This window comes from Anastrepha ludens, chromosome 5 (genome assembly GCF_028408465.1).
Source record: "Anastrepha ludens isolate Willacy chromosome 5, idAnaLude1.1, whole genome shotgun sequence".
Classification (NCBI taxonomy): Eukaryota; Metazoa; Arthropoda; class Insecta; order Diptera; family Tephritidae; genus Anastrepha; species Anastrepha ludens.
In genome coordinates, this window is record NC_071501.1 from 50930372 (window position 1) to 51218729 (window position 288358).

At 38.1% G+C, this 288358-nt stretch overlaps 3 protein-coding genes across 5 annotated transcripts; 2 read left to right on the plus strand and 1 right to left on the minus strand.

Annotated features, from left to right (window-relative positions):
- The first annotated feature begins 7176 nt into the window (after positions 1-7176).
- On the plus strand, positions 7177-42571 carry LOC128864359 (inhibin beta B chain). 2 transcript variants are annotated; one of them, XM_054103982.1, is made up of 5 exons: positions 7177-7724; positions 29994-31329; positions 31495-31752; positions 41347-41729; positions 41853-42571. In XM_054103982.1, exons 2-5 carry the CDS (start codon positions 30321-30323, stop codon positions 42018-42020), a joined length of 1818 nt encoding a protein of 605 aa, XP_053959957.1. In that variant the 5' UTR covers positions 7177-7724; positions 29994-30320; the 3' UTR covers positions 42021-42571. The 2 variants fall into 2 exon arrangements, with proteins under 2 accessions (XP_053959957.1, XP_053959956.1); XM_054103981.1 differs by lacking the exon at positions 7177-7724 and adding an exon at positions 26736-27067.
- LOC128864706 (tigger transposable element-derived protein 6-like) lies at positions 17450-20263 on the plus strand. Its single transcript, XM_054104457.1, has 3 exons — positions 17450-17665; positions 17772-18084; positions 20151-20263. Exons 1-3 carry the CDS (start codon positions 17450-17452, stop codon positions 20261-20263), a joined length of 642 nt encoding a protein of 213 aa, XP_053960432.1.
- Positions 42572-58257: 15686 nt separating the features above from the next.
- Positions 58258-234184, minus strand: LOC128865397 (voltage-dependent calcium channel subunit alpha-2/delta-4). 2 transcript variants are annotated; one of them, XM_054105732.1, is made up of 17 exons: positions 233562-234184; positions 209314-210706; positions 174661-174742; positions 118413-118523; positions 89515-89991; positions 89173-89454; positions 85565-86272; positions 85391-85488; positions 85145-85260; positions 84870-85081; positions 84503-84717; positions 77821-77925; positions 77445-77706; positions 76915-77382; positions 72201-72356; positions 71992-72139; positions 58258-71902 (listed from the first exon to the last, which is right to left on the minus strand). In XM_054105732.1, the coding sequence occupies exons 2-17, from the start codon at positions 209421-209423 to the stop codon at positions 71709-71711; spliced, it is 3744 nt and encodes a 1247-aa protein (XP_053961707.1). In that variant the 5' UTR covers positions 209424-210706; positions 233562-234184; the 3' UTR covers positions 58258-71708. The 2 variants fall into 2 exon arrangements, with proteins under 2 accessions (XP_053961707.1, XP_053961706.1); XM_054105731.1 differs by having other exon boundaries at positions 71983-72139.
- Between the last annotated feature and the right edge of the window lie 54174 nt (positions 234185-288358).

The window sequence follows — 288358 nt, forward strand, 5'->3', positions numbered from 1 at the left end:
GTTCGCTCTTACTTCAACTACTAATCACCTGTCTGGCAATTCACCCACGAAAGCCGGCCGGCAACAGTGTTTCTATTTATGTACACCCATACATATATGATATATGGCAGGGGAACTTCAAAGTCCATGAACCAATTAGACGATCCGAACGAAATCGTCGCCAGCTCACCCGATCATACTCCATAAAAATTCTTACATGTGTACATACGTGTACTTATAATAATCGAATTAATCTGCCTCCCCCACATTCACAAGCCAAAAACCCGTAGGAAAGCAAAGAATAGTATATGTACATATGTACATATATGGTATGTACAAAACGTTATGCGGTCGTCCTTGCAAGTGAGTGTTCACCTTGAATATAAAAAATCATGGGTTTATCACGTGGTCAGATAGGTAAATATTTGAAATTTTCCATCGAATAAAAATAATACTATGCGACAGTTTTAAAACGATGTGGAACTTATTGCATAAACCTTTTATTTTCGGACTCCCTAATCATGAATACGCGTTTAATGTTTATTTTCGGGTAAATTTGGTTATTCATACCTACATACTAGGTACACAATAAAACCGTTGTTAATTTTAAAATTTCGTTGGCAAACAAATAAAAAAATGTATATTACAATTAATTTTATGGGGCAGGTATTCATATAAGCGCATTATAAAGCTGAACGCTAAATTATCTGCCGTACAGAAGCGGCATAAACTATGTATATAGCGCTCGATTTGTAAGATAACGTCAAGATCCAGGTTTGCTGAAATTTCGGCCTTAACACTTGTATGTGTATACTATTATAAAGGGTGGTTAAGTTTCAAGGGCCGGTGTTGATTTTGAATAAAATACATTTTTTTTAGGAAATTATTAAAATTTCTCTTTATTATGATAATACTAGTATTATTACGTATTAAACAAAATATCGGCCAAATGGCCGCTGCGGCCTCGGCGGCAAACCTCCATCCGATAGTCCAAATTTTCGATGACGCTGAGTCATAATTGAGGTTCTATGCCATTAATGTGCCGAATTTATCTCATCCTTTAACTCTTGAATTGTTGCTGGCTTATCGACGTACACCTTTTATTTCAAATAACCTTAAAGAAAGAAGTCCAACGGTGTCGCTGACGTTTAGGTGTGGTTCACATTCAACATCAGTCTTTGAAATTTAACCCCCCTTTATAATATTAATTATTCAAATTATTGTTGATAAAGTCATTTAAACTTTCTTAAATGCACTCTGCAACACAGAATTCCTATCGGGTATATGCAAATGAGTATGACAAGTCTAATAGTAGTTTAGCTAATAACAACAAAATAAGCGAATAAAAGTCACTTTAAATCAAAAATTCATAAATAAATAACTGGCGCGTACACTTCTGTTAGGTGTTCGGCTGAGCTCCTTTTCCTTTTTGTGGTGTGCAGGTTGATGTTGCTCCCCAAATGGAGGGACCTACAGTTTTAAGCTCACTCCGAACCGAAAATGATTTTTATGAGGAGCTTTTTCATGGGAGAAATACACTCGGAGGTTTGCCATTGCCTGCCGTGGGGCGACCGCTATTATAAACCACTTTTTCTATTATTTGATGTTCATGCACGGAGATGCGAACCTATTGCCAATACCGAATGGTAGTCACGCACCAATCCATTCTGCTACGGCGGCCGCTTCAAGTATGCGTATGCAAATATAGAGATGTTATCTGAATTTGGCATTTTGTAAAGAATCTTTATGCAAAATCGGAATTAAAAAGGTGATTACTCACCAATTTAATAGATAGGACTCTTCTTCTTCTTAATTGGCGCGATAACCGCTTACGCGATTTTGGCCGAGTTTAACAAAGTGCGCGAGTCGTTTCTTTCTCGTGCTAACACCAAGTGACGTCAAGTCCTTCTCCACCTGATATTTCTAACGCAGAGGAGGCCTTCCCCTTCTTCTACTATCACCAGCTGGTACCGCATCGAATAGTTTCAGAGCCGGAGCATTTGTATCCATTCGGACGACATGACCCAGCTGCGATATTCGCCGTTGCCAACGTGCAAAAGTCCAAAAATCTTACGCAGAATTTTTCTCTCAAATACTCCAATCGTCGCTTCATCGAATGTTGTCATCGTCCACACTTCTGCGCCATACGTTAGGACGGGAATGATGAGAGTCTTGTAGAGTGTTAGTTTTGTTCGTAGAGAGAGGACTTTACTGCTCAGTTGCCTACTTAATCCAAAGTACTTGCACTTGTTGGCAAGAGAGATTCTACGTTGGATTTCAAGAATTTCAAGATTTTAAGAAGTCACACGACAGTGAGTCACCCTGTCTGAAACCTCGTTTGGTATCAAAGGCTCGGAGAGGTCCCTCCCAATTATGACGGCGCTGCTGGTGTTGAGCAACGTCATCTTGCATAGTCGTATTTGTTTTGCGGGGATACCAAATTCAGACATCGCGGCATACAGGTAACTCCTTTCCGTACTGTCGAATGCAGCTTTGAAGTCGACGAAAAGATGGTGTGTGTCGATTCTCCTTTCATGGGTCTTTTCCAAGATTTGGCGTATTGTGAATATTTGGTCGATGGTAGAATTTCCAGGTCTGAAGCCACACTGATAAGGTCCAATCAGTTGGTTGACGGTGGGCTTCACCCTTTCACGCAATACGCTCGCTAGAACCTTATAGGCGATATTTAGAAGACTAATCCTGCGGTAATTGGCACAGATTGCAGGATCGCCCTACTTATGGATTGGGTAGAGCACACTTATATTCCAATCGGCAGGTATGCTTTCATCTGACCATATTTTGCATAGAAGCTGATGCATGCACCTTACCAGCTCCTCGCTGCCATGTTTGAATAGCTCAGTCAGCAGTCCGTCGGCACCCGCGGCTTTGTTGTTCTTTAGCCGTGTTATCGATATTCTCACCTCGTCATGGTCGGGTAGCGGAACGACAATTCCGTCGTCAACGATTGGGGTATCGGAATCTTCACATTCTCTGTGACATACGCAGCTGTCACTATTTTATAGGTTCGAGAAAAGTTCGCTTCATAATTTAAGCTTTCTCTGTATGTCAGTCACCTGTAAGCCGCCGAACTTTCTGTTAGAATTTTCGGGCGTTGTTCCTATTGCCCAGCATCTCAAGCTCCTCGCACTCACGTATTTCGGCCTCTCATTTCTTCTGTCGAATAGTACGTCTCTCTTTCTTTCTTAGCTCTCTGTAGCATGGCTCGCGTTGCGGCATCATGACATTCCTCGTCGTACCTACTGTTTTGTTAGATAGGACTAACATATCACAAATAGTTGCTGTCGAAGATATGCATCTGTGTGAGTCTTGATGTTATTCTACAAACGAAGCGGCCCATGCCACCTCCGTAGATCAGATGGTTTCTATGAGAAGTTTTTTTATGGGACATTTTTTCATAGAAGCAAATCTGCAGTCTCATTGCATTACCCTGTATATTTGCAAAAAGAGATAAAATGTTGGCATATAATGAATCAGATCAATCCAATCCCGACAGACTTTTGATAAATTTAATGGATTAGAATATCCCTTTGGTTAGAAGCAAATGACGAAGAACGTAGAGATGGCTTAAGATTAATATAAGAGCGCGAAGTAACACTATATTATTAACATCAGTCAATTGGACGTCCAGGCACAGCTTTCTCTGCGTACATAAAAGTCGTAATTTGCGTGGTGTTGACTGATGCGACAGTTGCCAGGGCGAGAGATGTGCGTTGCCGCAATGAATGGGTGTCAATTTCGAGACGCTATTTTTAGTCGCAATATTTGGTCCTGGACTACTTGCGAAAAATTACGAAACTTAAACAAAGAAAAACTAACTACAGCTCTCCAGTGCTGTTGATATAGTGGAAGAGAGAAAAGGGATCTATGCTGGAGAACTGCCTCAGGTTATCCCCAAAAGGCACACTAAGAAACTTCAAGCACCTAACCGCCAAACCCGGACATTTGTAAAGAAACTGTTTAGCAATTTCTTTCTCTGCAGGATAGCTTCTGCAATGGTTCCGATCGCCCAGTGGCCGATGAGCACCACTATGAGTTTATAAATTGAATGGCGGAAGATCCCCAGCATTTTAAGCGTCCTGCTTCTATCGTACTGAGACCAAAGTGAATTTGAGATAACACACGATAGGTTAGAACTCCATTGTGTAGTTTCTCTGCAACAACGGTCAAGGGATGGTGGCAACTGAAACCGGTTCTGCCCGGCAAGCCCGTCGACTATTTCGTTTCCCTCTATGTTTTTATTCCATGGAGCCCAGATAAGAGAAATGTTTCCTGCACGTTCAAGACGTTTGATCCCCTGGCGACGATAAGGCCTTGCTCGCAGCATGACTATCGGCAAAGATAGTCCCCCAACAGCGATCCTTAAGCATTTTGCATACCTGCAGCATCACGAAGACCGCTGTTAAAAGTTTAAAGTAGACAGAAATATTGGCTGGTTTAGAGAAAACCCCCACTCCAACTCCAAACATCATCTTGGACATGTCAGTGGAAACAGGGGTACCTATGTTTGTGCAGACTCTCCCCTCCTTCCAATCCAGTCTGCTAGGAAGTACAGCATTAGCACAACCCTCAAAACCCAGTTTGCGGATGGAGAGATCTGTACGAAATACAGAAAAGGAAGAAAAAATCTGCTTCAAAATGCTACTATGTTCAACCTCTTTCGGCTTAATAGTGCTCTTAGCACCAATGGATTAAACTTGAAGATCAAAGGGAAGTAAGTGCAGAATGACGTTAAGGGCGGTAGTGGGACATGTTCTACACGCACTACCCACCAAAATAGGCAACCATATGTCAAAATTGGCAGAACCAATAAGTGGTACATGCAGAGGACTACACGTGTCTTGGGAACCTATTTTTGCCGTACTTAGGTTTCCAGGAGTAGAAAGCTATACCGGCCTTCTTAACTCGATTTTCGATTTGCTGCGTCCAATGGAGCTTATGGGGCTTGAGGTCAAGTATTACACCAAGTTACTTGATTTCCGACAAGAGCTTAAGAAACTGGTTGTATAATCTAAGAGGTCTAAAAGGTGGAGGTTTTTATTTTCTTGCGAATAGCAGCATCAACGCCGTGGTATCAGAATTGACCCTAAGACCGACTGAGAACAGCCAATGCTTCATCCAATATCGGCATATGCTACCAACTTTACTCCTGTGGGGTAAATACAATAACTACTAGCCACAAGAGAGGCGAGTACACCACCCTGCGGTGTACCCCTATGCACGAATCTAATGGTTTTGGCTATTCCAGCCTCTGGATTAATTCTTGTACATCCTAATAGGGACGAGATTCAGATACAGATACATAGGTCTACCTCTAACCTATGTAGCGCAGTGGCAATTGACTCAGCCCGAACATTATTGAAAGCGTCCTCTATGTCTATAACGCTCGCCAAAATGAAATGTTCCTTACCAGAGATTTCTCTACAGTCCCTTCTACTTCATGTAAGGCTGTTTCGGTAGATTTCCCGCTCAGATAAGTATGCCGAGATGGAGATAATTTTGCTTCAGAGTGCTCGCGAACGTGATAGTCGATCGCTCTCCAACACACTCAGAATAAAGCAGTGAAGACTTATAGGCCTGAAGTTCTTGGCCAACACGTGACCTCTCCTTCCTGCCGTAGGAAGGAAGACCGCCTTGGTTTTCTTCCAGCTAACAGGAACATAGTTTAACGTCAAAAAAAAAATATTGAAATAAAAGGAATAAAAGCAAATAGTCCAATGTAAATTAAAAAAAATTCTGAGGGCCAAATGACACTACGGTTGAACTATGGAATAAATATAATATATGCTTGCATATACATATATTATATTTTATTATTGTATGTTTTATGTCTAAATAAATTCAGTTGTTCATAAATCACAAATGCCATATTCCACAATCGATTGCCTCATTAAAACAAAAAAACAAAAAACAAAAACGATGTTTTATGACACTAATTTTACTGCGCTTTTAACGGCGCCCGTCGTCGCTGTTTATGATTAATGATAATGAAGTATTGAAGGTAATTAGTATGATCGCTGCTGAGTAATTGCTACTACTACGCCATAGCAATGGGTGCAAAGATCACTTCTGTGGCACACACTGGAAAGAGTTGACTGGTCGATTAACGCTCCCTAAATGCCGGCGTTGATTTGTATTGCAAGTAATTTGTGTCAACAGTTAGTGGGTGGATGTGTGTAGCGGAGAGTTATCGTTCAACTGGACGGGCGCTTGCCTTATCAGCTGATCGGTAAGCGAAGTTCTGTGCGAATTTTACGCACAACGGCACGAGCATGTGTCGAATATACTTCGCAAGATGTTTCTACATACATAAATATAATATTAGCCGAATATATGCGAGCGTATAGGCGAGTTTAGTTTCGCAAAGCGTGCAGCAAGCCATAAAAGAGTTCGTGTGTGGCAGGGTATCGTTGGAGCGAATTGAGCAATATTACTTATAGACATCAGTTGGCTGCTCCGAGTGATTGCCAACGTATCGTTGTTGTTTTTACTTCATTCATTCATGATTCTACACTTAATATCCACGAAATTGGTTATCTATTTTTGTAAATACATACTTACTCACCTAAACAGTCGCTTGGGGTGCTATCGGTAATTAATGAAACCAATGAGCTGATTAAAATATCAAACATATACGATTTGTGACGACAACGATCATAGTTCGTGTACGCTACCAATTAACTGTCAAATAAATTACTAAGACACATACCTATATGTACGTACAATCACTCATATAGTAAGTACTCGTAAATAAATACGTTTGAAGTTTTCTCTTATCACCCCAAACTTTTTTCGCTTTTCATGCCCGCAATGCGCCTAACCTACACGATGCCCCGCCAGCTTTTTTAATATAGCTTAATTTTTGTTATTGTTGCTGCTCACCAATCTCTCGCCTGCAGCGATGTTTGTGTTAGTGTTCGCTGTTCGTCGTGTTAAAGCAATGTTAGAAAGCCCCCGAATAGGCGTTCGAACACTTGCTGATTGATATGCACAAACGAGCACACACACGTACATACATATATGTATGTGAATATTCACATACAGATGCTTCATATATTTAGTAACGCTGCTGTGTTGCTGCTTTTGAGCCTACACACGCCCAACCCATACAGTCTGCTTGTGTCCAATGTGTGCCGGGGAAGTCATCTCGAAAATTATTCACTCACAGGAGATCCCAGCGTGTGGACGTGTTGTTAATCTTTCGGAAATTGAAAAACGAAATTCGGTTTTAAATAATTAATCGAAAGAAATTTCACAACAGCTCAGCTCCAATTATTTAACGTCGAAAGTGTGCCTTAAATATTGTGTGCCAATTAAATTATAACTTCAACAAATTAGACAATTATACTAAAAAAAAATAACAACAATCCAGTACAAGAAAAAAACAAACAGTAATTGTTCCACTAGAATTAAGCGATAAAAAAATCCAAAGGAAACATGTGTCAAAGCTTATGAAGCGTATAAGTGCAATGGCAAATATTTAAAAAATATCAGAATTTCAATTAACAACAAAAATCGGACAACAAATAAGAAATTAAAATCGTAATTTTATGATGAGAATGAAAACAAAATTTGTGAAATAAAATATAATTTAGATCATAAGGTGAAAATATTTAAATCTATGTACGTTGTGACTTAGATCCGCATATCGATTTTGTTTTAATCTTAACAAAGCAAAGATGACTTAGTGACACAAAACGATTTAAAATTATTTAAAAATTTAAAAGGTGAGTGAAAACAAATTGCTGGGTTGTTTGTTAATTATGGTACAATATAATATAGTAATTGCTAATAATTATGCAAAAATAATAATAGTGATTTATTTAGGCAACAAAATGCACGATTTCTGTATTGTTTCTCTTTACTATCGGTAATCATTGTGACCCTCTATTAAGTTGGGTAGAACATATAAGAGTTTTTAACAATTTTATATTTATATTTGAGTTTAAATGTAAATTTTTACTCTTATATTTACATACATTTAACACATATAAACAAAATTGTGTTTGTTATTAAAAAATATTTTTAGATAAAGCTGAAATAATTATAAAAAAAAAATAATAATAATAATAAAAAAAATTCTTTACGAAGTAAATCGCAATTGCAAATCCTTAAAGGATATATATAATATATATTTAATTATGTATATAAACAATTAAGCACGACGCTGTCTGCTGCCACATCAAAAGCTGAACAATCGATTTACGCCACTTTCACTTCCAAAATCTAAAACTTAATCACAAACTATATTTTTTACACAAGTAATTTTGTCATTAAAAAATATTAGACTTCACCCACTCATTTTCAATTATTATCATAATTGACATTTATTTCAAGACCATACAAATTCATAAAAAAAATCATATAAATTAATTCCATACCCGCTAATGTATAACACATTCAAACAAATACTTGCACACTATTTTTTTATTTATGTGTTCCTGATTAGAACGGAGGTTGCCAATTCGTTTTAACTTGTGCTCTCTTTACAGAGTTCCTTTTTTGGTGCCCTCTTCTATAACCTCAATTACTATTTAAACATAAAATACGGTGGCCGCCGTAGCCGAAAATTTATTAAATCGAGTTCTACGCTCGTTTGCTTTAGACGAGAACTGTATGCTCGGCTAGTTTCCAGTTCTGATTTCTCCTTTTCGGCTGTTTACAGTTCTCAATGTTTTTTTGTTTTTTTCTTTGAAATATCGACCTGCGACTTTTCGTTCAAGCGCAGCTGGTGCGGCCATTTTGTTTGCCGACGTACACCCCGAAAGGAGAACGATCTTCGTATGAGCTTTCGTTCTAAGTCGATTCCAATCTCGTGTGGCTTCAAACGTCAAACGAAGTACTTATGTATATGTAAGGGATTGCATATATGGTTGTATGTATGTATTTGTATTTGTAAATTCGATCTTGCAAGCGCATAAAGTGTGTTTTTAATGCGAATTTCTTAGCAAGTTTTTGGGGCTGCTGAATTGATATTCCTAGATTAAATTTGTGGGGGTTTGGACAAGTCCAATCCGAGATAGATTTCAGTGGAAATAATAGAGATAGGAAAGATAAAGATAAAATTATCATAAAAATATCTGCCGTTCGGAGTCGGCTTGAAACTGTAGGTTCCTCCGTTTGTGGAACAACATCAAGACGCAGACCACAAATAGGAGGAGGAGCTCGGCCAAACACCCAAAAAGGGTGTACGCGCCAATTATATATACAATTGGTCTTTATATCCTATGTTATAAGTTTTTTGTGATAAACCTTCTTATGACAGGAATACAGTAACTTTGTAACTTCAACAGTGAGCGTCGAAGCGACAACTAACTGAGTGATAGCCACGCGTAACATCATTGTCGCAGCGGCCGAGAGGATTTAGTTCTGCTAAGTGCATACTTAATTTTTATTGCTTTATAATGCTTATTTCATTAAATACAAGTATACACGATAAGCAAACGCAACGCCTTTTTGAAGTGAAATTTCTTAAGCGTCGATGGACGAGCGAGAATGGAAATGAGTAAAATTTCAAGGCCACGCAACTTTTTGGGCATTTTCGTTCCGCGAGAGAGAAAAAAGATATAATGTAGAGAAGAAAGAGAGAGAGAGAGTTATACCTTATATATAACAGGTGGCGCAAAATTAATCAATTATGGAAAGAGGTATAATATTTGCAAATATCGTCCTACGGCAATAATATTTGACACTTGTGAGCTAGACAGCTGCAGCATACAAACAGACAACCAATGGAGGACGTAAGGGTCAAAATAAAGATTTTCGTCATTCAAAATATTTTTTTTTTTAGTAAAACGTTGAATGGTTAATTTTGCGCCACCCGATTAATTTTGCGCCACCCTTTATCTTAGATACACTTTAGGCTATTTTTCCTGAGTTTTTCCTTGTGGTCGCTAATTCCTAGTGAGAAATAACACTGTCTACTTTTTGGCGCTTGTTTGTTGGTTCAAACTTGTAGGAAATATATTTTTGGTGGCTACCTTTTGGTGTTATATTTCCTTGCTGCCAACAGTTTGGGGCGTTTTTTGGTACCAATTTTTTTCGCATTTTTTTTTTGGTGCCTACTTTTGTCGCTTATTTCCGTTTCCTGGCTAGTGCTGGTGCATGCTATAAAGTGCTATCCATTACAGCGTCGGATTTATTGGTTTTGCCTTGCTGCGGTCCTGAAATCGCTGCGTTTGTGCGGGTGATAAACGCTCGGAGTAGTGCGCGTTGTTGCCATGGTTTGTGTACGGCGTTTACCTACACCGGTCGACCCTTCTCCGTTTTTTGTAAATTTTGTCTATTTGTATTCTCTGCAAATGTTGTGAATTTATTTAGATATATATTCTTTCTCTCTCTCTCTCTCTCTCTCTCATTCTCACTCGGGTCTCTCCCTCTTTCTTTGTCTGCCTTGAAAGGTTCACTCCTGTTATGTGTACTACGCTACACGCACTTTTTGTTTTGTTTTTTATGATTGACACGTTTTTTTCGAGCTAAATGGTGATTAGAAGCCTTGCTGCCAAATAAATCAGGGCAAACATGCTGCTATTATACACCTGTTGCATGCTGCACTACAATTCAGTGGTCGTATGGAAGAATATCTTAAGTTGAAAAAGATAGATTTCAGATATATTCAGATTTGCCTGGTTTTTATTATTACTTCTTGCCAGAAGAACTATTTTTTATCATAAAAAGGTTGAGATAAGATTTGCAATAATTTCTATTCATCTCTAATTATCATTTTCTTAATGTTCTCATTAAGTCACGTTTTGTTATATAAGTATTTCATTGTAGTAATACATATGTCTTTGTCTACAAATATGTCATCTTCACAGGCTCGCGTGTCCCCTTGTAGAAATTTAAGGGGAAATGTAAACACTTTCGAATTGAAATAAGTAGCAATTCATAATAGTAATAATAATAAAAAAAAAAGTAAAAATAATAATAAGAAAATAGTATGAGATATACAAGGCGAACCTATTAAAGGTGGTATCAGTAAATCAGGGGATTTATTTTTTTTTTTCGTCGTGTCCATTTGGCTGTCAGCCCAAAGTGAAATAAGGCGAATTCATTCTTTGTTTTTTACTTTGCCTATACTTTTCTTTCACAATCAAACGTACACCATATTGTTGTTGGCCTAGTGCCACCACCTTTAATGAATGTGCCTTGGAGATACAGCTAGATTACTTCAAACGAAAAAAAAATTATATTATGGGAATTTTTTCATCGGGATAATAACATAAATCGAAATTCTGGAATTGTTATGAATTGTATAAATAAATTTTTCCAAAACAATATAAGATAAAAAACTGTCGTTGAACAAAAATATTTTTTCAATTGCATATACAAGGTGGCTCAAAATTAATCATCAAATTTTGTTTTTGAATAACTTTTTTACTAAATAAGCAAAAAGATGAACAACTTTACTTTGACTTTTACGCTCCATTGCTTGTATGTTTTTATACTGCAGCTGCCTAGCTCGGAAGTGCCAAATTTGAGTGACGTATGGAGCTATTTGCAAAAATTATAACAACTGCCGATAGGGTGCTTAATTTCACGCCACTTTGCACATGTGAATAGCCAGAAGTATAGAATATTTTTTGCTAGATGTATCGATTTCTGTAATGACGCGTCAAAGAAAAAAGTTCTACTGTGCCTTAATCGTTAATCTCATTTCTACCTTAACTCAACTTAAGCTTTTTTTTTCGTCATACTACAGAATTAAAGAAACATAAAACCTCAAAAAGCAACACAATTTATGTTACTTACAAACTGTTTAGGCATGCTTAAGTCACGTGATGGACGTGTGCGCGCAACGCGGTGTCTGCGTGAATCCGCCGCCTATAAGCCGTTACCAAACAATATTTAAAATAAAAAATGTGTCATGTATTTATTTAGTATTTTAGGTGATTAAAATTGTGAAAAAGTTCAGAAGTTTGGAAAATGTATTTCTTCACATAAATTAGGTGCTAACTGATAAAGCTAAGTACATATTTTAGTACTAATAGTCACACACATACATACGAGTATATACTATAAAGATGTATGAGTAATTCTACGCAATAGGAAATATCTTTTCAATATTGATTAAAAAAAAAAAATATTAATATTGATTAAAATTTAATTATTATTTTTTAATTATAAGTATGCGTGATACCGGAAAGTTCTATTCTATGCTACAGCATTGCTTAGAATTGAGACGCACAAATATATACAAGCGAAGCCTTCGAACGGCGCATACTTTTTTAAGAGAAATTTTTACTTGGTAAAAACGCACTCTGAGCTTTCTCATTAAAGGCTGAGAGGCGACCGCTACTAGTGATCTCTTTTCTAGCATTAAATGTTATGAGCATAAGTTCCCCACGCGGCATCGCAATGGCCTATGAGTCCGTGTGTGCTGTTTCGACGGCACTAATGGATTGGTTTAGATGGAATATTTTTAGCTTGTGTGTTGTTAGTACATCCCCTTCTAATAATTTTCGGTTGAAGTGCGGCATCTAATGTGGGTAGAATTGATGCTTTCTCCAACGAAACGGAAGTCACACTTGCAGGCTATGTATGTCAGAAGGAGTATAGTGTTACTTCAATGTTAAGTCAAACAGCATTTTTGCTCGGTTTCTTCAATTATAATGCAATACTACATAGAACGAGAAAGAGAAGGTTATGTTCGTCAAATATATGCTTGGAATATCAGAAAGTATTTGGGCGTCCCAATTGTCTTTGTAAGGAAGCAAGATTTTTTCTATAGGTTTTGTGTGGAATATAGGACTTTGAACAAATTTGCAGAAAAATATGTATGAATAATGCGTTGACCACCTTGGTTGACCAAGCTTAGTACTGCCAAACAGGCTTTTAATAAATTTCGGTTGAGGGGCGGCTGCGTTCTTTCATAGGGTTCTTTGTGCCAGGTAGGGCGCGTCCTTTGGGTTGCATAACGCTTCATAAATTTAGTGGGTGGGTTCATTAGAATTTCATTGGTATCGCTTTAGAATTATATAAGATCTTATATGATTTTCAGTCAAGCGGCTATTATTGGTTTTCGTTGTTGTTGATGTAATAGCTTAAACAATCTCCATTCATGTAAGCGGAATGCTGTTGGAGTGACAGTCCTTGGCCGGATATAAGCCCGGGTCGTTCTGGTAACTTCGAACCGACTCTCGTGGGAACGTCCTTATCTTTAGTCGAGTCTTTTTATTGTTTTTAGTAGGCTTTAGCACCTATAATATATATTAGGGTGTCGCACCAAAAACAGGGTGCCGCGATTTTTACTAGGAATTATAAAATCTTTTATTTTTTAACACTTCTATCAAAATATTTCGCAAAATTTTTACGATTTATGTGAGACAGACCGATTTGAAAATACCGCCACATATCGAATTTTTTTATGAATAATACCAGTTTTTAAAATAATTTCATTTTTGAAAACTTTACCTACGTAATTATTATATGAGGTTTTTAGAGGTACTCTCCAATTGGTCCAGCTCACGTAAATCTTGGCGTAGGTCTTAAAGTAAAGGGTGGTTAAATTTCGAGGGCCGATGTTGAATGTGAACCACACCTAAACGTCAACGACACCGTTGGACTTCTTTCTTTGGGGTTATTTGAAAGAAAAAGTGTACGTCGATAAGCCTGCAACAATTCAAGAGCTAAAGGATGAGATAATTCGGCCCATTAACGGCATAGAACCTCAACTATGTCTCAGCGTCATCGAAAATTTGGTTCATCGGATGGAGGTGTGCCGCCGAAGCCGCGGCGGCTATTTGGGCAATATTTTGTTCCATACGTAATTGAGCTATACCAATATTATCATAATAAGGAGAAATGACAATAATTTCTTTAAAAAATTGTATTTTATTCAAATTCAATACCGGCCTTTGAAACTTAACCACCCTTTATAATGAATTTTACAGTTCCTATGGAAAGTTTACTTATGGTTGTGGAGCTTTTATGTGGTACGGGGTATTTCTACGCTAGTCATCAGCTCAGCGCTGCATGGAAGCTCGACTGCTAGTAGTTTCGGCTACTAAGTTTGACCGGAGACTTAAGTCTGCTGCCACGAGGAACAGCAGCCGTCAGAGTTTACTCCATTCTATTCGTGTGTACGGCACCTCGGGGATTATAGTGGTGGTTGCGGCTTCATACCCAAACGTGGAAATGTAGAATCCATTTGAATCGATTTTGAGTTGCATTGTAACCGGGTGCCGAACATAAAATACGGCACAAGTTTAGATAGGCCTCGAACAGCATCAAGGTGTCTGGTATGTCCATTCCACACTAAGAATGGGTACCGTAAATGATTTTAACATTTTGGGGCTCTGCCATATAAAAAATTAACGCCTTTTTATTTGCCATTTATCTATTCGCCCAACGAAGTAAAGCGAGCGAGAAGCGCTTTTGAGCGAGTTTGTTCACATTTTAGCTTGCCTAGACAAGCGCTTTCTAGAATATTTAAAAATTTGGAAATATTGCATGAATTTTTTCTTACTGTGACGTGCCGTGGCGTCCAATAGCAAATAGAAACATCATTACTTATAAACTTAATCATTCGCTGTACATTTTTATATTTTGTGCTTGTTTGGTTTTGTTACTTTATTAAGCTTTGCTTCGAGTTTCTTCCCTACTCTTTGACCCTTGTCTACTAAATATGTCCAATGAATATTTTTATTGCTTTATTCGCTAGCAGCTAAGTGGTTGGCAAATAGAAGCCAGTAATTATAACTATATGCATATATAAAGGGGTTTTCAATTGGCGCGAGTCGATTTTGGCGCCCTGTGGTAGCCATTTTGTTTTGGTGACATCTGTCAAATCTTTTGTTTATTCTTATATATATATATATATATATATATATGTATATAAATGTAATTACCGCTTACACTCCTTATTGGGTGTTTGGCCGAGCTCTTCCTCTTATTTGTGGTGTGCGTCTTGATGTTGGTTGTCAAATGAGGGACCTACAGTTTTAAGCCGACTCCGAATGGCAGATGGTTTCTTTTATAAGGAGATTTTTCATGGCAGAAATACATTAGGAGGTTTGCCATTGTTTGGCGAGGGGCAACCGCTATTGGAAAATACTTGAAATCATTTGTAGTAGTCACGCGGCAATACATTCGGCTATGGCAGCCGCGAAAAACTCTCACTTACGAAGCCCCTAAATAATGTAAAAATAAAAATGGTTTCTCCACCAATTTCTTTCACTACCTCTACGAGTAGCATTGAAAGGTTATAATTTTTTCAAAATTTGTTTTTGTCTCCAAATCGCAAACTTAGTAGCCCTCTCGCAATAATCTCAAGGATTTTTCCCAAATTCGTACAAAAATATCTCAGCTTTGACAAACTATGCTTTCCAGTTTTTTTAATTGCTTGCAAATAACTACATTTATACTTGCATATGTATATGTGTTGAAATACGTATACATATGGATGTGTGTACACAAGTATGTGGGTGCCTTTGCTTGACAATAAAATTTGTTTGTCTTAATCGGCAGCTGGCCTGGGCCATGCCTTATCGGGTCGCTTACTACATGCATATATACACACATACACTTGTATATATGCATGCATATGTAACGGTATACCGCCATTTTAATACATTCTTACATAAAAATAATTCAATGTAAAGAAGTACTCTAAAACAAAAATTTGTTAATGTATGTGTACAGACAATATTTGCTGACGATCCCTGATTGGTCCCAATGCGGGGTGATTACTTTGTGAGTAGGCGTAGCTTATTCTGGTCGGATTCCATTTTTTTTGGTTTTTTTTTTTTATTGATGATTGTCATAAGCATAATTGCCAGCGCCGCTTTGCGATTACAACACCACAGTAATCGGCAACAACAGTAGCAACATAAATTTCTTGAAGGTTATTTACCGCAACAAAGTGCAATTTTGTCATATTTGTGTTTTTGCTGCTCTGCGCAAATGTTCAATGCACTCGAAAATTTTAAAAATAAAAAGATGAAAAAAACTGTACTTTATTTCAATAAATATAATAAGGAATTTGTTGTATGGAATTTCTTTGTAATATTTTGCCAATTGTACAAAGAAATCTTGACGTCTGCAGCTTGAGAGATTAGAGAAGGTGATTGAATAGCACGCAAAGAATATGTGAATGATTTGTTTTGAATATATTTTTATGTTATTTAAAAATTTCACCATAAAAGTGAATAAACGCACCTACAACGGCATGAACTTTTAATTAGGCCATTCACGAATTCCGCAAATATGCTCTAAATAATCTTGGAATATTGTTTTTGAAACGCAAAACGACGCTGCGACTCTATTTTTACTAATAATATTCAACAGGCTACCCAAGTTGAAGGACTGGCTTTGAATAAAAAGCTTACCCCCATAAATACACCAAATATTGATAAGTTTGTTATTCACATTGAAAATCTGAAGACTCTATATAACAACCTAGAAATTTGAATTTAAGCGACCACATTGAATGGTACAAAAATTCATTTTAGATACATCCTTACAAGCATAGATGAACTCTCGAATTACAGCATGCATAATGACTATGTATGTAGATCAATAATTTCTTATTTAAGAAATCGAAATACAGTGAAACCTCGATATTACGAACTTCGTTATAACGAAAAACTCAACATAACGAATTTTTCTTTGAGTCCCTTGAAAAAACCTCGCTTTTACGAAGTTTTTCATATAAAAATGCTCTATAGTTATAACGAAGAATTTCTGAGTCTGATAGCCTCTATATAGCGAAGCAATTTCTCGAATACCTCTATACAACGAAAATAAAATAAGGCAAAATCAAATTTGTGGCGAGCCGTTAAAATTCCGTTATCCTAAACCTCAGCATAACAAAGTGAGAACAAAGCAAAATAAGTAGAAGCGAGAAAAAATTAATAATTGATGCCGTTGATCAAGCTGATAAATCGAAGCAAGAAATTGCTAAACAATTTAATATTTCCCCGAGTACTCTTTCAACAATTTAAAAAAATGTTTGTTTAAACGGTTTTCACAATGTCGGACTCAAAACATTTCTTTAGGAGGTTCGTTAATTAAAGCCAAAGCTGAACGCTGTACGTATGGGGCACAAGGAATTTAAAAATTTCGAAAAGTGAGTGGGGAAAGTGGCAGTGTAAGTGACCAAGTTTGTTCTGACTGGAAAACGTTTATACCATGTCTGTTGGCAGAATATCAGCCCCGCAATATTTTTAATGCAGACAAAACTGGGTTATTTTTTAAATGCGCACCAGATCGAACAATGGCACTTAAATTTGAGCAATGCCACGGCGGAAAACATAGCAAGGAAAGACTCTCAATTGTATTTACGGTAAATAGTTCTGGCACTGAGAAGAGAAAATTGCTCGTAATCGGAAAGTCGGTGAATCCAAGATGCTTTAAAAATATAAAAAGCTTACCAATGGACTATCTTGCGAGCAAAAAAGCTTGGATGACTACTGAAATGTGGTTGGATTACTTAGAAAAATTTTACAACGAAATGACTAAGGCTAATCGCAAAGTGTTGTTGCTCGTTGATAACTGCATGGCGCACAAATGCCCTACATCACTGAAATATATTAAATTACAATTTCTGCCGCCAAACGCAACATCGAAACCACAACCTCTAGATCCGGGAATAATTAAACATTTCAAGCAATTCTATCGCAAAGAGGTGGCCAAAATTTTAATGAATGATATGAAAGAGGGGGCAAGAGTAATATCAACGTTCTACAAGGCATCAAAATGGCCCATAAAGCATGGGAAAACGTAAAACAACCAACGATTGTCAAATGTTTTGCGACATGTGGCTTTGTCGACAGACCTCACAGGATTGTGTTCAAGACAGCGAAGAATGGCTTGTCGTTAAAAACCATTTCAATTTGGATGAACGATTTGATGATTTTGTTACTTTCGGTGATAACGTCAGTACTACGGGTCTTATTACTGATGATGACATTGTTGATAGTGTTTTGAACAGAAATACACTCGACATTGTTGAGGAGGATGAAGAGGTCGAGAACATTATCACTGCCAAAGAAGCTAAACAAATGGTTGAAAAGCTTCAAACTTTTCTTGAGGCACAGGAAGCTATACCAAAAAGTGCATTCGATAGCTTAGCATCTGTTGAGCGAAGTATTGATGGCTGCATTCGAAACTTGCGCAAACAAACAAAAATAACCAATGATTTTAATAAAATCTAATTGAAAAAATGTATAACTTTTTATTTTTTCTATCCACCCCACTTCAGTGCAGTTTTATCATTTTGATGTAAACAGGTAAAAACAGTATTTATAGCGAATTTTCTTTCAGATTTCTTTAAATTTCGTTTTACCAAGGTCTTACCAATAAGTACCCATAGCGAATAAATATAGTAGATATAACGAAAAATTTTCTGGTTCCCTTCAGATTCGTTATATCGAGGTTTCACTGTATTTTGTCTGCCTTAAATTGTGCAAAACAGCAGAACCTACGACTGTGACAGCTGCACCTAGGACAGTTCATGAATAACAATATTGGCGTGTGAGGGTAATCAGGACCTGAAACAACGTTAAGTGCTCAACCAGCTTGAAAACGCAGAGACAACTTAAAATGAAGCACCAAACATTTCTTTTAATAATTTCAAAGTTTCATTTCTTTTTCCAAGTTTTGTTTTAAAATTTAACAACATTTCGTTGCTCGAATGTTGCACTTTTTAATTTTCCAATGAGACAAGAAAAAACCACTCTAAAGCTGGATTCAAGGTTCGTCTTCGGACAGCTTTAGTTAGTAATTTTATAGGTATGTAATTTCTGTGCTCTCAGTTTTTCAGCGGGTAGCGAGAATGTGCTGCACATTATTTGTTCGGATTTCGATTTTCCGAATCGCACAACTTGATAATTAGTATTGCCGTTATCGCTTTTTCTATGTGTTTGTAGCAATTTAGATGTAACAAAATCAAAATTGCGTATTTTGGCAAAGATTTCAATGCTTCTTGAACTCAGAAGAATATCAAATGTGTTCAACTGAATGGTGAACTGCGACACCTCTGCGACAAAAAATGTATACGCAAAGTAAAGAAAATGCGATCGAACAAAAACGGTTAATCCATTCTTATGCAAACGAAAGCTATAGCTTTACTGAACCGAGTTTATGAGAAGCGAAATGCATTGTATTCGAAAGAGAAGGCTTAACGCCAAACTTGAGCACCGTTATTTTGGTTCTCTGCAGCAGACGCAATGCAAGAGATGATTGTGGCTTCTTTTGAGAAAAAGAAATACAATTTGGTGGGGAAATTTCTATGTACATTAATAAACAAACAAAAGGAAGGCGAATTACTTGTTTGTGAAGAAAAGGAGTAGGAAAAAGCAATAGAAACAACCAAACACAAGAAATTATACGCACACACACAAACTTTCTTGCCACCGCGACTTCTGCATAAAAAAGCAAAAAAACTGTTTACATATATTCAATTATGTTTTCACAATTTTACACGCGGCACTTCGTTTTCATTAGTTGGTTTAGTTTAAGTTTCATAAATATTACCAAGCCACCTGTTTTCAAGGACCTCATTTCAAAGAGAAACTCGTTAATGTTCATCCGCTAGGTGGCGCTTGCATCGAGATATTGGTGTTATGGTTTTTAAAAAATGGATTTTGCTCAGCTTCAGAATGTAGGGTAGCCCCGCACAAAATTTGAATGTCGGATGCCTAGAAGGGGGATGGTCAGGTTGGCGGAGAAATATTCTGCAAGTTCATCCTACTAGGCCAATGTACATGTGTCTACATGTGTTCCAAGTTCAGTAGCTGCTATCAAAGAAAGAGTCAAGCAAGTAAACATTTTGGTCGAGAATGCCTGCCTTCTATTTCGGTCGCATCCGAATACTTTGACGTAGTTCAAGTTCATATGAATACAGGAAAATTTCAGGAAACTGCTGGGTTCATGAGTTAGTTAAGCTGCGAAATCAAGCATTGCATTTTCTTAATTTCGGATTACCCATCTTGGATAGATGAGTATTGCGTCAACTGAACGAGCGCTCGGTACGTACACCAACTTGTAATGTCGTGAGATCTTTTTGATCAGTCATCAATCAAACTTCTTAGGCTATTAAAGCCTCAATTCCCGATTGTTGTGGGAGTCCTAAACGGCCTACAGCCAAAGTCGTCTTAACGAACTTACCCGAGAGTATTGGATTAACAAACGTTATCGTGACCATATTTTAGACATTTTCAAACTCATTAACGAAACGCTAAACTTGGGCATTAGCACAGATGACGATAGCAATAGATCGGCGAATAGTAGCAACAGTGGCTCTTCGACGGCAGCTGATTCATAAGTTTTCGAGAAACATGAAGCGAATGTCTACGCCGAACCACAAAAGGCGATAGTCGATGCGGCTGTCATATTCAAAGGCACATTTAAATCACGTCCAGAAAAATATGGTGTTACATAGAGAAGGCAAAGCAACTTTAATGAAGCTTGGATCCCTTCAACTGTCGATTGTTGTGTGTGTCCAAAATTTGTAATTTTTGTTAGAATCTCCTTTGTGATAGCTATGTGCAATATAAGTAGGAATCATATCAGCAGATTTTCGTCAGCTGCCCTGCTGCCGAGTGACTAAAATTTAGGCATTTTGGCTCGCACTGTTATAGGTACATATTACTTTCTCATCAAGGGACAAAGTTAATTTTCCGTTCCCTCTTATCCTTGGGGGCAATCTTATCATCTAACCTAATTTATTAAAGGCGAAATTTGTCGGTTATTTGTAATTCTCAAACACACCCGAAATAAAATTTTTTATTAATCTACATTTTTCTAGTTCATACAGAGAGAAAGACTTGTTATAACTGACAAATACTCGTTTTGAACAATACACAGATATGTGAATATGAGAATAGGCATAAAAATACAACAAAGCTCACCGGGTCAAAGGCATTAAACGATCATAATTTGTTTTCTTGCAATGCTTGATAATTCACTCAATACTCTGTAAAAGTGGTATATTTTAAAAATTCTTTTAAATTTAAGACGATTTAAATCTCGTCTTACACAAGGTGGCGCTAAATTAATCATTAATTTTGTTTTTGAATAATTTTTACTGAATAGAAAAAAAGCAATTATCTTGAGTGTTGGAAATCTTTGCTGTGTGATTGTATGCTGCAGCTGTCTAGTTCACAAGTATCAAAATTACAAATCTTCCGATTGGGTGATTAATTTTGCGCCACCTTGTGTAAGACTTAAATATTTTATTTTGCGTGTTCGTGCGTAACATCAGTTCAAACTTACAAAAAATAAAAAAAAAACAACAACTGGCCGTTTAAGTCGCATTATCAAATTCGTTTATCAAACAAAAGTGGCGAGGAAAAGGCGAGTGCGTAAAAAATATTCACATAAGTTGCTGAAAAAAGTTGTTGGGTATTAATAGCCTACAGGGGTACTCTTTAGAATTTATTATGAATAATGATTTGCACAAATATTCAACGGCGCCAGTGTTCACTTAAAACTATTTTTCAAACTAAATAATAGTTCATAATAATCAATCACTGCTGTCCGAATGTTCTAGTTGCTGTGCGCAAAAACAAAATGAAATAAATCGCTTCTTTCCTTTGAATGCGTGATTTTGACAATTGGAAACACCAAATGAACTAAAATTTTTCTCTACTTGAACTTTCCAATACCAGGAGGCTTCCTGCTCTGCTTCCTTCAGAATATACCAGATTGATTACTTTCAGGAGGGCTGAATTGCTTGTGTACATCCGCTTGATGGTATCCAAACTCTTATCACGAGCTTACGAGGGTTGCTTTTGGGTACTTTCAAAACGTGCTGTTTAAAAGCTTATACAGCTGTTTAAGTCGTTGAAATATGTTGAACTCGCATTTTACTTTTGATGTTGGGGAACAAAACGAACTTATTAGATGGTAAATCAGGACTGTTAGGCGGATGACCCATTAATTTGATCGTTGAGTGCTCAAAAATTCAAAATTATTTTGTGTGAGCCAATATCTGAGGACTCCCATTGTCTTGGTGAAGGATGATTCGCCTGCGGCGAAAACTTCTAGCAGAAAAATTGTTGTGCATCACTCAGAATTTCTTGTTTTAAGTTCCTCGAATGATACAGTTGCAACAAGGCCAGATTTTCTGTAGAAACAGGCGACCGTTCGACCATCTGCCTTGAGGTGCTTCTTCCGCAAACAGCTTTCGCTGGATTAAGCTAGTATTGGAACACCCATACTCTCGATTGCTGTTTTGTTCCCGACTCATATGCATGGATTCAAGATTCGTCGTCATGGACGATGTCATAGACGTACTTTGTACAACCGCGGCTGATTTTTTCAACATTCCTTTACTTTCTGAGAGAGAGATTACATATTTTTTTATTGCATCTTTCCTAATATCGTTGTAGCTGGTAATATTGCTGATTGTACTTAGATGTGCAAGTTTTGCGGTTAGCTACTATAAAATGTCAAAGGTCCTTACTGATTTGATTGGCTCAATTCATTTGATTGGCTCTATTCACGGTACTGATTTTCATTGATGTAATTATTGTATGTAGAAATACCAATAAAGCTTTATTGTCACAAGTCATTCACATCAATGTAATAAATTTTAGAAGAACCGATACCCCCAATGTGAAGGCCATTCATTCTCCCTTTAACGCTCCAGGCGCCTCATTCAGAAAATTATCAGATTAATACTTTTGTACGTACTTGTATGTGCATGTATGTATGTGTAGTTCCTACATAGATGTGTATATGCATAGTTTCTCTCTAATTGAATGTATGCATGCATAGGAACTATACATACATATATAAAGGGTGTTTCAAAAGTGACGCCTACATAAATGTCAGTAGTGAATAATTCCTAGACGGTACCTTTTTTTGTAATGCATCTTTGACAATTGTACATGTCTAGAATTTTAACCATGGATACTGAACCATGGATGATATAGCAAAGCGTTTTATTGAAACTTATTATGAAACCGGTCAATCTTTAAGAACAACATTCGCAAAGTTCGTGATTTTTTTGGTGCATTTTTTTTCGTTCGAATGAGTCGATAATTCAAAGGTTGGTGAAAAAATTTCAAGAAACTGGTTCTGTTGAGGATGGAAGCGTATAGGTAAAGGACTGGCAAACCAAAAACTGGAAAATTGTTGCTGCAACGCTAAGTGTTGCGGAATAGCCTTCAACATCGATATCTCGACGTTCTGAAGAATTATACATTCATGCATCGACTTTTTGGCGGATTTTACATAAGGATTTGCCACTTTACAAAAATTCAATTAACACAAGAATTGAAGCCAACTGGTCATTATCAGCGCAGCGATTTCGTGAATTTGTTCCTTAAACGTGATGTTGGTTTTTCACGCAAGATCATCTCTAGAGATGAAGCTCGCTTCACACTGGACGGATCTGTCAACGAATAAATTTGTCGCATTTGGGGAGAGGAAACCCTCGCGTAGTTGCAGAAAAATTACTACATCCACTAAAATGCATTGCTTTCGTGAAATAATTGGGGCGATCTTTAATTTCAAGAGGACGGAGCCCCAAGTCAAACTACACGGAAAAAAATTGCATTATTGCGATTTAACTTTCCCGGTCGATTAATTTTACGTAATGAGGACATAAACTGGGCGCCTAGATCATGGGAGCTCTAACTCCACTAGACTACATTTAGTGATCTAAGTAATCTAAGATGAAATGGTTTAGTGTTGCGTAGAGGTCTAGTAGGGGTATGAACGTGAATGCTCCGTAAGAGAGATTAACAATGAATTATCTCTTTTAATTACACTAAAAATAGAAGGTAGTAAGAGTATACACCTCCTGCTCTCTAGAAACTTTAAGTAAATTAAAATCAAACGGAAATTATAGGAGGGAAAAGAACTTGAGAACTTTAACGACCTTATAGCATATTTAAGAAACACCTTCCGGACAAAATCTATTCCCTCAATTGCAATTTGTTGGCGAACAAAGGAAGTAAAAAGCAATTTGAGAGTGTAAAGGTCCGAGAACTCCGAGCTATTACGCCGTATACAATCTAAGGTTAAGTAAGAGGTGGGTACAACAAAGTTAATGGGACTATTGAATGAAAAATGGGTAACAAAGTTTAAACCTCCATCTTTGAGTTCATGAACTGATTGAAGCAAAATATTATATTAGCAATGCTATAAAACATTTAGGGTTTTGATGAAGATAACATGAAAACATTTCTTGATACTTCGAGGGATGCCAGAGTTACTGCACCAGCAAATGAGCGCGTCAGTGTCCAATTCCATATAGAAGAAAATTGGCAAAAGAAAAACAGGTACTATGTAACATCATTAAGGGGGAACGCCACTGTGAAAATTAAAAAAAAAATCGATTTATTGTTTGCATAAATAAAAAACAAATCTTAAGCGATATTCGCTTTATTCCCGATTCTATGTGCTCTTAAGTGAGCGCCCGTCGGTTCGGCCCCGTAGCGCTTACGATACGATGCTTTATTTCAAACGCGTTTTTCTCGAAGAGCTTTTTTTTGATACGGTGGCAACGATTTCTCGAAGACTAATGAACCGATTTTAATTTTCTTTTTTCAAAATTTTTGTTATCGCATTGGCTATCGTTGTACGTAGCTGATTTTCAAAATTTTGAAAATAACTAATATATTTTTTTGGGCCTGTTGAAAATCAAACAAATTGTGGAAAACACACATCGAAATTCAAATCACCACCATTTTGACAAAAACACGAAAAAAAAACACGGCTGAGTACAACGATAGCCAGTATTGTGTAGATTAATAAAATTTTCGGTTTTTTGATTTCAGATGATTATTCATTGCTGTATCGCTGCCACCAGATGATGTCATTTTTTTAACTCGTTACGTTTATTTACATAAATTTGTCAATTTTCAATATTTTAAATAAAAATTTACATCAACATAGTTTAATACATACATAATAAATTGCTTTTTGTCCGATCCTCGAATAATCATTCCTACTTATATTACAAAAAAAATTCTCAAAAATCGACTTTTTTTGGCCCTCCACAGTGGCGTTCCCCCATAACAGTAACAGAACGAAGTGTAGGGGACCTCAAATACTGCCTTGTGGCACCCCTGAAGATGCAATGAAAGATTCCGCACATTCGCCCTAAATCATAACCATACATTCTTTGTCGGATAAATAAGATTTCAACCATTGAAAGAAAATAGAATGAAAACCAAGCGAGGCTAATTTGCAGGGTAGACACATAAATTATGCAATTTTTCAGTTATAATTGTTAAGAGCCGGGTTTTGAACAAAAATGGTAAAACCTGGAAGAATCTTAAATTTTTACATTTTTATTTTAAAACAACATCTTGGCGCGCCTTTCGGAAGACCCTTTATGTATACGTATATAATTGGCGCCTACATGTACATATAAATGAGTAAGAATTTGCGATTAAAATCTACTAATTAACTGGTTTCATATAGCTCAGCAAAGCATATCAATGTAAAAGTTCAAACTCAAACACATTACGAGTATTCCTACGAAAGCGAGATGCTTAAAAATTCCATTCCTAATCAAAGCCACACACGCAGTTGTAAGTGCAAAGTGAGCATTTTTTCCCAGCTGATGAAACTTCTATGTATTTTTCCAATGCCGATCTTTACAAGTTCATCACTCTAATCGGCTTGCCACTTGAAATCATTGATAATATTCACAGTTACATGCATACCTACTTACGTAGTAGCCGCGTGCCAGCTACACGGATTTGATACAAATGATAACAGTGTCAAGACGTGATCTACGTGAGTTCACTAATCTAAGTAATTGCTCAATTAGTAATCGTCATTGTTGTTGTCATTGTCTTTTAATATCTGAAAGGAAAACAAAAAAAAAAAATTCGTTTTCATTTTTGCGTGAGTTTATTTTATTGCCATACTGATCTTGAAAACGCTTGTTTGTAAATGAATTTGCGAAATTTCGGCGAAATTTTGGCAAAGTACGTGAGCGCAGTGGAAATTCTTGGGTGCAACAGCTGCATTGGGGCGGTAAAAATAACACAAAAACGTGAATGACAAAATTAGCGCCACGAATTGCAAATTCTTTCAGGCGATATAATTAAAGCGTTCACTTTCTTGTTTTTGTTTCTGTGGGGTATGTAATTTTGCCGACGTCTGCATAGATTTTGTTTTACATTGTATTCTTTTTTTGCTTTTTTTGCTACTGCAATGACGTGTGGAAATGTGATCCATTCAACGAGTTGGTTGGCTTGAGACTCAAACATTTCACGATCGTTTGGCTGACGATCGATATTCGATTTGTTACAATGTGCAGACATATTTTTACATACACTTAGCTATAGCAACTTATGTACGTACATACATACATACATACATACACACAAATATGTACTCATATGCATAAATGTGCATGAATGTTTGACTATCTCTTCTATATGCCTGCCCGATGGCTATGCAGTGCCTTCGAGTATGCCTCTAAATTACAATGCATTCTGTAGCTGTGATTGGTAACCAACCATACGAATGTTTGGGGCCAAGCCGCTCACGCTCAGCGCGCTTTTCAAGCTGATGCAATTTCATTAGTAATTTCATGACGAAAGGTAATCGCTCACGGCCTGCATAAAACAAGCTTCTATATACTACATAAGATGGTGTATGTATGTAAGTATAGTTGTAAATATATGTATGCATACGTATGTGTGCATGTATGTAAGTGTAATGTATATGAATACGATTTTTAGTTGAATTGCCATCACGGGTAGCGACGTTGAGTAGTTGTCGCTGCTGGGGTGATCGCAAAGGGCAGATGGGGGAGGGGAGGGGACGTCTGATTTTGTGATTGTAAGCATAGTAGTGGTCTGGTAATTTTAGTGACACCACTGCTGCTGCTACGAAAGCGTTCCGGAGTCTATTAATAAAATCTGTGCGTTCGGTAGTCTGTCACTTCATTCATCAAATGTGTCGCAAGTTGTCAAGACGCGTGTCGCGGTCTCTGTCGCAAAAGATATAAACTATGAATTCGATGTAATTTGAAGGGCTGCTAATCTCAAAGAAAAAATCAAAAATTTTTTAAGGGCGCCAAGATATTCTTGTAATAAATAAAAGAAGAATAAGAGAATTACTCTGTCTTGTAATAAGGAAATAAAAGTTGGCAAAGGTATTAAGAAAAAAAATAAAGAAATAAATAAAAAAAAAAAAATTCTATAAAACTGTGTGTTCTATAAATTTGTTAAAAAAATATAAACATTTGTAAATGCACACAAAATAAATATCAGGCGAAATAAAATATACGCAAATAAATTAAACAACATCAGGCAAAAACAAATGTTTTTTCTACCATACTTCCATTCCCATGCACACGTGTGCCTCTGAAGTAGTGCGAAAATTGTGCCCCGAGAATTTTTGATTGTGTTTTAATCGCGTGTTCGATCTACAATTAACCGAAAAAGTAATGCGCCTATGAAATGCGCATTAGTTGGTTTCGTGATAGCGCTTCCATACATTTCAATTAAACTATATTAAAATACCGCTATTTATACAAAATTGCAGATATGCTATAAAAGTAATAAAAAAAAAATTAAATGAAGTGATTAGAACTGTGGTAAAATTCCTGTGGAGGAAGAAAGCGACAGCTAGATACCTTATGACTGGAAAGACCCAAAAAATAGTTAAAATAATAAAAGTAGTGATTATGATAAAAGAGGAAAAACCCAAACGATACTGAATTGTTATCAACACCAGCCTTAACATAACTTTCGTATAAGTGTAAAACTTCCACTTGAAAAAAATGACATGAGACATTTCAAACGATAAAACAAGTTTTAAGTTAAAAATGTACTTTGACTAACTTTAAATGTGCCTGTGGCTGAATGTGAAGAGTTTCTTGCGAATTTAGGGTGAACAAAAAGTGTGCCAGAAAGTGCCATACATCCCATTTACGCTAATTGGAAACTAGTGCTTCTTTTCTACGTATTTTTAGTTGGTGTTCAATAACTTAGCATACCGGTGCAGTTCTTCTTCTACTTAGCATCACAGTACTTGCTCAGCCATTGCTTCGTTCACTACCACCTGCCAGCTCTCACTATTCAAAGCCATATTCATCATTCAGTTTCTTAAGGTCTGCTTCCTCATCTTTGAGCCATCTGTTTCTCGGGCACCTCTTCTTCGCTCTCCAACCGGGCATAATTCAAGCGCTCTTCGTCTTGCGCGCATTCTGAGCTTTCTCTTAACGTGCCCGAGCCATCTTATCCGCTGGGCTAGGAAGCGAGTGAACCGTATCACGGTTTCGTTTTTGTTTGCCAGTCCTATTATTAGGTCCAAACTCAATCTTATAAAAGTGGACATCATTCATAAATTATGTTCTTTAATGAAATCTAATTTTGGTCTGTTATAACTGGTGATAATTTAGTGCCGTCCAAATTAGTTGTGAACTCTTAAGTTTAATGGTTTAGGTTTGATGGTCGACAAGGTTATATGACTGTATTGACTATTAGATATGGCATACGGTGACCGAAGTCGAGAACATACCGGGTTCCGTTTCGTGACTAATAGCGAAAGGTTTAAGCCAATATATTTCGTGCGCTACTCAGCGTTTCTACAGCTCGAATTAAACACCTTACTGGTCACATATTTCAATTGGACTCCTCTCGAGTAGACTGGAGGTGCCCAGTGGAAAAAACTTGCAATTAAAGAGCTGTTGAGTAGGTAATGAATAATTTTCCTGATATTATATGGAGAGAGCAGATGAGTTTTTAAAATCTTATTCTTTCTGATTGTCGCTATAACCGCTTAAGCCATTTTGGCCGAGTTTAACAAAGCCTGCCAGTTGTTTCTTCCACGTGCTAACCGACAACAGTTGGGCACACCAAGTGAAGCCAAGTCCTTTCCACCTCATCTTTCCAACGTAGTAGAGGTCTTCCTCTTTCTGTGCTACTATCTGCTGGTACCGTATCCGAATAAATTCAGAGCCGGAGCGATTGTATCCTTTCAGACGACATGACGCAGTAACGGAGCCGCTAGAAATTTATTCGCTGTTTATAGACATATCACCGTATCCTACGATACTCGCCGTTGCCAACGTGCAAAGATCCAAAAATATTTCTTTTATATTTATTTACAAGGTGGTGCAAAAAACATTCATAAAATCTGGTTTTTCAATAACTATTTTACTTAATAAAGAAAGGTTTTGAGTGGGGGAAATCCTTATTTTGATTATTATTTTTGTATACTGTAGTTTACAAGTGCCAAATAAGATTGATTTGCGACGCTATTTACAGAAATTATAAATCTTAGGCAGGGTGATTATTTTGCGCCACCTTGAGGATTTATTTTTGGCATCTACATCCATTACTGGGTGTTTGGCTGAGCTCCCCTTACAATTTGTGGTGTGCCTGTTGATTTTGTTCCGCAAATGACGGGACCGACAGTTTTATACCGCCTCCAAACAGCAAATGGTTTTTTTTTTGTGCAGCTTTTTTCATGGCAAGAATAGACTGGGAGGTTTGCCATTGTCTGCATAGTAGCGCCGATTTTATAAAACACAAACACATTTTCTGCTAATTGGTTTTTCATGCCCGGAGCTTCGAACCCTGCCAATATTGAATGGTAGTCACGAACCAATCCACTTCGCTACGGTGGCTGTGTAAATTCTTCAAAAATGTAATGACATTTGTAAAGATGCTTCTGTAAAATTTAAAAACACTTATGGTTTTTTAAAATTTTCATACATTTTACATAAATGAAGCGCATGGCTCTGGATAGAAGAACGTTTAATATTTTAGGAAAAGACTTCCTGAATAACACGGCAGAAGTAGCCAATATAAAAATAACAAGTCTTGTTAGATATATCAAAGCCACAGGTTGGTTCAATGATGTCAATGTAGAGTGAGGAGAGGGGATAGCCGCATTGTTATCCCTACCTACCTACCTACATAAATGAATGCTTAGTTGTAAATTTTTATTTCATTTATAATTTTTAATTAATTTCTATAAGAAAAATGGTATTTAATTATTTAAATAATACGTACTTAATTTGTTCTTTACTGAAAATTAAAATTTTTGTTTAACTTTTCTTTTCTTTTTAGTTGGAATCAATAAGATTTTGTCTACACGAAAGCAAAAATCGTTTAGTGCGTTTACAAATCTAAAAAATTCAAATGAATATAAACTGAAAGGAAAAATAAATTCAAAAAGCCGTTGAATAAGAAGTGAAGTTAAAATTTGTTCTATGTTTTTCAAACAAAAACGGACTAAATTGGGATTTTTAATGTTACCGAAGAGATAGTAAATGTGTGAAAATCTTAAAACAATTCAGTTAGAAAAGTTTCCTGTATAAAAAAACAAATTATAAAAATAAATTATTTGTTCTCCAAATAATACTCAAAGCAAGCAGTAAGTACAACCCAGCAACAATGAGCAAATACTTACTCTCCTTCATATTGATCGCATTCGTTGCGCTCGATCACAGCTTCATCTACGGCCGCCATCACAGTGACATGCAAACACCAAGCCGCACTGACAGCCTGCAACCTGTTGCACATTATGTGCCTCCACTTTATAAACAAAATCGTCACCTATTCCATATACAATCACCTCAACAGTTCCACAAACGCTCAAATAGCGTAAAAAATAATCGACCGCGAAACGCCAAAGTGCGTCGAATACGACAATCATCCTGGCATAATAGAAATAGAGATGAAGCGCGCGAGGAACAAGAGGAGGCCGCAGCGGCCCTACGTCGCTACATACACATACAACGCCATATGGCTCACCAGCAGGAGCATCTGCGGCACCACCAAGAGGAATACCATCGCATAGCAGAAAGTATAGAGGGTGAAGATGAGGCGTCGGCTGAGTTACAATCCGTGGAGCAAGTGGAGCAGGAGTCCACGACATCGTTAAACATGCGTCTGCCACGTATATGGCAACATTTGGGCGGCACCGAAGACATTATGTTCAGTGATGCGCCGCGTGATTACAGCGATGAGGTGCAGCATATCGCCGATGTGAAGCTACCACTCACACAAGCACTTGCTGAATCGGATGAAATTGACGGCTTTGTGCCGCCTGCGCCAGAGGCTCACAGCAATTCGCTCGAAACGGCAGATAGTGAGCAAAACTTAGCAACAGCACACGATGAACACCGCACAGCGAAGTCTGGTTGTCCGAAATGCGAAAGCAGTCGGCGGGTAGAACATATTAGTGAAGAAGAGCTGACACAGCTACGTATAGAGTATGTGAAACAGCAGATTTTGGAGAAATTGCGTCTGAAAGAGCGACCCAATGTTTCTGCGGTGGGCTTGCCCAAACCCATCTATGAGGGTACAACTATCGACGAAGAGGAAGATGATGGTGCAAAAAACAAAGATCTCGATGACTACTATGCGCGAACGAAAAAAAAATTCATTTTTCTTCAAAGAGGTAGGTGTTTCTAGTAATTTTTATTCACATAGAGATTTTCTGAAAAAAGTATGCTTAACAAATTTCAACTTTAATATACCTACATACTCTCATAAATATAAATTTTGCATTCACAAGTAAATATAAAACAAATATTCATATAATGAATGACCTCTTTGCTTTCAGAAAAACGGGAATGCCAACGCTTGGGCACTAATTCGTCCATGTGTTTCTCCTTCAAAATTGACGATGCTGATGCCGATGGTTTTGATGTCAACACCGCTGTACTTTGGCTCTTCAAAAGCAGAACTAAACGTTCACACAGAACTAACAGTACAAGAATAGGTCCACAGACTATTGTCGTATCAGAGGTGCAGCAGAATACAGATCCAAAATATTTACCCATCGTGAAAACGATCGCTATACAGTCCATCGATGTACAAGGTAAGCCGAATATAATTAAATACATAGAAAGGTATTAAATGCCTAAAATATGTAGAATATATATTCACATGTATAAAATCAATATTTCTGAATACAATTGAATGAATTCCCATTTATTTAATTGGCGTTTGAACTTTTTATTGGGTATTTGGCCGAGCTCTTTCTTCAATTTTTGGCGTATGTTTTGATGTTTTTCCACAAAGTGAGGGCCGCCTCCGAATGGTAGACGGTTTTTCATGAGGATTTTTTTTTCATGGCAGACTCTCGAAGGGTGACCGCTATTAGAATAACTTTTTTCTATCATTTGGTGTTCTAAGCCGAGTACCCTTGAATTGACTTTATTTTCCGGATCCTAAGAACACTGGAAAAGACTTTGATCACGCTCGTTTTAGTGTAAGTGTTTTGACTCAAAAACCGTGTGCCGCTTAAAAAGTATTCTCTGTTCATTGTTTACCGCTGAGGAAGAAATTACGCACCACAGAAATTGAAGAAACGTAATAATAATTTTTATCAGAATTAGTGGTGGATCGGATTTCGGCTGAGCAATCATTGTAGAAAAATAGTATAGGTACATTTATCAATTGTTTAGATATTTTTTTCTCAGTGTGAAAGGGGAAGAAAAAAATTTGTTTTCTAGTTTAGAGGATCTACAAAGTACACTTTTAAAAGCAACCCAGCACCCCGATCGGATAAAACTGTTATGCAGCGTTTGAAGCTGCTTTGAACCTACACTGGAAAAACTTATAATTTGGGTTCAGGAAACAGAAGCCGGTAGTTAATTTTCTATAAAATTGTATGCTTTTCTTTACGCCATAGACAAAGTTGACCAGCTTGATTGCAACAATGCATTAGCGGTCTCCAATTGAAATTTTATTAGAGGCTTCTGCTTCTCTTTTGACTGCGACAGTGTGTGATGCTTCATTTTACCACAGATGCATCAAGGCATTAATAAAAAATTATATAGGTATGTGTCATTTCTTTCCAAGTGACTCCAAAAGGTCCAAAGAGCACACGTCCCACGTTCTTGATAATCCACATGCACTGAGATTAGTTGAACAGATTTATTGTCACGCGTTGTCAAACGCCTCGAAAGGTCTTAATCTTTATTTATGTGACAAAGTAATTTTTTTTTTTTAAATTCTCACGAATCGCTTTCCAAACAAAAACAAAAAATATTGTTGAAAATACATCTAACACAAACTTATTTCAAGCTCTTTTCTATATTACTTTCACTTGAAAATGCAGCATTGAAGAATTATTTAATAAATAAATGCTTGGCAGTAAAAAACTTAATTTTCTCTACTAGCACTGAATCCGAATGACAAATACTTTTTACAGTTAAACACATTTCGTCTTTTTGCATTTCATTGTTAGTTTTTAAATATTAATTATTAGGCTGAGCTGTTTTTATAATATACATAAATACAACTCTAAATAAGTGGAATTGTCCGCGAGGTACGTCGGTTCTGAAAGGGTTGATCTAAATTCGCTGTTTTTTTTGCAACGAAATTAATAAGAATTGGCAGAGCACTTAGAAGTATAATTAGGAAAAGAAATAGAAATTATTTATTAATTTTTGGCATTTTTCAATGGGTTGCATACTAGCATGGAGCAATAAATTATCTGTGTCACTTTGCAGCAGCGGATTTCGCGATCGGGCCAGATAGGAAGAGGGCGAAGTTGTCTACTGATGCTCATCCTTTAGTTGACGCAACTATGCAAGCAGAGCAAATCGTATTCGTTTTTTAGTCTGTAGTTTTAAATTTAGATCACTTTGATTGTCATGTATTTTATCTGGAAAAAGAATTGGTTTTTTTATATTGAATATTAAAAGCGCCACTCTGTTTTTGAAATCAGTTGAGAGAATGGTGATCAGTTTAGGGGTATTGGATATTTATTGTGCAATCTTTATTATTTTTGTATAAAACCATGCATGACATTTTTTTTTTAAATAATCCCTTTCAAATGTTGGTCACAACTGCGCCGTAATTCGGCCATACGTAAACACCTCTTTTGCATGATTGGCTGGAGGACTTTGGTCGGTATATCGTGAACAACTTCAGTAATGTTTGCTTTCATAGCCTGAAGAAAGGCATTTGCAGTGGCGCGATAGCGTTCGCTATTCCCTGTTACATTGGCACCAGCCTATAGGCCGCAGAGCTTCGACTTTCGTAATATTGTACGATTTATAAACGCTGTTAAGGCGTAAGTCTTTCCATGATGAAATGCCAATGAATGCTGAAAAGAAAATGTATTTATTTTGACAGTAGTCATGCGTGGCCCTATTGGAAACAGTACCTCCAATCTGATCACCCGTTATAAGGCTGACAGACCGCACCCGATTTAGACATCATAACTCAGTAGGGGTGGGATTATTTTCGAATAATATTCGAATAAACATTATTCGAATAAAACGAATAATACTATTCGTTTCAAATAATTCGAATAGTTCATTATTCGAATAGTTTACTATTCGAATACCTCACTATTCGAATAGTTTACTATTCGAATACCTCACTATTCGAATACCTTACTATTCGAATACCTCACTATATATTCATTTACATCAGGGAGAAAATGCTTTTAAAAATATAAAAATTACATTGGCCCTTCTCATGGTGCATGCACTTGTACATAAACCGATTAGTAATCCGCTAATCTAAATAAATATTTACCAAAAATATTCGAATAGTGAAGTATTCGAATAGTGATGTATTCGAATAGTAAGGTATTCGAATAGTAAGGTATTCGAATAGTGAGGTATTCGAATAGTGAGGTATTCGAATAGCATTATTCGAATAAACGAATAAAAAATTCGAATAAATATTATTCGAATTACGAATACCTCTCGAATAAAAGATTTTATTATTCGAATAATTTTTATTCGAATAGTCCCACCCCTATAACTCAGTGAATGGGCAGTGTTTTTTCTTATTATTTGTACTTGACATTGCTAAAGCATGCATAATTCACAATGTATATAATAAAAAAATAAATTTAGAAAATCGTTATTTGTTATTTGTTATTTTAACCGAAAATCCACTACTCACTAAATTACCAGGGCATTTGTTTTGAAAAATTAAATCTGATGAGCTTGAATTTCACTTATTGTTACTTCCTTTTAATAAAAAGTGATATTTTCTTGAAATAGTATTATTAATATGACAAAAGAAATGAGAAAAAAATACGAAGCAATAACAAATTGCATTTTTATATGTGTACTTATATATTCATATGTATGTAAGTATTTTCTTAAGAAAGCAAGTAAATTAAAAAGATGACAGCACATAGTAATTCATGATTACCAAAAATACTCCGAACTTTTGTAAAGGGTATTTCCAAAGATGCACCTACATATTGTTTTAAAATAAAACATGTGAACATTTAGATTCTTTCAGGTTTCACTACACAGTACGTTCAATAAATAACATAACTTTTCAGATGTAGAGTAAAGCACGTATCGTACTGTGTTTGAAAGTTATATTTTATTCAAAATAGTCTCCATTTAACTCGATACAACGTTCAGAACGATCAACCAGTTTCTGCATGGACTTTTTATGTCATCTAAGGGAATGTTCTTTAACACCTGTGTCACGCCTGCTTGAATGGCTGGAATATCATCATAAAACGCACCTTTCATGGCAGTTTTCAATTTAGGGAACAGAAAATAGTCGCATGGTGATAGATCAGGAGAATACGGAGGGTGGTCGATGACACAAATATGTTTTTGCATCAAAAATTCACGAACATTTTTGGTTTTGTGAGGTGTTGCATTATCATGCAATAAAACAGTTGTTTCCCCTCTGGATATTCAGGTCTTACACGAACAATTCTTGACCACAAACGATGTAAAACTTGTAAATAGTATTCTCCATTAATAGTTTGACGTTCGGCAACAAATTCCTTGTGTACAATACCCTTGGAATCGTAGAACGTGATCAACATTGTTTTGATTCTTGACTTCTGAAAACGCAATTTCTTTGCTTTTGGCTCCCCTTTCGTCTTCCATTCTGCAGATTGACGCTTAGTTTCAGGGTCATATTTGAAGCACCATGTTTCGTCACCAGTTATGATTGAATCAAGAAAATCTGGATCGTTTTCAGCTGTTGAAATGATGTCTTTACAATGCTCTACACGAGCGATTTTTTGATCTTCATTTAATTGGTGTGGAACAAAGCGTGCACAAACCTTTCTTTTACCCAAATTGTCAGTTAAAATTTTCCAAATAGTACCAGTAGATGAATTTAATTCTTCAGCCAACATTCTTACAGTGAAATTTCCGTCAATAGCAATGATTTCGCGGACTTTTTCCACCAATTCAGCACGATTACTTGCTTCTGGACGACCAGGTCTTTCATCATCATTCAAATCTTCACGACCATTTTTAAATCGTTTAAACCAATTATATATAATACATTTGAACGAGGTAAACAATCATCACCATAAACTTTTTGCATCAATTCGTACGTCTCACTAAATGTTTTTCCAAGTTTAACACAGAATTTAATATTTGCTCTTTGCTGCATTGTATTTTTACGACACAAGCACGAAACATAGTGTCAATGAAAGGCGCGTAACTTTTTAACCTGTCAAACGATTTACATGAAGTTGGCCGCGGTTGAAAGCTGACGCTTGTACCTTTTCAATATGATCAAAGTTTAATAGATAGCTCTACGTGTTCCATGATTTAAATAAAAAGTTCTGTTATTTATTGATCATACTGTGTATGTTTGTTCAAAATACGGTTCTTAACAGTTACATGTGAAAAATATCAAATGACTTTTAAATATACACCTCTACAGGTAAAATTTACAATACAGTCGATTCACGAATGCCTAATTGTTGAGAATGTCGAGACACAGCAACACTTCGCGCTACAGCAACAATGTCTTCAATAAAACGTGCACTTTTTGGTCTGGCAGCCCTTTTTCAATTCTCGGCAGAAACAGTTTCTTAAAATTTTTTCACCAGTCGAGCCATTTGGACGATAGTTTTCACTAAAAAACTCCCGAACTTTCCGCTATGTTGTTCTTAAAGACCAAACATTTTTTATAATAAACGCGGTGTTCTGTCAGATAAAATTGTACAGCTGGCTACTTGAGAAATGTCAAAGGTGACATAAAAAAATGGACCGCCTAGGCTCTACTGACATCTAGATGTCACTTTTGAAAGACCCTTTATCAAAAATAAAATATATAAAAATATGTGTCCACATACTCGTGCTTAGTAAGTACGCAAGTTCATATGTATAGGAGATACCCTTTTATATATTTCATTTAACAGGTTAAACAAAGTGGGACTTAAGTGGTCCTCGTTAAAGATTCCCATAATTTTAAAATTAAGCTCATAAAACTTACTTAGTTCTAAACTAATTGAAATACACAATCACTCATTTCAACGAAAACTGATTAATATTATGTGATATTGTTTGAACAAGTGCAAGGTGGCGCAAAATTAAAAACTTAAACAATTTTTTTGCTATTTAAAAAATAATAATTTTGAGTTATGTAAATCTTTATTTTGACTTTTAGGTGCTCCATTGCTTGTCTGCTTATATACCAGACTGCAGCTGTCAGTGTCCTTAGATAAGGATAAATTCCCCACGCGGCATCACAATTGGCTATGAGCCTGAGGCATCTCATAGGACAACCGCTTCAACCTAACTTAACCTAACGATACCATTTGCAAAAATTTATAAATCTTCCGATAGGGTGTTTAATTTTCATCACCTTGTACATACATATGTTAATTTATTTATATGTTGGACTTTAACCGATTAAGGGAATTAAATACTACATACATACATACATTTGTGCAAAAATTGAATAAGATTAAGTGAAATATGAAGAAATTGTTTTCAACTGTTCTGAGGATGGGCAGCGCTGTTGTTGAGCTTTTATTGGCTTGTCTTTTTTTTAACACACTAATCCTGTATTCAAAAAAAGTAACGCACGTGACATAAGTGGGTCAATTTTGCCCAATGGACGAATGAATAGATTTTGATTTTATTTCAAGGTTTAAAGTAGTTTTTTATTTAATAAATTATAGAACTCAACATTTTTTATTTAAAAAATTAAAAAATTGAGTTAAGTAAGTACAAAAAGGTGTTGTTATGGCGATTTTAAGCAACTAGTACATAAGATAGATGTTTCAGAATGAGTCCCACAAACAAAGTTTTCGCATTTACTGCTATATTTCGTACTATTTGATCGACTTGGACAAATAAAGCAACGACCACGTTTTAGATTTGTAGGTTTTGGAGTCTTTTCAGTAGTTTCTGCTGTTTTTTGAGTGTTTATTGTATTACTATCATTTTTGCTGCACTGCTTCGAGGGAGTACAGATCTGCGCGAAATTTCCTGTAAAATAAGTTCATTTCCGAGCTCTTCTAGGAACAAACGACGCTTAATTTTTTTATTCTTGTTCCATTCAGTGTTTATTTCTCTAAAAATTACAAAGCATTTTATGCACTTATATCCAACATATTGTAAAACAAGGACTGTGGCCATCGATTTGTCCTTCGCTTGCAGGTGTATGTCCTAATAACTTGGTCTAGTATATCGACCCCGGATTTAGTTTTGTTGTAAAAATCTATGATTTCTGGCTTTTCAGTGTTGGGATTGATTTCAACATTATTGTGGAGAGTACTGAGTAGATATACAGCTCGATTCCTTTTAGGCACATATCCTACTATTGTGGTTTTGGCTTCCAAACTAGTACTATCTATTTCGACCCAATTATTTTCAAACACTGATTGACCTGAAACAAATCCCCAGGTATTACTTTACATGCAGGTACATACTTCTACTTATATAATTATGTCTTTCAATTGCAAGCGACTACCTTCTATATTAGTCATCTCAATGATTATTTTCACCACATCGGGCGGCATCGGTCCGAGCAATGGCATACCGTGTAGTACCGGGTGCGGTGGTAATAACATTTTCTGCAGCCCGCCTGCCAGCTTCGCTTGCAACCACATATATTTTCCATCCTTAGACGGAAAAGCTCCTGAAACATTATGCTGAAGGACAGAATTGTCCTCTTCGTCTGTTTCATCTGATAAATTGGGGTCGTAAAGGGATTCCACTTCTGATATCTGGTCTTCTTCATCATCACTTTCGGTATCGTTTGGTGCTTCATCATCCAAATCGGAGTTCTCTAGAAGGGCTTCAATTTCTTCTCTATTCATACTGAAACATAAATAAAACACAACCGCACTAAAAACACTTCTTACTAATTCACAAAATAATATTGATTTCACTTTTTTACACTTACTTTATTCCTTGAGAAAAAAACATATGAGTACACATACTGCTTTTACTATTGGGCAATTTCGACCCACTTATATTGTACAATATATGTAACTATTTCTGCCCAGCCTATCCTATAGATGACACATTTAATCGAAAACTTTTTTCAAGTTTAATTTTATTAAATAATAAAAGTCGAGAAGTTTCACCAGATTATATGAAGCATAAAAAAAGATATGCAACTTTTAAAGTCGTTTGGGCAATTTTGACCCACTTATACAGGATAAGTGTTAAAGGAATAGAATGAACCATAAATAAGTAAACAAACAGCTAATGGAAACATAAATAGAAAAGAGTGCGAGTGTATAAAAAATGAAAGTAATACTAAATTTTATTTGTCATTACTACAAATTTTTAAAAATTATGCATAGAAAGTTGAAGATTTGGAGGTTTTTACAATGCTTTATAAAGGGTGGTTAAGTTTCAAGGGCCGGTATTGATTTTGAATAAAATACATTTTTTTTAGGAAATTATTGCCATTTCTCTTTACTATGATAATATTGGTATGCTTCAATTATGTTTAGAACAAAATATCGGCCAAATGGCCGACGTGGCGTTGGCGGCACTCCTCCATCCGATGGTCCAAATTTTCGCTGACGCTGAAGCATAATTGAGGTTCTATGCCGTTAATGTGCCGAGTTATCTCATCCTTTAGCTCTTGAATTATTGCTGGCTTATACAATACCCTTTTTCTTTCAAATAACTCCAAAGAAAGAAGTCCAGCGGCGTCAAATCACATGATCTTGGCGCCCAATTGACATTGCCGCGACATGAGAATATTCGGCAATTAAATTTTTCGCGCAAAAGAGCCATTATTTCGTTAGCTGTGTGACAAGTGGCACCATCCTGTTGAAACCACATATCGTCCACATCTATATCTTCTAATTCGGGTCATAAAAAGTTCGTTATCATCTCACGATAGCGAATACTATTCACAGTAACTGCCTGACCGGCCTCATTTTGGACAAAATACGGCCCAATGATGCCGCAGACCCATAAACCGCACCAAACAGTCACTCTTTGAAGGTGCATTGTTTTTTCGGCAATCACTCTTGGATTATCATTCGCGGCAAATGCGACAATTCTACTTATTGACGAATCCACTGAGGTGAAAATATGCCTCATCACTGAAGATGGTTTTCTTAGAAAATTGGTCATTCACTGTTGCCCGTTTTCATAATAAGCCTGAATAACTTTAACGCGGTGCTCGATTGTGTACCTTTCCATGTTTCAAATTGAATTAGTCTGAAATTGAAAAGTGTCAAATGAAATGCAGAAAAAAACTTGAAGTTTAAGTGTGGTTCACATTCAGCATCGGTCCTTAAAATTTAACCCCCCTTTATAATAATTTATGCATTGGTGGCAAGTTTCAGTTCCCTAGCTTATTTATTTACCAAACTGGAGCCAATTTGATAAAACAGTGGGCGCCATTGAATTTAGAAAGCCCCAGTTAAGCGAGAATCAACTATAAAATTGTTTGACCAAGGTTTTGAACTTGCAAATTTACTGATTATTTGAATGATAGAAAAAGTTTTTGCCGGTCACGCTCGCTCCCTGATAGTCAAGCGCAAGCCCCTAGCACGTCTGTGCCCACCAAAAGGAAACGTTTCGAAAGAAACCCATTTTGCGACTGCATAACACAATTTAAGCTCTTCTATTTCACAAGCGCTTTCATTAGCAACTTGTGAGCTTCTATTCGTGCGATGTTCATAGAAAATTTCTCCTATTTTATATTACTCATAAGTGTTCGCCAAATTATACAATCTAAGGCAGGCTTAGAAACGCTTCCTGATTACCGTAAAGTGAACATACAATTTTAAGCAAAGTAATTGGAATTGGGAGAGCTTTGAGCCTTTACTAAGTGTATATATTTACAACACATAGATTTTTCATAAAGACTATGCTATTAAACATTGTGTGGATACTTGTACATATATACATAGGTCAAAGCATGATTAAAAGTGGCCGCTCGAACCCATTATCAATTCGTAAAAATGTTAGAAAATTATTTCATCGTTATTAATAGATTTTTTTAATCAGTTGCGTGGCTCGTGAGTTTGCATAGAAGAGGCTTCTTAGGCTAAATTTTTTGTAAAATTTTCCCAATTTTATTAAAGCATTTTATGATATTAGATTACGTTGAACTTTTACATATGTATGTGCTATGTTATGTATAGCAATATGTAATATTAAATAATCTGAGAATTTTATTCGCTATTAAAATTTGTTATACACATTCTCGTCAAATTCTGAAAAACATTTGTTCTCTATTTTTATTGCAGACGAATGGATGAAGATCGATATCGAATGGCCGATAAAACGTTGGTTTGGCAATCACGATCTCAGCCATCTTATACACATATCGTGTCGCACTTGCGATATGGCTACAATGGAGAAAATGATTTCCATGAATAAGGATTATCGTCCATTCATTATGGTCGACACTCAGAATCGTCGTCGCGCATCGCGGCAGAAGCGCGGCATCAATTGTACCGACGGTGTGACGGAATGTTGCCGCGAGAAGCTATACATCTCATTCGATGAAATCGGTTGGGGTGATTGGATCATACAACCGCGCGGCTATGATGCCTACTTCTGTCGTGGCTCGTGCGGTAGTGTAGCCAGTGTTACACAATCGGCGACGCATCATAGCGCTTTCTTGCAGGTATGGTATTACATACATATAACATATTTTCACTGTTCTGAATACTTTTTCACAAATTGTATTTACCAATAAGTACATATTTAAATGACATGAGCTCATGCCCAACGTTGTTCTTTCTTGCAGAAAGTTGCCTTGTCGCGTCGTAACCGTGGCAGCAAGCCGCTCGAACTGATACCTTGCTGCACCGCCAAACAGTATTCTTCGCTGCAGCTCGTCTTTATGGATAGTAATAATACAGCGACGCAGAAAACCTTTCCGAATATGGTTGTCGAGTCGTGTGGCTGTCGGTAGTTCCACATCACTCGAAATTTAGTCGCTCGCACCACTAGTAGAGTGCATCACTGTATTATCGCACTAGTTAATTAGCCTGTATGTCTCACTTATCTCGCATTAATCGAAAACCCATTCAAAATGCATGCCAGTATATGTAGAATTTTAAGGTCCATTAATGCAGCTGCAATAACTTTCTCGCTTTTCATAAAATCGCAAACATTATCTGTTGTTAAATAAATTAGCTTTTTTCAAATGCCACCTAACCCAAATCTCTGCCATCAAATATTTTATTTATATTTATGTATATTAAGTAATTATTTTGCTGTTTTTTATAAGAACTATACTCAGTACTTAAGCTCTCGAAGAGAAGTTAGTTACTATTAGTCATGTAAGGCTTGCTTTAGTTTAGTCTTTTGCCAAAAATAATATAAGTAGTCACTTTTGGAATTGTAAAAATTTAGTCCAATTTATAGCTGATTATTTATTTATAAGTTTTATTATAAGTGCTCGAGCACAGTTAGAATACTTAACAAAAACAAAACCAATATTAAACCATAGGTTTGGTAAGAATAAAAGAAAAAATAAAAGAAATCTTAATAAAATTATGATAAATAATTTTAATTAAAATAACAAAATCGTTTATTTATTTTTAAAACGTTAATAAGAAAATACTATTAGTTCCGCAACTAAGTTCTCGCTGTTTTTTTGATGAAAATACAATTTTATTCTGAAAAAGTGGTTACAAGTGAATCATTGAAAGTATTGCCCATCGCTGGCTGCTACTTTCTTCCATCTTTCTGGTAGATCTCGTATACCCTTCGCGGTAAAACTGTTTGAGGCTATCCACGGGTCAAGCCATTTTTTATGTCTTCATATAAATGGAACTGCTGGTCAGCTAGACCATGTGCCATCGATCGGAACTGGTGATAATCGGACGGCGCAATATCTGGAGAATATGGCGGGTGGGGTAGGACTTCCCATTTCAGTGTTTCCAGGTAGGTTTTAACGGGTTTTGCAACGTGAGGCTGAGCGTTGTCATGCTGTAGAATCACTTTTTCATGCCTCTCCGCGTATTGTGGCCGCTTCTCGCGCAGTGCTCAGCTCAATCGCATCAATTGAAGTCGATACCGATCCCCAGTGATGATTTCACTTGGTTTTAACAGTTCATAATAAATAACACCAACTTGGTCCCACCAAATACAGATCATAACCTTCGCAGCGTGAATATTCGGTCGAGGCGACGACGTAGAAGCATAACCGGGCATTCCTCATGACTTTCTTTTCTTTGGATTACTGTAATGAATTCATTTTTCATCACCCGTCACGATGCGATGAAGAAAATCCTTCCTTTTTTGCCGCTGGAGCAGTTGTTCCCAGGCGAAAAAACGACGTTCAACATCCCTTGGTTTTAACTCATAAGGAACCCAAATCCTCTGTTTCTGAATCATTCCCAAAGCATGAAATCGCTTGGAAATGGATTGGCGGATAACTCATAATACTGAAGCAAGGTCTTCTTGCGTTTGACACGGATCCTCATTGAGCAATACCTCCAATTCAGCAATTCAGCGTCTTTGAAGGTTTTTGGTCTTCCTTTACACGTCAACATTAAAATCACCGTCTTTGTAGCGACGGAACCAATCTCGGCACGTTGTTTCAATTAAAGCAGCATCTCCGTAAACTTTTTGTATCCCAGCCGCTGTTTTTTTTCGAATGAAAGAGGAAAATCACTACTTCCCACAAATGACGATTATTCGGCACAAAATCAGACATTTTCACAAAACCAAAAGTATATGATGCCAAAACAAAATCACTAATGTGTCGAAGCAGTGTGTTTGCCATATGTCTAAGTTTGGTTTATGTTGTTTAGGTTATGTTAGAATCGCCTAGTACACACTGCTGGCGACATCTATTGAAAAACAGCGGATACTTAGCTGCGCTCCTATTATAATACATGTCCATATAACCTTGAACTCTCTCTTAAGCGGACACCTAAAGGACTGAAAAAATTGTCCGCTTATGGTAAGTGGACACTTTATTAGAAAAGTGTAAAAAATGGGCTGGGAGGGCTTACGAGCGCAAAGGGAGGCAAACATCGCATACAAGGTTCTAGTCGAGTGTATTGTGTGAGGGAATGAAGTCCATCGTCAACAAACCGATTGAACCTGAACAGTGCGGTTTCAAACCTCGAAAGTCAACCAGATCTTTCACAATACGCCAATTCCTGGAGAAAACACACGAAAAACCACTCGAAACACACCATCTCTTCGTTGATTTCACAGACGCCTGTGATAGCACGGAAGAAATCACTTCTATGGAACCATGTCTGAGTTTGGTGTATCCGAACTAATACGGCTGCGTGAGATGAGGTTGCGGGCTACCACAAGCGCCGTCAGAATTGGAAGTAACCTCTCCGAACCATTCGATACCAAGTGAGGTAATTCTCTATCTTGTGACTTTTTCAACGTTTGGCCGAAAAAAATCTTTCGCGCGGCCAAGCTAAACCGCATTGGTACTATCTTTCATAAGAGTACTACGTATTAGTATATGCCGATGGCATCGATATTATCGGCGAAACCAACTGCGCTATATCTCGGTATACTCCAGTTTAAATAGAGAGACGAGCAATGTGGGTCTTGCGGATAATAAGTCCTGCTGTCAACACACAAGGAGTCTTCGTGTCTTGGACAATATGTCAGTGTTGACAACCAACAATTCGCAGTTGTGAAGGACTTGGTTTATCTTGGGACCAGCATTAACAACTGAAATGATGTCAGGTTGAAGATCAAACGAAGAATAATTATTACCAATAGGTATAACTTTGGCCTCAGTAGGCAATTGAGAAGTAGGACTCTATTTTGAAGGATCAGACTTCCACTCTACAAAACGCTCATCATTCCTGTACTGCTACATGGCGCAGAAGTATGGAAGTTAGTTTTGCAAACCTTCAAGAGAAAATTTCTCCGTAAGATCTTTGGCTCCCTCCGCGTTAGTGAGGAGTACCACGTAGGGTGGAACAGTGAGCGGTACGAGCTGCATAGGGACATGTACATAGTTAAGATTGTAAAAATACAGTTGCTACGCAGGTTTGGCTGTGTCACCCTTATGAAAGAAGACGTTCCAGCAAAGCGAATTTACGATTCACGGTACACAAAGAGGAAGAGGTGGTAGCCCCACATACAAAAAACAAGAGTTAACGTATTATGGGAGGGTTGTCCGTTCAAGACAAACTTTTTTTAAGGATGTGAGGTATGTACTGAAAAAAGTGTCCGCTTATGGAAGATGTCTGCTTATGGGATGTGTCCACTAAAAACAGGTGTCCGGCAGGACACACTTTTCACACTTTAAAAGATTCTTCAAAGGAACTTTCGTAGTTTCCATTAACGAAGAAACAATTTTAATGCGTAAAGCGCGGAAAACTCTCATGGATACGGAAAAATTAAAAGAACTGGTTCAAAGCCTCAGATTGACGACAGGTGTAACAGAGAGATAAGACAGTAGGCTGTCAATAAATTCAACGGCCCAACCGAATTATTTTTGAATTTTCTCTCAATGTCACGAAGAGAAGAATACTGCAAATTTTGAGTAAAGATTCGAATTTAAAATATTAAAAGACGTTCGACGCCGTTGCCTTGTTGGTATTAAAATATATCCGGAAGATCAAATTGTTCAGCACATTGAAATTAAAATATTTTTTCAACAAATTTAAATAAGTAGTTTTATTCATAGTTTCCTCTATGAAAGCTAAGTTTACGATCCCTGCTGATGATATACAACCCCAAACTATGATTTGATATTCACCGTGGGTTGTAATGCTTCGTTGGATTTTTGCTGCAGCTCTGATTTCGGCCAGATAAACGCCATCCTCTTGGTATGATTCATTCGTTCTTAACATGAGTTTTAGCAAACTGCACTCTGGACTTAATTTTTCGCTTACTAACAAATGGTGTGTTTCGAGGCGTTCTTCCATGAAAATCGGCAATACCGAAAATTCCTTTTATAGTTTACGGATTACAAGACTTTGTGGGTATGAGCTGAACTGATTCTGTCAACGCTGGAGTACATATGGAGTGCTGATCTTTCGTGGGTCTCTGCAAAAAACTGAATCACTAACTCTAAGGTGAATGGCAGCCAATAACTTAGCTCCTTTAGGGGACGTTTGCATGTGGAATAATCTTCAAAAAAATAAGGTCTGAATTAGAATGACTGATAGTTTTATTTTTTTGAGGAATCTTTTTATGGTATAAATTCATTTGAGGGTTGGCCATTGCCCGCTGAGGGTCGATTGTTATTATAAAGGGTTTTCCAATAAGAGGTGTTATTTTGATATTCAAAGAAAAATGCTATTTTTTAATATAAGTGATCGGATGTTTATTTTATTATAAAGAGGAAGTTATGCCGTTAATAGTGGAAATAACATCAGGCAAATGACCACCACGTCCACGCTTACAGGACAATATCCTTTTCACAAAATTTTCCATAACCGAATTGCAAAGTGGCTGCTCTATGTCCTCGATAGACTCACGAATTCCATCTTTGAGGTCTTGAATCGACCCTGGGCTGTTGGCCTAGACCTTCTCTTTTACGTGCCCCAAAGAAAAATGTCACAAGATGTTAAATCACAAGATTTTGGTGGCCAATTGTGATCACGTCTTCGAGAGATGGACTGTGTGAAAGACCAATGGTTTCGTTACTTGTGTGGCACGTAGCGCTGTCTTGTTGAAAATAAACGTTGTTCAGATCAATACCATCCAATTCCGGCCATAAAAAATCGTTAATCATCTCTCTATAGCGCAATCACATTCACCTGTAACACCTGTTATTGGAAAACCCTTTATTAGAAGATTCATAGCTTATGAGTTTCGATCTGACTTTTGCACGGCACGATTTTAAGGGGTCCTCGTAACTGCGTGAAGAAAAAAAGAGTGCATGAAATTGCGAATAGGTGGCCATGAAATACTGTCGCAAGAGGCAATAAAGTATTTAGGCGTAATGATTGATGCACGGCTCTGCTTTCAGCAACATTTAGCAACTGTGGGTTCCAAAGCAGCGGCAGTCAACGGTGCTCTTACAAGAATTCTTCCAAACATAGGCGGACCGCAAGACGCCAGAAGGCACCTCCTGGCAAGTGTGGTGGATTCAGGCATGTTATATACTGCTCCTATATGGGCAGGAGCTAAGCCATCGAATGTTAGACCAGTAGCTTAAGTGCATCGGCGAAATGCACTAAGAGTTGCGTGCGCATACAGAACCGCATCAGACGACGCGGTTTGCGTCATCGCTAGAAAGCTCCCAACAGGTATACTTGTGCGGGAAATGGGACAACTTTATGACAGACAAGGAGTAAAGCCGACAACTGAAGTGAAAGCTGCAGAACGTCTGCATGCGTTAGAAAAATGACACTTCGTTCTGTCCAAGCTGCAACAATGCAATAGAAAGCGCCGAGCACGTGTTCTTCTACTGCGATCGTTTCAACGAAGAACGCCGAACGTTTGAGTTAGTCTTGGACGAACAGCTGAGCCCAGACAGCTTAATCTATAACATGTGTGCATCACATGACTGTTGGAACGCAGTTAAAAGTTTTGCAAAGAGGATAGTGCTGCACCTGCAACGCGCGGAGTGGCAACGCAAAACGCAGGGAAAAACAAATCAGCCCTCGATAGGAGGTGGACTGTCTACGAACTGACGGCAAATAATAGACGGTCGAGTCATGTGCTCACGACGGCATAAGACGGTATAATATTACCGCAACATCTTCTTTGCTGCAGATGCAAAAGAAACCTCGGTAGCGTATTACATACATACGCCCATGTGAGAGGAACCTGAGAGCATGCCACACATACCACTGGTATGACGCCAGTGAGACATTAGAAGATGAGTCTATAGCGTGAAGCTGGCTACAAATATGGTTGACCCAGACGTGGGTGAATAGTATTGGTCCATTTAATGGACACCGTTCTGGGCCTTCCCGAAATAATGCAAGGTAGTTCCGGTAGGTAGGGAGAAGGGAGAAGAGGAGGAGGGATTGTTTTAGTGGCTACAACATTCGACGCAGTTGACGACAGTCGCCTTCTCACCCACCGCAAGAAAAAAAAAGGTTTTAACCCTTTCGGTACGGCTGGTACCTATCTGTACCACCAAAGTTAAAACGTCCCTAAAATGTTTACATTCCCGTTACGCTCAGATTCGAGTTTTTTCTATTGAGAGTAGTTGAAAAGTGCAGCGCGTGGACGTTTTGTGAAAGATATCTGTGCACTCATAGAGATTTGTTGGCAGATAACATCATATTTTAGGGAACTAAGGTTTATATCACATATTTGAAGTAAATCCGATAAGAAAATGTAGATAAAAGTATATTTTTAGTGCTAATTCTACAGGTGGTACGTATGTGTAGTCCGGTGAATACAACTTATTTTTCAATAGATTCCACACAGGATTTAGTCAGTAATATGAACCAGGATGATATACGTAAGTTGTTGGAGGAGGAAGATGAAAGTTGCAGCGATTTGGAAGACTTTTCATCCGGAAGCTCTGATAACTTTGTTCCAAGCGAAAACTATAAGTCAAGCTCTTCCGGTGTAGAAAGACTTAGATAATGACAACATAGACGAGGATATCGGGGATATAAAAGAATTCGATACAAACACATTAGACTGCGACCAGCCACGATGCAAATTTTGACTGGAAGTCTCCGGAAGATTTTGTTCCTAAGCGAACTGCAAGCACTTCCCGTAATTGCAAAATTTCATCAGATATACCTCGCACAGCAAGTATTGGTGACATTTTTCAAAAACTTATACCTAAATCCGTTTATATGTACATAGCTCAGTGCACGAATCAGCGTGTACAGATACTAAAAGTGAGCAATCAGCAAGAAAAAAACTAAAAATGACTAGAACTAATGCTGGCGAAATAAAAGTAATTGTTGGATGCATGTTCATTATGTGCTATAATCGACTTCCTTGCGTGAAAGATTATTGGTCCCTTCACAAATTTTTGGGTAATAAATCTATTCAAGAAGCAATTGCTAGGGATCGATACCTATTTTTCACATCTAAGATGTATTTCGCATGCCCGGAAAAACCATTAGACTGCAGTAAGACTTATTAGCTAGACGATTTGGTAGAATGTCTAAAAAAAACAAGACAGCAGCTTCCAAAGCATAGATGAGTCGATGACAAAATTCAAGGGCCGCAGCTCACTGAAGCAATATATGCCCCTAAAACCGGTGAAAGGAGGTATAAAAATGTAGTTTAGGTGTGACGCTGTAACAAGTTACACATACGATTTCAATATTTATTGTGGAAAATACCTTGACGTAAGTTGTTGGAGGAGGAAGATGAAAGAGAACCCTTGGAGAAAGAGTAGTAACTAAACTCATCAGCTCAGTCGCGGAAAATGATGTTGCTATGTGTTTCGATCGCTTTTTCACATCAGTTAATCTGTTAAATACTTTACCTTATCCAGCCGTTGGTACTACAATGCGTAACAGAAAAAACGTTCCCGAGTTTACAAGTAAGAAACTTGAGCGAGGAGAAGCAGAATTCAAAAGTACATCATCTGGTCTTTTATGCGTAAAATGGCAGGACACGAAGGAGGTTTTGGTAATAAGTAATTGCCACGAACCAGGCATGACGTTTGTTACAAAAACTTAAAAAACAAGAAAAAAACATCCAAGTGCCATGTCCAAACGCAATTCAATTTTATCGTCAAATAATGGGAGGTGTCGATTTAGCCGATCAAATGAGTGGACTTTACGAATATGATCGGAAGTCGGATAAATGGTGGAAGAAGGTTTTTTACCGCCTTCTTATGATGGCAGCCGTAAACGCTTGGATTATTTACAATGAACTTAGAAGGGCATTTTCCCCTTCAAATCGTTTTTGGTGACCTTTGCCAGAGATACTCATAGATGAAGGCTCCAAAGTCACAGCTGTTCCTAGGCCGGTAGGGCCAGGACTAGTACGTCGGGTTACAGGACAGAAACATCTACCTATTTAAGGCGATACACGACGGCATTGTACTAGTTGTAGCAAACAAAAAAAACAGACACGTACAAAAACAATATGTTCTATAAGGAGTGCCAAGTTCCCTTGTGCAAGTTTTGCTTTGCATCATTTCATACATAATTTTATTTAAAATTATTACATTCCTTTGAATTACCATCTATGTATTTGATTACTAATTGTTTGATTCTTTATAAAATGACTAATTTTGTGTATTATTTACATGGAAAAAAATGAATTATTTCGTTTTATTATTGTAAGAAAAAATATGGTCTAGTATGTTTTGTAGGACGGTTGGTACACATATGTGGCACATAACATTCCGGATGGTACAATGGTTTACCACCACCCCCAGTCAGCCTCTTATTCCACGTCCCTTTCGACACCAAAGAAATTTTATTTGGTGCCTTTTTTTGCATTAAGCGAAATCTACTACTGCGCATAGACTTCCGTACCGAAAGGGTTAATACTCACCATATCCCTCCGTTTTTTGTTTTTGGTTTTGAAATAATGCAACTCGTAAACTTTTTTTTTTATTTTTTCAAATATTTTGTAATATTTGGTTTCGTCCATTTTATTTAATTCACCTTCATCGCCCTTATCATTCAACGTCACCTTTTTCACCTGTTTGTTTATTCATTGTTTATGGTTTTATAATGTCTTTTTCACCCTCACCTCCTTGCTATTGACTTAATTGTATATATTTTTATCAATATACGTTAAGTATCAATCTGTTTTTTTTATTTAATTTTTTTATTTCATTTTGTGTTTTCACTTTTTATTAATACTTTAAATTAGCTTTTATTATTACTGTTTTGTTGTTTATGTTATCTTTTCTTAGTTTTCTACAGTTTCTATTTTAATTTTTATGGTTTGTTTCGTTTTGGTAATTGTATTTAGGTGTAATTAGCAATGTAATAAACTTTCATATTATGATAAGTATGTATAAATAATTATTTGGTTTAATGCTTAGTAGTTTAATTTGAATGAACTTTTTTATATCAGTTTTGAATGAATTTCGTATAGATAAATCGATTTTTATTTTGCATTTTTTTTTATAGATTTATTAGATAATTTGAAATTCCTGCAATTTTATCGTTTTGCATTAACATTTTTTTTTGGTTTGGTTTTCAGTTTATAATTTGTTTTTTTTTTGTTTTTTTGTTAGAAAGTGTGTGTTTCCTATAATTTTCGATTTTGTATATAAAGTTCGGTTAATGCATTTGTGTGTAAATGTGTGAATGTGGGAACTTCCTCGTAAATGTTTTAGAATAGTGGGATTGTTGTGTTTGTATTGTGGGCTAGTGTGAGTAATTGTAGTGGTGTATGGTGATGGCCCACATACCAGTACATACCAACTGTCTGTAAGTGGGGCTTTTGGGTGGTGTTATTTTATTCGATTTTTTATCTCTTTCATTTTGATCTATAAGTATTACAATAAATAGGTAGGAGTTTTTGTTTTTTTATTTTCATACATAAATGTTGCTATGTGTGTTATTTTTTATTTGCTAGCTTTAATTTGCGGTAGCAAACCGTCAATTTGTGTGCGACAGAAAGTTTTATTTCGAATTTAAGTTAGTTTTTGGTTTTTGGATTTAATTTTGGGTGAAAATTTTAGTTCAAGTAAAATAATGAAAATTTGCCATATTGTTCCGTTATTTTGGTTTTATCAATGATGAATTTTTAAACATCAATAAAATATTTCATATCTCATATCTGCATATGTATATATTTTTTAGTTAAGCGATTTTTCTAAATGCTGAGTTTAGTCAGTGTTTTTTTTTTGTATTTTAATTTTTGAAAATTTCGAATTTTAAAAATTCAGTTTCGTTTAAGTTTTTTGGCTAGAAAGAAATAAACTAAATTAGGTCACAAAATTTATGAAGCACGAATTGAGAAAATAAATTTCTAAGCTGCTTACTGGCTTATTTAAAAAAAAAGAGAAATATGTGGCCGAAAATATTTTTTATTACCATTTTTTTCTTTTTAATACTACATAACTTATGTTTCCAACTTGATCCCAGACGATCACAGGGGACCTCTACCGAGCACAATTGATTCGTTTGAAGAGAGCAATCGCCGAAAAACGGCCAGAATATGCGACCAGGCACGAGGCCACAATTTTACAACATGGTAACGCTCGGCCGCATGTTGCTCAACCGGCCAAAACATATTTGGAAAACAGTGGATGGGAAATTTTACCTCACCCGCCTTATAGCCCAGACATTGCCCCGTCCGACTACCATTTGTTCCGGTCGATGCAGAATGCACTCACTGGAATACGATTCACTTCAGTTGAGGGTATCAAAAATTGGCTCGATTCCTTCTTGGCAGCCAAGCCGGCGCAATTCTTTTGGGACGGTATCCACAAATTACCAAAAAGATGGGAATAAGTAGTGGCTAACGATGGACAATACTTTGAATAAAATATATTGTACTAAATTTTTATAATAAAGCTTCAAATTCACTCAGAAAATCCTTAAAATTAAGTTATAGAACCAATATTTACTTCCATTTTGAACTAAAATTATTAAGTTTTGATGAAAAATTTTAGAAAATTTTCAATAATAAGAAATGTCAGAAAGCGCACTAAAATGTATTTAGGCATTGAGTTAGATACTTATTAATATTAAAATGGAGAGCAAAAGCAACTTATTCTTGCATGTGGGGCCAATTAAGCCTCTTTAATAGAAATTATATTCCAATCTGCGTTAAAATGTGGCATACCCATAACTAAATTTCCTCAAAAAATTGACTTTATTTATTAGACACGGTACTTTCGTCGAGTGTGAAAAAAGAGGATATGACGTTTGCTTTTATAGCTTCCATAAATGTGAATGGGAACAATTTTTCAATTTGTGATAATTTATGTAGTTTGAATATTGAAAATTTATTTAGGTCATGGTGCTTTATAGGGTCACGAGCTGCATTCCTTGTTAGCAATCTTTGCTTATTTTTTTTTCTGCTTCATTTTAGTTATTTCCTTTGAAAGTTAATTCCTTCAAAAAGTCACAATTTCGCGGGTTTTTCAAAGCTAACCCACATTAAACAAGCTTCGAAAATAGGTTGAAAGGCTTTGGGTAATTAATGCAGTAAACTTAGCGGGTTGAGCATCGAGAGCCCGGCAAGCCGTTGGGGTGAAGCTAATATTATATCAACGTAAGCTCCCATGCACTTGATATATCTACCGTGGAAATACCAGGAGAAGCTGGCTCGAACATTTTCGAATTCGGAACATCGGTATCTAAGATTATTTATTCATTCATTCATTCATCAATTAAAGCACAACTTAGTAATACTAGAGATTAAATGGTAAACAATACGGTGCCATACATTAGTCGCAATTCAAAAAGTGTATCTCTAGATTAAGTTTTGACTTAAAATGTCTCGTTAATTAGAGAGAATGTTTAAATTTTTACAAAATTGGTTAGACTGCCTTATACAACGTGTAAGCGGTTCATTGTGACTAAAATTGGTCTTGTAATAGAGTGAATGAAACATATTGCTGAGTTTAAGGTCACGAGTGGGACAATTAAAAAGTATTAGTTCCAGTAAGAAGTGGCATTTGATATAATTCGTCGCTTTTAAACATTAGCGATGAAAATTTTCTCCGCATTTTTAGTGTTGGCAAAATGCCTTGAACGATGTACGCCGGTGGGCTGCATCGAGTGGTCTTTGGATAAATCCCAACAAAACTGAACTAATCATGTTCACCAGAAAATACAGGATACCTCTTCTAAACCCCCTTAGCCTTGAGGGAATCACACTGTCAATTCGGGAAGAGGCGAGCTACCTAGTATTGGATGGGAAGCTCTCGTGGAAACATACGATTAATGATAGAGTAAAAACACAGCCACAGCACTCTATATATCCAAAAGAATTGTGGGGGCAAAATGGGGCCTAACCCCAAAAATAGTACACTGGCTATATACAGCAGTGGTACGGCCTTTCGTGACATACGGTGTCTTAGTCTGGTGGCCAACACTCGAGAAAAGCACAACAGTAAAATGCCTAGAAAGTATTCAAAGGGGTGCTAGTCTCTGGATAAGCGTGGCACTAAAGACTACGCAAAGGCAGGACACTCACAGAGAAAATGCTCAGTGCTATCCGCCTCCTCCAAGCACGACAGGCACATTGGGTCCTCAATGATTCCAGTGGTGGTCATATGCTGACCCCATGGGTTGTGTCCTGTAATGATACCGATCATCAACAGAACGTCTTTCCTTCCAAGTTTCAGTAGAAAGTTTAACAGTTTTCTGTACCAGAAGAGTTTCGAGAGTCGGATGCAACGCTAGCATAAGTGCGTTGCTGTTGATGGGTAGTACTTTGAAGGCGAAAATATTACTTTTTTTTGAATATATTCCAGGAACTGTTTGATCAAGGTAGTATTCTGATTTTTTACCTAATTAGTTCTCTAAGGCAAAGTTGAAATGATTGTCGGGTTATTTTAGTAGCTTTTCGGGCGATTAAATTCAAAGCAAATAACATTTACTTCTTTTTTTGCTAAATGCTCACTTTCCCTTCCTTCCTCAAACACGGAAACCCATATTGATGTTAAAAATTTAAACTTTGCTACTCTTCAGATAGATATACAGATGATTAATGAACCCATTTTTTTGCGGGCATTAAATGCAACATTGCCAATCAGCTGTCAAGTCTGTTTCTTTCTTTGATATGTAAAAGTAAATAATGAAATATTATTGGAAATGTATTTGCATTGTTTGGTGTTTACGTTTCACCTTTTCCCTACGCATACGAGTATGTATGTAGAGAATGTTCGGTAAAAAATGGGGTATCCAGCCAAAACTATCCAACTGGTCCCATACAGCCGTTGTAAGGCCAATACTAACATATGCGGCACTAATTTGGTGGCCTGCAACAGAAAAGAAATATAACAAAACTAAGCTGAACAAGATACAAACAACAGCGTGTATCTTAACTACAGGAGCGCTTAGCACCAGTCCTACTGAAGCGCTCAATGTACTAGCTCATCTGCTACCATTAGATTTACACATTAAAACAATAGCCACTTGCAGCGCGGTGAGACTCAGAGACATAGGAAGCGGGACAACAAGGACGTACGGTCACAGTAAGATCCTGCTACAGGGACCCTCGCTGCTCAGAAACAGATCGGGCTACACAGTCCCCGACGTTAACTTCAAGAAAGGCTTTACGGTACGTTTTCCACCGAGAGCCGAATGGAGCAAAGGGAAGGTGAATGGAAGATACGATATCGAAATCTTTACCGATGGTTCTAAGTTGAACTGTGGCGCTGGAGCTCGCTTCCATTCGGAGCCGCTCAACCTATCCCAGTCAATTCGTCTTTCTGACTATGCCAGCGTGTTCCAGGCAGAACTGTTAGCGATCAGAGAACCATGCAAATCACTAAAACTCTACAAGGAAGTTGGTGCAAGAGTAGCTATCTTTTCAGACACTCAGGCAGCTATAAAGGCCTTAGACTCCAACTCCATTTCATCCAAACTAGTCTTACAGTGTAGAGAGGAGCTGGAAATGCTTAGTCATCGGCTTGAAATCACTCTGATATGGGTTCCCGATCACAGGAACATACGGGGTAATGAGATAGCGGATGAGCAAGCAAGAAAAGGCTCGACACTAGAAATAGCAGAGGCGGTAGCAGTCTTTACCTCCCTCAACACAATAAAAGCATCCATTGCCTCACACTATCATGCTTTAGCCGAAAGAATATGGAAGCAAATAACTACATGTATTACAACAAAAAACACATGACCGTCATACAAAATCCAAAGGACGAATGATCTGTTAGGATGCTCTCGGCCAAACATCTCACGCATCACTGCAACCCTTACAAGCCATTGAAATGTAGGGGATCATGCAGCTAGACTCAATCTACCCTCCAATCCTATCTGCAAGAGCTGTCAAAGGGAAGGAGCGAAGGAAAGTCTTTTCCACTACTTATGTGAATGTCCAGGGCTAGCTAGGGCACGACTCCGCTCCTTTGGTTTGCAGCAAAGTAATGAGATCTCATGCAGCGAGATAAAGAATTTGGACCTCACTAAATGGATTTGACTTAGAACAACAAAACAAAAAAAAAAAACAGAAAACTTTATACGAGGACGGTGGTAATAAAACGGTGCTGGTCACTAATTAGGATTATTTCAGTGGAAATACTCAACCACTTCAACAACAACAACAACATTATTCAATCCCAGGTTTCTGAAGGAGCCACTTTGTACGGGTAATTTCGTTTTTTAAAAGCGCATTAACGCGAAAACCTTGAAAATTTCGATAATTTGGTATGTGTAAACATGTTATTAGGCAGGAGCGACTAGGATTAAAGCCAAGTAAAATATATTGTGCAGTTAATTAAATCGAACTACTTTTATGAACCATTCAAATACTAAATGAAATCAATTGTAAATAATTTTTAAGGCCTCGAGCTGCTAGTGCTAGAAACTAAAATTTTAAATTTGTGAATTATTTACTTTTTTATATGAATAATAATAATAATAAGAATAATAATAATAATAAGAATAATAATAATAATAATAATATTTATTTATAATTTTTAAATTTTAATTCGGTATTTTGGTGTTTTTGTTTTGTTTTTGTGGCCATATAGGGTCTGGGCGTTTATTTTTATGGATGAAAATCGATTATTGGAAAACTCATTTTTATTTACTCTTTCCGTTATGTCTGAGCGGTTTTTCCTTTTGATAAATTTACTACACGCAGATAAGCAAATGCGAGTTTGATTATGAATTTTTGGAATTTTATATTTTTTAGCTTTATTATATCATATCTTTAGCCGCAAAATATACGAATAATAGTGGAAAGACTTTATATATTATATGATGTATACTTTTTCTTTTTTGTTAATTTAGTTGTTGAGTAGATGAAGCTTAAAACTTTCTTTTAGTTGAGAGCGGAGAGTGTTCTGTTGTTTTATTTTTGTTTTTTTTTTTTCGTTTGTTTTCGTATTTTAATCTAAGAGTATGTAAGCGCATGCCATAGAGTTCTATGTATGTCTGTACTATGTAGTTTTGTATGAAACGCGTGGAAAGTGTGTCACTGGTATATACGTTAGTTTGGAGTATGTTTTCTTTAATAGTTTCAAAAAGTTGCCTTTTATTTCAGATATTTTGTATTTTTTTTGTTTTTTGTTTTTTGTTTTTTATAGTTCGTTTCAATAAAAACAACTATCAAACAATTGCGCAAAATGTTTCAAAAACAGTTTTACATACAACTTTGCAAAATTTTATCGCACATATTTCTCTGTTTCTTATCTTTCTTGGTACCAGTAATCAATAACTGCTTTTCGATATACTCACCTACATTTTTGTCATGCACTTCACAATCTTCTATATTTCAATAGATATATGTATGAATGTATGAATTTCGTTATTTATATTTTCATTTTTTGATTTATTTTGACTATATGTTAATGTACTTGTAAGTACATAAGTGTGCAACTATGTCTAGTATTTACCAGGTAAATATTTTTAAACGAAAGTTACAAATTTCTTATCTAAACGTTCATCCCGTTTTCACAATATTCACGTTGATACAATATTCGTTAATATTTCTTCTAAATTCATACATTGCCTTAAGGTCATTCAAACAACTTGCACTTTACACAATTTGCAATTTTCATTAACTTATAGCATTTAGTTATTACACAATTCGGACTCATTCACTTACACTTACAGGTATTTATGCTACGTACTCGTACTTAAGTTCAAATTTTACTTTTCCCATGCGATTGGCTGAAGCATCGTAAAATCCTGTAACAAATATCATTCTAACATTTTAGTCGTAACTATTGGCATTTATCTCTGTATTTTATGTCTATGTATGTAAGTGTATATGTACGTGTGTGAGTTTGTCAGCATTTGCAACATTTGTGTAACTTAATCACACCCATTCATTGACACCCAGACGGTCGTTCAGTCGTTCAATAAAAATTTCATTTCAATTGGTGAACATCAAAATCCAACCCGTTTTCAATTGTCAAAGATACGTTTGCAAAAAAGTTAAAAAGGACAGATATAGTACAGGGTGGCGCAAAATTAAACACCCTATCGGCAGCTATAATTTGTGCAAATGGCGGCGTACGTCAATCATAGTTGACATTTGTGAACTAGGCAGCTACCAAGGAACGTTAAGGGGGTCTCTTATCAGTCGGCTTTAAAAAATCGATTTTTTTTTACTGCAATTATAGGAAAACTAACTTTAACCCGCGGCCCCGCTCGCGTAGGAGTAGTTCTGAGCGATTTAAGATATGTATATAAAAGAATTACAAACAATAATTTCATAGAAAATAATTTTTTATTAATAACCATAATATTACAATACCCGGCATCCGTTGCTATGCCTCGTTGAATAAAATCAAAACAACCAATCAGAAAAATATGAACAAAATTATTTTTATTAATTTTCTATCTCAAACCGTTTTTGAACTTTGCATTTGGATCATAGTTGAACAGCTTATGTGAATTATGAAGTCTAGAGTGTGCTATAAATGGTGGGAAATAGGAAAAACTAAGATTTTTTAGATTAAATTTAAGCAAATATTCGATTATTAGTGACGAATGAGAGTGGTGGCGCAGCCTGGGGGCTGTGGGAAGGGAGTTCCATCATAAAAACATGCCTACAACCTTCATTGGGTGAAAATATGATTATATAAAAATTTTTACGTCATTTGGTGTTCTCGTTTTGCAGTGATGCGCGGACAACGTACAGACCTTTATAGTATAGATATGCCCTCAAAATTTTATAGCGGAATTCATAGTGATTTCGGAGTTACAGGCCTGTGTACCGTCCCTCGTGTGAGTATACTGTTTACCTTTTGAAAACTTTGAAACACGTTTTCTCAAAACCATGTTTTTCAAAATGGCGTGTAAGATTTTAAAAAGCGACGAAAGTTATCGTTTCAAACCGATAATCAATATAAAGATAATTAAAATGCGGTACTAATTAACTAACAAAATACAAAAAAAAAAATCATTTTTTAATGTTATTTAACACCTTTTTTGAAAAAAATAGCGAAAAAAGCACTTTTTTCAATAAATAATTGTGTGCTCATTTTTTCATATTTTTATACAAGTGTAGTCTATTATATGCGGGAAAGCCTTCTGCATAAGACAATATTTTTCTTTTGTGTTTTGAAGAAGTCCTCGAGAACTACCCGTAAGTAAGGCTAGTAACAGTAACAAATATTTAATAATGGCAGAACGTGAAGATTCTGATTTTGATATTCTAAGTGGTTTTTTGGCAGAAGTGAAAAAATTATCCAAGTCTTGTAAATGATAAAGCGAATTTTGTACAAGACAATAAGACTCAATTTTATTCTACATAATTTCAAAAAACCCATTAAATTTGCATTCGCTGGAAACATGTTTGGTCGTTGTGTAAGTGAGTCTGAAGACTTTGCCCCAAAAACAAGTCTGCATAATATCAACGCTTCAAATGGCAAATATGGGGTATCCATTTTGTTGTCAACTGTTCAATATAATTAGCAAGCATTAACACCGATGAAAATCCCAGCCTTGAAATGTAACGAAGATTTTCTCTTGGCAACAAATGCTACTTTGGACTAAGTAGGCAATTGAGTAGTAAAGCCCTCTCTCGACGAACAAAACAAATACTCTACAAGGCTCTTATCTTGCACGTCCTAATGTATGGCGCAGAAGCTTGGACGATGACAACATCCGATGAAGCGGCGCTTGGAGTGTTTGAGAGAAAAATTCTGCGTAAGATTTTTGGACCTTGGCAAGCGATGGAACGCTGTATGATATTTACGTCAAAATAGTCATAGCATAGCGAATGTATCCGAATGGATACAAACGGACGGTGGTAGCAAAGGAAGATCAAGACCTCCTCTGCGTTGGTAAGATCAGATGGAGAAGGACTTGGCTCCACTTAGTGTGTCCAACTGGCGTCGGTTAGCAGGAGAAAGAAATGACTGGCGCGCTTTGTTAAACTCGGCCAAAATCGCGTAAGCGGTAATCGCGTCAATTAAGAAGAAGTTATGGAGCTGCAAAGAAAAAATAGGTTGAAAGTAAATGTAAAAAACTTGCACAACCATCTCAAGATCACGCGTTGGGAGTTATAAAGTTTACTAATTTCAAATAACACAAAATGGCATTTATTTCAAATTATCTCTTGATTTCTTGATATTAACGATATTACAAATGCACTGAAAAATAAAAAATATTGCACAGCGGTTTTTCTTGATGTACAACAAGTATTCGGTCAAGTCTGTCATTCGGGAATTTTATATAAAATTTAAAAATAAATCTTGCAGCTCCATACTTTTAATTGCTAAGATCATATCTAACATATGCTCTATCTAACATAATACTCCATAAATATCGGCGTTACGTAAGACAGCGTTTTGAGCCCGGTTCTGTACACAATTTTCACTACTGATTTACCTGACTTGGCAGATGTAAACATAGCCACGTATGCTAACGATGCGGCCATAATTATACTCGTAACACGTGAAGCGCCAGAAGAAACCTTTCACTGTGTGCAGAAAGAGCTATGTGAAGTAGAGAAATGGTTAAATAAATGGAAAATTATAGTTAATCCCCAAAAATCAACTCATATATACAACCCTCAATCTTAGAAGAAGATAGTGGCTGTGCTATACTCAAATTCCCCAAACTACGACAGTTAAATATCTTGGTTGTTCTTCTTGATAGAAGGCTGACATGATAAGCAGTGTACTGTCTTTTTAGAAAGAACTCCCAATTCAGCCGATTTTGACTTATGCTGTACAACTCTGTAGAATAGCCAGTCACTCAAATGTTGAAGTGTTCCAATGTTATTAATCGAAAACTCAAAGGTTCTTAGTACAGGGCCCGCCATATATCGTTACGGATTTGAACTAGGTATTATTTGAAGAATGGTAACACTTAGCTGTCATCTGATTTGACAGAAAATTAGTTTTATTTTCCGCTGAACGAAAATGGTTGTGTATGCGCTTAAAGAACGCTGGGAAATATTGCGACATTACTTTGAAAAGATGGCGCTACTTGCCACACAGCGAATGCTACGATCAATCTTTTGCGCACTGCCTTCGAAGATCGCATTATCGATTTGACGCCGTTGGATTATTATCTTTGGGGTGCCGTCAAAGACCAGTGTTATGCCAACAAACCAGCAACAATTGATGCACTGAAGACCAACATACGCGATGTCAAAGCTGAAATACAATCGAAAATGTGTTGAAAAATTGGACCGATCGTATGGGATGGTGATGGCTAGCCGAGGAAGCCATATGCATGAAGTTGTATTCCATCATTAACCGGAAGGATTGTACTTCACAATGAAAAAACCGTTTGGAAAAATATTGAGTAGTTTCTTTTTTATAATATAGCATTTTTAATTCCGTAAAGTTATATGGTGGACCCTGTATATATACATACACACACACAATATATGTAGTATATTCCACATACTCGACATGTCTCGTGAGTAATAATGCCTTATTTACACTTTCGTACAAATGCATTTGTTGGCTTCTCATACTTACATTTCCAGCTTAAATACAAGTTTAAGTATATACTCGTACATATGTACAATACATTCACAAATTTTACAAATTCCTTGCATACGATCCATAATTTTGCATATCATTACAATTTTTTCAATTTAATTTTTTTCAAATTTTTTTTTTTAATTTTATTTTATTATTAAATAGTAGTATTCGCGTGTTAAATGCAAGTGTGTGTAAAAATGAGTGTTGCGTATATGTGTGTGAGTTCACTTAATGAGTTTGAATGCGTATGTATTTATTTAATATTTAATAGTTAATTAATAAGTTGCATTTTTGTTTTTTTAGTATTTAATTTACATTTTTTGTTTAGTATTAATTAATGGAAGACATTTTTTTATACAAGTTTAAGACACAGAAAATGTTTTTGTGTGTGAATTTTTGTTTTTATTTTTTTTACGCCTCAACCCTTCATTGCATTATTTTCATAGTTATCGATATATTTTGTTTCCCCAAACATTTCTTCGTACTTTTTTCCTTTACTTATATCTTTGCTCTTTGCATAATTTTCCTTTTCTTCTTATGTTAGTGTTAATTTTAGTAATAAAAAAAGGAATTACATCAATGAAAGTTGAAAGTAAAAAAACAACGCTTTGTTGCAAAAAACGCGCAAAAACACAATTTGATTATGAAATAGACGATATGTTTAATTTTTATTAATTTTATTTTCAATTTGTTTTAGTTGTTTTATTGATTTAGCGAAAATCCGCGAACACTGCAAATTTTGAATACTTGAATTTTTAATTTAACTTATTTTTTGATATTTTTGCCAATTGCAATTGCAGTGAGAAATGCGAAAATTTTCACGAAAATTTAAGCATTTTTTTTGTTTTTTGACATTTATCAATTTTTTGCTTATTTAAGTTTTCTTTTTCGTTTAAATTTATTCTTATTTATGACTAATTGTTTTAAATATTTTTTTTTTTTGCATTTTTCAAATTGTTGTTTTTTTACTGCACTTATTTTTTACTTTGTCAGTTTCATTTGTATAAAGTTTTTATATAAAATAAATCGCTTGAGTAAAAATACCAACAAAAGTGTTTCTTCCTTTTCCTTCATTCCTTTTTGAATATTTTTAGTATAATTCGTTTGTTATTGCTATGCCGTTTGGTTGTTTGTTTGCCTCTCGTTTTGACCTTACGGCCGCTCACTACATTGCGTACAGGGTATATGTATGAAAACTTCTTAGTTGCATTTATTTTTTATCTATTTGGTTTTGTTGTGGAAAAAATCGTCAATATTGTATAAGTACAATCAATATTTGCATACATACATACATACATATTTTTTTGTTTAAACTGATATGACTTTCAGTAATTGCATTAAGTCTTTTCATTTAACTTCGCTTGAATTTTTTCATATGTAATTTTGTTCTTTGTTGTTGTGACGCTGTGTATACTTAAAATTTATAGTTATATGGCATCATTTATGCATTTGCAAAACGAAATATACAAAAGTAAAAATGAAAATAAAAAATATTTACGCAAAAAATTTAAAGGTGCAGTGCATATTTGTGCGCTTCTGTAGATGGTGCAAGGAAAATAATTTTTTAAAAGTCAATCTATTTACCAATATTCTCAAAGGTTTTTGATGCCAAAAAATGTTTGTGCTTAAACTGTGTTTTTATTAATTTTTTTTTTTCATTGTTTTTATCATTTTTTTTTTTCTGCACTGACTTGCAAAGTGAAAACTAAAACATTATTTTTATTACACTGTATAGCACTCAGATAGGCTTTTGAGCAAACCAGTTTTGAGCAAACATGGTTTGAGAGATTTAGTCATAAGTAAAGAAGTGCTTTCTCCGATTTTCGAAGTTAACCGAGAATCCAAAATCAAGATATGAGCCTTCGAAGTTCGAAATGGGAGCTTCAGCAAAAAATCGTTTTAAATTAATGCGTGTGAATAACAAAAACAAATATATGATCATGCACCGCTTGCTTCATGCGCTTAAATAGCATATCATATTTCTAGCACAAAATTTTATTACAAATGCTATTAGGGGTCAAAGAGCAGATCTTCGAAAAATTAAACACCTTATAAAGGGTGGCTACATTTCAAGGGCTGATGTTGAATGGGAACCACACCTAAACGTCAAGCTTTTTTCTGCATTTCATTCGACATTTTTCAATTTAAGATACACACAATCGAGCAATGCGTTAAAGTTATTCAGGCTTATTATGAAAACGGGCGTTCAAATCAAAATACATATCGCGCACTTCGTGATTTTTTCGGTCAATTTAATCGTCAAAATGTGCGTACAATCGGAAAAATTGTGCAAAAGTTTGAGCAAACCAGGTCTGTAGGAGATGTGAAAACACCAGTGCATGCTCGTATAGCTCGTGCTGCAGAAAATATTGCTGCTGTTCGCGATAGTGTGATTGAAGTACCGTCCACCTCAACTCGTCGTCGTGCCCAACAATTGCACCTCTCACGCCCGTCGTTGGTGAACATTATGCATAAAGACTTGCATTCACACGCTTACAAAGTACAACTGACTCAAGAACTAAAGCCTCTTGACCATTTCAACCCCCTTGTTAATGGTGAGAATGGTGGCAGGAAATGGCAACAGTGAATGACCAATTTTCGAAGAAAATCATTTTCAGTGATGAGGCACATTTTCACCTCAGTGGATTCGTCAATAAGCAGAATTGCCGCATTTGGGCGAATGATAATCCAAGAGTGATTGCCGAAAGAGTGACAGTTTGGTGCGGTTTATGGGCAGGCGGCATCATTGGGCCGTATTTTTTCCAAAATGAGGCCGGTCAGACAGTTACTGTGAATAATGTTCGCTATCGTGAGATGATAACGAACTTTTTATGCCCTGAATTGGAAGATATGGATGTGGACGATATGTGGTTTCAACAGGACGGTGCCACTTGTCACACAGCTAACGAAACAATGGCTCGTTTGCGCGAAAAATTTTATGACCGGATAATCTCATGTCGCGGCAATGTCAATTGACCGCCAAGATCATGTGATTTGGCACCGTTGGACTTCTTTCTTTGAAGTTATTTGAAAGAAAAGGTATACGTCGATAAGCCAGCAACAATTCAAGAGCTAAAGGATGAGATAATTCGGCACATTAACGGCATAGAACCTCAATTATGCCTCAGCGTCATCGAAAATTTGGACCATCGGATGGAGGTGTGCCGCCGAGGTCGCGGTGGTCATTTGGCCGATATTTTGTTCCATACGTAATTGAATCATACCAATATTATCGTAGTAAGGAGAAATGACAATAATTTTTTAAAAGAATTGTATTTTATTCAAAATCAGCACCGGCCCGTAAAACTTAACCCCCCTTTATTTTAAATATTATTTGACCGATTTTTTAAAAATTGGTGTTGCTGTAAAAATGCTTAAACTCTATTGCCATGAATATGCAATACTATATACTTTGTATGTAAAAATGAAAAAAGGCCTTTTACAATGAAAAGAACCTATTTTTTGTAAAACAAAAAATTAATAAATAAATAAATAGTTGGCGCGTACACTTCTGTGTAGGTGTTTAGTCGAATTTCTCCGTCTGTGTATGGTATGTGTCTACAAGTGGAGTGACCTACAGTTTCAAGCCGACTCCGATAGGCAGATATTTTTATGAGTAGCTTTTTCATGGCAGAAACACACTCGGCGGCTTGCCATTGCCTACCGAGCGGCGACTGCTATTAGAAAAAAACTTTTTCTTCATTTTGGTGTTTCACCGAGATTTGAAGCTAAGTTCTCTCTGAATTCCAAATGGTACTCACGCACCGAAGAGCAATTGCTATTAGAAAAAACTGTCATTTTGCTGCTTCATGCGCGGAGACTCGAACCTACACTTTCCCGAATGTTAATTACGCACCAACTCATTCGTCTACGGCGCTCGGAATGAAAAATAAAAAATAAATTTAACAAAAAAGTAATCACTAATTAGTAATACTATTGATTGCTTTTTTACTTATGCCTAAATCTCCCAAAAAATTGAAAAATGCCTTAATCTCCTAAAAACCCAGAAAAAAAGTCAATTCGGCCATACAGTGTTTTAATTGAAAATAAAACCTCTCCTAAAATCAATCTTTTATAGAACAATTGGTGTTTTTAAAATGTATTCTGTTTTTTTGTTGTTTTTTTTTGTAATTTTTACCTAGCTTCGAAATACTTGTCATGGCATGTGGAGTTATTGAAAATTAACAACAAAATTTTGAGTATCACTATGTCTATACTTTAAAAACGGATCGGTAGGAATTTTTGTTACTTTTCTTTACATCAAAACTGTTCAACTGTATTTTTCCATTAATTTTTTGCTGTCAACAGTATTTACACAAAACATGTTTTTTTTTTCAATGCGAATATACACTAATCATCTTAGTCCTTATAGTTTTAGTTTTTTTTTTTAATCATAAATTTTGATTTTAAATTTTTTATAACGTCAATAATTTAACTACATTTATATTGAATGTATTACACTGTACTAAGTGTGCATCAAATATGGATTTATTTCATCCGCGCACTTATATTTGAATTTATAAAAAAAATTCTCAAATAATCAAACAATTTTTCTAAACTTCTTCAACACACTCACTTTGTTTGTCTACGCTCCACTTAACGCTTTCCATACCTGATACCCTTCTCACATGGCTTAGCATGCTTTCAATAAATAGTATGTGTATTTAAATGCTACTTTTATCCCTCCAATAAATTTCAACAAAAAATTTAAGCCTATAAAAATTGCTATATTCATTTACTAAAGTCTATTCAAACAATTTGGTATTTTTTATGCATACGAGTACTTCGTTAATTACCAATAATTAGCCCATTACTACTCGTACATTCAGATGTATGCAAGCTGTCAGCCAATAGGTAATCGCTTGAATTTTGTAGTTTAAATTTATGTCCGTAACTACTTTGTTAGTATCACTGTACTAATACACTTATTTTTTCGCTATTTAGTACTAATCAATATTAACATAGTCGTCGCTACTAAATGATTTTTTTTTATCAATATACATGAACTACAAATACTAAAGTTGCTTAATTCTTCCTACCTTTTTCTTAATGAGTTTCAATACAACTAATTGGAATTAATTTTGCTTATTAATTATAAGTTAGTTAAATTAAATATTTATTGTCTACCAACTTGCACAAAATCATCCATTTCGTTTTTTTGCAATTTAACTACATCTTATCTTTATAGGAGGCATTCAATAAACTTATTCCACTTCTATTTGAAAAACGAAAATTCGCCTTTGGAAAAAATCTGTCGGTTAAAAGATTTAGTGAAAGGCGGAAGTACTTTTGGGAAGCATGGCGGGGCTGTTATGAGTGCCTAAATATCCCAGAGTCACCAAATTTTGTGTAAATTTCTAGTCTGAAAGTTCTACAGAGAGTCCATACTGCCTTACAGCCTTTAAACTATAAATTTCTAGGGTAAATTTCTAGGTTACATACAAAGAAGTTCTACAAAGAGTCAGTACTGCTGAAAAATGCCCATTTGTCTCAACTGTCTATTTTCTTCTCTTTTTTCAATTAGTAAAATATTCCGGATCCGATGGAACAGCGAGCTGTATGAGCTATACCGAGACATGGACAAGTGAAGCGTAATAAAATACAGCGAATGCGTTGGCTTTGTCATGTCTAGAGGATGAAAGGAAGTGTTCCGGCACGGCAACCCGTCGAGAGGGAACCGACTGGCGTACGAAGGATCTACGTTGAAGAGATCAAGTGAGGGTGTCACTAACTGGCTCTAGCAAGCAGCGAATCGCGCTAGATGGCGCAATGTTTTAGATTCGACCAAAATCCGCATACGGTTGTACATAGAGCCGTCTAAGTAAGTAAGTAGTAAAATATTACTTCTGCATCATATGACATAATTTCCAAGGCTCTGAATCCGATCTAACATTCATCAAATGCTTCATTACTGCAGACAAGTCGTGGGTTTATGAGTATGAGACGCAATTCAGACATCAGGCGAGTGAGCGGAGAGCTCTGAATGAACCAAGTCTAAAAAAAGAAATCGATGCTCATGGTTTTTATAGATTACAAGGAAATAATACGCCACGAATTTTCACCAGAAGATCAGACAGTTAATAAAAACTATTATTTTAGCACTACGAGATGTTGGCGTGAAGCAATTCGTCAAAAAAGGAAGGATTTGTGGGAAAACAACTCGAGGATTTTGCACCAAAATAACGCATCGTCGCACAGTGCCATTTTTATCTGTGAATTTTTACCAAGAACAAAATTAATACCTTCCAAAATCCATCGAATTCAGCTAATATGGCTCCTTGCGCTTTTTTTCGTTTGACCGAGTCAAAAAATACATTTTAACAGCAGAAAGGAGGTAATGAAACAATCGAAGAGCCATGACTATACTGCAAATAGAGTTCCCGAAATATTTCGAGAGCTGGATCAAACGCTGGCGTAAGTACGTTGCAATTGATGGCAAGTACTTTGAAGGCGATAATATCACTTTTTAGGAATAATCTTTTATATTTTCTGAATATATTCCGTGAACTTTTTGAACAAGATCGTATTCTGATACCGAACGATTGGCTATACCATCGTTTTGTTTCGTGTAGAGCTGCAGCTTGCCCATATCTTATTTTATATTCTGACGCACTTCTAAATCTTCTGTTGAAATCGAAATTAATGAATCGATCTGCTGTGCATGCATTTGCGAAAAATATTCGTGAGTCTGGCTTGCTAGTGCACATCAGTCAATTTCGATTATAAGTTACATGAGTGTAGCTGTGATATCCGAGAAGAATGTGGCTTCTGTCGCTAGGAGTACGCAACAGTATATCCAAGAAAATCTACTCGCATCTGATATCAAAAATGTAGCACTTCTTGAACCAGCCTAAACAGAATTTTTCACAAAGATTTCAGGTAGTGATGGGCAAGTCCGAGTTGCTTTAGTCGATTGTCAACATTGCGTAAACATATTGATGCTTTCTGTCGTAGATGAATTGCTGATCGCGAATAGCCGTGCTTGAGTTAAAGTAACATTAGCTAACAATCGAATCATGGACCAAAACATACGGGCTAGTCAAGATCGTTTGGTTCTCTCTCGCAGTCTCTGGAAATTAATTGCTAGTCGCTTATAGCATACGATAATAATCGTTCAAAATACCTCGGACTAGCTTATGACTCATGCCAATTTATTTATGCATCCAATCAATATTTGTGGAGGAAAAACGGAGTCACTGGAATTTCATTGATATATTAATTGAGGTGAAACAAAAATGCTTATAATTATTGTTTGGTAAAAATGAGATGAATTATAGTAATAATTGGAATTTTTCCTTTTAAAGGAACATGAAATAGGACATGAAAAAATTGAAAAATATTTCAATTGCACAGTCGGACACCGAGTCGATGATTCACTCGATTATATCCGGAGTTTTTTAGCTGCATACACCGATAACTATGATTTGATAGCTGAGAATGACAAACTGTGTTGACATTTCCCTTCAGTAAAGTTTGGCAAGTCATGATGAATCGTTTAACACCAGAACAACGCTTCCAAATTGTGGAAATTTACTTAAAAAAAATAAAAACCCTACTTGTGAAGTTCTTAGAGCGAAGTGTTGAAGAAGACGCCGAAATGTCGATCCGCCGTCATTCTTAACTGGTTGGTCTTTGTCCCTCGACTACATGAAAAATTTTACGTAAGCAAAGAACTTGCAGCTCGTGCAAGAATTGAATCCAAATGACCATCGTTTGCATCGCATTTTGCAGATTGAGCTCATTAAGGTTTATTATTCAGATTTGTAGGAAAAACCAGTCAAAAATTTAACTGATCGAATGGATTATGTAACTCGCAGCCGCGGTGGCCACATGCCGTCTATTAAAAGAAAAACATGAAATTATTTACCAGATTATAATGAAAAAATAAAGCATTCTAACAATATTTCTTTTTTGTATTATCATTTCAACTTCTCAAGCTCTTAAGAAACAGTCGAAAGCAACGATGGCGATTCTCTCGATTGTTTAAACATCTCTAACTCGTCCATCACTAATCTCAGGTTTTTTTACTTACAGGGTCTAGAGCAATCAGCATTTAAAGATAAATAGTCAACTACTCCGTTACCGATTCTGAGGTTGGGCCTAAAAACGCTCCAATTGAACGCCGAAGCTGTTAGGAAAATCGGCTTTTTCACGCATTATATTTTGGTTATTTTAGCAAACAAAATTAGCGCATTTGTAGACCGTAAATCCCTCACTTCATATTAAAGAAGCCACTGCATCTCTAGAGAGCAAAGGTTGGTTGCAGGCTGATTGTTGTTTCGATAAATGGAAATGCTTGAAATGCTATTTGGATCGATATTTGAAGAGAAAGATTCTGGCGATCTTTGAGATCTCAGACGTTTGGTCTGTCATGCCATGGAACTCATTATGAATCGGTATTTTATTTGCTAAGTTCGTCAATACCATTATCAGCATCCTTGGCCAGTTCGAAACAAGAAGGTTCTGCGGTGAGCACACCAACAAGGTAGCAGCTGTAGAGCAAAAACAAAATGGCGTGCTTTTTTTATGGCCTAAATTCTTTATACAACAACAAAGTGAAAGTTAAACAAAGTTTGACAATTAGAGAACCAATAAAATTGGAATCATAGTTGTTATCGTTGTTGTTGTAGCAGTAACTGTGCCTTGTCAGTGTAGTGTAATCACCGGTCGTCTTCGTCTAGCTTATCTGACGGTAGGCCCAGGAAACTAGCTGTTTCAACGGGTTGGGTCCAGACGGAGAAGGGTGTTAGATGAGTGGGCTTGATGGGGCATGTGAAAAGGTAGCTAGTGTCGTGCGGGGTGCCTTCACATGCCGTACATATGTTTAGTATGTCGGGGTCAATTCTGGATAAGTAGGAGTTTAACCTGTTACAGTATCCAGAACGTAATTGTGCCAAGGTTACACGGGGCTCTCGGGGAAGTTGGAGCTCTTCGTTTGCGATTGGTGGACTTCGATAACGGCATTCGGGGAATCATAGTCGCATCAGCAGCTGTTATTACCTCGTCGATATGCCTCGGTCTGTATAACCTTTTAATAATAAGAAGTAAAGTTTAAAATTTTTAATTCAAAAATACGGTAGCTATTTGGAATTCTTTTACGCCTCCTAGCATGCTTGCTGATTTGGTATTTCTTATATAGTTTTTAAACGCGACCCTGCGCGAAAGCTGAATAATTAAAATCAGGTGATCTCAGCGTGGCCAAATTTGATTGTTTTCCCGCCTTTAGAACTCTACAGTCGGTTATTTCCCCAGATAGAGTTAGCAGCAGTTTACTTTTCAGATAAAAAAAGTTCTCAATAACTTTCGATTATTGACTTTGATACGCAAAATTTAATTTTCTGTGAAAACAGGTTTAAATGCCCTTTGATTGGAGAGATTTTACGCAACAATTTTTGGATTCCTAAAGTTTGAAGTTTACAGAAACTCATACAGTATGCACTGTGGAATTTTCGATGAAGACCTGAAATTCAAATTTCACTCTAATTCTCGCTTCTTTTAATTCGCTTTTAGAATGGAAACAACATAGAATATTTCCTTACTCGTGATTATTCCTATACCGAAATTACTTATACTATCTCTTGGAAGTATTTTCTTTTATAAATGCAATGCTTAGCGTTGTGTGACAGAGGAAGCTCCGCATTTTTGGTCACGACAAGGAGACATTTTTTTCGGCTGTACAGAAGAGTACAAAGATTGCATACCCATTTAGTTTGTAAGAACACGAATGCGTTTAACACTTTTATAGTTATTGACTTGAGCACCCTTAATCTTTTAAAAATGCGCCCCAACCAAAATATACTTCCTAAAAATATACAATTCGTACAAAAGTTATCCAAGTACACCATTAACCTTTGGCGCGCCTAACTTCAGATTTTTCCTTCCGCATTACTAAAAACAAAACTATGTAGATTCAGAAGTTTCGCCTAATCAATATCAATTCTGAACTTAATTCCACTAAGTTACATGCACATATTTATATGTATATTTAACAAAGAATTGTATACTCAGTAAATATTATTGGTTGTTTATCTTTAGTGGCTTTGTTGGTATGGAATTACTTGCTGGCATTACTATTGTTTGTTGTTTGCTGCGTTGTTTCATTCTATGTTGTTTACTTAGTTCACTCTCCACTGCTGCACAATTTTCACCTGTGTGTTGTAGTTCTTACTGCACTTAGTATCACGCAGTTGTGACCGTAAATGTCACCACCAACATGAGCAGATGCGCTATGACGAGCGAAATGGGCGTTTGCAGGAGTGACGTGGCACGCCCACATTGCTGTATTTCAATTTCTTCTGGATGATAGTTGATACATTTTTTGGGTCGGCGACGCTTTGAACTCTCCTGCGACTGGCGACGCGCGCTGCAAGCACCTATAAATTGAGCGAGAAAATTGTTAAGTTGTTAAAAAAATTGTTTGCTCAAAACTTGATTTTCGAAAATCCATTTATACCAATAGTACCCGACTCCTCTAGTGGTTCTATATCGAGCTGTTTGGAGCCGCAAGGACACAATGTGTCCACTACAAGCAATATCAGGTTGCTGTGTGGTATTTTTTGTACGCTGAAGGGACGTTCACATCCTGACACATGACAATTTGTCAATTTGCCCTAAAAGGTAGAAATTGCTTAGCTTGTTTTTTATGGAACTCATAAATGATAAGAAGCTCACCTTAAGTGGGTTATTTTGGCCGCCTTGATTGAGACGCTCTGGCTGCAGCATATAGAGATCTGTACGGAGATCACAACGACGTGCGTGTTGGGGGTCTGGCGATATGCGTGGCCCGGTGTGCGGTTTATGTTGCTTAGGAGCTGGTGTTGTGTATTCCTTGCAATGAAAAAAAAGCGATAAATTAAGAATAATTAGAGGTACATATTTATGTGTGAATTGAAACGACAGTAGAAACTCGATTCTTCTACACACGATACGATATATTTTTTTTTTCATTCCGTACTTAGTATTTGTGACATTAGAAAAATTTTACCTCGATACTTCCAAAATATTTTGTTTTGTCATTGTCTTTTGCTCTTTTTACGTTATATTTTTTAGAATAAATCTCAAAGAAGTGCCGCCGATGTCATTACTGTAATGACATTTTTTGAATTGAATTAGTTGAATGAATTTAGGGGAAGTACCGTCTAATTCATTTGCTTTCGAAATGCCCGTTTTGCGTTAAGTTTTGCTTGGTGTGGTCTCATAGGGCAAAAAGAAAATTTACGTTGCTTAAAATAAAAGAAAAAGCTGACATTCTGAACAAATCAAATGAGGGAATTTCCAGCAATGCACTAGCTAAAATTTTCACGTGCATGGAGCAACCACAACTCCTATTAAAAAAATGAACCATCCATAGAAAAGTTTGTTACGCGATCTGAATCCAGTCTAGGTAAAAGGAAAATTCATATGATTTCTGAGTTTCTAAAAATGGAAAAGGCGTTGTTCAATTGGATTGCGGATCAAAGGGCGAAAAACTTACGAATTAGTAACCAACCCACTAGAAATCTGAATCGTGCTTTATTGACCTCCAATGATGACCAGATCTGTAGTTGGAAAGAACACTTTGAAGTAATTAGCAACATCGCTCTTAGCAGTCAATCTAGCTTCGAAGTGGGCAGCACACCAACCACCAGCAAAATAACAACATCTTGCCCTAGTCTAGTGGATATCAAGAATGCAATCAAAAAGCTGAAGCTCCACAAAGCCACGTGCGAAGATGGCACTGACACTTCACTGACATGAAGGCACACAGACTAGTCACGCTGGCACGCACTGTCGGACTGGAGGTCAACAGAGCCTAGGCCAAGGCTATAAGAGTCAACCACATCAAAGCAATACCTATAAAGATTAACGGGTGTCCGGTGGAATTTTTGAAAGCTTCTGATACCTCGGCTGCACTAACACGACAGACGGTGGAGCAGATGAAGATGTCAACTGCGGCTAAACAAAGTAAAGGCGGCGCTCGTGCGAATGAATACAGTATGGGCGAATTCGAAAATCTCCAGACGCACTAGCCCGCGAATATTCAGCAAATGTGTGAAGTTTATATTGTTGTACTTAAAAAACCCCTAGAAAGCATCACGAGAATGGTACTGGACAGGAATCTACCAAGAAGCAGAGGTCACGGTCGGCCAAATACAATATCACTTGGTCGATGTTGCGCGATGCCCACTTCGCATGGGGCGGCATAACGATGAGCTACCAAAGCAGCAAAGGTCATGGGTATGCTAAGTAGATTAATGGCAAACATCGGTGGGCCAACACAGAGCAAACGAAAGCTAATTATGGCGCCCACAAGTTCAATTCTCCTGTACGGCAGCAAAACCAAGCGCAAAGCACTGGAGGTTGTGCAACGAACAGAGTTTCCTCAGCCTACCGCACTGTCTCAGGCGCTGCAATTTTCGTGATCAGCGGCCAGATACCCATCGACCTCATGGTCCGGGAACGAATGGATGCGTGGGACTCCAAGAAGAAACACGCCATCACTAGCTTCTCAGAACGAAGATGCCAAACCAAGCTGCGGTGGCAAAGCCGAAGGGACGCTGAACCGAGTGGCAGATGGAGGGCGAAACTTATTCCATCAATTGACAAAAGAGTCCAAAGGAACTTCGGAGAAGTGAACTACTTCTTAACTCAGTTCCTCTCGGGCCACGGATACTTCCGGAGTTACCTATACCGTACAGGTAAGGTAATCGATTCCAAGTGCATATACTGCGAAGCACCGAGCGATGACGCTGAACACAAGTTTTTTAGTTGTGACAGATGGCTCGCGGAAAGAAATGCTCTGAGGGAGCAGATTGGCGACATCGCTCCGAGCAACATAATCAGCAAAATGCTCGAACGTGTTGACAGCTGGAACGCGGTAAAGAAATACATCGAGAACGTACTACGAAAAAAAAAAGATTGACCTCGACACAATGCAACAAAGTGAAGCCGCACAGATCGAGATTCTTGTGACGAGTCTATAGTATGAAAGCTAGCTACAAATATGGTGGACCCAGACGTGGGTGAATAAAATTGGTCCTTTATGGATGCCGATCTGGGCCCTCCCGAAGTAATATAGAAAGCAGGGAAGGGTGTCTCCCTAGAAGGAAAGGAGGGATCGTTTTAGTGGTCACACCTCACGACGCAGTAGACGACGGTCGCTGTAAGTGCGAAGGCATTTTGAACCCTACCTCACCCACAAAAAAAAAAAAAAAACAAAATGACGATGGAAGAGTCTTGTCGAGGCCTTATGCTACAGAGCGGAGGGAACAAGGATATAAAAAAAAGGTTTAACTCAATCAATTAATTTTTGGACAAATTTAACAAAATAATTATGGATTCAAGTTTGACAAAAGGGGCAGATATACAATGCCGATGAGTCTGACCTATTTTAGAAGGTCTTAGCTCAAAGAAACCTCGGCTCGGATGGATAAGTTCAGTAAGAACAGAATAACGTTTTTTGCTTGTACAAATGCTGGTAAAAATAATGTTTATTGGTAAATCGGTGAATCCACGTTCATTGAAAAAATTTACTGATATACTTGTTCTCTACAAAGGAAATACAAGTGCTTGGATGAACCTAGCGTTATTTGAAGAATGGTTTCACACAACATTTGTGCCAGAGGTATGTTCATTTTTTGTCAAAATAAAAAATTCTGTTTTAATCAAAAATTGCTTAAATAAACAGGTAAGGAACTCTTTTAACGCGCACACATTTTTCTGGAAAAAACATTTCTTATTGATAATTTTCCCTGCCATTGCAAAGAAAGCGATTGAAAGAGCTATTATGACCAAATATCGGTAATGTAATATACTTTCCTCCAAACTGTACGGCTCTAATGAAGCCCATAAACAAAACGTTATAAGGTTTACTAAATTGAATTACAAAATATTCCTCTTAAGTCACATTGTTTATCGTGGAGGAGCTATCGATTAGTCACTGTTAAATATCGAACTAAAAAATGCAATATGCTTTTTACGTAGTGCATGGAACGCTCTTACGGCAACTTCAATTCAGTCATCCTTTCAAAGAAGAAGAAGCGTGTGACTGGGATTGTGACGATATCATTCCTCTTTTTGAGTTACAATTACAGATATCTGATGATGCATTCAATATTCAATTCATTGCAACATTGCTTCGGGAAGTAGAACCATTGCAGCAGTCTACCAATCTTAAATCGAGCAATGGATTGCTGCACCTCATTTGAAACCCACAACTTTAAATGAAGAGCACTGTGATGAAGACGACCAAACAGTAGGTGAAGGAACTAACGACGTGATACTAGAAACGAATAAAATTACAACGGAGGAGGCAATAACAGCATTCAATGTATGCTTGGATTGGGCAGAGCGAAACCATGCTTACTTAAGGGAGGAGCCTGCTTTTGGGGCTTCAAAAAATCGTTTTTTTTGCAAATGTCTTCCCAAACTATCCAATGTGTCCTCAAAATTTCAAAAGCAAAATAAAAATTTTTTCGGAGTTACAGAAGAAATTGTGAGCAAGTCCAGCAGGTATACGAGCGGATTTTCTATATACAAAAACTTTGTCGCGCGATTTCTCGGTTTTTTATTTTTACGATTGGCGGGAAAGGTAGGGAGAAAGTTAAACGTCCCATCGAAACGAGATAATATTGATTGTATTCGGAATTAAATTCTCTTCTAGTTGAACCTAAAAAACCTGAAGAAAGTTATGATTAACCCACGTTTTAATCAATCTAAAGTGAATTTGTTTTTCCAAAAAAATTATTTTTTTTTTAATTAGCGAAAAATTGTTGAATTTCCCACTTTTTGTTTAATTTTCTTGGTTTAACTAGAAGCTATACTATACTAAAATAAAAATATTTTTGGGGTTTTGGTTTCAGGTGAAAATTGCGTCCTGCATCTTTCCCGCCGCACGACACATGCACACTCGAAGCGCCTCGGCAAAATGCTTGTACTAGGCACAATATGATATATATTTTAATGAAAAAATTTGAGAAGACTTTTGAAATATATAACAATAATAACTGAAAGTTTCAATCGAAAATTTCTTTCCTTCCCAAAAAAATCCACGATTTTTTGAAGCCTCTAAAACAGGCTCCCCCCTTAAACAATGTTATGATGCTGCAGAGGTTCATAAACAGTGCAAAACAAACCAAAATTCAAAATTTCTTTAATTTCAAATGAAACGTATTACTTTAATATATTAAAAACAAGTAAACTTGGATTGCTATTAGTAAAAAAACTGTTTTAATTTGTGTGAAAAAAAACCTCAGCACTTGTGACAACCTCGAAAATTGCAAGAATCGAATTTCTACTGCATTTTATTATGTGACACATCAAACAACTCCTAATAATATTTTTCAGAGATTTTTTCGGAATTTTCATATCATTAGAGGTCAAACCTTTTCAAGTTCTCTTAACTTACCACATCAGCGGTAGTGAAAAATTCATCCATTTCCTCATCGATGGGTGAGTTGTAATCCTCGAAAGGTTCATAATCATATGAGGGCTCTTCAAAGACATCTTCATTGTAGGTGTAATCGTCCTGTGGCCAAGCATGCAACGGTGCTGGTAATATTGACAACCAAGTGGCGCTCAACGATATCAAATATTTCATTAGCCAAGTGGAAGCGCGGTGTGGCTGCAGTGAAGCGCTTGCAGCCGTATAAGGATTGTCAGCATCCGAGCAAACACCTTGATAATCATTGATAGTGACGCGCTTATAAATACGATCTTGCACTAACGAGTCCATTATAGTGCCATCAATTTGACCAAAAAATTTGCCTGAATGATCACCCTGCTCGGAGATAATAACAAAGCCATTATTGTCCAACACATAGCAGTCGAGATCATCTGAGGCACATGTGCGGCGACAGCCTGTCATACCGGTACACTGAAAGACATTTTTATTGTTTATTAGTATGTCTGCTTTAATTGGCTGCATTATATACTAACGGTTGAGGTTATGTTTATGAAATGTTTCGCCAATGAGTCCAACTGAAATTGCAATCCGACGACAGCGGCAATAGCCTTGTGACCACGATGTTCGACAAATATTGCATGCGAAGCAGTCACAAGCGTGGTATTCAATTTGGGTGCATATCCAGTGGCAAAGGGCACGCTATAGACAAAGCTGTCCTGTTCGACGGTGTGTTGATCCACGGCTCGTTTATACCAGGTCATGTCCATCGCGCGAGCGTTGTCCTCACTAAAATGACTGTTAAGAAAAAAATATGGGTTTGCTTAGAAAAAAAATCGTGCTTAAAATATTATATTATTATTTTATATTAGTTGGAAAATATGTCAAGTGGCTGGAAGTTTAAGAACTTACGGCTCAGGTGAGTCTTCTGGTCTTTTGATGTGATCAATCCAACGTAGCAGACCCGAACGTGTGGCAACAAAAGAAGTGGCAACCAGAAACTTTTGATAACCTTGCCTGTAAATATTGTAATAAAAGCTATTGTAATGAACAGAAATACATATTAAATCGTTCATTTTTGTTTTAAGCTGGACCAACAACAAGGGGATGTGCTAATGGGACATTCTTTTTTAACTCTGCTTGAATTAGAGCAGAAATAATTTGTTAGTTCCAAATCGGATATTTATTTTTAACCAACTGCTGACAGATTAGCTTGCATAACGGGCTTTTAAAATGTAGGAGTTTTGCTTTATCTCTATCTCTCTCTCTTATGGGTAACCCACTTCGCTTTCAACTTTTCTCTCTGCGAAATGGCGCCCTAAAATACGAATGCGCATTCGATAAAAAATAGAGTATTATTTTCGAAAAGTCTTTGAATAAACATAATAAATAGCTATCTAAAAGAGGGAATTCCTGAAAAGCAGAAGTTTTGCGCTTATCTTAGGTTCGAAAATATGAATGAGTACTGCTGATGCAGAAATGAACTCCGCCTTTTCTCTTTCCTTCTTTCATTAAGATCACACACCTAGTAAAACACGAAAGAAAAAAGGTAGCTATATGCTCAGACCCACTCTACGCCCTTAATTTCCTAGCCGATATAACAGCAGCTATTACACAAATAACATCAGAAATATTATCACACAAAACTGCCCAAAAAATTATTTTAATATAGGTGCCTGGGCACCAAAATATATTTAGGAGCAATTTCGTTGCCAAATCGGCCAAATAAACTCATCAAAGTCCAGTAACTACCACAGAAACTTACTCGATATTTATATTAAAAATCATATTAACCAACACTTCGACAACAAACAACACCTCGAATGGAATCTTGTTAATAACTGGTACAACTACACTGGTACTACTACACTTTAACAGACTTCCTACAAAAAACAAAAAATAAAAAAAAAACACCTACACGACTTGATGATACTTTAAAATTTGAACGCCTTCGGTTAGTCATCATCATCATCAGGTAGCGATTACAGCTCAGGGTAAGCTTTAGCTTCATCCACAATCCTCTTCCAATCTGCACGGTTTATAGCAACAGATCTCCACCTCCTAACTCGTAGCTTTTTCAGGTCGGCTATGGCTTGGTCAAGCCAGGTTAACCTTGGACGTCCTCGGGCTCGGGTCATTAGACAATTCGTTGATTAAAAACATTTTTGGGGGCGGCTGTCTTCCATGCGCACAGTGTGTCCTAACCAACGAAGCCTTTGGGATTTAATGTATTTCACGACGTCTTCTCCCTGGCATAAGTTTAGCAACTCATCGTTGTAGTGGGGCCAAACACCCTTCGGGGTACTTTTCGTTCGAAAACTTTTAAGCTACTTTCGTCTTTGCTTGTCAATGTCCAGCACTCGCAGCCGTAGGACAGCACCGATAGTAGAGGCGGAGTTTACATTCACGTGTGAGCAATTTGGACTTCAGCAATTTTGTGAGGGCGTAATATGCTTTGTTTGCTGCCATTATTCTGTCTTGTATTGTGTCGTAACTACTGTTATCATTTTTATTAACACTCCCAAATATTTGAAGTGTTGAACATCTTCAAAAGTTAATGCCCCGATTTGGATGTTTTCAGGACTTCGTCTTTCCTCGCTGCGGGAGACCTTCAGATATTTAGTTTTGCCTTCATTTATTCAAAGGCCTACTGATTTTGCCTTCGGTTAGTACACTCGAAAATAACACGGTGGACATTCAACTGTAGAGAACATACATCATTGGTTATCATTATTTTCCTGATTAGTGCTTCACGGATTTTACATTTTTTGAAGATTGTTGGCATGGTCATTCGGTTGATGGTGTCAAATGCTTGTTTGAAGTCAATGAAAAGCATTTGCTTTTAATTTAAAAGTGTGCGATGTAAGTTATTACATTAAAATTACTATATAAAAGTGCTTTCGGTCGCTTTATCTTGTTCTCATATTTTTGTGGTTGTTTTGGTTTAGAAACAAGAAAAATACAGCGCGGGAAATTTTTGCCTGAATTTGAGCAGGGACACATTTTAATATGGAGAGAGAGGCTTTACAATGCGAGAGATAGCTTCATAATTAAAATGCAGCAAAACTGTAATTTTACATAAATAAATAAACTAAATAACCTTGCTGAAATTAAACACAGTCTTAATTTGGAAGTTACTACCCGCCGTCTTCAACAAATTCTGCAAGCGGATTCTAGTCTAGAATAAGTAAAACAAGTATCTAAACCACACAACACAAACGGACCAGACTGCCATTTGCAGAGAGGTACTAGTTTTGGGACGATAAATTGGAAGGAGTATGTTTTTCCGATTAAAAAAAATTCAATCCAGGTGGCTTCCAAATATATTGGTATGAGAAGCGTAAGAAAAAGGAGAAGAGAAAAGTTCATAATTTCGGAGAGGGTTCTGTCAAGTATTGGGCAGCCATTACTATCAAAGGCAAAACGCTTATATGTATGTGTCATGTCTACACAAGTTAATAGTGTCTGTTACATAAGAGCGTGGTCACTGTTACACGTAGATAAAAAATCAGAGCGTCCTGTTTCTTTTTCTATGACATAGAGGGCGCTTCAGTCCTTCATGCTTTTTGTAAAAAGTCAGCAGTCTTCAATTGAGTGATTTTTCGAAATTAGTGCTGCTTACGCCCCTCGCTTTAAGGCAATTTTCCCATGTTTGCATGAAAAGGGACCCAAATTAACGCAAACTGCTGCTGCGAAATATATGGGAAAGTCGAAGCAGTTCGTTAGCAAGTGGATAAATCGCTATAAAAAGGTCGGTAGCGTTGATGATTTTCCTGATCGCGGAAGTCTCAAAAAAAGACGAAAAAAATATTCTCGCATTGTTCTCGAAAGATTCAACTTTGATTTTACGTGGAGCTGCTGTGAAATTGAAAGCAAAAGGTGTTGACATATCTTACGGAACGATTCGATACAGTCAAATGCGTTACCTGGAAATGATGAGTGCATATACAATGATATAGGCATACCCTTGCAAACATTTAAGCAGCTTATCTTTGAGGGAATTATAAGGGCAGCGAATGAAATATGGCGTAATGAAATCACATGCAGAATCGCCCGACAATTGTGGCCGACTATCAATGCTAAACGCATAGAATCTCTGCTAAAACGCGATAAGCACAGTCTTAGCACACTGACTTCAGCTATAACAGGGCAAACACATGACTAGATGAGGGAGAGGAAGAGACAATCCCGCACCGTTTGTGCCATTGTCCTGCTCTATCCATACGTAGATTTAGCATTTTAGATCTACAATTTTTTAATGTATTGGTAGATCTCTGCTCCGAAATCAGGGATCTTCTAAATTTTTTAAAAAGTGTACAATGGTTTTAGGAGAGATAAGCATAAATTCCCCACTCGGCATCACCCTGGGCTATGAGCCTGAGTGTGCACCACAGTGGACAACCGCTTCAACCTAGCCTAACCCAACATTGGTCTTATGCTTTTTCGTCCTATAGGTTTTATTTTTCTTAACAATTTATTTAAGTTTCCGTGAATTGTGTGCTTATTTCAGGATATTTTTAAAACATTTATCATTAAAAGTTTAAATATTAAAAACATAAATTGTTAGCACTAAACTGATAATTTAAATATAATAAATTTATTTAGTCTTTCAATTTTTTTCGTGTGTTGTAGCTTATAATATTTATGTTGTAAACTAAATAAAATAGCTAGAAAAAACGTGCGATGTAAAAAAAATTAAGAAAAACCTCGTTATACAAGCTGAGTAGTTAACAGCTATCAAAAAGCGAATCCAAATTGTTAATGCAAAGACTTTTACGAGTTAAAAAAGATTGACTCTTGTGTGGGTATATAAAAATGTATGCCTATATTGATTATACACGTCTGTAAGTATGATACATTCGTGAATAGCAGTAGAAAGTCATTAATCGAAGTAGCTTTGATAATACTTTCATTTTCATGAAAGCTTTTACAGTAAGACCTTAAATCGAGCTTTCACTATTTTTTAACTTTGAAGCTTCAGAAGCTTTGGGTTAATGAAAGCTCCAAAAAGCTTTTTGAATATATGCCAACAATAGTTCCTAGAAAAATAGCTTACAATGGCCAATGCGGTTTAAAACAGCATTAGCATTACGTCTTATGGGTTACCAATAGCAGCGTAGCAATAAAATATGCATTTTGAGTATATTGTGTAATTTACCTCTTTAAAATTGCCATTAATGTGGCGATTGGACTACGGTTTTTTATAAATATTTATATTGCATAAATTAGGTGAAAGTTTTGTAGGCGCGTTAAAATTTTCGTCATAACATATATGTAAATATATACAATATAAATTTTCCACAAAATAAGTTATTTGCATATGAAATGTTTATCATCGAGAAAATAACCAAAACATATTTATCGGAAAGAAAAAAGAGTAGGAATACAAAAAACAAAAGAAATTGGTGCTTTAGTGCGTAGAAGTTTTTTTTTTTCAATTCAAAAATATTTGATTAAGCAAACGCCAGTTATGATTTAAGATATTGAATTACAGGAAAAACATAAAAAATATCGGTGCTGGAAAAGGTGCGTTAAATAAAAAATAAAATAAATTAATGTTCGGTTTGGACCGAATTATAAGTAGGTACTCTGCACAAATGTCTTAATCTATAAGCCAAACGTAGGCTACTAACTAGCGTCATCACATCCACTGTGTTATATGCAGCTCTAGTATGGGCGAAATGGAAGTAAACTGGGCGAATTGGAGATAAAGGCGTACGTACCTTACGAGGCCTTGTACAGACTTTGCGTAGTGTGCGTGAAAAGCGCACACAAAACTGCCTCAGAGGAAGCAGCAATGGTAATCGCAGGCATGACGCCCCTTTTTTATATTGAAGTAAAAGGAGCAATGTCATACTAGCGTAGAAAAGGAGAAGACTATATCCTTAGTAAAATGACAGGAGTGTTGTGAGAACTCGACAAAAGGAAAGTTGACCTATATGTAATCCCAAACATTGAAAGGTAGCTGAGCTTAACTTCCAGCTAACATAATTCCTGACAGGGCATGCTTGCTACCTCGCTTTAGAGTCCGTGAACAAGACATGTCTTTTTTGTATGCCCACAATTTGCAACTAGCCGACGTGATTTAGCTGCACTAGCAAAAGATCCGATAGTTCCAGATAGTTAATGACATCAAAGTATGCGTGGGCAACGGATTCTTAAGTCGATTTTTTTTTTGTGGTGGGTGAGGTAGGGTTCAAAATGTCTTCGCACTTACAACGACCGTCGTCAACTGTGTCGACATGACTCAAGTTTGGTGGGAGGGGGTGCAAACGCTCAACTGGGGTCGTTTCCTTCGGAAATAAACAAAACTGCGGGAATGTTAAAGTACATGCTGTTTTTGATGGACCGCATGTGACAACTAGTTGACCTAGAGCTTAGTGCTCAACCGCCTCCCGATGATTTACTAAACGGTAGTATCGGGAGGGGATCGCTACGTTGACGGTTGAAGGTTTAGGTCGAGCTAAAGTCCAACACTGACAGCCAAGGGATACAATACTTCGATCGGTTCCTCAACCATTCAATAGGTCTTTTGGGGCCATAAAAATCGTATTAATTTCCGTGGCTTTAACCCAGATTTACACTTCCCGTCACTCACGACTTAACAACTTTTATTTTTGTACTTCAATTTCGTTCCCCTTTGTTTCTTCATGTAATGACTAGAAATGAAAATGGTTATGTCCCAATACTATAGAGTTTCCTTTTGCGAAGCAAACGAAGTTTCCAGCCACTGTTATGGCTTTACGTGTTGTGTACAACCAAGGAAATGCCATATCAACAGACTTCTTTGCTCAAGAATTTCGAGTGAATTCTGCGGCATATATCGAGATACTAGAGACAGTAAAGGAATCCTGGGTTGATAGTGTACGTGGATACAGTCCATACATTTTTTAGCAAGGCTTTGCTCCTTCCCACAAAGCGATGGCGACACAAGATTAAATGGGTGAAAGTTCCCATGACCACATAACGCCGAACTTGAGGCTGTCTAACTCCCCAGAACTTAATCCACTGAATTACAACGTGTGAGACGTAGTTGGGCGTGAAACCAATACAAATAATTGTCGAGCAACTGTAATACCAACTTGCATTCACATTACAGGATAACTCCAATATGCGGAACATCTCCAATATGATTGCTCCAGACAAACAAAGTGGTAGTCAATCCAGCTCAGCGTGAATTTGAAACATTCTAAAACCCTTCTGGCCTGGTGTGAATCGAATACAATTAAAAGAGCTTCTGTTCCATCTGATAGGAACCCATGCAGTGGAGGCTCAGCATCATTTACTATTGTGGTTGATGTATGGAAGAAAATGTAGTGAAATCGTAACATCTTTTTCTCCTTAGCAGAGTTATTAACGAGAGACTAAAATTTAAACGTAGAGCACCTAGAGCATTTTTTCAGAAATAAGCGCTTTCAATCCCTTTTGGGCGATCATTATCATTATCATTTGATAAAATGTGACGGCTCGCATTCGATTAAATTATATTTTAGCGCATTTGTATTGTGCAGAGTAAGAGAAAATAAAAATGAAAATAGTAATGTAAAAGCGCGATATTTCATGCTTCCACACAGCGTGCCCCCCGGACACATACTGTTTATCCTCTTTGCCATTTGAAGTTGCAGTGGAATTTCGATCCAGCCCATCTGTTACCATAGCGTCACGCACCAAACTCTGTACCAAGGTTCGATCGCAAAAGTATGGTTCAGCTTTGCGAGATCCTTGTACGTTATTCAGATGTTGGGCAAAATGGCCGACAGGTGTCGCACCATGCATGGCGTGGTGTGGTTGCGGTGGTTTCGGGCGCACCTGTTAAAAATAAAAAGGCAGAAGTTATAGAAAAGTTATTCCAAATCAAAGAGCAACATGTTGAATGATTGGAGTAAAATAAAAAAATCAACATGAACTGAAATGCTCTTTGGATGTGTACACAATCAAGTGTCTTTTTCCAATTTGCTTACCGACATCCACTTCCAGCCGGGTCGACCTGCACGCCCCAAGAAATGTAACACCTGCTCTTCGGGTGAGCCAAAACTCAATTCTTGTTCACGTGAGGCTGAGAGAGATTCGCCCGAGCTTTCACGCTCTTTCTCTAGATCACTAACACTGTTGTACTCACAATACACCCAATCGGGATGTACGCGCCAATTTTCTCCCTTGAAGTACTCAGTCACTATGAGGAAAGATGAAGTTTAAGTGTAAATAACAAAAGCTGGACTATTTATGTGTCTCTTACCATTTCTGCGCGAGTGCCGTATTTCCTGTTGGGAGACCAACTCATGGCTGCCATATTTTTCGGGGAGTACAACAGCTAAGGTGAAGGGCGTATCGTCAATAGGTCCATAAAAATACCTGAAAGGGATAAGATACAAAAATTAATTAGCCCTCTGATATAAATGGTGGAATAACAGAAATTTTACGACTACTGTCAAATTGTACCCTTAGTTCTACAAGTACATATTCAGTTGATTCCGTTATTTACCTTTGCGTACGCGCCGCTACACGTTTCATGCCATCAAAGTGATTGAATATGGTGAATTCGGTTTCACCTTCCTTGGGCAAGAGCATATCGCTGCGCATCTGTGAATTAAATATTTTCATTACATAATTCTCATTATTTAAAAATTGCATCTGATCTTCTCTTGCTTTTACTCACATCATACAACAGATTCTTATTCATTTCGACAATTTCATGCTCATTGCCCACCTCGGTTTCCGGCAGTTCCAACTCCGTTATGTCGACCGACGTGTACCGCGGCCGCAACTGATCTATATATTGATTACCATCACTCAATGGACGCAAGTCTGGATGATACAGTACACGCCCATTATTATCAACGATAAACGAATATCCATTCGGTCCCAGTTTATGTTGCGGTATCATTTTACGTATCTCCTCGATGGGCACATCGGTGCCTACAACACCGAGTAAATTAGCCACACGCACCGAATGGTTTCGTCTATCGAAGACCGGAGTTGAAACTGTCGTCACCAGCCGACGCTGGTAGTCGGAGTCGCGAGCCAAACCACCTGTCTTGCCGGCGACAAAGACGGGACTCCAGTGTACAGGATGATCGGCCTGATACATTATCATCGGACGTGCCATTACCAGAGCATAGTCGATAACCTTCTTGCGTGCATCATCCATATCATTGATTTGCACAAAGAATCCCTTGTTAGAGCAAGCCATTTCATGCAGATTGCTGCGACTGCTCGAATCTGAACCGATTAAATACGTAAAAATTCGTACGGGCATATGTGGCCAATTATATTGTTTGATTATGTCGCTGTGGGTCTCAGATGTGCTTTCGGTGATGAGCATAATAGCCTGATTACATTGGCTGCCTTCACCAGATTGGTTGTACTGAAGATAAGAAAAAATATTAAATTCATTCAGAAGTGGAATATAGGGAAGAACTGTGAAAGATGAGAAATATTCTAATGTTGCTAGTCCAGTTGAAATAAATAATAAAGCGCAAGCAAGTGAGCGGGTAAACAAACTGATGCAATATAAATGATGGAATGTTAGTAGGATTTAAAACTAGTTGTCTAAGTTTTAAAATAACACAAATTGATGTTTAAAAACAATAAAAAAATTGGTTAGTGTATTACAGCAGCTATATTTATGTAGTTCTCTTGCCTAATCAATTCACAAGGCAAAAGGATAGGTCGTAAGCTCCACTGGCAATAGTGCGAACAAATGTTATTCGTCTAAAGAAGCAGAAGAGTGATTTCCTGGCGATATTTTTATGGTACTATAAAAAGTTTAAGATTTATTCTCCCCAGGATAGGCTTCGCACACAGGCAAGATGAGTCCTGGACCACCAAGAAAAGGGAAACCCTTGATTTTTTTCTGATTAAACACTTTCCAGAGTGTTCAGATACCACTTCGGGCGAAAATAATGATTTATTTAATCAAAGTAAATGGACTGAGGCTACATGACACAAGACAAAACGCACAAAAGTAAGGATTTTTAATTCGAATATAAAGTCTGTTCTGCTTTACGGTTGTGAAACTTGGCTTATAGCAGCATGTACCACACAAAGCTCACAATCATTTGTCAGGCCTGACAACTAAATTTCGGATGAAAAAATCCATCATGTAAATGGAGACGGATTGGGCACACCATCCTCAAAATAGCTAATGAAATAAGCAGAACGGCGTTAGATTGGAACCCTCAAAGACATCAGCGCAGATGACGTTTTAAAGAATCATGGCAACGCAACCTTTTCGACGAGCTTTTAGGTGTCGAGGAAAACCTAAGATGGTCCCAGATAAAGGCAAAAGCGAATAATCGAAAACATTGGCAATCTTTTGTTTTAACACCATGCGCCTGTAAACGCGCGACAACAACAAATAATAATAATAATTGTACTGAGCCGCAGGGTTAGTACACTAAAAGTGTATGAAAAATTCAATATGCATAAGTTCCAATTTCATCTATCCACAAATAAATTTATCAGCCATCGAAATCAATTACTAAACTATGGGATAGTAAAGACATTGAAATGTGTAAAAGTGACACATTGGGGTATGAAACTACGGGTACTAGTCAGGAGGAGTTCTTTCTCCACTACTGTGCAACTCGCTTAATGCCAACGCGCTTCATGTTTGTGCTAATATTAAATGCTTCCAGCTCTGGGATACCATAAGACTTGTATGGGTGATGGATTGAAGTGCGATTTTTCCTTGAATCCAATTAGCGCTTCCACAATTTTGTTGCCACATCCTTGCTACCAACAAGGTAAAATGGTTTATTCCTTCACCACTATATCTCCTCTGTGAGAGTGACACTCTTTATATGGTTATTTAAGTCTATCTCAGCCAGCTCAGCGAGGTTTTCAAAAGGCGGCTTGCCAAGGGTTAACATACGAGGGCATACAAGGGCATTCACAGAAGAAGTGGGAGGTAGTTTCTTCTTTCTACGGTTGTTTACAGCTGCGACAGTGAGTGGTGTAAGAAAAACCCGTTTTGGCTGCGTGCTCTCCTATGAACCAGACCCAGTTAGCACTGTCGTGAGTTTGCAGGCATCCCTTCGCTTGATATTTATCAATGTTGACAATTATTTATGGTCGTAGGTGGGCCATAACGTTTTGCTAACTTTGCATATCGTCTGACCTTTCCATCTACATACCATACGCGATTGGAAGGTATTTTGAGTAGATTGAATTCTTGATTGCATTCAGTAGTGTGAATACCGATGCTGCAAGAATGTTATTCATGGCAGATCCCGCTGTGGCCAGTTCATCTGTTTTCTCATTTTCTTGTTTTTTTCTACCAGTTTAGAAATTGTTATGGCAAAATCCAGTACCTGGATTGCAGCTTGGCTATCTGAAAGAATAGCGATGTTGTTCTTAAAAGAGGAGTTTGCGATTAGTAGCGCACAAGCCTCCCCTATTGCCAATATTTCTAACTGGAAGACACTGTAAATATTAGGAAGAGGCACATATTTTTCAATTCTAAGTCTAGGAGATTAAATTCCTGCTCCAACCCCACAATCTATTTTCAAACCATCTATATAAACTGTACTGTCGAGGTTGCTTGAAAGTGTGTGAAAGTCCCTTCTCAATTCCTCCAGTGGTGGAAAGAGAGTGGCAAAAATCCTATTGAATGCCACCGATGGGATGATGTAATCAGTCCTCCCCGAGGTGTACTGAATTTTTCACTATAATAGACTGGAATGACACATACATTTGTTCCTTCTAGCTTAATTTAACCTAAATGCTAGGTTTCTATAGTCTTCCACAAAAAAGTTTTTTCACCTATTATCTATTATAGAGTTATTGTACGAAGGCTCGCTTTGGATCAGTGAAACTGAGTAAGCGGCTCCACATATGTATCTGTGCGAGTAAAATTTTGCTGACAGGATAGAAGGTGGCATACTTTCAGCAGTTTTCGAGACTGTAAAGCTATTAGGAACCTTACTTCTAGTAGGAGATCTATACGTGAACGGTAATATAGTCAGGCTACAGTCAGAGCTCTACCGTTTGCATACTGCTGTAAGAAATTGTTTATTGCGGTTTGTTTGATTTCACGGCGCACTTAATGGGACCGGAAGTGAATACGAATTATGAACTTTCAGAAAAGGCGTAAAGTATGAAGAAAGATGGACAAATAAGCGCCGGATGAAAATCATAAGAGAAACTGGAAGTATTGGGATTTATTTTAAAATTTCTACAAAAGAAAATTTCTTAGTAAATAAAGCATCGCATACAGTGCAATGAAAACGCTAAAGTAAACAAAATAAAGTGGATGTATCTTACTTTGTGAAGCAGACTAAAGGCATACTCTAGGCCAGCTGTGAAATTAGCTGTGTCTTCAAGTTTGATGGCCTTCACTGCGGACTTTATCTCCTGTACATTGTCCGGGGTAGCGCGAACCATACGATCCTTAAAGCACGGCACTGGCGTTTTGACATCCTCCGAAAAGGTGATTAAATTAACGAAATCATCCTCGCCTAGCGTATCAAGTATATTAAAAGCCGTAGCTGTGGCAAGTTCGAAAGACTTCTCCGACATACTGGACGAGGAGTCTAGTAAGATCATCTGAAAGAGTAAATTATAAATTTAGAAATTATGGATTTTAAAATAGGGTTATAAACTTACAATATCTTTTGGTGACGATGCAGCCTGCACAAACCAATTTTGCGCACGAAAATCATGTATCTGTTTGCTACCTTTCGAACCCTCAGGTGGCCAAGCGGTGCCGGGAAAACGGCGTAGGAAGCCGGTTGATGAGCCAAAGTATTGCCAAGACAGCGCTGGGTCACGTTCGAGATTATTTTGAAACAGTGGATCCAGATGCGCACTCCACTGCAGTGCAGCCTTTACATCGCCATCGTCCATTGAAACCCCATTCGGTACTAAAATCGAACTAAGGCTGAGATTGACTGGTAAACGCTCAAATCGGCGCATAAAGCGTATATCCATGTGACGTGCGCCATCGGCCAATTTGCCATCCGAGTTGTATTCGTTAATGCGACGTGCGTCGTAGTGTTGATTATTTGCCGTCGCTGAAGTGCTGTGGGAATTCTGTGAGTCCAATTCGGAAAGAGCGGCCTGTTCGGCGGAGTCCATGATGCGCTGAATAAAAAGAGCAAAACCAAAAATTCAGTAAAGTGAAATTGTGTAAAGATAAGTGTGAAAACTTAAAAATAACTGAGTATATAGTTTACATCCTTAATATTTGGGCTGCTTAGGTAGATAAAGAAACGAAACACTTATACAAAGTCATATTAGCTAAGACATGGTTGCATAAACAAATTTGCAACAATAAATTGGCATCACCGCTACCAAACAGCAGCTGCAGCCAATGTTACGTTACACTCCGTTGGAGTTTTTAGTTGCTTTTTTATAAACAAACCAGCTAAGGATGTTCGCACGAATGCTGTACATCACTACAAATATATGCCAACGCCTTGAGTCCAACAACAAGAATGCTCTTGTTCGGAATTACATACAGAAGGGCTGAAATTTTGCAATTTGTCTTTAAGTTTTAATATCAAAAAAATATACTTGAAGTGCAGTCTATGTAGTCAATAGATTATGGCCAGTCCAAATTCGGCTATAAATAAAAGATGCATGAATGTTTTTCACTGAATGGATTGGTGCGTGAATACCATTCGGAAGTGCACAGGCGCAAATTTGCAGGCCTGAAATATCAAATGATAGAAACATTTTATCTGACAGTGGTCAACCCTCGGCATGCAATGGCAGACCACCGAATATTTTTCTGCCATAAAAAAAGCGTTTCATAAAAAATCATATGCCGTTCGGAGCTGTTTGTAGAAAAACATCAAAACGCACACCACAAATAAGATTAGGCGTGTAAGCGCTATATATAACTGTATACGTAAAAACATGGCTGGCTTTACAATCTATCAACCCAATTTCTTGGTACATTTTAAGGAATTTCGATATTTATCTTATCAATGGAATCTGTGATTTCATGATTCAACTCCTGGATCGTCTTTGGGTAATTGCCGTAATATTTGTTTGTAATGGTGCTCCATAATAAATATTCTAAGGGACACGAACCGCGTCTTCTAGGTGGTCAAATGGCACTCCTGTTTCGGCTGATTGTTCGATTCTTGAGTGTTTTTAATATTTTTTAACTTTGCTCAACTAAAAAGCGATTTCTTTTGGAAATGTCTAACCATAAAATAAATATCTTGATACTTCGCGGATGTTATTTTAACTGTCCAAGTCCAACAAATAAATAGATTAAAATCCAAACGCTAGATTAGGTTGCGAGTATGAAATATGTATTACCGAATTCAACCCTCGAAATTTACGCAACGATTTGTGCTATTATTTGACATTGGTTTATAATTTATGGTTCTGTTTATTTGTTAGTTGGAAGGTAGTGAAATGTTTTTCATGGCGCCATCTTTTTAATGAGTTAGTCCGTTGGAAGTTATATCCCTAGCTGACTTCAAGTGAAAGTTTGGTGACATTCGGTTCAGTGGGAGCGAAGTTATTGCGTCTAAAGTGTCAGTATGTTTGTGTCATCGGTACAAAAATTAGTTTCAAACAAAGAACTAATACCAAATTTTCTTTTAAAGTCAGTAACACCTTCACCAAAACATATGAATTGATGAAAAATGTTTATGGCGATAATTGTTTATCTCGTGCCAGAGTTCATGACTGGTTTACACGTTTCAGAGATGGTTGTGAGGACATAAATGGCAATGAACATACGGGCCGCCCAAAATCAGTAATCACCGAAAACTCCATCGAAATTGTTTGTAAATTTATCGGAAGTGAACCAAAATCATCGTTGATATACGTGGAATCGGAGTTGAATATCTCCAAAACATCGACTTATCGCATTTTAACTGATCATTGGGCCTTACGAAAGGTCTGTGCAAGTTTCATTCCGCACAAGTTAACTGAAAGGAAAAAAGTGCTCAGAATTCAACGTTCGAAAGACTTCATTAAAGAGGCGATAAAAGGCGAGAACTTCCTTTACAACATTGTAACTGGTGACGAAACGTAGTTTTTCCAACTAAACTGAAACTAAGCATCAAAGTGCCGAATGGAAGCTCTCTGACGAGCCACCACCCCAAAAAATCGCGTTTGGGGAAGTCAAAATACAAATCGATGCTCATTTGTTTTTACGATTCCAAGGGAATTGTCCACAAGGAGTTCGTGCCAACAGGCCAAACCGTCAATACAATTTTCTATCTTGGCGTTTTGAAGCGTTTGTTTTATCGCATTCGACGAATTCGCCTTGAATACCGCGAAGGAGGAAGCTGCATGATAATGCACCATCTCATCGATTCACTCTTGTGACTGATTTTTGACTAGAAATCACTTTTGAACTATCAATCACTCACCGTATTCGCCTGATATGGCTTCCTGTAACTTTTACCTATTCGGAAAATCTCATTTGGCCATGAAAAGAAAACGGGTTGCGTCCGCAGAGGCCATCCAAAAGGCTTACACCGACATCTTGAAGGACATTCTGGTCAATAACCTGAAACACTCTTTTGAAAAGTTTTTAGATCGCGCAATACAGTGTATTGAGGCCAGAGGGAGCTATTTTGAATAAATAAACTCGAAGTTATCAGAACAAAGCTCCTGTCGTTTCCATTTTAGTTCAGACTTGTTTATTTTGGACTACACATTGTATAAGTCAGTGTTGACAACCAGCAGTTCGAAGTTGTGAAGGACTTAGTCTACCTTGAGACCAGCATCAACAACAAGAACTATGTCAGTCTGGAGATCAAACGCAGAATAACTCTTTCGCATAGGGGTTACTTTGGGCTCATTAGGTAATTGAGAAGTAGAACTCTCTCTGGAAAGACCAAACAGACATTATATAAAATGCTCATCATTCTCGTCCTCCTATATGGCTCAGAATCATGGACGATGTTAATAGCAGATGAGAAAGTTTTGGGGGCCTTCAGGAGAAAAATTCTCCATATTAGCTTTGGTCTCCTGCACGTTGGTGAGGAGTATCTCGCATGGTGGAACATTGAGTTGTGTGAGCTATTTAGAAACATGGAGTTTAAAAATATTGCGTCAACGCTGGCTCGCCATGCCACCCATTTTAAACGAAGACGCTACAGCAAGGCACGGTACCCCACAAATTAATGCGAGAAAGGGAAAGACCGCACCATCGTTGGAAGGGCTAAGTGCTGCAGGACCAGCTCTCGAAATTTCAAACTGACACTAGCGAGCTCTGGACGGAAACAGTTAGCGCGCTATTGTGGACTCGGCCAAAACCAGCACACGGTTATAATCAATATACTTAGAAGTAAGTAAGTACAATAAGTAAGTAAGTAATTGTAAACTCATAATATTTATATTAAGAACTTTCTTAAATTCGTTTGTTCGAAAGTGTAATAATCGGGAATATTTAACAGGGATTTTACCGTAGTAGAGCGATATCGAGAATCATTAGAAACATTTATGAACGTATCGGGCTCTAGTGTTACTGCTCAACATATATCCTCGAATTGGTCCGCCAAATATAATTAATGAACTCTGACCTCTACCAAATGTACTACAGAGTTTTATAAAATTTCCTGAGTCTGGCCTACATCAAGGCAGCTTTAAGCTCAACACGTTTTTTAATGCCCCCCTTTCCACAAATTTCATTCTTCACGGCCTGCTAATAGTAATAGGTATGTAGATTGAACGAGTGAACTTCACTTCGTATGCCCAAATGGCGCCGGTTAGCACGAGAAAGAAACGACTGGAGCGCTTTATTAAACTCTATCGAAATCGCTTAAGTGGACAAACTTCTCGTAAAATTTTATTTAAGAAATTATAAGGTGGAATGTCTACTCTGAACAGAAGTGGTTCGCCAATAGCAGTTGAGGGGTAACCGTTACTATAAAACCCAGAATCTACTGTCGGCATGCCATGTAACTGGCATGGTCTCGTAATTGATTCAAATACACTTAAGCAGGACGTCTGTGGTTAAATATGACTAAGTACTCTGTAGCAAAAGCTAACTCGCCTAAATAACCAAATTTAATGTTTTAAAATAAACAATAAAAATTAACGAAAAGAAGAAAAAATGTTGCCCCTATTAACGGAATAGTATTTAATTTATGTGCCCTTCTCGACTCGCTCCGCAATACCAATTTTCCTTTTTGAATACAAAGCTTACTGACGGCTTCTGACTCTATCTTTCGGATGGGTAGGTGATTTTCGCTTTAGCAGCTTAAATTTTAACTGGGTTTGAGTAGTGGTCCCCGTAGTCGAATGGGTTGGTGCGTGACTACCATTTGAGATTGCTTAGGTTTGAATCTCTGTGCAAAATTATAGAAAAAGTTTTTCTCATAGCGGTCACCTCTCGACAGGCAATGACAAGTTTCCGAGTATATTTCTGCCATGAAAAAGCCCCTCATAAAAAACTGTCTGCCATTCGGAGGTGACATAAGATTAGGTATCCTTCCATTTATGGAGAAAAAGCAAGACGCACGCCACAAATAGGAGGAAGAACTCAGCCAAACATCTTAAAGTATTGTAATGTACGCGCCAATTACTAATAGATTTAATTTTTTTTTTTGCGTGTAATAATGTTTTTTCCAGATATCCTACAATAATAATATCAAATTACAGCCGTAATTTTCGGGTTTTGAAAAATGTTGACCTCGCATCTTATATTTGATTTTTGGAAACAAAAAGAAATCAGAAATCATTATGTGCAAAATCAGGGTTGTAAAGTGAATTAATTCGTAGTACTTGTTGAAGTACTTAAAAACTCTCTTGTGTGAGTCGACACGCGAGAGCTCGCATTGTCTTGATTAGTAAATGATTCGTCATCGGCGGCAAACCAATGGTTATGTACCAATCCAGACCGAACTAACTGTTTTTAGATTCTTGCTAACTCACGCTGCTCTTCGAAATTAGTCGGTGAATGTAAGACAAAACTGAACAGTATAGCAAAACTCAACAAAGAGTACTCGGTATTGTAGGGAACCAGTTTGCTGATAAACTGGCTAATGAAGGCTCTGTAAGCATACCACCTGGCCCTAAACCCCTTTTAAGTGTCAATTCTGCATCGATCCAGCTATGAGTTGATGACTTCATGAGGTCTACTTATACAAATCGTTGTTCTAGGTTGGGCTCCGGCAGAGTAGACAAGTGCTTTGTGAAAGAATCAAATAGAAAATGAGCGACCTTTCTCCCAAAACTTAGTAGGAAGCACCTGAGACTACAAGTGGGTGTAATCCCAGGGCACAACGCATGTGGTCAGCATATGGCTACCATGGGAATCATTGACGACCCAATATGCCTATCCTACCGTAAAAATGAGGACACTACAGAGCATTTTCCCTGGAGCTGTCCGGCGTTTTCTAGAATCAGACTTGGGCTGTTGGGGTGGGAGGTACTGATTATATATAAAGTTCATGCTCTTCCTTTTTCGGAATTTTTTAGATTCATCAATGAAACTAAAAGATTCGCGGAAGAGCGACCTGAAAGAAAATTTTCAGTCTTACCATACACATTAGATCTATCCTGCCTCTCTATTCCTTTCACTGTAAACTATCCGGGTGTAGTACTGTACAATTGTTTTCCTCACTGAGTGCTTGGACTTGTCCAACTCACCACAAATCTAATCCACACAACAACTGCTTTTAGATGGCCTTCACGAAATTCATCCTGAAAAGATCGAAGTTTACCAGAAGTGTACCAGCGATTCATAGTGGTGAAATGTGTTGCTTTAACACCAAAAGTCGAAATAAATCGGTCAATGCATTTCTGTATCGATAATATACGCCGAATCTCTTGATAAATCATCGCAAGAAAATTGTTACGAATTAATTGCATTCTTTGAGATAAGATTTTGAAATACAGGGAAAGAGATTTTGGATGTATGCAGATATGATTTTAGTCATAATTTCTAAGAATTTCATAAAAAATTAGTATTGTGAGCGTTGAGTAGGCATAAAATGAAAAAAAAATTATTCATACTACAATACAATTTGGGACCCTATGTGCCTCCTTATTATAGAAAATATGAAAAAATACTAGTTTCACTACATGGAAAGCAACCGCGGCAATCACGCTTACCAACTACTGCCTGTGGCGTATTTTGCGAATTTTTAGCCCCTTATAGTATGCAACTAGGACCTGTTTGGACAGCTCGGCCAGCTAATCAGCTCGACTTAGATTTGAAAAGGAAATCGCAAAGAATAGGACATACGCTTAGAAAAAGTGATACCAACATTGCTAAGCAAGTCATGCGTTGGAACCCTTCCCAGCAAGCTGTCCGGATAGTGGGTAGGCCATGAACCACCTGGAGATGCTCAACAGAAGCTGAATTGAAATCATTTGGCTTTACGTGGAACGAACTGTGATATATGGTTCAAAACCGTGTGTGTTGGCGAAGAGGAGTAGTAGATGCCCTATGCTCCGATATTAGAAAAATATCTAGTATGAAATATCTGCTATTAAAAATGTTTCAGACCTCAACTAAAATTAAAAGTTGGAGATTTGTAGTAGTCTTTTGCTGTTTTAACTAGCAATATTTTCCACTAGAAAGTAAAAGCTTTATTATATATTGTATATATATAATTGGCCCGTACATCCTTTTTGGGTGTTTGGCCGAGCTTCTTCTCCTATTTGTGGTGTCCGTCTTGATTTTGTTCCAAAAAATGGAGGGACCTACAATTCCAAGCCGACTCCGAACGGTAGATATTTAATGAGGAGCTTTTTCATGGCAGAAATACACTCGGAGGTTTGCCATTGCCTCCCGAGGGGCGACCGCTATTAGAAAAATGTGTTTCTTAATTTTGGTGTTTCACCGAGATTCGAACCAATGTTCCCTATGTGAATTCCGAATGGTAATCACGCACCAACCCATTCGGCTACGGTGGCCGAGCTTTATTAGACTAGTGTAAAAATCGTTCCTCATTTGGTCCACAGTGGGCATTGCACCCGGAACCAGTCGAATGGCAGCTTTAAAAAGTCTAAAAGGATTGCTAGCAATTTCTAAAATGTTGGCATTTAGTATCAATATTCTAGCATCAAGTGCTTGCAACTTCTAATGTGTGTGCGAATGCGTATTGCTAATGCGTGATGTTGCTGAAGCTGAAGCATCTCGTTGCAAATCCGTTGGCAAACAACACTTACGAATAAAGTTCTGTTCGCTAACACTACACAAACTGCAATAGTTTTATTCTTTTCCCTCTTTTTTTCCAATAATAACTGACAATTGTGTATTTGTAAGGCTGACACCGGCGCCAACACGTTGCTTTGCTCTTTACTCCGCACTCCTTATATGCCAACCAAATGCGATGCGACTGAGTGAGTGCATTTTAATGTAGACAACATGCGTTGCCCAGCTGTCGACATGTCGTGTGTTGACAGATGTTGCAGCAGTAGCAGCAGCAGAACTAAAAGCACAAAATGGCGAAAAGAAGTAAAGTAAAAGAGTAGAAGCAGCAGATGTGGCCAAACTATGTATGTTTGTAGGTCCGAAGGCAAGTCAACGCTGCGTGTTCTTTATGCAATCGTCTTGCGTTTACTATTGATGTTGTTGTTGCTGCCATACACAAATAGTCAAAGTGCGCAGACTTTACAACGAAAAAAGCTCATGTAAGACAAACAAGCGGAGCAGTGAAGTAACAAACGACAATAACATCAACAACAACCGCCGTTGGGTCGACGCCTTCATAATTCAAAAAGTACACCTAGGCATATGATAAGTGTGAACGAATGCAAGTTTTTACTTACTGACTAACACATTTAGTTGGCTGTTGCTTTTACGAACGCATACATACATACATGCATGTATGTATGTGAGTGTGCGTCCACTTCCTTTAACGCCACCATTGTTGTTTATGGCATGGCACGTAATGCCACAGGCAGCTGCGTCTGCGGTGTCGGATAGTGTGAACTCAGACTGCGAAGGTCTGGCTAACTGTTTGTTAGTTTATTTGTATTCGTTTTTTTTTATTTTTCTATATATACTTGGTAGTTCATTGGTGCTACTGGACTCGCATAACTTCGCTTGTAACAGGAAGCACTAACGACCATCAACTGCTTAGCTATTTCGAATTCGTGGCATCCCTCCTTTGGCTGCTGTGAATCCCTTGAGATCTGTTTTTTTTTTTTCACCGTTGTCTGTTTGTTCATTTGGCTGGCTTTTACAGTCTGTTTCTTTATTTGTTTGTCTGCCAGCTCCAGCATGTCTTTTAAACTTGCGTTTCTATCCTCTTTAAGCAATATTCGGGCAGCATTCAATTTTAGCAGCTTAGCTGACCGTTTTTTAGTTTGCCTCCGAACTTTTTTCCATCCGCTACTTCTTGCTCTTCGATTTCGGTGACTCATACTTTCAAGGTTTTCAATTCCGTCTTTGATTTGTTGAAGCGACTTTTCCAATTTCCCCCTCGCGCTGCCCTAAGCATATTCTTTGTTATTGCGTATTTCTTAACAACAAATAAAAAACAAGTGAATTACATAGAAACTGCAAATACACCAGTACAAAGCGCTTGCTTGCATTTTAGCTCAACTGAAAAAGTAAGAACATAGCATTTTGAAGTCGTTGGAAAAGTGCATGTAAACAAGTCAGTTAAGACATAATTCTCACATTTTTGCACATCGCACTTGGGAATCAATGCGTTCATTTTTTGTACTCTGGGCATACACACACTCGACTGTGAAGATGTAGGAAATAATTTTCTTGTTGATAATTACGGCACCTCTGAGGACCCAGCATCTCCACTTCATCTTCTAGTGGAGGATTTGCACATTGTGAGTTGTGTAGTACATGCGAGTATGTAAGAGTACTATTGTTCGTATTTGTTCTTTGTAATCAAATGTCTGCATAGTTCTTGAACTGACTATTATATTGCCTTGCCGTTTGTAACGGATGTTAATTGTTTTTGCAAATAAAACATGCAACAATTTATGAAGTGCGATTTCTGTTTGAGCTCCACTGCAAACCTTATGCCGTTTAGTGTTTATGAATAATTTCAAGCATACCAACTACACCAAATGTCTCCTATAAAGGCCAACCGGCCAATATAACTTGGTATCAATTTATGGAACCTAACCGACTTTACCTCGCTAATAGAAGTTGTCTACCAAGTACTCAATTGTAGTTGGTATTTCTGTGTAGACTAAAAACTGCGTGGCTTTGTTGTTCATCAGTTGTGTAGTTCATGACCTGTGGCAAGTATAGCTTCAAAGTGGAAAATTCGCTAATACACACACCCAATGACCTAAAACTAAGTATACCGTTTATATAAATATTGGATAGGAAGCTAAATTGGGGGCACACAGTCGCAGATAGAGTACGCAAATCTATGATGGCGTTGTACTCCTGCGGAAGGCTAATTGGAAAGAGATGGGGATTGGAACCCAGAATGATACACTGGCTGTACACAGCAGTGGTTAGGCCTATTCTCTACTATGGTATTGTAATATGGTGGAATGCCCTTGAGAATGGGGTGAACATCAAAAAACTTGACATGGTTCAGAGATTAGTATCTGTTCTCATAACTGGCGCGATGTCAACCACACCATCAAAAGCATTATATGCGACATTAAACTTCCTGCCGGTAGATCTGCTGGCAAAATATATCGCGTGTAGCACGATAATAAGGCTGGATACTCTAAGTAAGTGGTCAAATAAGAGCTACGGTCACGGCAAAAACCTGGCTGGCACTTCGGAGATTCCCGGATTGGTGGACTATGCACTCTCGCCCACACTTGCCATTACAACGTTCACGACCCTCCTACCCTCAAGGGAAGAGTGGGAACGGGACGATGTAAGACAGGGCGAGTCTATCCATGTATACACAGATGGCTCGAAGCTCGAGGGCAGGGTGGACGGAAGTGTATACTCCGAGCATCTGGGGATCTCCTTCAGTTTTCGGCTCCCCAACTACTGTAGTGACTTTCAGGCCGAACGCATGTCAATAACGAAAGCCGCGCAACAGGTACTGTGTGATGCGATATCTGGAAATGACATCTACATTTTCACTGACAGCCAGGCGGCGATAAAATCCCTCACAAAACAGTCGACAACCTCCAAGGTAGTCATGAAATGCCGCACATCTCTTAACGAGATGGCTGAGTCATTTCGCCTAAGGATAATATGGGTTCCTGGCCATCGCGACATTGAGGGTAACTGTAGAGCCGATGAACTAGCGAGACTCGGCAGCAAGTTGGCCGATGAGTACATAGACAATGACATAGGCATACCCTTATAAACATGTAAGCTATTTATCCTTGAAGAAATCGTAAGGAAAGCAAACGAAAGATGGCGTAATGAAGCCACCTGCAAAATCGCCTATCAACGGTGGCCGACTCTTAGTGCTAAACGCACAGAATCTCTGCTAAGCCAAAATAAACACAATCTTAGCACTGATTTCAGTCATAACGGGACATTGTCTAATAGGTAGGCACTCCCAAAGGATGGGTGTGCAAACACATGACTTCTGTAGAAGTTGTCTAGATGAGGACGAGGAAGAGACAATCTCGCACCTACTGTGCCACTGTCCGGCTCTATCCAGACGGAGATTTGCTATTCTAGGCAGACAATTTTTTAACGAGTTGGAAGATCTCAGTTCCACAGAAATAGGAGATATTTTAAAATTTTTGAAAAGCACACAATGGTTTTAGGAGAAATAGGGAAAGCTCCCCACGTGGCATCACAATGGGCTATGAGCCTGAGTGTATAGCACAGGACAACCGCTTCAACCTAACCTAACCTAACCTATTGCGGGTATATATTAGTTTTGGGAAGTAGAAATCCATTATTTTCAAAATAAGCCAGCATAAGGCAAACTGAAAATTTGCGATTTTTCATTTGAAATCAAAGAATCCTTTACCTACTTAAGCCTCAAACTGATAAGAGAGTCCAAACAGCTAACAGATTGTACGCGTCACTAACGAAACTCTCACATCAAGACTAATAATCTAAAAAGAATGGACTGTACGAGCGCGCAGAAGGAAGTTGTAGGGGCCGGAGCATTCAAAAGCATTCACAGAGGAAGAACGAGAACAAGATAGACCGACGAACTAGAGGAGGACATCAATGAACTATACTGATGTCTCACATGCAGCAGGCCAAAGCTCACGAAGAGCTTTAGTGCTAAAAGATGATGATGAGAATTCCGGATCATTTGCAACATAACGTTATGCAGATGTCCTGAAGATATACAGGCGGATAGAAAACGTGTCTGATAGGCATGTTGTGATGCTAATGCTTACTTCTCAAAGCAGGGAAATTTCAGTATTTGCTTTCAGTAGACGTAAAGTGACAATTGGCTGTTATTATAAGTTAGAAACTGTTACTGTCACTAAAATCGATAAGAAGAAGAATCTGTGTGTCGTTTTTTCTTAGAAAATATTCTTCGAAACATATTGATTTTATGATTACTAAGTCTAGGCCTATACTTGGCTTCCTAACGAGGAATCGAGACGAATTCCGAAACCTTTCCACACTCAAGAGTTTAAACATTTTATTTGAAGGTCTAAACTAAATATTCTGTTACATTTTTTAAACTGTAATTAGGCCATATATTTTGCCATAGTTTTATATTCAAACAATTAAATTATAAGAGATGTACTCTAATCGATGAAGTTTAAATACGTAAAAAATATAAAATAAAAAACATTTTCGCGAAGGTTTATAAGATTTTTGTATTCGCTAAGTGGCATTGGGATTGAGACATATCTAAAAATCCTATTCCGGGTTGTTCATTTACGAAGTTACATGAAGATAAATAATTTGGAGGAAAATTATTACTCTAATACATTGCATGAAGGCCTATGAAAAATGTGCTTAGCTAATATAGAAAACGCCAACTCCCTTGAAGTATACAGACAAAAGTCTTTCACTCATCATATGTATATACATCTATAAAGCCTTCAACTATACATTACTAAGCTCGTTTGTCTGAAACGTTAGAACAGCGGCATGTAAATTTGAAAGCTCTTGGAGAAACGGACCCAGATAAACTTAATATTCCAGTTTAAATATTGGCGTATTCTATTAACAATATTACAATAAAGGTATTACTTTGGCTTAGCGGCACGGGAAAGGTTTCTATATAAATAAGATTTTATTATGAAATGAAACTCCATTGACACTTAAGTGCATTCACTTTTCAGATACCAGAAAGTTGAGATTTTTAACTGTGAAACTATTTTTTCCAAATACTTTGTATTTAACGTAATTAAATTGGCGCAGGCAACTAAAACGTATTCCGCCTAAGGTTTTTAAAAGGTTATATTTGTGACTGAAACACTTAGCAAACTGATTATCTTGAATCAAAATAAAAAAATATTTTTAATTATAAAATTCCCACTTTCCGGTTTAGATTGATCAAAAGATCGATTTTTTTTATTGCATAAGTCTTTAGTATAACTACTTAAGAATATGTCGTAAAAATTTTAAAGCGAAATTCGCATTATTCCAGATTCTATGAGCACTTAAGTGACGGCCCGTAGCTCGCGTTAGTTAGAACGACGTTTTTCTCGAAACTATTTTTTTTCAACTGGTGGAAATCCTAGCTTAAAAAGTTATCGACCAATCGTTCTAAAATTTTTCGGGATTTTTCTTTATTCAATTCTAATCTATATAAACCTAATTTTGGGATTATATTATTATTTAAAATATGATTTTTTTAGCAAAATAGATGAAAAAATATGGTGTAAAAAAACTACTTTGAGTTCAAGCGCCTCAAAAGCAAACAATTTTAAATATTTTTTTACCACAATTACGTTCATATTCTTAGGAAATATGTTGTTAATAAGAAAAAATGCTGTTGATTTTAGAGAAAATTTCGAAAAAAAAATTTCCTCTAAACTTTAACAAAACTGATTATTCCTTCTTTGTTCAAAAAATTATCGGAAAACATCAAAATTTTGGCCTCCTAAACCGGTTTCCCCCTTCAATTACGTGTTGATTTTAACTTCTCTTGACGTCTTCTGTTCCCCATTGTTTGTTACTGTTACGAAGCCAACTAGATGCTGAACCTCAGAACTTCTTGATTTCGTACATTTCTAAAGCCAACTGGGTTGCACAGTGAAGTAAAACGAGCTTGCGGTTTATTCCCACAAAAGTCGAACTAAGCCATCTACAAATTTTTACGTTATCGGGAGAAAATTAATTTGAAGCAGCTTTCAATTAACTTACATTCAAGCGAACGTAATAATAACGTATATAGCTTACAGCCAAGTACTAAATCATATTTTAAGCAGCATTCAATCACTCATACGCCATGTATCCCAAATTAAGCTATGCGTATACGTAACCTCGGAAGAATGAAATAATCACAATAACACAATTAGACTATGATTACTGTGATGCGATGCAGTAACGGACTATAAATGACGCACGATTCAGTTTTATTTTTCCATTTACTCTAAAGTTGAATATCGGGCATTTTGAGAAGCTTTGGAAAATATGCTTGAAGAAAGGGTGTATATGGGATATAAAAGCAATAAACTATGATTATTTCCTTAAATTTATTATATTCAATATATAATCAAGTGTCCCTTGGTCACAGTCTGAAATATTCGAAAAACTTTTTCAGATAAATCTTGAATATTATTCGGATCTTGCCCTTATCATCCCTTGTGGAAGGTTTAAGATTTACATTCCGTAGTAAATTTCATAAAATTTTGCATCCAAATAAATCGCGATCTTAGAGCACATGGGAAACGTATGCCATCTCTCTCAAATTACTTTTGCCACAGCTGCAGTAATGCTTAGGACATGGAGAGCGTTCAGCACTTCTTCTGTCACTGTCTCGCTCTTGCCAACACGTCATATCGCTGTTTAAGTTCTTACTTATTTGGATGTCTAGCAAACTGGACTGTATTTTACCATTTTTGCGAGATACAAAGTGCTTTCACTACATTGGGAATTAGTTTATGCGGAAATCGAGTGATAACTGGAAGCGAATCTGCATTGGGAATTAGGGAGGGAATTTGAGTCCAAACTAGTGGTATAACAATGGACCTCCCGACCTGGAGGGCCCGCCTTTTTGGAGAGTGCTAAAAGTTATTGACGAAATAAGTATCTCAGAAATAGAAGCTTGTAGATTTTCAATTTCAACAATTACTACTATTTCCATTTTTTATTAAAGCGAATTACTGTTTTGGGTTGAAATATCTAATTTCTTAGCCATAATTCAATAAATTTACAGGTTATAAAATGTTTATACATCTTTAAAACTTCCCCAGAACTTGTGAATAATACTCAGAGAAAAAAAAAAAACAAAGTTAAGCAAAGAATTACAATGACATCTCAGTCATTGACTTGCAGCGAACGAATAAACCAAAGCAAACGACCAACTGACTGAGTTACTGACTGGCATATCTTTCTTTGTGCACTTATTCATCTTCCTACGTCCTGTTTTGTATACAATAACTTTTTTACTCTGAGCCGCCATTGAGGGGCTTGTCGTCCTCACTGGCCGGATGCATGCCCCTGTGTGACGTTGCATTGACCCGGTTCGCACGCAATGCATCACATCATCGCGCACACACACCTACACATAAGTACATATTGTAAATATTCGTTTTCCACATACGCCACGTAGTCTGCGCATTTGTCTACCTGTCTGTTCGTTTGTTCCATTCGCGTGTCTGTCAGAGTTCGGTATGCCCACAGGCAAACAATTTTCACCGGCTATTCAATTGTCCACCTGCCAACTGCGCGTTGCATCTTCCTGCCAGCCCATCAGGCGGCAGTTATGACGCGAGCCGCGACTCCCACAATTACCTCAATGTGTTTACTGTTTTGCTGTTATTTGTTGTTTTTTATTTCATTTATATTTTTTCATTTCGTGTGCACGCGACACGGAAATGCAACCTGCTGAAACTGCTGGTCGCACATTATGAGCGCCTGTTTCAGGCAACTGACTTTCAACGCCGCTCCTCTCCAGATGCCATGCTGTGCTGTGCTGCGCCTGGATGCTGCCATGTGTAGATATGTATTTGAGCCGGTTGGTTACCTAGTCGTCTCACCGCACGCACGAATTGTTTTTCATTATTTTCATGTTCAACACGAGTGCAAATTGCCAATGTGGCATTTGCGGTTGTGGTGATTGGGAGGAAGAGGAAGAGTATCGTAGAAGGGGAAAGAGGAAACGTAAAGACGACTGAGTGGGTAGTGATGCGGTTATGTTGGCTCGGCGTGACGTTGATATTTTTGTTGTTGATATTGATGGCGACGTGGCACGTGAAAAAATCCGCAACAGCATTAACAAAAATAATAACAACAAGGTGGTTTCGGCCATGAAAGGCCCATTCATCCCAGTCAACGAATTGGCGATTGCCATGGCCAATGCCTGGCGTAACCACACACAAGCAACATCTTCAATAGATATGTATATGCAGCTCTCGTACAACTCCGCTGCCTACCGGATTGGCCTACCTGCTCCCTCTCTTTTCCACTGCAGCTACTTCTTTTCTGAAAAATATCAATTGTGCGGGTAATAACCAAACCGAGCGTCAATTGCTTTGGTAAATGGATCGATGCTCAAATAAACTGCCGAACATTTTACTTACGCCATGTGATTTTTCCGACTTTTTTTCGGCGGTAGTGCACAGGCAGGCATTTCAGCCAAAAATCTATAATTTGAATTTTAATTAAGAATCCGATACAAGTTCCATCCCTTGACTTGTATAATCGCTGTTGACAAATTTTCTGCATTAGCACTTGTATTCAGATACGAGTATCGGGAGCAATTACCCAAATATCAAAAACATGAGGCTGACTTAAATAGAATTGCTAAGGAAATAGGTAAGATTAAATAGTTCTTTCAGGGTTGAAGAAGGAGCGCTGAATAGGATTAACGCATATATTTGAATGATGATGCTTAGGAATCAAGGAGGGCAACACCTGTGTGCTAAAGAGTAAACTTCGCTGGCGGCTAATATTCAAGTCTTTGAGCCAGAATATTTGAATCTCAGCCTCCCGCAAGATGAGCAGCTGAAGAGTAATCGTGGAAATATTCATACCAAATATTCTCCAAAAATTTTCTGAAATAATGGCTTGTCATGGATATGATGACGATTAAGACCAGCGTCCGATTAAGACACCGCGTACAATTAAGAGTTACTGAATTTTTAATTTTAGGAGCTTCCTCGAACGCCTTCTATCTACTCAATTAAATGGCTTTACAGGGCTAAAAGTCAGTATTTCCCAGCGCTCGCTGAACTGTCCATACCCTCAGTGAGCCCAGAGTTTTGAGTTTTACTCGGCTGTCAGAACAAAAGTCTATCTTCTAATCGGCTGCTTCATTTATAGTAGCTTTTTCTGTTTGGCAATCGATGCCGTATTTCGAAAACTTGAACCTAAGCCTAATGGGAAGCTTCTTGTAAAATACTCTAAAACCAACAACGAGTCATTTGTGAACAGGTTTAATGAGAACTGTTGTTAGATGTTGCACTCTGTCTCTCAAGGGAATATGCGATTTGGGATTCTTTTGAATCGAACGCAGGCGAGCAATGGTCAGTTACCTTGCAAATGAGTTTGAGGTTTCTAAGAACTCTTTATGCGGAACTTATAAGTGGATATTAAGTCAGTCAATAGCAACCGTCCAAGAATATACAATATATTTTTGCCATATGACACAAAACATAAATGCGACCTGAACAGAATAATAAGTTTTGCAAGTAAAACGTAAAAAAGAGTTAGAATATCATTAGAGTCACCGTAGCTGAAAAGGTTGGTCCGTGATTACCATTCGGAAGTGCACAGGTTCAAAACTTCGTGCACGAAAAACCAGTTGATAGCAAAAGTTGTTTCTATAAGCGGTCGTTCCTGGGCAGACAATGGCAAACCTCCGATGTTATTTCTGCCACAAAAAATCTCCTCATAAAAACCATCTACATAGAACTGTAGACCACTCCAATTGCGAAAAACATGAAGACTTATTCTCAAAAGCTTGCCAGACATCCAAAAAGGGTGTAAGGGCCTCAAAAAAAAAAATCAATGCTTGATTGTCTGAAATTAGGCCCCTTTGTAACTGAGCAGAATCTTTGAAAATACAGAAATAGAGAGTATTTTACATTAATTTTCAAAAGAGTATCCCACGTACCACAAGTTGACTGATTAAAGTACATTTCAATTTATTCGTTACTTCTCGCGGCACTCTTGTCTAAAACAGACATGGCGGTCAGCAATGAAATCGGAGTTATTTGTATGACCTTGAACGGGTTCCGAAATATATAGATGAGGACGATTAATCTCTGATATTAAGTTATATGTTTATTAAGGGGCGGCTCTTATCAGTCGCCTCAAAAATCGATATTTTTTTACTGCAATCGATAGATATATTATAGGAGAATATGCCTTCAAAATTTTATAGCGGAATTCAAAGTGATTTCGGAGTTACAGGCCTGTGTACCATCCCTCGTGTGAGTATACTGTCTACCTTCTGAAAACTTTGAAACACGTTTCCTCAAAACCATATTTTTGAAAATGGCGTGTAAGATAAGTGATATTATTTATTTATGTTAAAAAATAGATTATTATTCTTCAATCATGCTTTCAAATAAATGCAAAAGATTATTCCTGTGTGTCGCTTTTTTCGGCTTCAAAAAAAATTGAGAAAAAACATCCTTTTTTGAAGCCACTGATAAGAGGCCCCCCTTTAAAGCTGTGCGTGCCTTTTCATATTACAAAATTTTAGATTCCATTCTATGATAAAACCAGATAGCCAAATAATATAATATAAAAATATTTTGGTTGAGTTTTAACGATGAATGTAAGTCTGTGCGGTAGTAAATTATTGCTATTGTGCATCCCCACGTGTCTGGCTCTCGATTCGGTGCGATTGGTTGGCTGTTGGTTTGTATATTTACCTTGTTGATTGCCAGGAAAATAGTAGCTACATCCACAACAGTAACAATAGCAAAAATGCATTTCATTCAATTGCTTGCACCGTATCGCTGTTTGTGGCATGGCTTTGAGTTCTGGTGCACGCATGTTGCACGTTGCATGCAGCAAATGCATTAAAGTGCTGTGGCAAATATTTGCTTTACTGATTTCATGGTATACTTGTAAACACACTGAAAATGACAGCGGCACACAACATCATCGCACGTTCTTATTGAGATAATTATTTCGAGAAAGCGGCATGGCGACTCTACAGCTGTCAGAATTGTCGCTGTAGCCAGAAAAATATGCATTAAGTATTTCTATTATATGGAACGACATGTAAGGCTCTTCCTCTCCTTTTGATCGAACAGTTGTCATAGTAACATTGGAATTGTCTTGAAATAAATTAGCCTGCTATGATACGCTTGTAAGGGTAGTTAAATTTCAAGGGCCGATGTTGAATGTGAACCACACCTAAACGTCAACGACACCGTCGGACTTTTTCTTTGGGGTTATTTGAAAGAAAAGGTGTACGTCGATAAGCTGATAACAATTCAAGAGTTAAAGGATTAGGTAATTCGGCACATTAACGGCATAGAACCTCAATTATGCCTCAGCGTCATCAAAAATTTTGACCATCGGATGGAGGTGTGCCGCCGAGACCTCCGAGGCTGCGGCGGCCATTTGGCCGATATTTTGTTTCACACGCAATTGAGCTATACCAATATTATCAAAATAAAGAGAAATGAGAATAATTTCCTAAAAAAAAATGTATTTTATTCAAAATCAACACCGGTCCTTGAAACTTAACCACCCTTTAGATAAGGAACTATTTGCATTTGGTGGTCTTTGGAGGTGGTTTTGCTGTATACGTAATTGAATCATACCAGTATTATCATAATAAAGAGAAGGAAATTGTATTTTATTCAAAATTAATACCGGCCCTTGAAATTTATCCACCCTTTATTTTAGTTTTTGGAAAATAATTTGCCACTTAAATTTTTTCATAAACAATTTTTGTTTAATAAAAAAAATACAAACCTATGCCAAGCACAAAAAAAAAAGACAAGTGGTAGACTGTATATCTAGCAAGAGATGGCATACAATGTGGCGCAAAATTAATCATCCTATCGGAAAATTTATAATTTTTGCAAATGGTATCGTACGTCAGAGTCATATTTGACAATTGTGAACTAGACAGCTGCAGTATACAAACTGATAAGCACTGGAGCGCGTAAAGGTCAAAATAAAAGCGCGTAAGGTCAAACAAAAAAGAATGTTTCAAAATATTTCTTTTTTTTATTTAGAAAAAAGTTATGCAAAAATAAATTTGAATAATTTTTAGATAATTAATGTTTGTAACACCTATCAACATTGTGGTATCTCCATTGGAACTTGGAACTGAAGATAATCTGCTAAAATACAAAATTACGAGAACTTAGAAATTAATAAAGCAAATTTCCTCAAATTTCGTATACCGCAGAAAAAAGTTTGCTTGAAAATGTTGGGAAGCATAGTACACATAGTTTTAAGATGGCGCTAAGTCACACATGACCAGAGAAACCATGGATATACTGCGTGAGTTCTTCCCTAAAAAGCTGATGAGCTGTATCGGCAAAATACTCTGGCCACCCAAGTCAGCCAAACTTAGCCCTATGGACCTTTTTCTCTGGGGTACCTCAAAAATAAAGTATATGAAACAAGCCCAGCGATCATTTTAGTACTAAAAAATATCGTTCCTGAGGTTAATGGCATCCCGAGATCACTTCTCCAGCGAGTAGCACGTGTGTATCCGTCGTAATGGTCAATGGTTGGGGGAATAGTTAAAAAAAAATCTGCAATTGTCTTCGTTGTAATAGTTAAGTAGTAGTGAAATAAACTTCTATCATTGGTAATTCTTTTTAATTTAGCTATTAATTCGCAATTTTTCCTCGTACACCCTGTACAAACGTTACTCGCATGAGAATAAAACCACTAACACACACATTTAAGTCATGTTTCATAAATGGCCAACACAGTATCGATTTCCGCAATATTATTACTCGGTCTTACTGGGAACAACCTGTATAGGGTAAGGCAAACATTATTTGCACCTGGAAGGACTTTCTTGCTAAATCGTCAGTATCGTTAAAAAATACGCTTTTTCAAACTGTCTATAGATCCATACAACCTTATGCTGCTGAAGTGTGGGACTATACATTATCGGACGAGGTCGACAAAACTGTAAAGATACTTCATAAAACGGAACCTAAGAATACCAGACTTCACGCCAAACTATGCTGGAAACCGCAGCTGAAGAAATCCACTTTTATACATTTGGTCTTCGCGAGAAATATATTTTTAAAACTTTAGATGAATATAAAGAGAGCAGACTTCCGCATAAATTGTCGCAGTATGTACACACATACAGTATGATAGAAAAAAACATTTTCTGGTATAAGCATCTAAATGACTATCTTTCGACGAATGCTATTTTTCTAGCTATTATCTTTTTAAACAGTTGGTTTAAACAGTTGACGCACGTATCGTGTTTTGTTTCACTATCAAACATCTTCAGTTTGGTCTATAAATTAACCATGAATCGTCTTAAAAACGAACAACGCTTGCAAATCATTGATTTTTATTATAAAAATGCGTGTTCTGTTAAGAAAGTTTAAAATCGAGAAGTTGTGTTCAGCGACGAAGCTCATTTTTGGGGTCAATGAGTACGTAAATAAGCAAACTTGTCGATTTTGGAGTGAAAATCAGCCAGAAGAATTGCAAGAGCTACCAATGTATCCAGAAAAGGTCACAGTTTGGTTCGGTTTATTGGCTGGAGGCATCATTGGACCGTACTTCTTCAAAGATGCTGCGAATCGTAACGTAACTGTGAATGGTGAGCGCTACCGTGAAATGATATCCAACCAGATGGACCATTTGAAGCGCAGTCGCGGTCAACATTTGCATGAAATAATCTTCACACATTAAATTATATGGACTGTACTATCGATTTAAATAAAATTTTCATGCATTTTTCTGAATTTTACGTGTGTTTTTTTGAAAAACTTTCCTATAGCTCTTAAAAAATCACCCTTCATATATAAGTTATTGTAGAATTCAACTAGAACTAATAATTAAAAAAAGTAGACTTGCTGAGCTATTTGGCTTTTAATAAAGGTGTGCCTAGATATTGTGTTAAAAAATAAACTAAAATTTTCGGGCTTTCAGGTTTCACTATTTTTATTCAAAATACGGCTCTTAACAATTATATGTGAAAATGACGAATAGCATTATTAAGAAGTCCTCCATTAGCATGTCTACAGGTAAAATTCACGCAAACAGTCGATTCACGATTGCCTTATGGTTGAGAACGTGGAGATATCGTTGTGGAAGATGGTACAGCAACACTTTTCAACTTTTGAGTTGTCAACTCAAAAGAACGATTATTTCAACCAGAAAATGACGAATTTTGCGATATGTTAACGCGCTATTTCATCGTATAAATTGAACATCTTTCTATCTGACAAATGGTGAATATCACATAAAAAAGGTAGGAATCCCGAATTATTCACTACTGACACCTAGGCGTCACTTTTGAAACACAATTTATCACCTAGAAACTATAGGTAAATTTATGGCATCTAAGCTTAACAATTCTAGCATAAGGTGGTGTTCAAAAAAATGTAAAAGTCGGCTTAAAAGATTTCGTATTCAAGGGTGCACATCCAATCAAGTATTGTACAGGAACTCCATTATAATTACGGGAAATTAGTGTAGTATAGCATTCAAAGCATGAAAGATTTTCAACCAATTTCCGCAAATCAGCATAAACATTTTATTTCGTATGCACCAAAGGGTCTTTAAAGATAATCTAATAAAAACTAATACGTTGCCACAACTACAAAAGCAACAACTAAAATAAATCATACAAAATATGTAAAACATGAATAAAAATGCTAAAGATGTTTCGAGCAGTAAATATTAATGCACCTATGGAACGACTCCTTACAAATATACAACATAAAAACATATTTATTTACACACCTCAGTTTGTAAGCAAACATATCCCCATAAAATGATGGACAAAGGCAATGAATACGACGAACATTAAAACGGATACCAATGAACGTTTCCAGTAGACGCCTCCTCTCCGCCAAGGCAATGCCTCACAAACACAAGCAGTGTGCCTATATTCGATATGGAAATTCATATATCTGTATTATGATGTGAATATCATTTCACAGTTGGTTTACGTTTGGATAGATGTTTTAAGGAAAACGACACCTTAATCCCCGCTAGAATAGATTTGGACGTGAAAGGGTTGCTTATACGAGTACAAAATACATGTCACGAATCATTTTTTTGGTGGTGGTGTGAGAACGCCAGCTTTCCTAGCTTTTTTAATAGGTCAATATGAGCTACAAAGATGTTGTAGTGAGTGAGCGCCTGGTTCAAAGACTATAACGGTAACAAAAGTTCCATTTCAGTAGTTGCAGCATCATAAGAAAGTCGTGCGATTTTTTTCTAATATTGATCAGAAGTCCAAACGAACGGATACTAAAAAGTTTTGCAAAAGTTTTTGCATATAAAATGCGGATGCGGCTGAGGGCGGCAGATGTTTGTGGTGTTGCTGGACAATGTTAGTGGCAGAATAATACTGCCAGTTGGTTGTGCTCATAAGCGAGCTTTCAAGCAGGCAAAATATTATAAATGGTAAAGGTGCAAAATGAGATGGGTTTAGAATGAAGGTTGTTGTTGCACAGTATTGCCGACATATACATTTTATGCTGCCTTATTCTTGTTTTTTTTTGTTTTCCGCAACTACTTTTGTATTCAGTGCTGCAAGGAGCATTTGTTTTAATTTGATTCATCACCGTACATATCGACTTTTTATTAAACAAGTAAGTATGTATGTAAACATATGGACTTGCAGTTTCAGAAATTTGCTAAAGTGTGAATTTGATATGTACAAAAAATTTTACTATATTGCATTGTGTATTATTACCGTCAAAGAAAAATTGGTGGTTCAAGGCAAAAAGTTTTAAAAATTCTAAAACTTCTATTACTATTTGTTTTTCATAAATGAACCTTTTATTTTGAAGGCGGCTGCAATCGGTTATTTTAAAAGGCGAAAAATCTCATATTGTAGCAGTAACACTGCGGCGACAAAGTGTGACATATCTTTTTTTCTTTTGTCGGGCCAGACTAGCGTGTACAGCACTCAGGCAACATTAAGTGCACCGTACTCCACTCAGACTCCCGTTTTAATTTTCTTTACCTTTTCTTTCACCCAACCTCCGAAGAAATCTGAATAGGAGCCAAGGTGGTCGCTTCTTAATACATCCAGATGCCAGTGACCTCAAGCTTGATTCGAGCGAAGGCCGAGCAGACGCACAGAAAGTACTCAGCCGTCTCATCCTCCTTTCCATATGCTGGGCAGAGATGCCTACCTTTTGCATTTGCTCCGTCCATAGAAAGTGCCCAGCCACTTCTGCTTAATGACAGGAGGATCAGCGACAGTCGGTCGGACATGACAGGTAAAATCAGTTTTGTCCATCTGCAGTCTCTCTCAGCATTTCAAGCTCGTTTGTGGGTTGAAATAACCCGTTTGCTAACCCTGGCTTTGATGGCAGAACGGGCGCCAGGCCAAAGAAGTTGGCCTCAGAGCTCAATCTAGCTAAGAACTCAGAGATTTTGTTACCCGCGATACCCACGTGTCCCGGGACCCATTTAAGCATCAGGATATTATGTATACCGACATACTTCAGCCTGGATTTAAAGGACTCAACTACCCTATAAGTGGTTGGAGGGCTGTCTAAAGCCTTGACCGCAATTTTGCTGTTGCTGCGGACATATACAGATGTGTCTCGCCATCTGTTTACCTCAAAAAGTTCATTGCTTCTTGAATAGCATACATAATATAATACGAATAGCACTTTATCACGTTCGAGATTACAACTGTGTAAGTATCAAGGCGCATTAATAGCACATCTGAAGACTTTGTTTGAAACTTGTGTATTTGGAACTTATTGCTGGTGCTTGAGTAGCCCCATAGTTGGATTTCATACGTCCATATTGGTTTGAGCATCTGACTCAGACTGCGTTTTACTAACCGATAAAATGGCCGTGTCGTCTGCTAACGTGGCTGAGGTGCATTTCTGATTAATGGGTAAGTCGTAAATAAAAAGTAGGTAAAATATGGTTCTCAATACAATAATCCTGTGAAACGCCAGCTAAAATTTCTTTGAATCCGGAGTATGTAACGCGGTACTTGATTCCAAGTGAGAGGCCTTGGACACATCAAGGAAGACAGCGGAGCATACCACTTAATCTGTAGATTTGGTTAATGGTTGAATACTTTGCGCGAACACCGAATTGGTGCTTAGAAATTATATTTATCCGTTCAATTACGTCATTAAGACGCTTGGCAAGTAATTTTGAAATCAGAGGCAGGAGAGATGTAGGCCGCCATTTAGGGAGTGCCTAATTATTAGTCGAATTAGAATTATGCTAGGTAAAGCACGAAAATGCTCTTAGTGTCAGCATTGAAGCTCATTCAGTATCAGACAGGGCAGTGTGCTATCGCCGCTGTTACTCAACTTGGTCCTGCGAGGAGCTTGTGCGAGAAATAGAGGTATATCCTGGGATCTGAACGGTTATCTTAAAGACCTAGGCTATGCGTACGATATTTTTTTTGATGGTGCACAAACACTCGCATATATAAGCACAGCTACTTTCAGTTAGTGATTTTGCAACGCAGATTAACTCACTAAGGCAAAGTTAATGTGGTAGAGGTAGTTGTAAAACGTAGAACCTTACTACCTACGTGCTTCAAGCGTTGCAATCCTTCTTCAATTGTGGTATTCACACGATCATAAGCAACGCTGACCTTTGGGCTGCGGCTCCAGGTACAAACACCTATACACCTCGAGGTACGAAATCACAAATTTTATTGGGTAGGTCATACGTTGTGTAAGCCACAAGAGGATATTAAGAGCTGCGTTAGACTGGAATCTCAAAAGCTTGAATAAATAAAATTATAATCTATTTGTTAAGGCGCTTTATTCCACCTAAGAAAAACCTATGTTATATAATAAAATTTGATGAGGCATATTTTTGTGGAACATTTTAATCAGACATTTGTAGCTCGTGCGGGACATTTCGACCCCTATTTCTCACAGTCTGAAAATCATTAAATTTGGTAAATCTCTTTCAATTAAATACTTAGGTTAAATTATATTTTATTTTGGTTAAACGAGGCATATTATTACCATATTTATATTGTTATTCAACGCCACTCTTTCACAAAATCACATAATAACAGGTGTATAATACAGGGTGGGCCATATAGCGTTTGCTTTTTGAACCACCTATTTTTTTGAGAATGGTAACACAAATGACATGTCAAATGTGTTCATAATTTTCTTAAAGGTTTGACATTTACGAAATGGGACGCTATACGCTTGAACAAAATTGGGAAATATTGAAAACCTATATTATTTCCAAAGTGGTGAGTCTTCTTCTTCTTTTCTGATTTTCACATCGGTGGCTACGTCAGTAAGCAAAATTGTCGGATTTGGGGCTCAGAAAATCCACACGTTACTGTAGAGAAGCAAATGCATCCACAACGAGTCACTGTTTGGTGCGGTTTTTGGTCTGGCGGCATCATCGGGCCATTTTTTTTCGAAAATAAGCGATTAGCCGCGGTTACAGTAAATGGCGAGCGTTACCGTGACATGCTCAACAAGTTGTTTCCAAAAATTGAAGAGGATGACATGGACGACATTTGGTTTCAACAGAAGGGTGCAACTTGTCACACTGCCAAAGTTACACTCGAACTTTTGGCTACCGTTTTTGAAAACCGAATAATCAGCCGAAATTCCGATATCAATTGGCCGCCTCGGAGCTGTGATTTAAGCCCGTTGGACTATTTTTTGTGGGGTGCCGTTAAGGACAAATGCTATGCGAACCATCCAGAGACGATTGATTTAAAACACGAAATCGAAGTTGCCATTCATGAAATTGGAACCCAAACAATCGAAAATGTGCTTAAAAATTGGGTTCATCGAAAGGCCTACTGAAAAGCCAGTCGTGGCAGTTATTTGAACGATATTATTTTTTCTTCATAAATAACAATGTTCAATCTTCAAAATAAAAAAAAAAAGTTTGAAAAAATATTGATTAGTTTTTTTTTATAGCCGATTCAAAAAGTAAATTTTACATGGCCCACCCTATATAAGCATTTGATGAGCTTGAGAAGCGATTTTCTTCAATTGATAACAGAAAATCAACGATGTCCGCAAATCGTAGTTTGAAGGCACGAAATTCAACATTTTTTAGAGCGACATAAATGCATTGTTGTATGAAACGTAACAAACAATGAACTGAATATTGTTGACAGATGACAGACGAAAAAACAAGACCTTTGGGAAGGTTTAAAAATACTCCTAGGGACATCTATGGACTAATACCTGAACGTCTCATTTCATAGGTATATACCTGGTACAGTAACGATGGCACAACGTATGTTTTACCAAACAGAATGCGAATGCGTGGAGGAGTAAGTCCAGAGCGCGAGAAGCAGTCCGTACAACTTATCTGCGACTAAATTTACGTTACTAACCGAAGCCGTATGCACATAATAATTGATAGCAATGCCATCGAGTAAGATTTTTAGAAAAATTGAAGTATCGAGGTGCTTTCTGGAAATAACAAGCACTTGAGACTTCTTAGGCTGAAGAGTTAGTGCATTGTCGGATGCCCATTTGTTAATGCGGCATACATTTGGATGATTTTAAGAACACAGTCATTTATGTAATCAAGTTTGCAAGATCGAAAAATCTGGACATAATCTGCATACAAATGAGAATGCATTTCGGTAAAGATTGCTGGTAGGTGGTTGATATACAATGAAAGGAGGACCAAGAATTGATCCTTACAGAACCCCCCTGTGCAATTCTACAACAGATACTGTCAGTGACCCACTACAGACAGCTTGTGACCTATTTTTGGGAAAAGAGGCAATTAGCTGAATAGAAGTGGGGAAAGCCAACAAATTTGTCGAATCTTCCCAATAAGATACTGTGGTTACCGGAGTCGAATGCCTTTGTATGGTCAAGTAGGGTAACGAAAGTAAAATTTTCCTAGTCGCAGTGAAACAGTTATGGCCTTTTCGAAAACCAGATTGCTGTTTGTGTATATAGTATGTATGTATGTATATGCCTATATCTGTTTCGATTCCTTTAGGTTGTTGCATACAACCGTTATGTGCGCGCAGGTATAAAATATCGCAAAATTAATTTTAATTGTACATAATTTTATAGTGAAATGGAAAAGTCTTTCACAACATTCACTCAGCTAAAAAGTGGTGTGTTAAAAAATCATTTCAATGCCAAAAAAAGACGTTATGCAGCATTCTTGTAAAATAAATACACATTTGTATGAGCAATATAAATTTATGACACGGAATTCACGAGCTAAATAAATATCGATATTTAAAACAAAAAGCAAATAGGATGCGGGTACTCCGAACTAAATATAAAATGTCTTTTTATATGGCTTGTTAGTTGAATGGCCAGAAGCGTATACATCTACATATATATTTATTTATCCACACATGCACGTATGCTCGAGACGACAATAAATAATTCGAGCAGGCGCACACGGACAGCCCACATGTGCCAATAAAGATTACGAATATATATACATATATTTATTAAGTATTACGCTTTACGTAATAAATATGCAAAGTAATAGAGAAATCATAAAATTTGTGCCTATTTATGTATATCGATTTGGTTTTTGTTTTTATCTTAAGACTAGCGCACGCGCTTACCACAAATCTAAAGGAAATACATCAGCCTTCTCTATGGCCCCAACTTCCGGTGGTGTTAGAAGGCATCCTAGTAAACACTAAAACTGCCAAATCTTGTAATAAACCCTCGTAGTTTCTCCTTTGTAGACTTATAGGCAAATGTGATTTCACATTTTAAAGACCGCTTATTTGAACGGCATTTTTATTTCCCTTATATTGCTTAGTTTGTGTCACAAAAGCCCGGCGGCATTATTGTTAAGTTTATGCAACTTTTAGACACTTTTTCCTATTTCAAATAACGCTGCACTTCGACCTTTTTTCATTGATTCATTCTAAATTTGCTTCGCTTAAAGTAAAATATAAGCACTTCTCACACTTACTCACCCACATACATACACACACACACACACACACAAGATATATTAACATAATATTATACATGAGCCAGTGTATATAGGAGCATTTCAATTTCCCAAAAATTGCTCCCGGATATCAGAGAAATTATAATTTTTACACACTCCACTGCGTTCGACAGCGTCTCTTAGCAAGTCTTACGACATTGCATACTTTCAGGCATTGTATGGACATTTTGTTGGCTGCGAACATCGCACATTTCTTATTAGTTAGTAGTACTATGCCTTTGCTACATACATATAAACATATCCTTGCCTAGCTCATCTTCAGCGCGTTCTTGCCCGACGCCAACTCATTCGTCGCGATGCTCCGTCTTTGCCATTTTTGGCGCATCCGCCGCTATTAATTTGGCATTGATGTTTGCAAAACTATGTTTTGAACATTCACACTTTTATTTATACCTACATAAGTATACTGCATAAGTATATGTATATTGGCATACTTGTATGTATGTATGTATGTAAGTAGGCAGCATAGTGAACTTACCATCACTGCATTGCGTTTGAAATCCATGAAATTTTTCACCTCAGCTGCCAATTCACGTAGCAATATGATGCCATCCTTTCGCTTTACGTCGATGTCATTGTCCTTAAAACGCTGTGAAGAGGAAAGTGTAAAATGAAAGCAAAAATTAGTAAAATTGTCGCCTGATGAAAATCGCAACAATATTAAAAGTTTTTGATCATTGAGGGAATTTGATTAAAAATGTTGATTTGTCATTGATTCTCGTTTTTCGTATGAAAATCGTTAGGGGGTGATGAGCATCGCAGAAACTTAATCGTGAAATTTTGTTTTTGAATAAATTTATTACTAACTGTTTTACTGTCTAGTTCACAAGTGTCAAATATGATTGACGTACGAAGCCACTTGCAAAAATTGTAACTCTTCTGATAGGCTAGAAAACCATCAGCTTGTATAAGGTTGCTCTACGATTGGTCTATAATTACCTATATTACATTATTGCCATCATCAAATTTATAGATAGGCAAATTTGAACATAACTTCCTACTTTCCGAAAATTTAGCATTCGCTTCAGAAATATTAAAAACTTTCGCTTTAGGGACTGACCACTGAGACTGAATGTGGTTTACAAAATATGGGCCCAAAGCTTTTGTGATCTAAAAGTTTACTTATTTACATATTTGGGGTGGTGGAGTAGTGAAGAGAAAAAACGAGACATTTGTGTAATTTACTATATAGGAGAGTTACTGAAATCGGAAGGCTTATTTATCACTATTAAAGTATTTTATTAAAAATGTGATTTTATTTATTTATTTAATGTCTAACAAAATTCAGAACAGACATTTAAGATATAAATTTCAGAGCTAAAATATAAATTTACAATATTTAATATTAAACGGTGTAGAAAACTTAGATTAACAACATAAGAAACCATTAATAGTCCAGTCATCTGGTAGTTTGAACTGGAAAGTTTTGCGGGAGTTTTGAAACTGTATAATTTTTATAGATTTTGGGATGCTCTTTTCGAATTTCAATTTTGGGATGTATGTATACCATGATAATTAAGCCAATGAGAACATACATGGCTATCGAGAACCGCTCTTTCGATTTTACGAGCAGCACTGACAAAGCTTTAGCGTTTAGCCTGGTCTGCATCACCGGAGCGATGCACATTTGCCCAGCGGTTGCGTTGGAGGTGGTGATCGAGCGGACACTGCTTCATATAGTATTCAATATGCAATCAACTATGGGTACCCTATTTCATACGGCTTTGGTAAAAGAAAAGTGAACTCATCTAAGAATATGCATACAATAGTTGAGCCTGCCCACTGGCCCTGCTACCGAGAGATGATAGAGAAAAGTAATTAAATTGGAGAAAAAGTTCAGGACCGAGCTAGACGATAAAGTAAACTTGAGTACACTTGCTTTCGAAAGCAGACTCCAAAAGTGTACTCTGTACTAGTATACAGACGGCCCGCGGACACCTGAAGGCATAGCTCATGGGATATATGGCAAAAAAAAAGCAGTAGGTACCGATGGGTAGTTTTTCCAGCATCTTCCAAGCGGAATGTATGCCAGCTGACTAAGTGCGAATTATTATTCTGCACGACAGTCAGTCGGCATTTAAGGCGTTCTCATCCTCGAGTGCATCGAGAAATTGATTTTGCTAAGAATACACAATACACAATAGGTCTCATTACATAGGAACATAACAGGGAACAAAGTATCGAATGTATTCACTAGACAGGCTGCAGCCTCGTTATTAATAGAACTGGAACCCTTCCTTGCTATTAAACAGTACACCATCAAGGAGGAGCTTAGAAGCAAGGATCTACAGCTACCAGATGCAAGCTGGTATTAAATTATGGTGTTACGCCAAGCAACGTTCTTACTGGTGCGTATAACCTCATAACCATCCCTAAGGATAAACTGAGAATGCTTACTGGCATACTCACAGGTCACAGCAGATAGCACAGTCATCTACATACATAGGCTTAGAGTATGCCATACTGACTCCTATAATGTGCTGGAAACTTCTGCTCACATTCTTTTCCAATATGATGCCATGCCAGATACCTATTCCTTCTCGGCCGGTTATGGTCGGTAGAAAGACACATACGCTCAGCTCAATTGAGTTCCATCTTGGGTTTATGAAGAGAGTTGGGTTTGAATGCGGTACTATGATGAATAGAGGGCACAAAAGGTCTAAAGGTCTACCGTTCAGCGACCTCTATTAGAAAAAACGTTTTTCTTCATTTTGGTGTTTCACGGAGATTCGAATCTACGTTCTCCGAATTCCGAATGGGAGTCACGCACGGCGGCCGTTATACTGAATACTAAAATTTATTGATGTTAGTTATTTAGAAACTTCAGTGAGATAATTTTGATGTTACTTCAAATCGAAAATTCGAAAATTTCTGAAAGTAAGTTGTACCCCATGATAACACAACAACAAAAATATATGTGCTTTCCATCATAATTTACAAATGCCATGGTGCTAGGCCATTTGCATTTAATTGTTAATTGCTCTACTTCCCGTTTGAAAACTCTTTGTAATTTAGCTCCGGGACACGCTATTAAGCAGAATAGCACATACGGACACTTAGGCTTTATGTACTTATGTGCATGTATGCATGTATGCATGTGTATGTGCCTGCACATAGATGTATGCAGAGATTAAGCAGGTGGCCTCGTCAGTGGCTGCAGTAATTCGCATTGAAAACTGAGTTAATTTAATTATAAAATTCGCTATTTCCCTTATGCAATACCCGAAGAAAACTACATATTTTGCTTGACTAATAAAAGTTTTAAAGATAACTAATTGGGAAAGTGATTACTTAATTGACACTCTATGACATACACAACGCCAAACTCAGTTTACTGAAATGAAAATCTGAACAAAACATAACAAAATATTTTGTACGCAAGCGGGGTAAGCGGATTTGTACTGCTCTTCTGTTTCGTGTGCCGTTCAACTTATTAATTATGCCCAGACAGAGAAATACACCAATTTGTCTGGGTATTTCGTAAATTATTTAATATATTTTCGCTCAACATTTACCCATTAGCCCTTGTTGTAGGTAAATACGTGCAAGAAAATAAGAAGAAAGTTTCTTTTTACTGAATCACTGAGTGCGTCTGGGCGTGACGACATGCGTAATGATATCTAATGAACTTTGCGAATATTTAAAATTCAGTTAGGATTATTTGTTACCTTTATTTAAGTGTTCACACATATGCACATAACTATGTATGCGTAGATGTACCCATTTATATTTGTGCATCCAACTCTTGTGCACAATGCAGAATTGCATCTTAATGCAAATCCCTATTCCATTTTAAGTTAAATTTGCACTTCATACCACTCAACGCGCAAGTCATCCCGAAATTTTGAACTCCACTTACGATTTGGGCATGCAAGTTGAGGAGGAGCAAAAGTTAACGCAGATTACAGGAAGCTGCAGTAACAGTAATTGAAATGGAATTAAAGAGTTGAAGAGCTGCTGAGCTGTTGAGCTGGCGAGCTGCCGAGCTGCTGAGGAGGCTGTGCGGTATGCTGTGTATAATTATTTAGAGAGTAGTTCCTTAGGTGATGTTCTATTAAAAATATGTGTGATAACGAAGAGTTCCATGCCCCTATGGGCACACAACTTTATCTTTATAAAGTCTATGTCTACGTACATATACGCACACAAATACAAATACGCATACGTATAAGTGTATGTATGCAAAATCTACAGAATAAAACAGCTCAGCGTTCCCACATTCATTCATTAATATTTCTATGCCTCTACTCTATTCACAGCTCTACTTTCTCTACATGTAATGCGTAAACTCTTTTGGTGGCAGTTGAGAAAAGTTTTCTAATTAATTCACAAAAAACTGTAATGGAAATGAAACTGGCATAAATTGTGTGTACTGGTAGAGTGTGAGCGGTGTATGTAAGTAAGAAAGATGCGTACATATTTGGTATGGCGTTTGTTCTTGCAAATTTGAATGTGAACGTATGAAGATGTGGATGTGTATGCAAATACTCAGCAAAGCCTGTGTGCTAAAGTTGCATGTTTGGTTGTGTGTCAGAAGTTAAGATGACTGATGTTTGTAGGCGCATGCATGAATGCTTTCTACTTTGTATGTGTCTAACGCCATATTCCACTTTTCTCACACTATTTTTTTAGTTTTTTTAACGCGTTTAATTGTGTGGTTGTAGTTTAGCACCCTTAAGTTAATTTAGAAATTACTTTACTCTTTACGGGAACTTATTTCATTGTGCTTAAAAATATTTAATATTAAATGCCGAAAGCCTCTGCCGTTAGTGCTTCCTTTCAAATAATGTAAAATAATAAATGTATTATCAAAATAATTGTTGCACCATTATTTTTCTCTTAAGAGCAGTAATAATAATATTATATTTAAGAACTTTATGCGAAATACGTACAAAAATGTTTAAATAAAATAATTTTAGGTCTGAAATAGAATAATTCTAACTTTAAAACCTTCAAATGCCATAAGAGATTATCTGATGTATTTATGATATGCAGTGAAAATTTAACACTAGATTTACCAGACCAGTCATTTTGACTGATTTTGCAATTTGAATTTAAAACCCCTGCTGCATATAGTATTTTCTTTCTGTAATGATATCATGACTTTTGCAACTGTAGCTAAGGAATCAGTTCTAGGAACTTTAAATTATTTTATATATATTCGTAACAAATATATTTTCTGTTATTGACACTTATACCAGTACCAGTCAAAATGACTGGTGCAAGTTTCTATGTGATGAAATGATATTGGGGTAGCTACAACAACTGGTAAGTATTGCAATCTATTTTCGCGACAAAATATATGATTCCGGGGAAACCGTGATTCTGAGAAATACAACGCCGCGGGTTCTACGGGAAACTATTTTTCACAAAAAGAGAGAGCAAAGTCACGTCAGATTAGTCACGATCGGCTATATTTACTATTGTTACGATTCTAATCGTGTAATGTGTAAATATGCAAAAAGAAATATTATGAAGGGGGAGCTAAGTAGTGTATTTTTATTACTATTTATTACTACACATCTTACAACATATAAGAACTTGTACAGCATTAAAAGCATCTCGCGTTTTGGGGAAAAAATGGCTACTAACGCAAGCAAAATTGAACTATTTTTGGGGGCGTGGGGCGTACGAAGGAACAACTTTGAGACTTGAATACTTATGGAATAACAAGTGGGGACCAAAATGTTTTTCTTCAGCTATGAGTAGGCGTGATTTCACCGAGATTCTACGTTTCATTCGTGGGTTTTCTCACAGGACACAATGCACGAGGAATGCATGCTGTGAGACTTGGAATCACCTCGAGTCCTTTTTGCGCTGGATGTATGGAGGATGAGGTGGAATCATCTCAGCACCTTCTCCTTAGCTGCCCTGCTCTGGCGGGGCTAAGATCTAGGCATCTTGGCTCCTACTTCTTTGTCACGCCTGTTGATATAGCTGCCGCTGACATTAAAAATCTGATGAATTTCATCAGCAGCATGAAGCGGTTGACGCAAACATAGTCATCGTTCGTAATCCGCACGCTCCTAACCATCCCAGCACCACCTCTCCCCGCCCTCTCCCTGTATCCCATCGGTCTTTCTCTCCCGCCTCACCCCTCCATAATGGCATCACAAAGGACGAATCCTTCTTCGTCCAAGTGTGCCCGTTCCCTGGGCAACCATATCAACCTAACCTAACCTATGTTTCATTCGCTTCGACAAAAAAAATGAGAGGAGCCAACGTTTGCAAAGGGACAAATTCGCTTTAGTTTCAACTGTTTGGAATACATTTGTAGAAAAATAGCCGAAATTGCTTCAAACCAGAAGCTTATATTACGGTGGAAGAGCAGCTCTTTCCAACAAAGGCCAATATATGCCAAACAAATCTCAGAAATCTGGCATAAAATTTGGGCTGGCCTCTGATGTTGAAACCAAATATGTGGTTAGTGACTTTCCTTATTTAGGAAAAGATGAGGCTCGAGATTCATCAACCCCGCTAAGTGAATTTGTTGTAATGAAACTTGTTGAACCATATACTATGAAAGGTAGGACCATAACAACAGATAAACCAAATAAGAAAGTACTTCTACTAAGTACAAAACACAAACACGTAAAAATAGATAAAACTAACAAGAGACTACCCGAAAGTGTAACCTTTTATAACAAAACTAAATTTAGAGTCGACATCGCTGATCAAATGACACGAAAATATAGTGTCAAGTCAGGTTCCAGAAGGTGGCCACTTCAAGTTTTTTTTAGTATCTTGGATTTAGCTGTGATAATTTCCTGGATGTTGTATAAAAACTCGACGGGTGAAACTATATCAAGAAAAGAGCTTTTGTTTCGCTTAGCTGAAGAACTTGCTTCTGAATATTCGACTTCAGGGGAAACACCACAAGAAGCTAATATTCCAAGTTTAATTGGTTGCCCTCCTGTACGTAAATGGTGTCAAATAGGAAATTGCAATAATAATAAGACCACAACTATTTGCAATATATGCAAAAAAAATTTATGCGGAAAGTCTACATAGATAAAAATCTATAGGTACGTGTAAAAATTGTGACTGATGTACAAAAACAACAAAAAGTTTGATTAATTTATAATATCTATAAGCCTATTTATGTATTACAATGAATATTATTAAACTTATTTTGTAATTTTCTAAAAGTAAATAAGGACTGAACACCTCATTAAGTACTTTTCTTTAAGACTAGTCACTTTGACTGGTTTTGGTAAAAATAGGTATATTTAAATAGCTGGTAAATCTAGTGTTAAGCTAAACTCATCACGTAAGCAACACTGAGCCACTGGTCTCAAGTCTCGGAGACACACGTAAAGATGTTTGTGGGAGTTAAGGAAAAGAAAACAAATTGGCATAATTCGTTTTCAACTTCCCATGCGAATGGCCGCGAATTTGAGATTGTTAGAGGACTACTTTTTGAGAATCTAAGGACTTTAAGAGCGTTTGGCTGAAAATACCGTTTGGATTCGCCAGTAGGCTTAGGAATTTAGAAAATTTGGCGCTTTGAACCGTGTATTTTAGATTTATAGAGGACTACGTTTTTGAAAATCTAAGGAGTTTAAGTAGAGTCTGGAAAGACTGATTCGATAACAAAAAGATTCAGATGCAATGCGGCCAGAAAAATTCAGGATTGTTTCGAAGCGAAAATCTGTGACTTACCGATGATATTAAAGAATCTAAGTAAGAAAAAAAAAATGAATCCCTCATAATAAACGGATACAGCTGTGCGAGGAAAATTTTTTGTGTTTCTTGTTTGGTTTTAGATCTGACGGCAACGAAAAGGCAGACTTTCAAGCCAAAAAAGGGGCAGATGAAAACTTCATCGGACCTAGTCCTATGTTCGGATTCAACAAAAACAACCTAAAACAAAAAGTAAAATACTGGGCCAAAACTCTATTAAATCAGCATTGGAACAATGTAGAGGGTCTTAGACACTCCAAAAAGTTCCTAAGTTTCAACGCTAAAAGAGCCAACATGGCCCTCACGTTAAACAAAAAGAGCATTCGCACTCTCACAGGCGCCCTCACGGGTCACTTCACCTGCAACAAACACTTACATAAATTAGGCATAACTAACACCAGCACCTGCAGATTCTGCTGCGAAGATGAGGAGTCTATGGAACATCTCATTATCGAATGTCCGGGGTTGACGCACAGAAGGAAACGGTTTTTAAACAAGTTCATGCTTACAGATGAAGACCTTCAATCACTCCCTCAGAAGGAGCTGGTACAATTCATAAGCATACTTAACAGTCAATAGACAGCATAGGGTGCACAATGGATCAATATGGTCGCAGTACTAAAGGGCTACTCCTTAACCCTTTACAACCATTAACCATTGTTTTTAGATACCTCTCGGCATAGTAATTTCAATAGAAATATTTTCTACGAATTCAGAGGCGTATTTAAAAATATTAATAGAAACAAAATTGGCGGCCGCTCTATGCATTTTTACCAGATCCAAAATTAGTTTTACCTTCTGCTCAAATATGAACGATTTAATAAAACACAAACGGTTAATTATAATTAATAATTATTGTTCAATTTTTATTTTATCTCCTTCAAAGTAATCACCTTTGGAGGCGATACACATATGCCAACGTTTTTTCCAATCATCATAGCATTTCTGGAAGGCCGATTTCGGTATGGATTTCAGTTCCTTCTTCGAATTCTCTTTTATGACTTCAATTGTCTCAAAATGTTTTCCACGGAGCGGCAACTTGAGCTTGGGAAACAGGAAAAAGTCACATGGAGCCATATCAGGCGAATACGGTGCTTGCGGAACGATATTAACATTCAAATAATCGCGAACAAGACGTGGTGTGTGAATCGTGATGCAAGAACCATGACTTGTTGTCCCACAATTCCTTCCTTTTAAGACGAATGTTCTCGCGCAAACGCTTTAAAACGTCTAAATAGTATTCAGCGTTAACCAATCGGCCTTGCGGAAGGAACTCCGAGTGCACCACACCTTCGTAATCGAAAAAACAGTCAGCATAACCTTAATTTTTGAGCGACTTTGGCGTGGTTTTTTGGGTTTCGGCTCCTCCGGGGAGCGCCATTCCGACGATTGTTGGGCTGTTTCGACGTCATACTCATAAACCCAAGTCTCGTCACCAGTTTTGATGTGCCGGATGTCCGTATCAGTCATGGCGAGCATTTCCTTAGCGATAGTTTTGCGCTATTCTTTTTGAAGAAAATTCAACAATTTTGGAACAAGACGCGCGGATACTCGTTTCATGCCCAAGACATCATGAATAATAGTATGAACGTATCCATTTGATATGCTCAGCTCACTAGCTATCTCTCTTTCGGTCACACGGCGATTTTCAAGCACAATTTCCTTTACTTTTCCGATGTTTTCGTCGTTTACTGATGTTGCTGGACGACGTTCATGAGGCAAGTTTTCAACCGATGTACGGCCCTCTTTGAACCACTGATTTGTACCACTGGAAAACACGTGCACGCGATAGAGCAGAGTCCCCATAGGTTGTCTGTAACATTTTTAAGTCGTCTGAAGCCGACATTTTGTTGGAATAACAAAATTTCAAACAAACCCTTTGTTCAAATTGAATCGAAAAACACACTCGAGCTTGACTTGTTTACAGTAGCACAGAAAACAAACTATGTGACATATCACGCTGAAATTTGCCATGTAAGCTTATAACAGTCCTACCAAAAAACAAAAAATTTATTTTTGCCATATGTCATCCGCGGACCGTTTTATTGATCTCGTTCATATTTGAGCAGAAGGTATATGCATATTTGGCATATAATATTTCTTGATGTGAAAATGCCGACAGATTTGCGAGAAAGTGTAAGAAAAACAAAAACAAAAAATGGCATAAAATCTAGGAGTTTGTCCTAAGAATATTTATAAGAGTGCAAAAACAAAGCATTTTTATGTAGCTGCATATGCCTCTCTATAGCTGTACTATATACCCTGATGCATGTGTGGATATGCCTAGTCCTTTGGATTGAAATCTTTGAGGAATTTCTATGCTTGATTTAGAGGCTGAGTCTCATACTTGAACCCCATATTGACCTTAGTATAGATTTGCAGATCAAAATTTTGTTTCCCAGTGATAATGCAGAGGTTTAATTGAGTAGCCAGCAAAGTGAGCGAAGTTTTGATCGCAGTTACCTACGCTTCAAGAATATCTGTGGAAGCCGTGTCAGCCTTCTATCGAGTCCAGGTATTTTTCTTGATCGGCTTGAAGTATTTGGCAGTGACTTAAAGTTACTGGAAGACATCGGTCTTTGCAGAGAGTGAAAGTTATCTGTACAGATTTGGTCTGATTGGCTTTTATACGAGATTTGCTTAACCAAATACTAACTTTATGGAGGTTGTGCTGCAAAAGAGATGAAGCAGTGGAGGCAAGGCCATTACAATGGTCAGTACAACCGTATCGTTCGCATATGTAACTACGTGCGTGCTTTTTGTCAAAGGTAGATGATTTTTGTTCAGTTTTTTATTCGATTTGCGAGTTGGAAGAACTTGAAAACCACGTCTTACGTTTTGCTGCTTTGAGGAATTTCTTTTGACTGGTTCATTTATAGTAATGAACAAGTATTTGCTGCAGTGATGATTATAAATTATTGCAGTATTTTGTATTTGCTTTCATTTATAAACGTACTGAAGATTTTGAAATTCATACATCTCATTAAATGATATTTTCCAGCCAAATAAATACTTTTAACAAACGTACTGAATTTCCTCCATAAAAAGGATCCAACTTAAGTACGAGTATGTGACAGCTCACAAGAGACTTTGATGAATGTAAATGGAAGAAGGGGGAAGGGAACTAAGTAATAAAAAACAATATTTAAAAATTTCATAAATAAATGCATGAAGACTGAAAAAGGAAAATGTCTTCTAGCATATTAAGTTTTTTGCCTTTGACTTTTTGACATCATTACCGTCGTCATCATCATCAGCAATAATATGAAATACAATTACACTTAATTAATTCAGACAAGTGACATTTGAGTGTCGTGCAACGATTTTGAATTGTACTCGATTGAGGACAGCGGTGAAAATATTATCTAAAGGGTGCGTGACGTGCCAAGGGAAAGGCTTTTTTGTTCTACCTTCAGAAATTTTAATTTCATCATCATCATCATCATCATAGCATTTACAGCTCGGTGTGAGCTAATGCTTCCTTTACTATTGCACTGCATGCATTTCGCTTCATTGCATTGGCTTTTTCGAGCTTTCACGCTGCCCACCTTCTTTGTGGCCGTCCACGCCTTCTGCCGTCCAAAATGCGAGAATTAAAAGTATTCTTTGCAATTCTGTTGTCATCTATTCGATATACGTGTCCTAGCTAGCACCTGTACTTCACTGTTTTGACCATAAGTACTTTGATCTCAATGTTATGTTTTATTTTTTAAGACATAGAAGGCTTTCGTAGGGGACTGAAAATTCTTTTTAAAATTTTACGCTCGAAACGTAAGATTAATTGGAGCCCTGTTTGGGTGTTTGACCGAGCTCCTGCTCTTATTTTGATGTTGTTCCACAAATAGAGTTACCTACAGTTTGAAGCCGACTCTGAACGGCACATATTTTACTGTCTCAAGCACGGCGATTCGAACCTACACACTCCCGAATGGTAGTCACGCACCAACCCATTCGGCTACGGCGGCCGGCCAAGGCGTAAGAGATAGTTGTTTATATCAATAGTCAGAACCCATGTTTCACATCGATACGTCGTTATTGGTCATATAAGGGTCCCAGAGATCGGTAGTTTACACGTTCATGACAAGAGTTTGTTTTTAAGCAGTTTGAGGTGTGTGTAATAGGTTCTATTTGCAGCCTGCAGTCTTTCTTTTATGCAGGTGAGCGAATCTTACGAACTACACAAGTTTACTACTAGGTACTAGAAGGCTGAAATATGTGGGAATCAATTTCTCAATTACCGTAACGACCATTGATTCGCGATCCAAACAAGTATTTAGTCTTTTCGGTATTAACATCTACCATCACCTGTTGGTTTCTTGTGATGATGCATAGATCTGAACGCTTCCAGAGAAAATAGTCCAGGGCCGAAGCTGTTGATAACAAAGTCAAAAATTACGACGGGCAGTTGCTTAACACCCGTGAAAACATCGAAAGGGTCAGAGGTTTTTGCTTGCACCATAACCTTAGATAATGTTCCGGTTAGAGACCTAGTAACTAGTGAAGCGAGCTTCAGTATTATTCCTTGTCGAGTAGATGCTCACTGAATTTCTGAAAAATTTGATACATTACAAAGCAGTAACCTATTGTTGAATATGTTGTATGCAAAGCTTAGAAGCCCCTGTATTTGTTACAGTGACGTTTATCTTCTTTTTTATGGACCGGGAATATTAAGCTAGATTTTCAGCCCCGAGGCAACGTTTCGAATTCCCAAATTTGCTCCACTGCGTTTGTTAGAGCCAACACTTCAGTCGGACCGCCATATCTCCGCAATTCAGCTGTTATACCGTCTTCACTGCTTTACTCCCCATTTTTTGTTTTTGTATCGCCTTATTAATTTTTTCTTCATTTGGCTCTTTTAATTTCAATTAACTTAAAAATGCAAATACGAACAAGTACTGATGTATATCTATACCATTTATTGATAGACAGAATTATATGGAATAAGAGCGAGTGCAATTTGGCGCTCCAACAAAAGTGTATTGCGCTACAACAAATTTAGCGTTGAAGTGGCTTTGGCAATAAATCTGTGAGAGAGCAAATTTTTTGCTCAGTGTAACTGCCATTATTTTTATTTTCATCATCATCATAATCATCTACGTATATTAATATTTATAGTAATGATGACAACCAGCAGCGTAATGATACGTACACGACCCGTACGCCAAGTTCCTCGTACTCGCATACCAGTGTCAGCTGTCGCTCTCCACTGCAACCTTCCTCTGTTACAGCCATCACTGCAACTTCAGCTACATAGCACTAGCCTCAATGTGAAAACTTTTCATAAAATTTTATTTTTTACTCTCTCTCTCTCCATTTAATCGTTTTGTTAAGGGGCAGCACAAGTAAGACGGCAGCCAAGCAGGTAAATATGTATAAGAGAAGCAGACAGAGCAACCAACTGAATACCAAAAGATAGCTACTAAAAGTGGCATCTCCGATGGAGTAACACATTCCTTAATTTGAAGTTTTTCCCATAGCATTATTATTTCTCTTTCGTTGCCTTTCTTCAGTCGTTGTGTTTGTATGCATGTACAGGGTGTGTGGTGGTAAAATTTGGTTTTAAATTTAACGTTTTTGCTTGAATGATGTGCGGGTTATACGTGCGGGTTATTGAGTCACGAAGTTCGAGTGGACTAATGAACAATATGTGTTCGCAATGGAAGCGTGTTCCAAGTCCAATGATTCGTGTGCAATTGCTCGTCGTAGATTTTGTTCGTGTTACAATATTTGACGTTTACGTAATGCAGCAAGTGAAGATTTGACTAGTTCCTAGGTACGAAAGTTCCGGCCAACAGGTATCGTGTCAGAAGAGGCCCTCTGCGTGGGAAAGATCAGGTGGAGAAGGACTTGGCCTCACTTGGTGTTTCCAACTGGCACGAGAAAGAAACGACATACGCGCTATATTAAACTCGGCCGAAATCGCGTAAGCGGTTATCGCGCCAATCAAGAAGAAGAATAAGAGCACACCATAGAGATACTGCGTGATTTCTTCCCTAGGTAAGGTTAGGTTAGGTTGAAGCGGTTGTCCTGTGGGACACACTCAGGCTCATAGCCCATTGTGATGCCGCGTGGGGAGCTTGACCCTATGTCTCCTAGAACCAGTGTGTGCTTTTTAAAAATTTTAAAATATCTCTGATTTCAGTAGAACTGTGATCCTCCAACTCATTAACAAATTGTCTACCCAGAATAGTAAACCTGCGTCTGGATAGAGCAGGACAGTGGCACAGTAGGAGCGAGATTGTCTCTTCCTCGTCCTCATCTAGACAACTTCTACATAAGTCATGTGTTTGCACACCCATCCTTTGGGCGTGTCTACCTATTAGGCAGTGCCCCGTTATGACTGAGATCAATGTGCTAAGACTGTGTTTATTTTGGATTAGCAGAAATTCTGTGCGTTAATCATTAGAGTCGGCCATAGTTGACGGGCGATTTTGCAGGTTGCTTCATTTCGCCATCTTTCGTTTGGTTTCTTTACAATTTCTTCAAGGATGAGTAGCTTACATGTTTGTAAGGGTATCCCTATGTCATTATCTATGTACTCATCAGTTAATTTAGTGCCGAGTCTCGGTAGTTCATCGGCTCTACAGTTATCCTCAGTGTCGCGATGGCCAGGAGCCCATGTTACCTTTAGGTGAAATGACTCAGGCATCTCGTTAAGAGATGTGCGGCATTTCGTGGCTACCTTGGAGGTTATCGACTGTTTTGTGGGGGATTTTATCGCCGCTTGGCTATCAGTGAAAACGTGTCGCGGCTTTATTATTGCCATCAGTTCAGTCTGAAAGACCGAAAGCTGAAGGAGATCCCCAGATGCTCGGAGTATACACCTCCGTCCACCCTGCCCTCGAGCTTTGAGCCATCTGTGTATACATGGATGGACTCGCCCTGTCTCACATCGTCCCGTTTCCAATCTTTCCTTGAGGGTAGCAGGGTCGTGAACGTTGTAATGGCAAGTATAGGCGCCAGTGCATAGTCCACCAGTCCGGGAAGCCCCAAAGTGCCGTTCAGGATTTTACCGTAACCATAATCCGTGGTAGACCACTTATTTAGAGTGTTCAGCCTTATTGCTGCACTGCGTGCGTTATATATTGCCTGCAGATCTACGGGAAGGAAGTTTAATGTCGCATATAATGCTTTCGATGGTGTGGTTGACATGGCGCCGGTTATCAGAACAGATACTAGTCTTTGAATCTTGTCAAGTTTTTTGATGTTCACACCCTTCTGAAGGGCATCCCACCATATTATGTATTTCTTCCCTAACAAACTGATAAGTCATTTCGATGACATATACTGCCCACCTATTTAGGTCTTACCGCTATGGCCTTTTTTCGCTGGGTGTACTTAAAAAGTAAAGTTTATGAAACAAACCCAGCGATCAGCATTAAAAGAAAATATAGATGTTGAGGAGAAAGGCATCCCGAGATCACAACGAGTGGCACGGAGTACGGAAGCCAAATTCCAAGAGTATATTCGACGTAACGGTCAACATATAGAGGAAATATTTAAAAAAACCAGCCTTTGTTTTCTTTGTAATAATTATTGAAATAAATATTTGTCATTAGTTTATTTATTTTTTAATTTATCAGCAGAACACCCTGTACATCTATATTGGCAGAGTGTGGTAAGGTCTTCCTTTGTTTTTTATTGTACTTCTGTGGCATTTTGTTTTACATATTGCAATTTTAGATTCATTCAAAAGAGATTCTTTCAAATTTGCTTACAAATATTTCTAAATGATAGTTCTTGTTTTCATGATTTTAATCTGCATGCATATTTGCATTATTTAAAATATACCATATTGCGGGTATACAAGATAATGCAGTTTACCACAAGAGGAATTGTACAATACAAAGAGAAAGCAGCCCACATTATCGTCTTTTTGATGTCCCTTTCGATGCTAACAACTCATTGCCCTCCCATATGTGCAAAGGAATATCTCGTTTTTAATATTCCTATTTTTCGTACTCTAGCCATTTTAATTCGTTTATTTAAATAAAAATAATTATATTGTTTTTATTTTACAGGCAACCAAATACGAAAGGTCGTTGAATGGGAAAGCCAAGCCCCGTTTGAATCGAGATCTTCGCCTCTAGTTCACACTGAATATCGGACTCTTATGTCTGAACATCACTTCTTTACTTTTCTAAAAGTCTTTGGAACTCTCTTCCCATTAGATTAAGATTCTCAGAAAATGCATTACTTTTCAAAACCAAGCTAACCAACTACTATAAAAGTGGAAGTACAATAATTAATCTTTTGTTTCTATTCTTCTTTTTTTTAATAATTACCCTTCCATATAAGTAGGTATATTCACTTTTTTTGTTCTAAAATTGAACTCTAATAAAAATAATAATAATAGCGGTCGCCTTTCGGCAGACAGTGGCAAACCTCGAAGTGCATTCCATAAAGCTTCTCATAAAAACTATTTGGCGCTCGGAGTCGGCTTAAAATTGTCGGTTCCTCCATTTGTGGAACAACATAAAGACGCACGCCACATATAGGAGGAGGAGCTCGGCCAAATACCTAACCGAAGTGTATGCGCCAATTATTTATTTATTTTTATAAAAATAAAACATATTTAATATTATCCTTTCCATGCTCTTCGAGCCCTGCTTCATCATAACGTAGAATTAAAAGCATGTTTGTAACGTTGACGTTTTGGTTTGCAATTAACTATAATAAGTACGGATAGATTTCTCAACACCTATCCCCATATGGATTGCAACCATTCCAATTTTTCTGCAAATTGCTTGTGGCTTACCCTCATAACCAACATATGAATGTTTATAGAGCACAAACAAACGCAACCGTCGACTCGATGCCAAAATGTGGCTTGGGAAGAGGAGAAATATTTCGGCTATCAGTTGGGAAACCAGCCTCCATACAAACTCCACTTCACTGGAGCTCAAAGCAGAATGAGCAATGATTACTGTAATTCCGTCACGTAATTTCTCCAAGAAACGCTCAACGAATCCGCACATTATCTCATTGCTTGAATATCTTTCTCATAAACCTATAGAATTTGCCAATGTAGGGCATGTCTTAGATATGCACCCTATATTAAAAAAGAGGCTTAGTCTAAAAATACCAGTATGCAGCACCCTGAGATAAGAAAACATGAATGATAAGAAGGTTTAATTGCAATAGAACATTGCAACATATACAACAGTTCAACGATCTCGCGACAATGACTGTTCTGAACAAAATACGCCGCATCAGCGTCATTTGCCGTTAATAGCCAGCTGTTGTCTGCCGATATACTGATTTTTGGTTTTTGAATATACCTATGTACATGAGCGAGAGATTACAAGTTTGTGACATCTGAGAGAGTATTTCTGTCTGTGACGTAACGAGTGGACAAACAGGAAAGGTAACAGTGTAGTCAAGAATGATACAGGGTGCACCATCTTTTATGTCGGGATGAAAACGCTGAATAGCTTTGTCATTTACCAACCGATAGCCTTCAACATACCGTCACCGGACCTTTTTTGTGGGGTTACCTGAAAAGTAAGGTTTACCCCAACAAGCCGAAGACTATTGACCAAATTAAGGCACACATTCGTGCCGAAATCGACGCTATGAAACCCGAAATGCTTAACAAGATGATTAAAAACGCAGAACGCGATAAGATTGCAGTTGGTGATTGCTAATAAAGGTGGCCACTTGATAGTTTTAATAATTCATCTATACAAATCAGTTTTTTTTAAGTTATTCAATGTTTTCATACCGACATAAAAGATGGCGCACCCTGTAGATTACCAAGGCGGTTGTTGTTGTTGTAGCGGCATAAACATTCCCCATACTTACATACGGGGAATGCTGCTGGAGTGACAGTCCTTGGCCAGATATAAATCCGGGTCGTTTCGGTAACGTAGAACCTACTGTCGTGGAAACGTCGGGCCAGGGCCTTCAGCTATAGTGCCACGTAATTGTGTACTCGGCAGTAGAATCCCGCCCGCTCATTTCATACGTGTTCACACACTCGTCCAATCTATTGTCAACGAAGACGGCAGCGAGGCAACATGTGTGAAGGCTGCGCTAATTTTTTTCGTACATCACCAACACAATCTCAGTTTTTTCGTAAATAAACCATTATTCTCCATCGCGTGTTAAATTTTGAAAGCTCAAATGAACATAAATAAATCCTCCGAGTGAAGTGATTCTCCGTTTTTATACGGATGACGCCGTGGCAAGAAAGTGTGTGTGTATAATTTCGAGTGTTTAGTAATTTCAATTGCCTTCGCCTACTCTTCCATTTCACAAACAAGTAATTTCCGTTCCTTTGTTTGTTTATTCTCCGAGCCTGACGTCACAGCGAATTCGGAATTTCTATATTATTGTTGGTGTAGTACGATAAATTTGATAGCTAATAACAACAAAAATGAAAACCAGAATAACAATAAAATCAAAATAAATCCCCACTTATTTGGTCACTTCAACAGCTTATTCAGCCGAACTCACTGTGAGCGGGATAGCGATTCGTAAATGGCTGCACCTTCCGTATTCTCTCCACCGTGTTGGATAGAAAGGGTGATCAGATTGGAAGTACCTTTTCAATAGGCTTCTTTTTTTGACAGATCACGCATGACTACTGTCAACCTAAATATATATTTTTCTCAGCATTTATTGACATTCCATCATGGAGACACCTACGCCTCAACAACGTTTACAAATCGTATAATTTTTGTTACGAAAATCGACGTTCTGTGAAAACTGGTAATCGTGCGCTAGGCCAACTTATCGTGTTCAGCGATAAGGTCCATTTTTGTGTTAATGGCTACGTCAATAAGAAAAATTTACTATATTTGAGCTGAAGAGCGATCCGAAGCCATTCAAGATCAGCCATTACATCCATTGAAACAACCGTATGGTGTGGCCAGTGGGCTGGAGGAATCATCGGCCCATATTTATTTGATACGGGAAATAGAAGCCCGTGATCTCCACAACATTTGCTTCCAACAAGACGGCGCACAGTGCGGCCGATTCCCGAAAAGCTGGCCAAAACTCAAAAAATTAAGTAATTGATTCAAAATTTCTTACTCGGGGGTTGTCGGGGTCGCTGATTACGAATTTGATCTTAAAATTTTGTAAATCCACCCCCTTCCATCCCTATTGGCCACCCCTCACGAGAAATAGCGTATATTCTAGAACATAATCAAGATGCATGTAAATTTATATGTTTTCGGGGTCGCTGATTAGCAAGTGGTAGCAGCTGAGTCTTGTTTTATTCAGTAACCATTACTTTTTTGAGTAACCTTTAATAGGTTTCAAAGCAGCATATGACGGCGTTGTATTACTATACAGTTTGAAAACTCTGATATGTACTAAAGATTTCTCGTATTTTACTAACCTTCCGAAGATGACTCCATTTGGTTTTGATCAATTTACTCCATTACAAAATCTTTCAAATGTGTACAACTTTCACTATTCATCGACAGTAATACGATGCTCAAACGAAGGCCACGTTGCGACTGAAAATACAGAGGATACTTAGGGTACAGGACGTTGCTATGAACGGTTTTCACTACTCAAGGCATTACTGTAGCCAACCCACAGACAAAAAAAACTCTATCTAGAAACTTTTTTTTTCGACTTTTGGCCAGCTTTTTGGGAATCGGCCGCACTGTGCGGCGCTGCTTGCCATATTCATTTCTCGTCTCGTACCAGTGGATTGGCCACCAAGATCGTCTGATCTCACACCTTTGGACTTTTAGTTACGGGGTTGTGTTAAGTCTAGATGATGCCTCGATTGAGGCATTGAAAGTTATTCACGAGATACCGATCGAAGTCCGCCAGCGAGTCATTTATAATTGTTACTTACGGACGGCCGAATTACGGCGCGGGAAAGGGATTATTCTAAAAAAAAATATCATGAAAAGTTCTACTCGTTCGTTGTTTTATTTCAATTTAAAATTCGACGTTTCCAAATTGCTCACCCCTTAGCAGTGAAGAGCTTCAAAAGTACACTCTACCTAATCCTGCTGTAAATGAACTGATTGTAACCGCAAATGCACAAACTTACAAACTATGTAGTGCATGAGTTACTAATTGCGAAAGGAAGAAAAAAAACTTAGAAAGTTATGTGATATTCGAATGACTATTCGAAAGGTGATTGTGTAATTTCGAAAGGGAATTCGTAATGCCTTACATATATGGCATTTTCTGTCAAAGCTTCAATTTCCCATATAACAGCTGAACAAAAATTAATCCCTTTGTTAAAAAAAGAGAGAAAATTCAATTTGCCAATGTTGCAACTTTTAACTTCACTTGGAATAGATTCTTTTGAAAGCATTTGCCTACTTTTTAAGCGACCGACATACCAATGCTGCTACATGCACTTCTCACACACATACAAATACATACGAACAAATGCACACCCAAAATATTTTAAGAGCTACTTGCTGCTGTATACAGAGGCACCCAAGAGATTTTAAGCTGACTGCTATACAGCAAAATAAAAAGTACAAAAAAACCGAGTCCATAAAGAACAAAAAAATCCGAGTTTAAGAGGAACGATAGCACCAAGAGAAACGGAAGATCTGCGAGGAAAATGCCAACAACAGAGCAACACAAATTATAAAAAAAGAGTGAGAACATTGAAACCATTAACAACAAAAACAGAAGTAGCAATAACAGCATTTATAACAGCAAAGTGCAACTTCAGCCACAACAATCGCAACGAACCGTAGCGAAGCCAACCACAAAAGATGAAGGCAAGAAGCGATCGCGAGGACCCCAGCAGGATTGCAGTAGACGTACATACATACAAATGTATGCACGAAATAAATGCATTTTAGCGGCGAATTTCATAACGCAGCAATTTAAGGGAGTTGTTCCATACCATAAAATGGGAGTTGCCTGCCACATATCAACGTTCTGCGCCAATACCGCGTATGTGGCAAGTAAGAAAGTAGTTCTATTTCGTGGTTGGCGCCACTGAGTACGAACGAAATAGCCGAACGGCAGTGTAGGTAACTTGAAGCAGTGCGCGCGGGATGGAGGTACGCGACAACCACAACAGAAGACGACACGCTACAACCGCAGGCGATAAACGCGCGCATACTCCTCGGCAGTGTGGTGATTGTGTTTGTTGTTGCACATACTTCCGCGTAATGTAATATACATACATATTTAAGTGTGTATGTTCGTATTTACTGCTGGGTGTGGGTAAGTATGACGCCGTAAGCAAGTGCTCCCGCTACTATGCTGCTGCTGTTGTTGTTAGTGTTTGTGGTCTTACTGGTGATGTCAGTTGCAATCCAGAACAGTAGCAGCCACTGTAACAAAAAGAAAGCAAAAAAAAAAAGCAGAGAAATACATACAATAATGCGAAAAACTACAAAATGTGCTCTGCGCACATAAAGCAACAGCTACACATTCGAAAAGATACAGGCACACATTTAGCGAAGTTTCAACGCTCCCTGCAGCGCAAATAAACCAAAACTGGAGCAAGGACATGCGTTGGTGTGGCACTTGCAGCATATACATATTATATGCACTTATATACTGATATGTATTTATTATATGCGTGTATTGGTGCTTATGTGTGTACTTGCATAGTTATCTACTTTTTAACAGGGCCTAACAAGTTCGAGTTTCTTTGTGCGACGGTTGTTGTTGTTGTTGTGGCAGTGTATTAGGCTCTGCGAGTGCGGCGTAGTCATCGATCGTCTTCGTCTAACTTATCTAACGGTACCCCGGAAACGTGTCGTTTCGACAGGTTGCGTTCAGAGGGCGAAGGGTGAGAGATGAGTGGAATTGGTTGTTAGTACTGTGCGGGATACATTCACATGCCGGACATAAATTGAGTATGTCGGGGTCAATTCTCGATAAGTAGGAGTTTAACCTGCTTCAATATCCAGACCGTAATTGAGCTCAAGTTACGCGGGTCTTGCAGCCGATTGAACTGGTGCGTGACTACCATTCGGAAATGTTTAGGTTCAAAACTTGGATGAAACACAAAAATGTTACAAGTTTTTTTCGAATAGCGGTCGCCCCTCGGCAAGCAAAGGCAAACCTTCGAATGTATTTCTGCCATAAAAAAGCGCTTCATAAAAAAAAAACATTTGCCATTCGGTATCAGCTTAAAACTGTAGGTCCTTCCATTTGTAGAACAGCATCAATACGCACAACACACATAGGTGGAGAAGTTCGTCTAAACACCCAAAAAATGGTCTCACGAGGCAGCTGAAGCTCTTCGTTTGGAATGGATGGTGGTTGGATTCCGACAGCGGTATTTGAGGCATGGCAGTTTAGGAAGGTGGTGATGAATGCCGCTTAAAGTCAGTCTATAAGCGGACCGGTCCAGTAGCTGCAATTGTGTTTGGTCCTGGATCTCATCGGTGTAGTCGAAGAGATGTCTCCTAATTCGGCTAGGAGGTGGCTCGGTCATGGCAGCCGGTTCTATGTACCTGAATGACTCAGGTTTTTCCGGACCAAGAACTGCCGCTCCAATGAACTACCCCTGTCTAGTGCGCTGAAACTCACCCCTCGGTTATATGTTTTATTTTGACAGCTGTTAGAGTTCGAAGCCATTTTTTTTGACAGAGATTAGAAAAAAAACTACAATTTATTAAAATGAGTTCCATTTTGCCCGAATAATTGTTGCTATTTTTGGCCACTAATATCGCCCAACAAATCTAGGAATAAAAAATTAATAAAATACTTAAGTTTACTGGCTCAGAAAAAGGGATAAAAATATCAGTGCACGTTCACCCCAGCGATTTGGTTCACAGTCTAGTAGTCTGGTGCGCTTTGGGCCATTTTTCCGAAGAAATGCTGCTGGAAATTAGCTTCCCCTTATTGGATTGCGATATCCAGTTATGTTAGTACCTTGTACATATCTTATTGTTGTTGTTCTGGCTATTGACGATATGTGACTAACGAAACTATCAATTTATTGTAAAGAAAATCCCCAGGCAGAATAATTTCACGCATTTCTGCAGGAATTTGGTCGTCAAATCAACAGTTAGTCAATTCTCATGAGAACATGTGTTTAATTTTAATTTAAAAACGAAACCTGAACTTGACAGACCCTGTACAAAGCAAAGTGCCTTTGATTATATTTAATAGCTTCGCTTCCTCCAGTCCACTGTTAATAAAAATGCATATTTTACTCATACGGAACTTCCAAATACTAATTTCATTAAAAGGTAGCTCGTATTTTTAAATTTTGGTAACCAACTGTCTCGTATACATTTGAAGCATAATATATAAAATATTCCAGCCACTTCTCCGTAGGAGTCGGCAACTGATACTTGTGTACCAGAGACCTGCATGGCTCACTGTTTTCTTGAGTTGTTCATACGCTAAATTTCTTGCTCACATTCAGTCAATTGAACCAAAATATTTGGTCAAGTGCAGTCAGCTCATGCAGGCGAACGCGTAGTTCAGCTCAGTCAACACGTATGATCTAATGTCTTCGGCTCAAATCTAATCATTGAACAAAAAGCAGCATTGAATGAAATTAGCATCGGCCTTTGCGTTCAAACGATCAAACTTGTTCAAAGAAGTAATTGTCATTATTGTAAATAGCACATGTTCGAGCAAACGAGCGTTGGCGTACAATGTACGCTGTAAATTGCGTTTCGTATTTGAAAGGATTAGTTGGTTTCAGCAATGTTTCCTTATTTACATTATTTTCTTTCGTGTTTTATTAAAAGTTTTAAGAAAAAAAAAACAAATATGAAAATATAGTGTTTTTGCTTTAAAATTTTGCTTTTACTTTGCTATCGTTAGTTACAAGCAAAAACTCATGCGGGATCATACGTGTTCAAACCGGCTCCTTTGGCTTTTATTCTTGCTCAAAAAAATGAATGTATAGCCGAACGAGCAAATACCCGAAACGGCTGCTATGAAGACGATTGGTGATAACATCGGAGAGCTAATATATTATTGTATATTACTATTAATTATGACAGAAAATAAAATGAACTTTAAAATAAAAATTGAAAACCAAATTCATTCTTTTACAAATTACTTATCGTACAAAAACAAATAATAATTTTTCTTCTTCTACTTCTAAAGATACTTATATGTATATAAAGATATAAAGAAATTTTCTCAGCAATAAAATTTGAATTCTCCGCCATTATAAATCTTTTAAAAATAAACATATAATCACATGCACATTTATATATACATATCTGCAAGTAGAGTGATAATGCACTGCCGACGAAAACAAAGATAAAAAACATAAATAAGAAAGTGGACTCTTTCGAGTGCTAATCATTTATGTATTGGGTGAACGCGCGATGGCATAGATATTTTTTAGCGGTACTCTTTTGCTTGTGTGTTATGATCTATTTGTGCAGGCGGTGTTTTCAGTATTTTTGTCATTCGGTAGCGGTCATATGCAGCACCGCATAGCCGAAGTGATCGCACAAGCGGTAGTTATAAACGAAGCAAAGACTGAACAAAGAAAGACTCGGATGTACAAACGATATACATAGAACATTTACTGCTCTGTTGCGGTTCTGCTCAGCGCAAACACCGCTTAGTTTGCGTTGGTCGTACATATTGATACCGCTTTTTTTGTGAGTGGATCGCAAGTCAGAAAAATACCACCGCTTGCAGTTCTCTGGTTCTCTGTTGTACTAGATAGTTCTAGTAAACAACCAGATAAGCAATGGCGTGCCTAAAGGTCGAAATAAAGATTTATATGTATCACTCAAAATAATTTTTTTATTTAGTAAAAAAGTTATTCAAAAACAAAATGAGATGACTAATTTTGCGCCACTTTGTACATATTGCATAGGTTTTTGATATAATATAGCGTTTTTCAATAGGTGCGCTTCAACTTTTTTCCGATAGGGAGGGCGAACGACGCAATATTTTTTATTTTTCGCTTGTCATTTGTAAACTTCATTAGTATACATACATTTCATCATGGAACGCTACACACTTGAGCAACGATTGCAAATCGTGCAAATTTTTTATGAAAATAATCGTGCAAATTTTTTATGAAAATTTATAAATTTTCCAAAAAATCATATTCAGTGATGAAGTTCGCTTTTGGCTCAATGGCTTTGTCAGCAAGCAAAATATGCATTACTGGGCAGAAAGCATGATTCATGAGGCACCGTTGCATCCCGAAAAAATCACTATTTGGTGCGGTTTACATGCCGGCGGCGTAATTTTTTCATATTTTTTCGTTGACGAGAACGATCGCCACGTTACTGTGAATGGAAATCGATACCGCGACATGATAAACGATTATTTTTGGCCGCAATTGAATGGTATGGACTTAGACGACATGTGGTTTCAACAGGACGGGGCCACAAGCCACACATCACACGCTACAATTGATTTGTTGAAGAGTAAGTTCGATGAGCGCATTATTTCCAGAAATGGACCGGTCGAATGGCCGCCGCGCTCGTGTGATTTGACGCCTCCAGACTATTTTCTTTGGGGTTATGTGAAGTCATTGGTCTACAGTAACAAGCCGGCGACGATTTGTGAGCTCAGAGCCAATATTGAACGCGAAATTGCTGGAATTTCGGCCGATTTATGCAAAAGAGTGGTCGAAAATTGGGTTCAACGATTGGACTTCGTAAAACGTGCTCGCGGTGGTCATGCAAAAGAAATCGAATTTCATGCTTAAATGTATATGTTCAAACTCGTTAATAAAAAAAAAATTAGTTAAAAAAGTCAAACCGTTTGTGTTTTATTCAAAAAAGTTCAAAAGTTGAAGAGCTCTTACTGAAAAACGTTTTACATATAATTATAACGCCTCTGCGTCATAAGAAGGCATAAGAGGATATCTGGCAACAAAATGCAAATTAATTAATGCTAAAAAACCACTGCAAATATGTCGGGTTTTCCAATAACAGATGTTATTTTGAATAGCCCGCTATTTCGGTAGAGGTCGCTTTTGAAGCTGTCATTTATTTGACAAGTAGAAACTACGCCATTCATAAAAATTTAACGATACACTCTTAAACAACGTATTGAAGTTATTAAAAAACACTATAAAAATGGTGAAAATTTGGCAGAGATGGTTTGTAAAACTCGAACATTTTTGCGTCATCGTGGAGCAACTTGTCGGACCGCAATACAGAAATTGATGAAAAAATTCGGGCTGTTGGGACAAGTTAGTGTTGTGAAGAATAAAACCCGTGCGGCGCTTCAGAACAGCCGAAAGTATTGCTGTTGTACCGAAAGTGTTGAAGAAAACCCAGGTTTGTCCATTCCTCGTCGTGCTTTGGAATTAGGCATTCCACAAACGTCATTACACCGTATTTTGCATAACGATTTGGATCTTAAGGCTTACGAGTATAAAATCCAGTTAACACAAGAACTCAAGCCGGCCGATCATCAACAACGTCGTGTCTTTGCCGATTGGGTCATTGAAATGCATAAAAATTATCCGGAATTGCATCAAAAAAATCGTCTTGAGCAAAATTGTCAAAAAGCAAAATTGTCGGATCTGGGGCTCAGAAAATCCAAGAGTTATTGTTGAAAAGCCTCTCTATCCTCAACGTGCCACAAAAGCAACGAAACCATTGATCTTTTACGGGAATAATACCTCTTATTGGAAAAACCTTTATTATCCACATTATCTAATAGAAATTGTAACAACATGGCTTGGAAAGTCGAAATAGATTTTTAATACTTTTGTACTGAACACGATAAGTTCTACGGTTTATTCTCTGTTTCATGGTTTCCAAATGACGCCTAATACGAGGGTTGCTTTTATATTTTGGGATTTTGCAACACTACGTGTGATGAGCTATAGTCCGATAGTTTTATCGAAAAGTTTGGTTAATTTTTAGCATAAACTTGCTTATTACGTTTTCACGTACGAGCTTTATTTGTTCTTTTTTCAGTGAGTTAAAAAATTCATCTCGCCCAAAATATAGAATTAACTCGTGAAAATTTCAATGCGATGACTTATTACAATTTTCTGCATGCCGCTTAAAAACGGTTGTTGTGGTGGTTGCTAACGCAAGATCGTCATGTGACATAACGCGAGATAGAAGCACCCTAGGGCATAGTGGGACCAGCATGCATTCAATATTGCGTAAATATTTGGTCGTCAAGAAGTTTTTTTTCTCGTTGGGCACCTCATAATTTGACAAATGCTACAAAAAAACAAAAAAAAACTCGTGTCGATTGGTGTAAAAAATGTTGAAGAAACTCATCCCGGGGGCTCAATAGATGTGCTTTGACATCTTAACTCGTGACGAATCTTGGATCTATTATTAGATATGAGCCCGAAACAAAACAGCAAGCGACAATATGGTTGTTCCAAGACAACTGTACAAGAGTTCGTTAATATAGAGCATTTTAGTATAGATGAAATTGCTAATGAAATCTGTTAGCTAAAATTAACGAAGAGTCCAGACTTTGATTTAATTACCGCCGAAGTTTTGAAAAACGTATCGAGGAAGACGATAGGAAAATTTACTTTGATCATGAGCGCATGCCTAGATTTTAAATATATAAATTTTCAATGGAAAGTAACTGAAATAATAGTAATACCTTAACCAGGAAGATATCCAAATAAAACAACATCTTACCGGTCCACCGCTTTGCTTCCGGTAATGGTGGAACTCTTCCAAAAGCTGTTCCCCAAACGCTTGAAATGCATAATCACTAGGCCCATCGCCCATTGCTCTGTGAAAATCATATTCTAGGGATCAAAATAAGAAACTTTGCCGAAGGAACCATACCTTTAAAACGAATTCTGATGTCCCCCAATTTGGGTCGAACTTTTTAGTTTCTTTTCTATAACTCACTAAAATTAATTTTTTCATTTACATATGTTCTGACTAAATAATTTTTTTAAGAGAAAAAATAGATATTATTATAAATAAATAAAAATAAAGAAAAAACATAGCCATTTAGCTGATTTTTTCATGGAAAGGCCAAAAATGGTGATATTTTTAAATTGGGGACATCAGAATTCGTTTTAAAGGTATGGTTCCTTCGGCAAAGTTTCTTATTTTGATCCCTAGAATACGATTTTCACAGAGCAATGAGCGATTTTTAAATCGAGCCGCCCTAAATAAAGTTTTCCACGAAGGACTGCTTTATAAACTAAAAACTCTTTTCCCATTGCAGTTCACTGACTTTCTGAAATTGTACATAACAGCTAAGTACCTCAGAGTAAAGCAGAAACAGGCGTATTCCGAAATGGGAGAAATATCGGTCAGAGTACCACAAGGCAGTATACTCGGACCCGTACTGTAGTTATTCTATACTTCAGACCTGCGAGTACCGAAAACGTGCAAGGTATGATAGCTATATTTGCTGACGATGATGATATCTTAGCGGTTGGATCCATCGAAAGCGAACCCATCATGAAATTGGAGAAATCCATTAACGACGTGGGTTTCGCCAACAAGAAACTTTAATACTTATAAACCTGTATATAATCAGTCAGCGAAAGTGACATATGCCAATAGTGCCAAGCATCTAAGCTCAAATTTAACAGCAGTTGAGTATTATGAACAATCATAGAAACAGAGAATAGGTATATGTATGTATTAAGACTTTATACATATGCTTTTTGTTAGAAAAAGTAAACGCTGTCGAAATAACTGGCGCTTACATCATTTTTGGGTGTTTGACCGAGCTCCTCCTCGTATTTGTGGTGTGCGTCTTGATTTTGCTTCACAAATAGAAGGACCTACAATTTTAAGCCTACTCAGAACGGCAAATAGGATTTGAGGATTTTTTTTTGCCATTGTCTTCCGAGGGGCGACAACCCATTCGGCTACTGAGGTATTACCAGGCATATACCTATGAAATGAGACTTTCGGCTATTAGTCCATAGATGTCGCTAGGAGTATTTTTAAACCTTCCCAAATGTCTTGTTTTTTTCGTCTGTCATCTGTCATTCAGTTCATTGTTTGTTAAGTTTCATACAGCAATGCATTTTCGTCGCTCTTAAAAATGTCGAATTTCGTGCCTTCAAACTACGATTTGCGGACATCGTTGATTTTCTGTTATCAATTGAAGAAAAACGCTTCCCAAGTTCATCAAATGCTTATAGAAGCTTATGGTGGACATGCTCTAAGTAGAGCACAGTGCTTCAGGTGGTTTGAAAAATTCCGAAGTGGTGATTTTAGTGTGGAGAACGAGGACCATGGCCGGCCACCGAAAAATTTTGAGGACGCCAAATTGCAAGTATTGTTGGATGAAGATGATGGTCGAACGCAAGAAATGATGGCAGAGCAGTTGGGAGTGACCCAAAAAACCATTTCCAAACGTTTGAAAGACATGCGCATGATTTTATAGGTCGGAAGATGGGTGACGCATGAACTGACTGAAAGGCAGCAAGATAACTGAAAAACCTCTTGTGAAATGCTGCTCTCTGGGTTCAAAAGGAAGTCTTTTTTGCATCGAATCGTTACGGGTGATGAAAAATGGGTGTATTTCTCCAATCCCAAACGTATACGATCGTATGGTCCGCCCGGCCACAAGGCAAAAACAACGTCCAAACCAAATCGCTTCGGCCGCAAGGCAATGCCGTGCCTTTTCTGGCATCAGCGTGGTATGATTTGGTGAGACCTATTAAAACCAGGTGAAACAGTTGACAGTGCAGGCTACCAACGACAATTGACCGATTTGAAGAGCACTATACACCGAAAACGCCCAGAATATGCCGATCGGCAGCACAAAGTAATTTTTCTTGATGACAATGCTCCGCCACATCGAACAGGAGCGACCCGGGAATTGGTGGGGACGTACGATTGGGAACCGCTGGTGCATGCGGCTTACTCACCAGACTTGGCGCCTTCCGATTATCATTTGTGTGCATCGATGGGCCACGCACTTTCCGAGCAGCGCTTCAATTCTCACGAAGAAGCCAAAAAATGGTTCGATGATTGGTTTGCGGCCAAAGATGGCCAATTTTTTTTTGTCGCGGCATCCACCAGTTGCCTGAGAGATGGGAGAAATGTGTCGCTAGCGAGGGCTATTATTTTGAAGATTAAATTTGTAACCATGTTTTGTTAATAAACGTTTGAAATTGAAAAAAAAGTGTCATTAGTTTCGAATATTTGAATCACTACTACGATAAATAACAGAGAGGGCAAGACACACTCTTGTCGGACTCCAGTAGTGGAGACTTTCCATTGTGAAATACTCTACAATTCGCACCATTGCAGCTATTTCTAAGTCAATTTAAGATTTTTCACGGAATTAAGATTTTTCTCTAAGGCTTCCCATATGCATTCTCTTTTGACAGAGTCAAATATTTAATATATTAGAAGATAATGAAAATCTTATGAAATATTAGTACAGCCACAAAAGAATATGAATAAAACGCAAAATCATTTTCACTTGCTGCTACTGCGAGACCTTCACGTTGTGGGAGTTCGACTGTATTACTTTGTTGCCTCTTTTAGCTCTTCACAATACGAGTATAAGTTGCTGTAATTATTGTTGTTCTTTTGCACGCTGTTATCTCGAATATAGAGAATATCAGTACCTGTGTAAAATCTTAATTTTGTTGAAAATGTATTCATATCTCCATTAAAATCTAATTAGCACATTGCATCTTCATTTCGAGACTACCATAGTTGTATGTAGTTGACGCTGCATATGCTTGTGAAGATGTAGGTGTGCGTTTGCAATGTTATTCTGCTGGGTTGAAAGCACTTCATATCGGCTCATGGTGCCCGCGTTTCAGACAAGGACTGAACATTTTAAAGCTGCAAGTAGCAGTGAAAGGTAGTAGTGAAGAGAGCGCATAGCTAAAGAAGAGATTTACTGCAGTACCCGGCCTGCAGTTACCGTGAGTGCATAGTTGTTGGCGTGGTTGTAGGTGCAGCTGCAGCAGCCGAGATTCCTTATGGTTAACAGCAATGACAGGTAAGTTGCTACAACGGCTGGTAACCAACTTTGCAAAGGTGTGTGCGATATGTGTGTTACTGTGCACTTACTTACTCCAAAATGTGGCACAAGTTTTTCGATCAGTGCTAGGGCTTCTGATGCTGGAGTTGGAGGCACAGTTGGTGAACGGTGAAGGTGGAGTTATAGAGACGTTTATATATTATTGGTCGGCCTGCTTGGGGAGCTACAAAGGCAACACATTGTCAGATTTGCACTCAGTAGCCATTTAGTAGCCCGGCTAACTAGCTGATTGTTGGAACTTGCTTAAGCGAAAATTGTAAAGGAATGTGTTGGCCGACAGAAAGGTGTAAAATCCTTTGGGCACTTACTGATGGCTGCCAGCAGATGCCAAGTTGTATGGCATTAAGCAAAAATTGAAGGTTTCAGAAAATAAAGCAAAAATGTTGTAGAGGTTCTTGAAGATAAGAAGACAAGTGATGCAGTCTGTTAGAAAGAGAAGAATTACAGGCAGTGATGAAAATACAAGTAGATACCTCAGGGAAGCAATGCGGAGGAAAGTTGAGTGTTGCGAAAGAGGTTTATAGAAGAATTAGAAGAGGAAATGCGAAAATGATAAAGTTTTTCGATATTCAATAATGGAGTAATGCCTAGGATAGAAAAGTTTCTCATACAAATTATTCAGCGTTCGAAATTTGCATATTTATAGAACAACAGCAAGCAGATGTATGCACTAATTATATATGTAAGTAAGTATGTCCGTATATTTATTATGTCATGACAAAGCTCCTCATAAAAATCCATCTGCAGGTCGGAGTACGATTAAAACTGTAGATCCCTCCATCTGAGGAACAACATCAAGAAGCACGCCATAAATAGGAGGGTGAATCCGACTAAACATTCTAAATATACTACGTGGTTTAAAAAGTTTTGCGGTTCGATAAGAAAAACACAATTTTATGGTTGGGAATAGACTTTATTGTTCATTACAGTCTCCCTGAACATTATCATTTTGTTGTTTTCCATGCATGATTTTTTTTGGGTTTGAAAGCAGATGGAAGTCGCTAGGGGTCAAATCTGGTGAATACGGTGGATACTCCCACTATTCGAACTTTAATTCATGGATTTTAGCCATTTTTAAAATTCTCTTGTGGCAGTGAGAATCCACACGATATCCATTGTCCTGATGAAGAAGAATTTTTTGCTCTTGCAAACTGGGTATTTTTCAAGAACTTTTTCCATCAGCTGGTGTAAAAGGCTACAATGATATTCAGAGTTTATTGTTTTACCAATTTGCAAGTAATTCACAAGAAAAATTCTCTTCGCATCCCAAGAAACTGATGCTAACACCTTCTTGGCCGAATTCTGGATACGAACTCGTTTCGGAAAAATCAGTTTCGCATCACTCTTTAGACTCTTGTCTTCATTTAGGATGACAGTGATAGACCCAAATCTCACCCATGGTGATGAAACAACGCACAAAACGCATTTTACACCCCTTGAAAACGTTCTAAATGCTTCTGAGAAAATCGCATTTGAATGTGTTTTTGTTCGATTGTTAGCGAATGCGGCACCCATTGCGCAACAAGCTTTCTGAAACCCAACTTATAAGTCTAATGAGTCATACATTAAAAATTTCTGAAAATATTGCGTCAAACGCTGTACAAGAAGTGCGACTGATGGGTATCCAGGTTTTGATACAAAAATGTAAAGATGTGCAAAAAGTCGTATTCCTATACTTTTTCGCCTATGAGAAAACATTAGCATAGATACAGGATGGCGGCCGCCGTAGCCGAATGGGTTGGTGCGTGATTACCATTCGGAATTCACCGAGAGGTCGTTAGTTCGAATCTCGGTGAAGGCAAAATTAATAAAAAAAAAAAAAAAAAAAAAAAAAAAAAAAAAAAAAAAAAAAAAACATTTTTCTAATAGCGGTCGCCCCTCGGCAGGCAATGGCAAACCTCCGAGTGTATTTCTGCCATGAAAAAGCTCCTCATAAAGATATCTGCCGTTCGGAGTCGGCTTGAAACTGTAGGTCCCTCCATTTGTGGAACAACATCAAGACGCACACCACAAATAGGAGGAGGAGCTCGGCCAAACACCTAACAGAAGTGATATTTTTTTTTTTTTTTTTTTTAGATACAGGGTGCACCATCTTTTATGTCGGTATGTAAACTCTGAATAACTTTGTCATTTACCAACCGATCGCCTTCAACATACATGTTTTCGATACGTCAATTCAATACAACTCGCTGAAATAGTGACGCTATGCATCGAAACTAGTTGCATACAGCGCGCATAAGGCAAAAACTATCGCGGCTAACAAGCACCGTCTATTCGTCGTTTGGTATCGATTTTTTGTTATCACGAGACAGTAAGAGAGCGTTGCCCTGGAGCCAACAGTGTCGTATCGTCGTCGCGCTCAGAATTTTGGCGTCAGTGAAACCACATCATCGACCTTAACAACCGCGCTGTTAGTTCTGCCCTCCCCAAACTGGATAAAGAGGCAAAGCGAATGGATCTGGTGGTGAACGAGGACAAAACGAAGTACCTCCTGTCATCAAACAAACAGTCGGCGCACTTGAGTATCGGCACCCACGTCACTGTTGACAGTTATAATTTTGAGGTTGTAAAAGACTTCGTGTATTTAGGAACCAGCATTAACACCGATAACAATGTCACCCTTGAAATCCAACGTAGAATCTCTCTGGCCAACAAGTGCTACTTTGGACTAAGTAGGCAATTGAGAAGTAAAGTCCTCTCTCGACGAACAAAACTAACACTCTACAAGACTCTAATCATGCCCGTCCTAACGTATGGCGCAGAAGCTTGGACGATGACAACATCCGATGAAGCGACGCTTGGAGTGTTTGAGAAAAAGATTCTGCGTAAGATTTTTGGACCTTTGCATGCTGGCAGCGGCGATGGAACGATGAGCTGTATGAGCTTTACGAAGACATAGACATAGCGCAGCGAATAAAGATCCTGCGGCTACGTTGGCTGGGTCATGTCGTCCGAATGGTTACAAACGCTTCGGCTCTGAAAGTATACGATGCGGTACCAGCTGGTGGTAGTAGAGGAAGAGGAAGACCTCCTCTGCGTTGGAAAGATCAGGTGGAGAAGGACTTGGCTTCACTTGGTGTGTCCAATTGGCGCCGGTTAGCACGAGAAAGAAACGACTAGCGCGCTTTGTTAAACTCGGCCAAAATCGCGGTTTCTCGCCAATTAAGAAGAGAATAAGAAACCACAATGCGACACATTTTAAAGGATGATTAATATTTGTTTCCATATAAAGTGCAATTGACATAAAGAACATTGCTAACAGACCATTCACGTCGCTTGAAATACGGCCAAACAGTCGCTCGAATGGTTGACACTGAACCCAATTTTCGGAAGCAAATTTTTATGACTGACGAGGCACATTTTAACCTCTCTGGCAGCATGAATAAACAAAATTGCCACACTTGGGGAACTGAGAATCCACACGAGACCCATGAAACGCCATTGCATAACGGGAAAGTAACTGTTCGGGCCGGCATTTGCGCTAAAACCATCATTCGGCCAGATTTTTACCGAGTAAACGAAACGGTCGATGGAAACCGATATCGATGGATGTTGGGTCATTACGACTGCCCGCAAACGTGTCAGAAAGGCTTAGACGGTTACTGATTTCAAAAAACGGTACACCATGCCACACTGGGAATGCAACAATTGAGTTTCTGCCACGAAAATTCCCGGGACGTCTAGTGTCAAAAAGAGGCGTCATCGACTGGCTCCCAGATCACCTGACTTAACCACTCCGGACTGATTTTTGTGGGATTATCTGAAAAATAAGGTTTACGCCAAAAAGCCGCAGACTATTGACCAGCTTAAGGCACACATTCGTGCCGAAATCGACGCTATAAAACCCGAAATGCTTGACAAGACGATTACAAACGCAGAAAAAAGATCGCAGTTTGAGGGCGAAGTTGACGCAAGACAGGCCTTTCCAGTAGCAGACCACTCCAAGAGAACGCCAATCCTCTCATATTGCGATGAAGCCGTTTCCCGAAGGCCTAGCAGTTTCCCTCTATGCTACTGAGACCGGTAACTCAAATGAGCCTAATATCGAAGTATTCCGATGCAATCGAGAGAAAAGTCAGACATTTTCCGACTAACTTCGAACACATAAATAACGAGCCGAAGGCCAGTTATTACAGAAAGGAGCAACCAATCCACTGCTTCCTTAATTGCGGCTACTTCCATTTGGGAAACATAGGGTTACAAACAAGGATATTTTGGCTAGAATGGATAAAGGCAGGGGAAAAATATGAAGTGCTGCAGCTGATACTGCAAGAATGATTGGGGTGAAGAAGAGGAATCGGACGAAAGCAACTATCGTGGTTGAGAAATATTCGTAACTGGACTGGGGTTACAACACTCGGCGACCTTGAACACACAGCTAGAACCCGTGAACAATTTACTGAAATAGTTCGCAATATAACATAGTTTTGAAATTTTGTAATATACCTAGATACATATATAATAAGCGTATTTATTATTACAATGAATTGTATTCAATTTAATTGAGTGTATTTGCATAGAATCGATAACATCCAATGTGGATATTCAATAAAGAGGAAAAAGTACGCAAAGTGCTGTCATATTCCATGTTACTTCAGCAACCCAGCTGATTCCTTCAAAATCGCAAGATCCGTTTAATGGACTGATGCTAGCCATACCTTCTGAACTCTCTCCACTGCGCATGCAAATGGCGGGCTAAAATGAAAATCGAGTTGTCCAACTACGAAATGGCAGTTGATGTTAAGGCAGCGATGGCAAAAAATTCGGTACGACAGATATGTTTTAACAGTGAAATTCGCGGTCGCCAGCTGAATCTCGAAATTTTTATGATGATTCACATATATCTCGGGTCTCCCCTTTACAACACTCTCCTACACAGCGCCAATGGCATGTCGTATGGAAATTTCTAACACCAGCAGTCGGCCAACTAGTCAAGTAGTTAGTAAAGCTTTCGCAAAACCAGAGTGAGTTAGTCTTCTTGTCAGACACTCACCATCAAACGAACTGGGCGTGCAAAGATGGGTGTGGCAGAAACCTTAGACAGAAGCGAAAGCAGGCATTCAACCAGCCACCATTCAACATTTACCATTTACGCGTCAAAATGTTTATCTAAGCGCACCTACAGTGAGATGTCTCAGTACGTGCATATGTGTATGTAAGTGCATATGTATGAGCTCATGTGCGGGTTCTATGTACTTTTGTGACTTTTCTAAGCACACAGAACTGAGTCCTTACCGTACTTTTTGTTATTGCTGTTGTGCGAAACCGTGTCAACGGAGAAGTGCGAATGTGCGACAAAACATAGACACTTACATATGTACATACATATGCACTGTGCACAGCCGTGTATCTACATAGGTATGTGTGTATGAGTATATTATTAGCGCGTGTGTCGTTTGCTATTCATTTACCATTTGTTTTACATTTTATTACTTTTTTCTTTCTCACTATATTTTTTCAACATATTTCAAAAGCATTTCATCTGGGCAATTTTTTTCTCTCCAGAACTAAAGAGTATTTTTCCTTCCTTTTTCCTTTTGTTTGCACTTACTATGTTTTTGTTCGTCATATGTGTATGTGTGTATGCTTATGAGCAGGGGTGTTGCAGTTGTTGCTGCCACATCCGCTCGATTCTCGTTGTAATAAATTGAAGGACAACCAACTGTCAAATGAAAAATTGCGACCATGTAACATTGTTGAGTTGTTGAGTTAACAAAAAAGGAGAAAACAGAGGCTCAAGCGGAAACAACGAAGATGTACATGGAAGAAGTAAAATGAAAACTAGAAATTAAAATACACCAACCCATCATTCTGCTAAATACTGAACTTATGATTACTCACTCCCACGGTAGATGAGAGTGGCTGGCTGTAACTTCAAGATATCATTTATTTGCATATACAAAAAACATATTTGCCGATGTGTATAAAAGCATTTAAAAATGAACTATGGAATATTACATTCAAATTACGAGTGCTGAAAAGCGCCCTTCAACCCAAAACACAACAAGTTCGAAATAAAAAAAAAAAAGTTAAGAAGACTCTATAGGTATGTACAGGATGTATTCAACTCTTTATGCTCACCATAATGTTCTTAGTTTTTAAAGAAATTAGTTCATAATAACCAAATGCCAACAGCTCGGTCTTCAGCTTACTTCCTCACAATGGCTTATGGGAAGAAGCTCAGTGCTGTCTCTCAAAAACAAACTTCTTCTGTGCAAAGCCGGAATTAAACTCATTTCGACTTACGGCATACAGCTATGGGGAGGGGTGACAAAAAACAACATTGACATCATAGAGACGTCCCAGGCAAAGATATTGCGAATAATCACCGGATACTCCACCGATTACTCCAGCAACGAGGTAATACGCAACAAAACGATGATACCTTCAGTACGGAAAGAGATAACACGATTCAGTGACAAGTACAGCAGTCATTATTCCAAAAGACCTTCATACATATTAAGAAGACAGCAACCATGAGTGCATTAAGGTTAAATGAAGCGGGTCGCGGGGGGAAAAAAACCCTATGGTCACGCTAGTCTATTCATGCGACAAACTGAGTTAATCTCGGTGAGAACTGACTATATCGTCCCAACGGTAACATTCAATAGGAATTTTGCCATTCACTTTCCATCTAAGGAAGAATGGAATAAGGGATTCTCTCTAAACAATCTCAACACTACAGTCTATACAAATGGCAGTAAAATGGGCTGCGGTGTTGGAGCTGGTAAATATTCTCACAGACTTAAAATTGAGAAATCTGTGTGTCTCCCTAATACCAGCAGTGTCTTCCACGCGGAAGTACTGGCAATTGGGGAAGCCAGTCGGCTACTAATCAGAGATTTCTCTTTTAAGGGCAATATCGCTATTCTTTGGGATAGCCAAGCTGCAATCCAGGCACTGGCTCGGCTATAACAACCTCTAAAGTGGTGGAACAAAGCAGGAATAGCCCCACCATCTTGAGTGAAAACCTTAAAGTTACCTTAATCTGGTTCCTGGGACATCGGAACATTGAAGGTATCTGGGTCCCTGGAAAGGCAGATGAACTGGCAAAAGGGGGATTTGCCATGAATAACACTCTTGCAGAATCGGTATTCACACCATTAGGTGCAGTCAAGAGTGCAATTTCTCAAAAATACCTTCGAATCGCGGATTGTACGTGGAAAGATCAGACGAAGTGCAAAATTAGCAAAACGTTATGGCCCACCTACAACCTCAAGCAATCGTCGGCATTAATAAGAATGAAACGACGGGACGTCTGGAGACTAACGGCAGTCATAACTGGCTTTTGGTCTAACGGAGAACAAGCAGCCAAAATGGGTATCCCTCACAATACATACTGTCACAGTTGCAAACAACCGGAGAAAAAGGAGACAATCTTCCATTTCCTCTGTGAATGCCCTGCCCTATGAAAGGACAGAATGTTAACCCTGGGCCAACCGCTGTTCGAGAATCTCGAACAACTATCTGGCTTAGACGTCAACAACCTAATAAGGTTCCTAAACCGCACAGACTGGATATAGTCTTGCTGTAAATATCTGTTAAACAAGTTGGTAAAGAGGATGTGGCAACAAAATGATGCGGAAGCGCTAGTTGGATTCTGGAAGAATCACCACTTTAACCAACCAACAGCAGTCGTTTGCCGAGCCACTCCAACCCGTCTGCCAGGGCCATAATTCAGCCAAACACCTACGTACCGCGACTCAAACGAGGTACAGCTCTTTAAGCCATATAGAACATAAAAAAAAATTATACAATCAGTCTCACAATGAAAAGGCTCTTACTTCATATCCAGTCAGTTATTTCCCTCAAAAATGGAACTTGGACTTTGGCGCTCTTCAAGATCGCTCCATTATCATGAGTTGTATAAATTGCTTAATGTTTAAATTAATAACAAAACTATATATAAAAACCTATTTTTAGTTAGCTGTGAAAATCTCCATGAAATCCCGTTTAGCCGTTTTCGATGTTATTATTTCCAAACAGACAAACTTTGGTGCCTTGTGACCGCAAGCCAGCCCCACGTTACGCCTTTAAATATAATAATAAAATCAATTACACTCAAAAACTGGTGCATGTGAAATGAGCGATACCATCAGTTAATTTTCGGGGTACTAAACCCCAGTGCAAAAATATTTCACATAAGCTTGCTTTGTGGTGTAAATCGTGGCTAAATAAAAAATAGCATGAATTTTTACTAGACTCACAAAATATGGTTAAACCATACATACTAAGATAGGGCGAGAGAAGATGTATATATCTGGGCTGCACGGCATCACTCAGATTCATCTCGAGAGTTTGCGACGATACGTCGTATTAGGCAGTGCAACAGGCCATGCTAAGCAGAATCATAAACTCAATATTTTTACTCGCTGGATGTTATGCATGCACGCGACAAGCAAACTCAGCGTGGAACTAGATGGAACAAACAAATCGAAGGATATTCTCAGCGGAAATCATTCTATCATGTTGAGTAACAAGGGCGTGGCAGCCAATAGGTAGGTATAGTGGTTGTCGTTTGATACAACGAGACCTGCTGTAGACCCATTGTGATACCACCGGGGCTGTCCCCTCTCCTCACTCTACATCGTCCTCATTGAACCAACCTGTGGCTTTGATATATCTAACAAGACTTGTTATTTTTATATTGGCTACTTCTGCCAAGGTATTCAGGGAGCTTTTTTCTAAAATATTGAACCTTCTTCTATCCAGAGCCATGCACCCGCATAGAAATTGTTTTATAGTCTCTTCTTCTTTACTGTCGTTACAGCTTCTACAATAGTCGTTATAGGGCGCTCCCAGTCTACTGGCATGCCTGACAATCAGACAATGCCCTGTTAGGACCCCGAGAAGATTTCTCATGTTTTTCCTGTTTAGTTTCAACAGTCGGTTTGTGCGGCCCATGTTCCATTCCGGCCACGTATTCTACTAGTTGCATAGGTCAGGGACTGAGACCATAGCCTGTTCGCAGCACTGATAGTGTGTTTATCTATAAGCATCTTGCAAGTTGCTAAAGGTATGTTCGCTTTGTCTGGTTGGATCCGTAATGTGGTACCTAATCTCGCCAGTTCATCTGCTTTGCAGTTGCCTTCTATGTCTCTATCACCCGGCACCCAGAGCAAGTTTATTACAAAGTACTGTGATAGTTCTGTCAAAACGTCGATATATTCTTTTACTGTCTTCGAGTTAATATTAGGCGATTTTGGCAGCCAATACTATGCATACGTCGTGGTGATCTGCATCTAAAGAAAATATATGGAAACAATTTCGAGTCTCATGCAGCGTGCCCTGCGAATCATCTAAAAGTGGTGCGACAATAAAGGGCTTTCTAAAAATCCGAGAACGACAATCGTCGTGCGATTCACTAAAACTATCTAAGATAGAGCCTATTTTAGAGAATACAAGGATATGTCTTTCTAAGGAAGTAACATGGATTCTATCCCTATGAATGACTTACTGGTCATTCACTATTATTTTAAAACCAATAGTCATACACGCTGCCTTAACATGGTGGCCAAAATTAGGTAGAGAACTACAAGAACTAAATTAGGTGAATTACTGGGATTGAAGTGCGTTAAAAACCTGCCGCACGAATGCACCCAAGGCACTTTTGGAGTGCTTTTCTTCCCAATTACTAAGTGGCAGTAGAAATTCGGACCTAAGCCACAGTCATTTTTCAGCACATACGGAAATGCAGCACATAATTGAAATTTATACATTCTGTAGTGCAATTTTGAAATATAAAAAATTTTGCTTCAAAAATCTCCGCGATATAGGAAACAGATAATCATACAATATTAGGTTCGCAACTAAGTTCTTGCTGTTTTTGTTTTTTATGGAAATAAAACTTTATTCTGAAAAAATGGTTACAAGTGAATCATTGAAAGTATTGCAAATCGCTGGCTACTACTTTTCCCCATCTTTCTGGTAGATCTCGTATACTGTCGCGGTAAACCTGTTCATCTTTTGAGGCTATCCACGGATCAAGCCATTTTTTGATGTCTTCATATGAGTGGAACTGCTGGTCAGCTAGACCATGTGCCATGGATCGGAACAGGTGATAATCGGACGGCGCAATATCTGGAGAATATGCTGGTGGGGTAGGATTTCCCATTTCAGTTTGGCAACGTGTGGCTGAGCGTTGTCATGCTGTAGAATCACTTGTTCATGCCTCTCCGCGTATTGCGGCCGCTTCTCGCGCAGTGCTCGGCTCAATCGCATCAATTGAGGTCGATACCGATCCCCAGTGATGCTTTCGCTTGGTTTTAACGGTTCATAATAAATAACACCAACTTGGTCCCACCAAATACAGATCATAACCTTTACAACGTGAATATTCGGCCGAGGCGATGACGTAGAAGCATGACGGGCAGTCCCCATGACTTTTTTTTCTTTGGATTGCTGTAATGAATCCATTTTTCTCACTCATCACGATGCGATGAAGAAAACCCTTCCTTTTTTGCCGCTGGGGCAGTTGTTCACAGGCGAAAAAACGACGTTCAACATCCCTTGGTTTTAACTCATAAGGAACCCAAGTCCCCTGTTTCTGGCGGCTAATTCATAATACTGAAGCAAGCTCTTCTTGCGCTTGACACGGAAGTTTCGGACACGCAACACCAATTAATAAAAAAAGTTTTTACTAAAAGCGGTCGCTTCTCAACAAAGACAACGGCAAACCTTCCAATAAATTTATGCCATGGAAAAGCTGCTAATACTCTGATTTTCGGAGTCTGCATGAAACTGACACTAAAAAGACACACATCACAAATACATCGGAACGAGAACTCGGTTAAAAAGGGTGTAAGCGCCAATTATATTTTAGATAAATAAAAAGAAACCTAAATAATTATTAAATTTCAGTTGTGATCCTCTGGGATGATGCTCGATACTCGAAGCTATTAGAAAAATACTTTTTCTATCCTTTGGTGTTTCATGCACGGAGATTCAAACCTGTGCATCTATCTTAGCTTCCCACTTTCTTATTTTTCCACTTTTTTATCTTTCAGCAAAAATAAAACAGTTTATACAAACTAAATACACTAAACCTTACACTTGTGTAGCCCCCTCGGGCGTCCCATAGGAGAGTAGGTCCTATTTTATTATCTTCTAAAACTGTTTACTGAAGTTAGTTGCCAATCGGATGCTTGCTTAGTAGCTTATTTGTCGCTTGGAGTACCCAAAATAAGCTTTCACTTAAAATAAAGAAATGATTTTATGTCACTTTTTTAAAAATTATGAATTTTATTGCTTCCTCAAATGTTGTTCCTTCTAAAGTTAAAGAAATAAAATGAAATAAAATACCTCTTAGTAAGAATCCTTTTCGCTTGATTTGAGGGCTGATATTGTCACCTACATTTATTTTAGTTGCTAATCAGGTGAAGACTTTCTCATCTTTAAAATTATGACTGCCAATAATAACTGTGTTCCCAAGCACGGGGACCATTCGTGTGTTGTCAAGAGCTAGGCTTTTTTTCTTGTAATTTTCAAATCTTCTTCGTTTTTCAAATCTTATTTGAAACAAAAACCTTTGGTATTGTATTGGTGGCCGCCGTAGCCAAATGAGTTGGAGCGTGACTACCATTCGCGAGTGCGTAGGTTCAAAACTCCGTGCAAGAAACAGCAAAATGAAAAAAGTGTTTTCTAATAGCGGTCGCCCCTCGGCAGGTAATGGCAAATCTCCAAGTGTATTTCTGCCATGAAAAAGCTTCTCATAAAAACCATTTGCCGTTCGAAGCGGGCTTAAAATTGTAGGTCTCTCCATTTTTGAAACAACGTCGAGACGCACACCGCAAATAGGAGGACGAGCTCGGCCAAACACCTAACAGAAGTGTTCGCGCCAATTATTTTTTTTTTTTTATTGCACTGATGAATACAATACCGGTTCCAAACTACCGAAGAAGTAACTCAAATCCCCTATATGCAAAAAACCAGTGGATTTCCCTGCAAGGTATGCTACGCTACCAACCTATTCATGTAAATATTCATTGTTGCATACATTGCGAGTGGTTACTGATACAAGTTTATGAGAGTTTTAATTGAAAGCGAGCGACAAGGTTCATGCTATACTAATTAGAATTTACCACCAAAATTTAAATGATAAAATAATTTATGTTGGTGCGTGGCATTAGCAAACACACACATACGGACGTATCCACATCCAAACATCCTCACAGCACAAAAGCAGCACTGAGAAATGTTCGTTTGACAATGGGAAGAGCAGCAGCAGCAGCCGCAGCATCAGTCCCAGAAGAGGCAAGGAACACACAGGCACATATATACATACATATGTAGATGCATATGCATCCATTCGTATATGTTCCCAGGCATACTGCTGTATTTTAAACAGCCGCTGGCTTTGGTGTGTGTTACTGGTAAAATGACACTGCCAGACGTAAATATTTGCATAATCAGACACAATTTCGCAGCGGAAAAACGATGTTGCCACCAACGAGCGAAAAAGCAATGCCGCGGCCAGCTATTCACCAAGCCCAGGAACTAAACAGTCGTCAATCTACCCAATTAAGCGAACAACCACCGAACAACCAGTAGTGACCCAGTCCACCAGCCTGGCAACGCAAAGTGTTCTCACCATCAGACCACTGTTGGCTACTGGTTCAGAACTGATTGGTTGAGATTGGATGGAATTGGATTATGTTGCAGCGTAGGGTATCCATAGATATGTAAATGTACAATATGTATGTACATATGTACACAGATTTGTTTGCTTGTTGGCATTGCACCACAATCATGCCGCCCCAAGCACGTCATTGCTTCTTCTGCTATTTTGTAGATCCACCCGCCATTCCAGCTTTGATGCGGTGTTGATTTATGGTGACTCCTAACTGCGTGTACGCTCATTTCGATTGCATTCACTAGCGGGCACACACATTAGGGTTGTATTCATTTACATTTAATTTTCTACTGATTTAGTATTAGGGAGATTGGATGTGTCCTGTGTACGAGATCACCGTTGTTGGTAGCAACCTTAAAAGAAGCTACAGGCCTTTTCTATTCGCCACTTTTTTGCTTGGCTCATTTGATAGAAAATTTGCATGTGAAAGCAATAACAACGTTATCGAGCAAGACTCGCTGCTAGCAAGTATAATTATGCTTCATAAAAGTGGAAATATTGAAATACTGACAAAGTTGAGCATATTCAGAATCACTGAGACTCCGTCGTTAGTTTTCTTCTTTATTTTACAACAAGTAATAAGCCCCCTTAGCTTAGATAGTGTAAAATCAAATTCAATACTCGTAGTAATCGAGATCTCAAGGAGTTCATGAAGAAAGAAAGCAATAGGAGCATTGCTGGAATAATTGTTCGGAACCTATGGAACAGATATTTATTACGCAAAGACCTGATAGAGACCGAGCATAGGACCTCGGCAAGACTCTTCCATCGTACACAGTTCTGGGCTGCTGTTTTTGCGCCGTCTTATATGGTGTCGGCATCTGCTAGTTCGCGCAACATCGACCTAAGCCAAGTGTGATTTGGCCGACCGCAACCTTTGCTCCCTTACGGGTTCCAGTCGAGTTCCATCCTCGTGATGCTATCTGTTGGTTTTTAAAGCATGTGACTTATCCATCGTCCCTGATAATATTAAACAAAAAAGGCAGCAATGAAATCTGTCGTGTACTTTCTAGCTGTTTGAGTTTAATTAGAAGTAGGCAAGATTTATATGACGGGACAAGATCAGATAAATTCAGAGAAGGGAAGGCATACTTAAGAAAAACTTTTTGAACGAATGTTATAAACAGTAACTTAAGATCATAAGGGTATGCATAGTTCAAGCAGATACAGTCGATCTGTTGCCCTGCTGAAAAAGCTAAATTAGAAACTGTGGATCTACCTGTAACAAAAGCATGCTGGTATGGAGATATGGTACTTTTAACTGTAAAATTCATCTTGTCTTTGACAATATTTTCAACTAGTTTAGATACTGACGAGAGTTTTGAGATTGATCTGTAATTGCGGAAGTGATTTTTTTTACCACTTTTAAAAACTGGAGTATCAATTGACATTTTCCATTCATCGATAAAGATACCAAAGGGCAACGATTTATTCAAAATTAATTTGAGGGGCAGATCAAGAGAAGAATAATGTTTGAGAAGAACAACTGCCTAGTTAACCTGTTCACGGATGGCTCGAAGCTGGACGGTAGAGTTGGAGGTGGAGTATTCTGCAAAGAGCTCCCCATCAAACTCCAATTCAGGCTACCTGATCACTGCAGTGTGTTCCAAGCAGAAGTGGCCGCAATTAAAGAAGCAGCTGACTGGCTTCGAAACTGGTCAGGGAATGCCTGGTCTCTCTCTCGATTGCATCAGAATTCTTCGATATGAAGATAATCGGGGTACCTGGTCACAGTGACATTGCTGGAAACTGCAAAGCCGACGAGCTGGCCAGACAAGGGATCTTTGAGGTAGTGTGCCCGCGAAAGGAGAGGAAGGATGCGCCTTGCACCAACTCAGCGGGCGCTGGGCAAGTACATGAATGTGTAAGGTCGCGAAGTCCTTCTGACCACGTTTGGATAGGAGGCGTTCGAGAGATATTCTGAGGATGACAAAATCTCATCTGTCAAATTTCGTTGGCATCCTCACGGGGCACTGTCCGCGGGGAATACATGCCGTGAGACTCGGACGATGAACTAAACTTCTTTCGTCCAAGTGGGCCCACTCTGTGGGCAACCGTCAGTACCTAACCTAAAATAACCCTCACTGAAACCTCTTCCAAAGTCTCCTTACGAGACAAAGCGTCTGATTTATTCAGAGTTGAAACAGGAGTAAAGCAGGCAGATGTGTTGTCAAGCTTTGTATTCAATCTAATCCCAGACTATGCATTTAAAGACGTTGATTCATTAGAGATCACCAAAACTTCCCAAATATACGGCCATGCTGACGACCTGGTAGTCCTCGCAAAAAATACAAATCTTCTAAAAAAAGTATTTCAAGCACATTGTCCACGATTTCGTTTGATTCCAGCTAATGATCAGCTAGTCCAAATTAAATTTTACTAAAATGTGTGTGGGTATATAAAGTTTGTAAAATAATTATATAAAAAAATTGGTATTTTCTCAATTAATCTAAAGCATTATAGATAGCTTTATTATTTGCTCATTGGCAAAACCAACTTTGGCAGCAATTTCCGGGCTTATTTTAAATAAAAAAAACATTCTCAATGTTTATGAAATCCAATTATTTTATGGGACAGCCACAGTTGGTTTCACAGTAAAATGATTGCCCAGAGAAAGGGCTTACTTGGACGAAGAAATAGCACATCCTCACGCAGCGCAGTGTTGCAAGACCCTTCAGGCGGTTTTGGGATTTAAATGACGATTTTCTTAGCCGGTATTCGCTTCGTGTCAATTTCCTGAACATCCGCATTTCTTATCGAATAGAATTCGTAGCTAGTAGGCTGATATCCAGAAATTTATATATCGAACAGTTGTGTGGCATTGCGCTTCATTCTTCTGTAAGCCAAGGTCAAGCAAGCGCATGCCACCGTCTATCTTACAAACTTTTTACGTATACAGTGTAGCCTCTCCTATCGAACACCTCTTTAAGCCGCACATTTTTTCTATACCATATCTTATCTATCGCAAGAAGTTAACCTCTTTTGAGTGGACACCTCTCTTGGGCGGGCAAAAGCTGACTGACGGTGAGTATCCGCCCACAAGAGGTTTCATACGATAAGCGCGTTGAATGCCTCATTTCGGTACGCAACACATCACTTATTTTGAAAACAAGTTTGCAATAGGAATGCATTCCAGCGTCGTGATTCAAGCGTAAAACGATGCTTTTCAATCTGTGAAGCCTGGAAAACAATTTCGGACACCCCTAACTTACAAAATAACATAATATAGTTACGCATATTTGTACGGTTGCATATCACCGAATATGTGGACGATTTGCCGTTGTCTGGCAACTTCTCGGCAATAATGGATGTTGGACAAATTTTCGGTGCTGCTGCTGCTATTCTAGTTCGCAGTCACTGGCATTCGTTTTTTTTTTTTTTGTTTTGTTGTAGCAGTTGACATTGCTTTCAAATCGGTGCATATATTAAATTCTGTTGTTTTTGTTAGTGTTAAATATTCTCACGATAATCGTTTAAGGCAATTGTCAAAAGTTTCGGCGAATTCAGTATGTAAAAGAGCAGAAGTTTGCACCGAGAGTTCTAATAAGTTATTTATTCCGGTCAGGATTTATTATTTCTTATGGGAAATGTAGCCACTACATAGTTATGGGCTATGGGGATGCGAAAAATGAACTGAGTGGAAGATGCGAAAATCCCATAACTGCGGTGTTTAATTACTTGTATGCGTTTTACTTTTTATAAAAAGTATTTGTAAGAAATTGATAATAAAAAAATAAAAGTTATTTTGTATTGGCGGGCACATCTCCCTCTCTGCATTTCTATCATTATAAAAAAGCTCTTATATAATTATAATAAAAAGCTTATATAAATTTTACTAAATTGTTATCATATACCCGCACTAAGCTCAAAAGTATGCTGCACTTAAATACACAAACTCCGTAGCACATACACTGGAACTTATCGGCCGCATTCCATGCCAGATAGCACTTCAACCATTCTATATGTAACTCAGACATCCCTCATTATCCATTTTAAACAGCACACCTACCCTGCACTCATACCTCAACTCACACATGCGCATGCATATGGAATAGTAATCCTATTTACCCATTAAACCAAATTTGCCAAAATCGTAACGAATGTGACGCCATATTTATTAGACTTTCTTTTGTCACGAAATTATTTTCAAACTGAATTGTTGTGAATTAGATTTCTTTGGAATCTGTGGAAATTGTTGTTGAAGACATTTATGAAAAAGCACCTACTACGATATTAGTGGAGAAATTAATCACTTAATAGGAGAGTTGATTTATGAATTCTGTGATTTTATGCTTACATAAATTTTAGAGGAGCTATGTAAGTGTTTTCGTCAAAATAAATACATAAATAATTTTATGAGAAAATGCTATTTATGTGTGTTGGATAAGCATCTTGTGAAATTTGCACTTTTACAAATAACTTCGCGCAATGACATTGACGGCCTGCGCTCCAAGGTAAACGACTACCTCGCCTGCCTTTCTCGCTTCTTCATTGCGAGGAACTTACAACTTTCTCCCACTAAATCCACGGCGACCCTCTTCACCACCTGGACAAAGGAGGTCAAGCTGCAACTTAAGGTAAAGGTCGACGACACACCAATTCCGATGGTTAACAACACCAAAATATTTCGATTTACCTTTGGGGCAAAGATCAGCAAATGTTGCTGTCGGCTTTCAAAGCAATAGACCGACCGGTTATAAACTATGCTACGCCTGTTTGGTCACCTGGAACCAGTGATTCGCAGTGGACGAAGCTTCAGACCTGCCAAAACACTTCAATAAGGCCCGCGACAGGATGTCTCTTGATGTCCCCGATACAACACCTACACGACGAGGCCCACATGCTGCCTGTGAAGGCGCATAACAAACTGCTCAGCAAGCAGTTTCTACTAGGGTGTTACCGCAGGTCTCACCCATGCAGACACCTGCTTGAGCCTGAGCCACCTCCTAGGCATGTCAGGAGGCATTTCCTTAATTACGCGGACGAGATCCATGACAAAACAGACTGACAGCTACTGGATCGGACAGTGTAGATACAGACCATAAACGACATTAATCGGGAGACCATTACCACCTTCTTAAGCTCCCGACCCCCGAATGCCGTTATCGGAGTCGAACCACCACCAATCGCAGACGAAGAGCTCCAACTTCCCTGAGAATCCCGCGTAACCTTGACACAATTACGTTTTGGATACTGTAGCAGGTTAAATTTCTACTTATCCAGAATCGACCCCGACATACTAAACATATGTCCGGCATATGAAGGCACCCCGCACGACAGTAACCACCTTTTCACATGCCCCATCAAACCCACTCATCTAACACCCCTCTCCCTCTGGACCCAACCTGTCAAAATAGCTAGTTTCCTGGGCCTACCGTTAGATGAGCTAGACGAAGACGACCGGTGATTGTACTACACTGGTAGGGCAAAGTTACTGCTACAACAACAACACCACCAACAACAACAAATATTCTCTTATAAAGAAATTCACACTTATGAAAATAAAAATATTTACCTAGGGACTTGTGAAAAAATCTCACTACAACCGCTCCATATTCAGCATACAAACAAATTTGTATGTAGGCAAATATGGCACGCCTAGATGTTGTTAGAAAAATGAAACATGTAAAAATTTATATTCTTTCAGGCTCAGTCAAATAATGAATGCCTAATTTTTTGTCTGCAATACTCTGCGCTAAAGCAGCAATATTCTCAACGGAACGTTCAGCTTTCGGTCCCCCAGTTCTTTTTCTATTCTCGGCAGAACCAGTTTCTGGAAATTTTTGCAACAACCTTTGAATTGCCGACTCATTCGGACGCTTATTTCCTCCAAAAAAATCAAGAATTTTGCGAAATGTTGCTCTTAAAGATCGACCAATTTGATAATAAGTTTGAATAATTTTAACATTCTGCTTGATTTTTTTCTATAATAACACTGTGGAACAAATTCAGGTTAGCAAAAATTAGGTCCATTCTGAGAGTGGCGGGTGAAAATAGAGGCGAAATTAGAAGACCCGTATCGCGCCGTTTTTTTATGTTAGTTCGAATTTTTTTTTAATCGGCCTTCGAAGTTTGCAGTCAAATGCCGATTTTCAGTACATTGTTTCATAAGTACCACAAAAATTTTCGAAATCAATTTTTTCAAAAATTGTAATTGTTGCACAGGTCTCTAGCAATAATTTGGCTTTTACAGATTGAAAAAATATCAATTAGTCGACGAGTTATAGCCAAAAAACCATATAAACAATTTTGCTCCGATTTCGAAGGCCGATTAAAAAAAATTCGAACTAACATAAAAAAACGGCGCGATACGGGTCTTCTAATTTCGCCTCTATTTTCACCCGCCACTCTCAGAATGGACCTAATTTTTGCTAACCTGAATTTGTCCCACAGTGTAATAGAATGTGGCGCAAAATTGATCACCCTTTTAGAAGATTTATAATTTTTTCCAATAGTTTCGTACATCAATGCAAGCAGTAGAGCGCGTAAAGGGAAAAATAAAAATGTCCATCACTCAAAATTGTGTTTTTTTTTATTTATTGAAGAGGTTATTCATGAACAAAATAGGATTATTAACTTATTTCCATCTATTATCAGGATAGTCCATAAGTTCGTGCGTATTTTACCCATAATTTCACTTTTGTACGATTTTTGCATACAAAAAATTATTCGCGGAATATAACGGAACTATTTATATTTTCTTTGATATATTGTGCATTCAACAAGTGATTATAATCGCGGATAGAAGCACGTGTTGTTAAAAAATAAAATGGAATCTTTGAACCCGTATAAGAGGCATATTTTGTATTTTTTTTTTCCAAAAATGGTACAGAAATAAACACTGTTCACCGAGAGGATGTGGAGGATGCCCCGCGCACTGGTCGTCCGGAAGTCTTTAACTCCGACGCCTTGCTCGAACTCGTGGAAGCTGAGCCAAATTTGACAATCGATATTATAGCTCAGAGGTTAAATTCATGGCATGGAACAGTTCACAGGCACCTGGTTTAGTTGGGAAAGGTTTCAAAGCTGGGAAAATGGGTTCCGCAAAGACCTTCCGTCGCCAACCTTCAGCAGAGAGTGAATGTGCGTTCTCAGCTGCTGCAACGGCTTGAAAATGAAAGTTGTTTGAACCGTATCGTTAATGGTTATGAAAAATGGTCCCTTTACAATAATCCTGCTCGCAAACGCCAATGGTTAGATAAAGATGAGACACCAGAACCGGCCTCTAGAGATGACCTTAACCCCAAGAAGATTCTCCTGTCTATTTGGTGGATAAGCCCATATTGTTTATTATGAGCTTCTGGAACCAAACCAGACGATAACTGCTGATTATTATTCCCATCAGCTATCAAACCTTAATGAGGCACTTAATAAAAATCGACCGTCTTTAGTGAATAGACGGAAAGTTTTGTTTCACCACGACAACGCAAGACCTTATACCTCAAAGCAAACATTAGGCAACCTGAACGAGCTCGGATGGGAGCTAATGCCGCATCCACCATACTTTCCGGATATTGCACCTTGTGATTATCACCTTTTCCGTGGACTTCAATCCCATATTAGTAACAAGAACTACTCCTTCAAAGAAGATATAAAAAGGGATAACGAAGCATATCTTGGCTCCAAGGACAACAAATTTTTTGAGGACTTATGGACTGACCTGATATATGTATGTACATATGTATATTTCAGATCTAATATCGTATTATGAACTTTTTTTGAGAAATCTAAAAGTGTTGCTAATTAAAAAAAATTCAATTCAGCTTGGTACTTCTACTATGACTCTTAACAGCGCCTTGTATACGCTGAAATACTTTTAACCCTCTCTATGCTTTTCAATTGTTAATTTGATAACCCTTTCTCAGACAGTACATAGTAAATATCTCTTCTGTTTGCAAACTTTCTTCAGTTTGGCCAAGTATCTGTAGCTAAAATTCTGTATGCCTTTTCATTATTTCGTCGTAGTATAAATAAACGTCTTATCGTTTATTATGGTTATGAAGAGGTGCCGCTTTTTAGTTATTTTCACTTAACAGCACTTAACAATTTAAATTATACCGGCATATACTCTATAATTTCAGAGTTCGTTTCTTTGTAGCTCGATATAATTTTTTTCTCATTAAGCTCTTAAACATTAACGCACTGCTATCTCAGTGTGTAGATTTTCAGTAATTCTTCCTTTTCTTCTTGATTGACGTGACACCGCTTGAGCAGTTTTGACCGAATTTAATAAAGCTCGTCAGTTGTTTCTTTCACAGGCACTTTCAAAGGCGGAATGTTTGTATCCATTGGGACGGCGTGATTTAGCCGGCGGAGCCGCTGGATCTTTTTGTCACTGACTATGCCAATGTCGCCGTACGGCTCATACATGTCCTTGTTCCATCGCCAACGATACTCGCTGTCACCAACACGCAAAGATCCAAAAATATTCCGCAGAGTCTTTCTCTGAAACACTCCTAGGGGCGCCTTGTTGGATGTTTTTATTGTCAAAGCTTCTGCGCTATACAATTGGACGAGCTTGATTAGAGGCTTATAAAGTGTTAGTATTGTTCGACGAGAGAGGAGTTTACTGCGCAAATGTCTACTCAGTCCAAAGCAGCATTTATTGGCAAGAGAGATTCTCAGCTGGATTTTAGTGGATCGGTGTTAATGCTGGTTTCTAAATAAACGAAATCTCTTACAACTTCAAAATCATAACTATCAACAGGGACGTTGGTGCGGTATGCGAGTGCGGTGACTTTTCATTTGATGGCAGGAGGTACTTCGTCTTGTCCTCGTTCACCACAAGATCTATTCCTTTTGCTGCTTTACCCAGCTTAAAAATAGTGGAAGATAATGATGCCAAGTGTTTACACGGACATTAATTAGCTTCGCGCGGTTTTCATTCTGTTTTCTACCAATGGTTGCAATCGTATTTATCCGATATACGATGTGTGGTACTGATTGAAGGTGACTGTCCGGAACCTCTTCTTTCATCTTCAGCAATGCCATAAGGCCGTATTTTAGAGCTTCTCTTCATTTTATTTATTGATGTTGTTAGTAGCTGTTTTACGTTTGCCAGTTTTCTTCTCTATACTGATGATTTGAATATATTCTCTACCATTAGTAATACTGAGGTTATTCCTATCTTGCAATCGGAAATTGATGCATTCGTTTGCTGGTACAGCCATTCTGGCAACTCTCGAAATATCAGGAAATGTTTTCACGGTACTGTCATCAAAACCCAAAATGTATTTCAATGATCTTATAGTATTGCTAATATTTTATACTTCATTCTGTTCATAAGTTTAAAGGCCTACAAGTATGATCTTTAACTCCAACTTTTCATCCAATAGTCACCTTAACTTCGTTGTATCCACTTCTTACTCAATCTTAGGTTTTATACGGCATAATAGCTCGAAGTTTGCGGACTCTACACTCTGAAATTGCTTTTTACTTCCTTTGTTCGCAAACAAATTTCAATTGAGAGAATAGATTTTGTCCGGAAGGTGCTCCTCAAATATGCGCTCAGGTAATTAAAGTTCTCAAGTATTATCCCCTCCTATAATTCTCATTTGATTTTAATTAACTTAAGGTTTCTCGAGATTCGAAGGTCTCTTTCACTGTCTGTTGTTTTTAGTGTATTTGAAGGAGAAATTGATTGTACATAACTATTACTGACCCATTTTAAATTGCTTAACACAAATTATGTACCCAAATTGCCCGCGCACTAAGAGAACTCAATGAGATGTCGAGTTCTATTCCGCAAGACTTTTCGGTGTCAACGAACGAATCTTATGAATTATAAGCTCTTGTTTTCAATTTATTTATTTAACTATCTGCAGTACTTTTAGCTCGTATTAGCTCTAAGTGGTCTTTAAAAACTTTGATTATGTTTTAGACCTGACGTAAACGAAAATGTTTCTTTATAGTAAAAAAATATGGAAAATTTGATTTATAAACAAACAATTCTAGAAAAGGTTATTAGAATGGCTTTGGAGTTGTATTTCAATATTCTAACCAATCGCAGTCAATGAATATTTTATTTCAGCATTGAAATTTTAAATTTGTACTCAGTAACTAAAAGTTTCTCTTGCTATAAACATTTTTTGAATCGTATGAATTTTCAAAGATTATTATCATTTTCTCTCCGTGCCTTATTCTTCATTTCAAACAACTCCGTTATACCAAACTCATTGGTAGCAGGGTTGAATTTTTGTTGTCATACCACAGCTTCGACAAAAGCCACAAATTTCGCTTACTGGGAATTCGTATAGTCAATCATTTGGGTGATCTTGTATGTAAATACTTGTGTCCTAATTAAAAATTAAATTACCACTAACAGAGTGTGGCACATGCATACATATGTACGAATATGCCTAAGTACATACAGATATAAATTGTTCCATGAATACTCGTACATTTTTGTTAATACCCAAAAATACTCAGGAGAGATGTTGACTTCGTTTTACGAGGTTATGCAGCACAACTGCCATGTTTCTTGTTTTCCCATTTTGATTTTTTGGGGTTGAACTTTACCAAATTTAATTGTGATTGCGGCGCGTTTGCCGTGCGGTTACTTACTCGTATTTGTCGTTGTGATTTTTTAATTGCACAAAGTGTATGTGTTCGTATGAGAGATTATTAGTAACATACATACATACACACTCAATATATATAGATATATATTGTGGAGAGATAGAAGTTGCACGGCTTGGCTAAATACCTCTTGACAGACAGTGCAGAAATAGACAGCGCCTTGTTTAGCCAATGTTGGGGTTCACATTTTTTCGGTAAATCAAAGCCCACTTCAAATACGACCGAAGCCAGCATCAAAAGAAGGTGTACACCACATATTGGTAAGTTTGAACTATTTATTCATTTTGTAATTTCAATTAGTTTTTTTTATAAAAATATAGTTCACGCTACAATAAAAACTATATAAAGCAAAGTTTCAAAATTTTTACAAGTGTGTTAGAATTAGGCGAATTTTCATCAAAACTTCAAACATTTTACTCAGAATTTTTAGATTTAGTGTTTTAGATCAGATTTAGTATATTAATGTTACATATCATTTAATTTTGGTGTAGTAAAATAAAAGTATCAAATGGTTAAAAAATCGTGTTGATGCACAATACCGTGGCCAAAAAAAATTCTCAAAAATCAATGTGAAATTTTACCTACTTCAAACTTGCACTCTATGGTACTAAATTGACTGAACTATAAATTATATTATATTTGAATATTTTTCTTTTAAATTTCTATTTTTATATATATGTACTTGAAACTTTTTCAGAAATTTTGAGTAACATGTTTGAAGTTTTGATGAACAAATTTTGTACAAAGTTCGCATTTTGTTTTTTGGTTTTTTGTTGTATTATGAACTCTGTTTTCATGTAAGAATAATAGAAATTAAAAAAGTAAATAAATAAATAGTGAAAACTTGTCAATGTAAACATTTTCTCAAAACATTTTCTCAAGAAATTAGTTAATGATAAAAATAAATACAACTTAATATCAACTTTTTATTTATAAACTTTTTCCGAAAAATCTGTTAAAATTGTCATTGTTTCTACAGGGTGAACGATATGAAGTGTTACCTATTCTAAACACCATTACTTTTTTGTGTGAAATTAGTTTTTATTGATTTCAAAGACAAAATTGTTCAAAAATGATTACAATTTTAACATATATTCACTTTAGCTCGATATGACCACCTTTTGCCTTGACTATAGATACACGAATGTGATCTTGAGGTATTTTCGCCCATTCTCGTATAATTGCTTTTTTCAGCGCATCCATACTGGCATATTTCTTAGTCCTCACCTTGCTCTCCAAAATGGACCAGATGGAATAGTCCATAGGATTTGCGTCTGGCGAATTCGAAAGCCATTGTGTGGACGAAATGAAGTGTGGAACATGATTTTTTAACCATTCTTGGTTCACACGAGCTTTATGAGACGGTGCCGAGTCCTGTTGGAACGTCCATGGTCTACGACCGATAAAAACGTCAGTCAGCGGTCACTGCGGCCCAAACCATTACTTGCGATGGGAAATTGCTTCGAGTGGCCATACTTAGGCTCAAATTCTTGTATGAGAGTTCGGTCAAGTAAGCACGATAGTTTTGAGTGTTTATGAACTGCTCAATTGGGAAATTTTTTTCATCAGAAAACACAATGTTAGGAAATTCCCCACGTTCCTGCAAGCGCAACAACTCCTTTGCTCATGTCTCTCAAGGAACATGGTAGCATTTTCGGGCAGTTAAGACCGTATTTCTCCGAACTTCGAACAGATCTCTCTATCCGCTAACAAGAGTTTGAGGGTCGTGCTAGAGCAATCTTTCCAAATAGGCAGGATTGGATCGAGGGGAAAATCCGCACCGAAGTTTACACCTCTGTCTTCTGTCTTCACTGACGGTTGCAAGATAGAATCGGGAGTCGAAGCAGGGGTTTTCTCTAAATCATCCAATTTACCTATATCCTTTAAACTGCCAAACACTGCTAGTGTTTTGTAAGCAGAAGTCGTTGCGATCTTGCTGGCATGCAAAATGCTTAGGGAACGCGCGAGCGAGGGAGATATTAACATTTTCTCCGATAGTTAAGCCGCGATTAAGGCTCTGACGACGCCATAGTGCAAAACGAAATTAGTAAACTCCTCTAAAGAAGAGATTAAATCTCTTTGGTGTGCAGGTAACTTTTCTCTGATTTGGGTTCCTGGACATAGGAACGCAGAGGGAAATAAATTGCTGATGACTTTGCTAGAAGGGGGTCGACTGAATTGGTCTCAGAGACCGCCTACCCGGGCATTGGCATCCCTCTGATAGTTGGTAAAGGAGAACTGCACAAATTATTTCTCAGGAAAGCGCAGAGAAGATGGAGCTCCATTTCTTTATGTGCTATTTCGAAAACCCTTTGGCCCCAATACGATGTACGAAGGACTCAGAAAGTTCTTTGGACTCCTCGCCATTCAATTTCCAAACTCGTAGCTGTGTTTACCGGTCACTGGATGATCGGCACACATGCGGAAAAGCTAGGGTTACCATTTAACCCCCATTGCAGAAGGGGACCTTTCAGAGAAGGAGACTGTAGAGCATTTTCTCTGTAAATGTCCGGGCTTGGCAGCTAGACGACTAAGGTCACTGGGAGCTCCTTTCTTCGACAGCCTGGGGCAGTGTGGCAACCTAAATCCAATCAAACTTCTCCATTATATCAACAACTATGGCTGGCTGTAGATATCTGCCTGTTGGAGGTCTCAAAATGGTTTCAAAACGGCGCTTTAGTGCTACTTGAGGAGTGCCAGGTGCACTTCAACCATTTCAGCTACCTACCTACCATATTAAAATCTTCAAGAGCGTTGAATAATTGCCTCAACATCTACCATATAATATTATGAGGTAAACTGGACTTTGGGGTGTTGGCGGAAAAACGTTTTTATAATATTTCTGAAAAATCATATTGTCAAACATTTGCCCGAGAGATTTAAATTTTAAGCCCTTTATTTCAGGTTTTTTGTTATAACAAGTAAAGCCGCATATTTCAAAATACTAGGAAAATGAGGCGAACTTTTTACTTACATTTTTTATTTCGTTCATTTTCGTAAACTGTCGTCCAAATTCCCAAAGGTCCACGCCAAATTTGAGCGCCCAATTTCGCACTCTGTAAAAAGAAAAAAAAGTTGTTTTATTTATTATAATGAGGTGCAATAATACAGTTATTATATAATAATTAATAAAGTGCTAGCTGCCAAATTCTGTAGTTCACAGATATGAGTGAAAGATTTGATTTTTTCTACAGATAGGAGTAATTACTTAACACCACCGAGCCGAAAAGTCGTATTTATGTACTCTACTGTGTTGCAACAGTAAACACTAGTTCCCACGATTGGCAATAATCACGTCGAAGATAGGGCACTCTTTGACAGACCAATCGTTGAAAATGGCGACAGAAATTGAGCCGGTAGGTGAACACTTATTCCACTGATCAAGAACTGAAAATGAGCGAGGACTTTTTTCTCAATCGAATAAACAAGCACATCCAACGGTGGGTCAAACCGTTCTGGCTCGGCGCCCTTCGTCTCTAGTTCCTTCCAAGTATCGCTCGAAGTGATTGTGGTACTCTGTCAAATTGCTCTTTATTATCCGGCTAATAAAGAGAAGCATATTTAAGCAGGATGGAAAGTAATTCTCGAATATCTTTTGTGGTTATCGCGTCAAACTTTCGTTGTGCTGCCTGATACGCGCCTTTTACTTCACAGAGACTAACGTGTACCTTCCTACAACCAAGTAGTAATCCGCGTTGATTTCAAACACCCCCGGAACATACTTTTCTTCCATCAAAGCATTACCAATTTGACTTATCGTTTTTTAATAAGGGGATGACCAAGTCGCCTTGTGCGTATCGGATGCTGAAGCGGGGATCAGCATATCGAACAGGGATCAACAGGATATTGTTTTTCATCCCGGACATACAATATATTCATGAAAGGCAAGTTTCCCAAAAATATATTCTTAATTCACTTAGTGTTGAAATTGATAAGCAAAATTGAAATATCGCGTTCATACGGTTCCTCTAGACGATCAAAGGATTACTCATTAGTCTCACTATCCTTATACTCCGTCGAAACGAGTACATAAACAAGTCGAATGTTATGGAATTTAGCATTAGTGTGGATTCGTGAAATCATTCACTAAGAATGAACTTGGAGACAAGGTATCGGAGCAGCACTCGATTAACCGTGTTATATCCTCTTCATCATTTTTAGCTTCCTGAAATATTATTATTATTATATATAAGAAAAGTAGAGGAGAGCCTATGAAAGTGGCTTGACCGTAGAGTAGATTGAAGCGTAGTGCCCGTGCATTTCAATGTATAATATTTTCAGTAACTCATTTTTAATTATTTGTCTGTTGTACTTTTTGCAGGATGTTCGGCCGAGCGCCTTCTTCTATTTATGGTGTGCCTCTTAATGTTTACTCAGAAGTGAAGAGACCTGCCCTCAAACGGCAAGTTCTAATTAAATGAAAACTCAATGAAACCTTTTGAAATGCTTTCGGTCCCTCATCGGCTAAGGTTCTAGTGAGTGACCGACACTATTTTATGGACAATACCGCCTTGTAGCGAAGTCTCTACGTCCCTCGGAGAAATCGCACACAAAATTTGCGCTCCATCTCAAAGCAGATATAATAAGCTTCAGTTGGGGACTATTTCTTACATCCATGTTCTGTGATAATGCCAGCTTTAAATTTCTCAACGCACCAGGCAGATATCCGGAAACCGTAGTTCATAAATCATTTGCAGGGCCACAATGCACATAACCCAATTATGCGGATTTCAAAAAGGCTACTTTTATCTACGTACCTCCAAAGGCAGACCCTAAACTCCACCTTCCGCAGACATTCGTGCTGCTATCAAAAATATTCCATTAAAGATCAAGTGAGATAATATTTGGTGGAAATTTTTATTAGACCGCCTGGAGATGCCTACAACGCCCACAGACATTCGAACATATATCTATGTATGTATATATCTACAGTTATGATACATTTTAAATACTTTTACGTCAGCAGCGCTGAAGCTACGCTTTATATAGATTACAGTTTAGAAGAAAGGCTGCTGTTAAAAATAGCGCCTACCTGTCAAATGACAGCGTTGATGGAAGGTAAAGGCAAAGAGCAAAAAAAGGAGAGACATCAGTCATTTAAAAATAACAACAAGCAAATTAAAAGTAATGCTAAAAATGGAAATATAATACGCGGTAATGTGAAAAACGGTGAAAGAAGCGAAAGAAATTGGTTAAATAAGTCACCGCAAAGAAAGAGGGGGATAAAATAGGTGGGGCAAAACTCACATGAATGAGAAGACTATCGTCCGCAAACAGAGAATTCACAGCGCCGGTAAAGGTGAACACTGTGTGGACAGCGCTGAGTTTTCATTATTCTGCTTGGCACGATTCGCAGCAACCGCGCGCAAACTGGGTGCCTTACCGGTGGTTTGTAGGTAGCAGACAGTCAGTAAATCGGTTGTACGGTTAGCACCAACACCAGCCAAGCAGGTCGCCACCATCCATCAATTCAAATACGTTAACTAACTAACTCAACGCTCGGCTTAATGGGAACCTCATTGCGTCGTGCGACTACACACACAGCCACTTTTTAGATCTCATTCGCCAGCAAATACAATCGCCAGCACACACACATACACACGTTTAAAACGTACAGAATGCGATTAGTAAGCGAATAAAAGTTAAGCAGTTGGATGGAGGTGTAATGAAAGAAGAAAAAAAAAAAAACGGTTGGTCGCGTAAATTTTCTGCGCGCACCACTTCGTAGATGCTACTCTTATTTTGCGTGTTTTATAGGTCCCCGACCCACTCAACTTGTTTTGCATGACAGCGCGTTGATTGCCATATTTTCACATGAGCAATAGAAGCTCAAACGGTGAAAAGCAAAAATAATACGAGGGCGGGTCAATAAGTCCGTGACTTTTTGTATTTCTGACCTCTTTACTGAAAAAGAAACACTGCTCCTGTCAACAGGCATCTGCCAGTTGACTCCTGTCAAAATTTGAACGTGCTGTGTCAGTTAGTTTGTGTTTTACAGCTACCTTTATCAGACTACCCAGTAATTCACAGTCGACCACAAACGCAATCGTGTAATAACTTCACAGGAAGGTTTAGCGTTGTTTAATCGCAATATGGAGGAGTTTTTGCGCCGTTTTGTAACCGAGGACGAAACATGGATCCATCACCACACACCAGAGACCAAACAACAGTCGAAACAGTGGATTTCTAAGGGTGAATCGGATTAATAAGCACATGAAATTCAGTTTTTTCCTTTTCTCCTCAAATTACTGGGTAGTATGTAAAACACAAACTAACTGACACGACACGTTCAAATTTTGACAGGAGTCAACTGACATTGCCTGTTGACAGGAGCAGCATTTCTTTTTCAGTAAAGAGGTCAGAAATACAAAAAGTCACGGACTTATTGACCCGCCCTCGTAACCAACAACTAAGGGAAACCTTTCTCGGAAGCATATCCACTCAGAATTTTTCCATACATATATTGAACGCACCATACTTGAGTGACAGTGTGTTTGCATGTATGTATGTGTGCATGTGTTGGGAGCAGTGTACGCATTCACACGATTAAACGGATGTTCATACCCTGAAGGTACAATGTGGACTAATGAAACCAATTTGGAGGTCAATTCAAATTCCGACAGTTGCAAACTATTCCCTTTATATTGTTACAGAGCCGTAGATGGAAAGTAGCGGTCCCAGGATGAAATTTTTGGGCATTAATAGGATACTTGGGTCTACATTTAAAAAATAAAAAAAAAGTTAAGGTCGTGCTTTTAAAATTGCGAGATTTATGTTTCAAGTTTGTCACAATTAATTTAATTTTTTTTTCATTACGGGGCTTACTCTTTCTTTAGAGTTATTTTGCGATTAATTTCTGATATTAAAAATACAAATCGAATGATTAACAGAAATATTATAAGCCTCAAAAAATAGTACTAAAAAGTTTGAAATCTTATATCATCGTATTTTTTTTTTTTGTTTTCAAAATATCATCACAAAATGAGATTTTTCAGCACACAAAGTGCAATTACACAGAATATTAACAAAATTCCACAAAGTCATTAAAATTCCTATGATGAGTTGACGCGAACTTCACTAGCAGCAAAAATCGCCCTTGTCTTACATTACATATGTAGTAACAACGGGAGACGCCAGAGAGGACATGTGCGTTGATTACTTCCTCTAATACTTCAAATTTCTGACTAGAATTAGGGTACAGAGATGGTGAGTTGAATAAATATCAATAGATATTGAATTGGTTTAAAAAAATATAGGAATTATCACATATCTAACTACAATCAATATGATAAAAATGTTGTAAAATATTTCTTTCCCTGGAAAAGTGATTTCATTAGCTTTTATTTTCATATATCGGCACGTCATTTTAGAACAACACTTCATTTCTTGCGAAAATATAAGGAAAAATATTAGTTTGGAAAAAAGAAATTCATTATTTTCGAATGAAAAGAGCAGCTGAAGAGCTCGAAGTAGCTAAATGCTCAGCTCAGAGATTTGTAAATATGGTCCGACCCTTCCAATCACCAGTACATATTTAATGAGAGAGAGTATATGGAGATTGCTCTGAACAACCTTTCCCATCTTATTGAAAAACCTATGCGCACATCAGACATAAAAATAGTTGGAACCTTCCCAATGCTCAGTAGGCATTCTTTAAAACGGAGACTCTGAACAGCCTGGTCTGTCCTTTGAAAAAATATTTGCAGTACAAAGACTGTTGGATATTCATACTAGATGACTTAAAATCAGGGCGGGTGTGCCCAATACTTGTGCTCCGATACATTGAATGAATTTAATCAGCCCTATCATAGAATCCGTCGTAGAAAACCTACGAATACGAATGTCTACCGCGAATACGAAAAAGCTGTAATTGTTGTTGTTGTTTTGTTGTTTTACCAGTAAAATAAAATTGTAGTAGTGGGTTCCATGCTCAAATTTTAATATATATTTCGAAAACAGCTCACTTCAATGTAAAGCAGACAATTTGGCAAATAATCTTTAAGCTTTTTATCAAGTTAGCTGAATTTCCATATTAAAATGTGATGTGCGGTTGTGTTAATGGAGGAAGAGAGAAGTAAACGGGGTCTCCAAATTGAGCGAAAAATATTGAGAGATGCCAGCAACCCTCTCGATACGGACGAACCATTGTAAGTACATGCCTTACACGAGAAAACACAGAATCCCTCAACTATGTCCAATTATGCTCAAGGGGGAAGCTCTTGTGATTTCGGAAGAAACCAAGTACGTGGGACTGAACATAGATAGGAAATCAAACATTTTAGAAAGAGTTGGGAAAGCGATCCTAGCTTTGTATGCCTGCAAGAGAGCTTCAGGAAAGACCGGGGGAATACAACCTAAGGTTGCTTATTGGCTTGACACTGCTGTCGTCAGATCCATTCTTCTATAGGGAAATGTTGTCTGGTGGTGTGCTATGCAGAAAAAAACCTATTCTAATTTATTGAACAAGGTGCATGAAAACCACGCCATCCATGGCTTTGGACATCATGCTACATCTGCCACCCCTAGAGCTCTTCTGCAAATACTCAGCGGCCTGCTCCGCTTTAAGGCTCAAAGCGAGCTCACAATGGAGGACTGTCACACATGGACATTCAACCATCTTAGACTCCTACACGGATATACCCAGTGACAGTGATTATCATCCTCCTATTCTTTGCTTCGAAAGGAATTTCCTAATGAAAATCCCTTCTAGACTGGAATGACTTGAAGAAGATCCAACACCCAACACACCCGTTCAGATCTACACGGACGGATCTAAAATGGACACCGGTGTAGGATCAGGGTTATATTGCGAAGAGCTTTCTATTTGTGAATCCTTTAAACTACCGGATCACTGTAGTGTTTTTCAAGCGGAAATAAACGCTATTCATGAAGCCCTAAAATGGCTAAAGATAAACAGAATATCATCAACGGACATCTGCATTCTATCAGACAGCCAAACTGCCCTACGAGCGCTGGATGCATTCCAAACAACATCGAGGAGTGTCTTACGTTGTCGCCATTCTCTAAATGAGATGGCCAAGCAATACCGTATAATCTTATGCTGGATTGCAGGCCACAGAGATATACCAGGGAACTGTAAGGCAGACCAACTTGCAAGAGAAGTTGCATAAGTAATTTTATGGAGATACCTCTTGCAACTTGTAAGCTTCTCATTAAGGAGGCACCAATCAGTTCTACAAATCAAAAATGGATTAGCGCTAATACCTGTTAAATTGCTAGGCAAACATGGCTGAGGCTAAATTTACATCTGTCCAAGAGTATTATAAAACTGAGTAGACTTCAGTAGACTACAGGACCTTAGTAGGGGCCCTCACAGGACATTGTCTCATAGGAAATCATGCAAGGAGATTAGGCGTTTACACGCATGATTTCTGTCGTAGCTGCAGAAATGAGGAGGAGTTGGAAGCAATTCAACACCTTTTTTGCACATGCCCAGCTCTAGCCAGAAGCAGGAACCGATTTGTAAAATCCTACTTCTTAACGAATATGGATAATCTATACCCTTTAGGTATCAACAACCTTTTACGTTTTGTCAAAAGCTCAAAATGGTTCAATATGGAGAGGGAAATGTAGCCCAGCCCCCGCGGCTCACAGCGGACCCATTTCGTGGTCTAAGTGGCATCGTTGTCTCTATGTGCGATGCGGCTGCCAAACCTAACCTAACTAACCTAAGTACTTGCCTGTTTGTTAAAGAAGAAGTTTACTTAAATTCGATTTAAAATAGGCAGCGCAAACTCAGCAAGGACGTCGTCCATAGCTCCAGTTCTCCGACTATCCTCTGGTTTACGATTTCTTGTGGAGGGAGGGCAGTTGGCTGTCTGATAGAATGCAGATGTCCGTTGATGATATTCTGTTTATCTTTAGCCATTTTATGGCTTCATGAATAGCGTTTATTTCCGCTTGAAAAACACTACAGTGATCAGGTAGTTTAAAGGATTCACTAATAGAAAGCTCTTCGCAATATAACCCTAATCCTACACCGGTGTCCATTTTAGATCCGTCCGTGTAGATCTTAATGGGTGTGTTGGGTGTTGGATCTTCTTCAAGTCATTCCAGTCTAGAAGGGATTTTCATTAGGAAATTTCTTTCGAAGCAAAGAAGCACGCAGTTGACAAAGATTTAAACGTGCCAATGTGACAGTCGACATTTACCTATATGCTAAAAGACGTATTGGCGTTACTGCAAACACGATTGTGTCCTCAGTGGATAAATCTTGACAAGAGTGCCAATGAAAAACCAGCAAAGCAAACTGGAGTTCTATCAAAAATATAGATTTTCTGGCATCATTTTGTTTGTGGATGGGACGCACATAAAAATTATTTTCCCCCGTTAAAGAAAAATTCCATTACTACAACTGGAAGGGCTACTACAGTATCAATGCCATGATTGATTTCTCCTTAATTAGCTCCAAAAAAGTGACATACAGCTGCTGTGTTGTTACAACTTTACACCTGTGGAAGTCACAGAAAAGTACATATACTTCAACAATTTCTTTTTATTTAGAGTTTAATTAATATAGGACTTACATTTTACAGCTTTTTTATTTATTTCTCTTCAAATCCTCTTTTTATTTCTCGTCCCAATTTTTGTCCATTAGTCTAACGTCGTCGTAGAAAAATTGTACGAAACTCTATGATTTGACTTTACGAGTGTATTCGATGAAAGCTCCTCTACGAATTTCGAATGCACGTTCGGAGCTATTCGAATTGTATGATTACAATTTCCTAGTTTCTAGGAAAAACACTCTACGCTGAATTTCATGATAGGGCTGAATAAAATTTCTAATTCTTTGGCTTTAGATTTTTATGCTCTTAACAAACATTCAAATTGTCACTGAATGTATTATATATGTACTCGTAGATAAGTATAAATTTGATGTAGAAAAAACTTAACGCAAGAAACTTTCCGGTCGAAGGCAAACCTCTTATTATATTTCTGCCGTGAAAAAACTCCTAATAAAAAAGCATTTGCCATTCGGAGTCGGCTTAAAACTGTAGGTCCCTCCATTTGTGAGACAATATCAAGACGAATGCCACAAATAGGACAAGGAGCTCGGCCAAAGATCCAATTAATTATACCCTTCAGATGAACTCTTCCCGTGCACTCGTTTTGGGAATTCAATTTAAAAGGTAAACCAGTCGGGCAGGCAAATCACACACAACATCGACGGTAGCACGAACACTTTCAACCTCAGGGACTCGCGTTAGGTATGGCTGCCTTAATCTATCCAAACCTAGAGAATACAAGTTAGGTCATCGCATTGGTTTGAGTACAGACTCCCTGCTTTCTCTCACTTGAGGAAGAGTGAATAATTTATGCAAATTAAAGTTATTAGGGGGACCGGAACATAATGAACAGAGCCAGTACCACCAATCCCAATTCAATATTTTTTCCAGCGTTTTTCTTGCGCAGCCTTCCATTATCGTTTGTACTCCGAATTGTAGTCACGCACCAACTCATTGTGCTATGGCGGCCGCCGCTTTTTGGATTATCACACAGGCCCCATTTTTCATCTGTAATGATATAGCAATCAAAAAATGGTTCTATATTGCATCGTTAAAGAAATAAGTTGCATGTCGTATATCGGTTAGCTCTGTTTTCTTCGGACATAATATGCAAAGCCCAAGCACCTGCTCTGCCTGTTTTGCCAATTTGTGGTAACATTTTCTTGGATGGTCGACCAAGGCTGGTTTAAAGTATTTAACATTTCCTCGATTGTCGGACACGGATTTGCTTTCACTTCCGCCCTTGTCTAAAGTGGTCGTCTTCCTGATCGATGCAAGTCGGTAAGACCGAAATTACCGGATCTGAACTTAGAAAATCACCTTTGGCATTTACGAACATCTAAGATACTTGGTAGCATCTGCACCATTGCTATCCTACGCAATGAATCCATAAGTGGTAAAGAAGCATTGACATGCGCAGAAACGATATTATAATAAAGGTTGTCAAAAAAGTCTTGCGGTATTTTTATTGAATTTTCAATTGCTCATAAAATTGGTTATAATTATGCGATTTAAGTCAAATATGCGCCGTTTTGTTCGATGACGAGTTCCCAACGAGATGCCAACTTCATAATGCCCCTCTAATAGAAGCTCGCTTCCCTATTGTCAAAAAACTCTGAGAGCCAATTTTCACAGGACTCTCTTGTGGTCAACTTCCGACTACCAAGCTCGTTCGCCATGGACAGAAATAGGTGGTAATCACTTGGTGCGAGATCCGGACTATACGGTGGATGCAAAAGAACCTCCCATCCGAGCTCCCGGAGCTTCTGGCGCGTCACCAAAGATGTGTGTGGCCTGGCGTTGTCCTCATGGAAGACAATTCGGCCTCTGTTCATCAAAGATGGCCTCTTCTGCATGAGTGCTGCATTCAAGCGGTCCAGTTGTTGGCAGTACAGGTCCGAATTGAGCGTTTGGCCATAGGGGAGCAGCTCATAGTGGATGATTCCCTGCCAATCCCACCAACCACACAGAAGAACCTTCCTGGCCGTCAATCCAGGCTTGGCCACCATCTGGGCAGCTTCACCGCTTTTCGACCACAACCGTTTGCGCTTCACGTTGTCGTAAGTGACCCACTTTTCATCGCCAGTCACCATCCGCTTCAAAAACGGGTCGATTTTGTTGTGATTCAGAAGCGATTCGCATGCATCCATACGGGCAAAAATGTTGTTTTGCGTCAAGTCGTGTGGCACCAACACATCGAGCTTCTTTTTGAATCCAAGCTTCTTCAAATGATTTATAACGGTTTGATGACTCATGTCCAGCTCTTGGCCAATGCTACGACTGCTACTATGCCGGTCTCTCTCGATCAATTCAGCGATTTTATCGCAATTTTCGACGACAGGCCTTCCGGACCGTGGCGCATCTTCGATCACCTCTGCACCAGAACGAAAACGTTGAAACCATCGTTGTGCGGTGGAAATGGAAACTGTATCTGGTCCATAAACTGCACAAATTTTATTTGCAGCATGAGATGCATTTTTGCCTTTATCGTAGTAGTACTGTAAAATATGCCGTATTTTCTCTTTATTTTGCTCCATGTTTGCGACGCTATAACTCACGAACGACTAAAAGCAAACAACAATTAATCAAACACATGTTAGCACGTGAAAAGAGCTTTCCAAAAAGCTCTAGCGTGAACCGATGCGACGAATACAACTAGAACTACGCGCTTGCAAAGACAAGCTTGCGGAAATACCGCAAGACTTTTTTGACAACCTTTATTTTTCGCTTTCCTAGAATAGGAACGGTGCTGCCATCATGCTGGAATATCACGCATAAAAGGTCAGGAAATTCAAAAGACATATTGTAGATAAAATTGCATTTTTCAATGCTATTAATTAATTTTATTAGATACATTACAAAAAACATAGACACTTCTTCTTCTTCTTTCATAGCGTAACAACGCGGGGTGCGTCAAAGCTTCCTTCAAAGTGCTCCTCCAAAGCGGTCTATCTTGAGCTGTTGTTTCGTAGTTACGTATTCCCAGCTTCTTAAGATCGTGTTCCACTGCGTCTGTCCAACGGTTCCTCGGTCTGCCTTTGGCCTTCACGTCCATTAGCTTTCCTGTCAAGGCTTTCTTCACGGTACAGTCAACAGTCATACGGATCACATGACCTAGCTCTTATGCGCTGCGCTTTAACAAAACGCACAGCTGTCTCGTTCTGAGTTAGATCGTTCAGTTCAGAGTTCAATCGGATTCTATAGGTACCATCATCCATTCTTATTGGGCCAAAGATCTTTCTTAAAATTTTTCTTTCCATCCAAGCAATTTGAGCACAATCATCAACCATAGGAGTCCATACCTCGCAACCATATGTTAGGATTGGTCGAATAAGGGTGAACTTTGTAGCTTTAGACAAAAGTCGGGATTTGAACAAGTTAAGGTGGGCGTAATACGCTTTGTTGGCGGCGTTGATGCGATCCCTGACGGCGGAAGTTGAATCATCGCTACATGCGAACATAACTCCTAGGTACTTAAAATGCTGCACTGCTGCAAAAGTATAGGCTCCCACATGGAAATTTGGCATCTGTGCAGGCCACCTCGATTTCAACAGATATATGGTTTTGCCCTCGTTTACAAAAAGGCCAATATCGTTCGTAATTTTGTTAATTTTTAAGAAAATATCTTTTAAGTCATTCCTATTTCTTGAGAGAATAGCGATGCCATCTGCATAAGCACATAAGTTATCAAGGAACCACATTTGTTGACTTCCCTTACGACAAAGTGCAGCATCAAATTGAATATGACCGTTGATAAGGCATCACCTTGTTTTACACCTGTTTCAATAGGGAACGACTCTGTGAGCTTCCCTTGAATGATCACTTTTGCTTGTGTATTTGTGAGCGTTGCGCTAACGAGCCTTACTAGTTTGGCAGGTATTCCAAGAACATAGACACTTATATTGTATATAAACTTGAACATATCAGCGGCCTTGCCTCACCTCCGAAAATTATTACTCTTACCACTTCTTTTGTTCGATATTTTGTCTTCACATGTCACAGACTCTTATCCGTCCTGAAGTGTGTGGTAAAGAGTATTGTAAAACCGAATGATTTATGCGCAAAAATCAGTTATACAAAAAAAATCAAAAGAACAAAAAAAAAAAACAAAAGAACAAAAAAAAAAAGAAAACTAAAGAACAAAGAATAAAAATCCAGCTCACCCAATAAACTCTTGAAAAAATGTCGCAAAACACTTGCTAACATGCACAAGGATGCTTAAAAAATATCTCACTTTTTTGTTATCTTTGTATTACTATTTTATTTTCTGAGCCGCTGTGATTCAATTACCCGCAGCCGCACTTGCACCGCCATTGCAATGACGCTTGTTGCATCTACCCTTTGATGGCCTCAATAATTTGTTGTTGCATTTTTCTTGCTTTATTTTTCCTCTTACCAATTTAAGTTTCAACACGTATTAAAGTTGCTAACGAAGGCAGCAAACAAGATGACAAAACAACAGCATCAAAGCATAAATTGTTGCATATGTTGGCACAGGGAGGAGTGGGAAGGCAATGAAAAAAAAAGGAGGAAAAAAATGAAACGCGATACGGCGATTGAAGTTTGTGCTACTTTAAGATTTTTAATTTGTATAACACAAATTTTCTTGTGTGCTCTTATATATTTCATGGCGCTACAGCGAACGTGACAAAGAAAGTAAACTTGCGACCAATGGCAGCAATGGCAAAATGACCAACTAAAGAGCTGCATAGTACTCGTAGACCGGAGTGTGCTTGGTAAATGTGTGAGTAATTCCCTAGGAGAGGGCCGATATCGAAAACTGTGGGTAAATATTAATATTTGATCTTCTTGTTCTTAGTCATGGATTTATTGTCCAATTTCCACCATTTTCGAACTATCAGATATGGAGTTATTGCATCTGAAGTGACGGTATGCCTGCATGACTGAAACATTGGTATACCTACATACCACCTTAAAAGCAAAAAGCTTCCCAGAATATATTCAGAAAATTTAGAATACAAGATCATTCCCCAAAAGAGATATTATCGCCCTCAAAGTACTCCCCATCAACTGCAACGCACTAAAACCAGCGGTTGATCCAGCTATCAAAACCTTTCTGAAACTCTATTTTCGGTATAGTCATCAGTCTATGATTCTCCCATTACTTCCTTTCGGATGTTAAAATACGTTCCCCGTAGAGCTTTTGTGACTCGATCAAGCAGAAAGAAATCACAGAGCGCCACATCAGGTGTACCTGATGGATAGTATTTATTTCGTTCTTAGTAAATAATGCAGGGATAATGAAGACGCTGTGCGATAGTGCGCTATTATGGTGTAAAATCCTTTCTTTTATGGCGACTTATTTCACGTAAATGTCTCATAACGCCCAAATCCCTATTAACCGTCCCTATTCACCGTCTGACCTTCTGGCGAAAATTTGCTAGCAGCATATACTAGAAACCCTCACAAAAGAACGGGCGCCTTGTTATCTTACCAAAATAATTGGGAGCTATTTTTTAAAACGCAAACTGAGGTGTCGAACCGAAAAAGGCATTAATGAGTACAACGCTGGACCTTCTGCCGCAATGTGAATCGGTGGGAGGTTGAGTATTCTTTCAAATGCTGTCGAAGGAGTAGTTTTAATTGCCACTGTCATGCAAAGTGCACCAAGACGTTAAATACTTTCACCAGATGAGCCAAAAAACAAAAAAAAGCACTGGTTTGAGAAAACAAAAATGTAATCAATTTTTATTTGATTCTGCAATTCCACTAGATTTATCTTGGTGTTTATTGTACAACAAATCACGATTTCAACTATGTTGCTCGGCTGTTGTGACCGATTAGGTTAGCTTAGGTTAGGTTTGGCAGCCGCAACGCACATAATGGGTGCAAAAAAGGTGTTGAATTGTTTCCAACTCCTCCTCATTTCTGCAGCTACGACAGAAATCATGCGTGTAAACGCCTAATCTCCTTGCATGATTTCCTATGAGACAATGTCCTGTGAGGGCCCCTACTAAGGTCCTGAATTGAAGTCTACTCAGTTTTATAATACTCTTGGACAGATGTAAGTTTAGCCTTGGCCCTGTTTGCCTGGCAATTTTACAGGTGTTAACGCTAATCCATCTTTCATTTGTAGAACTGATTGGTGCCTCCTTAATGAGAAGCTTACAAGTTGCGAGAGGTATCTCCATAAAATTACTTATGTCTGTCAAACAAGTACCTTCTCTTGCAAGTTGGTCTGCCCTACAGTTCCCTGGTATATCTGTGTAGCCTGGAACCCAGCATAAGATTATACGGTATTGCTTGGCCATCTCATTTAGAGAATGGCGACAACGTAAGACACTCCTTGATGTTGTTTGGAATGCATCCAGCGCTCGTAGGGCAGTTTGGCTGTCTGATAGAATGCACATGTCCGTTGATGATATTCTGTTTATCTTTAGCCATTTTAGGGCTTCATGAATAGCGTTTATTTCCGCTTGATAAACACTACAGTGATCAGGTAGTTTAAAGGATTCACTAATAGAAAGCTCTTCGCAATATAACCCTGATCCTACACCGGTGTCCATTTTAGATCCGTCCGTGTAGATCTTAACGGGTGTGTTGGGTGTTGGATCTTCTTCAAGCCATTCCAGTCTAGAAGGTATTTTCATAAGGGAATTCCTTTCGAAGCAAAGAATGGGAGGGTGATAACCACAGTCACTTGGTATATCCGTGTAGGAGTCTCAGGTGGTTCAATGTCCATGTGTGACAGTCCTTCATTGTGAGCTCGCTTTGAGCCTTAAAGCGGAGCACGCCGCTGAGTACATTGCAGAAGAGATCTAGGAGTGCCAGATGTAATATGAATGTGACCGATTTGTTGTCTAAAAATATTTGTATGGTTTACCACTCCATGTATTCCCTTGACTTGGCAGCGTGCGATATTTTTTTGTGGGAAAATTATAAATATTTTAAAATTTAAAATAACAACCTTTGTTTTAACCTCTATAATTGGGGGGCCCCATAGTTCCATGTCGTGTGAGAATAGCAGAACAAGATTCGTAATTGTCCAGCGAGACGAAAAAATTATAAAACAACTCTTTCTGTAATTTTGACCCTGAATGACTTTATTAGATTTTGATTTAATGGAATTAATTTGAGAGAGAACTACAAGTTCTCAATGAACGAAAATTAAGCAATACAAACCACTTAGAGTGCTCCTCACAATTTGAAGTGCAGAAGAAATGACGAACAGAAGTGGAGCCGGGCTTAAATTTATTTGGTCGTGTACGCTTCGCAGAATTTGGGAAAAACAGGAGCTGCAATCTTTGAGCCAACTAAGAATTTCTACAACAGCAAAGTTATGAAATAATTGCTAAGTTTTCATGTGAGAAGTTGTATATTTTGGAATCCTCTCTTAAAGTCCCTTTAACTCATATTTGTATGTGTATTATTAGTAAATGGTGTAGTAGACACCATAATTTTATATTAGTGGCAATACTTTAGTTTTACCGTATGAAACTGTTTCTGTAAATGTTGAACCTGCATATTTGTTTTCCTATTTATGCTATTTGTGCGAAGGAGAAAATGTGCTTTCGCATTTGGGTCACTCCATCAGCAATAGTGGAACAGCAAAGTGCACGTAGTAGTGGCGCAATGCCAGTAGTCAACGCCCGTACGGCGCTTGATGTTGAGCAGCTGGCATTTAAGTACTGCTGAGAACCAATGGTCGCAGTAGTCAGGACTTCACAGAGCGAAGGCGCACAGTGGCTGAGTGATGGGCGTAAAATAAAAAAAAGTAACTGGAAGAGTAAAACTAATATATGATTACTTTTCGATAATGTGACCATTTACTATAATTAAAAATAAAAAGAAACCACAAACTAATTCAAAATATTTTCATTTCACCTAACGGTATAAAAAAATTGCATAAGACCCTCGTCGCACGAACTTTGATTAGTCAAGTCAGGTTGTTTACGTCACGCCATCAAAGATACTTGGCAGTAGACGAATACTAAAACGTGGAAACGTAATAAAAATGCATTAGCAATCAAGACAATGAACAGAATTCCAATAAGACGGTTGCAGTTCTCCCCGACTCGAGTGGTGCTGCTCTCATGACGTATGGATCATTTTTGTTTTTAGCACTGGATCAAGGCAGCTAAAATGTTCAGCGACAAAAAAAAAACCGTCGTGAACAAAAAACTGGAGATATACTATCGTGAGTAATTTTTTGACGTTTACAACCTTTTCGAGAATTCGGCCGAGCTCTTCCTCTTGATTGTGGTATGCGTCTTAATGTTGGAGGGCATCTCCACAAGTGGAGGTACCTACAGTTTTACGCCACCTCCGAAAGGCAGATGATTTTGTTTTTTATGAGGAGCTTTTTCAAAGGAGAAATACACTCGGAGGTTTGCCAGTATCTGTCGAGGAGGGATCGCTATTAGAAAATACATTTTCTATTATTTGAGGATTCTTACTCACAGGCGGTTTCAAACATGTGCCCTTCAGAATTATTTACAGATTTTTTCTACAAGTAGCAGGAGTGCGAACATTGATGATAAGCTAAGTTCAAAGTGGCAAGAAAAACAATCACTCATTTACTGAAATAGTTTTGGCAGTTAGACACCCATCGCGATGCTACATAACCTGAAATATAGACCAATGGATATACAAACAAGGTTTATAAAAAAATCATCAATATCGATCTCTTTCCTTTTAAAATAGTCCTGCACCTAGACAGAACAACTCTTTTTCCTATTCTCGAAGTACTTCTGATTTACGCCTTTTAGTATGGCGTAAGAATAACAGTATCGCTTGAAGCTTGATTAGGGTGAGGTGAATATACAAAACGGAAGTCGGAAAAAATCGAAGACGGTCATAATTAAACGAGTGCAACGGTATACCGAAACCGAAGTTGAAAACGTTGACGTCTTCTCCGGACGAGGCCAAAAAAAAAAGAAAATCTCCAAAGCAAGATCAGAAGATCATTGATTTGTTTGCGCCAAAGCCGGAGTAATCGTTGTGTTGGGTCTAAGGAAAAGTGGTGTGGTGTTGATGTATTCAAAGACACGATTCGAGGACGTTTACATGCAGAAGATCTCAACTTCAGGAGCACACTGAAAAAACTGCTGCTCTCATTCAAACATTGAAAAAATATTTGCATGGCCTAAAGAAAACTCTGAATGGAATTGAGCAAATGTAATATTCATAGATGAATCTTCCTCTTGGGCAAATAGTTGCATACGTCGGTGCTGGTGTACTGCTGATAATCGACCACTTCAATGAATTGTTAAGCAACCAGTTCAGTTCCATGTTTGGGACTATTTCTCCGGAAAATGATTTGTCCGTTTATTTGTGTTTGCCACCAATTTGAATGTAGTTTTGATGAATGAAATTTATGAAAAGGAGGAGATGCTTGAAACAACTAGGCAACCTTGGATTTTATAAGAAGACTGCAATCCCAAGCATGGAAGCCGAAGGTGTGTAGAGTGGAATCAGAGATGGGCGCTCAAAGAGATATCCATGCAAATTTGGTTGATTTGGAGCCGATTACCTCCACAATTTGCGCAGAAATTAACATTACTTAGGACTCAAAGATCATTTGTGAAACAACATCAATACCCACGCCACAAATAGGAGAAGGAGCTCGGCCACACCTAACAGAAGTGTACGCCCCAATTATTTATTTTTTTATTTTATATGACTCAAAGATATGCAGCCATTATAGCTGAGGGTACTGACTATACATTTTGTTGAATATATTGTGTATTATAAATATTATAAGCCCAGGCAATGCAGATTGTTAAAATTTAATTGGCTTAATAGTTCACGCTTCCATTAGACAGATTGTATATGAATATATTTTTGTATAAAGGCCCTACATCCTTTGCTACCCGGTTTAGAGAATATAAAAGGCATAGCGTGGTATTCTTCTCCCAGTGTTTGACAGAATCACCAGGTAAACTGACGTAAATTAGTAGTACTTTTTTTAATGTTTTCTAAGTAAATAACTTTTTAATTTCCATTATCTTGCTTATTAGCTTTTTGATTTTCATTAATCGAACTTAACTTTTAAATTTATTTACAAAGCTTTATTTTCCTATTTTTATTTCTTAATTCTCTCAGTCACACCTCATCCACGCCACCGCAAAATTACACTCTTTTTCACTTCATTTTGGGCAGATTTTTATTCCATCATTCTTGTCTTTGTTTTGTCGGTGATGTCAGGACTGATATTATCCTACAAATTGAGGGACCTACAGTTATATGATACCTCCGTGCAGCAGAAATACCTTCCGAGATTTGCCATTATCCCCTTGTGTCGCTATTAGGAAAAATTGTTTCAATCATTTGGTCTTTCAAGTCTGGAAAAATTGTAGTTTGTTACCAAAAATTTACACTGGCTTTACACAGCAATTGTCAGACCAATTCTAACATACGGCATACTAGTATGGTGGCCGGCTTTAGATAAGTTATATATTAAAAGAACCATGGTACATGGACAAAAAATGACCAGTCTTTGCATCTGCGGGGTCCTTAGGACTACACCCACAGAGGCGCTAAATATTATGCTTAACCTTTTACCAATACAGCAATTCGGTAAGCAAACAGCTGCCAAAGCAGCTCTCAGACTAAGAGAAATCGGCCTACTCAGAACGAACCAAAGAGGACACTCTTCAATTTTAGAAAAATTCCCCTGCATTCCTGGCACAACGGATTTCTGTAAGGCCAAGGATATCAACTTAAATAAATCCCTCGTCACAGTATTTCCAACGGGGAATGGGATAACGGGCTTATTGTTAAGAAAAATGATATAAACATCTACACAGGTGGCTCAAAACTAGACGACAAAGTAGGTGGAGGGGTTTACTCCGATAAACTCGGAGTAAATCAACCAATTCGCCTACCTGATCATTGCAGTGTATTTCAGGCGGAAGTCACTGCCATAAAAGAGGGGCTTACGGTAATAAAGAAGATAAAGTATTATCCACAAAAAAGCGCTTGAATTTAAAACACACTCGTCAAAAACAGTTTTAGAATGTTTTAAACTTCTAAATGACGTATCTAAGTGCACCTTATCTGGGTGCCAGGCCGCAGGAATATAGCAAGAAACTGCAAGGTGGATGAACTTGCTCGAACCGCTACAACGCTCGATCTCCAACCGGATAAGGTGCTGACACCCATGCCTATAGCCACTTGTAAATTACTTATAGACAGGGCAACCATCAAAAAGGTAAATAAAAGCTGGCAAAACCTTACAACATGCGAACTAAGCAGACAGACATGACCGAACTGGAACAGCGGTCGATCGAAAATCTTGTTAAGATTTAACAGAGAAGCTATAAGAAAAATGATAGGGGTATTAACTGGTCATTGTTTAATAGGCAGCCACGCTAGAAGGTTAGGACTCCCGTACTTCGATTTCTGTAGAAGCTGTCTTAATACAGAAGATGAGGAAACAGTCAGACACCTTTTATGTGAGTGTAAAAGCTTAGCTATGAGAAGGCTGCGCACTCTTGATAAAGCATTTTTAACCGATGTAGCGGACATAGCCCATCTAAACTTACGAAGCTCTACTCGTTTATTAAAGTTACCGGATGGTTTGAAAAGGAACTCGTAGTGTAAGGATAAGCTCCAGTGGTAACACAATGGACCTGCGAAAGGTCTAAGTGTATCGCTACGACAACCACCCAACCTACCTACCTACCAAAAATTTACTCTGCTTAGGAATCACAGTTAACATTAGGCGCCAAACTTTCAAGCAAAATACAAATTGAATTTTCATCTCAGCGCTTCTAACTTTTCAATTTAAACTGGGAGTTTTATGAGCATAATGCAATATGTGATCCAAATACAGATGCTCATATTTTTCAATCATGCGTTATTTTGATAGCGGCAGCTTTTTCCTACTCAAAATCTTGACTGTCAGTCATTATAATACCTCTACTTTATCATTGGGCATTATTGAGAAATATTGACAAACTTAGCGGCACTGGGAGTGTTGTGTTGCCCAAATGGAAATATTGTCTTCGAGCGCCGTGAGATACAGCCAAAAGCTAAAATTTTCCAAGAGAAATGTTATTAAATTAAATTAAATTTGAATTAAATACTTCACATGGGTCGCTCTGTATAAACGTAGACATTTTTAAGTATGTACATATTGCATATTATTACGTGACTATTTTCTTCATTCTTTTTGAAGTATTTTTGTAAGGACAGAGATTTTACTCGGTTCTATTGTCTTCAAACAAAATTAGGTTTTCTATTGAATCATGTTAGTCTTTAATCGTAGTTTGCATCTACCATCCTTACTAATGGCGGCTAGTACGGCTCGGTAGGCAATTGAAAACCCCGTCTCTTCTCGAACAATAATCACGATCTATAAAATACTCAATATGATCATCTTTATATGTGGCACAGAGATATCGTTCTCGTCTAATTAAAATAAGAATGCTTTAGAAGCAATCGACAGAATTTAAGGCTCCATTCGCAGGATTTATGGTTCCATTTGCTTACGTGCCGGATACTGCGAAGATGGAATGATGAACTGAGGTCATTCGATTCGGTATCCGTTGCTGGAAGCTAGCACGCCCAAGGAAGGATCATGTGCAGAAAAACCTGTCTGGAGCAGCTGTTAGGAGCAGCTGGCAGAAATTTGCAAAGACAAATACGAAATTGGTTGATCTTGGCCACAACTCTCAAACGGTTCTAGCGCCAAATAAGCAGAAGAATGTTAGCCGAAACTGTTGTTGTAATTATTAGGCTACCAGGCACTTCAATCAACAGAGATCTATTGGACAAAGCCTAATGAGTTCCCTATATTTTAAGGGTTTTTAAAAAATGTGCCATAATTTATATATATATATGGATGCACGGTAAAAACAGCAAGATGGTGTAGCCTTTTTCTGCCTAGTGCAGGACATTCTCAAAGAATGTGCTCCCCATTTTCAGTATCTATTTCACAGAATGGGCAGATGATGGCCTTAGAAAGACCAATTTTATTTAAGTGATATTTCAGGTTACAGTGGCCTGCAAAGTAAACAGTTAAAAGTCTTATGAGTGACCTGCTGAGCAAAAGTAGCTTATCAGTAATTCTTCTGTTCGGCATTAGGAATTGTTTCGCTTGTCTCTCACCGAGATAATTTCGCCAGAGCTCAACGAATTTCTTCTCCTCCCATTTCTCCTCCTTTTGTAAGTCCACAAAAAGCTCAAAACCAGGTAGAGAAAGGTTTCAGCTAGATGATAAGCAATTTCTTATCTCATATCCTCACGTCCAGGAACCTAAACTAATAATATTAATAAAACGTTTCAGATCAACAAAATCCGTGGAAAATAAGAAGAAATCGGGACGACCAAAATTGTTTTTGAGAGCAGATGAATGGTGGACAGGGCAACAAATTAAGTAAAATCCAAATTTAAGCGCTCCTATTCTCGGAATAGAAGTCACCCAAAACCTTAATATTAACTGAAATCCGGAAAATTTACGTATAGTGTTGCGAAAGAGTAATTATGATGGAAAAGTTGCGCGAAAAAAAACCTTTCATCAACGAGGTTAACCGACACAAGAGAATAAAATGCGCAAAGCGTCATGGGGATAAGGATTTCGAGTGCTGGAAGCACGTTTGATGTGCAGATGAAAGCAAGTTTAACCTATTTAGGTCCGATGGACAGTCGCGGAGAAGATCTTATGAAAAGTTTCTGGAAAAAAACTTGCGTCCGACAGTTAAGCATGGGGGTGGGTCGCTAATGGTATATTGTTGTATGCCTGCTGCTAGTACTGAAAGTTTGTTCTTTATTAACGGTAATATGGGCCACAAACAATCCCTAAAAATTATGAAAGAAAATTTGGTCCAAAGTGCTGAAAAGTTGGGAATTAAGGACAATTTCCAGTCCGTCTATGGCTCATATCTAACTGCCCTAAGTACTTGAAACACCTCCGCAATCTCTCAATGCAATTGAACATCTGTGGGCTCATTTGGAAAACCAACTGAAAAAGCGTGTTATTAGGAACAGGAAAGACCAGGAAGATGCTACTAAATAAGAAAATGGGGGAAAACAGATCTTTTGACATGTAAGAAGCTGGGCGAATCCATCCCAAGAAGACTAAATGCTGTGAAAAAAAAAGAATGGCTTGTGACTAAATATTAATTATATTGTTTATTTTCTTAAATATTATTTGCCTAACTCTACTTTAGGCGGGCAACCGCGGTAATAGCGCAGACACACCAAATTTAGCGAAGTCCTAAACCATCCGTGCGATCCTTTTGGCAGAAAAATGTGAAACACAGATGGTGCTCGAAGCAGTAAGAAGGCGTTGTTCCTAAGCAACGACAGGTGGGCATTCCCACTATTAAGGACTAGTAGCGACAGGCTTATCACCTACCCTGAAATCAAAATAGATTAACGAAACCAACGCAAGACTGAGTCTTGTCGAGGCCCTATGCTAACGAGAGGAGAGAACAAGGAAAAAAAAGAGTCTGCTTTCTATAAATGTCCAACTTCTTTTCTGTCATGTTTTTTGTTAAGTTTTTATGTTTGTGAGATTATTAATTGAAGCTTATTTATGTTTTTTGTAGTTTTGAAAAGTACGCTTGAAGACCGAAAATCAATGTGACATATAAACGCATTAGATTTGCATTTTAATATATTTTTTTTTAAATTAAAACCATATCACTTAAGTGTCCGAGCTCCTTATTGGGCCACTGTATACATATCGTTTACCGAATATAAGTATATGATTCGCACGTGAAAAATTTCAAAAATTTGTATGAAACCTTCCCACTGTGCATTGCCGAAGTCTGCAAATGCATTATGCGCTGGCACTGACGCGCATATAATTGAAGTAATTGAATTCGTTTTCAATAGTAAGTAGGTTTGGTATTTACTTTTATTTGATAAAACGAAAATATATTCACTTTACTACTTTTAGTAAGGCTTTGTGCGCTCTATTTTTAATTTTATTAAGTTTCATTTTTTCTTGTTTTGTTTCCTTTAGCATTTTCTTCTTTCAATTATTTATTTATTTTGCTTATTTGTTTCTTTCTGTGTCTTTCACTACTTATTTAAATTGCATTCGACGGCACTAAAAGTTTTGCTGCGAGCAGCCATTAAGAAAAACTAGGACTAAGGTGACAGGATGGCAGGGTGATTGTGCCCGATAACTAGTTGGCTGGTTGTTTGCGTGCCTGAAAATGGAGCTACAACAACCAACTGCTAATTTCAATAAGAAACAGAATAAAACGAATATTGCAGGCACGGAGCAGACGCACAAATATATTAAGTTGATACGCGTAAGCTTGAAATCAGTAGCAGCAGCAACAGGAGCAGCAGTCACTACACCTTCTGCTGCTCCTTTAAACTCTTTCGCACTAGGCATCTCCTCGCCCTCCTTTTTCTATATTTTAGCATTACGCTTACTTAAGTTGAAAGCATTTTCTTCACATTTGCTGCTTAGTGTTAATTAAGGCCTTCAAAAAATTACGACATTAACTCTTGCGAATGCTTGCTGGAACATTCTCGTCTGTACGTGTGAATGGGAGCGTGAGAGCGGAAAAATGCGAAATCCTATTATGAATCCATTAGACACGCTCGCACGCGCAACAAATTTACGACAATTGCATATATTTTGCAAAAGATATGGGAAACACACTTGCATATGTATTAGTACAGTGGCGAGCATGAAGTTCGGATAAGTAATGAATTTTAGTTCTCATTGTGTTTCTCCGGATGGTATGAATGATCACTTGATAGCATTATGAAGGCAGAAGAATTAGTTCTTTTCAATTTTTTTTATTCGGTTGAAGTTTTTAGTTCGTTAGACTTACCATCGCCATTGCCTTTTTAGACATCGAGGATGCCTTCAATAATATAATTACAACTTCGCTAACGGAAATGGGTGTAAACAGGGCACTAGTCTCGTTTATAGAACGAATGCTAACTGGGCGAATGATAAACGCAAATCTGGGTGACACATCCATCAAGAAATTTTCGATCAGGGGTACACCCAAGGTGGGGTAATCTCTCCACTTCTGTGGAACTTAACTGTCAATAATCTTCTTCAAGAACTTGAAAAAATGGAAGGGAAAATAATCTCATATGCCGATGATATTGTTATAGCAATCTCGGGGAGACACCTTCCAACTTTATGCGATCTTCAATAAAGATCCCTCAACAGACTATCATTTTGGTGTAAAAGTCGAGGACTTGAAGTAAATCCGGAAAAAACAGATCTGATACTATTCAGGAGGAAACATAAAAAACCTGCTCTTAAACTCATATTTCTAGCAAGGAAACCACTTAGAGTAACAGAAAAGGCGTAATATCTAGGACTTGTACTGGATAGGAAGCTAAATTGGGGGCTCACAGTCGCAGATAGAGTACGCAAATCTATGATGGCATTATACTCCTGCGGAAGGCTAATTGGAAAGAAATGGGGATTGAAACCCAGAATGATACACTGACTGTACACAGCAGTGGTTAGGCCTATTCTCTACTATGGTATTGTAATATGGTGGAATGCCCTTAAGAAGGGGGTGAAGATCAAAAAACTTGACAAGGTTCAGAGACTAGCATCTGTTGCAACCGGCGCAATGTCAACCACACCATCGAAAGCATTATATGCGACATTAAACTTCCTGCCGGTAGATTTGCAGGCAAAATATATTGCGCGTAGCACGGCAATAAGGCTGAACACTCTAAGTAAGTGGTCAAATAAGAGCTACGGTCAAAATCCTAGCTCGAGGGCAGGGTGGGAGGAGGTGTATACTCCGAGCATCTGGGGATCTCCTTTAGTTTTCGGCTCCCCGACTACTGTAGTGTCTTTCAGGCCGAACTGATGGCAATAACGAAAGCCGCGACACTGGTACAGTCAGGCGGCGATAAAATCTCTCACAAAATAGTCGACAACCTCCAAGGTAGCCATGAAATGCCGCACATCTCTTAACGAGATGGCTGAATCATTTCACCTAAAGGATAATATGGGTCCCTGGCCATCGCGACATTGCGGGTAACTGTAGAGCCGATGAACTAGCGAGACTCGGCACTAAATTGACTGACTAGTACATAGACAATGACATAGGCATACCCTTACAAACATGTAACCTACTTATCCTTGAAGAAATTGTAAAGAGAGCAAAGGAAAGATGGCGTAATTAAGCCAACTGCAAAATCGCCCGTCAACTGTGGCCGACTCTAAATGCTAAACGCACAAAATCTCTGCTAAGCCAAAATAAACACAGTCTTAGCACACTGATTTCAGTCATAACGGGACATTGTCCTATCAGGGCACACCCAAAGGATGGGTTTGCAAGCACATGACTTCTGTAGAAGTTGTCTTGATGAGGAAGAAGACACAATTTACACCTTCTGTGCCATTGTCCTGCTCTATCCAGATGGAGATTTGCTATTCTAGGCAGACAATTTTTTAACGAATTGGAAGATCTCAGTTCCACAGAAATCAGAGATATTCTAAAATTTTTGAGAAGCACACAATGGTTTTAGGAGAAATAGGGAAAACTCCCCACGCGGCATCACAGTGGGCTACAGGTATGAGCCTGAGTGTGTCCCACAGGACAACCGCTTCAACCTAACCTAACCTAGACTTACCAAAAATGGCACCACATTATAGAATGTATACTGTCCCTCAATATTTGTGTATCCATAACTCTGCTCAGGTACTACTCGCTTTACTTAATCACACGAAAAAAGTTCTCACCTCTCTCTAATTGAAATAATTATTTACAATACTATAATAATAATAGAAATAGATTAATTTGGTCACAAAACAAAACCACTTTTAAGGAAGAAATGAAAATTATTGGAAAATCGATATTCAAAAATATGCAAGCTCTTATGGTAAACATTTGTCGAATTTTTGGGGAAATCGTGATTTTGGTAGCGAAGATCGAGTACAGGCCGAAAAAGCGTCCCAAACACTCAGATCTTGTATTTCAACTTGAAACGCGCTTTCTTCGAAAAAAAGTCTTGCAACCTGGTTGACATGATGCAGAAGAAAATATTAATTCGATCGGACTAAAATTTGTACAGCTTATTTTGAATAAAAATTTGTATAACAAGAACTACGATCAGAAATATTAATTAATATTTAACCCCTTTTTTTAAATTTACGGTTAAATATGTTTAAAAACCTTTAAGAATTTCTGAATTTCTTTTAGAATTTTTCTCAAGCGACAATTCTCTCTCTTTACTCTATATACTTTGCTCTTTACTTGTTACTTATAACTATTTTTTCAAATCCTCTAAACTTCAGATATCATACCAACCATTTTTTAATAGCGATAACTTCAGGCTTTATCATAGAAACTTATGAAATAAAATTCTTGCAATAGAGATGTTTATTTCGTTATAAAGAGGAAGGTATGCCGATAATAGTGGAAAATAACATCAGGCAAATGACCACCACGACCACGCTTACAGGACAATATCCTTTCATGAAATTTTCCATAACCGAATTGCAAAGTGGCTGCCCTATGTCCTCGATAGCCTCACGAATTCCATCTTTGAGGTCTTGAATTGACCCTGGGCTGTTGGCGTAGACCTTCTCTTTCACGTGGACCCAAAGAAAATAGTCACAAGGTGTTAAATCACAAGATCTCGGTGGCCAATTGCGGGAGATAACACGGTCCGGAAACTTTTCGCGTAAAATATCAGTGGTTTCGTTGCTTGTGTGGCACGTAGCGCCGTCTTGTTGAAAATAAACGTAGTCCAGATCAATACCATCCAATTCCGCTCATAAAAATCGTTAATCATCTATCGATAGCGCAATCCATTCACCAATAACACCTGTTATTAGAAAACCCTATGTATTACTTCACATATAATTCTTCAGAGCGGAAGTGAAATCTGAAAGAGTCTCAATTTTTACATTTTTATTTTATAACAATAACTAGGCACGTGTTTTGAAACATATTTAGTATTTGGCACCAATGCGCTTAAATCAATCAAATTAATTTTAATACGAAAAAAATCTTAATCCCGTTTCCGAAAGATGTCGACGGAAAAAATGTAGCTGAAGGTATCATTGGTCATACCGGTGGTCTCAGGGTGCACTTCAATTCTAAAATATTGCAGTGCTCTGCTTTAAAAAAAGATGCCCAGCATCATTGAAGCAGTCCTTCTCAATGGAAATGAAATTGATATTAAGAACCCGTATGACCTCCGCTAACTTTTTTCATTAGAAATCTCAAGTCAAATCACCATCTGCCAATCTCACATGATTTTTTTTGCTCAATACCTGTATATTCTTTAAATAAGGCTAACCGATTTTAGTGAGATTTTAATTGTAAAGAAAAGACGAATCCCGCAGGGCTTAGTATCGACTACTTTTAATCCCTATGTGTGAGGATGATGTTGGAAGTTTTGTCACAGTGAAATATTTTGATAGCGGAAACAGGAGAAATGAAGGTTGTATATGCGGAATTCACGTTTTTTCTGAGTTCTATGAAACTTATATTGTCCTCACTTTCAATATTTCTTAGCATCGCGTTTAAAGATTAGATTATAAAATTCTGCTTGAAGATTTGCGAAACAATTTGGCACAAATTAAATAACTTGAAATTGTACTTCAATTAAATTTTTATACATAAATTCATTATTATTTTCTAAATTCTAAACAAATTGCTCGTTAGTTAATAAAATTTTTTCCTTGTAACTAGTCGCAATGTAAAATAATAAAAAAAAAAAAATAAAAAAATAAAATAAATTCAGAGGGCTATTAAACTGCATAATCGAATAAATTCCATAAAATTCTGGTTAAAAAGTTGAAAGCTTTGAAGAAATTTCGGAAGATTTTGCAACAAAGTTTGAAACTTCTACATAATATGGTTTTTGTTGTAGTATCGTTTTTGTAAAACCAGATAATGCAGTCTTTATACTTTTCCAACGGCGTGTACATGAGTAGAAGTCGTAGGGCACGATTTAATAGCGGTTAAAGGAAGTACACATAAAAATGCTCCGCCTCTGAAAGTATTCGATGCGGTACCAGCTGGGCGTAGCAGCAAAAGCGGAAGACCTCCTCTGCGTTAGAAAAATCGGGTGGAGAAGGACTTGGCTCCACTTGCTGTGTCCAACTGGCCGGTTCGCAGAAACAGCTGGCGCGCCTTATGAAACTCGGCCAAAATCGCTTATACGATTAGCATGCTAATCAAGAAGAAGAAGAAGAGCAAGTACATGTTTAGGGGGGAGCCTCATATAGAAGCCTCAAAAAATCGATTTCTTTTCGATAATCTGAAAACATAGTATCTTAAGAAGATACTGCGAAATTTTCAAGCCGAAATTCTCAATATTAGCTTGTACAGCCCATTAACTATATTATGTAGACAAACTTTAAACTCAATTATCTCGAAACTACTTTTTTAAAAACTGCTCGTGTTGTAACTCAAAGAGTTATAGACCGATTTGTTTGAAGTTTGGTGAGGCCTTTCTGTACATTACTACATAAACCTAAAATTTCAGATATTTCGCGTTGATAAATTACTACTAAATTCTGACTTTTTTTCTAAGGCTTACTTTATAATTAATTTCATACTTGTTTTTTGATTTTATATGTTCATCCCTTGTTAATATGTTATAAAAAAACCAATTTAATTTTTTTGTTTCAGATCGATAGATTAAGAGCAATAAATAGAGCAGTTTGGGGCCTCGCGCCGTAGGCAGCCGACAAGAAATGATCCATTGCCCCCATTTTGGCAAAAAAAATTAAAATTAAAATTTTTTTTGTACTCTCGAAAGGTTAAATACAGTTGTGTTAAAGCTTCAAAATACCATAATTATTTTATAACCTTTAAAAGTATGTTTAAAAAATGACCGATTTTGAGGCTTCTACATGAGGCCCCCCTAAATTGCAAACTTTACTTGGTACGAATTTATGGCACTCAGTGTCAAATCTCGAATAAACATTATATGTATACCACTACATAAAAATTTAAAATTGTTTATTACAAAAAAAAAACAGAATTTTGTAGCATCTTGTTTTTCGGAATCGGTGTTAGAAGTTATACCTGACACCCCAACGCGACGCCGCTCTGAAGCGAATACTTTTGGATCATCATTCCTTAAGACTGTGTCTGTCTACTACCGTATAGTAATGCCAGATAGCTTCAAAGTGATGGCATCTGGCTGGCAGTACATAAACAACGCGACCAAATTAGCTGGCCGACTAAGTGGTGGCAATGACGTGAACACACAAAGAAGTTTACATACATAGATACGTGTTTGGTAAGAAGGACAAGAAAGCCTTTTATTTTACATATATTCGTCTATACATATGTACATACATATGATGGAAATATGCTCAAAAGATTTATAAACAGAAAAAGTCAAATATACATTTATATAAGTATTTACATACACATATTCCACACACATACATATATACTACATAAGTATGCGTTCACTCATGCATAGCAAAATGCCTTTGTATGCTCTGAAAACATCCTTCAAGTGAAAGTATGTGCTCATAAGTCATTGCTACGGCTAACAAAGAAGAAAACATAGCAGCTACATACATATGTACATATTTATATGCATGTGCACATAATCTCCAAACAGCCTTAATACACTTGTCACTAATTATGGCCGTATTTCAGTGAGGTTGACTGCTCAGAGCCCCAAATTCTCTTTACTGTTCTACTGTGCATATGCAAATACTACTACTTTCACACATGCATATGTATATATATGTATATGCACACAAGTCACAATTCTTTCGATCCTCCCTCTCAGCACTGCTGCTCATCATATTATTACTTTCTCTGTCATCTTAATAATTCTTCTAATTCATTATTTTCCTTTCTCTGCGCTCCGTGTCTTTTGTCTATTTTAAAAATCTGTCACATACTATAGGCCGAGAGTCAGCGAAAATACACATACATATAGTACATATGTATATAGTCAATGTTCATCTTTCACTTTCTGAGCTATTGAACTGATACAGGAAAGTCAACGTGTGACATAATTTACGTGAATACAAATCTGTGAACTTTTGACAAAGCAACTTAAGTCGACTTAGCACTTTCAACCCGTTGAAGTATAATTTTAAATGTTTGGGCTATTAATACAGTTTTTAATTACAATTTTTGTTTCTGTTTTTATTTCGCCACTTTCAAAAATTGCAAAAATTCCCATAGCGTGATTAATTTTGTGCCACTTTGTATAAGGCAAATGTTATTTTGAATAGCTCTGAACTTTGCGTATGTCTAAATAATCTTGGTTTAAGCTTTGCTAATGTTTACATGTGAAGTTAAAAAATCCCTATTTACCGTTAGTATTTTCATGTTAATAACAGTGCAAATTAAAGGTGAAATAAACTTAATTATTCATAAACTTTGTTTTTCGTGCTTGTCATTTATTTTCCACTCGCTTTATTCTCCTCAAAACACGGAGTGGAAGTTAGGAATACTCAAGAATGACTCGCTTTATCTATACTTAATATTATAAAGAGGAAAACTTTGTTTGTTTGTTTGTTTGTTTGTTTGTTTGTTTGTAACGAATAGGCTCAAAAACTACTGGACCGATTTTAAAAATTCTTTCACCATTAGAAAACTACATTATCCAAGAGTAACATGGATTACATTTTATTTTGGAAAAAAATAGGGTTCCGTAAGATATTTGGATTTTTCGGACCCAAACTGAAAAAAATCTTATATATAAAATAAAGTCAACTTTTTGTGTGTGTTCGCTAACCGGCCGTGTCTGCACCGAATTAAACCAAACTTACACACATTGTTAAGAAGATATTGAAGATGGTTTCCGTATAGTTTGGATACCTATTGGTGGATAGGGCTCGAGATATAGGTCAAAACGTGGACCCGGGTAACCTTGGGATGTGTATGTACAATATGGATATCAAATTGAAGCTGTTGGTGAATGCTTTAGTACAGAGTATTTTTCATGCCGCTCCGTGACTGGGGTCTCGAGATATAGGTCAAAACGTGGACCCGGGTAACCTTTGGTTGTGTATGTACAATATGGGTATCAAATGAAAGCTGTTGATAAGTGCTTTAATACGGGGTAATTTTCATACCTATTGATGACTAGGGTCTCGAAATATATGCCAAAACGTGGACCCGCCGTGTCTTTGCACCGAATTAAACCAAACTTACACACATTGTTAAGGAGGTATTGAAGATGGTTTCCGTATAGTTTGGATACCTATTGGTAGATAGGGTCTCGAGATATAGGTCAAAACGTGGACCCGGGTAACCTTCGGATGTGTATGTACAATATGGGTATCAAATGGAAGCTGTTGGTGAATGCTTTAATTCAGAGTATTTCCATCCGCTCCGTGACTAGGGTCTCGAGATAGAGACCAAAACGTGGACCCTAGAATGTGTTTGTACAATATGGATATCAAATGAAAGCTGTTGATAAGTGCTTTAATACGGCGTAATTTTCATACCTATTGATGACTAGGGTCTCGAAATATATGCCAAAACGTGGACCCGCCGTGTCTTTGCACCGAATTAAACCGAACTTACACACATTGTTAAGTAGGTATTGAAGATGATTTCCGTATAGTTTGAATACCTATTGGTAGATAGGGTCTCGAGATATAGGTCAAAACGTGGACCCGGGTAACCTTCGGACGTGTATGTACAATATGGGTATCAAATGGAAGCTGTTGGTGAATGCTTTAGTTCAGAGTATTTTTCATGCCACTCCGTGACTAGGGTCTCGAGATAGAGACCAAAACGTGGAGCCTAGAATGTGTTTGTACAATATGGATATCAAATTGAAGCTGTTGGTGAATGCCTTAGTACAGAGTATTTTTCATGCCGCTCCGTGACTGGGGTCTCGAGATATAGGTCAAAACGTGGACCCGGGTAACCTTTGGTTGTGTATGTACAATATGGATATCAAATGAAAGCTGTTGATAAGTGCTTTAATACGGGGTAATTTTCATACCTATTGATGACTAGGGTCTCGAAATATATGCCAAAACGTGGACCCGCCGTGTCTTTGCACCGAATTAAACCAAACTTACGCACATTGTTAAGTAAGTAATGAAAATGGATTTCGTAAAGTTTGGTTGTAATTCGGAGCAGTGGCAACGGGTACAGCGTTCTTTTGAACCAGCCATAATGTCGCTTACTTTTTTAACGCTTGGGGCGGAACTGAACTGTCAAATTGACAGTGTGAGTGACAATGGGTCTATATTTCTTTCTGATTTGGATGTCATAAGGAAAAAACGTAAGTGCAACATGTAAAAATTGTTTGTGAATTTTTTTGGAGTGGATCTTGGAACAGTGAATAATTTCTTATGAAATTAGAGAATTTAATGTGAAATCCGAATGAAATTATGTGTTCGTGAAAAAAAAATTTTTTTCGTTTTTTGTTTTTTGAAAAATAAAAATGGATAATGGTTAAAAAAGCTCCAATGCTTAATAAAACATATAAATTGAAACGAAAAATTCACGGATGATCAGGAAAAAAAACGATTGTTTATTCATATGCGTTGATTTGAAATTTAAAAACAATCTTCTTTTTTCCTGATTTTCAATTAATATTTTATATTTACTCAAAAACAAATAGAAAAACAAAAAATATTGTTTATGCCAAAGCGCTTGAATAAAGAATAAAGAAATAAATATTATGAAAATCATATATTATATTTTCTGTTCTAAACCATATCTATTCTATTTTAGTGTGCCCAGCGAAGGGGGCCGGGTTTGCTAGTTTTAAATATACTTAAAATGTATATTATTATATTTTATTTCCAATTTTTCTTTCTATAATTCAGAGCAGATGAGAGTACAAGGAAAGGCACAGAGTTTAACCTTCAGCGAGTCTTAGAGGACTTTAGCATTCCTCTAAACGAACTGTACACTACGAATGACTTGAGCGTAATCACGGAAATCAATAGAAGTTAGTATCTGACTACCAACTGCAGTATGTCCAAAGCGCTCTGCCCAAAACTGAATCTGAAAAGGACAAAGTGTCTGCTTGGATCAACAGATCAACTACCAACTTATGATAACAAAGGGTAACTGCACTATTGGCACCTTGGCCACTAGAATGGGTGTGTCTCACAATAACTTCTGCAGGAGTTGTGAAGCTGAAGAAGAAATTGCGTCGGTACAACAGCTCATCTGTTAATGACTTGCATTTCAAAGAAGCAGTACCAAATATCTTGGCGAGTATTTCTTTGAAGACCAGGACAAATTGGAAAAATATCTCATTGGAGGGATAGGAGGGGAGGGAAGGTAACTAACTTCCCAAAAAGGTCTAAGTGGTTTAAGCAACTTGGTTAGGGGGTGGATATCAAATGCAGATATCACAATTTGCTTTAGGACCACCAAGTGTCATCCTGGCTAGCCTAACCCAACCTTCAATATATCAAGTACATACCATATGTATGGTGTGGTACTCGTGTATACTGCATGCGCATATTTGGCATTCGATATTGATATAGAACATAACTTAAATTGGACTTGGAAATCGTTACATTTTATTGAACCGAGCAATATTAGTATCTATTAACCGCTCAATGTTCTTAAAAGAAGTTAATAAGGAAACGTGTCACGTTTAAAGGAATATAAAAATGGAAAATTTCATACGTTATTTGTAAAATAGATGAAAAACAGTGCTGATATAACTGATCTTCTACTATAATGCATATGAAGCTCTGGTTCAGTCTAAGCTCTAGTTCGGCTAAGTAGTTTAATTTTCTATTTATTTCTAAATATCCCCTAACAATAAAAATATTAATAAAAAGGACTAAACAAATCATATTTTCGAAAAAACATTATTTAAAAAAAAATGGAATTATAAAACTTCATGCCCCATAATCTTTCTTACATAAGCACGTACTATATATATACTTGTATCTTTTTTTGCGTAATGAAGTTTTTTTAATTAAAGAATTTTTTTTTTAATTTAAGCCAAGGTTAGGTTAGGTAGTGATGGTTGCCCAGAGTGTAGGCCCACGTGGACGAAAGAAGTTAGGTTCATGCTTTGTGATACCGCAAGAGGGGAAAAAGAAGGGGGTGAAGAAAAAATATCGACCTTCTCCAATTATTCTTTGGCTGATGGTGACCTCTGTCCCTAGCGGGTTCCAGTCCAGTGCCATTCTCGAGGGGCTATCTGGCGGTTTTCTAAGCATGTGACCTGTCCATCGCCACTTTCTGCGCTTGCTTTGCCACAGGATGGGTTCTTAATTCCTTGATCTCTACAGCGCGTCGTTGCTGATTCTGTTCGGGTAGAATATTCTTCAGATACTATGTAGACGAAAGATTGTAGCCTCTGTGTAATGGTGTTTCGCTTCCGTACAACATTACTGACTTCTCGCAAGAGCTGATGTTGTTTACCTGAGATACAGCTATTTGAAAAATCCATAAAAAGTTAGCCATCTTTTTTCTGCCTCTGTCCATTACTTTAATAATCAGTCCCATCACTGAACTCATAGTCGGTTTCGTTTTTGTAATCATCTATGCAAGTAGGTGCACCAAACTCGAGTGGCTAAGCTGCCTTTTAATCTACTTGTTGCCGACTTAAGCAACCCGTAAAAATTTACGAAATAGAGCAACTCTGCGCGAAATTATGACTTGTCACTATAACTAAGCTTTACTCTTTTACATCGCTCATTTCATTTTTATCGGTGCACGAGAACACATATAAGGCCTAATTGAAAGAAATAAAGAATAAGAGAGGAAGACTAAGGTAAAGAAAAACTGAAATATAATTAAACTATGAATTGTATTAAAAATATGTAAAAACTAAAAGAATAAAATAAATAAATACCTTTACACTACTCGTAACTCTAAATCGTGCACACATTCGGTACGACGGGTTTATGCTAATCCAGCAATATTTAAAAACATAGTAACTAGCTTTGGTAATAACCAACTTATCAGACACGGAGATTGATCAGGTTAAAACGCTTGACCTTAGTTGGCATTGTTTGTTTAATTTGCTGTGTATTGCAAAATATAATAATAATTTCAATCATATTCTCTACAAATTTCGGCCCTATCTCCTTCAACAATACAAATTGTTAAATTATAATTTATCATGTAGCTAGAAAATAATATATTTTTTTGCGTTTTAGAAATTAGGCAAACAAACTGCGAATATAAAATGGCCAGCTAGTCAATTAATAAATCATTATTATGTATTATAACAATATGCAGTTATTACGAACTTACTCATTATGTGGTATATCCTCATCCTGATCGGCGACCACAGCAAAAACGTTGATTTTAAATACCAAAACGAACAAACACAGCGCCCAAGCGCCAATATTTTTGCGTTCCATTGTGAAGTAGCGTCAGTAGACGGCGCTTGTATGTGTTGCAAAGCGTGTAAATGTGCACAGTTTTAATTTTTTATTTGTTTTTATTGTTTGGTTTCTGATAATTTAAATGGTTGCACTACAACCCTAAACAGTATTTTTTGTGCTTTTTCCGCTTAAGTGCAAGCGATACGCGTTTTTATAGTTTTAGCAAATTGCTTTTGACGCTTTTACTTTATTTATGACCTTATATTGTTGTATTGTCTGCATATGCATTATTATTTTGGAGATCAAGCGTATAAGTGCTGATAATGATTTGTTTTTCCTTTCACAATAGTTGCTACTTTCAATACATACATACATATATGATGCTTTGTGTTGTTGTTCACCTCAAATGTTGTTGCTTTTTTTTTTCTTTTGTCGTTCGCCTTAGCTTTTTGCTGTCGTCTCTTTTGTTGCTCTTTTATTGGCTTTTTGTTTGTTTTATTGTTTTTATTGTTTATTATTATTACTTTTTATTGTCTACCTTGCGTCGCTTCACACGCAATGCCCATTCGTTTTGTAAGCTCACCGGTGCGTATACGTAATGCTAAATGTGTGCACTGCTTTGCGCGAATATTCAAACAATGCAAACTGGCGAAAAATGCGAACAAGTGAACTGTGAAATTTCTGTATTTAGTTGCACAGCGGGTGGCGTTGCGGTTGGCGTTTGTTGCACTTGAGCGGCTATAAAATATTTTGCATTGCGCCTTGCAAGGTAAATGTTCATTAGGCACCTTCAGTTGACTGGATATGTTTTTATATGGTATTTATATTTTTTATATTTTCCACATACATACATATGTTAGAGATATTGCGATTATTATTGCATATGTGTTTAGTTTTCTATCAAATTATCTTCCCCATCAACTTTAGCTTCAATATTTTAATTATTTTTTTATGCACTTCCGCTTGCCACCATATAGCAATCACTGGAGTGTCGATCCCAATTAGATGTCAGCACTTGGGACACTCGCTTTTTTGCCATGTTTTCGAGAAAACTGTAAAAGCTACAAAATTTTCACACAAATGTTCTATGGCTCACGTATGTGCATTCATATATATGCACGTACGTATGTGTGCGTATATGTATATTCGAATTTTATATTGTACTTAGTTATTCTCCTCACACATAAATCGATTTGTGGTTGCTAATATTTTCCGTAGATTTATATCCATTTATTGACACTTTACGTAATTTATGATATGTCGTGTCCACATATACACACTGCACATTGCTTTTTACACTTGGTCGTTGCGCTGAGAAGCTGCAAATAGAGTAAAGAAAATTAGAATTAATCTTAAATTTAATTAAAACGTCTTACGACTAGTGGTCGAGAAAAGTATGGTATACCGATTAGAGGGGACGACGATACTATCGATACATAGACGGTAAGCTTTTCCAAAAAATACTAAGATTAAAATTTCCGATTTTTCACCAAGGTAGGTAGGTAGGTTGGGTGGTTGTCGTAGCGACACACTTTGACCTTTTGCAGGTCCATTGTGATACCACTGGAGCTTATCCTTACTCTACATGTTCCTTTTCAAACCATCCGGTTGCTTTAATAAACGAGCAGAGCTTCGTTACTTTAGATGGGCAATGTCCGCTACATCGGCTAAAAATGCTGTATCAGGAGTGTGCAGCCTTCTCATAGCTAAGCTTTTACACTCACATAAAAGGTGCCTAACTGTTTCCTCATCTTCTGTATTAAGACAGCTTCTACAGAATTCGAAGTACGGGAGTCCTAACCTTCTAGCGTGGCTGCCTATTAAACAATGACCAGTTAATACCCCTATCATTTTTCTTATAGCTTCTCTGTTAAATCTTAACAAAATCTTCGATCGACCGCTATTCCAGTTCGGCCATGTCTTTCTGCTTAGTTAGCATTTTGTGAGGTTTTGCCAGCTTGTATTTACCTTTTTGATGGTTTCCCTGTCTATAAGTAAATTACAAGTGGCTATAGGCATGGGTATCAGCACCTTATCCGGTTTGAGATCGAGCGTTGTACCGGTTCGTGCAAGTTCATCCACCTTGCACTTTCCTGCTATATTCCTGTGGTCTGGCACCCAGAATGCTTAAAACATTCTAAAACTGTTTTTAACGAGTGTGTTTAAGATTCAAGCGCTTTTATTGCCGCTTGACTGTCCCAGTAAATTAAGACTTCATTGTGGATAATACTCTCGTTTTTATTACCATAAGTCGCTCTTTTATGGCAGTGACTTTCGTCTGAAATACACTGCAATGATCAAGTAGGCGAAATGATTGGCATACTCCGAGTTTATCGGAGTAAACCCCTCAACCGACTTTGTTGTCTAGTTTTGAGCCATCTGTGTATATGTTTAAATCATTTTTCTTAACAATAAGCCCGTTATCCCATTCCTCTTTGGAAAGGTTTATTTAAGTTGATATCCTTGGTCTTACAGAAATCCATTGGTCCAGGAATGCAGGGCAATTTTTTTTAAATTGAAGTGTGTCCTCTTTGGTTCGTTCTGAGTAGGCCGATTTCTCTTAGTCTGAGAGCTGCGTTGGCAGCTGTTTGCTTACCGAATTGCTCTATTGGTAAAAGGTTAAGCATAATATTTAGTGCCTATGTGGCTGTAGTCCTAAGAGCCCGGCAGATGCAAAGACTGGTCCTTCTTTGCATATGTACCATGGTTCTTTTAATATATAACTTATCTATAGCCGGCCACCATACTAGTATGCCGTACGTTAGAATTGGTCTGACAATTGCTGTGTAAAGCCAATATACGATAGATGGGGAAAGACCCCAACTTAGTCCTATCAGCTGTTTACAAGAGTAGAGTGCTATTGGCGCTCTTTTTACTCTATCTTCGACATTTGCCTTCCAACTTAGTTTTCTGTCTAGTATTAGACCTAAGTAGCGCGCCTCATCACTGAATGACAGTGCCGTTTCACCTAGAGTCGGGGGAGCTATATTTGGAATTTTATGTTTCCTGGTAAATAGGATGAGTTCAGTTAAATTGGGGTTGATGCTTATCCCATTTGACCAGTTTTCCACCATGTTTAGTAAATCTTGCATGACTTGTCTAAGTGTATTGGGAAATTTGCCCCTTACTACCATTGCAACATCATCCGCATATGCCACGACGTGTTGTTCTCTCTCCTCTAGGTTCTTTAGCAAGAAATTTAATGCCAGCACCCATAGGAGAGGGGACAGCACACCGCCTTGAGGCCAAACCAAACAAAAACAAAATGAAATATCTGCTGTTTGGAATTACTTCACAAAGGCTAAGGATTATATATTCATAGCAATTTGTTCATGGTTGGTTCGTTTAAGTGGCGATTAATCCAGAATCCAATTTGTTTATTCTGCAAGAATATTTTCGAATCAAGTCAAAATACTAGCAAATTGTGGGAGCACCTGCAGCGATGCTCAATGTATGTGACACCGAGAGGAAAAATGCTAGCCGCAATTGGTTCTATTACGAGTGAGTAAATGTCTGCATCAGATTTCTCTTCGTCATTATCGCAAAGGTTTAAGCAATAAAAGGCGTTTACATATTTTATGTAGTCATTTAATGTATTTAAGAATCTTATTACATGCGACCACGAAAGTATGCGTAAAACGGAAATCTGAGCTGAACTTTCGCTGGTGGTAGCTAAAGATCTCCAATCATTCAATGTAGTGAATGATGAAGGTTTCACTCCTTTAATCAATGTTTTAGATCCTCGATAGCGCCTTGCATCTAAACCAACCCTTAAAAACCTTTTACTGGGAAATCGATTAGAATTTTAAAAATTAACTTATAGAGCTCAAAGGCTATGGAATCTATTCCTGGAAATATGGGCCTCACGTCTATTTAGTGAGCGCTGGTAGATCGCAGGAGTCACACGGGTAGATCGGAGGGGACTTCTAGGGCTAGCACAGTCACAGCTTTTGAATTTGGTTGGTGTAATTACCAGGCATTTTCCGTTAGATATTCATGAGGTGAGACCTGGTATTGCTTCAAATCCTTTCTGCAAAAGCTGTCTGGAGCGTTAGGGGGAATCATCTCAGCACATTCTTCTCAGCAGCCCTGCTCTCATCGGGCTAAAATTCAGACATCTTGGCTCTTACTTTTTGCTATACCTCGGGATATGGCAAACTTAAATATTACACATCTCGTGAATTTCATTAGTAGCTTGAAGCGGTAGATACAAATTTAATTAGACAATCTTGGTCGTCTGTTAGTTGCTTTCATCTTCTTTCGGCTATAGCATAATAGTGTGAAGCAATGGATGCTTTTATTGTGTTGAGTGGGGTGGAGACTGCCACCGCCTCTGCTATTTCTAGTGTCGAGCCTTTTCTTGCTTGCTCATCCGCTATCTCATTACCCCGTATATTCCTGTGACCGGGAGCCCATATCAGAGTGATTTCAAGCCGATGACTAAGCATTTCCAGCTCCTCTCTACACTGTAAGACTAGTTTGGATGAAATGGAGTTGGAGTCTAAGGCCTTTATAGCTGCTTGACTGTCTGAGAGGATAGCTACTCTTGCACCAACTTCCTTGTAGAGTTTTAGAGATTTGCATGCTTCTTTGATCGCTAACAGTTCTACCTGGAACCCGCTGGCATAGTCAGGAAGATGAATTGACTGAGATGGGTTGAGCGGCTCCGAATGGGAGCCAGCTCCCACGCCACAGTTCATCTTAGAACCATCGGTATAGATTTCGATATCGTATCTTCCATTCACCTTCCCTTTGCTACATTCGGCTCTCGGTGGAAAACGCGCCGTAAAGCCTTTCTTAAAGTTAAGGTCGGGGACAGTGTAGTTTGATCTGTTATTGAGCAGCGAGGATCCCTGTAGGAGGATCTTACTGTGACCGTACGACCTTGTTGTCCAGCTTCCTATGTCTCTGAGTGTCACCGCGCTGCAAGTAGCGATTGTTTTAATGTGTAAATCTGATGGTAACAGATGAGTTAGTACATTGAGCGCTTCAGTAGCACTGGTGCTAAGCGCTCCTGTATTTAAGGTAAACGCTGTTCTTTGTATCTTGTTCAACTTAGTTTTGTGGTATTTCTTTTCTGTTGCAGGCCACCAGACTAGTGCCGCATATGTTAGTATTGGCCTTACAATGGCTATGTAGGACCAATTGGTTAGTTTTGGTTGGAGACCCTATTTTTTACCAAACATTCTCTTACACGTGTAAAGTGCTATATTCGCTTTCGTTACCCTGTACTCTACGTTGGAATTGAACATAATCTACCAGATAAATCTCATACTATCCAAGTTTTGAATCAAAAATAAGCTAATTTGCTCAGTAATATTTCATGACAGACCTTATCAATCCAAAACTTAACTGTGATGGCATCCAATTGACAGCCAGCCTTAAAGCAATTAATTAAAATTTGCAAGGTTAGACACTGTAGGCTTTCCACTCATAAAACCATGTCGATTCGGGCTTATTAGGCTAGGCATAGCTAGAATCGGCTTTGTCCTAACAATAATCTCAAATAATTTCGATATTGTTGTCAATTTCGTAATTGAATACCCAAGTTTATCACCCTTCTAATTTTTCCACATTAGTCCTACTTTATTGAATGACGGAAATTGCCGCAAAAACATGCCGCGCTATCATGCATACATACTCGTATACATATACTTATACATACATATGTATATGTAAGAACATTTTTAAGTATGAATGTAGTAAAATTTTTCGCCACAGTATGAAGTTTGACCTAGAAAATGGCCAAGCTGTATAAGTATGTATATGATACTTGCTTATATACTTATAACAAATATATATGTATATACTCATATAGTATATATATAATGTGCTTATATTTCATATACATACACACATTCACACATAATATGTAATATACGTATATTTAAATAGTATAGCTGCACTGATGTTGCCTACCCGCAGGCGCACTGTTGGCCGAAGCGTGCTGGGACACTAATTTTCCAGAGGAGTATTTGTGCGTGTGTGCTCGTGATGCACGCATGTGCATTAGCCTTAGCATTCCTGTGTGGGAAACCAGTTGTGTACATAAATCGCAACAAAAAAATTCACAAAATACTCGCTTGGTTAAATGAATGCACATATTCTGGCACATTTATGCTCGCAAACTCGGGTACAGACTTACAACTTGTACATAATCACATACACTTGAACATAGTGTTCTGTATATACATACATATATACATATACAGATAGTCATTTATATAATTGTGCATACATAGAAACTATTAACTATCTTGTGTGATATGAAAGAACCGGTCAAGGCGACAGCTGATAAATAGGGATGCGTAAGAAACAGAATAGGCATAAGTTTGGACTATCGAACTTTTCACTTGTCCCTTTATATGCTTCATATCACATACAAGTTATAATTAAAACTCTAACTCTAACTCATTACAAAGAAACCAAATAAAATTTTGACTAATGCTTTAACATCAATAAATTTGTTTCAAACCGCTCGGTATAGTTTCGCCTCGCTTCACGCCAAAGATTCTTTCACTTTTCTTCAACTAAAATGTTATCAACCTTAAATTCAATAATCAATCTTAATCTACAGTGACACATATGCGTATAATCGCACTTTTCATTTTAGCATTACTACCTTTTCCCTCTTGCATTGCTCACAACAACTTCTAACTCATAATGTTTGTCAAACAAAAACAAAACTCACTAAAGTGAATAAAAAGATAACTCTATTTTTCTCTACATTTTTATCAAAACTCCAAAGGCAAAACATCTTAATGATTCTGAAAAGATCCAAATCAACCTGTAGCATAAAGAGAGATATATTTGAATCGAAAGATGCGGCAATGGTGCGCGCTTTCTTAAAAATGGCAAAAATTATGGCGTAAGAAAGTCTAGGAATGGCAATAAAAAACGTGACTCACCGCCAAATAAAGTAAATTAAAAAGGAAGACAAAAAAAAAACAGTATGCAAGATCAGATCATCAAGATAAGCGGGCTTATAGCCCAGACAGACGGCGTTGTTAATCGGAATTCCCGCCGCAGTTAATTCTGATTAAAATGGTAGTGTCCAGTTTGTGTCCAGACGGTTGTTAGGCGGATTAGGGAATAGCAGATTTGTTTATAAAATATTTTTGCCAGTAAAGCATGGATCTCAGGCAACAAATTCGGGTATTAGCTGCCCAGATACTAAGAAATAATTATTAAGGGAGGAAACCGCTTTAGGAGGCCGAAATTTTGGTGTTCTTCGTGAATTTTTTGAACAAGGAAGGAATAATCAGAAATTGTTTAAACTTGGAGGATATTTTAGTCATATTTTTAAGTATACTTTAAAATTCTTTCGAGCCATTTCCGTCGGAAATAGTGGCGTTAGAGCGTCTTGTCCATGTATCCGAGTATCATGCTGGTGGACATTCCTGAAGTTGCAATTTTTCTCCGTAATCAACAATTTTTTTTTCGTGATTCGATAAATGAATATTGAATTGTGATAAAATAATATTGAAAATTGCATGTTTTTGAAGCGCTTGAACACAATGCCATTTCATACCATTTTTTTCATCTATTTTGCTTAAAAAAATATTTTGAATGATAATATTATCCAATAATTAGGTCCATTTGAATTAGGATTGAATAAAAAATACTCCGAAAAAAATGTATAACGATTGGTCTATAACTTTTTGAGCTAGAGTGCCCACCAGTTGAAAAAAATAGTTTCGAGAAAAACGTCGTTCTAACTAACGCGCGCTACGGTGCGGAACCGACGGGCCGTCACTTAAGTGCTCATAGAATCAGGAATAATGCGAATTTCGCTTTAAAATTTTTACCACATATTCTTGAGTAGTTTTATTAATAATTGATTCAATAAAAAAAGTCGATTTTTTGATAAGTCTAAACCCTTAATTAAAAAAAAAAATCTTAAATTGCAATTTCTCAAACTTCTCCAATATATTAAAGCAATGAATAGAATTTCGAACGGTTTAGTGCAAACTCGCATTGTTCCAGTCCTTCTTCTTTTTCTCTTTAAAAGTTTCATCTTTTTTCATTCACAATATTTAGATATTAACTGTCATTTTTCGGCAATGTTGCCATCGTAGATTCCCCTACTCCGCATTTCAATTCAACCGGGCTATTCGAGACATGTTCAAAAAAATTTTTTTCGGGCGAACAAAAAAATACGCGTCCCATTATTTTGACCAGAGAGCAACATATTTGAGTTACATCGAAATCGAAGAACATGTCCCGAATAGCCCAGTTGGATTGAAATGAAAAGCATTAGTTGCCAATCCGCATTAGTCGCACTTAATTCCTATGATAATTCTGAATCAAGCCGATTCCCGATTAAAGCCGTCGTCTGTCAAGGCTATTAGACTTCTCTTAAAAACAAATACAGTAGGAAACTGGGTGGGATAATATTGTGTTCTCCGACCCTATGGCATGATACAGACGTAGGCCCCAAAAGCTATAAGGTAACTGGAGGATTTCCTCAAGGTTCTGTACTAGGTCCGACTCTGTGCACTATCATATATGATGGAGTGCTACACGTTGAACAGTACGAACAAGCCAGCATTGTTGGGTATGCAGATGACCTAGCTGTGGTAGTCGTAGGGAAATCACTAAAAGAGGTCTCACGTAGGGTTGAAGACATTATTAATAAAATCAAGCAATGGTTACAATCGTCTGGGCTAAGACTAGCAGACCATAAGACCGAACTGGTTCTCATAAGTTCTAGGCGAAAAGTTTAAAACATTCAAATAAAGGTTGGTGGTCGCAATATAACATCAACAGATACTATAAAATATTTAGGGGTAATGATCGACAGAAGGCTCCATTTGAAAAAGCATCTGCAAAATCCTGCGTGGCTTTATCGCGACTGATGCCCAATGTGGGTGGACCAAAGCAACAAATTAGAGCATGGTTAGCAAGCGTCTGTAACTCGATCCTGTTTTACGTTGTGGAAGTGTGGGTCGACGTAGTGAAATATCCCAGCTATTTGAGACCGGCTAAACGGGTGTACAGATTATGCGATGTCAGAATCATTAGAGGCTATAGGACCATATCTGATGAAGCAGCAGGGGTAATAGCAGGCAGAATCCCCCTCGATATAAAGGTAAAATGCATGAAACAAAAATACCAACATGCAAAAAACGCACGGGTATCTGGTGACAAAGCCTCACTGAGGGACGCCCTACAGAGGATCGATGATACCGCTCTGCAAAACTGGCAAACCAAATGGAACGATAGTGGGATGGGAAGAACCACTTTCACTATGATCCCCGACATACAGAAATGGATTCGGAGAATATATGGAAACGCTACCTTCATGCTGACACAGTTTTTAACTGGGCATGGCTGTTTCAGGCAGTATTTGTACAAATACAAGCACACAGACTCCCCATTTTGCCTATACTGCCAAGAAAAACATGAAACGCCTGAGCATGCCCTGTTGGAGTGCTCTAGATTTGATGGGGAACGAAGCACGTGGCGCTCAAATATCGGCGAGAACATGACAGCTACTAGCCTAGTACAATATATGCTAGAATCTGAAGAAACGTGGAACTATGGCTGTAACGTAGCCTCAACAATTATGCGAAGGCTGAGACATGATGACAACGAACGCAGACAAATGAGTGAATAAACACATCCTGCCCCCTTGAAGGAATATTTTAACTGGTAATACCGAAGGGGGCGAAGGGGGAAAAGACGAACAGCGAGGCGATGCATCAACAGATACCATGAAATATTTAGGGGTAATGATCGACAAAACGCTCCATTTTAAAAAGCATCTGCAAAATCCAGTCCGGCCGATTCCCGAAAAACTGGCCAAAACTCAAAAAATTAAGTCATTGATTCAAAATTTCTTACTCGGGGGTTGTCGGGGTCGCTGATTACGAATTTGATCTTAAAATTTTGAAAATCCGCCCCCTTCCACCCCTATTGGCCACCCCCTCACGTGAAATAGCGTATATTCAAGAACATAATCAAGATGCATGTAAATTTATATGTTTTCGGGGTCGCAAGGTAGCAAGTGGTAGCAGCTGAATCTTGTTTTATTCAGTAACCATTACTTTTTTGAGTAACCTTTAATAGGTTTCAAAGCAGCATATGACGGCGTTGTATTACTATACAGTTTGAAAACTCAAATTTTATAAAAAAAATTGCAAAAAATGTATCTACGTATTGCTGCAGCTAAAAATTTTGTGTCGAGGTATTGAATTGTACTAAAGATTTCTCGTATTTTACTAACCTTCCGAAGATGATTCCATTTGGTTTTGTTCAATTTACTCCATTACAAAATCTTTCAAATGTGTACAACTTTCACTATTCATCGAACGTAATACGATGCTCAAACGAAGGCCACGTTGCGACTGAAAATACAGAGGATACTTAGGGTACAGGACGTTGCTATGAACGGTGTTCACTACTTAAGGCATTACTGTAGCCAACCCAAAGACAAAAAAACTCTATCTAGAAACTTTTTTTTCCACTTTTGGCCAGCTTTTTGGGAATCGGCCGCACTGTGCGATGGGGTGGTTTAGTCTGTAGGCACTACGAAACTCAGTTCAAAAGAGCCGGGGAATATCGCATGTGAATCGGGCATACGTATGAGTCGGTTCATACGTATCTTTAGAAGATTCCACCTCCAAGGTCCGCATACCAAAAAAATATATATATTGTGTTCTCCGATGGCACCGTTATGGTGTGTGCGGCATTTTCATCAACTGGAAAAGAAAATATTTTCTTTGTGTAGATTTGAATCCGGTGGAGAAGCTCTAGGAGTGCATGCCGCAAACAATTATGGACAAAAAGCACAAGGACACCATTATAAGACTGTAGGAATTACAAGACAGAAAGCGTAGTAAGATTTGAAGCGATTATAGTATCAAACAACAACGCAATCAGGATTTTACATGCAATCTAAATTGCCTTTAGTTTGGCAAACAGTATGAGTTAGAAATTGTTGTGAGCAATGCATTGAGAAAACAGAGAGAAGGTAGTGAAACTGAAAGTAAGAGTGCATTTATACAAATCTGTGTTCACCTCCACTGAAAAACTGGATCTTAGAAATTTTCAACAAGGTTAGCGTTTTATATATAAACCTAAAATATGTCATTTCATCTGCGCAGCTTACTAAAATTGCGGGCAAAAATTGTATACGGAATATGAAACTGGTTTAAAAGTAGGCTGGAGTTTATTTATTAGTAGCAAAATTAATAATTTCTAAATCCTGTTCCAACTGTAAGTAACTTAGTTAAGCTATGAACAAGAACAGTGGTTAGGAAAAAAATATTAATTGCGATTTCTATAGCAAATGTTGTTCAGCTCTCGCTTACGCCCATCTAGGAAACTTGCTGAACTCGAAAATTTGAGCCACACGAACTCTAAATACCCAAACTTCTCAACCTTCTCACCCTTCAACCTCACACACTCCCTCTCGCTCTTCTACCACCTGGGTACACCCATCCACTCAGTTAAACACAAACTCAAGCGAAGCGAGCAGTTGGCATCAGCATTTGTTGCAACATAAGCGTCCGAAACACATACATACTTACGACGCAGTTTGAATGCAATTTAACAACAACAAAAACAAAGCTTTAACACTTGATATGACAATAAAAATGCAACAAATAATGCGTGTGCAGTGAGATATAAACGTTGTACGAAGTGATAAAGAGAGCGAGGAAGAGCCGGTGAGAGCGACAATATTACAAGGAGTGAGTACGAATAAGGAAGATATAGTAAAAAAAGCCACTATATCCCAGAGGATATCACACGATAATTTTCAACTGTAATAAAAGTGAAATAAACGCACTCATATTGTACATACACACATATACACATACGAGGGTTACCTTCTAGTTCTTACGGCTTTGGAACACTACGTGTGATGAGCTGCAATTCAATATTTTTATCGAAAAATGTTGTATTTTTTAGCATAAACTTACAAACAACATTTTCACCTATGAGCTTTATTTGTTCTTTTTTCAACGAGTTGAGAAATGCGTGTCTCTGAAGAAATGGAATTAGCTCGTGAAAAATTTCATACCAAGATTTTTTCTCGTCAGATACCGGATAATTTGACAATTGTCCAAAAAAAGACTGGGACCCTTGTCGATCGGTGTAAAGAAATATTGAAGAAATTTAGCCGCGTTGGTAGATTAGATTAGATTAGATTTGTGGGGGGTTGGACAAGTCCATGCACTCAGTTAGTAAACCATTGTACTACACCCGGATAGATAGATAGAAGGAATAGAGATAGGAAAGATAAAAAGTGGATGGTAAAAGGGATAAATTAGTTTGAGGTCACTCTTCCACAAATCTCTTGGCTTCATTGATGAATTTTAAGAGATCCGGAAGAGGAAGAATATGAACTTTGTCCATACTCAGTATATCGCAACCCAATATCCTAAGACTGATTCTGGAAAATGCAGGACAGCTACAGAGAAAATGATCTGCAGCGTCGTCATTCTCATGACAGGATAGCCATATGCTGACCACAGACGTTGTGCCCTGTGATTACACCCACCAGTACTCTCAGGTCCTTCCTGCTGAGTTTTAGGAGAAAGGTCGCTGTTTTCCTGTTTGGTTCTTTCACTTGGTTACTCTGCACGAGTTTATTATATCACCTTTGTATGTAAATAAATAAATAAAATTACACTCATCAACAAGGTTGGTGCCACAAGGATTCTGCCAGGGATGCCAATTATTCCTTTACTATATATCTTCACTATGAAACAGAAATTATTTGTTACTATTTCATTCAGAGATAAGTTGCACAATGGCAAGTCACAGTTATTATTTCACTCCATTCCCCACTAATACGAGTATAACTGTATGCAGTGGGAAAAGCAATTATGCAATAGATAAACTAATCTTTGTGGCTTTCTCAACATACAAACGCAGAATATCAATCACCCTAAGCATATTGTAAATTGGCTTTTAAAAGTCAGCGACTAAGCTTCACTGAACTAGTGAAAAAGTAATGTCACGATTATTTTGCTATCTCTGTGGCTCTTTTCATTGTAATGTAAAAAACAAAAACATATAGAGTTTGGAACGGGCTCCCCGATACCAACATTCTACAAATGAGGTTTGATCAAATGTTCTCGGGTCTGATTAATCGAACTTCGAGACAAGCTTAGTTTACCTCGTTTTAAAATTTTAACAACCATAGCTTCTTACCCCAGTCAAATTTTTATAAAACGATATTTTCGCTTTTCTACAGGCATTTGGAACACCTTGTGTGACGTTCGTGAGGCAGCAGGTTGGCGAAGAATACCATCCAGTTTGCGTGGTACCCACTATTAAGCATGGGGGAGGCAACATTATGATCTGAGGTCATATGGCCACTGATGATGTCGGTGGAATGTTCAATTGCGAGGGTCGCATGAACAGTCCAGTCAAAAGTATATAAATGAATATTAAAAAAATGACCTGAAAAAAGACCTCAAACCTGATTCGAGCGAAGGCTGGGCAGACGCACAGGAAGCGGTCCTCCGTCTCATCCTCCTCTTCACAGGTTGGGCAGAGTACCCTGTCTGAGATACCCAACCTTTCCATGTGCTTCGCCCACTGAAAGTGGTCCGTCATCAGTCCAACCAGCCGTCTGCACTCTCCTCAGCTTAATGAGAGAAGAGGTTGGGACAGTTGATCGGGCATGACAGGTAACATCTGTTTAGTCCATCTGCAGCCTTTCTCAGCCTGCCAAGCACGCTTGTGGGTTGTAGTTACCCATTTGCTAACCGTGGCTTTGATGTCCGCAGAGGGATGGCCATCTGTGTCCATCTTAGCTACGTGTTTCGGGATCCATGTTAGCAAAAGGCTATTAGTGGTAATAGGTCTTATCATAGCCATGTAGATCCATTGGACCATGCTAGGAGAAAGACCCCTCGTTTTCCTAAAGACACCTTTGCACTGCCAGAAAGCTGTCGGACAATACCCGTCTTGGTGGGATTTGCCGATAGCCCATTCGCACAACACCAAGTGTCAATCAGATCCAGAGTTTTCTGCACTTTCCTGCAGATGTTCATAAGCGAAGGGCCTGTTATCAAACAGGCAACATCGCCCGCATATGCTTGTACGTAGACTCCCGAATCGTTTAAGGTGGTGAGTAGAGGATCGATTACCATGCATCAGGGCAATGGATACAGCACACCGCCTTGGGGGCAACCTCTATTCTCTCCGGATGACAGCAGCAGATCTTCCTCTGCTCGTACCGAGACGATTCTTTCGGCCAGCATCAAACGAATCCAATTGACAGAGGGTGAGCCTTCAGCGACTTCTGCCGCATGCGCAATTTCACCAGTCGTTCGAGACTTTTCAGCATGGAAGAAGTCATGCGGATGGGTCTAAAGCATTTGGGGCTGGTGTAGTCGTATCTTCCAACCAAGAACAAAATATAAATGGTTTCAAATAATTAGTCTGAGTTAGTCAAGTGACTAGTCTAGAAGTTCTGACCAATGGTATAGGTGCTCGCACTTGCCGGTTCTACTCGATGATTTACAAGATTTTAACAAACTCTTGAAAGGGAAGACTTCGACTCACCGCTTTGCTATTGGATCCGATACCTTAAGAGGTACATAAGCAGAGCAAATTTTTGAGCTGACTGACAAAACTTTTACGACTGGTCGTAGTGGCATGGAAGAATGAATTAAAATTCCATATCACAAAACACAAAATTGTTAAAGACCTTTTATTAAAACATAAGTGAGCCTTTTATCGAATTCAAGGAGGAAAAATGTATAGCCGCAAAGTTAAAACTTTTATATAAAATTTCCCTCTTAGTGACGACTATACCATATTTAGAGCAAATTGCTTTTATCATTTTGATTAATTGTGAATCGAACGCGTGATATACCTAGTGACCTATTCAAACCATTGAGGAAAATATCAAAACGCATACAAGAAATTGGAGGAGGAATTCCATCAAATACCCAATAAAAGGTGTAAGCGCCAATTACTACTACCCTATGATCAGAAAGTACCGGGAATGTTTAAATAAAACAAAACAGAGTTAAATTCAGGCAAATTTATTTTGTTTCCTTCAAAATATGACCCGTTTGAAGCAACCCACATGTGCCAACGTTTAACTCAGTCCTCTATGCACCCCTGGTAGGCCGACGAAGAGATGGGCTTCAGCCAATTCGTCGCATTCTCTTTGATCTCCTCGCACGACTAAAATCTCCTTCCACGAAGTGGTAACTTCAGCTGGGGAAAAAGAAGTCGTACGGGGCCATATCAGGTGAATACGGTGCTTGAACAATGGTATTTACTTGGTGTTTGGTCAAATAATCCAGCACAATTTGGGTTCGGTGCAATGGCGCGTTACCATCATGCAAAATCCAAGAATTGTTTGCCCACATTTCCGGCCGTTTGCGAAGTACAAGCAGGCACTAATGATCCGATGGCACTAAAAAGTGACAAATGTGTGTCTTACAGTCCTACCAACATAAGAAAAAATATGGACCGTTTGCCACGTGCGCGGTTCATTTGAATTAAACATAGCCGGTACTTTTTGATCATAGGGTATATAGTAGAGCGGGTCGATTTAAAAATCGCTCATTGCTCTGTGAAAATCGTATTCTAGGGATCAAAATAAGAAACTTTGCCGAAGAAACCATACCTCTAAAACGAATTCTGATGTCCCCCAATTTGGGTCGAACGAAAAATCCCTCTTTGACCCATTTAGAGTGCTCCAAACGAGTCCAAATGTATGACCGATCCCCACTAACTTTGGACGGCCGATCCATCCATGCCAGTGGCACACCCCATGGAACTCCCCTGGGGGGTTCCCCATACAATCATTTCAAAATATCACCATTTTTGGCCTTTACATAAGAAAAGAAACTAAAAAGTTCACCCAAATTGGGAGACATCAGAATTCGTTTTAGAGGTATGGTTCTTTGCCGAAGGAAAGGATCTTATTTTGATCCCTAGAATATGATTTTCACAGAGCAATGGGCCATTTTTTTGTCTCCCCACAAATCGACCCGGCCTAGTATATAGGTACTCGTATATGTATATATTCCAACCATTTCCCAAGCGTCAGAATGTTGTCTTCTTCACTGAAATATAATTATAACTTTATAGCTTGTGCTCAAACAAAATCGAAGTTAAAGCGTCTGAGGTGACATTCTGCTTGCGTCACTCGAAGATATGTGAAAATAAATTGTATGTTTTAAACTACTTTTGCTGTAACATTTCAGGTTTACGGTGACAATAACAAATCATAGCTAGTTGCACCATGGCAATCATTCCATTACGTTAGTTTGCTCTAGTAGCAACAATTCTCAACAACGCTAACATAGGAAGAAATAGTAAATTTGGTGTATGTAAACAAAATTTGTACCCAATTGTACCCATTTCTCATATTAACACCCCACTTGCGCTCTACATAAAGACCAGAAAGCTAAGGCTTGCAGGCTCGAAACTAGGGATAAGGCAGTCTATCAAGCTGCCAGTCCTCAGCAGTATTTTCCAAACGGAAGTTTTTACTGTGGGGAGAGCCGCGGAGCTAGCCTACACAAGAACAGGAAAGAACTCAACAATTAATATAAACGTCGACAGAAAAGCAGCAATAAAAGCAATAAGCTCAGATTGTATTAAGTCCAAAAATGTTCGACGGATCAGGGAGGCCATAGAAAGGCTAGCCGCAAACAGTGGGGGGGGGGGGGGGGGGGAACGAAATAGTAGATGAGATAGCAAAAAGTGCTGTTAGACTACTATTTGAACAAGAGAACCACATGCCAAAACCGCTAAACACGCTGCTTTGATTCGCCAAAAGCGCTGACATCACACAGGATGTCTACTTTCGGTATTCAAAGAGATCGGTTTCCATCTGGTATCGCTAGGCACCAAAAGGTCTATGCGTGGCTTGTAGCCAACCAGGCTAGCCGAACCTAACCTAAGACTTGCAGGGGAACCCATATGTCAGGCGTCACAGAACTCGCATATCAAAATTAATTTAAAAAAAAATGATTCTGAGTGATGGAAAGCTTTACTTTGACCTTTACGTGCTCCATTGATTGTTTGTTTGTATACTGCAGATGTCTTTTTCACAAGTGTCAAATATGATTGAGGTAGGAAGCCATTTGGAAATGATGAGTAATTTTACGCCACCCTGTGCGCATACAAGAGCAAACGTTTTTTCCTCGCCTATTCCGAAAAATTAGCTAGCCTTGATTCTTTCTTATCAGTTCGGCCAAATGCTTTTACGAATTAGTTATTTTTATTGCAAAGGTTATCAGTAAAAAATATAGAATTGCAAATATTTATTATTTCAGAGTGTAAAGTCTTTATTGCAATTTTATTTATTTCATTGCCTCGCTTTTTCTTCAATTGGTTTGAGTAGATAGGCTAAAGATAGTGAGAAGAAAGCTGTGATTTTTTATACTCTGAGCTAATTTTTGTCATGAAAAAGCATTTAATAAAAATTAAATTCACGGTACTATATAAATATTCTAAGTAGCGAATAGGGAAATAAGCCCTGTGTGTGTGTAAAATATTTTTATTGAAAATTAAGAGCTCGCAAATAAATAAAAATTCAGAAACTTTCAAACGCTTCTCTTGTGCATTCGAAGATGTGTAGGCAATTCAACGCTACAAAGTAAAATAACAAAAAACAAGTAAGGTAAACTAAATTCGGTACCGATCGAACTTTATGAACCCGCTCACAATTTTAGTAAAATTTTATTTTACTTTGTTTGCCAAATTGGTTTTTTTTTTGCAATTTAACTTTATATGGGAGGTAGGCGTGATTACCAACCGATTTTACCCATTTTTAACATAAATTTCTTTTTATTTTTAAGTAATGAGAGTTCAGCATACAAAGCTGGGAAATTGTTTCGGTACTGATGCTCTAAAGAAATCAGCCGTTTACGAGTCGCATGAACGCTTTAGAAGAGATCGTGAGTCCATCAAGGAAGTGGAAGAAGGTTGATCAATACCGCAAATCAGTCAATAAACAGCAGAGAACTTACAGAGACGACTTGAACATTGCTTGTGCATCGGTTCTGGACATTGTAGTTAATGATTTGGGTTTTGGGTCGAGTTTCTGCAAAGTTGGTGCCAAAGGACCTGATCAAACTGATCATTATTGGAGACAAGACGCCGTTTTCACGTCGCATAGCCATCATTATCCGTGCATTTTTAACCAAGAGCGCTCGAATACCATCCAAATACCGAACACTCATCGAATTCACCTGATTTGGCTCTCTGAGATTTTTTTTGGTTTGATCGAGCCGAAAAACCACTACCGGAACGCTTTTAACAGCCGAAATAAATAATGTCAAATCGAAGACGGCTCTGATGGCTATACCAAAAATAGAGTTGTGAAAAATTTTGCAGAGCTGGATCAAATGCTGGCGTAAAAGCGTCGCAGTTGATGGTGAGTGCTTTGAGGGCGATAATATCACTTTTGAGCTATAAACTTGTATTTTTAATTTTCTGAACATATCCCGGGAACTTTTTGATCAAGCTGGTAAACGTTTACCCGAATGTGTGTTAAAAAGAGGAAATATTTTGAGTTCATCATTTACACCAAATTTTGATCATTTTTCATTGTTCTTAAAAGAGATACAGTACAATTCCTCTTAACCGGTCACCTCGGGACTGCATACCTGGCCGGTTGCCGTTGTGGCTGGTTAATCTGAAGTGTACTTGTCTAATATATTGTATACATAGGTATATATAAAAAAATGGAGAAGCATTTTTTACATATTTATGTATTTCATATTTACATATGTTACATCAATAAAATATAAGTGTAATAATTATTTTTTGAAAAAGTCTGAGATTTTCTTCTGTTTTTTAACCTTCAGTGAATTTCTGAATGCGACATCCCTCCATTTTCTAATCGCCAAAACGTCTAATACTATTGACTCATGTTGCTGCTCAATGTATTTCAATGCAATTTCCATCACATTTTTGGCTTCTTCATGAGAAACTGTTTTCTCCTCTTCAACGTCACTACTCTCATCATCTTCCTCTTGTTCTTTGTTTGCTAAATCTATGATTTCGTCATCATTCAAAAATTCATTTTCAAGGTGTTCGTCACAGTTTATCATCCAATTTTCCACATCTTCTGCCTGTAATGATTCGTTACCCGATAACTTTTGAAGGTCTTGTAAAGTAGATTTGTTTTCTTCTTCTTCAGTCCCTGCAATATTCGAGATGACAATTAGATTCTCAACATCTGGCCAAAGTTTTCTCCAAGACTTAACAATCGTTGAAGAGGCCATTTCTTGAATTAGCTTTAGCTGTAGCTAACATATAGATAACATCCTTGATATTGATCTTTTTGATGACTTCTAAAAGACCTTTGCCTTCACTCTCCGAATGTTGCAGAATTTCAGAAACAAGTTTACGCGTGTATCGTCTTTTTAAGCTTTCGATCACTCCTCATTAGGAGGAAGATAAACTAATTTTATGTCATCTACAGCGCAGTCATGAGGATGGGTTGGAGCATTATCTAACACAAGAATTGCTTTAATAGGCAAGTTTACACTTTTTAAATGTTTTTTAACTTTTGGAACAAACTCCAAATTAAACCACTCTTTAAACAAGTCTGAATTCATCCACGCTGATTTTTGTGACTTATAATAAACCGGAAGGGAAGATGGATTCAAGTTTTTGAATGTTCGTGGTTTAGCAGACTTGCCAATAACGAAAAGAGGAATTTTATGAGTCCCTGCTGAATTCGAACAAACGGCCACAGTAATACGTTCTTTGTTCTTTTCAAGCCAGAGGCAGACTGTTCAGGACTGCCTAGAAAAGTTGTTTCTGGTAACATTTTAATGTTTAGCCCGGTCTTGTCCATATTATAGACTTGTTCTGGAGATAATTCCTCTGTTTTCACTCTGTACCATTTCACCAAACTTAGTCTTGAATTCTTTCGCACCAGAAGTATCAGCAGACATTTTTTCTCCACTTACATGTGCGAAATGAATTCCGTGTCGCTTCTTCCATCGATTAAGCCAACCATCACTTGCCACAAAGTCACCTCCAATATTAATCTTCTGGTGGATAGCCAAAGCTTTTTCTTTCAAAATTGGGCCGCCAATCGGTGTACCTCTTCGACGTTCCTGAAGAAACCAGATCCACAAAGCTTCAACCACGACCTCGCAAATCGGTTTTTTTCTCGTTCAACGGCTACCCAGATTTCTATCAGATTCCATTTTCGAGCAAAACTCCTCAATGGAACGCCTATCTCTTCGCCAGTTATTTAGAGTGCTTTTTCCAACATTAAATTCTGCACATATTTTCGCTACGGATTCACCATTATCAATCCGCTTTAGCACTTTTAAACGTGTATCCATCGAAACCACAATTCGTTTGCGCTTTGCACTCATTGTTAAGGAAAACACTATGTTATGTCAGTACCCACAGCAAAAACAAACCAAATTGATCAAAACGACAAACGACAAAATCCTATCTAACATCGTTTATAGTTTACTTCGCCGGGATCTCCCCGTAATATCGGGGGAATCCCAGCCGCATCGCCGCGCCGGTGAATTTCTTGGAAAATATTGCATTGCGCTCGGCTGTTGTAAACAGGCCGGCAAATCCGTCGACCGGTTAATGCGAAGCCGGTTAAGAGGAATTACACTGTATTAAGTTTTATTATTTTTCAGAATTGCTCTTGTATCGCAGGTGGGCGTGATTGTTAGCCGATTTCGCCCATTTTCAATATCAAACTGCTTTGGATGTCGGGTAATATGTGTACCTAGTTTCGTTGAAATAATTTTTTTTTTTTAATTTGGCTATATCCGAGTCCTCTCGTCATTGACATTTGACTATATCTTTCTTGATTCCTTCATACTGATACACAGATCAGTTGTGTGAACAAAATTATACAATAATACCCACTGCACAAGTGCGCGGGTATAATTATGAAATCAGAAAGCACAATAAAACATAAAGCAATTTTTGGATTTAATTCCTGAGGATAAAAACAAGCCAAGAACAAAAACTTGGTAATAAGTAATAAAAAGAAAATCTCTAAATCTATTGACATCGGAATGCTTTACTACAGCGAAAATCCCAAGTGGCATGAGAAACTGCAGCCAACAGTTTGGAAGCAACCAGACCAACCCCAACACCCCCGACCATCTTGAGAACTCTTCGCACAGCGTACACTTTCTATTCGGTAGCTTGGGGAAATTTAAGTTTTAATTGAAACACAAATAACAAAAAGAAAAATGAAGAATGAAGAATGAAAACCTACGCTAACGACAACATCGGCAACAACTTCTGAGTAATATTTGTGTGATTGTACATTGTTATCATTGCTAGACTCTTCGTGTTGTCGCTACTACTGCAGGTTAATGTTCATTGTACCACGAAGGACACTCTCGAAGGAGCAGAGCACAGATAAGTACGAAAAAATTGCATGTACACACGTACACACACTCGCTAAAAAGGCGGAAATAAAACAGTTGCAAACAGCAGAAAATATGCACCGGAGCAAATAATCAGAAAAATGAAATTTCGAGAAGAGTTGATAGCAATAAAACAATGAAAAGCAGAAGCGAAAAACTTGATAGCAGGCATTTATATGACAAAAGTTAGGCAAAAGCGAAGGCGAAGGCGTCGATAAAATGCATTATTACTTACTAAGTAGATTCGCCGTTTGAGGTTAGATAAACTACAAGGAAGCTGCGGTCAAGAATATACCAGGTGTAAAGAAACTTTTCACTTAGCCGCTTTAAAGCCATGAAAAAGTCGAGCAGAAAAGTTGCAAAGAAGAAGATACTTGAAAAACGCTGCAAAGGTTGAAAAGCAGCAGAAGAAAAGAGGAAAAGTTAAGAGAACAAAAACGCCAGAAAAGTTAGCGAAATGCGAGAAATATGAAAAGGTTGTATTATGAATTATTTTGTATAGACACAAACCCATACATATGTAGACATACATATAGACATGTAAATGGTTGCAATTCAAATGTGAGTTAGCGGAAGCGGGAAACAATTGGATAACTGTCATCAAGTCGGAGTTATATCGCCCACAAACAAAAGCACACGTGAACGCCAAGATTCTCTTTTTCACATTGCACACACACATAACAAACATACAGACATACAGACATACATACATACATATACCCGCGTAGATATTATTCGAATGTGCAGTAGCAGCAGCAGCAGCAGCGTCACTTTTGCAGATGAGTACTACGATAAAACGTTATTGTAACGTACTACATAACGGCAGTTGTCCTCGGTCGGTCATCGTTAGTTTAATAGTAATAGTGGTAGTAGATATTCGAAACGGCGCATATGGCCCCAAGTGCGTAACACTAAATCTGCTGCTGCGAGTGTTGGCGATGGCAACGCTCCTATTGTTATTGTAATTGTTATTGTTGTTGAGGGTGGTAATGGTGTTGGCGTTCGTAGTATTACTACTACAACTACATATACACACACAACTACATGCATACATAAACGCACTAACACCGCTACTAAGTACTTATACCAACACAACTCACTCACACAGTTGTTGTAGCTTTTGTTATCATTGTAGCAACATAATAATTTACCTATGTACGTATGTTTGTATGTATGCATGCATATCATGAACGTTGAGACCTTAAATGGACAATAGGCACCCTGTGTGCGTGTGTGTCTTTATGTATGTATGTATGCCCTTTCGACCCACCGATATATACACACACAAATGTTGAAATGTTCAGTTTCAAAAATACGCATGAGTTCGACAACGACTGCGACTACTTCTCCACAAGGAGTAACCTCTGGACACATGTGTTCTTCCAACAGCTTAGGGGATAGACACACGACCTTAGTTCGCCTGTGTGTATACGCAATATCCCCAATAATATGTGTATTAGTATGTACAACACAGTTTCATTTGCATCACACTTGGCCGTTCACATAATTTTTCCAGTTATCCAGTTAGAGTTTTTAACACCTCGCCATTTCGTGCTTTTCTACCCTCAATGCGACTTTTGCGCCAGCGAAGCAACAGCTTCAATGCCATTCAAATAAAATATCTTTATATTATTCCGTAAATTATTGCCCGAAAAATGAATGCACACGCACACACACAGTGATGTGTTTAACACTCGCATTAATTTTTTCACACATTCATATTTACAGTTATGTATATACAGCGCATATTCACATTGTCGACTCCTTTTTTAATCCTTGAAATGTCAAAGCATGAAATCAATTATAATGCAACTCTCATTCAGTAGTGAGTATTGAGCTTGGCCGAACGCGCGCCTTTACGCACATTTACACGTACAAACATTGCCTCACACTCCAAGTGCGCATTCTCGATATTATCTACATCCCTACACTCCCGTTTGCACTCTCTAGCATAAAAGCGACAGCGTTAATCTCACACACTCTTATTTCTCTCACACTTGCTCACTTCTCATACGGACCACCGCTTCTTCTTTACCAATTTGCTGCATTTGTTCGTTTGCTGCGCATCCTCTGTCATGTGAAAGCATGCGCTCACCGCCTTCTTTAGTGTCCGACACACTATGCACTGCCCGCGCTCTCTCTCTCTCTCTCTCTTTCTCTCTCTTTTCACATTTATGAGTTCCTCTTCCTTTTTGTATTGCTTTCGAAGAGCGCTTTGCATATCCGAAAATCCGCATGCCAAAACAGTCCATATCCGTTTTCGCATTAAATATTCGAAAGTGGTAAATTTCGAATGTTTTTCATTCACCGCACATTTTTTTTTACATTCTACATCTTACTATTAATTTGTTTTTAGTCATTGGGGGTTGAAATTTACTCCCCCTCACTGGTATCACATTACAAATTATTGAGGGTGTGTGTGTGTGCATTGTCGGCGTATTGCCGCGCGCCTATCCCCTTAATGGGACACCTGCCAGCTCCAGTTCCTTCATTCACACACAACCAAAAAACAAAAAAAAAAAGGAAAAACGAAAATTAAACGCAGAACAAAGGTGCCGGGCGTAGAATGGCGAGAAGGTGGTGTAGACGAAGTTGAGTTTGTCGAGTTTAGTTTGACGGTCTGCCTGCCCGGCCCGTCCATTCGCATGGCGTCGCCCACCAATCCATGCACCATTGCCTTGCTTTTGCCTGGCACACAAGAAATTGTGGTGTACAGAGATTTTCTCATTCGGAATTGTGGGGCAGCGCTGTAAAAGCAGCAGCCGAATAAAAGAAATGAAACGAAATGTATGAAATATATGAAACGACGACTTACAATTCAATGCTCCGCAAGTTTCCGCACATAAATTTTCATATGTATTCACATCACTGCCGAAAGATATTTATTTCGAAAATTAATAGCTTTTTCCCATGTTTCACATATTCGTATTTTCTGATCAACTTCTTTTCTTTCCTTTTTCTTTGTTTTTGGGATGTGTGAATTTTGACTTAAAAAATTACTTTCACAAGTATTACTCGGTTCACTCGAGCTCAAATTATATTTAACTTTTCACGCTCGATTCCTTTTTAAGTGATTTCGAAATTCCACCACAAGAGTAGTACTTTGAATAAAATATTCCTTCTCAACACGGGCCAACGCCAAAGCCAAAGCGGTAAAGAAATTTAACTTTTTCACATGAAATTCCGCTAACTTCATACGTGTTTTAGTTTCGAAATATTTTTATTTTCACTTCCACACACCTCTACACTTTATTTTCATACAACTGTATCGCGTTTTTTGTAAATTTTTTATTCAACTATTGTACAATTTTTTTCTTCTTCACCAAAAAACTTGGTTGTGCTTTGCTGTGCTGTAGTGGTATGCTATGTGATTAGGCGACACGTTCACTGTGTTTGACCAGCGCCACAGTTCGAAATGGCTTCCATTCGCGTGGGGTTTACGCACCGTACTAAGTGAGATTCGCGCTGTGCTGCCGTGTGGCACGACTTAGTAGCATTCAATGCATTCGTCCCTCGCTAAACTCGCTCACAATCGCACTAATATAAACACCGCATATCAGTACGTACGGGAATGCACCGTGAATCGAATACCATAGCACAAGGCGTTCGGGCAAAGAAGCTCATTCTCGCTCTCATCTTAAAACAACGGTATATGGCATTGACATTTGATTAATAAGAAATTTTCGGTTTGCATCGAAATCGAAAAATGCAACTGGCTTTCGGCATCCGGTTTGAGACAAGACTAAATATTTTCGAAAATGAAAACGGTAAAGACTTCATCCCAGCAAGCATTTGAAAAATGATATAGATTTTACTTGTCGATGGAGTAGAGTATGCATAACAATTTAATAGCTTTATTGTATTTTAAATCTATAATTCCGGCCGGTGAACTGCATACTTTTAACTTATAGTGAGCATACATTCGAGGACTAACCTCAGGTTATACTTTTCAGCCCTGAAGCATGCAGCTCTGACGGCTTTCTCTTCTAATTTATAGTGACCATTTTTACTTTTTCTACTAAAAGAAGCTCTGCAATATTCTATCGTCATCGTGTACAAAATGTATTTTATTAGAAAACTTCTGAGCATGCACCACAAATATACTGAACCCTCATCTAAGGCTTGCTGGAATATCGTTATCGGGGTTTACCGCTTCAACCCGACCTTCAGCCTATAGTGAGACACTCTGGGCTGCGCAGCAGCCTATTTTAATGGATATGATACATACGCGTCGAAGACTGCAGAGCAAAGGGTAATAAATCTAGCTGATATATTATAAAGGGTGATTAAGTTTCAAGAGCCGGTGCTGATTTTGAATAAAATACAATTTTTTTAGGAAATAATTATCATTTCTCTTTATTAATATATAATAATATTGGTATGGCTCAATTACGTATGAAACAAAATATTGGCCAAATGACCGCCGCGGCCTCGGCGGCACACCTCCATCCAATATTCCAAATTTTCGATGATGCTGAGTCATAATTGAGGTTCTATGCCGTTAATGCACCGAATTATCTCATCCTTTAGCTCTTGAATTGTTGCTGGCTTATCGACGTACACCTTTTCTTTCGAATAACCCCAAAACAGAAGTCCAACGGTGTCAAATCACATGATCTTAGCGGTCAATTGACATCGCCGCGACGTGAGTTTATTTGGTCATCAAATTTTTCGCGCAAAAGAGCCATTGTTTCGTTAGCTGTGTGACAAGTGGCACCGTCATTTTGAAACCACATATCGTCCACATCCATATCTTCCAATTCGGCCATAAAAAGTTCGTTATCATCTCACGATAGCGAACACTATTCACAGTAACTGCCTGACCGGCCTCATTTTGGAAAATATACGGCCCAATGATGCCGCCGGCCCATAAACCTCACCAAACAGTCACTCTTTGTGGGTGCATTGGTTTTTCGGCAATCACTCTTAGATTATCATTCGCCCAAATGCGGCAATTCTGCTTATTGACGAATCCACTGAGGTGAAAATATGCCTCATCAATGAAGATGAAGGGCGCGATATGGATTGGATATGGAAACAAAACACTAAACGTGCGTCAGCTGTTTCAACCAACTGTTTAAAAAGATAATAGCAAAAAAATTACCCTTTAGAAAGCTTTATGCAAGAGTCATCAAGCTTTTATATTCAGAAATTATTCACCAGTTTTTCGACTTGAACGTGTCTCACAATTTGATACATTATTTTAAATAAAATTTAATAGTTTATTTTTCCGAGATGTGCCAATTACGACTGGATTAGATTAAAAGGTTGGAAATTCGAAGACCGATTTTTGAGTCAAACCGGAAAAATGAAAATTATAGTTCCAAATCTTATCCCTTATCAACTTCAAAGAAATGTGTATGTATGATCGCAAGTTATAAGATAATATTTGCATTTCCTTTTTCCAGAACCTCATCATTTACATACTTCTTTCCAATTCTTTCAAATATCATGTTTTTTACAAAATATTGACGTAAATTAACAGTTGAGTGTCAGAAATCAAATATCAAGCAAGTAACGAGTTAGCGTAAATTTCTCCATCACTAAAAAATCGAGAGCAAAGTGACAGTAGTATTCAAGAGTGACGTTAATTTTGTGCCGGAGAAATTTTAGCTAGAAAAAAAGAGGTTGTCTGTAAAGTCGGTTTACTGACAATAGTTTAACGTGTCAACGTCATAAGAAAATGCTGATGGAATGGTCGCATTTTTCAAAAGAAAATTTTAATTTTATTTGTTTGATAGATATTTTGTATGGATATAGAGAAGAAGGTAAATGGAATTGATCAAGTTACATTTACACAAACGTGAAAAATGACGAAACATTTATCAAATTCATCATTCGATTGTGCATCAGACGTTAATAAGTCAACAAAACTAAGGGTGCGTGCATGTCGGAGCTGTGATAAGCGATAAGAGCGTCGATAAGAGCGAAGCGTAGAAAATTAATGCATGTATTTTAATAGAAGTGTGCATGTCGGAGCAGCGCGCTAACTCACTCTTCGCTCGCTATCATCGATAAGAGCGTAGAAATTGTAGGTTAGTAATTTCTTCGCTATTATCGATGATGGACACAGAAGATTTTATAGGTGCAGTATTTTTAAAACCTGCAGTTTGGGATCAAAAAGATCCAAATCACCCCAACAGGTTCATTTTGGATAAATTGTGGCAAGTAAAAGTTTATTGCCTCATCTGAAAAATATCACTTCATTGCATAAACTAGAATACAGGATGAAAGTATTGCAGCTGACACATGTACTGTTAATAAATCAATACCTATTTATATTGAATGTAACACTGAAAACACCACGGCTAGATGTGATGACAATGCACAAAACAATGAATATCCGATTTAGATTCACAATATTCTAAATGTTTAAAATATTTCATTTTTTTTTGTTATTTACCAATGAATATGTTAATTTTTCTCCAATAAAATTATTCGTACGTATGTACCTTATTGTAAGCATCAATCGCTCCTCTTGCAAGATTGGTCTGTTGTGGCAGTTTTGCCAATTATGCTGCAGTCGATCCGAAATTTGAGACAGAATATAATCGAATGTATCGCTTGTCATTCTCATATATTCGAAAAACTTTTTTGGATCCTGTCTCAAACTATTATAGAGATGGTGAAATTCTCCGAGTTCTAGTCTTGCTTGGTTTAGAGGATGCGCCGAAAACTGACGGTTTTCCCTTACAGTATTATGTAGATGATAATATGCAGCAGTAGGCGTCAACAACAACATATTTTCTTCCTCTGAATCACTCATTATTATAAATATTATAGCTCTTCACTTTTCAAAACTTAAATTGCAAATGCAACTAACGCTCTTATCGCAGCTCTGTTGTATACACCACACAAAACTAAAGCTCGACGCTATGCTTTTGTCGCTGCTCTTATCGACGCTCTTATCGCTTATCACAGCTCTGACATGCACGCACGCTTACACTCGAAACACTCCCTTTAATTTCCTACTTTTTCTATCATCGTCCTATTTTCAACAGAGAAATGGTTTATTACCATGCACACAGGAAGAAGGCATATGCAAATACAAGTATGTGAATTTATATTCACGTAGGACAGAGCCAGATGTCGAACGTTGCCGAACGCGGGGGCCGATTGTGCTCTTTGTCGTTCGTTCCGCGCTCTCGCTTGCAGTTCAAGCACATTAGCTTACATTTGCTTGCGTACGGAAAAGATTCGTATATTTGATATGTCCATATGACTTGTATGCATCTTGCGCGAAATTGTATATGTATATGCTTGTTTATATATATATATTAGTATACAACATATCTTATATGGTATATGGTAAATATTACCATACATTTTTTCCTTCATATATAATAAAAAAATTAATAATAATCAGTAAGAAGGCTTATGCAAATACAAATACGTGAATTTATATATGTACATATGCGCATATACATACGCTCACTTAAGTAGGAGAGAGCAAGATGTCGAACGTTGCCGTTCGTTTGCTTTGTTCGTTCCGCGCTTTCGCTTGCAGCTCATTCAAGGTAACGGCAATGAGCAAGGTAACGACACATTTTTTCGTGCGTGCAGCCGGCCAAATCGAATTATAAGACGTTATCACGTCAAAAAATATCCATTGCAAAAGCACATGATCTGAAGGCATATGACTGAACTTTTTTCAAAGAAACAAATTAATTTTTTGTGGTTTGAGTTTAAGTTTAAGTTTAACAAACAAAAAACGAAAATTTATAAAGTAAAGGGTCTTTCAAGAGTAACGCCTATGTAGATTTCAGTAGTGAATAATTCCTAGACGGTACCATTTTATGCCATCTTTGTCAATTTTAATGATAGAAGAACACGATCTTTAAAAACAACATATCGCAAAATTTGTACTTTATTTTTGTGGAAATAATTGTCCAAATGAGTCTTCAATCAAAGATTGGTCAAAAAATGTCAAGAAACTGGTTCTGTCGAGGATAGAAAAGTACTGGCAGACCAAGAACTGGAAGTTCTGTTGAGAATATTGCTGTTGTAGCGCAAAGTTTTGCTAAACAACCTTCAACATCAATATCTCGACGTCCTCAAGAATTTAACATTCCTCAATCTGCTGTTTCTTCTTCTTCTTGATTGGCACTATAACCGCTTACGCGATTTTGACCGGGCTTAATACAGCGCGCCCGTCGTTTCTTTCTCGTGCTAACCGGCGCCAGGTAAAAATACCAAGTGAAGCCAAGTCATCAAGTCCTTCTTCATCTGATGTTTCCAACGCAGGCCTTCCTCTTCCTCTGCTACCACCAGCTGGTACCGCATCGAATACTTTTAGAGGCGGATCGTTTGTATCCATTCGGACGACATGACCCAGCCAACAAAGACGCTGCATTTTTATTTGCTGCACTATGTCTATGTCTCATTGTTCTACCGCCTGCAATACTCGCGGTTGCTAACATGCAAAGGTCCAAAAATCTACCGCAGAATATTTGTCTGTTTCGCGAATTTTACATATTCTACGTGCGTCTTTTGAAGGACCCTTTATATTTATGGTAAATTTTTTGGACAACACACAAATTTGTAAACAATCTCAGCTGATATGTCTTCGTATTTCGGTTTTTGCAAGCGATGACAAATTTTGCGTTAGTCAACCTTGTTTGCCTTTCCTGCTTTTTGAGAGAGAATTTGATTGATGGCTGGCGATGGCTAAATTTGTTACCGAACACACCCATTCACTTTTGCTTTCGTACAGCTACATTGAAGGCTGTGAGTAGCTTTAAAAATAAGAAAATATAAATTAATTTATCACCCTGTGAACTTAGCACCGCTCTGCTTTATCGGCATACAGGAAACCAATATTGGTTGTTGTCTTTGGTGTAATTCAGGCAAAGTAATGTGAATCAAATGGGCAAAATAACCCTCTAGTACGAGTAAGCAGTGCGAAGCTAACGATTTCACCAGAGACCTGCATGGCTCACTGTTTTCTTGAGTTGTTCATACGCTAAATTTCTTGCTCACATTCAGTCAATTGAACCAAAATATTTGGTCAAGTGCAGTCAGCTCATGCAGGCGAACGCGTAGTTCAGCTCAGTCAACACGTATGATCTAATGTCTTCGGCTCAAATCTAATCATTGAACAAAAAGCAGCATTGAATGAAATTAGCATCGGCCTTTGCGTTCAAACGATCAAACTTGTTCAAAGAAGTAATTGTCATTATTGTAAATAGCACATGTTCGAGCAAACGAGCGTTGGCGTACAATGTACGCTGTAAATTGCGTTTCGTATTTGAAAGGATTAGTTGGTTTCAGCAATGTTTCCTTATTTACATTATTTTCTTTCGTGTTTTATTATAAGTTTTAAGAAAAAAAAAATGAAAATATAGTGTTTTTGCTTTTAAATTTTGCTTTTACTTTGCTATCGTTAGTTACAAGCAACAACTCATGCGGGATCATACGTGTTCAAACCGGCTCATTTGGCTCTATTGGCCTCTGGTGACGATACAGCATGCTTGACTGAGCTTTGTATGTGTTAGTGCAGTCGGGTGGCGTCGTGTCACACATACTTGTTGTCGGTAAAAATCAAAAATTTTAGATATTAGCGTCAAGCACCCGACACGCACACATATAAAGTTCTTGTCAAACAATGCTTGACCGTCACCAGAGGCCATATAGCCCTTTTATTCTTGCTCAAAAAAATGAATGTATATCCGAACGAGCAAATACCCAAAAAAGCTGCTATGAAGACGATTGGTGATAACATCGGAGAGCTAAAACGCAGCACATGATTTGATTGAGCTGAAATAAACAATGACAATAACTTATTTGAACAAGTTCGATCGTTTGAACGCAAAGGCCTGTTTTTTTTGTTCAAGCGAAGCGTATGAATGTTTTACACTGAGCCGGAGCAGTTCTCTGGTAATGACCATTATTTACCCTGCTACTTAGCTGCTCATTTCTGTTTTATTAACCCTGCATTACTAACGTGAGGGTGTATGTAAGCCACCAAGTGAACTTTATTTCTTACAAAATTTTAATGTGTTAAGGAAAATCATCAAAAAGTAAAGATGTAATCTTCATTTATATAATTTTGAATGTTTTGAGGTAAATACAAGTTTTATATGAAAAGTAGATATTTTCAAAAGAACGGTCAAATAAAAATCGCAAAAATAAACTGCAAATATAAAATTTAAATTAGTCCGCGATTGGAGAAGTGTTAGAGGAGCTTCTTAGGGAGCTCGTTTACAGCTTTATTTAAAGTACCTTCACATAATAAATCCATCCGTTCACATATGTCAGATTACCTGCAAAGTTGACAATCAGCTGTCAATGCAGTTGTGAAAGATTTTTCTTCCTAGAAATTATTTTAGTAGAATATGTCGGTGTTTTTGGTTTGTTTAATTATAATATTATTAACGGTATGAAGAATAGACCGGCCGCCGTAGCCGAATGGGTTGGTGCGTGACTACCATTCGGACTTCACAGAGAGTACGTAGGTTCGAATCTCGAAAAACATTTTTCGAATAGCGGTCGCCCCTCGGCAGGCAATGGCAAAACCTCCGATTGTATTTCTGCCATGAAAAAGCTCCTTATAAAAATATCTGCCATTCGGAGTCGGCTTGAAACTGTAGGTCCCTCCATTTGCGGAACAACATCAAGACGCACGCCACAAATAGGAGGAGGAGCTCGGCCCAATACCCAAAAAGGGTGTACGCGCCAATTATATAAATATCAGGTCAGTCCATAAGTTCATGCGTATTTTACCCATAATTTCACTTTTGTAAGATTTTTGAATACAAAAAATAATTCGAGGAATATAACGGAACTATTTAGATTTTCTTTGATATATTGTGCATTCAACAAGTGATTTTAATCGCGGATAGAAGCAGGTGTTGTCAAAAAATAAAATGGAATCTTCGAACGCGTATAAGAGGCATATTTTGTATTTTTTTTATAAAAGTGGTAAAAATGCAACAACTACTGCTGCAGAAATAAACACTGTTCACGGAGAGGATACCGTGAGTGTAAGGACTGCGCAAAAGTGGTTTTCATAATTCCGAAGTGGTAACTGCGACGTGGAGGATGCCCCGCGCACTGGTCGTCCTGAAGTCTTTATTTCCGTCGCCTTGCTCGAACTCGTGGAAGCTGAGCCAAATTTGACAGTCGATAGCTCAGAGTTTAAATTCATAGCATGGAACAGTTCACAGGCACCTGGTTCAGTTGGGAAAGGTTACAAAGCTGGGAAAATGGGTTCCGCATACACTTTCCGTCGCCAACCTTCAGCAGAGAGTGAATGTGTGTTCTCAGCTGCTGCAACGGCTTGAAAATGAAAGTTTTTTTTAGCCGTATTGTTGGTGATGAAAATGGGTCCTTTACAATAATCCTGTTCGCAAACGCCAATGGTTAGATAAGGATGAAACACCAGAACCGACCCCTGGAGACGACCTTCACCCCGAGAAGATTCTCCTGTCTATTTGATGGGATATGACCGCTATTGTTTGTTATGAACTTCTGGAACCAAACAAGACGATAACTGCTGATTATTATTCCCATCAGCTGTCAAACCTGAATGAGGCACTTAACAAAAATCGACCATCTTTAGTGAATAGACGCAAAGTTTTGTTTTACCACGACAACGCAAGACCTCATACCGCAAGGCAAACATTAGGCAGTTGGACGAGCTCGGAAGGGACCTAATGCACCTTGTGACTATCACCTTTTCCGTGGACATCAATCCCATATGAATAACAAGAACTACTCCTCAAAAGAAGCTATACAAAGGGATATCGAAGCGTATTTTGGCTCCAAGGACCAAAACTTTTTTGAGCAGGGAATTAAAAATTTGCCTAAACGGTGGGAAGACATTGTAAATAATGAAGGAAAATATATTATTGATTAATAAATACTTTAAACATCTTTTTTATTAATTTTAAAACCACCTTTTAAAAACGCACGAACTTATGGACTGACCTGATATAATGACAAACTCGTAGTACGTTCAAAAATATCTACGAGAGAGGAGTATCTCTCGGAAGGAAGGAAGAACGCGGATTTCGAAGACAAATTTTCAACTCTTCATGCCCTGGACTTCAAATAATGCACTATAGGAGCACCTTTTCACGGGATCGGACATCCTTAAAAGATACTCGAAAGATCTCTGGATTCATCAAAACACCGCGACTTAAGGACGTAGGAATAGGCAAAAAATTTGTTTCATGATCGTCAGCCACTGAGCAAATTCTTAAAAATCAGCTCGTCTGACTCAACCTTCTACTGGTATAAAACTAATCATAGCTTTACTAGGAAGTAACCATCACGAATGCATACGACTACAAATCTAAGATCAACAGATATTTTATGCGATCCTGACTTGTGGTATGAAATTTAATTGCAACATGTTTTACTAGAATTCAATTAATTTACTTGTTAAAGCAAATGCATACATACGTATAAGCTTTCAGCGATTAACAGCCCAATTCAAGTGCGATTAGCAAAACAATGTGGTAGGTAAGAGTCTCTTATGAAGCGTTTAAGAACTGCAAAGCTTATTATTTTTTTTTTTAATTTTTGCTAAACGTTCGAAAAAATTCCTTTACCAACTCCATAACAATGTACAAGTGGAATTGAATACATATTTGCGTGCATAGTTGTTGTTGTTATTGTATAAATAGTAGTCATACTTGTAGCTGCGCACTATAATGAGCTGAGCTCAGTCAAGCCGAGTGGATGATGAAAAGCCGTTGCACGAAAGGTCAAACGCAATAAATTATGCCACTTAAAAGTGAGCAGCAGCGAAGGTGAGCGGAGAACTGCGCGCCCCAATGCAAAGAGCAAGTAAGAGCATACATATGTACACACACATGCATGTGTGTTCGAAAGTGAGTGAACTGCGCTAGGCGTGAAAAAGGGGCTGTGTATAGGGTATGCCTCGTGTCAGATGCTCGTTGAGTGGCATTAATTAGCGGGATAGGCGGACGTGTGTGTTGTGATTGCGAGGCGAAAGGAGGTGTACAGCAGCAACCTATGAGTGCGTAGGCACATACATTTACGTGTACCTCATTATAATAATTGGAACAATCTCACAAGCGGACTAGTTCTATACTACGCAATTCGTAACTAGTACTAAAGTGGTGCAAAATGGTTGCAAAGTAGAATTTGGTATATTTATATATATATATATACATACAGATATATAACGCACAATGGGGCGAATATTAGGGTAGCACCGATTTGGTACCGCTACTTTGCTCTCAGCGAATTTGACAATATTAAATGATTTTTGTGACGTCACTGTGGTGCAATTGGTGAACAGTGTGACCAGATCACCATTTTCGTAACTTGATTAACATTTTTTTTGTTTTCTAGCCTTGCAGTTTATTTTTTTTATCTACATATAAAAAATATTGCTTTGTTTTGTTTTGCGATGAATGCACCTCTATGGCTTTAATTCGTATTCAGTAAATTCAAAGTATTTTAAAGGTTTTTTTGTTAGAACACTTGAGATAAGAAGATCCAATGTATATACTTGATTAAACTCAAAAGGAGCAAATCATAAGAGTTGCACATTTAAGTCTGAAATTTTATAAGAATCAACCAATTTTCAATAGCACTGAAATCTTCACGGCACAAGCTTTGAACGCAAGAGTGGCCTTTTTTTTATACATTTTTTTAACTTACAGTTTTGGTAGTTTTAAAACAAAGAAATGAAACAAACACCAAACTCAAAAATATTGGTATTTTGTGTATAAAAGAGCGCTAAATTTATTGCTCAGGGCAAAGGGTTGACAAGGGCACTAGTACGCTAATGTGACGTCATGAACTCTCTGCTGGGCGCAATCTTGTTTCTATCACTCTTGTAATACTGGTGTTGTAGCAGTGGGACGTAATAGTAACGGTTTAACAGCACTCAAACAGTAATCAAGAGGGCGGGCAGCTGTCATACATAGCAGTTAGTCGTTCAATGCTGCGCTCAATTAACTTTATTAAATACGACATATACACTTAGTCCTGCCATAAGTTCTATTACAAGTTAAGTCCATTATAGATATGAAATTATAACACTTTTTTTAACGAAGTTAGTTTTGACCGCCGTAGCCGAATGGGTTGGTGCGTGACTAACATTCGGAATTCACAGAGAGATCGTTGGTTCGAATCTCGACGAAACACCAAAATAATGAAAAACATTTTTCTAATAGCGGTCACCCCTCAGCAGGCAATGGCAAACCTCCGAGTGTATTTCTGCCATGAAAAAGCTCCTCATAAAAATATCTGTCATCCGGAGTCGGCTTGAAACTGTAGGTCCCTCCATTTGTGGAACAACATCAAGACGCACACCACAAATAGGAGGAGGAGCTCGGCCTAACACCGCAAAAGGGTGTACGCGCCAATTATATATATACATATATATATAGTTCTATTTATTCATCTAAATATTGAAAGAAAAAAATTCATTCGAAATGGTCACCATTTGCTATTGCACAACCCTTCAAACGGACGTTCAGCTATTGCAGTACGCACAGTTTCCATGGATATTAAAGCGCGCTGCTCGAACCAAAGATTCTGTCAGACTCTTCAAATTTCTGTGAGATCTTCGACTGGCCATGGTCTTCGATTTTGACCACAAGCTGCGACTATGAACCCAGGAATATTGGTGTAGAGTCACTGCTGGGTGGTTTTTGCCTTATGGGCTGTAGCGGAATCTTGCTGGAAGATCCAACGCTCTTCATTGAAGACAGTACTACTCAGCTGCTTTACCACGCTTTCTAAAACATCCTCCTGGTACACTTTTGCTCCGATCTTAACCCCTTTTTCGCAGATATGAAGAGATGTAAAGGCTTTAACACTTCACGCCAAACCATTACGTAGCCTGGATGATGGCCACGTTGAACTCTTGGTATAACATTTTTTGAGTCTTTAGATGCTTTAGCATAGACTTTGTGGTTTCCTTTATTACAAACTTCTTCAACAGTGAACATTTTCTCATCTGTGAAAATAATATTTTCATGGCCGTTGGCCACGTGCCACCAAAGAAGCTCCTTGCATCATCTTCTTTCTTCAAGCGCGTTCTCAAAAGGATACTAGTTGTGCGATGGAAGGCTTTCATATGAAGATCATCTCTAATTAGTATTGGCATGGAGCTGGTCCATACATGGTCATTTCCCTGAATATGACTTTTTGCTTTCTAAGGGGATTTCAAAGGCAAATTCTTTCTCGAACGGCTTTTATGGCTGCACTGGTTCAAACCATGCGAGGACGACAATTTCTTTTTCTGTCTGTCACTTCAGACGTTTGGGAAAAACGATTGATCATGCGGTAAACAAACATTCTTGAAATATTAAGTTTTCTCAGCAATTCGTAAATTTTACTTGCACTTTTACCACACTTTTTGTAATGGAATCACGGCAATGCAATTTTCCTTAACTCCCTATTCCATTGTTAACAAGCGAAATTTACCACGAAACTGAGTATAATTTATGAGTAGACAATGCATTCGAACAAAAGCAAAAATAACAAAAAAGTTTTTTGCGAGTATATCTACTTATTAGATGCTTGGCGGAGTTCTTCCCCCAATTTGTGACGTGCATCTTGATGTTCTTACACCAATGGAGTGTCGTAAAATTTTATGCCGACTTCGAACGGAAGATAATATTTTGTGAGGAAATTTTTCATGGCAGAAATACATTCAGCGGTTTGTCATTGCCTGCCGAGAGGCGAATTCTACTAGAGAAAAAATCTCCCATTATTTGGTGTTTGATACTCACAGTGGGTTTCAAACTCAGGCGCCACCGAAGCGTAGTTACACGCAAGCCGTTCGGCAACGGGCGCAAACAAGGATCCTTTAAAGAGAATTATTTTAATTTATTTTATTATTTGTGCACAATTTATCTCGATTCCTTTCATACCTCAAATAAATATTTCGTATAAAATTCTCGAATATTAAAAATGGAAGTAGCGCACTGAGTGAGAGTTCAGTACAGACCCGAAATCGTCCAACACTGATCTTACTTTAAAACATCCCGATTTACTGCAGGGTAAATACATACATTCATACATACCTACTCGTGCAATATGTACGCATATAAATGTTTATGTTTTATTGCCTCACTCGTCTTGTTGATGTTGTCGCAGCATTTAGTCGCATGCTGCATTTTTATCAAAAAAGTTTAATCAAAAACAGCAAGTTGTAGCCTTTTTTCAGGTACTTTTAAAACGGCAACAAAAACAATGAAAACAATGAGCAGAAAAATGCTGATGAAATAAGAAGAACACACTTAAACAAAAGCTACAAATAAAAATGTGAAAAAAGCTCCATTGGCAAACCACTTGTTGCTCATACGCCTTTGCATTGTTGTTGTGTGTTGTTGCACCTGCACTGCAGCAGCAAATACCTGGAAGCATAACACTTGTTGCACTTAATGTGCGTTTACTGTAAATGATCGCAGATAAAGAAAGTAAAAAGTAAAAAAAAAAAATACCCAGTTCATGCAAAGGAGAAGAAGCAGCAAGAGAGTGAGAGAGAGAGATACAAAAAATAGATACCAAAGCTCCACACACAGTTCCAGCCTCCCAACAATTGTATGCCTTTATTTGCATACACACTTGCATACATACACACACATACAAATTCAGTTCTCATATTTGTGCGTGGAACAGGTTAGATTTGCTGGAAGCGATTAGTAGTTTGTCTGCTCATTGGTTTTGTATATCAATTTTTCTTTTGTGTATATTTTTATTGGTGGACGCCACTTTGGGCATCACCAAATTGACTACCTTTTTTCTCCAATTTGTTTGCTTTATCGTTCATAGTGAACGGTAAAACTCCTCAAGACTTGACAGTCGGAAGTTTTGGCAACAAGAAAAGTGTATAAAAGGTGGCTCAAAATTAATCACACTATGAAAAGTTTTATCATTTTGCAAATGGCTTCTCGTCAATCATACCATATTCGACAATTGTGAACTAGACTGCTGCAGTATACAAACAAACAGGCAAGCATTGAAGAGCGCTCAGATCGATCGATCCTTTACTCAAAGCAATTTTTTTATTTAGTATAAAAGTTATTCAAAAACTAATTAGATTATTAATTTTGCGCCATGTTGTACAAATACAAATAGCCATAAATATTATGACATACCCTATTTAGTCAGTGAATTACGTGGAACTATTAGGATAAGTCGCGTGAAAGTATCGCATTAACAATTTTTAGATTTAAATGTTAAAGAAATTAAATAGCAAATTACTTGGAAAGTGAAGTTAATTAATTTGATTCTCTGCACAATGTCGAACACAACAAGTAAAGTCCTGGTGCAAGGAAGTCTACCAAACCCAGTTGGTTTGGAACCATCAGTGAAAATTAATTTCCAGAGAGTTGTCATACAGAGTTATCTGATTTGCCGACGGCGATGACCCATTCTTAGTATATAAATTTGTTCTATAGGGAGGCGCAAAATTAATCATCCAATTCTTTTTGAATAACTTTTTTACTAAATACAAACAATGATTTTGAGTGATGGAAATCTTTACTTGGAGCTCCAGCGCTCCGTTGGATGTCTGTTTGCATACTGAAGAAGAAGAAGAGTTTATTAAGTAGAAAAACGTTACAATATTTATGTTATCGCACAATTTACAGAATATGATATAAATCTTAATTCTACATCTTTATATTTATATATTTATCAAAGGTTTCGTTTGTTTAAACGATTTTTCCTTTTTTCGAAGGAAAAAACTACTATGAAAAACCTCCGCTTTACATCTTACAAGCTAGGGTTAATCTATACGCTTTTAAGTACCACGGCCTAATTGAACATTAAGAAAGTTCAGTTATTATTAGCAGATTGTCAGAAAAACTGGAACGAATTTTGAATCTTTTAGTCAAATTTTGTATTTGATCTGACAAAATCTTAGTTTTTGATTCATCATGAAGCTTTCTGGTGGAGAAATGCCATGGAGTCGTAGCATCATTTTGAGTACCTTATTTTGACAGATTTGCAGTTTCTTAACATGTGACTTTGCGATATTACTCCAGGCTGGACAGGCATATAATATTATTGGCTGACATATAGACTTATAAATTATTAGTTTATTTTCATCACTTAAGCCTGAGCGTCTATTTATTAGGGGATATAACATTTTAATCGCCAAATTTGCTTTCTCCTGTGTGTACTTTACATGATCGCAAAAAGATACTTTTTTATCAAAAATCATACTGCTACTGTCTAGTTTATGTCTAGTCATATATGACTGACGTACGATGCCATTTGCGAAAATTAGGGCATCTTCAGATAGGGTGATTAATTTTGCACCATCTTGAACTGTACCAAGACACTGCTTTAAAATTGGGATTATCCTCGAATAGTTGACTTTCAAATATGGGATATTATGGTCCAAATATTATTGTTGATTTATCCCAATTTAGAATTCGAGAATATAAATTCTGATAACCTAAATTAATTTTTTTTAGTTCAGTTTAATTTTAATGAGTTTTCTACCTAATCTAACTTAAATTAATTACTCTACATAATTTAAATGATCGCACCAAAACGTACTACTGTGGGCAAAAAGTAAAGTGAATTTATTTGTCAAACTTCGCGGGATTAAAAATTTGCTCCAGTTATTTTTTTCATGTGTTCGCAGCACTGTTAATAACATCTGCGCCAACTTTCATGTGAATGTCATTATCAGTAATATATTTACGCTTGTGTTTACCAAACGACCAAGAGTGCATTTTTCGATTTTTATAATGTCTGATTTGATTGAGCAGAGAAGTGCCATCAAATTTTGTTTGCGGAATGAAATTTCGGCTGCGGAAACGTTTAGCATATTGCAGAAGGCATTTGGTGATTCGACCATGTCGCAGAAAAAAGTTTATAAGTGGTACAAAGACTTCAAAGAGGGTCACGAACGTGTTGATGACTTGGAGCGCTCCGGACGACCATCGACGTCAACAGATGACCAACACGTCAATAAAGTGAAGGAGTTAGTGCTCAAAAATCGTCGGTTGACTGTTAAACACCTTACTGATATGATCGGAGTATCAGAAGGATCTGTGAAAACCATTTTGAAAGACCATTTGGGCCTACGAAAAGTCAAATCTCGTTTGGTACCGAAAACTCTCAATTTCTTGGAAAAAAGTCGTCGCGTTAATGTGTGTGAAACAATGCTTTTAGACTATCAGGACAAGCTCAAATGCATGAGACTTGGATTTATGCTTACGACCCTGAAACAACCGACCAATCAAGCGAATATCGTGCTAAAAGCGAGGCCAGACCGAAAAGAGCACGTCAAAGTCGTTCAAAAGTAAAGGTCATGAGGACAGTTTTTTTCGATTTTAGTGGTGTGGTGCACTATGAATTCCTTCCACCTGGCCAAACTGTTAATAAGGAATATTATTTGAGCATTGTGCGTCGTTTACGTGAAGCAATTCATCTAAAACGACCAGAATTATGGGCCAACAACTCCTGGTTTTTGCATCACGATAATGCACCGTCTCACACTGCACTCGTTCTTCGTAACCATTTCGCCAAAAATTCCACGCATATCGTTTCACAACCACCGTATTCACCTGATTTGGCTCCGTGTAACATCTGGCTATTCCCAAAACTCAAGAGACCACTCCGGGGAACGCGTTTCGAGTCGATTGAGGAGATAAAAGCTGAATCGAAGAAGGTGCTGATGGCTATACCGGAAATGGACTATTTGGCATGTTTCGGGGATAGGAGAAATCGTTGGCATGAGTGTATTTCATCGAGAGGGGATTATTTTGAAGGGGATGAATTGATTTAAAAATTTTTCATTTTACAACCAAATTCACCATACTATTTGCTTCTTATTGGAATGTCATGGTAACAAATTAACTGTCGCCAAACAATAATTTTACCAATTTAAAAGCAACTGCAAATATTTCGAGGCCTCCTGTGGAAAGTGTTAAGCAATTAACTTATCTTGGTAGTTAGGTTGCAGCTTTTGGTGATATGGATGAAGATGTCAAAACTCTCAAAGCAAGAGCCGCCTTTGATATGGTCTCTTCTGGGTGACGCAATAACAACCTTAACGTGCAAATCGGACGTAGCATCGATTTTGCTTCACGATTGCTGCACATGGAAAATGACCAAATCCATCACCAGATTTTCTTAAATCGCCGACGGAGGAACATTTTTTGGCCGAACACGATAACAAATTTTGGTAGGCTAAAAAAGGTGCAAATGGAGTCAGTCGAAGTGCCCATAAAACAGCAAAACTTGAGGTGAATTGGTCATACTCTATGCAAAGACGAAAAATGTATTGTCCGAAAGGCACTGGAATGCTCTTGCAAGCGCTCGTCGTAAGTCTAGTAGACCAAGGGAATTTGAAAAACATGAAATTTGAAAAGGTCGAGCCAAGGAGCATCAGGAGATTTGGAGGCTCTTAAAACACTCAGACCAAGGGAAACTTTGAGGCGAATAGTCGAAAGGGGAGCTAGAAGCATCGAGAAGAGCTGGAGTGAATTAAAGTACATTGCCAAGCACCGCGCAAGATGGCGTGCAAGCGTGGTTGTGGCCCTGCATCAAACGAGGGATTAAGGAGCGGAAGAAGAAGAATTGTATTGATACCTTGCGTCTCTTTTCACAGTTACAAATAAAGGGTCTATCAAAAGTGACGCCTAGATGTCAGTAGTGAATAATTCCTGGACGGTATGTGCTAAGTATGTCTTCTATGCCATCTTTGACATTTGTCAAGTACACAGATGTACAATTTTCTTGCGATAGACTAAAGTATTAAAATTATTGAAACTTACTTGTATTACGAAAATGGTCGATCTTTAAGAACGAAAATATCACAATCGCAAAATTTGTTATTTTTTAATGGAAATAGTCGTCCGAATGAATTGACAATTCACAGGCTGATGAAGAAGTTTAAAAAAACTGGTTCTAGTATAGAAAAAGGACTTTCAGGTCAAAAACTGGACGTTATATTGAGAATATTGCTGTTGATGCACAAAATGTTGCTGAGCTCAGCAACGATATGCCGACGTTCTGTAGCGAATTTTACCTGTAGACTGCCCTCATGGGGGCATTTACTAGTAATTTTTAAGAGACGTATTGTGAATAAAATTAGTGAAACCTGAAAGAATCTAAATTTGTACATTTTTTATTTTAAAAGTTTTATTTTAAAACTGCATCTAGGGGCTTCATTTTAAATACCCTTTATAAATGTTTACTCGTATCAACAATTTCGAAAATAATTTTAATTAAGTTTCAAGATTTATTGCCTGTTTATATTTGGAAGACTGTTATGAAAGCAAATAAACGGTTTTAGTGTCATTATTTTGTCTGACTCGTACAGACATTTCATAATTTTTAATACATATATAATACGTATGTGTGTGTGTGTCCTTTAGTCGACGGTATTCGTTCATACATCATTACACATTGTAAGTTCAGAAGTACTTACGTATTTAAGGGAACTTTTGTTGTAATATTCAATTAGTCGCATTAAATGTTGTTTAATTATGGTGCATTGGCATCACTGAATCAGCACAAAATAACAAGCAAATGATTAAATTTAAGTAGTAAGAACTCAGTAGTTATATGTAAACGCGTATCGCCATTTATACTCACAAATCTAGGTACCTATAACGGGTGTTTTTAGAGATATTATATCCTTAGCACTCTAGTCTGTGCAACAACTGCTTGGAAGCTTTTTTTTTGATGGCGCCCGTGAAGAGGAATCTCTCATGACTGCTGCTACACCGGCTTAGTAAAAAGCGCGACTTGTAGCCTCACAGCTGCACCTACATACTAAACACTTCTCCACAATCTACCACTCTCCCCGCGGAATTGCCAAAAAGGTATTACTTCGCGGGGCTGGCTTGCTCATAAGCTGCGAGGCTGCATAGGCTGTTGACATCTCAGAAACTCCACGCGTTATATGTAGAATGAATATTCTACATGCGCGGAGATTCCCTTCCAGGTATCAGCTGCTTTCAACAGAACATCCACGACATTTACTCCTTATAATATGCTACAGATTTCGGAAGCATAACGTAAGCATTGGAACAATACGTGATCAACATCTTCTTTCCTCTCCAACCAGACTGTGCAGTTTGAGAAACTGTCATGGCTAAATCTGTGGAGGTATTTTCAAAATTTCCAGTGCGCTGAAAGGCATTGAGTTAGGTGGTAGTTTGTTCCTCCATAGTTTCTTTCTAACCAAGTCGTAAGAATGGGTATTAATTTAAACGTCCATCTATCCTTAGTGGATCTGTTCCATTGGTCTTGCTAGTGAGTAGCCTCTCCTCTGATGCAATACTTTTACAAATACCTTTGATCTACGGTAATTTTAGTGTACGAATGCCTTAGCAACCATAACTTAGTGCAACAAATAAAATTGTACTTTGCTACGCTCCGGGTCACTCTTGAATAAAAGGTACTGATGATGATATCGCTAGGTTGGGTGCTGTAGTATCAACTGTGTAGAAGCTAAATTCAGGGTAAATATAGGATGGGCCATTAAAAATTTGCTTTCTGAATCGTCTATAAAACAAAAACTAATCAATATTTTTTCAAACTTTTTTTTATTTTGAAGATTGAACATTGTCATTTATGAATGAAAAATAATATCGTTCAAATGACTGCCACGACTGGCTTTACAGTAGGCCATTCGATCAACCCAACTTTTAAGCACATTTTCGATTGTTTGGGCTCCAATTTCATGAATGGCAACTTCGATTTCGCGTTTTAAAGCATCAATCGTCTCTGGATGGTTCGCATAGCAGTTGTCCTTAACGGCTCCCCACAAAAAATAGTCCAACGGGCTTAAATCACAGCTCCGAGGCGGCCAATTGATATCGGAATTTCGGCTAACTATTCGGTTTTCAAAAGTTCGAGTGTAACTTTGGCAGTGTGACAAGTTGCACCGTGCTGTTGAAACCAAATTTCGTCCATGTCATCCTCTTCAATTTTTGGAAACAACTCGTTGAGCATGTCACGGTAACGCTCGCCATTTACTGTAACCGCTTCTCGCTCATTTTCGAAAAAAAATGGCCCGATGATGCCGCCACACCAAAAACCGCACCAAACAGTGACTCGTTGTGGATGCATTTGCTTCTCTACAGTAACGTGTGGATTTTCTGAGCTCCAAATCCGACAATTTTGCTTATTGACGTAGCCACCGATGTGAAAATCAGAAAAGAAGAGCAAGACTCACCACTTTGGAAATAGGTTTTCAATATTTCCCAATTTTGTTCAAGCGTTTAGCGTCCCATTTCGTTTGACATGTCATTTGTGTTACCATTCTCAAAAAAATAGGTGGTTCAAAAAGCAAATGCTATATGGCCCACCCTGTAGTTGGGAGAATACTAAAAGAATTACCCGCAAGAACTCCGTCAAGCCAAAAGGCTTATAAGACCCTTCACCTACAATAGGGAATTGTACAACACGCATAAAGTAGATATCAGGTTTTCGGACAGGTCACTATTACCTAAATGATCATCTCTTAAAAATTCACATTGGGAATGAAAGAGAGTGCAGGCTCTGCGTGGAGAATAGTGAAACCGCAGTGCATATCTTACGAAACTGTATTGCCTTGGCAAAGACAAGACTGCACATCTTTCACCAAGATCAAATGGATCCGAATAAAAGAATTGCTGAAAGAATTTGGCTTTCAACCAATTCCCAGCCTGAGGCAGAGAACATCTAGGTTAAATCGAACCTAATGTCATACATTTAATGGTAGTAGCGCCAGTCAAGAGGACTAGTATTAACTACTTCTAAAACATATAGTACGACACAAAAGATCTTTTAGGTCAGGGTGTCGACCATTGGGCACACTACAGTTACAAAATTTCTCGGTACCCATGCATACGTAAAAAGAACACCCGTTTCCTTAGGAACTCCGTGAATGCCTTTCATGAGTTATTTTGTTTTCCACAAAACTGGCAGTTACACTGCTTCTCATTTACAAAGTAAGTTTTACATTCGATTTGCAAAATTCTTAACAGTAGCAACATTTGCTTTCGCCGCTGAATCATTCTTGCCAACCACATACCCGTAAGTACATACAAACATACTTACATACGAGAATGCCTTAAAATGCCAAAGCCAGATAGTTTTTAATTACTACGTAGATATGGGGACTGATATATTACGAAGCATTAATAGGTGTTGACTACATTTATCCTTGACATGATGTCATGATAGCAAAGATAACGCGAATGTAAAGATGAATTCCTTCCAGATAACCTTTTGCTACCGACTTCTATATAAACTAAAGCAATGACGCTCGTTAAATTGAGCTTTGGAGGTCATCAATATCGATCGTTCTCGATGTAATGCCACACTGCTTAGTTGATAAAGCAAATTTTCCATGTTCCCGTTCAATTCACTTCTAGTATTATTACAGAGTAAAGCCTTTTTTTTAAATATAAGGTGGCGCAATGTTAATCGTCAAATCACGTTTTAGATAACTTTTTTACGAAATGCAAAGAAATGATTTTGAGTGATCGAAATCTTTATTTTTATACTCGTATCAATGAAGTTCAACGATCTGAGTGCAAAACGAAGAAACTCCTTTTGAATGCGACTACTGAAGTCTACTGATGTAGCGTTGATGATTTGGCCTCCAAATAAAGATGGCATAATCCAGCTTGAATCGTACGAGTGAAGTAAATAGTGACTTTAAAGTGTTTGGATCCGTAAAATAAGAAGCAAAACGCCGAATGAAGACAAGTGTAGAATATAATTTGGCGATGAGAAAATTCAAATGACTAAGAAACTGAAAAGTGGAGTTAAAGATTACTCCAAAATCAGTAATTTCATTAAGAGTAATTAGACGCGTCTTCTTTACAAAATATGGGGTAGCGATTAATTTCTTACTTACTTACTTCCATAGGAGTAACCGTCTGTCGGTTTTGGCCGAATCTAAAACATTGCACCATCTACATAGCTCAGTTCGCTGCTTGCTGGCGCCAGTTGGTGACACCGAGTGCTGTCAGGTTATGACTCACTTAATCTTCCTTCCTCTTCCTTGTCGTCCGCCAGTGAGTTCCCTCTCGAAGGACTGCCGTGCCGAAGCACTTCCGTTTATCTCCGGAACATGGCCAAGCCAGCGCAGCCACTGTCATTCTCGCCTACGCGAAGAGCACTAAAGATTTTTCGGAGAATTTCTCTCTCCACAGCTCCCAGTACTCGCTTAACAGTTGTCCTCATCGTCCGGGCGTTTGCGCCATATACAAGGACGGGGATGATTGGGCTTTTGTAAAGCGTTGTTTTCGTTTTTCAAGAGAGAGCTCTACTTCTCAATTGCCTACTGTGCCCAAAATAACACCTGTTGGCACTGATTCTTTTTCAAATTTGCGATTGCCAATAGTGACGTGTTCACCAAAACGAAAGGAATCTTGGTATGTTGTTTCACTCTCTTTCACCGCAAGACCCATTTTTTCTACTTCCTTCTCCAGACTGGAGTATGATGAGCATGCGGCGCGGTTGTTCTGGCCGACAATATCAATATCGTCAGCATACGCCAATAGCATCACACTTTTATAGTAGATAGTGCCAAAACGGCTTAATTCAGCAGCATGAATATTTTTTTCCAGTAGGAGATTAAAGAAATCACACGAAAAGGAATCGCCTTGTCTGAAACCACACTTGGTATCGAACGGCTCGGAGAGGTCCTTTCCGATCCTGACGGAGCTTACCGTAGCACTCAACGCCATTTTACACAGCCGTATAAGTTTTGCGAGGATATCAAAGTCAGACATAGCGGCATAGGGGCCGTTCCTGTTTAAGTAAATGGTTGCACTTAGAAAATGACACATGAGGACATTTCCTAATATTTAGTTGAATTAGATTCCTACCACATCATGACGTTGTTGAGGTCTGATTGAATATTGTATGAATCAGACAGGCTTAGCACAGTGTTAACAATTTCTAAGTCATATGCATATAAAAGAAACTCAGAGAATTGGAAAAATGCATATAAACTGAATTAACTGGAAGGCTATTATTAAAAGCCGGAAGGTTATTATTGGAAAAACAGTATGATTAGTGACGGTTGACCTATCAACCATAAAACAAATTTTCAAAAGGAGAAGTGGATACCTCCAAAACGAGCCATTTAAAGGCTTCTACAGCTTCTTCAGGCGTTGAAAAACGTTGAACGCGCACTTTATTTTTGATGCTCGGGAGCAAAAAGAAATTGTTAAGTGCCAAATCAGGTGCCTTAAATCACCGAAAACTTTTGGCCAACAAATAATTGTGTACTGCTGTTTTAAGTTTCTCTACTGGTACAGTGAATGTGCAAGAATTCACCCATTTGGGTATCAAAATATCAGCCAATAAGGGTAGTGACAGAGTCTTAGCAGCAAACAAATCTTATTACTCTAATTTGAAACTGCTTAAGTTAAAATTATTATCACACGACCAAAAGTTAAAAATATACAAAACCTTGATCCGCCCTATGGCTAATCAGCTAATAGCCTTCGAAAAATTTATGGATCAATAAGACTGCAGGACGTTACTTATCAAATAAGATATAATCATGAGCTGGAAACAGCAAAGCAAAACACGAAGCTGTGATTAGATTTATAAAATCTCAAGGGATAAGATGGCTTGGTCACGCGTTTAGAATGCCCAAAGAAAGAACAAGTCGAAAGGCAGTTGAATTGTGACCTGTTGGAGACCGAAGAAGAGGACGCACCAGCAAGAGATCGCTGGAAGTCGTTGAAGATGACCTTGCAAAGCTGAACGTGCGACGGTGGAAGGAAGTAGCCTTAGATAGAGACGGATGGCGAAAGGTTGTGAATGAAGCAATGGCTCACCAAGGACTGTGATGCTACGAGGAAGAAGAAGAAGTGGTACAGTTGCAGCATTACCAGATTTTCCGAAGGAAAAGCGTCTATTTTCTTTAAGGAACTGCTTCCGCGAGCAACTTTTATTGGCCTCCAAGGCAAAATACTGCAAATTCAAATTGGCCATAACTAAGAAATTAGAGCCAAGAATGCAAAACTGTTTTGAGGTTTTACTATATGTTTCTACGCCTTTCAATCGGCTTTGGCATTATTGCGCCCACAAAATTGCTGTTGCACAGTGTAATTGGCGCTTATATCATTTTTTGTTGGACCGAGCTCCTGCTTTTCTGTGTATTGTGCGTATTAATATTTCCCACACATGTATGCCCTCTGCCGTGGCCGAAGGAGTTGGAGGCAAGTTAGGAATATGTGGAATGATAGGAAACGTTTTTTTCTAATAGCGCTCGCTCCCCAATAGGCAAGGCAAGCCTTCGTGCGTATTTCTGCCATGAAAACGCTTCTCAATGATAACCAATTACTTTAAAAACTATTGTAACCCAAGGTAAAGCTTGTAGAATTGTAGGTACACTTAAGATGCTGAGTCGTACCTGAAACTCGGCATTATCAAAGTGTTATAAAAGGTAATTTTTTATTCACCTTGTGAAATTTGCATGTCTATTATTATTTTATGGAAAAGCCTATAGCGCGTTGACCTCCTTCTGAAAACAAGAGCTGCATGAACAAATTTATAGACACGCAAAAAACGCTTTCACAACCATGTCGTCTTTTGCGACTTTCAGCAACGTTGATCCCAACTCTTCAGCTGCTCCCAATCGCAACGACAGCAAAACAGTAAAACTGGCAATTAATTGTGACGGCACTCAAAGCAAAAATCTGCACATTTCAGCTGCCAGCCATCAAAAGCAGCTACTAAGCCCATCAACGGAAGTGACCGAACAAATGACTGAAAAAACCGTACGCCATGGCGATCGCGAATTCCAAGACCTTCAGTCAAAAAAAATTTGCTTACAAAATGATTGAAGGGAGTAAAGTGGGCAAGATGCGTTGCTGAACTATGCATTTCCATAAAAGTAATGTAAATTCTTCATACCGAAATAATGGGGGACTGAGGTCAGCACCTCGTTCACCCAAAAACTAGAAACGCAAAAGAGAAAAATTATTTACATAAACCCTCATTTAAGCATAACGCCCAAAACTACAGAGGTGGACATGGCGGCAACGTTGATGCTGCGTTGGAAATTTCATTCCTCAAATGTTTTATTATGAGATATCAACATCAGATAATGTAAACCTAATTTTGGTTACTGTTTCTTTTTTTTTGTGTGTGTGCTTTTTTTGCTGTTTTTAGTGAAATCGGCGCAACAAGTGTAATTAAAAGCGGCCAACAACACTGGCTTCAGTGGTACCAATGGCCGCCGCCATTTCACAATGGTTCACCTTAAAGCGGCTTGCAAGACAGCCGATAGAGCATTGGTGGTACCAAGCATGCATAGACACACACATACAAACATATGCTCGTACACATAAACACGCAAACAAATTAAAACAGCATTGGCAACTACAAAGCTGTGTTGAAAGCTGTGCGCACGGTGTGATGAGGGCATTCGTATATGTGCATGTGCATATGTATGTATATGTAGGTACATTTGTATGGTAAGGCTTGGCAGTTGGAAGCCGATGTGTTGCTGCCATAGTCGTGTATTTTAATTTGCCAACTAATGGGATACAACAGTTGATCGCCATTTTTCGTGGAATTCATTACCAAAAAAAGTGCTGAAAACTACACCAAATCACCAGCAAAGTTGAGATGCTGTAGCAAAAGCCAAGCAGTGGCAGGTATTCATAAAATATAACGTAAAGTGAAGAAGCAGTTAGGCTCGTAAAATTGTAAAACATTTATTTTCTATTTGCTGTATTTTATGGCACAAATACATGTATGTATATGAGCAAGTACTCAAAAACAGATACATATGTACGAGTACATATATCAGGATGGCCGGGTGGAAAGCAGCTACGCCGGCTAGATTTCTCACATATAATATTGTCGATCAGAAACACCAGCTTTGAAAATTTGGTAGGTAGAGCTATTTTAAGAAGCCTTCTAATAGCTATTTTCTTTTCCCAAATCAAACAGGAAAATCCCTAATTACATATGCCGATTTCTGTTGGAACACGATTTTCGCGCATATAATTACCGTGGCGTGCTCTACTATGGGATACATAAAAGCAGATCCATTTCTGTAATATCCCCCGAACTGAGTACCACACATTTTTCCCATCTCTCAGGCAAGTTGTGGATGCCGCGCCAAAAAAATTAGCCGTCTTTGGTCGCAAGCCAATCATCGAGCCATTTTTTGGCTTTTTCGTGAGAATTGAAGCGCTGCTCGGAAAGTGCGTGACCCATCGATGCAAACAAATTATAATCGGAAGGCGCCAAGTCTGGTGAGTCAGCCGCATGCACTAGTGGTTCCCAATCGTACGTTTCCACCAATTCCCGGGTCGCTCTTGTTCGATGTGGCGGTGCATTGTCATCAAGTCAGTTTATGCGGCACCCATCTTCCGTCCTTTAAAATCATGCCCATGTCTTTCAAACGTTTGGAAATGGTTTTTTGGGTCACTTCCAACTGCTCTGCCATCATTTCTTGCGTTTGATCATCATCTTCATCCAACAATGTTTGCAATTCGGCGTCCTCAAACTTTTTCGGTGGCCGGCCACGGTCCTCGTTCTCCACACTAAAATCCCCACTTCGGAATTTTTCAAACCACCTGAAGCACTGTGCTCTACTTAGAGCATGTCCACCGTAAGCTTCTATAAGCATTTGATGAACTTGAGAAGCGTTTTTCTTCAATTGATAACAGAAAATCAAGGATGTTCCCAAATCGTAGTTTGAAGGCACGAAATTCGACATTTTAAGAGCGACAAAAATGCATTGTTGAATGAAACGTAACAATCAATGAACTGAATATTGTTGACAGATCACAGACGAAAAAAACAAGACATTTGGGAAGGTTTAAAAATACTCCTAGCGCCATCTGTGGACTAATAGCTGATAGTCTCATTTCATAGGTTTACTATACCTGGTATTTATAATTTTTGAAAATGGCGTCGTATGTCAATCACATTTGACACTTATGAATTAGGCAACTTCAGTATACAAACAGACAAGCAATGGAGCGGGTAAACAAAATTGGATGATTCATTTTGAACCGCCTTGTACAGGGTACATACGCTGGTTGAGGACATCTACATATATACTTTGCAATAACTTCCCGAAGCTATTTCTTATATTTTTGCTCATTTTTAGACAAGGCATGGAGGACTACAACTTAACTCACGAAATGAGGAGACATGCAGTCGTTGTCGCTATATGTAGAAATAACACCGACTTAGAAATCTGTAGTTTCCTTAGCTGCGCCCATTCTTGCATTGGAAGTATCAGGTGGTGATACAGAATCTATTGTTGCAAAACGCAAAAAACAGAAGGCTCGTACTAACACTGTCCGATCTGCAGAATTTATTCAACAAGTGTTAGCGATCATTGACGAGGACCCTTCAAAATCCATGAGTGCTCTTGCGAGGGAGCGTAATGTTTCTGAAGGTTTTATCCGTCGACTTGCACATGAAGATCTCCGGTATAAATTCTATGTCCTGCGCAGAAAACAGTTTATATCGGAGCAAACAAAGGAACAGGGTGTTATCTGATAAAAACGACTTGTAAACAAAATTAAACACCTTGAAGCGTCTATGTCAAAGAAATTATAGATGGCTATGTTCCAATCCTGGGCAGTTTCCTGTAGTCATGCACACAAAGTTTCCAACAATTGTTATGGTTTTAGATATTGTGAGCAACAAAGGATATGTCATGACACCACACTTTTTTACTCAAGGATTTCGAGTGAGTTCTACTGCATATATCGACGTACTAGAGACAGTAGTGAAACCCCGTATTGATAATATATTAGTATACGCGGAATGACTGATTCATGACCACATAACACCGAATTTATGTTACCTAGCTCGTCGACGACGGAATTGTCGCTCCGCTACCCGATCATGACGAGGTGAGAATAGCAATAACGCGGCTGAAGAACAACAAAGCCGAGGGCCCATCGGACTACCGACTGAGATATTCAAACATGGCGGCGAGGAGCTGGTAAGGATGCCGATTGGAATTTATGTGTGCTCTGCCCAATCTGTAAGAAGGGCGATCCTGCAATCTGTGCCAATTACCGCGGGGTTAGTCTTCTAAATATCGCCTATAAGGTTCTAACGAGCGTATTGTGTGAAAGGCTGAAGCCCACCATCAACCAACTGATTGGACCTTATCAGTGGAGCTTTAGACGTGGAAAGTCTACCAAATATTCACAATACGCCAAATCTTAGAAAAGACCGATGAAAGGAGAAGTGACTCACGCACCATCTTTTCGTCGATTTCAAGCTGCATTCGACAGTACGAAAAGGAGTTTTCTGTATGCCGCGATGTCTGAATTTGGTATCCCCATAAAACTAATACGGCTTTGCAAGATGACGTTGCTCAACACTAGCAGTAACGTCTTAATTGGAAAGGACCTCTCCGAGCAGTTTGATACTACACGAGGTTTCAGACAGAGTGACTCGCTGTCGTGTGAATTCTCTAACCTGATGTTGGAGAGCATCGTACGAGCCGTAGAACTTAAACGCTCAGGCACAATATTTTATAAGAGCGTACAATTGTTGGCGTATGCCGATGATATCGACATCATCGGCCTTAACAACCACGCTTTTAGTTCTGCCTTCTCCAAATTGGATAAAGAGGCAAAGCGAATGGGTCTGGTGGTGAACGAGGACAAAACGAAGTACCTCCTGCCATCAAATAAACAGTCGGCGTACTCGAATCTGTTTTGCCAGCAAGTGCTACTTTGGACTAAGTAGGCAGCTGGGCAGTAAAGTCCTCTCTCGGCGAAAAAAACTAACACTCTACAAGGCTCTCATCATGCCCGTCCTAACGTATGGTGCTGAAGCTTGGACGATGACAACATCCGATGAAGCGACGATTTTTTTTTTGGACCTTTGCACGTTGGCAACGGCGAATATCGCAGACGATGGAGCGTCGAGCTGTATGAGTTTTACGACGACATAGACACAATAATCCGTGAAGTGTCATCAAATTTTGCTCAAAATCCTTGTTGTAATAGCAATAACATACTAATATTCGACTCCATTCCGCTTTTTTTTGGAATCAAATTCACTCATTTGCTTTGAAGTTCAGTAGAAGTTCACTCTTACGAAATACTGCCAATTTTAAACGGATAGACAAAAAACTCTGTAGCTTCTTAAACCTGACTATCCTATTGGATGGCGGAGTTGCTCTAAATGATATTCCGCTTTGGCGGTATTAAACTCTGCAAGCGACGGAACGATTTCATCTTAGCGGAGGCATCGATGTGGTTCAGTCAATGTTAGTCGGGTCGAAGGTAGCAAGATTTCACTTCATTTATGTAATATTTCAAATTAGCGACGAAACAATCGCTTCGCACTTTATGATTCCGACGGAATTGCCCTTGAATTCTCTTAAGATTTTGTAGTGTGGCCCAACACTCAATGAATCAGAATTTTTTTTTTATATTCCATGCGCAGAAAGAATATTTCATTATGATAAAGAAATTATAAATTATTATGTTTTCTAAAACTAAAGAAATTATATACTCGAATTTTACTTATTGAGAATTTTCCACATTGGAAGAAAATACTTATTTTTGTCCAAAATATTCGGTTTCAGTAATCTAGGAATTTAAGATGAATAGGTGGTTGGCCTTCTGCATCCGAGCCTGGGACCGAGCTGCAGGCTATGCCACCGAGCTGGCAAGGGCAAGAGAATTTCTTCCCCGCTGATGGAAACGAATACCTTGACTCGGTCGACATAAAATCTTTCTCTCAAACACACTAAGGAGATTATCATCATCCGAGCTTTTGCGCCGTTCAATAAGACGGGCATGATGAGAGCCTTATAAAATGGTAGTTTAGTTCCTTGAGAGAGGACTTTACTACTAAATTGCCTGATGGTATTGATCAACGTTTGGAAAATTTGGTCCAGCTTTATGATGCTAACAAATGAATGAAAAATTCAAATCTAACTCGATGAGAATGTTCTCAGTTGAACTGAAGGGAACGTAGAACTGATTTGTTTGCAAAATATATTAGTGTATAGCAGGAAAATGATGAATTTATATGAGATGGCTTAAGCGATAAAAGTAGGAATAATTTGTGGTATGGCTTTATTTATCAGTTCGAATATTGCCGGAGGTTTGAGGCGATCGTACTCCGTCAGTGAAGGCATAGATGGCCTATTCAAGCAAAAAGTGGGAAATCAAAGAATTAGAGACATAAGTCAGCGAAGGAATATGTCAAAAGAGAGGAAAGCTTGCAGAATAATTTGGAGCAAGCAATAATTTTGAAGTACCACAAAGCTTAGGATTTTTTATAAAAGTTTACGACATCCAGAGGCAATTTTACGTATCATAAATGCTTCAGCAAAAGGTCATTTCTATATCACGTAGGAGCAGGCGAAGGTGATCTTATGTTATATTGCTCGCGGAACCAGAAGGATGTAATAGAGGGTGGTTAAGTTCCAAGGAACTGTATTGATTTTGAATAAAACATTTTTTAAGAAATTATTATCATTTCTCTTTATTATGATAATATTGGTGTGGCTCAATTACGAATGGAACAAAATATCGGCCAAATGGCCGCCGCGACCTCAGCGGCACACCTCCATCCGAATTTTCGAGGACGCTGAGGCATAATTGAGGTTCTATGCCGTTAATGTACCGAATTATCTTATCTTTTAGCTCTTGAATTGTTGCTGGCTTATCGACGTACATATTTTCTTTCAAATAACCCCAAAGAAAGAAGTCCAACGGTGTCAAATCACATTATCCTGGCAGCAATTGACATCGCCGCGACGTGAGATTATTCGGCCATCAAATTTTTTGCGCAAAAGAGCCTTTGTTTCGTTAGCTGCGTGACAAGTGGCACCGTCCTGTTGAACCCACATATCGTCCACATCCATATCTTCCAATTCGGGCCATAAAAAGTTCGTTATCATCTCACGATAGCCAACACTATTCACAGTAACTGCCTGGCCGACCTCATTTTGGAAAAAATACGGCCCAATGATGCCGCCGCACAGTGCGGCCGATGAAAAGCTGGCCAAAACTCAAAAAATTAAGTAATTGATTCAAAATTTCTTACTCGGGGGTTGTCGGGGTCGCTGATTACGAATTTGATCTTAAAATTTTGAAAATCCACCCCCTTCCACCCCTATTGGCCACCCCCTCACGTGAAATAGCGTATATTCAAGAACATAATCAAGATGCATGCAAATTTATCTGTTTTCGGGGTCGCAAGGTAGCAAGTGGTAGCAGCTGAAATGTGACTCATCACTGAAGATGATTTTCTTCACGAAGTTCGCGATTTGTATTTTGATTTGAACGCCCGTTTTCATAATAAGCCTGAATAACTTTAACGCGTTGTTCGATTATGTGTCTTTCCATCATTCAAATTGAGTTATAAATTATTTTAAAAATTTTCAGAAATACGGTTCACATTAGGTTGCTTCCTTCTTGGTATAAAAGGATTAGAGGCCTTTCTTGCAAGGTACCGTTAAATTTCCAGAGTCATAATGAAAAGATGCAGATTTCGATGGAAAACAATTTGAATAATGTACTCTTACCTTGGGCACGAAATACCAATTGATAGGAAAAATATTCTGCGGCCGTCCATCAGCAGGTAATGGCTGCGAGTGTCTTTCTGCCATGAAAAAAAAGCTTTTTTATAAAAAACGATTTGCCCTTCGGAAGTGACGTGATACTGTAGGCTCCTCCACTTGTGGAATAACATTAAAACACCCACACAAATAGACGGAAGAGCTCGGCCAAATACACAAAAAGTGTGTCAGCGCCAAACATATTTTTGCAAGAATAAATCAGGATTTACAAGTAAAAGAATTTTAATTTCGTTTTTGATACTATGTTACGAGTATTCCCAATTATAATAAATATTTTTTTAATTCAAGTGCAATGTTTAATTAAACGTTGTTTTGTATTTATAGCATATTGCAATAATCAAAAGACTTAGAAAACGAACTTCATGGCATTTCAGCTAATTATTTGCAGAGAACTCAGTGGATAACTTAGCTTTCTGACTAACGGTAGCGGGATCACTAACACAATAGCATTTCAATCACAGTAACATGGGATGAATAAATTATATTATAATTATACCAGACTATGTTTCTTTTCAGCACGAAAAAGGGTCGCACGTAAGTATAGGGCCAGGCGGGTGAAAGAAACCACATCGATTCCATCGCCTTACCTAATATTTCCTTACAAAATGATTTAAAATTACATTATAAAAACATAAATGCCCATTTTCTGTTCGATTGCAACTGAGTCAGCAACTGAATTACTTCTGATGCAAACTAAAAGTACTCTGCTCTACTGTATGGCAGGGCACGAAGAGATAAAAAGAAATTAGTAGGCCGAGATGCTGGCCAACATAAGTCTAAGTCTATCATCGAACAACGTGTCACACATATAATCCTCCCACCTATTTAACAGAGCAAACAGACAGAGTAAACTTATTTAATTGAACATAGCAACTACCTTAAAATCGAAATTGTTGTGAGATACATTTAAGTTTTGCGGCTTTCTCAAAATTAACTTTCGTTCATAGGTACAGCATAAAACTCATCAACTTATATTGTAAACCAAACCTTAGCTGCGGTACTTACGGGACATTACCTCTCTTGCTCAAACTGGGTCGATGCAAAGGAAAAGGGTGCAGTCTATAACAAAGGTACTCGTAATATTGTAATAGGATCTGAGTACTCATAATAATGCTGATAAGAATAATAAATAAACGTTTAAACTGGTTACTTACACCAAAAATGAAAGCATTTCGGAAAGCATTTATAAGCCAGAAACTACGCACCCAAAGCAAGCATTAATTGCACCTGGAAGGGCTTTCCTGCTAAGTCGTCAGTATGGCTTAAGATAAATGGAAACTTCTTCAAGCCGTCTGTAGAACCATGCAATCATTATCGGATGAGGCCCTGCAAATGTGCTTCATAAAACGGAACCTAAGAATATCAGACTCCACGCCAAACTATGCAAATTTTCTGGAAACCATTGCTTAAGAAACCCACTTTTTTACATTGGGCCTTCACATGAAATATATTTTTAAAACATAAATTGTACCAGTATGACACGAACAAGCATTTTTTGGTATAATCATCTAAATGCATGGGCTCAGAATTCGGATTAACTTTCGACGAATGCATTAGCATTTGCATACAGTTGCTAACAAAATTTAAAGCCAAACACACGAGAGAACTTAGTCAAAGGCACTTACAAATACATCATGCATATATTGGGTATTTGAATAAGTTTCCACCCTAGTAAAAAAGGTGTTGCTGCTGATATTGTTTTTGCGTTCAGTTTAAATTGAACTGTAAATTACAGCAAAAAAATTGCAACTAATACTTATACAATGTGGGCGATCCACTGTGGATGGACACTAACAGTTTCTTTTCGATCAAAAATAGCGGCAATTAACTTTACACTCCAATGACGATGATCATTGGACGATCATTGGAAACTTTTGGAAAAATTAATTGACTGATTCAGAGGTACGATTAGACCCAAGTAAAGTCTAAACTTGGTTAGGTTAGGTTACGTTAAATGGCTGCCCTAGTCTATGGCACACTTGGACAAATATTGAAAATTCGTCCGTTGTGATGCCATAGAGAAGAGAGGAGAAAAGGGAAGGGAAGGAAGAAGGAGCCTTGGGATTGGAGACGATGATGACCATGCATTGTACGAAGACGCCGATGGGGGCTGCGTTCGTAATTAGTTGCAACAAGCTACTGATGAACCTTACCAAATTTATGATATTTAGACCCGCTATATCTGTAGGCGTAGCGAAAAAATGAGAGCCCAGATGTCTGAATCTTTGCCAGACGAGAGCAAGGCAGCTGAGAAGAAGGTGTTGAGAGGACTCCACCTCGTCCTCAAGACAGCTTCTGCAGAACGGACTTGAGGCAATCCTAAGTCTCACATCATGAACACCTAACGGACAATGACCGGTAAGGATACCCACCAAATTCGAGAGCTGAGGTTTTGTTAGCCGTAGGAGTTCCCTCGGGCGTCCCCGATCTACCCATGACCAGAAGGAGCTCGTGACCTTGCACGTTTGCGAACTCGTCCAGCGTTCGCTGAGTTGACTCGAGGCCCATTTTCCCAGGAGCAGACCACAGGTTCTTAAGGGAACCCCAATCCTCTCATTTTGCGACGAAACCGTCTCCAAAGTTCCCTAACCAGCTCATCAGCCAAGCAGCTACCCTCTATGCCGCTGTGACCGGGAATCCAAATGAGCCTGATGTCGAAGTATTCGGATGCAGTCGAGAAAGAAGCCAGACATTCCCTGAACAATCTCGAAAGCACAAACAACGAGCCCAAGGCCCTAATTGCCGCTTGGCTATCGGAGTAAATATTTACCGAGGTAAGCAAGCAATCCACTGCTTCCTTAATTGCGATCTGCCCTACACCCCCATTTGTGGTGGACTGGTGAACTGTGTGTTGTTTTGATTGGTCAAATATCTTGGCCTGCTCAAAATTCGCACAAAAGAACCCGAGACCACAGAAAAATTAGGCAGTTCTTTTTGCATAACCGCCCCGCTGTCTTAGTAATTTTCATTACGTGCACTTCTACCCTGAAGACGTCATTTAAGATCTTGCCCACATTAGTGACACTGTCGCCTTTGCAAGTAAATCTAACCCAAGCTCCACTAATTGGTTGCCTAAATTTCCAGCTCCTAAAATGCTAATAGATTAATAATATTTCTTTGTACCTCGTTTCTGAAATTGTTTATTTTTAGAACGAAGGACAAATACTTTCTATAAGCGCTTATGTCGATATTTTGGCATAGCCATTCACTAGACTATCTATCACGAAATCTCCAAAGTAAAAGTTTACGTGTCACAGATCTGAGTCAGTACGTGAATGCAACGTTGAGTGGCAGTGAAGTCATAATTTAAGTTTTTTATAACAAAATCTTTCACACACGTGTGTGCATACATCCATTTACATTCGCTGCTTAAATGGGTTTAGTGAATTTTAAGTACATTTTAATTCGTTTAATTGGCTATCTACCGGGATGCGAATAGGATGGTGGTGAGCCAAGGCGGAAGTGGCGGACGGGTGTATGCACTTGTCTTAAAAACACCTAACAACGTTTATTATTAAGTATCTTTTTGAGTTAAATCTTTGTTTATACCTATTATTGCTGTTGTTTTTGTTAATGATTTGTTGCCACTTTGCTGTAAGTTGTGAATGTTCAAAAATTCAACTTTTTTTGGCTTTTATTTCTTTTTATTTTACTTTTGTTGCTTATCTAAATGGAACTTTTTAATCGCTTGTGCGGCTCTGTGGCTGCTGTTTCGGCAACGAAATTTACATTTTCGCTACTAAAAAGAAAAGAACAAAAAGAGAGCAGAAGGCACAAACCGCTACGAAACCTGCAAGCACTTTTCTGATTTTTACTTTAGTTCACTTTAAGCTTGTGAGAATTAATTATATTTAATTAACGCTTTTTTGCGCGTTACATTTAAGTTTATTTTTTATTTTCGGTTGTTTGCCGGTTCCTTTTTTTCTTCTTTTCTTTTTCTCGTTTATTTATTTATTTGGCTTATGTGCATTTTCGGCTGTGATCAAAGTGTTCCACTGTGTGTATGTATGTATGTGTGTGTGTATGTATGTATGTGTGTATTGTCAGTAAGAGCGTACAAAAGTCAAGTCAAATGGCAATTTTTTCACAATTTTTTACAAGTTGCATTCTGCGTGATTTGAACTTTTTGAAAGGCGATTTAACCTCTGTTTTATTTTTGTTGTGATTTATTTAATTCAATGTTTTCATTACCTTATTTTTTGACCACTTAAAGTGTGTTCATAAATAATTTTGTTGGTTTTTATGATCGTAATGACTTATTACCGAGTAGAACTTGTGCCATAACAAAAGCGGTTCTCGCTCCCGCGAATGGTGACGTGTTAAACATGAAATCTTTTCAAATATAATTAAGCACTTTATTGGTGTCATAAAATATAAAAATATTATCTGCATAAATATGGTAAATGCAACAATATAACTAAGTAAAGCTGAGAATGTAATAAATTACGATAATTATAAAGCAGGCTGCAATTAAATGCGATTTTTGTACGAAGCAACCGAAATATACAATATAAAAATTCTTAATAATAAATGACAAACAAAGAACTATGATAAGCTGCATTAGTGCTTATACTACTTTTTTCCCCCAACTTAATATGTAAAGGGTCTTTCAAAAGACGCGCCTATATGTTGTTTACAAATAAAAAAAATTTAGCTTCTTATAGGTTTCACTCTTTGCGTTCAAAATACGGCTCTTCAAAATTATATGTGAAAAATTACATAATTTAATGTCCACCATGACCACAGGTCTACAGATAAAATCGGCCAAATAGAGAATGAAAATTCCGCGCACCGCCGAGATGTGTGAACGCAATGATACATTCTTGCTTCGGCTGACGGTCTTTCCACCGCTATAAACGCAGCTGACCATCATTATTATATTTTCATATGTGTCCAAAATTATGTATGTAAAAAAATTTCAATCGGCATAAAGTAGTTTTAGTTTTTAATTTATTTTACAAGTTTGCCTGTTCAGCTGACGTATTTTCCCCCCTCTACGGCGCAGGTGACTATTTTTTTTATTCTACTAAATGTCAACAATACACAAAAAAAATTTCAGCCGGTATAAAATAATTTGTTAAAAATTTTTTTTCGACACATTCCGTACCCTCCCACAATCACACCCACCGCGGGTGTGCCAGCTGACGTTCACTTTCGTTATTCATGAAAGCTAAATCACAAGTATAGTTAAGAATTTAACGGTATAAAAACGCAGTCAAAAATTGACCCCTGGCTCCCGGTCTATCAACATAACGTCCAGTTTTTGGTCTACCAGTCCTATTATCTACCTTCCACAGAACCAGTTTCTTGAAATCTTTTCACCAAACTTTGAATAGTCAACTCATTCTTACTATTATTTCTAACATGAAAATCACGATTTTTATTCATTTAAATTACAGACATACAGGCAAGGCGCGCTGCGTATAGCTTGCGCGTATAGAACGGAGCCTGATGATGCAATCTGCGTAATAGCTAGAAAGATACCTCTGAACCGCTTGGCAGATGAAGTGTTTCGGCTCTATAACAGGCAAGGAGCGCGGCCCACACCAGGAGAAAAAACAGCGGAGCCACTGCTGACAATAGGCCAGTGGCAGCAGCAGTGCATGAGTCATAAAGCGAACGTTGGACCTACATACCACATGTTGATGAGTGGTTAATATGAAAACATGGAGACACCGACTATCACTTTTCGCAGTTGCTCAGCGAACATGGCTGTTTTGGAATACCTGCACCGTTTTCAGCTGGCAGACAGCCCTTTCTGTCCAAACTGACGAAAACGCAGAACGCGTCATGTTTTATAGTGACCGCTTTAGAAAAGAACGAGCTATACTGGAACAAGCCCTGGGTCATCAACCATCCTCCAGCACCCTCATACGAGATATGTGCGCAACCAGCGGTAAGTGAGAGGCGGCGCAAACGTTCGCAGGTAAGAACATGGCGCAACTTCGCCATATTGATTGGGAGCACGAAAGCGTTTCAGCAACAGTTGCAGCAACAGAGAAGGCGGACAGTGTCTGCCGACAACAAACACAGACGTTTGAGTGAACGAGGAGTGACGGGTCCTTTGAGATGTTTCTAAAACAGTCAAGAAATGGCGGACAAAATGAACTGCGATCATAAAACGATTCTCAATCTCCTTTATTTAATGGGATTTATCGAAAAATTGGGAGTCTGGGCGCCTGACGATCTCAACGAAAAAAACAAAGAAAGTCGCCTTCAAATTGCTTCTCAGCATCTCATCCTCGCATCGCACCATCGCAACAAGCTGTCATAAACAGCGCTTTTCATACCGAATCGCCCCGAGAGATGAGAAATGGTGCCCATAGATCAATATGAAGCAAAGAAAGGAATAGGTGGCTGCACGAGATACGTCAAAGGCTAGAGTAGTCTAGCCGGATCTTCATCCAAAGAAAATCATGATATGTGTTTGGTGTGACTGGGAGGGCATGGTGCACTGGAAAATGCTCGAAAAGAATGCCACGGTCAACAAAGAGCTCTACATTGCTCAGCTACACCGTGTGAATGAGACTACTCGACTGAAAAAATCTGATCGACATGATCAAACCATACACCTTCACGGCCCCATGTTGCACAAGTCGTCAAAACTGCACTCCAAGAGCTCGAATGGGAGGCCCTCCAGTATCTGCCGTATTCTCCGGACCTTGCACCGACCGGACCTTGAGTTACCCTCGATAACAAGGAGGTTCTTAAGAACTGGCTTAACAACTTCTTTGACACCAGACCAGGCGAACTTTGGCGGAGCGGCATCAACAAATTAGTCGAGAGATGGGAAGAGGTAGTAAACCGCAACGGCGAATATATAATTAATATAATTAACTTATTGATATAATTTTTGGTTTTCCTTTAAGTAAAAGTCTTCGGTAAAAACCCTACGAACTTATTTCCCAACCTAACACTTATGCCGACCGCTTGCTTGCGTAGTGAATGGCCCATCCTTTTCCATTTGTGCTCTCGTTTTTAAATGCCTATTGATTTTTGTCTGCTTCGATCAAGGAGTTGTTCGTTTTAAATCCAGTTGTCCGGCTATCAGATACGGAGGATGGTTCTAAGACAAATTTTGCAACATCCGCATCGCAGACACAGAACCACGTTTCCCATTCATAAAAGAGGGCGGATTTAACATGCGAATTAAAAAAATTCGTGCGCGTGGTTAGCGTTTTGTAAAACCATATTTTTTTAGCCGTGCAAAGACTCCTTTGGTTATGGCATTATTATCACCCCTTGCACCTCCCTCCAGTGTGATTTTGTTTGCTAGATACCTGTAGTTGAAGCTTTTGACGACTTCAATGGATTGGAACTTGGTGTTTATTTCCATATACTTAGGTTCCCGACATTGATTAGCGGCTTCACATTTTTCTCTTGGAAGATTAGGCCATTAAATTTACTCTGCATATGGCTGCCATGCCGTGATAAGAGAGCAATGGCTTATATTGATAGGATTCGCCCTTTATGGCATACTAAAACCTGCGTTGGCACTCTTTCTATCCATGCCAAAAATTAGGTATCCTCGCTCCATCCATATGTACATTTGTATAGTTGCTTCCTCAATTACATCCGCGGTTTTATGCGATTATTTATTCTTACTTTAGTAGCCTTATAGGATCTAGTATATTTAACACGAAAGCCATGAGAACAAAATGGGTATTAAAACTTATCTACTAAATTTAAGTGTTAAAAACTAAACATGGAAATCCCTTTACTAGCGGATATCCTTTTTCTTCATTGATATTGTGCCACAATCTTTATGCCACACCGGCAGATCTGAGTGTGGGAACTCAAAATACTAGCGAATTGTACATGTAAGGGCTTATCATATTAAGGGGGTTAATAATATTTTTACGACCCATTTACAACACTGCCTTGCACCAAAACGCAAGAAATCAAAGCCGATTACTTAAATTACCACTAAATATGGCTAATCTGTAGACTCAGAGATAATATCGCTATGTTGAGGTAACAAAAAAAGTTATGGCTAGAGCAGCATTTATCATTCATTTCTAAAAGGTAGAAGTGATAGTGCAAGGAGCGAGAAAGATTTTCATTTAATAAACCTCGAATAGGTTGAATGGTCCACTCACAAAAATGCGATTACATACAAACCAGCAACTAATTATTTTAATGACAATTATTATAAAATACAACCGAATACTTGCATACATACAGACATTTTTTTTTATTGGTCAAAATAGTTAAAGCGAAGGATTGCAACCACCAAATAGGTAATTAACGCAAATGATGGCAATTATGACTAAAACAACAAATGGATCATAAAAACTGAGAAGGTGAAAAAAATGTTGGTGGCACTTGAATGGTTGATGATGGTGGTTAGTAGACTATCTGGCCGTTTGGTTATTGTGGCATTGTTGGGAGTGACGGGTGCCCGTCATCGTAGCTCTAATCAGCCGCACAAGCGAGCGCTATGAATGTGTCACATAGACCGATTATGACTAGTGGCTGTAGCGGCCGCTACGCTTGCGCGTTGTGTACACACATTTTTCTACAATGTGGAAGGAGGGTTGCCAAACCGAACGGTAATTCAATTGAAACAATTTTTGTATAGAATATTATGTCGCACTGGATGGTTACTTTATTTTCAAAACCCAAACAGCAAAATAAAAAAAATGGTTTGGTTCTAACAATTCTTCAAATCCTTAATGCTCAGGACATTCGCTACTGGAGTCTGCCCGCACCTGCAGTTTGCTTAATTCTATCTATACCTTAAAATGTAACTAACTAGAACACTAATACCCATCAATAAGCTTTTTTCTATCAATTCTTGCAACATCTTTAACGATATTCAAGCACAGACTGAATCATAGATTTATAACGTTCTCGGTAACAGGCTAAAGAAATCTGGCTAGATATATGCTAATTTGTTCTAAAACGAAAGAGAATGTATCTGCAAAATATTTAAATATACTCACACAAAGTTGTGAGAACCAAAAAAAAAATATAATAATAATAACACGAAAAAATCATTAATTAGTCCTTGGTACATTTTTTTCTGCTAGGTCCTATAACAGCCTAAGGGCTGTTTTTTGAGTTTAAGAAATCGCGCCAATGCTTTACCTTTTCTTGTACTAAAACGTTCCAATAAGAAATACCAAGTGAAGAAAAGCCCTTCTGTATTAGCTTTTTCCAACTTAGAGAGTGTCTTGTTCTTCATCTACCACTTCTAGTGGGTACTGTACCTCATACTCTAGGCTTAAGGGCTGAAACGGTCTTGCCTAGGGATCGATCTGAATTCGCTGAATTTTGCCTATATCATTAAACATTTTATAATCCCATCGTTCTATCGTTTCACTGTTGCTATAATTCGATAGATAATTTTATGGTATTTAATTTTTTAATATGATATAAAGGATGGTTAAATTTCAAGGGCCGACGTTGAATGTGAACCACACCTAAGCGCCAACGACACCGTTGGACTTCTCTCTTAGCTGTTATTTGAAAGAAAAGGTGTACGTCGATAAACCAGCAAGAATTCAAGAGCTTAAGGATGAGATAATTCCTCACATTAACGGCATAGAATCTAAATTATGCCTCAGCCTCATCGAAAATTTGGATCATCGGATGGAGGTGTGCCGCCGAGGCCGTGGCGGTTATTTGGCCGATATTTTGTTTTATACATAATTAAGCCATACCAATATTATCATAATAAAGAAACATGATAATAATTTCCAAAAAAAATTTTATTTTATTCAAAATCAATACCGGCCCTTGAATCTTAACCACCCTCTATGTACGTCATTCGATCAGTCCAATTGTTTACTAATTTTGTTAATAAATCTGATAATAAATCTAAATGAGCCCAATTCAGCAAAAAATGCGACGCAAACGATGGTCATTTGGTTTCAATTCTTGCATGAATTCTATTTTGAAGGCACATACAATTTTCCTCGTAGTCGAAGGACAAGGGCCAACAAGTTGTAAATGATGACGAATAGACATTTCAGCGTTTTCTTCAACACTTCGCTCTATGAACTTCGCGAACAGATTTTTCTTTTTCTCAAAGTAAATTTCCAACCACAGTGTTAAACGATTCAGGACTTCCTAAAACTTAATGAATAGAATTTGTCAGCACAGTTTTGCATTCTCAGCAATCAAACCATTGTTGTCGATAGCGGTAGTTTTCATGCAGCTACAAAAACACCGACGATTCTAAATCTAACTCTAAACAGTGTTTTTAAGAACCAATACTCTCATATGCGCTGCCTGTTTGTTTGTTACTAGAAGATGCTTCGTTTCGTCCTCATACAGAAGAAGTTTGTTTCTTGACCAAAATTAGAGATGGCAGAACAAGCAGCAAAGATAATTACGGACAATTCTTCTAGCAGCATCATCAACATTTGCCATCGAATTTGCGCTCTTGCACACTAAAATGTTGGTCATCGGACACAATGGTGCCGTTCTTACACTCACAGGAATTCGGCTTTAAAATTTTCTATAAGGTGCGGGTTTTTTTTGTGTGATAACATTAAAGATTATCCAATAAATTGTGCGTCAAACTGCTGAAGTGATAATCATTGGCACAATGTAAGTCCGTTCCAGTATCGTTAGCTCGGCAGCCGTGGAAACGCTGTACAGAAATGCTGTTACTTAGAAACTCGATCATAAATTAATATATTTAAAGGCAACTTAGTGCACATTCTGTCAAATGTCCACAGCCAGTTTGATATTGAAAATGTGCGAAATCCAAAAGTGCTAAGAAATACGCCGAAAGTAAAATTTTGTGTGCAGTGCCATGCTTTGTTTCGAGTAAATGTATGTACAGTAGGTCAATAATGAGATTTCATTTTAAATAAAAATAAAAAATAGCACTCTTTATTTATCTTTCACTTCATTTTTATACTGATTCATATTTATTCACAGGAGTTAAAGAGAATTAATACAAAAAACCTTCAAATTCTTTGGAAAAACAACAACTAAAACTGTTAATAAACTGTTTTTACAAACTTAGATACAGGCTTTTTTATTAAATACATATGTGGATACGTAATTTTTTGATGAATTTAATATTTGGTATGATAACCGTTAGCTTCAATAACATTTTGCAGGCCCTTTTTCATGCTATTTTTTGCTACTGAATTGAATTTATTTTCAATGTCAAAATTCTTTCTTGACATACTGTATAGCCAAGGATGATAGATTAACAGTTAACGGTATGATTTCGGTTCGTAAACAAACCGTTGTCGTGACCCCGGCTACATCAGCCCATCAATTGATACTTTCAAATTCACTGAGAGCCAGTTAACGGTATGATTTCGGCCGGGCCTCCGAAATCTTTTCACCATGTGTATAACGATAATGACTTAATTAGACGGAAATCAGGTAAAATTCTTCCCCAATTTCCATTTATAAAGAATCAGACCATTCGTTTGATATTATATATTGATGTATATACCTATATATACCTGTTAAACGGTGACAGCTGCGCATGTCATAGAGAATGTGAAGATCCCGATACCCCAATCGTTGACGACGGAATTGTCGTTCCGTTACCCGACCATGACGAGGTGAGAATAGCAATATCACGGCTAAAAAACAACAAAGCCGCGGGCGCCGACGGACTGCCGGCTGAGCTATTCAAACATGGCGGCGAGGAGCTGGTAAGGTGCATGCATCAGCTCCTATGCAAAATATGGTCGGATGAAAGCATGCCTGCCGATTGGAATTTAAGTGTGCTCTGCCCAATCCATAAGAAGGGCGATCCTGCAATTTGTGCCAATTACCGCGGGATTAGTCTTCTAAATATCGCCTATAAGGTTCTAGCGAGCGTATTGTGTGAAAGGCTGAAGCCCACCGTCAACCAACTGATTGGACCTTATCAGTGTGGCTTCAGACCTGGAAAGTCCACCATTGACCAAATATTCTCAATACGCCAAATCCTGGAAAAGACCCATGAAAGGAGAATGGACACACACCATCTTTTCGTCGACTTCAAAGCTGCATTCGACAGTACGGAAAGGAGTTACCTGTATGCCGCGATGTCTGAATTTGGTATCCCCGCAAAACTAATACGGCTATGTAAGATGACGTTGCTCAACACCAGCAGCGCCGTCAGAATTGGGAAGGACCTCTCCGAGCCGTTTGATACCAAACGAGGTTTCAGACAGGGTGACTCGCTGTCGTGTGACTTCTTTAACCTGATGTTGGAGAGCATCGTACGAGCCGCAGAACTTAATCGCTCAGGCACAATTTTTTATAAGAGCGTACAATTGCTGGCGTATGCCGATGATATTGACATCATCGGCCTTAACAACCGCGCTGTTAGTTCTGCCTTCTCCAAACTGGATAAAGAGGCAAAGCGAATGGGTTTGGTGGTGAACGAGGACAAAACGAAGTACCTCCTGTCTTCAAACAAACAGTCGGCGCACTCGCGTATCGGCACCCACGTCACTGTTGACAGTTATAATTTTGAGGTTGTAAAAGACTTCGTGTATTTAGGAACCAGCATTAACACCGATAACAATGTCAGCCTTGAAATCCAACGTAGAATCTCTCTTGCCAACAAGTGCTACTTTGGACTAAGTAGGCAATTGAGCAGTAAAGTCCTCTCTCGACGAACAAAACTAACACTCTACAAGACTCTCATCATGCCCGTCCTAACGTATGGCGCAGAAGCTTGGACGATGACAACATCCGATGAAGCGACGCTTGGAGTGTTCGAGAGAAAGATTCTGCGTAAGATTTTTGGACCTTTGCACGTTGGCAATGGCGAATATCGTAGACGATGGAACGATGAGCTGTATGAGCTTTACGACGACATAGACATAGCGCAGCGAATAAAGATCCAGCGGCTTCGTTGGCTGGGTCATGTCGTCCGAATGGATACAAACGCTCCGGCTTTGAAAGTATTCGATGCGGTACCAGCTGGTGGTAGCAGAGGAAGAGGAAGGCCTCCTCTGCGTTGGAAAGATCAGGTGGAGAAGGACTTGGCTTCACTTGGTGTGTCCAATTGGCGCCGGTTAGCACGAGAGAGAAACGACTGGCGCGCTTTGTTAATCTCGGCCAAAATCGCGTAAGCGGTTATCGCGCCAATTAAGAAGAAGTATATACCTATATATGTACTAAAGGGTGGTTAAGTTTTAAAGGCCGGTATTGATTTTGAATAAATACAAATTTTTAAAGAAATTATTGTAATTTCTCTTTATTATGATAATATTGGTATGGCTCAATTATGCACAAAATAAAACATTGGCCAAATAGCTGCCGCGGCCTCGGTGACACAACTCCAAAAACCAGCAGATGCAAATAGTTCCTTATCTAAAGGGTGGTTAAGTTTTAGGGCCCGATATTGATTTTGAATAAATACCATTTTTATAGGAAATTATTGTCATTTCTCTTTATTATGATAATACTGGTATAGCTCAATTACGTATGGGACAAAATATCGGCCAAATGGCCGCCGCGGCTTCAGCGGCACACCTCCATCCGATGGTCCAAATTTTCGAAGACGCTGAGGCATAATTGAGGTTCTATGCCCTTAATGTGCCAAATTATCTCATCCTTTAGCTCTTGAATTGTTGCTGGCTTATCGACGTACACCTTTTCTTTCAAATAACCCCAAAGAAAGAAGTCCAACGGTGTCGTTGACGTTTAGGTGTGGTTCACATTCAACATCGGCCCTTGAAATTTAACCACCCTTTAACTTTTCTTGTTTATGACTTTGATTTCAAAGCTAACCCCTAAGACAAAACCAACCGGCCCAAACTAAATTTTACTAAAATGTACGAGGCTAAGCACAAATAAATCGATCGGGACCGAATTTAGCCTTTCTAACTTGTTTTCATTTAATTTTTATTATAATTTTTAGGTCATTATAAAAGATGACCCATTATTAGTCACCCTATAAATTTTAGAAGTGGCGTCAAACGCCAATCATATTTGACACTTGTGAACTAGACAATCAGTGGAGCGCATAAAGGTCAAAATAAAGATTTCCAATACTCAAAATATTTCTTTTATTTAGTAAAAAATGTATGAAAAAACAAATTTGATGATTAATGTTGCATTATTTAATTTTTAATTATTTGCCCATTTTTACTTGATATTGCAGTTAACCTTCACTTATTTATTAGCTTACTGTACCTGTTTATAGGTTAATTTATTTTATTTTTGTTCGGTTTTTTTTTGTTTTTTTTTTTTTAATTCGTTTATTCCTTTTAGTTGGCAACTCTAACCGTCATCACTATGATTGACACAAAAATGCTAGAAGTTTACCTTAAAACAATTGCAAAAATTTTTCTTCATCTCATCTCGCAAGATTACATAGCGTTTATGAATAAAAAACTAAAAAAACTCGTTGAATGAATTTTTCCAACGTTTCTTTACATCAACTTTTTTCTACGCAACCAGAGTGGAAACATTTTAATGGCGGCACCTTTACTGCACCACCACCATACGGCTAACTATTACAAGCCGTCACTTACATTGCTTACATACGTACAGGCATACATACTCAGGTTACCCATTTGCGCGTATGTAGCGTACAAGAGGCATAAAACACTTTAAATATTTGTAATCGCTTCTGCGTAAAACATATTTTAAAGTACCTAAAAAATGCCTCCTAAGCGGTCGGTCAACGTGCTAAGCTGCTGTGGAGAGTACATTGTGACGGCGCGCCGCGTGTGTAGCATCTCAGGTACTTCTCATACCCAAAACACAGCACCTGTTGAATGAAAGTATGAAATCGCGCCTGCGCGCAGTTGGCTACACAGCATCGCACTGCCGTTGTACAGAAGCTGGCCACTTGTTTCATTTTAGTGATTTCTTCCCCCTTATCGTTTTCCTTTGTACTCGTATATTTCTATGAATGCAGTTTTATGGTGTTGGCCCTGTGAATTTTTTCATTGCGGGTACAAGTAGGTAATTATGCTGTTGGGAAGAGTTTACGAAACTTTAACTTTTAAAATGTTTATATGTATATACATATATATAATAGGACAAATAAAAAATAGGGCAGTCTATAATATTTTAACGTACATGTGCCTCTAATCGTAAGTATGAACTACGATACTTAAAAGTAGCTAATTGGCTTGAGCGCAAAATTAATAATCGAATTGTTTTTTTTTTATGTTTTGAATAACTTTTTTACTAAATAAAAAAAAAAGTTTTGAGTGGTAGAAATCTTCATATTAGAGCTTACGCACTCCATTGTTTTGATAACTGTCTAGTAGGCCGGGTCGATTTGTGGGGAGGCAAAAAAAGCGCCCATTGCTCTGTGAAAATCATATTCTAGGGATCAAAATAAGAAACTTTGCCGAAGGAACCATACCTCTAAAATGAATTCTGATGTCCCCCAATTTGGGTCGAACGAAAAATCCCACTTTGACCCATTTAGAGTGCTCCAATCGAGTCCAAATGTATGACCGACCCCCACTAACTTTGGACGGCCGATCCACCCATGCCAGTGGCACACCCCCTGGAACTTCCCTAGGGGGTTCCCCATACAATCATTTCAAAATATCACCATTTTTGGCCTTTACATGAGAAAAGAAACTAAAAAGTTCGACCAAAATTGGGGGACATCAGAATTCGTTTTAGAGGTATAGTTCCTTCGACAAAGTTTCTTATTTTGATCCCTAGAATACGATTTTCACAGAGCAATGAGCGATTTTTAAATCGACCCTACTGTCTAGTCATTTGCAAAAATTGTAAATTCTCCGGTAGCACAAAAAGCTATACCGCTTCTTCTGTTCCTCTCGTCTTCTGTAGAATCTGGTTGCCAACTATTTGTTTTTGGCGCTCGTTGGTCGGGGCTATAAAGTAATTGCTTATCCAGATAGTCGTTGCCACTTGTGACAAATATCTTTCAACTCTAAGCGATCTAATGTCGACCGCTCTTAATAAGCAGTCTAGATGGGCACTAATTAGCTGTTTTCGAGGAAATACAAAATTCCACAAATAAGTGAAGCCATCATTAAATGGTATACGACTAGAAGTAGGAGATAACGCCAAATATTTATGTGTAATTCTCGACAAAAATCTAACATGGAACATGAATGTAGACGAAGTAAGGAAAGCTAATGTAGCGCAAGCTGTCACGCGGAAAGGCCATAGGACGCAGGTGAGGTTTTTCCCCGAAGAACACCAACTGACTGTACAGGACCGTTATCAGGCCTCCTTTATGGGATTATAGTCTGATGGGCGGCTCTCGGCAAGACCAGGATTAAAAAGAAGCTTCAACGTAAGGCGCTTATAAAGGGTGATTTTTTTAAGAGTTAGTGGAAAGTTTTTCAAAAAAAAACACACGTAAAATTCAGAAAAATGCGTGAAATTTTTATTTTAATCGATAGTACAGTCGATATAATTTAATGTTTAAAAATTATTTCATACAAATGTTGATCGCGACTGCGCTTCAAATGGTCCATCCGCTTAGTCCAATTTTGGCATACTCTTTCCAATGTTTCGGCCGGTATCTCACATATAAATGCTTTAATGTTGTCTTCCAATGCGTTAATTGAAGCAGGCTTGTCTGAATAGGCATGAGCTTTAACATAGCCCCACAAAAAATAATCTAAAGGCGTTATATCGCACGATCTGGGTGGCCAATTGACAGGTCCCGAACGTGAAATAAAATGTTCATCAAATGCTCGCCTCTCAACAAGTCCATTGTTACGCATGCTGTGTGGCATGTGGCACCGTCTTGCTGAAACCACATGTCATGCAAGTCAAGCTCTTGCATTTTGGGCAAAAAAAAGTTGGATATCATTTCACGGTAGCGCTCAACATTCACAGTTACGTTACGATTCGCAGCATCTTTGAAGAAGTACGGTCCAATGATACCTCCAGCCCATAAACTGCACCAAACTGTGACCTTTTCTGGATACTTTGTTAGCTCTTGCAATTCTTCTGGCTGATCTTCACTCCAAAATCGACAATTCTGCTTATTTACGTACCCATTGATCCAAAAATGAGCTTCGTCGCTGAACACAATTCTCGATGAAAAAGTCGATCTTAAACTTTCTTAACAGAACACGCATTTTTATAATAAAATTCAATGATTTGCAAGCATTGTTCGTTTGTAAGACGATTCATGGTTAAATTATATACAAAATTGAAGATGTTTGACAGTGAAACAAAACACGAAACGTGCGTCAGCTGTTTAAACCAACTGTTGAAAAAGGTATACCTAAAAAATCACCCATTATGTATCAGCGCCGCTGCTAGAAGCACACCTTCTGATGCTCTGAATACTCTTTTCTTCTTACCTCTCCTAGACTTGATTGGTAAACAGAATACAGGTAACACTGCGGCTGGACTTGCCGCAACTAGTCAATGGCGCGATTTAACTATTGGGCACTCAACCATAACACTCTGGAAGGCAGGCGCTCAAAGGCGCTACTTAATCGGTGAAGGGCAAACGTCTCTATCTTAGTTGCTTTGTTCGCGTCACTGAATTCTAGAACGACAATCTCAAATATTAAACGTACCTCATTTCGACTATTGCAGAAGCTGCAAGAAGGAGGTGGTTGAAGAGCCTGTCATACATCTTCTCGGTCACTGTCTTGTATGGAATGTCAGTAGATGCAGATACTTTAGCTCATCGTTCCTTAATGATACTGATGACCTTAGTGATATGAGTGTCAGCCAGATCCAATGGGTTTGCATTTAAAACAACATGGCTTAGCGAAGAGGTTTAGCGAGGAGTAGCAGATAAGCTTCCACTGTGGCATCACAATGGATCGGCAGCAGTCTAAGTGAATTAGTTTAGAGACCGACTGCCACTTCTACCTGCCTACCTAAAATGTATTTCCAAAAATGTCGTACTCAACTAGAACCAAAACTCACATTTTTTTTTTAACATCATCCCCAATTGAAGTTTGCGATTAAGCCCACAAGTCTACCTAACGGGTGTTGCTTAGACATAGAGAAGCTTAAAGGGAAATAAAAATAGAAAAACTTCTTTTTCATCCTTGATGGACAATTTTATGATATTATCCGAAGAATGATAAAACACAAGATTGTGACGTGCGTTAAAGTATTTTCGTTGTGACGCAACACGAGCAAACAGGAAAGAGAACGGTGGAGAATGCCAATTCGCTCATTAATAAGAATGAAAAATCCAAAACATTCTTCTTGATTGGCGTGATAACCGCTTACGTGATTTTGGCCGAGTTTCTTTCTAATCGGCTAACCGACGCCTTTTGGATACACCAAGTGAAGCCAAATCCTTCTCCACCTGATCTTCTCAACGCAAAAGAATTCTTCCTCTTTCTCTGCTACCACCAGCTGGCACCGCATCGAATACTTTCAGAGCCGGAGCGTTTGCATCTATTCGGACGACATGACCCAGCCAACGAAGCCGCTGAATCTTTATTCGCTGCGCTATGTCTATGTTGTCGTAAAGCTCATACAGCTTATCGTTCCATCACCTGCGATATTCGCCATTACCAACGTGCAAATGTCCCAAAATCTTGCGCATAATCTTTCTCTCAAACACTCCAAGAGACACCTCATCGGATATTGTGATCGTCCGAGCTTCTGCGCCATACGTTAGGATGGTCAGGATGAGAGTCGTGAAGATTGTTAATTTTGTTCGTCGAGAGAGGACTTTACTACTCATTTGCCTACTTAGTCCAAAGTAGCACTTGTTGGCAAGAGAGATTGTACGTTGGATTTCAAGGCTTACTTTGTTATCGGTGTTAATGCTGGCTCCTAAGTATACGAAGTCTTTTACAGCCTCGAAATCATAACTGTGAACAGTGACGTGGGTGCCGATAGGCGAGTGCGCCAACTGATTATTTGATGACAGGAGGTACTTCCTTTTGTCCTCGTTCACCACCAGACTAATAGAAAAGGCAGAACTAACAGCGCGGTTGTTGACGCCAATGTCATCTACATACGCCAACAATTGTACGCTTATAAAAAAATGGACGCGCACAATGTTTTCCAACATCAAGTTAAAGAAGTCAAACATTTCGCGGGTTAACAGCTATTTGTATTTAAAATCTGACATCATAAATAAACCTTTTTATTTTGTCCGTATTGGCACAGAATGTGTAGAGAACTTCAGCTTGATAAAATTATTGATAAATAAATTATCAAGAAAACAATGAATAAATTTTCAAATATTCCTGCATCACTGTGTGGCTATCAGAATTCTTTTCTTCTCTAATTTTAACAAATTCACCTACACCAAATAAAAATCTTAAAACAGATCTTCCAATAACGAAAATATTTATATAAAACATTAGAAAGGTAATAAAATCCAACACGCTATTCACCTGTAGTTCCGTCACTGGCGTACGAGGTTTTTTATAACAGAAAATTAAGAAATTTAACGCAAATATCTTTCAAAAGCGTTAATTGCTTACGCCACCGAACGAATATTTGCGACAATAAAATCTATGAATGGAACTATTGTCTCAAGTGGTGATTTCCAGCGCACGTTTAACAAACAAATGCAAATCAGACTCACACCACGAATTTCTACGGCGTTTCTACGCCCCCACTCAAACAGTAGCGTCGAAATGTTAATTCGTTTATGTTTGCTGCTCATATGCCACCGACTGCATAAGTGGGTTAAGTTCATAATTTTATGATTGTTCTAATGAAAAGTTGCGCCAATGAAATGTTCATAAGCATTAGCTTTGACTTGGGATGTGCGGCGTGCTTTTTCTTTATTTTCTTAGCTTTTCACACGTTTTCAACTCATGCTGTCCAGTGATAAAATGTGTGCCATTTTTTGTTCAACTTGCTGATACAAGCAGAGAAAGTAATAAAATTAAGTGGTAAAGAACACTAAGTTGAAATTCTGCAGCTTCTTTGTTTAAATAATTGCAATAAAACAAAAATTCGCCTTTAAATTTTGTGTTAATTTCGTAATTACTCAAATGGGCGAACCGGATAAAGGAGGATCAGTGTTTTAAACGGTTTTACCATAAAGGTGAGAACCAGTTTTAAATTGCTGGAGATTTTTGTTGCTTTAAACTTTCGAACTTGTCATCCAATATGGCATCATCTATGAATAAATTCACTGGTCAGTGTCTCAAAATTTTACACTTAACTCAAATATCCCGAAGATGATAAAATATCCGCTTGAAGGCGAAGCGGAAGTACTCAAATCCGACCTGACTGAAAATTCGTGTAATCTTAGCTAAGCTCACGGAAACTAGTGGCTTCGAGTTTTATCATGCTGGGAATTGGAGTTTGTCCATAGCTCATAGATCACTTATCAAGTGAACCTGCATGTAATATCTCCCCACACTCCCCCGCTACGCTCTGTACACAAAGGCTGATCAATTTAATGGTATCGGATTTTAATTTGAAATAAAACAACGAAAATTTATTAGGCAATCCTTATTATTTCTATGTAGAATCATTCTTGACATTTATTTTTTAAAGATAATCCCTTTCAAATGTTGGCCGCAACTGCGCCATAATTCGACCAACCATAACCATCAATTTTGAATGGCTCGCTGGAGAACTTCGGTCGGTATCTCGAGAAATACTTTAGTAACCTTGGCTTATCTTGCCAATGTCTCAATCAAAGCTAGTTTATCCACAGAGTATTTAGACTCTACATACCACCAAAAGAAAAGGTCCATAGGTGTGATATCACCAACACAATCTTGGCGGCTAATTCACTGGTGCGAGACGTCAATGGATGTAATGGTTCTTCTTGAATGGCTTCGGGTTACTCTTCAACCAAAATACGGCAATATTACTTATGGACGTAGCCATTGAGCCAAAAATGGGTCTCATCGCTTAACACCTTAAGTTGGCTTGAGCGCGCTTTTCACAAGTCGCAAGTCTTGAGAAAAAATGTTTTTAGTTTGACAGTAGTCATGCATGATCTGTGGAAAACCCCCTAATGAAAAAAGTACTTCCAATCTGATCCCCCTTTATAAGCTAACGCAATTCACGTTGGAAGAACACGGGCTTAGCTTTTAGGCTTTGTTTTAGAATTAAGACAATTTGTATAGTCAGTCGTGAAAAATTGAGTAACGAAAGACCAGCCTCGTCCGGAACCATTTTTTTTGTTAACCCCTGTAGCGGGGTTGTTTAGCTTATATGTATATACCTTTTACTGGATGTCGCCCAGCTCCTCCTCCTATTTATGGTGTGCGTCTTGATGTTGTTCCACAAATGGAGTGGCCTACTTTTTCTAGCATTTGGCATATCATAGTCATAATGGGTTTGAAGCTTGGGCACTACCGGATGTTGGTCACGCAACAGCCCATTCGGCTGGGATGGCCACTTGTTTTATGTAGCACTCTTTACGATATAAATGGATTAGTTTCAACCTTAACTTTTTCTATAACATTAAATATTGACTTAAATATTACTTTGGTAAGCACCTTTCCATATAAAGGGAGGCAGCTACTGTAAAGTTTTTATACCCAAAAAGCTCGCTTATAGTTTTAACAATTATCTGCAACGCTAATATTAACCTTCTGCCTTTATTTCAGGCGAGCTTGTAATTCGTTTTCACTAGAAAGGAACTCGGTTTTGTGGTAAAAATAAAACAGCTGTTTTGGTTTTTCAGAAGAAAATAAATTCCTTGTTGAGGTATGAGAGTTCTTTCCCGCCTTAAATATACTCGTATAAATACAAAAATGTCTTCCTTGGGAATTTTCATCAGTGATATTGTACACTATTACGGAGATGGGATGGATCGGCGATCGATACGATACATTCAACGATCCTCCCAATTGTGCGGACATAATACCATCGGGAACTGAATGTATTAAGGGGACCCGATGGCCTAGAAATTTAAAAAAATCGATGTTTTGTGTTTTCGATATTTCTAAAATATAGTAACTTAAGAATATACTGTAAAATGTTCATGCGGAGATTCCCATTGTTATAGCTTCTACAGCTCATTAACTAGGTAGAGAGTGGTCCGCACGCTCCTGTACCTCAAACTTTAAATTCATTTATATCGAAACGACTTTTTTCGGTCTGGTGTTATCTAAAAAACAAAAACTATTCAACCGAATTCTCTGAAATTTTAATATGTTGTTCAGAACGCCAATGGCTATCGTCCGTACTAGAATAATATTATTATTTGAATTATTTCTTTTTTTTATTAAAAAACTGAAAACCCCGATTTTTAGAGTGTCAAATTTAAAACCGCGGGACTTTGTCCATTTTTTTTTATTCTAGTACGGGACATAGCTACAGTCATACTGATAATAATTTTTTTTGGTGTTTGTGTTTCAGATAAATTAGAAGAGCCAAACTGGACAACACCGTGCAGATCCAATTTTTCGGGAAGGTCAACTTCAGTGCCATTTCTAAAATTATTTAAAAAAAAAAAAAATTTTGAATTTTTGTACGCAAAAGAAATTAAATAAAAATCCTAATAAATTTAAAAATCTTTTTTCATCTTTTTTATTGTAAAAAAAATCATAAAAATACCCTAAATTTTCTAGTTCTAGACCACCGGGACACCTTAAATGAGTATGAAATGATAGATTAGCCTGTGCTGTTTTTTCTTAAAACCTCCTGAAATGACGATAGCGGTGCTCAGCGGTTCTATATCGGACATTTAATGTGCAAGTGGAAGAATTAGGCCACCTTCTCGTTGCTAATTGTTCAGTTTCATTCCTCAAAAATCTGTAAAGCAACGAAATTCTTTACGTTTTCGCAGGAGCTCTTCCATAAATATCACTTGGCTTCCACGAGTATTGTATTGTGGGTATTCTTTGATCAAAAAGTTCCCTAAACAACCGCTTTGTGACGGTCTATGTCAACTGATTTGAATTCTATTTTTCTGTTTGGGAGACACATCTGTGATTAACATTTTAAGCCGCCATTGCTTGGCATTTGTAAAAGTTGCGCCGTTTTGAATAAATCTATCTCTGCACATCTTTTCGATTTTTTACAGTTTCAAAAAATGGATTTGAATTTGCAATCATAAGTTGGTATTAAATTTTACGTTTTAAATAGATTCAATGGTACGAAAACCGTAGAAATGTTAGGAAACTGTTTCGGTAATGATACTCTAAGGAAAACAGTCGTCAGCCGTTAACGAGGGGCATGAACGCTTTAAAAGCGATCAAGAGTACAACGAGTATAACAAACGTGCCAACAACATCAAAAACTGATTAAAACATTTATAAAGTGAAAGAAAG

Excerpts from the sequence above, each read along its gene's own strand:
- LOC128864706 (XM_054104457.1), top strand. The coding sequence starts at position 17,450 with ATGACTAAGGCTAATCGCAAAGTGTTGTTGCTCGTTGATAACTGCATG. Across the intron at positions 17,666-17,771 it reads ATATGAAAGAGGGGGCAAGA|ACCTCACAGGATTGTGTTCA; the intron begins GTAATATCAACG and ends CTTTGTCGACAG. Across the intron at positions 18,085-20,150 it reads CTTAGCATCTGTTGAGCGAA|ACATTTTCAAACTCATTAAC; the intron begins GTATTGATGGCT and ends ACCATATTTTAG.
- LOC128864359 (XM_054103982.1), top strand. The coding sequence starts at position 30,321 with ATGAGCAAATACTTACTCTCCTTCATATTGATCGCATTCGTTGCGCTC. Across the intron at positions 31,330-31,494 it reads ATTCATTTTTCTTCAAAGAG|AAAAACGGGAATGCCAACGC; the intron begins GTAGGTGTTTCT and ends CTTTGCTTTCAG. Across the intron at positions 31,753-41,346 it reads ACAGTCCATCGATGTACAAG|ACGAATGGATGAAGATCGAT; the intron begins GTAAGCCGAATA and ends TTTTTATTGCAG.
- LOC128865397 (XM_054105731.1), bottom strand. The coding sequence starts at position 209,423 with ATGGAACGCAAAAATATTGGCGCTTGGGCGCTGTGTTTGTTCGTTTTG. Across the intron at positions 72,357-76,914 it reads TTTTCACTACCGCTGATGTG|GAATACACAACACCAGCTCC; the intron begins GTAAGTTAAGAG and ends TTTCATTGCAAG. Across the intron at positions 71,903-71,982 it reads AGAGGAGTCGGGTACTATTG|GTGCTTGCAGCGCGCGTCGC; the intron begins GTATAAATGGAT and ends CTCAATTTATAG.